This window comes from Lagenorhynchus albirostris, chromosome 15, assembly GCF_949774975.1.
Source record: "Lagenorhynchus albirostris chromosome 15, mLagAlb1.1, whole genome shotgun sequence".
Lineage (NCBI taxonomy): Eukaryota > Metazoa > Chordata > Mammalia > Artiodactyla > Delphinidae > Lagenorhynchus > Lagenorhynchus albirostris.
Window position 1 is genome coordinate 30354546 of NC_083109.1, and position 288358 is coordinate 30642903.

General features: G+C 41.4%; 5 protein-coding genes, 1 long non-coding RNA gene and 1 other non-coding gene across 11 annotated transcripts; 5 read left to right on the forward strand and 2 right to left on the reverse strand.

Moving 5' to 3' along the window:
- Positions 1-11360: 11360 nt before the first annotated feature.
- On the forward strand, positions 11361-23640 carry MAVS (mitochondrial antiviral signaling protein). 4 transcript variants are annotated; one of them, XM_060125085.1, is made up of 7 exons: positions 11361-11548; positions 15189-15359; positions 16300-16489; positions 17793-17965; positions 18690-18846; positions 20746-21218; positions 22105-23640. In XM_060125085.1, the coding sequence occupies exons 2-7, from the start codon at positions 15243-15245 to the stop codon at positions 22552-22554; spliced, it is 1560 nt and encodes a 519-aa protein (XP_059981068.1). In that variant the 5' UTR covers positions 11361-11548; positions 15189-15242; the 3' UTR covers positions 22555-23640. The 4 variants fall into 4 exon arrangements, with proteins under 4 accessions (XP_059981068.1, XP_059981067.1, XP_059981065.1 ...); XM_060125084.1 differs by having other exon boundaries at positions 11362-11548; positions 15169-15359; XM_060125082.1 differs by lacking the exon at positions 11361-11548 and having other exon boundaries at positions 11782-15359.
- Positions 23641-32514: 8874 nt separating this feature from the next.
- Positions 32515-35136, reverse strand: LOC132506469 (uncharacterized). The gene is made up of 2 exons (XR_009535839.1): positions 34671-35136; positions 32515-33391 (listed from the first exon to the last, which is right to left on the reverse strand). It is a non-coding gene; the product is annotated as an uncharacterized LOC132506469 (long non-coding RNA).
- Positions 34961-62855, forward strand: PANK2 (pantothenate kinase 2). The gene is made up of 7 exons (XM_060125167.1): positions 34961-35296; positions 47888-48240; positions 51614-51867; positions 52937-53113; positions 56354-56477; positions 58814-58939; positions 62604-62855. Exons 1-7 carry the CDS (start codon positions 35041-35043, stop codon positions 62652-62654), a joined length of 1341 nt encoding a protein of 446 aa, XP_059981150.1. The 5' UTR covers positions 34961-35040; the 3' UTR covers positions 62655-62855.
- A 3154-nt stretch (positions 62856-66009) lies between these two features.
- On the reverse strand, positions 66010-215637 carry RNF24 (ring finger protein 24). 2 transcript variants are annotated; one of them, XM_060125168.1, is made up of 6 exons: positions 215527-215637; positions 114517-114666; positions 88058-88100; positions 85904-85945; positions 73342-73421; positions 66010-72370 (listed from the first exon to the last, which is right to left on the reverse strand). In XM_060125168.1, exons 2-6 carry the CDS (start codon positions 114657-114659, stop codon positions 72232-72234), a joined length of 447 nt encoding a protein of 148 aa, XP_059981151.1. In that variant the 5' UTR covers positions 114660-114666; positions 215527-215637; the 3' UTR covers positions 66010-72231. The 2 variants fall into 2 exon arrangements, with proteins under 2 accessions (XP_059981151.1, XP_059981152.1); XM_060125169.1 differs by lacking the exon at positions 215527-215637 and adding an exon at positions 209250-209293.
- LOC132506614 (small nucleolar RNA SNORA70) lies at positions 79037-79171 on the forward strand. Its single transcript, XR_009535926.1, has one exon. It is a non-coding gene; the product is annotated as a small nucleolar RNA SNORA70 (small nucleolar RNA).
- Positions 79287-79547, forward strand: LOC132506194 (large ribosomal subunit protein uL16-like). Its single transcript, XM_060124735.1, has one exon. It carries the CDS (start codon positions 79291-79293, stop codon positions 79528-79530), a length of 240 nt encoding a protein of 79 aa, XP_059980718.1. The 5' UTR covers positions 79287-79290; the 3' UTR covers positions 79531-79547.
- On the forward strand, positions 130013-130826 carry LOC132505976 (histone RNA hairpin-binding protein-like). The gene is given in 2 exon segments (XM_060124326.1): positions 130013-130144; positions 130146-130826. Coding segments are annotated over 2 exon segments (813 nt in total).
- Positions 215638-288358: the final 72721 nt, after the last annotated feature.

Below are 288358 nucleotides of genomic sequence, written 5' to 3' on the forward strand. Positions count from 1 at the left end.
GAACTCAGTTACTCCAGTGGCAGCCTTCTAACTCCTGCTTCTCCATTCCCCCTCACCATTTTGCACCAACTAATTCCCTGTATGAAATTCCTTCCTGTGAAAAAACTGACTCTGTCAAGTGTTGGTGAAGAAGAGGACTGTGCTGGAGAACCTGGATCCATCGATATACTTGCTGGTGGTAGTATAAAGTGGTGCAACCACTTTGGAGAATTGGTTGGAAGCTTCTAATAAAGCTAAACGTACCCTACCCTCTTGTTCACCAATTTTTAAATGCGTGCATAACTCCACAAAAAGACTTATATGTGAATGTTCATAGCAGCTTTATTCCTAATAGCCTAAACCCCAAAAAGGCTGAATATTCCACTAAAAGTAGAATAAATAAACAAATTGTGATATATTCATATAATGGGATACTGCTCAGCAATGAAAGAGAAATTCCTGACACACGGAACAACATAGATGGATGTCAACAATGTTGTGTAAAAGATGCCAGAGACAAAACAGTATGTATTATATGATTCCATTTATATTAAATTCAAGATCAGGCAAAACTAAACGATGATGGAATCAGAATAGTGACTGAGGATGGAGACTGAAAAAGGAGTACAAGGGAACTTTCTGGGGAGATGGAAATATCCTAGATCTTGATCTAGGAGCTGGTTACACAGGTATTTACTTGGATAAAAGGTAATCAATTTTCACAGTTAAAATGGATGTATTTCACGAAATGTAAATCATGCTTCAAGAAACAAAAACCTTTTGTGCACATAATACCTACAGTGATTTCTGTTTTCTGCACTGAGCTCCAGATCCTGGGGGAGGGGCCCTAGGAAAAGAGACAGCAAGAGGGCCTGAAAGCAAGTCAGGCACCAATAAGTGTGGCAGGAAGCTGGGCTCTTGGAGGGATGTGGCCAGGGAATGGCCTTCTGCGTTGGGGGAGGTGTGTGAATTTTAGGAACTCCAATATCTAACTTTGAAGGCATGTCCTACCCATGCACTCATTTCCCTGTTTTTCCCGAAACTGCAAGTAAATGTCTGTTGCCAAGCAACTTATGTCAGTAGTTCTCAGAAAGGAAGGGCAGGATGGCAGCCCCTGAGTGGCAGGTGATGAGTAACACAATGTCCTGAGGTTGGTGAGGCCACACAGACCATAGGGGGTTGGATAGCCCCAGAGGCGCTGGCTGCAGCAGGGATCGGACCCATGAGCTGACACAGACCAAGTCCCTTCCTCCTCCTGAGACCCCTGAGAGGTAAGGTGGACTCATACCAGACCAGACCCTTTTATGTCCTTCCCATGTGGCTGGGCGAGGCAAGGGTGATTCCAGGAAGCCAGAGGACTCAGAGATCCGGCACTGTAGAAGAGAAAGTACTAGAAGAAAAGACACCAGAGTGTTACCAGTAGTTTTTTCTGGGTGGTGGATTATAAGTATGAATTTTGGTTTTCTTCCTCAAACATTTCTGTTTTTCCCCGTACTAACTTTATAAGCATGTATTAATTTTTCATAATAAAGTTGACAGTGTAAAAAAATAAAATAGTTTAAAGAATAACAATTTAAAAACTTACTACTTGAAATGAGGTTGTAAAGGCAGGGATTATATTTTGTTTTTCAGTTTGGAGAGTCCCCTGAAGGAACTTAGACGTTTGAACATGTACATTTTTGGGGCCCTCTGGCACTATCTTTGGGACTGACTTTGGTCTCTGGGGGGAAACATGAGCTGGTGGTTGCTGAGTCATAGCATGTGAGCCACAGCCTTCCTTGGAGCACTGGTCTGGAGACATGGGCCACCTGCCTGGGGATGAACTTTACTGGTGAGGGGGCCTCCTAGGACCTCAATGGAGCGGGGTGCGACCTGTAGTATAGATCACTCTCTGGACTTGCCTTTCCCCTAATAAATGCACAATGATCAATAAATTTTATTCATGAAATAGGGTGGGATGCAGTCAACAGTGAAAGAGAATATAAATAGCTGGATAGAGTCAAAAGATGATTTTTAAATTTCACTTAAAATTTTCATTTTCAAATAATTTCAGACTTACGAAACAGTTGCAAAAATAATACAAATGTTTACATCTTACGTAACCACAGTACAATGACCAAAACCAGAAAATTAACCGTAATAGAATATTAACTAATCCAAAGGCCTTAGTAAGAGTTCATCATTTGTCCCACTGATGTCCTTTTTCAGTTTCAGGGTCCAACCCAGAATCCCACATTGCTTTTAGTTGTTATGTTTCTTTATTCTCCTTTAATCTGGAGCAGTTCCTCAGTCTTTCCTTGTCTTTCATGTCCTTCACATTTTTGGAGAGTTATTCTATAGATCAGTGCTGTCCAATACAACTTAAAAAAAACTGGCCAATAGAACTTTCTGTGATGATAGAAATACTCTATATCTATGCTGTCCAATATGATAGTCATTAGCCACATGAAAATAGCATTTGAAATGTGGCTAGTGGGGATGAGGAACTGAATTTTACTTTTTTTTTTTTACATCTTTATTGGAGTATAATTGCTTTACAATGGTGTGTTAGTTTCTGCTTTATAACAAATGAATTTTACATTTTATTTAATTTTAATTAAAATAGCTATATGTGGCAAGTGGCTACGGTATTGTGTAGGACAGCTGTTGAATGTTCCTTATTTGGGGTTTCCTCAGATTATGAGTTTTAGCAAGAATACCATAGATGTGATGTTGTGCCCTCCTTTGGTTCCTTGAAAAAGGTGGCAGGAAACTACCTAGACCTGGATTTTTATTATGGCAAAATATACATAATGTAAAATTTACCATTTTAACCAGTTTTAATTGTAAAGTTCTGTGGCATTAAGTACATTTACATTGTGCATTCATCACCATCATCCATTCCAGAACTTTTTCCTCTTCCCCAGCTGAAACTCTCTACCCATTAGACACTAACTCTCCATTCTCCATTGCCTCAAGCCCCTGGCAATCACCATTCTACTTTCTACTCTGTGAATTTGACTACTCTAGATCCCTTATGTAAGTGGAGTCATACAGTTGTCCTTTTGTGACTGGCTTATTTCACTTAGTATAATGCTGTCAAAGTTCATCCATGTAATAGCATATGTTAGAATTTTTGTCCTTTTTAAGGCTAAATAATATTCCATTGTATGTATATACTATATTTTGTTCTATCCATTCATCCATCAATAGACATTTGGGTTGCTTCTCCCTTGTGGCTATTGTGAATAATGCTGCTATCCTGGTGGCCAGTAAATGAAAGAGAGCTATGACTGCACCCTCAAACTCGGTACCTCTGCCAGTGTTAATGGTAGTAGGACTAACGGCCTTCCAGACAATGGTTTCACAGATGTTGGTGGCAATAAAGAGGGAAATCCCAGACCCCAAGCTGTAACCCTTCTGTAGCAGCTCATCTAACAGCAGCACAATCAAACCAGCAACAAACAACTGAATGATGATAAGGAGACAGATTCCAGAACCCATTTCAGCGGGATCCCCGTACATGCCCGTCATGACATACACAATGGCTTGCCTGATGGTAATGATCATACCAAATAGTTTCTGGGCTCCATTGAATAGGGCTCTATCTTTGGGTGTATCTCCAACTTCAATGATTTTGGCTCCAGCTAACAACTGCATAATCAAACCAGATGTTACAATTGGGGAGATACCCAATCCCATTAGCATTCCTCTGTGGGATGCAAAAATAACTCTCATCCAGTAGAAAGGATCTGCAGAATCTGATGCCATGATTCCAAATAGTGGTATCTGACAACATACTAAGAAGATGAAGAGAGTTATAGCAGTCCGTAGTACCTCCTCTCCAAACTTGATTTTCCTTTCATGTTTCTGAATTTCTGGTAGAACTGCACAGAAAGGTTTGATAACTTCTAAAAATTTGATGCCCGTGGTGGCGGCTAGGGCAGCCGGGCTGGGCCCTGATACCTCGGCGCGGCCTTCGCTCGGGTCCCGCGGCTCGGGCCTCGGGGCCCACTCCCGACACGCTCCGGCCTGCCCCGCCTATTTATACTTTTTTGAGGAACTGCCGTACTGTTTTGCATAGCAGCTGCACCATTTCACATTCCCACCCGAAATGTATAAAGGTTCCAATTTCTCCATATCCTTGCTGACACCTCATTTTGTTTGTTTCTTCTATAATAGCTGGTTGATATTTGCTGTAGACTGACTGTTTTTGTCTGCTCCACTCCCCCATTCATATATTGAAAACTAATCCCCAATGTGACGGTATTTGGAGGTGGGGTCTTTGGGAGGTGATTAGATCATAAGGGTGAAGCCCTCATGAATAGAATTAGTGCTTTTTTTTTGAATTTTATTTATTTTTTTATACAGCAGGTTCTTATTAGTCATCCATTTTATACACATCAGTGCATAGATGTCAATCCCAATCTCCCAGTTCATCACACCACCCCTTCCCCACCCCCACGCTGCTTTCCCCCCATGGTGTCCATACGTTTGTTCTCTACATCTGTGTCTCAATTTCTGCCCTGCAAACCAGTTCATCTGTACCATTTTTCTTGGTTCCACATATATGCGTTAATATATGATATTTGTTTTTCTCTTTCTGACTTACTTCACTCTGTATGACAGTCTCTAGATCCATACACGTCTCTACAAATGACCCAATTTCGTTCCTTTTTATGGCTGAGTAATAATTCCACTGTATATATGTACCACATCTTCTTTATCCAGTCATCTGTCAATGGGCATTTAGGTTGCTTCCATGACCTGGCTATTGTAAATAGTGCTGCAGTGAACATTGGGGTGCATGTGTCTTTTTGCATTATGGTTTTCTCTGGGTATATGCCCAGTAGTGGGATTGCTGGATCATATGGTAATTCTATTTTTAGTTTTTTAAGGAACCTCCATACTGTTCTCCATAGTGGCTGTATCAATTTACATTCCCACCAACAGTGCAAAAGGGTTCCCTTTTCTCCACACCCTCTCCAGCATTTGTTGTTTGTAGATTTTCGGATGATGCCCATTCTAACCGGTGTGAGGTGATACCTCATTGCAGTTTTAATTTGCATTTCTCTAATAATTAGTGATGTTGATCAGCTTTTCATGTGCTTCTTGGCCATCTGTATGTCTTCTTTGGAGAAATGTCTATTTAGGTCTTCTGCCCAATTTTGGATTGGGTTGTTTATTTATAAAATATTGAGCTGCATGAGCTGTTTATATATTTTGGAGATTAATCCTTTGTTGATTCGTTTGCAAATATTTTCTCGCATTCTGAGGGTTGTCTTTTCATCTTGTTTATGGTTTCCTTTGCTGTGCAAAAGCTTTTAAGTTTCATTAGGTCCCATTTGTTTATTTTTGTATTTCTTTCCATTACTCTAGGATGTGGATCAAAGAAGATCTTGCTGTGATTTATGTCAAAGAGTGTTCTGCGTATGTTTTCCTCTAAGAGTTTTATAGTGTCTGGTCTTACATTTAGGTCTCTAATCCATTTTGGTTTTATTTTTGTGTATGGTGTTAGGGAGTGTTCTAATTTCATTCTTTTACATGTAGCTGCCCAGTTTTCCCAGCACCACTTACTGAAGAGACTGTCTTTTCTCCATTGTATATCCTTGCCTCCTTTGTCATGGATTAGTTGACCATAGGTGTGTGGCTTTATCTCTGGGCTTTCGATCTTGTTCCATTGATCTATATTTCTGTTTTTGTGCCAGTACCATACTGTCTTGATTACTGTAGCTTTGTAGCGTAGTCTGAAGTCAGGGAGTCTGATTCCTCCAGCTCTGCTTTTTTCCCTCAAGGCTGCTTTGGCTATTCGGGGTCTTTCGTGTCTCCATACAAATTTTAAGATTTTTTGTTCTAGTTCTGTAAAAAATGCCATTGGTAATTTGATAGGGATTGCATTGAATCTTTAGATTGCTTTGAGTAATGTAGTCATTTTCACAATATTGATTCTTCCAATCCAGGAACATAGTATATCTCTCCATCTGTTGGTATCATCTTTAATTTCTTTCATCAGTGTCTTATAGTTTTCTGCATACAGGTCTTTTGTCTCCCTAGGTAGGTTTGTTCTGGGTATTTTATTCGTTTTATTGCAATGGTAAATGGGAGTGTTTCCTTAATTTCTCTTTCAGAATTTTCATCATTAGTATATAGGACTGCAAGAGATTTCTGTGCATTAATTTTGTGTCCTGCAACTTTACCAAATTCATTGATTAGCTCTAGTAGTTTTCTGGTGGCATCTTTAGGATTCTCTATGTATAGTATCATGTCATCTGCAAACAGTGACAGTTTTACTTCTTCTTTTCCAATTTGTATTCCTTTTATTTCTTTTTCTTCTCTGATTGCCATGGCTAGGACTTCCAAAACTATGTTGAATAATAGTGGTGAGAGTGGACATCCTTGCCTTGTTCTTGATGTTAGAGGAAATGCTTTCAGTTTTTCACCATTGAGAATGATGTTTGCTGTGGATTTGTCATATACAGCCTTCATTATGTTGAGGTAGGTTCCCTCTATGCCCACTTTCTGGAGAGTTTTTATCATAAATGGGTGTTGAATTTTGTCAAAAGTTTTTTCTGCATCTATTGAGATGATCATATGGTTTTTCTCCTTATTTTTGACTGCACTGGGTCTTCATTGCTGTGCGTGGACATTCTCTAATTGCGGTGAGTGGGGGCTACTCTTCGTTGCAGTGCGTGAGCTTCTCACTGTTGTGGCTTCTCTTGTTGCGGAGCACGGGCTCTAGGCGCGTGGGCTTCAGTTGTTGTGGCACGTGGGCTCAGTAGTTGTGGCTCGCAGGCTTAGTTCCTCCACGGCATGTAGGATCTTCCCAGACCAGGGCTCGAACCCATGTCCCCTGCATTGGCAGGTGGATTCTTTTTTTCTAAACATCTTTATTGGAGTATAGTTGCTTTACAATGGTGTGTTAGTTTCTGCTGTATAACAAAGTGAATCAGCTATACATATAAATATATCCCCATATCTCCTCCCTCTTGCATCTCCCTCCCACCCTCTCTATCCCACCCCTCTAGGTGGACACAGGGCACCAAGCTGATCTTCCTGTGCTATGCGGCTGCTTCCCACTAGCTATTTTACATTTGGTAGTGTATATATGTCCATGCCACTCTCTCACTTCGTCCCAGCTTACCCTTCCCCCTCCCTGTGTCCTCAAGTCCATTCTCTATGTCTGCATCTTTATTCCTGTCCTGCCCCTAGGTTCTTCAGAACCTTTTTTTTTTTTTTTAGATTCCATATATATGTGCTAACATATGGTATTTTTTTTCTCTTTCTGACTTACTGCTCTCTGTATGACAGGTTCTAGGTCCATTCACCTCACTATAAATAACTCAATTTCGTTTCTTTTTATGGCTGAGTAATATTCCATTGTATATATGTGCCACATCTTCTTTATCCATTCATCTGTTGATGGACACTTAGGTTGCTTCCATGTCCAGGCGATTGTAAATAGAGCTGCAATGAACATTGTGGTACATGACTCTTTTTGAATTATGGTTTTCTCAGGGTGTATGCCCAGTACTGGGATTGTTGGGTTGTATGGTAGTTCTATTTTTAGTTTTTTGAGGAACCTCCATACTGTTCTCCATAGTGGCTGTATCAATTTACATTCCCACCAACAGTGCAAGAGGGTTCCCTTTTCTCCACACCCTCTCCAGCATTTATTGTTTGTAGATTTTTTTTTTTTTTGCGGTACGCGAGCCTCTCACTGTTGTGGCCTCTCCCGTTGCGGAGTACAGGCTCCGGACGCACAGGCTCAGCGGCCATGGTTCATGGGCCCAGCCGCTCCACGGCATGTGGGATCTTCCCGGACCGGGGCACAAACCTGTGTCCCCTGCATCGGCAGGCGGCCTCTCAACCACTGCGCCACCAGTGAAGCCCTGTTTGTAGATTTTTTGATCATGGCCATTCTAATTGGTGTGAGGTGATACCTCATTGTAATTTTGATTTGCATTTCTCTAACGATTAGTGATGTTGAGCATCGTTTCATGTGTTTGTTGTCAATCTGTGTACCTTCTTTGGAGAAATGTCTATTTAGGTCTTCTGCCCGTGTTTGCACTGGGTTCTTTAAAAAAAAAGATATTTATTTATTTATTGGCTGTGTTGGGTCTTCGTTTCTGTGCATGGGCTTTCTCTAGTTGCGGCGAGCGGGGGCTACTCTTCCTTGCAGTGCGTGGACTTTTGATTGTCGTGGCTTCTCTTGTTGCAGAGCATGGGCTCTAGGCGTGCGGGCTTCAGTAGTTGTGGCATGCGGGCTCAGTCGTTGTGGCTCGCGGGCTCTAGAGCTCAGGCTCAGTAGTTGTGGTGCATGGGCTTAGTTGCTCTGCGGCATGTGGGATCTTCCCGGGCCAGGACTCAAACCAGTGTCCCCTACATTGGCAGGCGGATTCTTAACCACTGCGCCACCAGGGAAGCCCTGTTTGTTTTTTTGATATTGAGCTGCATGAGCTGCTTGTATATTTTGGAGATTAATCCTTTGTCAGTTGCTTCGTTTGCAAATATTTTCTCCCATTCTGAGGGTTGTCTTTTCATCTTGTTTATGGTTTCCTTTGCTGTGCAAGAGCTTTTAAGTTTCATTAGGTCTCATTTATTTATTTTTGTTTTTATTTCCATTTTCTAGGAGGTGGGTCTAAAAGGATCTTTCTGTGATTTATGTCATGGAGTGTTCTGCGTATGTTTTCCTCTAAGAGTTTTATAGTGTCTGGCCTTACATTTAGGTCTTTAATCCATTTTGAGTTTATTTTTGTGTATGGTGTTAGGGAGTGTTCTAATTTCATTCTTTTATATGTAGCTGTCCAGTTTTCCCAGCACCACTTATTGAAGAAGCTGCCTTTTCTCCATTGTATATTCTTGCCTCCTTTATCAAAGATAAGGTGACCATATGTGCGTGGGTTTATCTCTGGCAGGCGGATTCTTAACGACTGCGCCACCAGGGAAGTCCGTAGAATTAGTGCTTTTTTAAGAGAGCTCCCTTGCTCCTTCTGCCTTCTGAGGACACAGTGAGAAGACTGAGTCTGTGAACAAGGAAGACAACTCTTACCAGACACCTAATCTGTTGGCACCTTGATCTTGGACTTCCCAGCCTCCAGAACCAAGAAATAAATGTTTGTTGTATAAGCCACCCAGCCTATGGTATATTTGTTAGGTCAGCCCAAATGCAGTAAGTCAGTATCTCATTGTGTTTTTCAGGAAGCTATATTTTTTAAAGCCTTGCAAGGTCCAGCAAAGACAGAGGATGACAACTGCATTTGAAAGCCAGTCACCATACTCCCAATGGTCTTCCTGCAAGAATTAGATATGAGGTCACTGAATTTGGGGTGGGTAGCAAGCAGGAGTAAATTCTCAAACTAATCAACATTCACCCTGTCTTGGCTGAGCTGGCTTTATCACAGTTGAGTTCAGGTGTGATGTTAACAACATTTTGTAAATGCTGAATGTTGTGAAATATCCACAGGGTTACTACATAAAGTAATAAAATCTCATCTGAATGGTGTTCAGGCATCTTTCTACGATTCAGTTTGGTACCACTGATTTTGGAGACAGGTGTGTGCTCAGGCATTTGCAAGTGATCTCAGCCAAACCTCTTAGCCCTTAGTTGTCTGTCATTATTTTTTAAGTTTAAAAAAATTTTTTTTATTATTTTGAAAAAATTTATTATTTATTTATTTATTTATTTATGGCTGTGTTGGGTCTTCGTTGCCGCGCACTGGCTTTCTCTAGTTACGGCGAGCGGGGGCTACTCTTTGTTGAGGTGCCCAGGTTTCTCATTGCGGTGGCTTCTCTTGTTCCGGAGCATGGGATCTAGGTGTGTGGGCTTCAATAGTTGTGGTACAGGGGTTCAGTAGTTGTGGCTCGTGGGTTCTATAATTCGGGCTCAGTAGTTGTGATACAGGGGCTTAGTTGCTCCGTGGCATGTGGGATCTTTCAGGACCAAGGCTCAAACCCATCCCCTGCATTGGCAGGTGGATTCTTAACCACTGCACCACCAGGGAAGCCCTGTCTTTCTTTTCAAAGTTGCAGTATAAAGTGTAACAACACTTTTTCTAAAAGAATTTTTTTTGATGTGACTTTTTTTTTTTAAGTCTTTATTGAACTTGTCACAACATTGCTTCTGTTCTATGTTTTGGCCTTTTTTTGGCCACGAGGCATGTGGGATCTTAGCTCCCCGACCAGGGATCGAACCTGCACCCCCTGCATTGAAAGGCAAAGTCTTCACCACTGGACCGCCAGGGAAGTCCTAAAAAGTGTAACAATCTTAAGTGTACAGATGACGTATTTTTACATATGTGCAAGCCCAGGTACCCACCACTCACATCAAGATATTGAACATTTCCATCACTCCAGAACGCTCTTTTGTACCCACTCCTCAACATTCCCCAGAGGTAACCAGTGATATGATTTCTGTTTATGTAGACGAGTTTTGCCTGTTTTTGAACCTTATCGTACCTTGTGGCTGGGAACAGACAGCATGTACTTTTTGTGCTGGGCTTGTTTAGCCATGTTGCCCATTCATCCTGGTAAGATTCATGCATGTTGTATCGATAGTTTTTCGCCTTTGTTGTTTTTCACTTCTGTGTACACCACAGTTTGTCTCTCCATTCTATTAATGGACATTTGGGTTGTTTCCAGAGTTTGCCTATTGTCAATACAGCCACTATGAACATTATCTATTGTACATGTTTCCAGGTGGACTCATAGGTCAACCAGGAGTGATTGCTGGGTGATAGGGTTGGCATATGTTTAACTTAAGAACTGCCAAACGTTTATCCAAATCTTTTTTTTTTTCCAAATCTTTTAATCTTTCTTTAAAATAGGAAAAAATAAACCTCTACCTGGTTATTTTGCGGATATTTAATGGGCCCTAAGGTATAAGACTTTAAGTCTGTACCTGGAACTCAGTGGGCACTCAATAATTGCTGGCCTCTGGCCCAGCAGAGGAAGGGCGAGGTGGTAGGCGAGCACTGCCGTGAGGTACCGCCCTAAATCATTGATCGGAGGAGGCCTTTCCCACGCAGCACTCAAGGCCCACACCCTGCGAGCCGGGCGAGCCAACCTTGGCGCCCCTGCCCTGCATACAGCTACATGCCCCGATCCTGCCTCCTCAGGTCCAGAATGAGTGTCGCCTGGCTGGGCACTCATACCCTTGTGAACTCTGCGTGACACCGGACGTTTATTGAGCACTGACTGTGTGCTTAGGCCCGGGCGTCCAGGAGCGAACTACATAAAGACCCTCACCCCTCAAATTACTCGGCGGAAGGAGGGGGTAGCTTCGCGTGGGAAGCGTCGGGATCGAGCCCACCACGGTTTCTACTTGGTTTCTAGTCAGACCCTGGGCTTCCCCTGGAAGTTGCTCGAGACGAAGACGGAAAGATCATCTGCACTTTCGTGGACTTAGTAGGAACCCAGGTCTGTCCCGAGCGCGCGTCCAGAGCCTCGAGGCCCCGCAAAAAGAGGCCAAGTGCCCGCCCCCGCTGTCTGCCCAATGGCCGCGCGGCCCTACCCCCCGCCCTTCCCTCCCTGAAGGGGAGGGTTCCCGGCTGTCCGCGACTGGAGGCAGGTCGCCGGGTCGTGGCTACCCAAGGTAAGATCGTCACCTTGGGAGCTCGGTCCTCTGGACTCAGGGCGCACAGATGCCTTTCGGGGAGGTGGTACGCAGCGCAGGAGCCGAGTGGGACTAGGAGTCCGCCGGGGTGCACGGGGCTTGGGGCGCGCGGGGAGCTGGGAAGAGCAGGTACTAACGCATAGGGTGTTCGGGGCAGCGAGAGCTCCGTGCACCGCATCCAGCACCGGGGGCTCGGGAGGTGGGTGGCGCGGGCGCCTGCTCGGGCTGGAGGGGAGGTTGGGCCGGAAGGAGAAGGGCGCTGGCTACTGAGCTCCTCCAGTTGCCCACAGGCCCAGGGTGACTCCCAGGCGAGGCCTAGCCCGGGTGCGCCAATCTCTGGCGGCCGCGCTTTTGGGGGTCGCGGACTGCCGCCCTCCCTTGGTTCTTGGCTGTTTTCGGTGGTTCAGAACAGCCTCCCCGTCCTCCGCGGACCTGGGTCTCGCCCGGGAATTCAGGAATAGGAGCCGAGACTGTGAGGCCTCGCCCCTTCCGGGAGGGCGGAGCGCTCTAAACTCAGCTTCTGGCGCAGTCGGGTCGGAACTCTCCTAGACGCGACGGTCAGGAACTATCCACCCCACATCTTATCTGAGGCCGGAAGGAGGTGCCTGGAAAACACTGGAAAAAACAAAACCGACATTCTTCGTTTGGAGGCTCAAGAACATCTGGAAGGACATCTGGAAGAACCTGAGAACCCGGCTGTTGTGGAGGGCAGGGTTAGAACGTCCTCAGACGTGTCCGAAAGATTTCCATACCTCGCAAGAGAAGGGACTAAATAGTGCATCTTCCGAGGCACACAGTCACTTAGCGACCCCCCTCACCCAGGCAGTGTCCTTGGCCCCTTCCAGGGCTTGAAGGCAGGGGGCTGTGTGAGTCTCACTTGCCGCAGGGGTCTCTAAGCCCTGCAAGGTGTATGGTGAGCTGCAATGAGGCAGCAAGTCCTGGGTTCAAATCCTGTTAGGCCACTGGTCAGCTGTGCAACTTGGCATCGCTTGTCCTCTTGGGATTGTGGCAAGAATTAAATGAAAGAAACTTAGGATGTGCCTGCCTATAGTGGACCCTCAATAAATGTGAACAAATATGGGCTTCCTTTCTTTTTGGTTGGACAATTACATACACCCATACTCCCCAAACTCTTTGCCTCAAAGGCTGAGGCTGGGATGCAGAAGAATGTATCACCTGACTCTCTCCTGGTACTTCTCTGGGTCCCATGGGAGGGAAGGAGGGATCTGTTCGCCACCACAGAGTTGTTCCCCCGCCCCACCTCTCTGATCCTCTTGATTTCTGTCACTGGTACTCGCCCCACCAGGAATGTAGCACCTGGTGGTTGGCAAAGCAGGTCATGCAGCATGTGGCTATGAGGCTGGTGGGCTGCAGGTAGGGAGGACTACTGCTCCATTTCCCATGTGGCAGGAGACTGGTGGCCTCAGCAGCTTCTGGGCACTCTCTACTCTGCAGCACTGTCTCTTAGAGGTCCCACCCAAGCTTGACATCCAAGTTTCTACTCCAGCCTGCCCCTCTCCTCTGCCCACTTCCCTCCCTGAAAACCCCTTTGGACATCCAATAGCATCTCAAGCTTCACTTGTTCAAAATAGAACTCTGGAGTCCTCTCTGCACCACTGCTTCTCCCCCAGACTCTCTGGCTTGCTAAGTGGCACCCTCCATCCACCTAGTGCCTTGATTCTTCTCTCTCCTTCACCTCCCATATCCACAAAATACCAGGAATCCAGCCATCTCTTGCCACCTTCATGGTTACCATCCTGGCCATACCCATCATGTATTCCCTGCTGTGGCCTCCTGACTTGTCTCCCTGCTTCCGTCCTGCCCTCTCCCCAGTCCAGGATCCTCACAACCACCACAGAGGTCTTTAACATAAATCAAATAAGTCAAATCAAATAAAATCCTCTCCCTTTCCTGCTCAGAGCCCTCCAATGGCTCCCTGTTTCACTCCAAATAAAACCCAAAGTCCCTTCCTATAATGCCCTACATTAGTGGCCCTTCCCAACCTCCTTGACTTGAACTCTGCCCCTCCCCCTAGCTTTCTAAACCTGGACAACTCCAATCTACTTTCTATTCTTCAAACATGCCAAGCTTGTTTCACCTTAGGACTTCTCACTTGCTGTGCCCTCTGCCCAAAACACTGATCTTCTTACATTCGAGTTCAGCTCAAATGTCAGTTCAGAAAAGCTTCCCTCCCCATCCCAGTTCAAGCAGCATGCCCTTCTTCAGGGGCTGTGTCTCACCATCTGCTTTATTTTCTCTGTAACCTTTATTACTGTCTGGAATTCTTATTTATGTGTATGTTTTCTGATTTGTTATCTGTCTCATTCCAGTAGAATGTAAATTGGATGGTGGCAGAGATCTTGTCTGTCTTATTCCCTGCAGCTCTCTCCCATGAGAAAGGCAAATAAGAAACAAGCAAACAAACAGATCTATAATTGAAAATTGTGTTAAGTGCTACATAAGCAACCTGCGGCAATTGATTCTATTGGGGGTACTTCTAAATTTCAGGCTTATAAGGCTGAACTACTGTATTGTCAAAACAACCTCTCTGAGCCATTTTAGGGATGAGGACAAGCCTGGAAAAGGCTGATAACTTGCCTGGGGTCACACCCAGAAGTGGAACTCAGCCTCCTACTGAAAAAATATGTATGTAGGGCTTCTCTGGTGGTGCAGTGGTTAAGAATCTGCCTGCCAATGTAGGGGACACAGGTTCGAGCCCTAGTCTGGAAAGATCCCACATGCTGCGCAGAAACTAAGCCCATGCGCCACAGCTACTGAGCCTGAGCTCTAGAGCCTGCGAGCCACAACTACTGAACCCATGTGCTACAACTACTGAAGCCCGTGCGCCTAGAGCCCGTGCTCTGCAACAAGAGAAGCCACCAAAATGAGAAGCCTGTGCACCTCAACGAAGAGTAGCCCCCGCTCGTTGCAACTAGAGAGAGCCCATGTGCAGCAATGAAGACCCAACACAGCCAAAAATTTAAAAAAAAATTTTTTTTTTAATTTAAAAAATGTGTGTAGCAAGCTTTAGTGTAATGGTGGGCCTGCAGTCATGTTCTGGGAAGAACCTGATCCCAGATCCTGAAGACCTCAGTTCTTTGCTCTTCTACTCACTAGCAAGTCCCCTTAATTCCTTGGTGCTTCATTTTCTTCACGGTAAGAATAGGATAGATCCTATTATTATGTTGGGTGCCTTCTCCTCTTCCCCATCCTCTCCCTCCTACCCCTTCTCCTCCCTCTCCTCCCCTTCCCCCTCAGTATACTCCAAAGGAGCAGCACTTCTAGGCGGTGCCCTTTTGCTATCAGAAGCTAGGGGCACATTCAGACCTGGGGATAATGGGGCAGGAGCCAGAGCTCTCCCCAACAATGACCGACCTGCAGGGCAGAAATGGGCCCTAGGTCTTCTAGATCTGATTTTTTTTTTTTTCACCAATTTGTTTTTAGGCAAATTCATTGAGGGCCTCTGAGACTTAAGCAGTAAAATAGGATGATTAAAGAAAAGAGCAAAAATTCCAAAGAGTTGAAAAAGAAAGAGAGAATTGCCTTTTGTCCAACTCCACTCCCAACTCTGTTGCCATGTGTGGTCTGTTTTCTTCCAGTCTTTTTTCCTCTCTCTCAGTCCATCCACCCTTCATGGGCCAGAGCCCTCTGCCACTTCAGAACCCAGACAGCGATGACGTTTGCTGAGGACAAGACTTATCAGTATATCCGCGACCATCATGGCAATTTTTGCAATATTCATGTTCTGGAGATTCTGCCTTACCTATCCTGCCTCACAATAAGTGACCAGGTGAGCCGGGGCGTGACAACCAGGCATGGACTGGGGGCAGGGCTGTGGAATTCAGAGCTTCTCCCAAGCCAGGACCAACTCCTTCCTTCTCTGTTGTATCTTGCTTCCCATCCTTGACAGTTTTCTAACTTTCAGAATGAAGTGTGGCTCAGGGTGTCCTTTCCAACCTCACTGAGCTCCCTCTTGTGTCGTTTTGGTATAGTGCTCCAAAATATGGCACTGAGATTTCTGGGCTTGGGACCCCTCACCCACTTTCATCGGAACCTTCTTTTTCTTTATCTCTTTTGTCCTTGTTCCTGTTTAGTTTCAATTGCATTCTCCTAGTCATGGGACCCATCCTGGCAGGGCGCCTGGGGCTCAACTTTGAGAGTCTTTGGGAGCCAGACTGTGCTAGCTCCCTCAGCACTTGCTGTGGGCCCCTAGTGAAGTGAGCCTGGCCCCTCCCAGTTTTAGCTGTCCCCACATTGAACCCTGAGGCCTCCCTCTGCTTCCTCCATGCAGATACCGGTGGTATGTGAGTTTGTGGCTGGTAGGGTTTGGCTCCTCCCTCTTGTATTTTGGTGTTTGTGGGAATACCTTGCCATTTAGTTCTGCAGTAAATGTTTTCTGTGAGTTTTTTTTTTTTCCTGTGGGTTTTTGTTTCTGCTATCTGGTTGCTTGTTTGTATGTGCTAAGCCTCAGTTTCCTCATCAGTAGAGTAGGGGTAATAATAGCATTAAATAAGATAATTCATGCAAAGCCCTGAGCAGAGAGCCTGGGACACAGTAAGGCCTATTTCCTGGACCTTTAAACTTGGGCTTAAACTCTGGCCTTGTCCTGGGCTCTGACTCAGTTTCAGATGGTTGCTTCCATCTTGTAGCTTTCTAGGTACCTCCATCTGCAGCTGTCCCCTCCAGAGTGGGGAGGGGGTTAGGGCTACCAGGCTTGAGCTTGGTGGCAGGGCTGTGTCTTTCAGGACCGACTGCGGGCCTCCTATGAGCGCTGGGGGAACCAGGGCACTCTCTGGGACCTCTTCAACAGCCTTCGGCGGAGGAACGGCTGGGTGCCTTCCTTCATTGGGGCACTGAGGGCCTGTGAACTGTCCAGTCTCGCTGATGAAGTGGACCGAGTCTACCAGAGCAACCTGCTACGTGAGCCTCCCACCTTGGCCCTTCTTCTGGAACTCCTGTCTGATTCCCTGGCCTCCACTCTCCCTCTCCTCTCACCCCATACCTGCTGTCTTCATCTCTCATCCTCCCTCCCATCACTCCTGGGCAGTGGACAAACCTGAGTGTAGATCCATGCTTTGCCACTTATTAATCTTTATTAACCCTTTGGCCAAACCCCTTTATTCCCTAAGTCTCAGTCTTCTTCTCTGTAAAATGGGGCTAATGGCAACATTTACCTTGTAGGGCTGCAGTGGATACCATGGGATGATGGCATGTTGAGTGCTTAGCTGGGGCTGGGTACCTTCCATGTGCTCAGCAAATGGAGCCTCCTCTAATTTTTGTGGCTGTGACGTTTGCCTCCCACGCTTTTCTCATTTCCTCCCGTCTACTCTCCCTCAGTTTGCCTTCCCTCTCTTTGCTCATCTCTTCTCTCCCCCTCCCTTCACTGTCTCTTCTTTCTTCCTCATGGGCTCCTTACTTCCTTTCCCCTCATCTCTTCCCCTCCCACTGGTTTCCCCTAGAGCCTCCTTAGCTGCCTCCCACCCCCGCAGCTGCCCAGTTATCCCTCAAAGCCCTCTCAATGCTCCCTGCCAGGCCAAGTACTCAGAGGGGGTCTGCTGAGGCCAGGGTCTCAGGGGCTGAGGCAGGAAGAAAATTCACACCAGCCCTATATATATTTCAGACTAGAGACAATTCCTGAGACACTGCTCAGATTTACAGCCTTAAAATACCCCCATGTTTGCCTTTCTTTTTTTTCCTCCCCCTCCCTTCCTTCCTCCGCTCCTTCCTTTCTAACATCTCTTCATTTGTGGAGATTACCAGTGATTCCCCCAGATAAAAACAGCTGTGGTAGGGCCAGGCGTGGATGGTGGGGGCAAAGGGGAGGGGCTGAGGAGGAAGCTTTAGGTCAGGGGTCAGATAGTGGTGAAAGCCACCCACGAGGAGGAGAAGAAAGCCACGGTGTCCCAGAATGCCTGGGGAAAGAGAAGTGGTGACTGCTGACACAGTCTGGGTGGTGAGAGGCCTGCGAGGTGCCCCCAACACTCTCACTTCCCCCACTACTCCTCCTACCTCTCCTTGTCCTCTCCACCACCACTCCCTCCGATACCTGCCTCCTGCTTCGGGAAGCTGGTCTCCTCTGAGGAGTACTGCCCACGTCAGGATAGAGTTTGATGCTGTGGGGGACTGATAGCCATGGACCTGGAGTTCTAGGAGCACCCAGGCCTCTCTTGTCACTGAGAGCACCCCAATTCCTCCTTGACATCACAATATCTTTGTCCTTCAGGGAATCCGAACAACTCCCCATCCCCACTGGAGCGGCCATCAGTTCCTGCTGGGGTTCCAGGGCCATCCACACCTGCTGTGGCCCCCAGCATCCCCTGCAATGGCTACAGAGAGGACGAGCCAAGTTACCCTATGCCTGTCCAGGACACCCAGTCACCAGAGTCCCTGGGAGAGGTGTGTCCTCACGATCTACCTTGAACCTCCTGCTTTTGTGTTCCCGTCTGCCCACTTCTGCTCACCCAGCCTTCCGGAAGTCCCTGACAAATCATGCCTAATCTCTGCTCAGAACCCCAGGGCTCCCCCAATATGGATCTGCCCCAGCTCCCGGACTGCCAACCAGGTCTTCACTATGTGGCAGCCCCCACCCCTCTGTCATCAGCCAGCAGTGAGGTCACAATTCTGAGGTCTTTGCAGTGGTCCATGTGAGATGTTGAGCTGGGTCAAGGGATCAGGGGATGACCAGATGAGGGAGAGTGAGGGAGCAGGAGGTGATGGGGGAAGGGGGGGATGTTTGGAGCTGTAATCATTGCCAGTAAAGTTTGGGGGTTAAGATGACTGATTCTATTGGGATAGGATGAGTGGGCAGTGAGGTGTCCAGGAGACACCACTTGGACTTGAAGCATAAGAAAGGGGTCTGTGCAGTGGCCCCAAAGATGGGGACCTTTCTTTAGGGCCAGACAGATGAATAGGGACCCCCCATAGGATGATTTTCTATGAGGTGGCTTCAAAGTCACCTGCAGATAGAAGTTCTGGCAATGACCAAAGCCGAGGCAAGGGCTTCCTTGGTCCTGTGCTTCATGGCATGGGCTGTGGCCTGTAGGAGCCATCCCAAGCATAAGCTGCCCTTTGCCAGCTCCTGGGAGAAGCAACTGCCTTATTCATATATTCCTTCGTGCAGAGTTCGAAGAAAGCCCCACAGCCACCCAGCTCTGGGGCTGTCCTCAAGAGGCTGGGTGGCCCCCTGCAGCCCTCATCTGACACGGTGGCCCTCAGCCCTCTGACCTGCAGTGGACATCAGGAGCAAGACACAGAACCGGGCACTACCCACACAGCAGGTATGCATGGACCCTGGAGTTATAGGGCCTTTCTGACCTCCCAGTGAGGGTAAGGGTTAGAGTTGCCCCTCTGGTTTTCTTGGACAGGAGGCAAAGGTGGTATTCCCCAGGGAAATGAGTTCACCCCAGGGAACAACCCAGTTCCTCAGAGGGCATATTGGTTAGTATTTGCTTTGTAACTTACAATCCCAAAATTTAGTAGCTTAAAATACGACTATTTACTTAGCTCATGATTGTGTGGGTCAGCAATTTGGGCTGGCTCAGATGGGCTGAATTCCCTCTTATATATGCATCAGGGTACATATAAGCTGTTTACGGCTGTTGGCTGGGGCACCTCAGTTCTCTTCTATGAGTCTCTTACCTTCCAGCAGTCAAGCCCATTTCATATACCTGAGCAGAGTTCTGAGAGAGGGAGAGTGGGCTTCTGGGGCATAGGCTCAAAACTGGCGCAGTTTTCCTCCTGCCTCTTTCTGTGGGACAAAGCAAGTTACAAGGCCAGCCCAGCATCAAGGAGTAGAAAGATAGACTCCATCCCTACATGAGAGGACTGACAAGGTCACATTGCAGAGGGCGTGGATACAGGTAGAAGTGAATTAGGGCCATGCCTGCGCTATATCAAAGGGACTATGTAGGGATCCGCCAGGACCTGGAGGACAGTGCAAGAAGAGTACAGGGCTGGGCCAGCTGTTGTCAGGGAGCACTGCCCTACCCTAAAGGGGTCTCTAGCTCCCAGTGAATCACTAAAACCTTTCAGCCCCCAGGAGAAGTATGTTCTTCATCAGCCAAGGGCCTGGACCCTTATATCAGACATCTCAGGAATATAGTGCTATCTACTCTGATGTCTCAGGCTGGCATCTCTGCACCACTATTTCCCAAACTGTGTTCCACATGACAGTGATGCCCAGCCAGCCCACAGTGCCCACGGAACAGCCACAAGACACAGGAGCTCAGAGAAGCCACCTTAGCGTCCCATGCTCCTGTCACACCAAACTCTAACCCACGTATCCTTTTGCACTTTGCATTGTCAGCTTGCTGTGGAACATCTTTTCAAGAAATGCTGCTGTGGACCAGGGAGGCAGAGGGCACTTTGATTTCAGTATGAGTATGGACACAGGTCCCATGAGATTCTGTGGTGTTAGCTTTGGGATGGGGGGTGGTGGACATCAGAATCACTCCCGACCTTTGTCAGCTGTAGGGCCAGGCATGTGTGTTCTCAAGAGTTCCATGGTGAATCCTTATGTAGCTGCCTTTATGGACCATCACCACCTGCTCCCTCCTGATTCCCCCAGTTCAGACTCTCCTCCCAGGGGTGGCTTTGTCCCTGTACCCCCAAGCCCTTGGGCCTCCTAGAAGATTTGCACACACTGGGGGCTGACTGGGCCTCTGGTGCCACATGACTGGTGTGAGCTCTTCTAAGAAGAGCCATCCTGCTCCTCTTGCCCTGGCCTAGGATTGTTCCTGCTGAGAGGAAAGATGGCAGTGGGAGAAACATCCAGGATTCCACTTGTCTAAGGAGAGGATGGAAGAGGCAGACACAAGAGGAAAGGGGGGTGTCTTAGGCAGGAGAAGAAAAAGCAGAGAGGAAAATTAATAATGATTTTCAAGCTCCTAGACCCTGTTAAAGGGAGGGATCATTTTGCTCTTGTGAGAGAACACGTCAAGGACTGAGGAGGGACAGGACCAAGGATTTATCTGCAACCATTGGGCCTTCAGCCCTGGGAACCAAAGAGACTGTGGAGAGTCCTCCATGGGTAGGAGGTTGGGAGGCTTGGATGCAATAGGGATGGTGTGAGCTGGGACAGAGAGACCCTTCTCCAGCCCTCTGATCCCAAGGCCACTGTGATTTTAGGATAACACTCCTGTGGGTTTGTGTTTCTCATTTTGTTTTGCCACCTGCAGGCGTGGTCTCCAGTTTCACATCATCCTATGGGCCTGTGTCTCCGACTGTCTCCTTCCAGCCCTTGGTCCTTTCTACCCCCAGGGCAAGCTGCTTGCCTGGACCCCCAGTGTCAGCTCCATCTATTGGCACCTCCTCCTCCTCCACTGGCTTGGCCTCTGCAGGAGGTGCTGGTGACCAGGCTGAAGGTACCATCTGCTCCAGCGGGGCAGGGGTGCCCACCAACTCAGCATTTGGCAGCACAGTGCCTTCCAAGTTGTCCACCAGCTTGAAGCCCCCTGGTGCAATGCCCATTAATGTGCTCACCAGTCTAGCACCATCCAAATTGCCCATCAACTCAGTGCATTCTGGCGTGGTGCCACCCAAAGTGCCTACTGGCTTGGTGCCTGGCCACAGGAAACATATGTGCACGGTGCCCAGAAAGCTGCCTGCCAACACAGGGCCCACCATCAGGAACAGCAACAGACTTGTGGAGGTGAGTCCTCGCCCCTCCTAGCAGTGATCCAGGCCTCTTCCTTGTACCCTTTCCAGTCTCCATTCTGTCTCCAGCCTAGGCTGGTCCAGGGCTTCTTCTGAGGGCATAGGGACAGCTGAGACCTAGCCTCATCCAGACCTAACACCATGTCCTTTAGAGTAATAATAATCATTAGAACTCTTAAGTGTGAATGCTTCAGGAGGGTCAGGCTTGCTGGGCCACCTCCACTGGTCACATGCATTAACCCATTTAGAGCTCACAGCTCCCTTTTAAGCTCATCAATACTATTTTGCAGGTGAGGAAACATTGAGGGGTAGAGCAGGGTAGCCTGTTTGCCTCGATGCCTTGCTCTTCACCACTGGGATATCTGGCCTGTCCCACCATGACCAGGGTTTTACAAACTGCAGTCCCAGCCCATCCATCTCTGACCCTAGCAGCCTCCACAGTTGCCTGCTCGGAGCCTGCACGTCTAACCCTACTGCTGCTGTCTGTCTGGAAGAACCAAGTCCATGGGGCCCCTTGGGTGCATGGTCCAGCCTCTGACCCTGTGGCTGCTTCATGGCCATCAAGCCCAGGCATAATGTCAAAGTAGATGGGGCCACACATGACCAAGTGCTCCCTGGGGTGGGAGTGAGCTCACAGGCAGGCCAGTGAGTAGAGCTTTCAGCCCTGGAGGAGTTCACCACTGATGCTCCTGCAGGGCCTTAGTCCCCTCCTCCCCCCCTGTCCTCCTGCACCATCAGTGGGTTGAGTCCCCAAGAGAGGGTTGCCTCACAGCACTATGGGCTGGGAACTGAGGGGTTGGCCTGTTTTGGGAATGGGGCCACCCAACCTGGGCTTGCCCCCCACCATCCTCAGTCCCTCCAGTCCCTCCTTTCTTTCCCAGGAGACTCCAGCATCTCCAGCACCCACAGGTACTGCCACTGGAGGCACCTCGCCATGGCCAGATAGCAGCTCTGACTGCTGGGGCTCAGAGCTGGAGCTGAGCAAGCCTGGCAGGCTGGTATCCAGAATGGACAGCCAACCGTTCTCGGGCTGCTCCGCAGACCTCGCCATCAGCCACAGTAACTCCCTGGGCGTGGGGCCTGACAATGCTCCGGAGGAAAACGAGTACGAGTCGGAGGACACCATTAGGATCCACGGGGGCCCCAGTACCCCCATCCTGGGGGACAGCCCTGGGACACACACGGCCCCAGAATTCCGGGAGGAGGAAGAGTTGGAGGAGTTGCTGGTGGTCAGGAACTTGCCCTGGGCTCCGTGGCTTGGGGTGGCCGTGGCTGGGGTGCTCCTAGCTGCGCTCCTGGCCACACTGTACCGGCGGCGCCCACTCCAGTGAAACTCCTGGGCCCTCCCTATCACGCATCTGCTCCCTTTCCCATGGTACATCTGCCTGAGCCATTGAGTTGAGCTGTCCCACCATCCTTGACGCTATCTCTGGGCTGGCAGAGGCTGGGTCAGAGGCGAGGCAGCATTTCCATCCCAGCTCCTGCCCTTGGCAGCTCCCCCACCATCCTTGGCTTTCTGGGCCCTGGGCTGCCCTGAGTGCTCCAGACCTCGCCCACCTGGCCATCTGGTTGTTGCCCTTATCCTCTGGAGGAGGTGCCCCCGTCTAGGCCTTATCCCTCTTTACCCAAGTGCAAGGATCAGGAGGTGCTACTGGAGACCGCAGGGGGTCGGAAACATCCCCCATCCTGCCCTGGTCCCTGGCAGCCAATGGGGGGGGTAGGAGACCCCACAGAACATCACTCCAGCCCCCAGTGGCCCAGCCTCAGGCTATTGCCCCAGGAGCAGCGGAGTGGCCCATCTTCAAGGACTTAGTCCCCTGCCTCTCTGGTTCCCCTCCCTTGCCACACAAGGTTGGGGAGGAGGTCTGGAGATTCCCATGGACCCCTGGGGAGCCCGATCAGGTGCTAGGCCTGAGGACCACCTAAGTGCCCCTCTCCAGCCTTCTCATCCTGGTCTCTGTTCTCTTCAGCTCCATATGGGGGTTGGAGAGGGAGCACATGCAGGGTAGAGCTCAGGCCAAGGTTTGGATTTCAGCTCCACCTCCTCTTGGGCTGTGTGGCCTTGGCAAATAATCAGCCTTCTCTGGTCTTGCTTACTCATGTGGACCCTGAGGATCATGGCTCATCCTTCACTGGGTTCTCCTGAGATTGAAGCATACACGTCTTTGTCAAGTGCCTGGTCCAGAGCAGGTGGCCACTAAATGCTTTTCTCACCTCTCCCTGCCCAGCCTGGTCGAGATGAGGGCATGAGAGGCAGAGTGCCCAGTGGGTAAGCGTGCACTGCTGCAGTGTAGGATGGCCTAAGCCTGCATCCCATCTTACTAACTCTGTGCTCTTGGGCAAGCTGTTAACCTCTCTGTGCCTGTTTTCTCATCTGTAAAATGGGGATGAATAGTAAAATTTTATGTATAGATATACATGTCCTAGTGTTGTGAGGATTAAATGAGTTTATCTATATAAATCTTAGAATGGTTCCTGACATTTCATTTACTAGGGGTGGATACATTATCTCTATTCAAATGTGGAGGGACTGGAGCACTTGGCCGTGCCTTTAGAAGCAGACCCAAACCCTACTGCCTATGCCCCTTTTATATTTGTCCCTTACTTTATTCCATGCACTGGGGAATTGTTGGGGAGTGAGGAGGGAGGCATGTCCACTGGGGCAACTGTGCAGGGTGGGGGCTAGGGTGCCGCCCAGCAGACAGACGGATTGAGGGATATCCTTGTGGGTTCATTCCTAGCAGCCATTGCTGGACAAGGGCCAGGCATAGGAGCCTCGGGAGCTACCTTCATTTCTGAGCTCTGCAAGGGATAGGAACTAGAACCCTGTGGAGACATAAGGGGTAGGGCTCACTGTGGCCCACCCCCAAACTGTCAGTCTGCAGGGTACTGCACCCTGCTCTGGCTGCTACAGCCTTTCTTTACGCTGCCCTCGGGGACTTCAGCAACCTAATGACCTCTACTTCCACCTCTGAGCTTCTCTTCAACCCTCTCTCCAAATGCAACCACCTGTACCCTGAAGCCAGGAGTGGTCCCTACCCAAGCTGTCTGCAACCACGCCCCATCACTCTTGCTCTTAACCCTCTGTGCTGCTTCCTCCCTCCCAGGTACCCAGGTCAGTGAACAGTTCATGAATAGGTACTGGTTTTAATGTGTTACCCTCCCAAGGTAGCTTTAGAAAAAAGTTATCTCAAGAAAGCAGCTTGTAGACCCAAAATATGCTACTTAAATGGTAGAATTTTAAGCACAGTGACCAGCCATGTGGGAGATACCTTTGGGTAAGGTGTGTAGGAAACATTTAGGGACCATCCTGGCACATTTCAAATTATGCTGCTCAGAAGCCCTGACTTGGCCTGCATTGAACAGCATTCCTATTTTGGCTGTTGTCAATAAAATGTTAACTTCAAGGAGGATTGGGAATTGGCCTGTGGCCAGGAGAGGGCTTGGGGTAGTTGATAAGAGAGATGGGGAAGCACCCTTTACCTCGGTGTAAAGGCCGGAGTGGGGCCAGAGGGCCCAGTGCCATCCTAAGCGCTTAAGGGCAGACTCAGCAGTAGCCAAGGTACCTACATATAAATCCCTCTCCATCTTTTCTCTCTCTCCTGTTGAAACATTTCCTTCAAAGCCCAAGAGCTACCACTGCTTCTCTTTCCCTGGGAAACACCTGCCGATTCTGCTTGATGACCCACCGAAGCCAGACTAATACCACACTCTCACCTTGTTTCCCTGGTTGGATGTGCTCAGATTTAATTGATTTGGGAGAATTTCTAGTCAAAGATCAGCAAGAGGACTTCCCTGGTGGCGCAGTGGTTGGGAGTCCGCCTGCCGATGCAGGGGACACGGGTTCGTGCCCCGAACCGGGAAGATCCCACATGCCGCGGAGCGGCTGGGCCCGTGAGCCATGGCCACGGGGCCTGCGCGTCCGGAGCCTGTGCTCCGCAACAGGAGAGGCCACAACAGTGAGAGGCCCGCGTACAGCAAAAAAAAAAAAAAAAGATCAGCAAGATGCCCTTTACTCTTTCAGGCCATGGATTATTCATAGCTTCTTTTTTATGGAAAGCTTTTAAGCACACACTGAAGTACAGAAACTAGAATAATTACCTCTCCCCTCCACGTGCCCATTACACACCTTCAATAATTATGGACTCATGGATAGTCTTGTTCATCCCTGCCTGATTCCCCCTTTTCTGTACAGGTTCTTTTTGTAAGTCAGAAAGTGAAGAGTTCAGAAAGTCAAGGGAAAGACTTGGGACAGGAGGATTCTGTGGTAAAGGCCCTCTTTTTTCTTCCAAGGCATTCCCCTCTTGGTTTCTTGGCCTCAGTGGGTGACATCCCTCTTGAACCAGTTCAAAGCATGAGTAGCACTGGTTCCGTCTTAGGAGGAGAGAACCAGAGGAGGTTCCTTCACTGACAAGCTCCTTGGAAGTATCTGGCTACTGCTTCTGTCCCAGAGAGGTGACGATTGACGGGTGTGTCCAGTGGCAGTTTGCCCCATTGCACGAGGAGTCTCCTTTAGGCTCTGACAAAGCCCTTCCAGCAGGCAGAAATTCCCATTCTTGGCCAGATTCAAACTTCACAGCATGTGTCCTGCTCTTATAGGAGTCTCCTTAGAAATGGAGTCATTCAAGCCTTGAGGTCCCTTGCTTTCTACCAATGCACTATCGTGAAGCTGATGGCCAAGGAACACCTCCACCCCCACCTTCAGGGAGAGTAGTGTTCAGGGTCCCTGGGCTAGTCTGTGCTGGAAGTGATAGCTCTTTATGGATAAAAATCACATGTTCCCCTTTCTGCTCTTTTCCATGTAGCCCAGGGCCATGAAGTTCACACTTGGTGCAGGGCATGGTCACTCAGCACTCCTCATCCCTGCTGCTGCTGCTGTTAATAACAGCAATAATAAAAAGTGCTACCACTTACCCCATACCTTTTTGCATACCAGGTGCTGGGCTAGGTGCCTTACATGTATTAACTTGTTTAATCCTCACAATGACCCTATGAAACGGATACAAGTATGACCCAATTTACAGCTGATCTGCAAGACTGGGAGGGACAAAGGACCAGAGGGGACAATGCAAGGGAAGACTCTGGCCTGTGGGCCCCAGAGTTGGATGTTCTCCATGCCCATGACCCACAGCTGATCAGGTGTCTGGAGCCTGGGACCTCATTTAAAGTAAGATTTCACACCATCACATCTCTGCCCGGTGTGCCAAGATCTGGCACCTGCTATAATAGTGTAATGATGTGCAATATATAATTAATATAGTCTCAGGGATGCTGTGACAATGTGAATATAATCATCTTGTATGTGCCCAGGCTCAATGGCCTGAGGCTGAATGAGGTGAGGCAGCTGGAGGTCAGTTTGGTTTAGCAGATATTGTTTGTTAAAGGATTCCCCTGTGCCAGGTCTAAGGCCTAAAATGAGTAAGACACCTGCATACACTCCAGTGGTCGGGAATGACTCACAAAGTATGGTGGAGACATATAGGCTTTCATGTCATTTATTTCACGTATTTATACAACAGATATTTATTTTGCTCCTACTGAGTGCAGAGTATGGGGACAGGCCTTGGAGAGACACAATAATAATGCAAAAAGCCCACCTTAAGTGCCCCCTTCTATCACCCACTGTCTCCAATATAATTGTGAGTGGTCTAAAGGAGTGTCTAAAAGCAAGGGCAGGGGTGGGGGGGAGGAGAGAAAAGTGTTGTTTTGATCAGTCATGTACTATTAACAATTATAACAATGAAATCCAGGAAAACAGTAAAACTTAGAACCTCTAGGGAACAAGAAAAATATTAAGTATAAATTTACAAAGATACCTATCAGGACGGCTAAAATGAAAGTGTCTGACAAGATCAAATGTTGATGGAAATATAGAGCAACTGAAACTCTCAAACTTTAGGGGTAATGTAAGTTAGTAAAACCCTGTTGGAAAATAGGCAATATCTACTAAAGCTGAACACATGCATAACCTATGACCCAGCAATTCCACTCCTGGGTATGTACATGACAGAAACAAGAGCTCATGTCTACCAAGATATGTGCAAGAATATTTCTAACTGCACTGTTCAAAATAGCCCCAAACTGGAAGCAACCCAAAGGTCTATCCACAGTAGAATGGATATATATATATATATATATATATATATATATATATATATATAAGTTGGGGTAAAGTCATACAGTAGAATACTAGTGCACAACAATGAATACGAATGAAAATATTGCTACACTCAATGTGGATATATTGCACAGACATGATGTTGAGAAAAAGAAGTCAGTAGAGGGCTTCACTGGTGGCGCAGTGGTTTAGAGTCCGCCTGCTGATGCAGGGGACATGGGTTCGTGCCCCGGTCTGGGAAGATCCCACATGCCGCGGAGCGGCTGGGCCCGTGAGCCATGGCCGCTGAGCCTGCGCGTCCGGAGCCTGTGCTCCGCAATGGGAGAGGCCACAACAGTGAGAGGCCCGCGTACCGCAAAAAAAAAAAAAAAAAAAAAAAGTACACACACAAAAGTGTTTACTGGGTGATTCTATTCATACAAAAAGTACAGAAATAAGCAAAATTGATCTATGGCATTGAAAGTCGGCATGGTTACCTTTGATTTGGGTGTTGGTTTCATGAGTATGTTCAGTTTGTGTACAGAATCGCTTTAGAGATATGGAGATAAACCAAGGTCACCCAAATGAGAACAAACATAGGCTGTTCATTCTGAGCTTGTAAGAGCAGCCACTGTCACTTGCATTTGGCCAGGAGGGTATCAAAGGCAGGCAGGGACTGGGAAAACACTGTGGTGAATAAAAGAAAGGGAAGGCTTCAGATGTGCTGTGATTGGAGGTTGTTTGCCTGGGACACTGGAGGCTGGCTAACTAGAAGAGGGGCACCTTATGTGATTGGTTGGGGAACATATTTGACTTTCTCTGGTTGGTCCCGAGATGGAAGAGAGGGAAGAGGTGGTTGGGGATTGGGAAGAAGCTGGCACACATTAACCAAGACCTGATCATTCTGGATGACTGCTGCAGAGGCTGTGGTTTGGCTTTCCAGGCTGGTTACTGCAGAGAGTTCTATTGTCATATATGGTCTGGCCACTGTCCTTTTGTATATTCAGTCTCTCAGAGGGAAGGATATGGGCTCTGCGAGGGGTCTCCGCTGCCGGAATGGGATGGGAGTGGGCACATACATGCTTCATCCAGCTCCCTATCCCTCCCTGGGGTCAGTGGTGCTGCCTGTAAGGATAAGGCCAACGGCTAGAGGGCTCTGCTGCAAGTCATGGCTTAGCTACTGCACCCACTAAAGTTTTTTTAAGGCCTGGCTTAAAGCCCAGCTCCTTTTGGAAGCTTTTTTGAATAGATCCCTCTCACTTATTAGCCTTTCTAAATTCTCATGGCTTACCTCAAATTCTTCAGAGTAAATTCTCACCTTCCTGCCTGCATTTAAAAAACTTACACTGGGGGCTTCCCTGGTGGCGCAGTGGTTAAGAATCCACCTGCCAATGCAGGGGACATGGGTTCAAGCCCTAGTCCGGGAAGATCCCACATGCTGGGGAGCAACTAAGCCCATGTGCCACAACTACTGAGCCTGCGCTCTAGAGCCCACAAGCCACAACTATGGAAGCCCACACGCCACAGCTACTGAAGCCCATGCGCCGAGCCTGTGCTCCGCAACAAGAGAAGCAACTGCAATGAGAAGCCCACGCACTGCAACAAAGAGTAGTCCCCATTCGCCACAACTAGAGAAAGGCTGAGTGCAGCAATGAAGACTCAACACAGCCAAAAATAATAAAAAAAAAACCACACAAACAACTTACACTGAATATCTTCCTTCTACTTACTCAATGCTGTTTCTATAAAAACAGCAATAAAAGAAAAATACCCCCTCAACCCCACAGCTTTTTATTGAAGTAAAATATACATGCTGAAAAGGGTACTTCAAAGACAGAAGGGACCTGGGGGGACAGGGTGGGCAGCAGCCAGAAAGGTGGAGGTGGGGAGAGAAAATGGGAACAGTTAGAAAGATGAAGAAGGGAAGTAGCCCTGGGTTCTAGTCCTGGGTCCACAGCCAGCTCCTGGCGTCCCTTTCCTTCCTGGACCCATAAACCATGAGGCTGGACCAGGTGATGTCAAATCCTTCCTCCTCCAGAGCTCAGTCCCATCAGCCCTTGAGTGTCCTTGGCATGGACTGGCTGTACCAGCTTCCTCCCCTCCTCTGTCCTTCCCCATCCCCAAGTGCCACTGCCATACTGTCTGAATCGCTGATTTCCTAGCAGTCAGATGCTGTCTCCTATTTCATCAGTTTGCTTGTACTTAACATAAGAAGAAAGAAAAATCCTTTCATTATCACATGCAGTTGGAAATCAGCTTCTTGCAGGAGATCTGTCCAAAGGAATTGGGAAAGAGAGAAACTGTGGTAACTGCTGAAAGAATTGCTTTTTTCACTACTTGCTATCAGGACGATGTCGTTAGAATTGTGAGCCCATGGACTCACGTTTCCAGTAATTCTGCTATTATTACTTCTAGAATTTAAGATCCTTTAACATTTCTTTTATTCAGCCCACAGTTCTGAGGATCTACCCTGGCCAGATATCTGCTTGAAGTGAGGCTCCTGCAGTGAATGTAAATAGAACTTTCAATCTGGGGAGCTTGTTCAGGACCCCTCCCCCTTTTTCCTCCCACCTTCACTTTCAGGAGTCTCTACTCAGAGACAAGCTCCTCAGTTCTCCACATGTGGCTGGCTGTCACCTTCTGGCCTGGCTCAGTGGACTCCTTCCTTCCAGGAGTCCCAGTCCAGGGGGTCAGTCTCCCTTCAGAATTTTCACCTTCCTTATAATCTAGTCTCTTTAAATCATCTTTTAATTACACAGGTAATACACGAATATCTGCTTGCTGTAAAAAGTTAAAATTCCACCAGGAGTTCCCTGGTGGTCAAGTGGTTAGGATCCCAGGCTTTCACTGCCACGGCCTGGGTTCAGTCCCTGGTTAGGGAACTGAGATCCCAAAAGCTGCACAGCAAGGCCAAAATAAATAAATAAATAAATTTTAAAAAAGAATAAATAAAATACCACAACTAGAGATTATCATACTAAGTGAAGTAAATCAGAAGAAGAACAAATACCATATGATATCACTTATATGTTGAATCTAAAATAGGGCACAAACGAACCTATATATGAAACAGACTCAAGAGAATAGACTTGTCCTCCAAGGGGGAGGGCAGGTGGCAGAGGGGTGGACTGGGAGTTTGGGGTTAGTAGATGCAAACTATTACATATAGAATGGATAAACAACAAGGTCCTACTGTATAGCACAGGGAACTATATTCAATATCCTGGGATAAACCATAATGGAAAAGAATATAAAAAAGAATGTACGTATAACTGAGTCACTTTGCTGTACAGCAGAAATTAACACAACATTGTAAATCAAGTATATTTCAATAAAAAAGTGAAATTAAAAAAAATTTCAAACTATACAGAGTTATATAGTCCAGAGTGTCTCCAACTTCAGTAGAGATACAAATCCTCTTGGGGATCTTGTTAAAAGCAGGTGCTGACTCATTGAGTCACTGCATTAAAAATTTTTTTTTTTTGCGGTACGCGGGCCTCTCACTGTTGTGGCCTCTCCCGTTGCGGAGCACAGGCTCCGGACGCACAGGCTCAGTGGCCATGGCTCACGGGCCTAGCCGCTCCGCGGCATGTGGGATCTTCCCGGACAGGGGCATGAACCCGTGTCCCCTGCATCGGCAGGCGGACTCTCAACCACTGCGCCACCAGGGAAGCCCTAGTCACTGCATTTTTAAGGAGACTTTTTTGACTAAAGAGAAAGAGCAACAATTGATAATGTCCTTTAATCCCTTGCAATCCTGTTTCCTTTTTAGGGGGGTTGATAGACATCATTCCTTGCCTCTCTCTATGTACTTCTGTGCCATTTGATAGCCCTGACTTAATCCCACCCTTGGCCTGGGGCTGGGGATGCTCTCTCGGGTCCATTTCATAGCAGTGGGGTGCAGGGCCTTCTCTACAGCCCCCTGTATTGCTCCACAAACTATTGTTGCCAAGCTTAATGGGTCTTTGTTGAATTGAATTTAGTTCATGCAACAATCCAAACAACTTGGTCATTGTTTCAGTTGGTTGAGGATCCTCTGGCTCTGGATTTTTCCCCAACATGTGCAGGATGAGCCACCAAATCACTAATGAAATGGAGAACAGGGCAAAGCCAGAGCCCCACACAATTCTACTCAAGACCATTGGTCAACTGATCTCATCAGTTGACCTCATCATTAACTGATTAATCAGCATTCTACTTTCCCTGCAGTCATCCAACAGTTAAGAGTATATATAACACAGCCCCTATGGAGGTGATCCATTAACTAATGCTGCATGAGAAATTATTCCAAAACTTAATAGCTTAAAACAACACATTTAGTATCTCAGTTTCTGTGGGTTAAGATTTCAGGTGCAGGTTTGCTGCGTCCTCTGGCTCAGGGTCTCTCACAAGGCTGCAATCAAGGTGTTGGCCAGGGCTGCAGTTTGGGGAGGATTCACTTCCAAGCTCACTCACATGGTTCTTGCAGGATTTAGTTCCTCACTTTTTTTTTTTTAATTTATTTGGCTTTGCCAGGTCTTAGTTGCGGCACATGGGATGTTCATTGCCGCGTGCGGGATCTTTAGTGCAGCATACGGGTTCTTTGTTGTGGCATGAGGGATCTAGTTCCCTGACCAGGGATTGAACCTGGGCCCCCTGCATTGGGAGTGCAGAGTCTTAACCACTGCACAACCAGGGAAGTCTCAGTTCCTCATTGAAATGTTGCTCTGCGGGCTGCACTTCCTTGTTGGCTGTTGGCCAGAGGCTGCCTTCAGTCCCTTGCCACATGGGTTGCTTCATAGGGCAGCACACAACATGGTAGCTTCTTTCATTAGAAAAAGCAAGAAAAAATTTAAATCTCTAAAAATTGAATCAAAATGGAAAAAAAAGGACTCAATTCTGTATTGAGTTGTTGGCTGAACTACACAGAAAGAAATTATTTCAAATGACTTTAAAGCACAATTTGATTTTTCATCCCTAGTGCAACGTATCCTAAGGACAAAAAGAACGGCAGAAAAATCTTAAACAGTGTTTAATAATCACATCATTGGTAATACTGATATTTTTATTCTGAAACTATTATCTATATATTTAATGATAAAGCAAATAAGTAGTGAATGTTGTGAAGTCCTTAGATTTTTCAGGTTAAGATAAAAGAAGCTAAGTAAAAACTCTGTAACCTTAAAAATGAATGGAAATTAGTGTAAATCCATGATACATTTTTCTCTTAAAAAATTTATTTTCTGGGCTTCCCTGGTGGTGCAATTGTTAAGAATCCACCTGCCAATGCAGGGGACACGGGTTCGAGCCCCGCTCTGGGAAGATCCCATATGCCGTGGAGCAACTAAGCCCGTGTGCCACAACTACTGAGCCTGCGCTCTAGAGCCCGCGAGCCACAACTCCTGAAGCCCGCGCACCTAGAGCCCGTGCTCTGCAACAAGAGAAGCCACCGCACTGAGAAGCCCGTGCACTGCGACGAAGAGTAGACCCCGCTTGCCGCAACTAGAGAAAGCCCGCGTGCAGCAACGAAGACCCAACGGAGCCAAAAATAAATAAATAAATAAATAAATTTTAAAAAGATAAAAGACACTATACACAGTAAAGAAAGAAAAGGTACACAAGCTTCAAGTGCTTTTTTGTTTTTTGTTTTTTTTTTTGCGGTACGTGGGCCTCTCACTGTTGTGGCCTCTCCCGTTGCGGGGCACAGGCTCCGGACGCGCAGGCTCAGTGGCCATGGCTCACGGGCCTAGCCACTCCGCGGCCTGTAGGATCTTCCCGGACCGGGGCACGAACCTGTATCCCCTGCATCAGGCAGGCGGACCCTCAACCACTGCGTCACCAGGGAAGCCCTCAAGTGTTGTTTTGATGTTGGGATTCGTCTTGGCAGTCTCAGGTGATGATGATTCTTGATTCTTCAGGATGATCTATTGCAGCTCACAGACCTGGATGGAAGTTTCCTCAGGTCAAGGAGAACCGTTTTTTTTTTTGTTGTTGCTGGGGGAGGCAGAAACGTAGGCAATGCTGGGCACTGAGATTTAGAAGAGTAGCTATACGTTTTCTTGGTTTTTGTAGGATCCCTCTGGGGTGGCTTCCTGCAGGAGACGGAATTTCCAGAGTTAGGAAATAGGGTTTCCAGAGTTAATCCTACCGTTCCTGCGCACGGGCTTTCTCTAGTTGCGCTGAGAGGGGGCTACTCTTCGTTGCAGTGTGCGGGCTTCTCAGTGCGGTGGCTTCTCTTGTTGCGGAGCACGGGCTCTAGGTGTGTGGGCTTCACTAGTTGTGGCTCGCGGGCTCTAGAGCGCAGGCTCAGTAGTTGTGGCGCACAGGCTGAGTTGCTTCACGACATGTGGTATCTTCCCAGACCAGGCATCGAACCTGTGTGCCCTGCATTGGCAGGTGGATTCCTAACCACTGTGCCACCAGGGAAGTCCCAGGGAGCTAGTTTTGAGTGAGCATGGTAATTCTATTCAATAAGCAAGAGAGAAGCTCATATTTCTTGTTGAGCCTGCTACTAGCAGTCATTACAGGAAAGATGAAGAACATAAGGGGCATTACAGTCTCTCAGGGGAGGCACTTATGAAATAATTTGCTAGCAAGATAAACCCACAATCCCGTTCAACTTGACAGAATGAGGGAGTGCCTTGGGGGTACAGAGCCACGGGTCATTCCAGGCATGGGCAACCTATGGGAGAAGAGACGCTTGGATGGACCTTTGGTCAGTATCTCAGGGCTGGAGGTGACCATGTTCTCACCCGCAAAAAGAAGGTGATAAAATGATTTAAAAAACAAAAAACCAATGATTTAAAAAAAAACCAATCAGACCAAATCCCCAACAACCCAGGCCCTGAGGCGGCCACCAAATCCTTCTATGTCCTCCACTGCACCACAAGGAAAGGGGGTCCAGACTCTCCTTCCAAGAGCCAACCCTACTTCCTGGCTCCCACACCCCCCTCCTTCACTACAGGAGGGTGGCAAAGGATTTATAACCCATCTCTTTCTTCCAGTTGCCATGGAGACCAACCCCAGTCCTTTCATTAGTTCTCGTACTGGGAACATCTGTCTAACGCAGGAGGAATGAAGGGGGCTTAGCCTAAACACGCCAGTGGCAGTGCTGGGGAAGGGGGTGGCGGTCAAACAGAGCGCGGAGGACTGGTGGCCTTGACGGCAGTAGTGGAATCAGGTCGAGGGACAAAGGCTAAATTCAGCCGCGGTTCAAGCCCTTCTGTTTGCCAACGGCTGGCGACCAGACCCTGCGGCACACCGCTGGGCTGGAGAAGGGCGCAAGCCGGGAGACGACGAGACGCAGCAGCACGGCGGGGCTCGGGGGCGCGAGGCGGCTCCCGGGAGAGTTCTGGGGCCCGGAGCGCCTACCTGTGCACCCCGGTGTAAGGGGTCGCAGACCCCTCCACCAACGCGTCTATTGGGCGGCGCCGCCATCACTCTGTGCTCAGCAACACCGCCTTCTCCTCTGCCCAGCCCGGATCCCCTCCCTTGCCGTCCTCCGCCCCGCCCCGAGCCTTTCATTGGGCGGAGGCGCGGTCGATCCGCCTCGAATCAGGCAGCCGATTGGACAAGAGGCCTTCGGGCCGCCCCCAGCTTGTTTGGATTGGCTTGCTGCGTGTTGGCGCAACGGAAGAGGCGGCCTGCCGAGGGTGTTCTGCTCTGGCTGGATTGCCGCGGAGGAGGCGACGAGGGCACTGGTGTTGGGGGCTGGCTCGGTCGGCAGCGGTTCCTCCTGCGGATGGGAGCGGGCCGGCTTGGCGCGCCCATGGAGCGCCACTGGGGGGTCTCCGCCTCGTCGGTCCGGGAGCCGGCGCCCGGCGGCCCCGATGGGCGGCGGCGGGAGCCACTGCGGCGCCGGGCGAACAGCGCGTCGGCACCCGCCGTCGGGGCCTCGGCTTCGGCGGAGGGCGTAAGGCGGGACCGGCCCGGCTCTTACAGCGGCGCTACGTCGGCCTCCCGTCAGCGCGTCGAAAGCCTCAGGAAGAAGCGGCCGCGTAAGTGCCCGGCGGGGCGCCCTCGCGTTTCGCCCTGCCCCCTTCCGGCCCGGTCGCCGTTTTTCCCGCGCGGAGGCAGTGCCCCCACTCGGTGGTCCCAGGTTGGTGCTGGGCTGACATCTGGTTGGAGGCCTCGGGTCCCCCAACGCCGGAGGCTGCGTGTTCGGCCCCATCCGGCCTCGCGCGTCTGCTTCTCGGTTGTCCGAGTGTAGCGTCCGTACCCAGGACCTTTTCTCCCTCCCGGTTCTTAGTTCCTTGTGCATTCTTCGGCCGAGAATCGCATTATTTTTTTCCTCGGGAAGACTTCTTTTGACCCATTTTCACCACCTCCCCTCCCCCCTCAAGTCGTTTGAATCCCCAGTGTCTGTTTTCCGTGGATTTCCAGAGAGCTGCAAGACGTTACATCCTTTTTACCTGGAGATTTTGGGCTCAAGGAAAATAGTTGAGTTGCTGCAAGCCTAAAACTGGATTCCGTGTTGTGTATACTAAGCTTTGTCTGCTTTTCTTCCCATGAGAATTCGGGTCTTGTCTCACCCAGATTATCGCCTCTATTTTCTTTCCATCTCTTTGCTGATACTCACGATTCAGTACTGTAGCACTCTGGGCATTAAGCCTTTCTCTTTTGAGGGAAAACGACTTCTCGCCTTGGCGGTTGCACATGCTCTTCCCAGAGAATCGGTTTTATTATCAGGTTTTATTTTCTGCATTGTGATCTAGTCCGGATATTTTCTTCTCTTTACAGGTCTTCAGTTTGAGTCCTCCTTCAAACAGCCATTGCAACTCTTGAAAGTATCCACTGTCTTGATACTCTAATATGAGTTTTACGATATAATAACATTTTACATGTGGCTATATATATTTTTTCTTGTCGTTGCCAGATTCCTATTTCAGGAATCAGCTTGTTTTAAATGTAGATTATGGGAGTGAGAAAGTGGCAGGATGAGTGTGAGGTCGTGTTTTTAAAAATTATTATTTTTTTTTACTTTATTTTTTTATACAGCAGGTCCTTATTGGTCATCAGTTTTATACACATCAGTGTATACATGTCAATCCCAATCGCCCAATTCATCACAACCCCCCCCCACCCCCCCGGGTGTGAGGTCTTTATTGGATAGTCTTGGACGTCAGCCCAACAACCCAGTTGCTTTAGTTTTATATGATTTGGATGATTAAATATTAAAAACACCCCTATTTTGCTGTGAAAAGTTTGAGAGTTTTAATTCTTTTGTCTTTTCCTATGTTCTTGAAAGAGAATTGGAAAAGAGATGATCTGCTCTCAACGTATACCGTTTTTAGAGCCTAGTTCCTGTTTTGAGAAGCACTTGATTTTTAAGCAATGCAAAACATTAGTTCCTTCGTGGTTTTGTACTGCCTCATTAGAGATGGATGTAAATTCCAGAGATTCAGCAAAAAGAATCACAGCCATGTAGCCAGCTCTTTGTGACCACTGGCCATGAGGATTCTGAGTATTGTAATTTCGGTGTTTGCCACCAGTCAGGCACTCTTAAAATTTTTTTTTCATGTACTCTTCTAAGAGCTTTAATAAACTCATTAGTCCTTATAAAAGTCATGAAAAGCTATCTCTTAGATAATGAGAACTAAAGAAATAAATAAGGTATTGTTTTCTTTCCATTTGTTCTTTCTGTACTGTCCAGGGGTATACCTGTTGGAGAGGCAGTGTATTGATTGTGTATTGACCAAAGAATATACTTTGGTCTTAACTTTGAGGGAATTCAATAAAGATTTAATCTTTGTATTTTTTATTAGGAGAGTTGAGTTGGTGCCACCTTTCTTTTGTTAGAAAACCTCATTCTGATATCATTACACTACTTATCTTAAGGTAGGAGACTAGTTGTCATCGGAAACTAGAAGGAGCTGTTCAGTTTATCTTAGGAATTGTGGGCCCTGATTATAGTCATGTTCTGCCACACATGTTCCCTAGAGCAGTGTGATTCCCAAACCTGTCCCCACCTCAGACTTAACACATCATAGTCATTAGGGATGAGGCTAGGCATGTGTGTCTAAGAAGTTCTTCAAAAGTTTTAGATTAGCTGGAGTATGTCTCATAGGTCTGAGAGAAATACCAAATAAAGATTGGTTTAAAATGATGGTAACGATGATGCTTACGTGTTCATGTTAGACACTGTGCCAAATACTTCATAAACATTTAAGTCTTGCAGTTATCCTCTGAGGTGGGTGTTTGTTATACCCAGCTTCCAGATTAGGCAACAGGCTCAGTGAAATTTTCTCTTTCTCCAAGGGCATATAGTGAGTTAGTAATGGAACTGTGTTTTGATTCTAGGTGTCTGACTTCAGACCCGGTGTTTCTTGACTTTCCACATCTTGGAAGGTACATGTGATGTAGTTCAGAGTAGTGGTTCTCACATGGAATCACTCAGAAGCTTAAAAAAAGAAAACCCTCAGATCTGCAGAGGGGTCTAAAAATGTGTTTTAATTTTTAAAATTTTATTGAGGCATTATTACATACAGTAAAATGTACAGTTTTTACAAACGTAACAAGAGAACATTACATGCATGTAACATGTAACAAGAGAACATACATTTTAATCTAGGGCCCCAGATGTGCAGGAGGTGTGGGAACTCTGGGATCACAGTGCTTCATGGCAGTGCCAGGGGATGAGCTGGATCTTTGAAGGTGACTCCCAAGCATATTTTAGCACTCCAGGGAAAGCTTGGGGACATGCTGATTTTGGACTCATGCCAATCATGGAATTTCCTTAACCTCCATTAGTCTAGAAAATAAAGCTTTTGTTTGTAGCTTGATAATACTAATCTAGAAAATAGTTAGCTTTTCCTTGGTATTTGGGGCAGCATCAGTGTTGCCAGAATGGAACTGGTGCTGGGAGGTTGCCTTTTATCAGGTGTAGTGTTTCATCTTCATTTAGGGAATTAGGAAGGGCCGCCCACTGGGAGCTCAAGAAAAAAGTTAGATTTCTATTGCTTTGTAGCCCATTTTTGAGGGACAGAATAGGAGAGGGTGCTTTTTAACCTATTGTTTTATCAACTTTAAACCTAAATGAAATAAAAGTAAACACGGCTCCTCTTCTTTGATGAATAATGAATATAAAGCATTAAGCATAACCTAAAAATAATATTATGCATCTTGTAAAATTAAGTATGTTATTTTAGGGGCTCATGTATGAATTGTGCATTTAGATAGTATGACTGTTGAGTGTTGGCATCACTGCCCTCTGTATATCTGAGGAGACCATTAGCAAGGGGGATGTATGGTATTAAAAATATTTTGCTTAAACACATGTTAAAAGGAGAGATAAGGACCAAGATAATAGCCTGTAGGTTGTTTGAGAATACCTTATCAGGCAGTCATATAGCAGAATAGCTATTTTGTCTGGTTATTTAAAAGAGCAGTGAGGTTCCTTGGGCTTAAATTTATAACCTTGGGAGCGCTTTTCAGGTTCATAATTTGTGGTATCTTTATCTTCAGGCACTGTTCTTTCTCAGTTAATATTCTTTTTCAATTTTTGTCAGCAAGGTGGACTAGGATATGAAAACCCTTTATAATGGCTTAAAGTTTGCTTTCTGAAAGTGAAAGCTATCTTGCAGTTTTTAGTAGCGTATTAAGTTTTGTATGTTTATATTTCTTTTCTTAAAAAATAAATTTTATTTATTTATTTATGGCTGTGTTCAGTCTTTGTTGCTGTGCGCAGGCTTTCTCTAGTTGCGGCGAGTGGGGGCTACTCTTTCGTTGCGGTGCGTGGGATTCTCACTGTGGTGGCTTCTCTTGTTGCGGAACATGGGCATTAGGCGTGCAGGCTTCAGTAGTTGCAGCACGTGGGCTCAGTAGTTGTAGCGCATGGGCTTAGTTGCTCCGCGGCATGTGGGATCTTCCAGGACCAGGGCTCACACCTGTGTCCCCTGCATTGGCAGGCGGATCCTTAACCACTGTGCCACCAGGGAAGCCCTCTTTATATTTCTTGGATGTAAAATTTATTATTGAGTCTGCTGGTTTTATAGTAGGTGGTATTTTATAAGTATCTGGTCCCTGAGTTAAACTATTTTGGGAATATTTATTGAGGTCCGTCTTTTAAAAAGTATTTATTTATTTATTTGGCTGCACTGGGTCTTTCTTAGTTGCAGCACGCGGGATCTTTGGTGTCACGTGCGAGCAGAATCTTTTTAGTTGCGGCATGCGGACTTTTTAGTTGTGGCACGTGGGATCTAGTTCCCTGAGCAGGGATTGAGCCCGGACCCTCTGCACTGGGAGCTCAGAGTCTTAACCACTGGACCACCAGGGAAGTCCCGAGGTCTGTCTTTTAATATGAGGCCAAAGATCGCTGCCTAGACCAGTCTAGGGATTTGAGTTTGCAGTATTTTAACCACATGTGGTCTGGTGTAAAGATATTCATAATGTTGGAAAATTGAGTACACTTTTATAAACCATGTATTTCTCATTGGAAAGCATTTCAGTTGTTGAGACCTATTATGAGACAGTGTGCTATTGATGATTTTACATAAATCTGTGAGGGAAAGTTTAAATTCTTTCTAGAAATGTGTCCTAAGTCAAGTGTACATTGTCTAGGTGGAGTACCTTAGAGGAAATATATCAGGAAATATGCTGAAGGCTGAAAACAGACTAAAATATCTGTGAAAATTAATGGAAAGACTCACTAATCAGAAGTGATAAAATAGGCCTTCTATTAGTGAGATAGGAATGTGAGGGCATAGCAAAAGTTCCTTGACTTTCCATGACTTTTCCTGCCAGAAACACATAGTGGTTTTTTTTTTTTTTTTTAATTTATTTATTTTTGGCTGCATTGGGTCTTTGTTGCTGTGCGCAGGCTTTCTCTAGTTGCGGCGAGCGGGGGCTACTCTTCGTTGTGGTGCACGGGCTTCTCATTGCGGTGGTTTCTTTTGTTGCTGAGCACGGGCTTCAGTAGTTGTGGCACGCGGGGTAAGAGCGCAGGCTCAGTAGTTGTGGTGCACAGGCTTAGTTGCTCCGCGGCATGTGGGCTTCCCGGACCAGGGTTCGAACCTGTGTCCCCTGTATTGGTGGGCGGATTCTTAACACTGCGCCACCAGGGAAGTGCCACACATAGTATTTTGAATAAGAATTGGAAGGCTTATTCTAGTAGTCATCATGTCATAGTATATGGGGCAGTCTGTCAGTTATTGATAGGAATCTAAACCCCCTTTGATAGGCTGAATGTTTAGAAATAACAGAATTGTATGGCCTGAGATATTATCAGAGAGCATGCATCTAATGGACCTCCCGTGTCTTTCATTATCTCTCAGATCTTGGATATGTAAATGTTTGATTAACGAAAAAATCCAGAAGCTACTAAAGGATATAATAAGGCTATTTACTCTTTCAGCCTTAGGCTCCTTATTTTTCCTTATATATTGTTGGTCTTTATTTAAGGTATGTAAATTTTATTAAACTACTTTTACTTAAAAGAAAATTTAACCCAAGAATATGTGTTTTGTGCTGTTAAGTTTGTATAGATACAGGATAAGATACTTTTATTTTTATTTATTTTATTTTTTTTGCGGTACGCGGGCCTCTCACTGTTGTGGCCTCTCCCGTTGCAGAGCACAGGCTCCGGACGCGCAGGCTTAGCAGCCATGGCTCACGGGCCCAGCCGCTCCGCGGCATGTGGGATCTTCCTGGACCGGGGCACGAACCCGTGTCCCCTGCATCAGCAGGCGGACTCTCAACCACTGAGCCACCAGGGAAGCCCAAAAGATACTTTTAAAAGGACTTAGGAAATCTGAGTTTGAGTCCCACTTCTGCCTTTTCTTGACTGTGACCTTGGGCTCTTTTGCACTTAAGTTTCGTTTTCTTTAATTCTTTTTTTTTTTTCTTTTTGCGGTATGCGGGCCTCTCACTGTTGTGGCCTCTCCCGTTGCGGAGCACAGGCTCCAGACGTGCAGGCTTAGCGGCCATGGCTCACGGGTCCAGCCGCTCCGCGGCATGTGGGATCTTCCCAGACCGGGGCACGAACCCGTGTCCCCTGCATCGGCAGGCGGACTCTCAACCACTGCGCCACCAGGGAAGCCCTCTTTCATTCTTTTTTTTTTTAAAAATATTTATTTGGCTGTGCCAGGTCTTAGTTGTGGCATGCGGGATCTTTTTTTTTTTAGTTGTGGCTTGTGGGATCTTTAGTTGCGGCATGCAAACTCTTAGTTGTGGCATGTGGGATCTAATTCCCTGACCAGGGATTGAACCTGGGCCCCCGGCATTGGGAATGCGGAGCCTTAGTCCCTGGACCACCAGGGAAGTCCCTGCACTTCAGGTTCTTAATCTGTAAAGTGGGGTGATTACCGTGCATGGTTATTGTAAACATTAAATAAACTCGTGCAGTAAAGTGCTTGGCTGTTAATAGATGCACATTTAAAACATAATAGCCATAAACTAATGTTTCAACTTTTTAATCTATGGAAAGGGGAGTAAGGCTTAATTTGTTTCAAGCATTACAGTCTTCCATTGGTCTTAGATATGTCCAAAACTTCAGATTCCAATCCTGTTGATTAGATATATTTGTTGGTAGAGTGCTGTGTCTCTTCTTTGCTCTCCACAAGGTTGGCATCATCTTAAAGTTGATGGTTAAAAGAATGGCGCTGTTAGTAGGAAAATAGGAATTGAATCTCCTTACTTCAGTTATATCCAGCACTGTTGATTTCATTAGTGAAGAAACTTTTTATTCTTCCAGTCGGGGCCAGACTTCGTGACTCACGCCAGGTTGAGTTAGTCCCTCATCACTGGAAATGGAGTTTCTGTTGGTGTTTAAAAAAAAAAAAAAAAAATCAGGGCTCTCTTTCTGACTGAGGTGGAATAGCTGTTGGGGAGTCAGCCACAGTGTTCTTTTTAGAATTGCATTGATATTGTTAGATTAATTTGGGGGAGAATTGACACTTTAATAGTATTTAGTTTTCCTTCCTGGAACATGATATATCTTCCTACTATTATGTCTTTCAGTACACCATTTTAATAGCAATCATGGATATTTAGTATTAGATTTATTTATATTTTATGGTTTTTGTTATGCATGACATTTTTTTCACGTCATTTTCTTGCTGGATTTTGCTTATAACATAGGAAAAGCTATTGGTATTTGTATTCTTTTTTGGTGTGTCCAGTTATTAAAAAAGATTTTTTAATTTTGTTGGCTTAATTCTGTTAATTTTTATTTTTTGGAGTGTATTGAGATAATCATGGTTTTTCTCCTTCAGTGAACTAATGTAAGCAAACCTCCTTAATTGGAATTTTAATGTGAAAACCATCCTTGCAGTCCAAAGAATCCCTGTTGGCCATGGTGTATTATTTTTATTGCACAACTGGATTCTGTTGTTTAATAATTTAATATTTTTGCATTTGTTTTGTGAGACACTTCTTTTCTACTTTTGATATGAAATTAGCATGACTTGGGAATCTTTCTAGATTTTTTTGTGCCCTAGAAGCTCTTAATGGTTTGCCTGGAAACCATTAGGGCCTGGTGCTTTTTTGTTGTTGTTTGGGTTGTAGGTCTTTGACCTCTTTTTAAAAATTTTCAGTGCTTTTGATTTGTGTTTTTTACCTCATTTTGAGCCACTTTTTTATTTTCTAGCTAATCCTCTGTTTAGTGTACATTTTAAATTCACTGTTACAAAGTTGTAATTTGGCTTATTTGTAGTTTCTGGTCGTGTACGTTCATCTTCTTTGATCTTTTTTTTTTGAGAAAAGTTACATCTTTCTTTTTCTTAGATACACTTACCAGAAATTTGTCTGTTTTAATGGCTTTTTCAAAGCTTGATTTTACTGATCAGCTTTTGGCTTTGTTCATGATGATGTTTTTCTAATTTCATTTACATCTTGCTTTCATCTTTAATAACTTCCTTCTGCTTATTTTGGGTCTGCTTTATTTTTCTAGCATTTCAAATTGTATGTGACGTTCCCTTTTATTCAGGCTTCCTTCTTTTTGAATACATTTGATAAACATTTAAGGCTAGAAGTTTCCCTTTGAGTCCCACCTTGGGTAGACATTCTATTCCTTTTGCTATATAGTGTTCTCATTGTCATTCATTAAAAAATAAATTGTTTTGATCTCATCTTCAGTTTCGGAGTTAAGAAATGAGTTTGAAGATTTCCAGGTGGATAGACTTATTTCCTTGTGTCTGTTGGATTAATTTCTTATTTTGAGGTATTGTGGAAAGTGAATGTGGTTTGGTTTTGTTCTTTGGAATTTGAGGTTCTGCTGATTTGTAGATTTGTCAGTTTCTCCTTGTTTTTAATATTTTTTGAAGCATATATCAGGATCATATCAATTATAGTTTTATATGCACATGACATAATTTTTTTGTCCTCTTATAGTGCTTTTTGTTTGTTTGAATTCTTTTCAGTCTGCTAGTATTGTATTTGCTTTCTGTTAACATTTGCTTAATAAAGTGGAGTAACATTGTCCAGGCATTTGTTTTGCTTACCCAAATTCAACTATATAAATGTGGCAAAGCATGGTGACAGTGACTACTCACCGATTTAGTCAGTGAATATATATTGGTTTGGCCAAAAAGTTTGTTTGGGTTTTTGTAAGATGTTACAGAAACCTGAATGAACTTTTTGGCCAACCCAGTAATTGTGATAGAGCTTAGGGATGGTAGATCACTGTTTGGAGGGGCACCTCTTATAATGTGAGCCCTTGATAAATGCAGTATTGGTCTTGAAACATAAGGCTTGACTTTTACTATATCATGTTTCCTAAATGTAAGTCAACCGTTTTGTCAGTCTCCAGTGAGGTGCTTAAGATTTTGATTTATTCATTTTTGACTGAATGCCGTTTTCATCTTAAAGAATCCAACTCCTCTTTATGATGGGACTCTATTGTGGGTGTTTTACCGTTTATTTACCTTCAGTCTACTTGTATTATCTTGTTTTAGATGTATCTTTTTATATAAGCATATAGCTGAATTTTCTTTTCAGTCTGGAAGAAAAATTTGACGTGTCTGTGATTACTGATATGTTTGCATTCATTCCTGTCATTTTTTATTTTGTATTTACTATACTTTTTTTCCTCTTTGTTTTTGTTTTTCTGTTTTCCAGTACGCGGGCCTGTCACTCCTGTGGCCTCTCCCGTTGCGGAGCACAGGCTCCGGATGCGCAGGCTTAGCAGCCATGGCTCACTGGCCCAGCCGCTCCGCGGCATGTGGGATCTTCCCAGACCGGGGCACGAACCCGTGTCCCCTGCATCGGCAGGCGGACTCTCAACCACTGCGCCACCAGGGAAGCCCTCCTCTTTGTTTTTGAACTGATTTTTTCCCCCTAGTTGTTTGAAGGTCATATGTTCATTTTCTCTTTTTTTGGAGTTGCCTGTAAATTTTTTTTTTTTAATTTATTTATTTAAATTTATTTTTGGCTGTGCTGGGTCTTTGTAGCTGCATGGGCTTTCTCTAGTGGCAGCGAGTGGGGGCTACTCTTCATTGTGGTGTGCGGCCTTCTCATTGTGGTGACTTCTTTTGTTGCACAGCATGTGCTCTAGGCACGTGGGCTTCAGTAGTTGTGGCACACGGGCTCAGTAGTTGTGGCTCGCAGGCTCTAGACCACAGGCTCAGTAGTTGTGGCAAACGGGCTTAGTTGCTCCGCAGCATGTGGGATCTTCCTGGACCAGGGCTCGAACCCGTGTCCCCTGCATTGGCAGGTGGATTCTTAACTACCGTGCCACCAGGGAACCCCAACCTGTAAATTTTTAATGCATTTAAACCATCACTTCTTTATTCTTGTTTAGAAATAATCAGAATCTTTATCTTCCTTTCCCCAACGAGACAGAGCTGCTGCTTGCTTTAACTTCCCTCTCCTTTCTCTTCCCTCTTCGACTTCCTATGTTGAAATCATGTAAGTATTTTAGTTGCAGATTGCTTATTTTCCTAAAAGTCAGCGTGTATTGCTTCCTGTGCTTATCATTGTTTATATAGCTCATATCTTCTTGGGTGCTTTAAAAAATTATATTGGAGTGCATCTACTAATTATTTCAGAGAAGGTCTTTGAATAGTAAATGTTGAGCTCTTTCATGTGTAGAAATGTCTTTCTCTTGCACTCCCATTTGAAAGCTGATTTGGCTGGATACGAGTTTCAAATTGTTTTCCTCATAACTTTGCCAGTGCGCTATTGTCTTCTAGCATCTGTGTTACTGATGAAAAGTCTAATTTTACCTTTATGTGATTTATGTATCTTTGTAGGAATTCACTTTTTTCCTTTGGGAGTTTTCAGGGATTTCCTGAAATTTCAATAGGATGTGACTATACATCTCCCCTTTCTACACTTATTAATTTTATTTCAAGCAGCCAATTATTCCTGTCTTCCCCTATCTCCCCCAGAAAATTTCTAGAACTCATATAACACAGATGTTGGACTTTCTGGTTCTGTGTTCTATATATCTACCTTTCTTTCATACTCAAGAGGCATTTTGGGAGAGTTTCTTAGTTTTGTTTTCCATTTGTTTTTTCTGTGCCCATTTTGTTATTAAATGTATCTGTGGAGCTTTATTTTGGAAATAAATATTTCTCCTTTTTTTCTATTATAAAAGTGTCTTTATTGGATACAATTTACATACAATAAAATATATCCATTTAAAGTGTATAGTTCCATACATTTTGACAGATATATACACCCATGAAGCTCCCCTCTTGCCCCCAACAATTAAGATTTGGGTTATTACAGAAAGTTTTCTCCTGCCCCTGTATAGTCCTTCCCTCTCTCACTCCCCCAGCCAGTGATCTGCTATCAGATACAGAAATGATTAGCTTGCATTTTCTAGAGTTTCATATAATGGACTCATATAGTATGTAGCCTTTTGTGCCAAGCTTTTTTCACTCAGCCTGTTTTTGAGAGTCACCTATGTTAAGTATATTGGTGTGTTCCCCCCCCCTGCGCCCCACCCCCTGCCCCGGTCTTTTTGGTTTTGAAAGCTTGTCCCACACCCCCAACTAGGAAATTAACATTGATACAGTTCACAGACCTTGTTTAGATTTAACCAGTTTTACATAAACTCTTGTATGTGTGTATTTAGTTCTATATAATTTTGTCACATGTGTAGATTCTTAACAGCCACAACCACAGCTGGCAATCATTTCTTAATTTCTAATTTTTCTTTATGGTAGCTTATTCATTTTTAAAATTAATTTTTTTATTGAAGTATAGTTGATTTACAATAGCTTATTCATTTTACATGGATGAAATCTCATTTTACCTTGGAGGATATTTATGATTCTTTTAAAGCCTCCTCTTTGTTCCTGCAACTCTTTCCTTAGATGTTAACTTCTTGGTTTTGTGGTGTTGATTTTTCCCTTTTGGTGATTCTGGTTTATAAAGTGATCATCTCTGGTTTAAGGATTGCTATTCTCCTGTCAGTGGGTGCAGTGTCTGTTTACCAGTCTGTCAGGATGGATTGTAGGGGAGAGATGGGAAATACGGCCAGATGTGGGGGCTCCCCACTTCTGGGTAACAGCAGCTACGTGGATGTGTACTGATGCTTGGGCTCAAGTGCCTGTGCCCAGTGAAGACTTTGCCTCTTTGGAGGAGGGGGAGGGGAGTGTCTGGCCTGTCCAGTTGTGCCAAGTGTATTTCCCCACCATATCACTATGACTGCACCAGAGCTTGCTTCTGTTTCCCCATGGCAGCTACCCCATCGACAGCTTGGATGGAGCACCCATCTGCTCCCCACACCTTCATAGCTGCTCCCAATTTTTATAGCATTTCTCTTTTCAGGGTTCTGGACAGTTATTGCCTCTATCAACTTCATTCTGCTGATGGTATCACTTCTTGTTTCTCAGAATTATTTTAGAAAATCAGTAAGTTTATATCTTTAGTCATTTCTAGGATTTAAGGTGGGAGGAGAAGGCATGTATGGCTAATGCAGTTTATCTTGATCCAGTCTCCTTAAGCCATTTTTTGGGATGGATTTTTTTTTTTTTTTTAGCTCCTCCGCATAGTATGCGGGATCCTAGTTCCCTTACCAGGGATCAAATCTGCGTCCCCTGCATTGGAAGTGCAGGAGTCTTAACCACTGGACTGCCAGGGAAGTCCTGGGATGGATTTTTTGGGATGGATTTTTGGGGAATGGGTATTAACTTTGAAACACCTGTTCCACTGATGGCCATTGAAACCTGATGGATTGGTTGATACCAGGGTTTGAGAGAAATTGACCACTGGAGCTTATATGTTACATAGGGTTGGGAATTTCCTCTAGCCCTAGTTTGAGTACTAAACCAAAGCTCTGAAAAGGCTCAACATTTCTGTAAGGCAAGGGCAAGGATGAAGATTTTCATTCTCAATCTTTTTTTTCAGAGTTGAGGTTAATGAGTAGTCATTTTGCTGTTTTTTAATATTTCTCAGTGCAGTTTGGGCTTGTCTAAGAGGATTGTGTTGGCTTAACGTTGTAATATTTTTCTTCTTGATCTTTGTAATTCTTTTTTTAAGATTTGTTTCCAGATTAGACAGAATCATATTTCTTCTCCCAAAACCCTTTTTGTGTATATAGTTCTTGGAAACCTCAAGGTATGAAATAAATTGTTAATCTAATAAGTGTAAATTTAGTTTTCAGAAAAAAAGCTGTTCTGACTTTTTTTTCCTTCCCCATTTAGTTTTTCCTTGGTTTGGCTTGGATATTGGTGGGACCCTGGTCAAGCTGGTTTATTTTGAACCCAAAGACATCACTGCTGAAGAAGAAGAGGAAGAAGTGGAAAGTCTTAAAAGCATTCGAAAGTACCTGACCTCCAATGTGGCTTATGGGTCCACGGGTATTCGGGACGTGCACCTGGAGCTGAAGGATCTGACTCTGTGTGGACGCAAAGGCAATCTGCACTTTATACGCTTTCCCACTCATGACATGCCTGCTTTTATTCAAATGGGCAGAGATAAAAACTTCTCGAGTCTCCACACTGTCTTTTGTGCCACTGGAGGTGGAGCGTACAAATTTGAGCAGGATTTTCTCACAGTATGCATTTTTTAGCTTATATACAATTTATGGTAATCTGATTGTTAAAAATAATACCAATAGCAAGTGGTGGAATCATTTCCATCTCTAATGGAACTTGAATTTTCTTGAGTCAAGTTAAGATTAAATATCAATTAGTGATAGGAGTTGCCATCTAGAGATTGTTGTATAGTTTACTTTTTGCCCAATTCAGATGAGTTGATGAGAATCAGAAGCACTAACAGCATAGCATTTTGTTGTTCTTTTAGTATGAAAAAATAGTAAAGCTGTAATAAGCACAGGAAGGAACTACCAGTGAGGAACAATATCATTGTCTTGAACAATGTGATTGAAAAATAATTTAAAAAATTAATGTCATTTCATGTTATAAAATTGTTTCCAACGTTATCTACCACATAATTTTTCTTATCCCCCTCATTTGTTTCTTGGCAATTTTACTATTTAGAAATATGAGGAACTCTGGTCCAAAGCAGTGTTTTTCAGGCCTCAGGGTTAGTCAGAGATGGTTGACAGCAGAGTCTGCTCTCCCCAAATGCTTTTTTTTTTTTTTTTTTTTTTGTACGCGGGCCTCTCACTATTGCGGCCTCTCCCGTCGCGGAGCACAGGCTCCGGACGCGCAGGCCCAGCGGCCATGGCCCACGGGTCCAGCCGCTCCACGGCACGTGGGATCCTCCCGGACCGGGACACGAGCCCGCGCCCGCCGCACCGGCAGGCGGACTCTCAACCACTGCACCACCAGGGAAGCCCCCCAAATGCCTTTGATGTGTCCTGAGCTGCACACTTGTTAACAGAAGTCTGGATAGTAGGTGGAGTGCCAGTGGGCCCTTGATTTTGTTTTCATTCAGTGAACACTGTGTGTAAGGCCTTGAGGCTAGGTCATTTGAGGGTGGATGTGGGGGTAGATGGGAGAATTGATAGGCGAATTGGTCAAGGCTCTGACCTTCAGAGTGCAGTGTAGATTTAAAATATCTTCAGTGACCATGTTTTTAATGCCACCAATGAGAATGTTATTACAGAGATTCTGCCTTTGCCTATGTTGTTTTTCATTTTCTCCCTGCCCCCAGCCTTGCGTGTCATTGTATGATTTGTGACTTTGTCTTTCTTTGTCCTCTATCTTCTTTCTCCCATAACTGACCATAACCATAATATAGAATTGACATGAATTTTAAAACTGGTTTTGCATTCTTTGCTTGAATTTTCCTTGGTTGTTGGTTTACAGTGGTTTCTTTCCTACCTGTGAGTAAACGGGAAGGTAGGAGGAGAGGAGGTCCCCCTCCTTTGCGGTCACAGTGGACTCTGGATTATAACTGATAGGTAGAGGAGAAAACCTCTCGATTTCTGGGACCCTGTAGAGATGCCTTTGGAACATGTTTGAATACCATTTGGGCTGTTACTGGAGGTTGTGTGCTGTGTGCTAATCCAAGGAGAGGTGCAGAGTAGATTTTAGACTTAAGGGATTGGCTCTTAGGCTGTTGGGATTTCTCATCTGTATGCACCAGCGCTGTCCTTGAAAACTGTGGGAAAATGAAATGCCTAACAAATCCTGTTTGTGCATCTGGAGTAACTATTATCTAGTAAACCACAGTGAAGTATTTTTAAAAATATGGAGTTTACCCTGTTTCTTTTTTAATGTGAATCAGATTTCCTCACATTGTATTGAGTTTGCTTGTGGGTGCAACACATACATTATGAGTAACTTGAGTTAGTGAAATAACTTACGTATTTGGTCATCTGACTGTCAATTAGGCTGGGATTCATTAGGATTAATAGCACAGCAGGGTACTTCAGGTAACATGAATTATGGGAAAGATAAAAGGAGGTATTGGTTTGACATACAATGGCAGAAAACTACTTTTATTCCAGTAGGCTACCAGTGTAAAATGATTTTGCTTTGACATGAAAATGCTGGCACTTGAGATTCAAGTGTCAGGAAATCAGAATTGAGTTCATTGTGGCAGGGAGGACATGGGCAGATAAAATAAGGACAGTGATGAACGTTTTCAAGGTCTTGGGTTTCCTCAGAGGAGTAATTTAATATTCGTAATTAGGGATTACTTAAGGATTAAGATGAAGTTACCTATTAACTTCCATCTCCTTTGGATCAAAGTAAATTGAGTATAATGTAATCAAATGAGAGTTGAATTAAAGGGGGAGGACTTGCAGGGCTAAACTTGGTTTTAAACAGAAATAGGTGCTTTAGGGGTTTGAGGCATCTTTGTATTTGTCACATATATTGAGTAGGTAGATAATGCTGGTAGCATTCAAATGGGTTAGAAGTTCATAGAGTAAAAAGTGAAAGTTGTTTTATGTCATCTCTGCAAAGTTACCACAGTTAAAAGTTCATGTATCTTTTTAGTTTTTCTGTGCATGACTGTGTATGACGCATACACGTGCATATAAATATGGTTTTAAAGTAAGGCAAATTGGATCATGTTGTATAAAATATTTCTCAGCTTGTTTTGTTTTTTTTTTTGACTAAAAACATGTCTTGGAGTTCTTCCCACTTCAATTCTTAATTGAATAAAGATCCTCTTCATTCTCGGGACTTCCCTGGTGGTCCAGTGGTGAAGACTGCACTCCCACTGTAGGGGGCACGGGTTCGATCCCTGGTCGGGGAAGTAACATCCTGCATGCTTTGTGGCGTGGCCAAAAAAAAAAAAAGTATATATATTGATATATATGTATGTTTGTATAAAGATCCTCTTCATTCTTAATTGCTATACAATGTTCCGTAATATGAATAATAATTTAATTATCCCTTTATTAATTATTTAAATGAAATTAAGTTGATAACAATGTTTTAAATTTTGATTCTGCTAAACTCCCCACATCCCTTGAGGCTGTAATCAGTTTAAATAGTGAAGTATTTTACTTTCTAATTGGATACTTTCAGTCCTTTGGCTGCAGATTATTAATAATAAAGTGTGGCCTACTTTGATACTGCTCTATAGCCTTGAAGATGGTCTTTGGAAGGTAGATGTTGGATTCCTTGTGGCTCCTGCCATGTGTTTCCAGCTCCTTGCATCATTTAGACTTCTTAGAGTCTGCTTTCTGATGGGGCTGTGCCTTCAGCTGTGCTCCTGCCTCATGGTCCCCGTAAGCAGACATCTTGTTTTCTGCTTGGGTTTTGGCACATTTCTCCAGCTGCTGCGGTGGTTTGAATGTATTGGGTCTGTGGGAGCAGAATTCTGTCTTGTCAGTCCATCCCTATGTTTGTTGTCTCCAGATCTGTTTTGTAAAGCAAGCACAAATAGTACACATCCATGAGCACTTTTATGGTTTGTCTTATGTAGAGGGGAATGCCTTATTAAACAGAGTTTTTATTTCTGCTTGGCTTGTTAAAAAATCTGAATACATTTTTATTTCATTACAGATAGGTGATCTTCAGCTTTGCAAACTTGATGAACTAGATTGCTTAATAAAAGGAATTTTATACATTGACTCAGTTGGATTCAATGGACGGTCACAGTGCTATTACTTTGAAAACCCTGCTGATTCCGAAAAATGTCAGAAGTTACCATTTGATTTGAGAAATCCATACCCTCTGCTCCTGGTGAACATTGGCTCTGGAGTTAGCATCTTAGCAGTATATTCCAAAGATAATTATAAGCGGGTCACAGGTACCAGGTATGCCTTTTATATAAAGGTCATTGTTTATTCTTGATATCATAATGGGTTAAAACTGAGTTTTCAGGTACTGCATATAAGAACATCTTCAAGAACCTGTTAAAATTATGTGAAAGATATGTTTCTCTGGGATTGTGCAAGCAAATATTGTTTCTCTGTGGAAATTCTGATTTCATGATCTACTTTTCTTTAATCTCTATTGCTGAAGATTTCACTACCATAGTTTCATAAAACATCTCATCAGCAGACTCACTGAGCCCAAGGTCCCTGCCCTCAGATAGTGTTATGATATGCATATACCATAAAGTAACCAAAGCTACTAGGTAGCATTTATAAGGAGAAGGCAAGGCAAGATCCCAGCTTTGAACTAGTTTAGATTTTACATGTATCCACACATACACATGGCCAGGGGATGTCGTGAGATCTAGAAGTTGAGGTACTGAGCAGTAGAAAAATGTTTGGGGGAGGGTAGTCTGAAAAGGGAGGATTAGGTGGCAGATGAGAATGAATACCTTTTGGTTTAAGGATCAGCGATCACTTGAGGAAAAACAGGAGCTGGGGATTGGGATAAACAAGTTTTTGAACAGGTGTCAGTTAAAGAATGAGAGGAGTAATTTTGGGAGAGAAAACACATTCATGGAGGAGTTCTAGTCGGGTAAGGGGGGCTGATGACCCAGGGTGACAAGATGCTTGGATGAGGATGACTCGGGGCTTGCACTTGGAGAGAGAAAGGGAAGAGGTGCCACCATGGCCCTGGTGGGCTGATCTGCACCTGAGGCTCCTAGTATTCAGCAGGTGCCCAGACTGCATTGGGGACATGGGTAAAGAAGCGGGCCCTGTGTTTTGGGGCTTTGTTTGCTTGGCTTATGTGAATATGGTATCTTCAAGGTGTCCATTAGACACTTTATTTTTATCTTTTCACAGACTTGTTTCCTACTTAGTGGCATCTGTATGATTGGGATGGGGCAAGAGTGGGTTGATACATGAATATGGTTTTGGATTCATAAATATTACCTGCCTATTCTTATTTTGAAAAATGTTATAATACTATGTTTGTTTTTAATCACAGTCTTGGAGGAGGAACTTTTTTTGGTCTTTGCTGTCTTCTTACTGGCTGTACCACATTTGAAGAAGCTCTTGAAATGGCATCACGTGGAGATAGCACCAAAGTGGATAAACTAGTACGAGACATTTATGGAGGGGACTATGAGAGGTTTGGACTGCCAGGCTGGGCTGTGGCTTCAAGGTAAGGGAAAGGGACGTGTGTGCTCTAAGAAATACAAGGTAATACAGTGGAATATTATCAGCCATAAAGAAGAACAAAATAATGCCATTTGCAGCAACATGGGTGGATGGACCTAGAGATTCTTATACTGAGTGAAGTAAGTCAGACAGAGGAGGACAAATACAATGTGATATCACTTTATATATGGAATCTTAAAAAAGGCTACAAATGAACTTATCTACAAAACCAAAATAGAGTTACAGATGTAGAAAATAAACTTATGGTTACGGAGGGGTAAGGGATGGGGGAGGAAGAATTGGAAGATTGGGATTGACACATACACACTACTATATATAAAACAGATGACTAATAAGGACCTACTGTGTAGCACAGGGAACTCTATTCAATACTCTGTAATGGCCTATATGGGAAAAGAATCTAAAAAAGAGTGGCTATATTGATTTGTATAACAGATTCACTTTGCTGTACACCTGAAACTAACATAGCATTTTAAATCATTTATACCCCAATTAAAAAAAAATACAGGAATAAAATATTAAGTATTGGGTATATCTTTTACCCTTTAAATAGCTTTACATACTATGAAGTCACCTGTTTAAAGTGTGCAATTTAGTAGTTTCTAGTATATTTATAGAATTCTGCAGCCATCTTCATAATACAATTTTGAAACATTTTAATCATTCCAGAAAGAAACTTTGTATCTGTTAGCTGTCACTCTCCATTCCCCCACCCACAGTCCCTAGTAAACACTAGTCTATTTTCTGTCTCTCTATGGCATCATACAATATGTGATTTTTGTGACTGGGTTCTTTCACTCAGCATAGTATTTTCAAGGTTCATCCATGTAGTGGCATGAATCAGTACTTTGTTCCTTTTTACTACATAATAATATTCTTTGTATGGATATACAATGTTGTCTTTATCCATTTATCAGTTGATTATCTTTTGGGTTGCTTCAACTCTTTGGTTTATTATGAATAATGGGGCTATAAACATTCATGTACAAGTCTTTGTGTGGACATATGTTTTTAATTCTCTTGGGTATATACCTAGGAGTGGAATTGCTGGGTCATATGGTAACTCAGTGTTTAATCTTTCGAGGAACTGTCAAACTGTTGTCCAAAGTGGCTGTACCATTTTACAGTTTCACCAGCAGTATATAAGAGTTTAAATTTCTCTACATCCTTGCCAATACTTGTTATTGTCTGTCTTTCGGGTTTTAATTGCCTTAATAGGTGTAAGGGGATCTCTCATTTTGATTTGCACTTCCCTGATGACTGATGGTGTTGAACATCTTTTAATATACTTATTGGCTCTTTATTTTCTTTGGAGAAATGTCTGTTCAAGTCTTTGCTCATTTTTTAGTTGGATTCTTTGTCTTTTTATTATTGAATTGTAAGAATTCTTATATATTTTGGATACAGGTCCTTTATCAAGTATATAATTTGCAAATATTTTCTCCCAGTCTGTTGGTTGTCTTTTCACTTCTTGATGGTGGCCTTTGCAGCATAGAAGTTTTAAATTTTGATGAACTCATTCTTATCTATCTTCTCTCTCATCACTTTGCTTTTGATGTCATGTATAAGAAATCATTGCCTAACCTAAGATCATGAAGACTGACTTCTGTATTTTTTTCTAAGCATTTTATAGTTTTAGCTCTTACATTTAGGTCTATGATCCATTTTGAGTTCATTCTTGTGTGTGGTGTGAGGTAGAGGTTCAGATTCATTCTTTTGCATGTGGCTATATAGGATATATAGTTGTCCCAGCACCATTTGTTGGATAGACTATTATTTCCCCATTGAATTCTCTCAGCCCCTTTGTTGAAAATCACTTGACCATAAATGTATGGGTTTATTTTTGGACTCTCATTTCTATTGCATTGATCTGTATTTCTATCCTTATGCCAGTACCACACTGCTTTGATTACTGTAGCTTTGTAGTACCAAGTTTTGAGACTGAGAAGAGTGAGTCCTTCAACTTAATCTTCTTTTTCAAGATTATTTTGGCTAACCTGGGTCCCTTGACATTCCATGTGAATTTTAGGATCAGCTTGTTGATAATCTGCACTAAAAGGCAACTGGGATTTTGACAGGGATTGTGTTGAGTCTGTTAGGTCACTTTGGAAAGTATTGCCATCCTAACACTATCAGATCTTCTGACCCAAGAAGATAGAATGTCTTTCCATTTAGATCATTGCTGTCATTTACCAATGTTTTGTAGTTTTCAGTGTACAAGTGTTATTCTCTTGTTAAATATATTCCTAAGCATTTTAGTCTCTTTGATGCTATTATAAATGGAATTGTTTTCTTAATTTCATTTTTGGATTGTTTAGAAATACAGTTGCTTCTTTGTGTATTGGGGCACATGGTTTTTAATAATAGAAAAGGCACTCATATACATGTTTGTTGACTAATTTTAGGTACTTTGTAAATGCTGTAGATTTAATTTTCTATGTTTGTAGCATCTGCTCAATGATAATCATTTCCTTTTCTGATTGGTTGGGTTTGTGATCAGGTCATAGTTATTTAGATATCAATTCTGCTGGTCAGGTACTTTGAAATACCTGATCTTCTAGGGAAATCTGAAACTCTTAAATAGTTTACTCAAGGACTCAGCTGTCAGATAAAGCAGTTTACCAGATGTGAATGTGACCATTTAGCTGAGTGGAACAGCTGTGCAGTTGGGGGCGAATTGCTAATTGAGGCATCTTCCTGAAATTTAGCCTGGTTGCAGAAGGAGCATGGTGCCTTCTATGGATCTGAATATGCAGATATGTGGCGTCAAAGCTAGATTTCAGTGGAAACCACAGGGAAAGCCATTTGCTCATTCAGAATGCTTGGGGTGTGGGAATTCCCTGGCAGTCCAGTGGTTAGGAGTCCGAGCTTCCATTGCAGGGGCCATGGGTTTGATCCCTGGCCAGGGAACTAAGATCCCACAAGCCATGCAGCGTGACCAAAAATAAAATAAAATAAAAGTTCATTAAAAAAATATTTGAGGAAAAAACTAAAAACTAAACTAAACTAAAATTCTTTGTCATATTATTTTAAAAAAAAGAATGCTTGAGTTCTTGAAGTTGCATTTCTATTTGAGCAGATGCTCTGTTATTTTGTAATAAAATGTTTGAATATTTGAACAGTGGTGCCCTGAAAGTTACTTTTGTCTTAGTAAAGTAACATTAAGTTCTGTTGAGCTGTGTTGCCTTTGGTTTAGCAATGAGATATTTTTTTTCCATCATAGCTTTGGAAACATGATGAGCAAGGAGAAGCGAGAAGCTGTGAGTAAAGAGGACCTTGCCAGAGCGACTTTGATCACCATCACCAACAACATTGGCTCAATAGCAAGAATGTGTGCCCTTAATGAAGTAAGGGGACATGGATTTTTTTAGTTGCTCTGAGGAAAATACAGAACTTACTATGTGGGCCCCGCCTTGTATACGTCTGTTTTCTCTGAACAGTACCTAAATGTAGTCGTAAGTGGTGGAGTTTGTTTCATTGGCAAAGTTAAAACGTTTCACCTGTAGATTAGTCTTAACACATTTTTTTGTCCTTACTCAAGATAAACACTGCTACTATCTAGAAGTAGAGGAAAAGTAGAGGAAGGTAGGGAAGGTAGCCAGTATTGCAGATGATGGGGACTGTTGGGTGGTGGTGATGGATGGCCATGCTGAATCTAGACGCCACGCCCACTGTTGAGCTCTAGAGTCCCTGGGAATGAATCCAGAGGAAGGCACTGAAGCTGGGAGAAGACTGAGTGGGCCGAGGAATGCCCACCCTGCTCCCCCTCCACTGCAGCAGAGCTGTCTTTGTGCTTTCAGCTTCTTTACAGTGCTGCCTTGTAGCATTCAGGTCAAGCAGCATTGTACAGGGCTATGAAAGAACTAAGAATGACCTTCCCTTGGGGATCCAGTTGGTGCAGCTTTATAGCTTATCCCTATTTATACACTTTTGTTTAAAATTATTCTTTTAAATAGATAATATAAGCATGTGATTTAAAAAGGAAACCTCAAGAGGTACAAAAGGATTGTCTCATTTTTAGTTAAAAATACTGTATCAGTATGAAGAAATTAAGAATTCTTTATTTGAATATTTTAACACTTCTGTTTTCTTTGTTGCATGTTCCTTTAAGTCCTGTGCTTATGTATTTTAAGATATTTTAGTTGGTGTACATACCATTCTATGTTTTTTACTTAAATATTATAAATTGCATGGTTGTATAGTTGATTACTTTTTATGTCATAAGTCATTCACATAGAACTGGGCATTTGGTTGCTTGCCAATGATAGCTCTGCAGTAAAGCTTTTTTTTTTTTTTTTTTTTTTTTTGCGGTACGCGGGCCCCTCACTGTTGTGGCCTCTCCCGTTGCGGAGCACAGGCTCCAGACGCGCAAGGCTCAGCGGCCATGGCTCACGGGCCCAGCCGCTCCGTGGCATATGGGATCTTCCCGCACCGGGGCACGAACCCGTGTCCCCAACCCGTGTCCCCTGCATTGGCAGGCGAACTCTCAACCACTGCGCCACCAGGGAAGCCCGCAGTAAAGCATTTTTAAGCATGAAGCTGTTCCTTGGATGGATTTATTCTTGATAAGAGACTTATTCAGGAGTGAGATTTCTCATCTAAAGAATATCATACTTATGAATTGTGATAGGTATTGCCAAGATGCTTTGCACAAGGGCTGCACCAATTTAGATCGTTTTTAGCAATGAATGAATGGATTGGTTTTACCACAACTTGACTAATATTGGGGGTAGAATTTCAGTTAGTTGTTTGTTTTGCTAACTTTTTTTTATGGTGCCAATTTAAAATACAGTTTTATTTAAGACATTGCATTTTCCACTTAAAATACAGTGCTTATAAAGTGCAATGTTATTTCCTTTCCCTGTATACATATTCACTGTTCAAGTATCAAGAATGCCCAGTTGTTTACTATAGCAGCTCAGCTTTAAAACTGCCTTGGAATTTGCTACACATTTGGGTCCTCCAGTGTTTTTTGTGAAACAATGCTAAATCTATACTGGGTTGGCTTAATCAACCTCTTCAGTGGTGGGTGCGGAGGAGGCACCACCAGATGGAGGAGCTCGGCCCCCAGGCATTCCTCCTGGTGTGTGCCTCCTGCACTCTCTGGTACAGCTTGGTAATGATGGAGTTGCAGATTTTTTTCCAGCTCCTTCTGCTGATGTTCGAATTCTTCCTTCTCCGCAGGATGTAAGATCTTGGGTCACTCAGACATCCAAGGAAGGAAGCTGCCAACATCTGGAGTTCTTTGCTAACTTTTAATGGATCTAAAATTTTACTTTTTTTGCTCACTTAGTGAGGTTGAATTTTTTTGTCTGTGATATTTCTTGTATAATTTGCCTATTTGTGTTACTTTTCTTCTTTGAATTGGGTCTTAATATTTTTTACTTATCTGTATAAAACTTTTTATTTAATTGTAGTTATTGTTTGTCATATTTAATTCAAATGCTTTTCCTAATCTGTATTCTCCTGTGACATTTTCTGGCATACTTTGAAGTAGGTTTAGAGTTGTCTGGGGGTCAAATTTAAGTAGCCCTGGATCAACTGGATTAAATGTAAATACTTTTTTTTGATCAGCAGTCAACTTGCTGCTAAAAACTATGTACATGGTACTCTTTGGGGTAGCTTTTATGAGAGAACAGAAATTAAGATGAAAACTAATTGCCTTTTTTTTTGATGTGCTCAGAACATTAACCAGGTGGTATTTGTTGGAAATTTCTTGAGAATTAATACGATCGCCATGCGGCTTTTGGCATATGCTTTGGATTATTGGTCCAAGGGACAGTTGAAAGCACTTTTTTCGGAACATGAGGTAAGCAGACTTACTTCCTGTGACATGTTACCTTCTTAAAGGGCATGCAGTTCATGCTGCGCTGGAATTTGAAGTAGTACTTATTTGTTTCTGTACTTGTATAATATGGGTTAACTTTGGTCATGTTCAAAAGCTGTTTCTTACCTGATTTAATGTAAGGTAGATATTTGGTTAATTTAATTTTGAGCTTCAGTTTTAAAGAAGAAAGTCTTGATAAACAGCCAGCTATATTACAGATGCCATATTCTTTTCTGAACCGTCCTTTATATTTTCCCCATTGCAATTTGCACTTACTTTGTAAATGCACTTACTCTGAGTTCTTTTTTCATTTTTTGATGTCAGTGTTTATGTATTGATGTAGTTCATGTGCCAGTTTACCAGTTATTTAAGATGTATGTTCTAAAAACAACTAGGTCAGTAAAAAGCATTCCAGGATTAGAGCCACACTATCATAAGAACATAACACATAGACAGGCTATGTGGAAAAGAATAACTGAATTGCTCAACCTGATAATCCTATTTTGGAAAGTGCCTTTCTGTTTTTCAGTTTGAGGAACAGAACCAGAGCTATGGAAGGGACTTTCTCTTTCCTCCCCTTGATTGTGGGGCAGTTGGACTCTTTAAAGTGTTAAAGTGGATTGTAGATAGTGTTATTACGAACATTTTTCAGAATTGTATTTGCCTATTTACTTTAACAGTGTTTCTATGAATTGACAGAAATCAAAGTAGGATTTGAAGTAATATGAAGAGGCTGTTTTTTCTTTTAAGGTTGCTTTAAGTTTTTCCTTTTAAGTTGCTTAAGTTCATAGTTAAAACCCAAAGTGCATAATTCCCCATATCAAAAAGCTTAAAGTTTAAGTTATCTAACTTTCTTTTTACCTCTAATCTTATTATATTAGTAAATCAGTACTGAATTATCAGTTTCTTATAACTTTTATATGCATCTTGCTTTTTGTGATCTTTGACCTATTTTGCTTAATATTAGAATAAAAATAAATCCTGTTTAATGCTGTATCTTAGTATAACTTGCCTCCTGCTGAGTTTCTACCTCTTTTGAACCTTTTTCAAGGCAGAATGTGGAGGTTTCTTAGGTTAACTTTTTTTTTTAAGTTACGTCTTCATATCGTAATAATTATGACATGAACCCTTTATGTTTTGTTTTTCCCATTTTGACTTCCTCTCTGGTTAGCCTGTTGGCTCTGTTTGTCTCTGTGTTTTCCATTTACATTCATGCCTCTGGCTCTAATGTCGATCTCTGTACTTCTGGAACTCTGATTATTTTAGGTTCTCTGAGTCATGAAATATTCTCCTGTCTGCACACTGAAGTCAGTGTGTCTACTGTTGTGAAAGCTTTGTATAGATTCTTCTCAAGCCTTTCTCTTTCATTGTTTACTGTTCTCATCTTACACTTCTTGGCTTGTAACAACCTCTGTCTTTTACTAGATAGTAGCTTTTGGGTCTTCAGTGGAACTCACTATAATGGTTAACTTTATCCCTTCTTCTTTTGTTGTAAAATAAAACACAGATACAGAAAACCACTTTATATGTAAAGCTAACTGTTACAAAGTGAACACCCTTGGGACTTCCTTGGCGGTCCAGCAGTTAAAGCTGTGTGCTTCCACTGCAGGGGGCATAGGTTCCATCCCTGGTCAGGGAACTAAGTTCCTGCGTGCTGCGGCCAAAAAAATTAAAAAAATAAAATAAAATAAATAAAGTGAACACCCTTGAATTCTGTCCTCTGGCTGTAATTGTGGGTTTCTGAGTGTGGCTGAGTCTTGCTCAGTTGTGTCCCTTCTACAGTTTCTGACTTTCTCTCATAATACATTCATGTGGCTGCTTACTTATTTATTTTTTATTATTTTTAATATTTATTTACTTGGCTGCGTCAGGTCTTAGTTGCGGCAAACGGGATCTTCGTTGTGGCATGCGGTATCTTTCTTTTTGGCATGCGGGCTGTTTGTTGCAGTGCGCAGGCTTTTCTAGTTGAGGTGTGCGGGCGAGTGCATGGGCTCTGTAGTTGTGGCGCACGGGCTTAGTTGCCCTGCGGCATGTGGGATCTTAGTTCCCTGACCAGGGATTGAACCTGTGTTCCCTGTATCGGAAGGCAGATGCTTAACCACTGGACCACTGGGGAAGTCCCCGTGGCTGCTTATTTTTAAAGCCAAAAAAGAGTGAAAGGGCAGGCCTCTCTGTTGTGTGGCCACATGTTCTTTGGAGAAGCTTTTCTTGGAAAATAGACTAAACCTTAGTTATTTATATTTCAGAGACTTCTCATATGTTCTTTTTTTTAAAAAAAATTATTTATTTATGGCTGAGTTGGGTCTTCGTTACAGTGCGTGGGCTTCTTATTTTGGTGGCTTCTCTTGTTGCGGAGCACGGGCTCTAGAGTGCAGGCTCAGTAGTTGTAGCGCACTGGCTTAGTTGCTCCGCGGCATGTGGGATCTTCCGGACCAGGACTCGAACCCGTGTCCCCTGCATTGGCAGGCAGATTCTTAACCACTGTGCCACCAGGGAAGTCCCTCATATGTTCTTCTAATCCATAGCAGGTCTTCCAGGATCTTCCCATATTCCTTTTTCAGTCACTTCTTTCTTTCTTACAGTACTTTACTGTCTGATTGCATCCTTTGGAGACCTTGATGGATTCTGTATCGTTGTACGATTATTCTCTGATTCCTGCTGATTTCTGCCAGTATGGGTTTTGCCTCATTTTCTTTTATATTTAATCCTTGTTTAGGTTTCTTGTTTGGGTTGTCATGTCTTGGTTGTATTTGGCCTTGATTACTTACTTCAGGAGATGGTCCTGTAACGTCTTCAGCTGCTGCTTCTCTGTCTCATGCCTCTGCCTTCCCCTCAGTTGCTTCTGTTCTTCAGATGTTGCTCCTCTGTCCTCACCCTTCTCTACACGTTGCCTGAAGGTTCTGTTGTCCAATTCTCTGCTGCTCACCTCTGCCAGTACTGCCCTGACTGCTGCCCTGCTCCAAATCCAGACATCCAGTGACTTTCTGGGTGTAGCTGCTTGGCTGCCTGGGGCACCTCAGCTTTGCACATCCTGTATGGAACCCTCTTCCTTGCTCTCCACATCTCTTGCTCCTGTGTCCTTGTTCTCTCAGGGGTGGTGTGACCGGATGTATGGGAGGGACATCAACATGTCTGCCACCCTCATCCGCTTCTTCAGGCGAGTCTTGAACCCATCCCACCCCCATCTTTCCACCCTCAGCCCAGCTAGCCCTCGCCCTCTGTGACCTGTCCCTGCTTCTCCTTCATTGCACTTCATGTCTCATCTTCCCTTCATTCCAGAGTTGTCTGGAAATGCTCCAGGCCCCCCTGTTGCTTCTCACCGCCTCATTCTGCAGGAGACGGCCCAGGTACCGTCCTTTACCAGGGGTAACTGGGCTGCTCTGGGCCTCATAACTTGTGGAGCCCCAATTGTGGGCTCTGGTCTGATGTGCCAGAGTGTCCTTCCCCCGCTGCCTGGGAGCTCTGCAGAGCTTCTCTGCTCCCAGGCTGGCCTTGGGCTCAGCAAAATGGGAGTCAGGAAATGGGTGTCAGGAATTAAGGGCTGTGTTGGCTTTAATGCTAGTAATCATATTTATGGTAATTTAAATAAGTCAAAGGAGAATTGCTCTTATTTTTTTCTTTCTTTTTCTTTTTTTTTTTTTTTCAGGGTTATTTTGGAGCTGTTGGAGCACTCCTTGAGCTATTGAAGATCCCCTGATTGTTAACCTGGGGAGGGGTTCCTGGAACCTTCCACAATGGGATTTGTGGACTTGTTTTTTTAAGAGACTTACTCAGTTTTATGATTGTGTACTACCTGAATCAAAGCGAGAAAGGACAAATGTATTTTTCTAAGTCATCAAGATAAATCTTAATAACCAGTAAGGAAAGATACATATTAAAAAAAAAAAAGTGGACCATGTCCATGTCGGTGAGAATTCTCTGTATTTAAGTTGCTCTTCAGTATAGCTTTGTTCAACTTGCTGTGTATTTTTGAAATTCAGCATCACTTTGTGGAGCCACTTCAGGGGAGGAGAGCTGTTCTGTGTTCAACGGGCTGTGGGTTTTTTTTTTTTTTTTTTTTTTTTTTTTTTTGTGTGTGTGTGGTACGCAGGCCTCTCCCAGTTGTGGCCTCTCCCGTTGCGGAGCACAGGCTCCGGACGCACAGGCTCAGCGGCCATGGCTCACGGGCCCAGCCGCTCCACGGCATGTGGGATCTTCCCGGACCGGGGCACGAACCCGTGTCCCCTGCATCGGCAGGCGGACGCTCAACCACTGCGCCACCAGGGAAGCCCCGGGCTGTGGTTTTGTGTCCTGTTGAACTAGCTAAATGTAAGGCAAGCTATTGATACTATGTATTATAATCTAATCACAATTTTATCAGTGAGGCCTTGGAGATCATCTTAATGTGCATTAACTCTGGTGTGCATTTAGCTTGTGTGAATGTATTGAAAAACATGTTTCAAGGTTCTACAGACTTATTGGGCAGGTTAATTCTGTGCCTTTAACAGTTAAGCAACTTTTGGAAGGGCAGTTCTAGCTTGTTTACACTGTAGATCCTGGGAAGGTCTGTTTGGAGGGAAAGGACTTCTCCCCTGGGCAGAATATCCTTGGGTAGTGGAGGGATAATTGATGTGATGGAAGTGAGTAAGCTAGTAGAAAAAGCACATCTGGAAGACTAAAAGCAGACAAAGAGGGCTGCCAGTATCGACAGCTTTTCAAGGAGTGGGGGGAATCTGGTTATTTCAGGCTGGTAGAGAGGGAGGAATTGAGGTGTCCATTGATTAGCTCATGGAGAGCAGGGCGGGGCTCTCCCGCCTTCTGCTCCCTGCCTTGTGCTTGCTGGAAACTGCCTGGGAGGCTGGCTCAGTTGGATCTAGTGGAGGGGCTGCGTGTGGGAGGCTCAAAAGGCTGCTTGAGGAGAGACAGGTTTCTAGATGGAGTCTTGGTAGAGGTTGGCTTCTTCCTCTGGACCGAGGAATGGAGCCAGCGTGAGCCTGTTCACTGCCCATGGAGATCCAGGTTGATCTCTGAGGCCTTGTGGGGTCCCGCCTGGTCTCCCCGCAGTTACTGTGCTCACAAGGCTGTCCCATTGCTTTTTTTTTTTTTTAACATCTTTATTGGGGTATAATTGCTTTACAATGGTGTGTTAGTTTCTGCTTTATAACAAAGTGAATCAGTTATACATATACATATGTTCCCATATGTCTTCCCTCTTGCGTCTCCCTCCTTCCCACCCTCCCTATCCCACCCCTCCAGGCTGTCACAAAGCACCGAGCCAATATGTGCCATTGCTTTTTGTGGGTCGTGTCATGCAGCCCTTGTCATCTCCATAACTTAACAGAGGAGGAAACTGCCCAAAGTCACACAGCTAGAATCCGGCAGAGCCCCCTTTCCTCTTGTGCCTTGAAGTCACCTTCCACCTCCATGGATTCACCACTTCCTGCTCTTGAGAAACTGCCTCTGTGACTTCTTTTTGTGCCTTGTGCTCAGCCCATCCTTCTTACTCCAGTGAATCTCGTTGCTAAATATAATGGACATTTCATGTTCTCATCCTCCTCAGTTCTAACACTGCAGACCCCTCTTGCTTTTCCTTCTATCTCCTAGGCCACTTTGTCTCTGCCAATTTATTCTCCACTGAAGATAATTAGATATTGCTAGCCCTCAGGCTCAATCCTTGATCTCCTTAAGCAGTCATCAGCACTCACCTTGACTCTGATTTCTAAGGTAGCATATCTGGCCCAGCCCTTGCCTCTGAGCTCCAGTCCCAAGGCATTGACTGCCTTCTCTTCCCTCTTCCCCTTTCCCGCTTCTCTTCTGTATCTCCAAGGCCATCTTTACACAGAAATGTCTCCATCCTCTCCCCTGAAGCTCCGCCAGCATCCTCTCCCAGTTTCCTGCCACTTCACTACCTCCAGTTTGTGAGATGCATGTAAACTCAGTCTTGTCACCACAGCTACCACTCTGGTCTAAGCCACTGCCCTGTTTCATCTTAGCAGTTATCCCTTCCAGTCAGCCCTCCAAATACTAGCCTGAGGGTCCCATCCCACACTCACCTATTAGAGGCAGTGGGGGTGGTAGTGGCTGTGGTCATGGTCCAGGTGTGAAAGGAAGGTGGCCAAACCAAGATGGGAGCAGTGGATGGTCAGGTAGAGAGGGATGCTTTAGAGGGTTGAGTTTAGAGATGTGGAGATTGGAAGTGGGGGAAGGAGGTTCTGTGAGGGCACCTAGGCTTGCTGGGGAGACTTGGTTTTGGGCTGCCTGATTTTTGATGCCAAATCTGGATATTTAGGTCAGAGACCTGAGAATGATGTGCATGTAGGTGGGTAGAACGTAGGTGGGAATTTAGTGAATCCCAAGGTAGAGTGAGAATAACAAGAGATGTGCAGACAAGGAAGAGGCTGCGAAGAACACCGAAGAGTGGTCAGAGGGGACTAGTGCAGGGGGCCTGTTGCTCTGGAGACTTGAGGGGAGAGGAGCTCTCCAGGCACCTGCATTAAGAGGAGGTTTCAGAGGTGGCACAGATTTGGTTGCAGGGCCATGGGTGGCCTTGAGGGGGAGCAGTTTCCCTGAAGCTATGGGGCCAAAGCTGAGCTGCAGAGTCCTAGTGAGGGTTGGTGAGTAGAAACAGTAGCTGCCACAGGATGGCTTTGGACCAGGAGATGTTTTTTTCTCCTCCCAACAGAATAGTTGGTATTTCCAGACCTGGGTTATAGCTAGAGGGGTGAGGCGTGGGCTGGTTCCACCACTGCAACCTCCTGAGCACTGGTGTCCACATTTGGGAGACTGCTTGACTGTGTCCAGCCACACCTGTGGTGCTGAGGCCAGGGTGGCAGGGGGGCCTTGGCCTCTCTGCCTTCTCCTTTGCTGTGGCCTGGTGCTCCACTCATCACCCCTGACTGGCACCCCACACCATGGGAAGAGATAAGCCAGGCTCCTCTGTCACAATCACCTGTTGCTGTTGACCAATTCTGTTTGTTCAGAACCACTCTTCAGCTCTTGCTACATGGGCTTAAGTGGGATGTGGGTGACCAAGGGTGTGTACATGCTCAGCACAAAGTATTTTTAAAATCTGCTTTTTATTTACATTTAAGTCAGTTACATGCATGTCTTATTTTTTAAACAAGAGTAATTAGCAAAATGCATTAAAATTTTAAAATAGCAATTAAATATACAAAAATATATAGCTTACAAAAAACTGCGAATGTTTAAAAATATTCTGCTGCATAATTCTTGGTGTACAAACATGTCTATGAAACCTGAGGTTCAGCATTTCATAAACCTTTTTTTGAGGGAGTTATACGATATCTAGTGAATAAACCCCAATAGGCTTAAAACTATAGGACTAATATCCACTCTTTCTGGCAAAGATCTGTCAAGAGACCCAGAGATGACAGTTCAGGAACACTCTCTTGGAAGACTGAGCTGTTACCAGGAAGGACTTCCTAACACTAGCCTCATCTGCCTCTCCTGCTCTAGCGGGGGTGCCTGGGAGGGAAGGGGTGGATGGAGGGATGGTGTGCACCTGGCCCGAGACACAGGTCCGCCAGGCTTGTACTGGCCTAGGGAGCTGAGAGGGGCTTCATGGAAGAATAGACAAGTCCTTTGACACTGGTGGGGCCCACAATGTGGGTACATGTCCCTGGAGCAGGGAGGCCCTGACACTACAGCCACAGAAGGGAGCCCTGGGTCGGTAAGCCAAGTGTGCTGATGCTTGGTCTAAAAGTGGAATAAAACTGCATCTTGCAACAACAATTTAGGCTCTGAAGCTGAACTGGAATAATATTTACTGAACAAGCCCCTCTGTTTTCCTCATGTTCCCAATCAAATGGAAGCACATTCCATGGCACGTGGAAGCCTTCGTTAATCTACTAAAGGAACATGACCCAGCATTTTCCAGTTAACAACTGCAAATTTCACCAGAATTTAGACACTTTCATCTCCTTTACTCAAATTCCTAAATGCTAACGATGAAAAAGACAAGAGGTTCATCAAATGACAGAAGAGTGGAGTTTCACATACAATTCCTTTGCAAGTTTCAGGTCAGGGGCCCAAGTTGCACTTTTAATCTAGGGAATCCCTGGGCTGCTGTTCTGTGTGGCAGGATACCAGGGAGGTGGGTGAGGAATGAGAGGCACAAGTCCATGCCCCTCCCTTCAAGGCTGCCTGGAGGAAGCAGCTTTAACCTGGATCTCCTGCAGGGGCAAGAATGAACTTAATTGTTTTTTAAAGAAAATGTTGGTGGGATAATTGCTGTTGTTGAAAAAATGTTGGGTGAGGAGAAATTCTATGGGAACGTTTTCTTTTTAGTGTGTTCATAAAGAGTGGGAAGGGAAAGGGAGTAGGTTCATGAACTTGAACGTTCGGCCATATCTGCTGTTAATGCTGAGGCAGCTGACCACCTATTTGCTTAGCAACATCTGAGACATCTGCCCCACAAAACAGAAGGATGTCTCAGCCTTCAGTTACTGCTGCTTCTCAAACTCCTGCCTCAAAAACATGGGCTTGCCTAAGAAACCATGACAGTTGTAACCAGACGTCACTGCTGGGCTCTTGGTCCTCACTTGAAACTGGATTGGGGGGCTGAGGTGCGGCTGCAGCCTGTCCAGGCTCCTGCAAAAGCTGCTGGACTGTGCTGTTGCTTTTGGCTGTGGAGCCTGCTCTTGAGTGCCCTGCAACAGACTCAGAAAGATAGGCTGGAAACTGGTTGTGCTGTCTTGTTATTTGGGCATCAGTGGTTAGGGTCAGGGAGGGATTGTAGTTTGATTGGGGTAGCAAACTAGAATTTCATCATGCTGCAATCAGTGGAAAATATGCCTTATTCAAAAGGAATGTGATTATAGAAATATCCCCCAATTCTGGGCTCACCTTTTACAGATATTCTGACTTCTGGGATGGTTCTTCCCACATGACTAGGAATGTTCCTTGAATATACTTGTCTGGTATTACACAAGTAAAAAAGAAAAATTATACACATACACACAGTTGATTCTTGAACAATATAGGTTTGAACTGAGCAGGTCTACTTACACGTGGATTTTTTTCAATGAATACATTCTACATGATCCAAAGTTGGTTGAATCCTTGGATGCTGAACCGCGGATATAGAGGGCTGACTGTAAAGTGATGTGCAGGCTGTACAGGGGGTCAGCGCCCCTAACCTATGTTGTTCAAGGGTCAACTGTGTGTGTGTGTCTGTGTGTATATATATATACACAAACCCACACCCCATGCACATGTACATACATGTGTATGTACTTGTATATGCATAAATAATCTCTGGAAGAATCCACAAGGAACTAATAGTGGGTGCTCAAGGGGTGAGGAACTTGGCTTGCTTGGAGGTCAGGGATGCAAGGAAGACTTAACTGTTTATGATTTGTGAACCACTTGAAGGGATTACCTATTCAAAAAATTAAGGAATATTCAGCACTGAGCAACCATGTTGGGGAGCACTGTGGGCAAAGGTAAACGGAAGTGACTAAGGAAGATCAAGATGGGAAAGGGAAGGGAGCCAGGTGAACTGGGACCCAGGGGAGAGCCCCTACATCTCAGGAGGCTCTCTGCTGAGGTTGTTTCTACCGGGACAACAGAGGAGCCCCATGTGGCCAGCATGACGGTGTCACCTAGTAGCACCAGCCCCCATGACTCTAGGCCTGCCTACTGGACTCCAGACATGGTGGCCAATTCCCCACAAGAGCTGGTGGGGACACCCTTCCTACAATCCCTGGGTGGGTGGATAAGGAAACAGGTTTTGGGAGGCTAACTTGCAGGAAGGCATGTGGCTAGTGAGTGGCAAGGGGGTGATTCAAATCAAGCTGAGCACCTTTTCTCTACAGAGCTCTGGGGATGCCTCCCTGTGTGCATTTCATAATTCCCAGAAAACCTCTCAGAAAAACAGTTACTACAGTCGTTCAGGGCAGCTTAGCAGAATGGGACCAGGCCATGAAGATGATAGGCTTTGGAGTGGGTAATGTGGAAAGGAACAGGGCATGAGGTCATTCGTTTGATGGATTTGAGGGGCTAGGCACTGGGGAAAGGATCTTTGTCAAGACTTGTCGAGAACAGTGTGTTTGGCAATGGTGTGAGGTCCCCTGTATCCCTCAGCCCAGACTTCCCCATGGTCCACCTGCTCCCATCTGGCCATTACTGTCTTGTCCTGTTCCTTGGCTAGGGCCTTAACTACTAGGGATAGGCCTAACCAAATCACTGTGGCAAAGAAAAGCAGCAGATGACAACTAGCATGTTAGGCCTACTCAACCAGGAATCAAGTCAGGCTGGTTTTGTTCCCTGTTCCTAAAGCCAGCTGAATTCAGCTGTACCCCTAGTAACAACTAGATAATGATTCACCCACCCATGGAGTCCAGTTGAGTCTGAGTTTTGCTCCAGTAACCCACAGCACGCAACACCCAATCTCTGAGTTGCTTAAGACACATTAAGATGAAGTTAAAAAAATCACGTTACCTGCCAGTGACCCAAAAGCAGACCAGAGTCCTCACATGTATACAGATTAACAAAAGGTCAACAACTCATGGAGATAGATTTGGACAGGGCAGCCTCACTGTGAGGTGTGAGCTTGATCAAAGAGTATTAAGGGATCCTTGTTCTTTAAAAATAAGTTTTTTTGAATGGAGATTTGACCTTGTCCTTCACATAAAACGGTGATTTTAATTAGAATTAAAGGAAGACATAAATTAAACCCTGGCCGTTCTCAGTTACAGCAGTGCAGCACTGGGACGTTCTGGAGGAGGACCCAGATGTGGGGAGCAAACACATTCACGTTGTGTTGCTAAGAGTAATAACTACTGCAGGTGACACTGGCCATGCTGCAATAGAAGGACACCAAGCCAAGAAAGGGAAGATGACTATAAGCAGAGCGAACACTCTTAACCACTCCAGTGTCAAGCCCCACCTTAGAAGAGCTGGGTTTTTAAAAGCCCTGCACATTCACAAGTGTTGAGGTCATGGTGTAAAGCAGACCCATGATGGTGCCTAGTGGGGAGCGCACAGCACTCTCAAGCTTTCCTCTAATGGATGGGCTTTGAATATCTGGTCCAACTGGCCTTTAGCTGTGACACCGTGAGATGAATTAATTTGCCTCCCTACAAATAGAGGGACTTCGTGAGGCTGTCTCCTTGGTACTGATGCACTGAAAGGCTATAATCCTACAAAAGCTGTGCGATGAAATAATTTGCAGTATAGAACACAAGAATTCCTCCTTTGAAGGGAAAAGTTCTATTTCCTATTGGAACCCCATAACTAAGAGGTGACATTTGTCCCAAAGCCATTATGTGAAAATGGTGAGCGTTGGCTATTAATGAGGCTAGTCCAAAGTAAGCCTACTTCTGACATTGGTCACTGAAAACATTTCACTATAAACTGGGTGCTTTGCAGCATTCAACTCTATTGTGCTACAAAATAGAGAATGCAGAAACAGGGTGAAAGTAGGAGTGTACAAATAGTTCTTTTCATGGGTGCCAGACAGACTAAGGCTTTCATATAAAAATATTCCACACTTCCCTTGCCCTGTTTAAAGAAGCAGTCCAGTTAGCATACCATGAATAGGTCACACATAGGGTACAGCCAATTCCGACCGACTGGATTTGTAATTTCCCAAACTGGATTCTGCCCAGCATTTTTATAGGCTAATGGGAATTTTCCTCCTCATCTGATCCCAGCCACCTGAGCCAAGGACAGGTTCCCTCGCCCATTCTAAGACGGTAGAGGCTGGATTCCAAGAAAATTCCTGGAGATACGCCATGAACAGAGTAGCAAAGTTTCCTCCACTCTCCGTATCATGCAGGCTGTATTTCCAATGAGAAACTGCCCCCACTCATACTTGGGGGATGGGGCAGAGAGGCAAAGCTGTTGATGAGGAGTCCCACCCCTGTGATGGAAGGAGGTGGAGAGCAGGGCTGTGGAAGAGAGCTTTCTATCTGACCCAATGCTGTTTCACATAGCTAACTTATAAAATAGTCATGAATCCTGCTAGACTCAGTCATTTCTAGAAAAGTTGGAGAGAAAGAGTGAAAGAGCAGCATGTGTTTCTCCCCTATAAAGACACTTTCAGTTAGTTATCCAAGTCCAAATACTGAAGCACACACCAATGGTGAATAGCCTTGGAGGAGCTTCCTGAAACTATTCACAATTTCTATCATTTCCCTGGCTTCAGAATTACATAGGGATCTTATTTGTGATACTTCAAATTGTTAAGTCAACGATGGGCATTTTCTTTTGAGTAGAAAGAGAGGGCAAGAGAGGGAAGAGAACAGAGAGAAGGATGGGGAGAAGCAAGGGGGTTAGCATCCTCCTCTCAGCTGAGCAGGGCCAAGGGGACTGGCCGTTATCAGTAAGATGCTCCTCTTTGGAGCCATGTGAGGGGCTTACAGCAGCTTCCTACTGAGGCAGTGGGCCAAGACCAGCAGGTACGCTGGAACCACACTGCATATGTGGGAATGTGGGCAGCACCCTGAGGCCCCCAGGTCATACAGGGACAGCATGGGCTCAGAGGCCCACCCCCTGCTGGGGCTCCTGATGGCAGCTTGGCTGTGCCTCACTGGTGAGTAGGAGGGGAAATAAGAGGAAATGGCTTTTGACCAGACCTTTCCAAGCACATCTAATGTTTCTAGCTTAGATGATTTGATAAGCAAGTGTTGTGAACTTGAGGCAGGACCTGTGGTGATGGGTACTGCTGCTTTTTTGTAACCAAAGCCTTGGGTTCTAAGATGGCCTTATCAAAGGGACATAACGTGAAAAGCCTTGTTGGCACTGCCTCTGGCACTGCAGCCGGTTGTGCTTGGGCTGAGGTAACCACTGTTTTTACTTGGCTGGGGCTGCTAGGAGGGTTTGCTGTTGCAAAGGCGTGCACGGTCTGCATAGAAGCTCATGTGTCCACAGGGTCGGGGTGGGGGTGGCTTTAAAGACCTGCCCTCAGTTCCCTTCTCTAACACTTGTGTTTATCGTCCCTTCTGCTTGATAAAGATTCACCTTGACATGGAGATAAGTGTCTGGGAGACAGAGTGCAATGGAGTTAGCAAGAGACCCTCATGAGGTTTCTTGAACCAAACCCGCAGGCTCATCTACTCCTCTTCTCTTGGCATGGGGTAGTGTCAGAGTACTTTGGTTGTCACAAGATCCAGAAGTCTCGGTTCCCAGCCTAGTTGGCCCAAGAGTTCTTCATTAGACAAAGGAAGCAGCAGCTGGTGCCCCAGGTAGAGCAGCCAACACAGAGACTGCTTGTGTTCCTCCTGGCTCCACGCAGACATTGGCTTCTGCAACAGTTTGATCCTTGTGATGAGCTATACAATGTTCTCTGCCCCAGGGAGGGGACCCTGTGGGGGTCCACGGTCCTGCTTACTATGCAACTGGGCCAGCTGCAGAACCGGCATGTTGCACAGTGGACATACTTTGCGAACCTCCAGCCACTTAATAAGGCACCTGCAGAACGAGACAGCACAAGAAGAGGTCAGTCCCATGCTCGTGGCACCCCCTGCCCATATGCCTCACATGTTGAACATATCTGTTGCTCAGAGGTGGGGACTGGAGTGAACAGCCAGGTCCCAAAGAGTTCTACCACTGGGTGGAGAATGCATTTCACCCTCTGGAGGAACCAGAGACTCCAGCTTTCCAAGAAGCTACAGTCAGTATGCTATACTCTCAGTCATCCATGACTTCTTAAAGAATGAAGTACATTGAGGAGGGTGGTGAGAAGGAGGAGAAATGAAGTTTTCTAATAGAAATACAAAACACATAAAATTGCAAGAAAAGGGGGAGTATTAAATATGTCTGTAGGAGGGGGGAGGAGATGGTCCCACACTACTATTTACATTCAGACTTATTTATTTTGATTTAAAATAACTATGTTTTTTTTTTTTTTTTTTTGCGGTACGCGGGCCTCTCACTGTTGTGGCCTCTCCTGTTGCGGAGCACAGGCTCCGGACGCGCAGGCTCAGCGGCCATGGCTCATGGGCCCAGCCGCTCCGCGGCATGTGGAATCTTCCCGGACCGGGGCACGAACCCGTGTGCCCCGCACCGGCAGGCGGACTCTCAACCGCTGCGCCAATAGGGAAGCCCATAACTATGGTTTTGATTAAAATAAGTTTTTAGGAAAGGAAACTCTCATTGGAAAGTTCCAGTAAAACAGCTCTTTATAGCCTGGGCTCCAAGGAGGTGTGGGCTTGTCTGGCGCTCTGCCTGAAGTCCTGCCTTGGTATTCACGTTCCACCACCCTGATCCCTCCTAATGTCACACACACACACAAAACAGCCTGTAGGGCACTTTCAGCTTTCTGCATTATAAACCAGTCATGAAGCCATCAAGCTTGTCTGGCACTGCTCCAAGCCTACAAGTGAGTTGGTCAATGTGCCTCAAACTCAGGTCCTCTTAAATAATTCCACACCAATACTTACTTTCTGTGGAAGGCATGCTTACATGGACAAATCCCCAACTCATCTCGAGGCTTGAAGTCTTCTAGGCATACTGCACAGAGCTGAAAGACAGATTCACAGATGAGGCAAAGTATCTGCTAAGGACTCTCCCAGGCCCCCAAGGGGGGGGGCCTGTAAAGTGCAGGCCCCCAAGGCCCAGCCATTTGAAGGGACTTCCAATGTCCCACAACTCTTTAAGTGAAAGAAACAGGCTCGAATCGGCAAGGTCTTCTGAAGAAGAATCTCCTGCTCTTCCTGTCACGTGTCTTCAAGATGGAGGGCAGATGGGAGAAGACAGAAAGCAAGAGGCAGGTTTCTTTACTTCAGTCCATCAAAAGATTCTGACTTAGGTTTATTCTCACCAGATAGACTGAGCATAATGTAATTTTCTGTGCTGTGCCAAGAGGCTGACTTTCTGCAGGGAATGCTCTGCCTGCTAAGCAGCAGGGCCCCTGAAGGGACTGCTCGCACCCTGGGGCAGGCCCTGGGGCTCTCCTTTCTCCAGTTTTCATAACTTGGAAACTATAAACCATGGCACAGCCTGCAGTAGTATGCTTCTTGTAGTTCCTGGGGCCCCTTACTTTGGCACTGTCCTTCTGTCAGTGTCTGTCTTTGTCTTATAAAAAGTTATTCAAGAGTCACTGAATTTAACCTTATGAAAATGTGCAGATGGGGCAGGATTGCTCTGACAGGTGGCTAGGCTCCACTGCTTGGAAGGAAGCCTTCTTCAAAGCCAGATGCTGGGTTCCAACCACTACTTCTTGGGCACTTACCAGTGCCCAGGGACACCAGGTATCATCCCATTTACTCACTTTACAAATGGGGAAACAGAAACTCAGAGCAGTAACCATGTTGTCTGAGGTGAGTGGCCAGGTCTGGCTGGGGACCCAGGTCTGTTACACTTTCGTCTGCCCAAAGCTTGAACTCCTCCCTGCTTGCTTCCCTGTTCATCTCCAGGGATCCTGGTTCAACCATCACCATTTCTTGTCCAGACTGCTGACCTGTCTCCCTGTCACCTGTTTCTTAACCTATAACAAGTAACCCAGTATTCTTAGGTTATGTGACAGGACACATGGCTCTTGGTGTCCTGTGGCCAGTGCTGTGGCTGTTGGTCTTCCAACACCCTTCTCCAGGGAGCTCTCAGGGCATTATGTATATAGCAGACAAGATCTTCACAGGAGGAGGAGCATGGATAACTTATCAGATTTGGCATTACTGCTGAGACAGCAGGAGAGCAGGGAGGAAGGCAGGACAGATGGCTGGCCTTGGCTCGGACACCCAAGCTGTGTGACTTCTGCCATCATGATGCCTCTCAAGCTCTGTTGCTTCATCTGTAGAGTGAAGATATTACATACCCCCAACCCCCTGCCTGGGACTGTCATCAGCTCAGGTTGGGGGCAGGCCTGAGGAGGCAGTAAGGCAGTCTACCAATACCAGTTGTTTTTATTCACGTTTAAATTTAGTGATGGGAGTACTATTTTCAAGCCCAGTTTTGTTTTCTGGAGGAAGGTTAAGAACAAGCTGTGGGTAAAGATGAGAAACTAGCGGTTCCAACTTTGGGATGATCTTTTTTGGGCTTCTGCTTCCCATCTGTAAAGGGGAAATGATGTTCCCACCTCCTACATTGTGTGAAAAGGTCCTCTGGCCTTAACCCAGCTTCCCTCCCAGCATAGCCTTCTGAAAGAGGGTGAGGACTGCTGGCTCTGCCCTGTAGATATTCAGTGCTGACCCTACCAAAGGGCAAGATGTTGCTTTGGTTATTTTTCCAGAATCCAAAATTAGATTTGTAGCCTTTTCAAATGGAGTTACTATTAATGGCTATTACGTTCTTCTTAAAAAATTCTAAAACCATAGTCACCTGAAAAAAAAAACAAAATAAATTCTGATGTGTTAAGCACTAAAGTTGACCAAAAGCCAAGGTCAATCATGAAGAGAAAAGCCTTAGATCTGACTTCTTAGAAGTTCCCTCAAGGGTCAAACTAATTTTACAAATTTACAGATCATATTTTGCAAATAAGCTTTACTTTCCAGTGTTTCAACAAGATTGTTTCTCTCATTCCTTTTTAAAAATGGAGATATATAATTCACACATCATAATATTCACCCCTGTAAAGTGTACAATTCAGCAGTTTTTCATATATTCACAGAGTTGTGCAACCATCGTACTATCTAATTCCAGAACATTTTTATCATCTGCTTCCAAAAGCCCATGTCCATAAGCAGTCACCCCCCATTCCACCTTCTCCCCTGGCAACCACTAGTCAACTTCCTTTCTTGATGGATTTGTTTATTCTGGTCATTTCAAAATGGAATGGAATCATGTAATGGTATCATACAACATGTGGTCTTCTGTGCCTGTCTCCTTTCACTTAGAAAGATACCTTCAAAGTTCATTCATGCTGTAGCATGAATCAATACTTCATTTTTGTGGCAAAATAGTATTCCGTTATATGAATATACCACATTTATCCATTCATCTGTTGATGGCTACTTGGGTTGTTTATACCTTTTGGCTGTTGTGAATAATCTTGCTCTAAACATTGGTGCACAAGTATCTGTTAAGAGTTTTCATTTCTCTTGGGTATATATCTAGGAGTAGAATTGCTGGGTCATATGGTAGCTCTATGTTTAACTTTTTGAGGAACTACTAAACTGTTTTCCAAAGTGGCCAAACCATTTCACATTCTCACCAGCAATGTATGAGGGCTCCAATTTCTCCATATCTTCAGGTTATTATTATTGTCTGTCTCTTTGATTATATCCATCCTAGATGGTATGAAGTGACATCTCATTGGGGGTTTGATTTGCATTTCCCTAATGACTAACAATGTGCTTACTGGCCATTTGTGTACCTTCTTTGGAGAAACGTCTTTTCAAATTCTTTGCCCGTTTTTTAGTTGGGTAATTTTTCTCTTTGTTACTGAGTTGTGAGACTTCTTTACATATACTAGACACAAATCCCTTATCAGATAGCCAACTGATTTTGACAAAGGTGCAAAAGCATTTCAATGGCAGAAGGACAGCCTTTGCAACAAATGGTGTTGGAGCAATGGGACATCCATAGACACCAAGCAACCAAAAAAAATTGATAAACTGGAGTTCATCAAATTTAAAAACTTTTGCTCTGCAAAAGATCCTGTTAGGATAAAAAGACTGGGACAAAGTATTTGCAGATCTTTTTATTTTGTAGGCTTTTTATTATTGAGTTGTAAGAGTTCTTTATGTATTCTGGATACCAAACTCTTACCAGATATAAGATTTGCAAATATTTTCTCCCTGTGGTTTGTCTCTTTACTTTCTTTTTTTTCAATGTCTTTTTTTTTTTTCTTTCTTTTTGCTGTATGCGGGCCTCTCACTGTTGTGGCCTCTCCCATTGCGGGGCACAGGCTCCGGACGCGCAAGCTCAGTGGCCATGGCTCACGGGCCCAGCTGCACCGCGGCATGTGGGATCTTCCCGGACCGGGGCACGAACCCACGTCCCCTGCATCGGCAGGTGTACTCTGAACCACTGCGCCACCAGGGAAGCCCTTTGATTCATTTTTGAGTTCCTTTGTGTATGGTGTGAAGCAGGGCTCCAATTTCATTCTTTAAGTGGTTATCTAGTTATCCCAGAACCATTTGTTGAATAGATTACTCTTTTCCTATTGGATGTCTTGGCACCCTTGTTGAAAATCAATTGACCATAAGTGTATGGGTTTATTTCTGAACTCTCATTTCTATTCCATTGATCTGTATGTCTGTCCATCTGCCAGTATCACACTGTCTTAAATACTGTAGCTTGGCAGTAAGTTCTGATATTGGGAGGTGTGAATCCTCCAGTCCTCTCCTGTTTTTAAGACTGTGTTTGGCCATTCAGGGCCTCCTGCATTTCCATGTGAATTTTAAATTCTGCTTGTTAATTTCTACAAAAAAAAGAAAGGGCAGCTGTGATTTTGACAGGAGTTGTGTTGATTTTGTAAATATTTTGGGGGAATACTGCTATATTAACAATAGTAAGTCTTCCAAACCATGAACAAAGGATGTCTTTCCATTCATTTAGGTCTTCTGTAATATCTTTCAATGATGTTTTATAATTTTTCAGTGTACAAGTCTGAGCTTCTTTTGTTAAATTTATGCCTAGGAATATTGTTCTTTTTGATGCTATTGTAATTGGAATTGCTTTCTTAATTTCATTTTCAGATTGTTCATTGCCACTGCATAGAAATACAGCTGATTTTATTTATTTATTTAATTTACTTTATTTTATTTTTGGCTGCATTGGGTCTCAGTTGCGGCACATGGGATGTTCGTTGAGGTATGTGGGATCTTTCTTTGCAGCGCATGGGCTTCTCTCTAGCTGTGGCCTGTGGGTTTTCTCTTCTCTAGTTGTGACATGCAGGCTCCAGGGCTCGTGGGCTCTGTAGTTTGCCGCGTGCAGGCTCTCTAGTTGAGGCGTGTGAGCTCAGTTGTTGTGGTGCATGGGCTTAGTTACCCCGTGGCATGTGGGATCTTAGTTCCCTGACCAGGGATTGAACCTGCGTCCCCTGCATTGGAAGGCAGATTCTTTACCACTGGACCAGCAGGCAAGTCCCTACAGCTGATTTTTGTATATTGATCTTTATCCTGGAAATTTATTGAACTCATTTATCTTGTGATTTTTGGTGGATTCTTTAGGGGTTTCTGTGTTTACAAAATCATATCTGCAAATATAGCTTTACTTCTTTCTTTCAAATCTGGATGCCTTTGATTACTTTTTCTTGCCTAACTGCTCTGCCTAGACTCCTCCAGTACAATGTTGAATAAAAGTGATAAGAGTAGGCATCCTTGTCTTGTTTCCCCTTAAGAGGAAAAGCTTTCAGTCTTTCATTAAGTATGATGTTAGTTGTGGGGTCTTTTTGTTTGTTTTTTAAAATTTTTATTTATTTATTGGTTGCTTTGGGTCTTCGTTGCTGCGCGTGGGCTTTCTCTAGTTGCAGTGAGCGGGGGCTACTCTTCATTGCGGTGTGCGGGCTTCTCACTGTTGTGGCTTTTCTTGTTGCGGAGCACAGGCTCTAGGCATGCAGACCTCAGTAGTTGTGGCATGTGGGCTCAGTAGTCGTGGCTTGGGGGCTTTAGAGTGCAGGCTCAGTAGTTGTGGCGCACGGGCTTAGTTGCTCCATGGCATGTGGGATCTTCCCGGACCAGGGCTTGAACCCGTGTCCCCTGCATTGGCAGGCGGATTCTTAACCACTACACCACCAGGGAAGCCCAGTTGTGGGTTTTTCATAGAAATCTTTATCAAGTTGCAGAAGTTCCCTTCTGCTTCTAGTTTATTGAGTATTATCATAAAAGAATGTTGAATTTTGTCAAATGCTTTTTCTACATCTATTGAGGTGGTCATGTGTTCTCCCTACCCCTTTATTCTGTCAATAGGGGGTATTACATTGACTCATTTTCCTTTGTTGAACCAACCTTGTATTCCTGGGATAAATTCCATTTAGTTATGATATATAATCCTTTTTATATGCTGCTGAATTTGGTTTGCTAGTATTTTGTTGAGGATTTTTACAACTATATTCATAAGGAATATTGGTTTGGAGTTTTCTTTTTTTATGATGTCATTGACTGGTCTTGATATTAGGGCAATACTGGCCTCACAGAATGAGGATAGGAAACATTCCCATCACTCTTCATTTTTTGAAGTCAAAGAATAGATCCTTTGCAGCCAGTTAAGCCGACTGTGCTCTTTTCCCCATGGGGGCCTGGTGCGCAATGGCTGCAAACAGCAGCCTCCTCAGTAGTGTATGCGGCCTGTTGCCTGTATGGGTTGCCCTAAGGGACCTTGGAGACAGCCCTTTCCAGTGGACATTAATGACTGGCATGCTGTCCCCAATCTAGGCTCCAGACAGGTATGCATGGTGCCTTTGGAAAGCCCCAGGGCACAGTGGCCAGGGTCCACATTGCCAGGTCATAATGTCCATCCGCACCAAGCTGCAGAACAAGGAGCATTTGATTGAGGCCCTCCGCAGGGGCAAGTTCAAGTTCCCTGGCCACCAGAAGATCCACATCTCCAAGAAGTGGGGATTTACTAAGTTTAATGCAGATGAATTTGAAAACATGGTGGCAGAAAAGCGGCTCATCCCAGATGGCTGTGGGGTCAAGTACATCCCTAATCGTGGCCCCCTGGACAAATGGCGGGCCCTGCACTCATGAGAGCCTTGGCGCTGCCCCCTCCCTACCCATGCCCACCAATAAACCCTACTTTCTTGTCAAAAAAAAAAAAAAAAAGAATAGATCCTATCAGCCCTGTCAGAAACAGGGCTAGGACATACATTTACTGATTGGTCAGTCTGTAGATACTTGAGTTTATTTGTTTTACATGCTATTGATGGCATCTGCAGAGAACAAAAGGAAGCCGGGTCACGGCATTTCAAAGTAATTTTTTGCAGCTTGAGGAACAGCAGAAGCTTCAAGTTGTGGGTGCAGTAGGGGCATCATAATGTGAAGGCTCCAGACTCAGAAAGATAGGGTCACCTTCTTTCTCCACACTCAGAAGCTAGAGGACATGCCCATTTTCCTCAACTTTCTTAAACCTCAATTTTTACAAAAGCAAAATAAGGAATAATACTTACATCACCTAAATTTTTTAAAGTGTCAGTTCCCTTGCTCTTAAGATAAATTATATGAAGAAACAGACATCTTGGTAATTTTGCCACCTTGTATACATGATTCCATTTTCTTTACACTGAGATTATACCCATAAATAAAACAAATTTCAAGGGAAAAATGGCTTTTAGTGACCATAGCATATATACTGGAAAGAAGCCTAATTTTCTAGTATTCACAGAGTGCATGATCCCTAAAATGACCAAGAAGGAAGGATTTGACAATTTTCAAGAGGTTGACACAGTCTATAAATTTACCTCAAAATGCAAGCTAGGGAGTGGAGAGTCATGTGGGGAAGGCAACGTCACACAATGAAAATGACCCACAGCCCAGGGAATTTAGCCAAAATGATTTTCTTTTAAATATACAATCATTCTTTGATGGTGGTAGTGAACACTAATATACCTTTCCTTGAATAGTTACGAGGATAATCATATCTTTTGCAAAGGCAGCATTCCCAGTTCAGACGTGTCATTTAAGGTTGGAATCTTTAAAAGCTATGAAAGCACTCTAAACATGGCTGTGCTGCTCAGGAAAGATCTGACTTTCTTGTTCCAAACTGAAGTGCAGTGGGACGTCCGTTCCATGGCCCTCATGTGTTAGTGTGCTCAGCCCTTTACTGTCCTTGCCTCACTGGCTTATGACTTTCTTCCCTGTGGGATCAGTGCTCCTTGAGGGCAGGGAGGGACTATACTTTGCCCACTCAATCTCTAGGGTCCTGTATACTGTCAGCTCCCTATACATGCTTTGGGGTTTTTTTTAAACTATTTTTGTAAAACAATTTTTACAATTTAAACTGAGGGACGAAACTCAGTTGGGCTCTAAGTATTCATATTGTAATTTTAAAATTAATTTGAGTAATGTGATTTATAAGAAGATTGATCAGTAATCCTAGAAAGACTGAGAGGGTTTATACCTCCTCCTACATAAGAAAGGGATGTGGCAAAACTTGTACCACCAGACCCCCTCCTCACTGGACCAAAGGGAAGGGAATGAGCTTGTGGGGAGGTGAGGAGAAGGAAAAGATGTTCCTAACTTCATTTTACACAGGGGGGCAACTCCAATGGGCTTACCTTCCTACAGTCTCTTCTTGTGGAAAGTAGGGTAGAGCAGGGCCATAGCATGTCTGCCACATGACTCCTCACCCACTCTCTGCCTGATCCAGGAAAACTGACCTAAAGATGACTGTTCCTTGTCCTTGTGCAGCTAGGATCCCACCTTCTGCTGAGATGCAGGAGGGAGCAGGTTCTCCTTCCCTTTCTGTATGTATAGGCAATATCACCCTGACAGAAGTGGGGATGGAGCATGTTCAAATTTAGAAGCTATATGGATGGCTGTATCACTGTACTGTACTGTAGATGTGGGCTCAGGGTTCTGATTGGCCCACATGGCCACAGCAGGTGGATGAGGCCTTCTCTGGGAGAGTGGCAGGATAGAAAGAATACAGTACAGAAAAAATATTTGAAGAAATAATGGCTGAAAACTTCCAAAGCTTGGTGAAAGACAAACCTACATATTTATGAAGCCAAAGAAATCCATGCTGAGACATATCATAATCAAATTGCTGAAAACTAAAGACATAGAAAAAAATCTTGAAAGCAGCCAGAGAAAAATGACACATTATGGATAGGAGATTGATGATTCAAATGACTATGAATTTCTCATCAGAAACCATGGAGGTCAGAAGGAAGTGGCACAACATTTTAAAAACGCTGAAGGAAAAGAAATAACCTAGGAATAAAGGTGAAATAGGGGCTTCCCTGGTGGTGCAGTGGTTGAGAGTCCGCCTGCCGATGCAGGGGACACAGGTTCGTGCCCCGGTCTGGGAGGATCCCACATGCCGCGGAGCGGCTGGGCCAGTGAGCCATGGCCGCCGAGCCTGCGCGTCCGGAGCCTGTGCTCCGCAACGGGAGAGGCCACAACAGTGAGAGGCCCGCGTATCGTAAAAAAAAAAAAAAAAAAAAAAAGGTGAAATAAAGACATTCTCAGATGAAGGCAAACTAATAGAATTCATAGCCAGCAGATCTGCTCTCAAAGAATTGCTAAAGGAGGTTCATCACATAGAAGGAAAGTGACATAAGAAAGAAACTTGGAAAACTGGGAATTAAGAGCAACAGAAATGGTAAATATTTGGATAAATATAACAAACTATTCGTCCCCTCCTGAATTCTTTAAAATATATCTGATGGTTAAAAGTAAAAAATGTAACACTGTCTGATGCCATTTTCAATGTATATAGGTGTAATATGACACTTACTGTATAAAGGAGTAAAAGTAAAGGGATCTATACGGTGATAAGGTTTCTACATTGCAAATGAAGTGCTAAAAAATTGATTCTAGGTATTTATTTTGTAATCCCTAAGTAACCACTAGAAAATTATACAAAAAGATAAAATCACAATAGATAAAATACTAAAAATGTTCAAATAACCCAAAAGCAGGTAGGAGGAGACAAAGGAATAAGAAAGAGGGGCAAAAGCGGAAGATAAATAGTAAAAGAGTAGACCTAATTTCAAACACGTCAATAATTGCATTGAACATAAATGGTCTAAACACATCAATTAAAAGACAGGTTGGCAGGGTGGATTAAAAAACATGACCTAACTATATGCTGTCTATAAAAACACTTCAAATATAAAGACATAATGTGTTTACAGATTAGAAAACTCAACATGGTAGGGATACCAAATTTCCCCTGATTTATATATTTAATGCAATACTAATCAAGATCCCAGCAGGATTTTTGTTGTTGTTGTTTGTGTGTGTACAGATAGACAAGCTGCTGTTACAATTTACATGGAAGAGCAAGACTAGCTAAAACAGTTTTGGAAAAGAAGAATAAAGTTGGAGGAATCATATTACCTGATTTTAAGACTTGCTATAAAAATACAGTAATCAAGACTGTGGTATTGTTGAAGGGACATAGGCACAGAAATCAATGGAACAGAATAGAGAATCCAGAAATAGACTCACAAAAATATGGCCATTTGATTTTTGATAAAGGTGCAAAAGAAATTAAGTGGAGAAAGCAACCATTCACCATAACCAGAGCTGGGGACACTGTGGTGAACAAATCAAAGACTAAATGCAAATGACAAGCAGATCACAGACTAATGTCAAGGCTCTCAGGCTTTTCTTAAAAAAACCCCATATCTGGCAATAGTTGGCAATAGCCTACATTCCCCTATGGTAACAATTAGCTAGAGCTGAATGCTGACAACTTCTTTAACACAGGACCTTGCATGCCCCAGTGTGTCACAGCTTCCATGGCACTTTTCTGTTTCTCTTGATACCAAGACTCCATTAGATGCAATTTATTTATTTATGTTTGTTCTGTTTTTTTATAACTTTTGGCCACACCGCACAGCATGTGGGATCATCCACAGATTCAAACAACCACAGACCGTGTAATACTGTAGTATTCACTATTGAAAAAAATCTGCGTATAAGTGGACCCGTGCAGTTCAAACCCATGTTGTTCAAGGGTCAACTGTACTTTTTTTGTTTTTCTGTACGTGGGCCTCTCACTGTTGTGGCCTCTCCCGTTGCGGAGCACAGGCTCCGGATGTGCAGGCTCAGCGGCCATGGCTCACGGGCCCAGCCGCTCCGTGGCATGTGGGATCTTCCCGGACCTGGGCATGAACCCGGGTCCCCTGCATCGGCAGGCGGACTCTCAACCACTGCGCCACCAGGGAAGCCCTCAACCGTACTTTTTAGATTTTTTTGCCACGTGGCTTGTGGGATCTTATTTCCCTGATCAGGGATTGAACCTGGGCCCTTGGCAGTGACAGCACGGAGTCCTAACCACTGGACCTCCAGGGAATTCCTCAACTGTATTTTAAAAATAATATATTAACTTACTTTCCTTCTTTAAAATTAAGAACATTATATATGAGATTAATATCCCTTTTGACCAACTTCCCCTAATCTTTTCCCTCTTCTCTCCTCCTCTGTGTGATCATTATGCATCCTTTTCAAACACTAAGCAGTATGCATATAAATCCATGAAAAATGTGTTTATCTTAGTTTACATACATGATATAAACATTTATATCATTTTGCAACTTGCTTTTTCAAGATTCCGTTAGAGATCTATCTAGGTTGACGTGTTTATAGATGGAGCTTGTTCCTTAATTTTGCCTGCCGTATAGTACCTCACTGTATGAATCACTGTATCAGGTTTCCTTCTTTTCCTCTCTCCCTCCCTCTCTTGATGGATAATCTTCCAGTGTATCATGTTTTATTTATTTGTCACACTACTGATGGACATTTAGCTTGTCTCTGATTTTCCACTATTATAATTATTCACTAATAACGTTATTCATATTGAAATTATGTGTGCTTACACAGGAACAAGCTATGTATCATTGTATAATTAGGCCACAGGAATGCACACACACAAGTTTGACAAAATAGTTTCAACACAAAGAAGTGCATCAAAAAAGGACCAAACTGCGAAAAGTACATGACTGGCCTCTGGAAACAAGTTGTAGAGCAAGGTTAGGTTTTCTTGGGCACAGTGAAACTGGAATTAGTGGGTGCGGTTGGGATACTAACTCTGATGAGTAATGATGTAACACAATTCACTTATTCAGGATAAAGATTCTAAACTAATGGGTCAAACCAATAAGGAAGACTTCTATTCCTGACAAACATGGTTATTCAGTATTGTTAATGTATGTCAGAATTAGATCTTTTCATTTATGGTCATCAAAAAGACTCCAAACAGAAGAGGATCACTTTCTGTTACTGTTTTAGGAAAAATTTAAAAATCAAACAGTATTTGATGCTTGAGTTTAATCCAAGGTTAGTTCTGAAATGCTGTACCATATCAACTCTTTGATAAAAAACATGCAGAAAGAGCAAAGGAGGGACTTCTCTTGGTGGCACAGTGGTTAAGACTCTGAGCTCCCAATGCAGGGGGCCTGGGTTTGATCCCTGGTCAGGGAACTAGATCTCACATGCATGCCACAACTAAGGAGCCCACCTGCCGCAACTAAGACCCAGTGCAACCAAATAAATAAATATTTTAAAAAAAGAGCAAAGGAGCAGTAGATAATTTCAAAGTGTTCATCAATAATATAAATCATTATTTTTTTTACTATTATTCAAATAATTTCACAACTTAACTCTCTTTGAAGAGACTGGTAATGTAGCTTCACCACAGTTATGATATATAAAACATAGATATGACAGTGTGTAGCTTTTCAAGTCCTTGCTTTAAACACCAATTAAAAAACTCAGAAAGGGTGGAAGAGAAAGGGCCCTAAAATTAAAAATAAAAACTCTGAGCATTTGAAATCAGTGGCAAGACAAGGAATAAAATAAACAAGAATTACTATAGATTACGTGTCTTAAGGTGCATAGCAGGATGCACACACACATCTGTATATAGCTTAGAAAGCAGAACAATATAGTGAACACCCCAACCACGCAACCTCATTACTAGACAAGTCCAAGAGTTCATATCTCTCCCTATAGCTCTTCCCTATTCCATCCCTCTGTCTCACCTCCCCAAGCCCCCACCTTCATGAAGTAATCACTGCCTTGTTTGTGCCATTGGTAAGAAAGGACTTCTGGGAACATTTTCAAGAGTGAAATTAGTGCAAATTCATCTTGAGTAGAAAAACTTGTTTATATCTATCTCCTACTCGTATAGCATGGACAGCAAGCAGCATCCCTGCTGCTATGAAATCTTACACTGACACCATTCCTATTAAAAATGAGTTATTTTACACTCTTATAAGTCTTCACAAAATTGATTTTTATGTGACCTCACCCTCAAATATTCTATTAAGCTGATCAAAATAAGCCCAATTTTTTTCAGTGTGTGAAAATATAGATGTTTAAGCATACCACAGCATACCACTTCTGTTAGCATATACTCAAGAGCAGATTAAAATACTTATAGGCAACTTACCTCATGTAAATTCAGTTCTTTTACTTTTTCTTTTAATATAACCTGTAAGACAAAAAAAAAGTATGCTTTTATGCCCATTTAAATCTGTAATTTAAAAGATTTCTCATTGTTCTTACAAATATTTTTCTTTTCTGTATATAGCTCATTTCACCTCATATTCAGTATTAGAGAGAATCTCTTACAGTTTGAGATAGAACATTTTAGCAACATTCTTTTAACTTGAGCAAGGTGTAGTATTCTCCTGAAAAGCAATTTTAAAATCTCTTTGAGAATAGATTAAATTTTGGGAGAAGAAATTAACACATGCCTATCTGGAGTATGTGCTAATATGGGGGGAAAGTAAATGAGATTGCTTGCCTCATGATTTGGTAAAACACAGTATTGACTCATGGGACAGACTGGTAATTTATAAAAGACTGAAAAGTAAGGTCAATCTTAATTTTGGAAGCTTTGCTTATTATTATACATCAGTATCCTCAGAAAACTTTAGCTCTATCCAGAATTATGTAAATAGGTTTAAAACTCATCCAGGTGCTGTCCCTAACCTGACTTTGTGGTGACTGGATATCAGTTAAAAATAATGCAAAATGACAAGAGGGCAGATGACTATTTAAAAAGAACATCTCTAAACAAATAGGACCTAATCAAGCTTGAAAGCTTCTGCACAGCAAAGGAAACCATAAACAAAATGAAAAGACAACTTAAGGACTGGGAGAAAATATTTGCAAATGATGCCACTGACAAGGGCTTAATTTCCAAAATATACAAACAGCTCATACAACTCATTAACAAAAAACAAACAACCCAATTGAAAAATGGGCAGCAGACCTAAATAGACAGTTCTCCAAAGAAGACATACAGATGGACAACAGGCACATGAAAAGATGCTCAACATCACTAATTATCAGAGAAATGAAAATCAAAACTACAATGAGGTATCACCTCCCAGCAGTCAGAATGGTCATCATTAAAAAGCCTACAGATAACAAATGCTGGCGAGGGTGTGGAGAAAAGGGAACCCTCCTACGCTGTTGGTGGGAATGTAAGTTGGTGCAGCCACTATGGAAAACAGTGTGGAGGTTCCTCAAAAAACCATTTGAGACAAAAATTGAGACAAAAAGATTCATTCCTTTAGAAAACTAAGACATTCATCTCTGTATATTAAATCCCACACGAGACCCATGTGTGGTTACCTGTGGACATCAGTGTGGACATCTAAGGAACTCACCAATGAGCTCAGATTTCAAAGAGACATGGATAAAAAGATATGTAATCCTAAAATGACGACATGGTCTGTAACATCAGTGTCAGCAAGATTAAAGACCCAAATAAACTGAAGCTTGGCCCCCACCCCCACCTCTCCCCCCCTCCTAAATTGCTATGGACGACAAAAATAATTTCATGCTCAGGGTCAAAAGAAAATTAAGGAACACCTAGGCCCACTGTTTGGTATCAGTGGTAAAATATTAATGGATGACACATGGAAGAAAAAACAAATTTTACTGGCCTTCAAGAAAAGCTAAATTTATTACCTTAAAGAACATATCAGCAAAGGGATAGTACAAAGGGCTAGGAGTTAATAGCAATGACTGAAGTATCTGGACTTCCAGTAGTGTGACGTGAACTAACATTTAAAACACAAAGGGGAGGAGATGAGATCAGTATAATACAGCTGGTTACCTCTGAGGAACTAGTATGTCTTCCAATGAAGAAGGTAAAAATTTCATTTAATGGAATCTCTGAACTCCATTAGGATGATAGTAAGTTCAAGGATTTTAAGCTACAGCATTTCTCTTTACCAAAATATTGGCCAAAGTTCCCTGTTACGTTATATTATTTTATCATTTGAACTTTCTGTAACTTCAAGTAATACTTAAGAGAAGGCACCACAATAAGCCCAGGCACTGCAACGAAGAGTAGCCCCCACTCGCCGCAACTAGAGAAAGCCCGTGTACAGTAACGAAGACTCAACACAGCCAAAAAAAAAAAAAAAAAAGGAACACTTGAAGTATTTTGTATGGCAAATTGGCAAGCAAAATGCTAAAATGAACACAAGTAAATCTAGTCCCAGTTTAAAATATGAGTGGAAACCTGAGGTCTCATTTTTTTGGTGAAGAACATGATCAAAGCTAATCTTAAGTAAATCTCTCTCACCTGTTTGTAGGCATAAAATTCTTTGTGTGCTTGATGTCTTAGCCTAAAAGACAGAAATGAGAAATGCAATACTGAGATTTCCATATAAGAATTTGACAAAAATTTTAAAACTGCTTATTTTTGGTATTAATTTATATCATTTATGGTTTAAAATCCAGAATCTTTATTCTAGAATACACTCAAATGACATATCTGTTACCATGTTATGAGAAAGTGACCAGTGAACCATAGAATGTTATCCAAATATATAAGGTCAAGTGAAATCTCATTAAAACAAAATCTCAAATATTTTAAAGAAGGCTCAATTTTTTATATTGACAATAGTCCACTTATTTCAATAATATTTAATATATCACATTTTTCCTAATTAAAAAATTGAGGTATCAATATAATATACATCTAATAATGTGCAAAAGCCTCAAGAATACAGATAAGTATTAAAAAAAATTATACACACCACTGTAACTATCACCCAGATCAATACATAGAACATTTCCAGCATCCCTGAAATGACTCTTCCCAATCAATATTCACCCCTAACACTATCCTAATTTTTATCATTGTAGATTAACTATGCTTGTTTTTGAACTTCACATAAATGGATCATTTGGTATATACTCTCCTGTGTTGGCTTCTTTCAGTCAACAATTACTTGTGAAATTCATCCATGTTGTTGCAGTAATTATAGTTTTGACTGACATATAGTGTTCCATTTTACGAATGAATATAAAACTATCCATTCCACTGTTGACAAATATTTAGGTTACTTCCAATTTGGGGCAATTATGAATCAAGCTGCTATACAAATTCTTCTACATGTCTTTTAGTGGACATATAGACTCATTTCTGTTGAGTGAGTATCTAGGAGTAGAATTACTGGTCCAAAGTGCTTGTACCAGTTTTACTCCTATGGGTAGTGCATGAAAGTTCTAGTTGTTCACATCTTTGCCACAGCTTGGTAGGGTCAGTCTAAAACTTTTTAGCCAGTCTGGTGGGTGTTCAGTGGTATCTCATTTTGGTTTTAATTTTGCATTTCCCAAATGATGTTTAAGACCCTTTCATATGCTTATTGCCTGTTTGGATATTTTCTTTTACGAAATGCCTGTTCAAGTCTTTTGTCCATTTAAGAAAATGAGTTGACTATATTTTTCTTATTGATTTGTAGGAGCTGTTTAAATATTTTAGATGCAAGTCCTCTGTTGGGTACTGCAATACTCTATGGCTTGCCTTTTAATTCTCTTAATGTTATCTTTTGATGAACAAAAGCTTTTAATTTAAAGCTTTTTAATTTAATTTGTGTCCAGTTAAAGAAATCTTTGCCAACCCCCAGATAATGAAGATAATTTCTTGTGTGTATCGTGAAAATAATTTGTTATTTTACCTATCACATTGAGGTCTATGATCCATCTGAAATTAGTCTTTATGTATGATGTGAGGTAGAGGTCAAAGTTCTTTTTATCCACATGCAGATTTTCATTTGACTCCTTTATTGAAGAGACACTTCTTTCCCCACTGTGTTGCAATGGCACATCTGCTGTAAGTGAGACCAATGTGTGGTTCTGTTTCTAGAGTTTCTGTTTTATCCCACTGGTTTATCTGCCCATCCTTGTGTACTGGGTTGAATCGTGTCCCCTCAAAATTAATGTCAAACTGCTACCTCAGAATGTAACCTTGTTTGGAAATAGCATCTTTGCAGACTATTTAGTAGTTAAAATGAGGTCACATTAGGATTAGGGTAGACCATAAATCCAATATGACTGTTGTCCTTAGAAGAAGAGGAGAGGATATACAGAGACACAGGGAAGAAGGCCAGGTGAAGACAGAGGCAGAGACTGAAGTGATGCAGCTACAAGCCAAAAAATATCAAGGATTGCTGACAACCACCAGGAACTAAGAAGAGGCAAGGAAGGATCCTCCCCTAGATAGCCTTCAGAGGCAGCATGGCCCTGCCAACACCTTAATTTCGAACTTCTAGCTTCCAGAACTGTGAGAGTTTGATAAATTTCTGTTGTTTTAAGCCATCCAGCTTGTGGTACTTTGTTACAGCAACCCTGGGAAACCAATGCATCTTGTGTCAATACCATGCCAGTTTAAAAAAAAAAAAACACCTTTTATTTTGAAATGGTCTTATAGGAAAGTTGCAAAAAATATCAGAGTTCATATATACTTCTCTCCCCAGTTTTCCAACATTCACATCTTACATAACCATAGAACAATGATCAAAAGCAGGAAATTAACACTAATGTTTTGATATTAATACTCGTATAGTATTCACCAAACAGACTTTGTTTGAATTTCACCAGTTTTTTCACTAATGTTCTTTTCCTATCTTGTGATCCAATCCAGGACCCCAGCCTGCATCTAGTTGTGTCTCCTTAGTTTCTTCAAATCTGTGACAGTTCCTTAGTTTTTCCTTGTTTTTCAGGATTTTGACATATCGACCATGATCACTTGGTTATGGCAATGTCTGCTGGGTCTCTCCACTGTAAAGTTACTATTTTCCCCTTTGCAACTGATCAATATCTTGGGGGAGACACATTGAAACTATGAAAATATCCTATATTTTTCTCAAGCTTTTGCCCACTGATTTTAGCATCCATCTTGCTTGCAACAATTCTGCAGTGTTTGCCTGGTGGTGGTTTTGTAGTTCCCTAATTCCTTGTACATTAACTGGGATTCTTCTGTAAGGAAGAGATGCCCCTTCTCCTTCATTTATTTATATCAGCATGGACTCATTTGTGTTAGTCTATGGGTTATAATTTAATATGATCATTATTTATTTTGTTGCTCAAATTGATTTAGGCTTTTAGGCCCTCCTTCAGGTTGATTCTTATATCCTTTCAACATGCCCTCATCCTTTCCCATGCATTTCCTAGCTCACTGGCACCAAAAGATGTTACAAGCTCATCTTGTATTTTCCATGCTCCAGTTGTGGAATTAACCACTTCTTTCAAAGAGCCTTGGTTCCTTTTATTGGAGAATAATATTTAGAAACCAAGATCTGGGTGCTAGGTGAATAGCACTCTGTTTTAAGTACTGGAGTTTGGAAAAAGTCTTGGGTCCTCAAGCTTTGTTCTTAACTACTTTGGCTATTCGTGGTCCTTTGCATTTCCATATAGATTTCATGAGCTTATCAATTTCCACAAAAAAAATCTGTTGGGATTTTGACGGACACTGTGTTTAATTTATAGATCAATTGGGGGAAGAACTGACATCTTTGCAAGATTGCGTTTCCAACCTGTGAATATAGCATACTCTATTTATTAGATCTTCTTTCTCTGTACACATTTCTACGTAGAACACTTATATATCCTTCATTAAATTTATTCCTAGGTATTTGGTAATTTTTGATCTACTATAAATGGTATTTAAAATTTTTTTATGTTCTAATTCTTTGTTGCTACTACATAGAAAAAAATTCAATTTTTGAATATTGATCCTGTATCTAGTGACTTGCTAAGTTCACTTATTAATTCTAAACATCTTATCTGCAGAATCTTTTGGATTTTTAAAATACACAATTATTTTGTCTGCAAATAATAACAGTTAAAACTCTACCTATTTAATCTTCACATATTTCACTCTTTATTCTTTTTTTTTTAATTTTTATTTTTTTGCGGTATGCGGGCCTCTCACTGCTGTGGCCTCCCGTTGCGGAGCACAGGCTCCGGACGCGCAGGCTCAGCGGCCATGGCTCACGGGCCCAGCTGCTTCGCGGCATGTGGGATCTCCCCGGCCCGGGGCACGAACCCGTGTCCCCTGCATCGGCAGGCGGACTCTCAACCAGTGCGCCACCAGGGAAGCCCTTCACTCTTTATTCTTTATTTCACTTCTTTTTTTTCCTGCACTGGCCAGGACCTCCAGTACCAATATTAAATGCAAGTGATGGCAGTGAATGTCCTTATTAATATGTTACTACTAAATACGATGTTTTCTCTAGATTTTTTGTAGATAACCCTTGATTCAAATAAAGTTCCCTTGTATCCTAGTTTTAGACTTAAAAAAATCATGAATAGGTATTAATTTTTGTCAAGTGCTTTTTTTCCCTTTTTACTGTTAATGTGGAATACTGTATTGATTGATTTTCAAATGTTAAAACAATCTTCATTTCTGGAACAAAACTCCACTTGGTTGTGGTGTACCACCTTTTTGTACATCCTTGAATTTTATTTACTAATATTTTGTTCATGAGAAAGATTAGTCTATAATTTCCATTCTTGTAATGTCCTCGTCAGGCTTTGGAATCAAAATTATCTGGCCTCTTCGAAGTATCTCTTCTATTCTCTGGAAAAGTCATATAAGAGTGGTATTTTTTTGGGCTTCCCTGGTGGCGCAGTGGTTGAGAGTCCGTCTGCCGATGCAGGGGACGCGGGTTCGTGCCCCGGTCTGGGAAGATCCCACATGCCGTGGAGCGGCTGGGCCCGTGAGCCATGGCCGCTGAGCCTGAGTGTCCGGAGCCTGTGCTCTGCAACGGGAGAGGCCACAACAGTGAGAGGCCCGCGTACCGCAAAAAAAAAAAAAAAAGAGTGGTATTTTTTCCTTAAATGTTTGGAGAAATTCACTGGTGAAGTTACCTGACTTGCAGTTTCTTTTTGGAAATGCTTTTATTATTACATATATAATTATTAATATTTTATATTTCTTCTTGACTCAGTTAAAAATGTTATTATTCTTTTACTTGTATTCACATAACATACAATTAACCATCTTAAACTGTATAATCCAGTGGTACTTAGTGCAGTCACAATGTTGTGCAACCACTAGTTCACTCTAGTTTCAAAACTTTTTCATCAAAAAAAATCTGGTACTCATTAAGTAGTTGGTCCCCACTCCCCCGTTCCCTGGTAATCTCTAATCTGCTTTCTGTCTCTATGGATTTGCCTATTATGGATACATTACATAAAATAAATCATACAATATGTGACCATTTTGTGTCTGGCTTTTCATTTAGCGTAATGTTTTCGAGGCTCTGCCTATTTGTAGCATGTATCAGTACTTCACTCCTTTTTATGGCTGAATAATATTTCACTATATGTATATGCCACAATTTGATTATCCATTTGTCTATTAATGAGCATTTGGGTTGTTTATACCTTCTGGCTATTACGAATAATGATATAAACATTCTGTACAAATTTCCTTGTGGACATATCTCTTCATTTGTCTTGGGTATATACCTAGGAGTGAAATTTCTGGGTCATATGGTAATTCTATGTTTAACTTTCAAGGAACTGATGAACTGTTTTCCACAGTTCCTGCACCATTTTACATTCCCACCAGCAATGTATGAGGGTTTCTATTTCTCCACATCCTTGTCAACACATAATTTTCCATATTTTTGACTACAGCATCCTACTAGTTGTGACATTTATTGTGGTTTTAATGTGCATTTCCTTAATGACCAATGCTGTTGAACATCTTTTCACATGCTTGTTGGCCATCTGTATATCTTCCTTGGAGAAATGGCTACTTAAGCCCTTTACCTATTTTTAAATTCAGTTGTCTTTTCTTTTATTTTAATATTTATTTATTTATTTAATTATTTATGGCTGCATTGGGTCTTCGTTGCTGTGCGTGGGCTTTCTCTAGTTGCAGCGAGTGGGGGCTACTCTTCATTGTGGTGCACGGGCTTCTCATTGCGGTGGCTTCTTTTGTTGCGGAGCATAGGCTCTAGGCATGCGGGCTTCAGTAGTTGTGGTATGAGGGCTCAGTAGTTGTGACTCGTGGGCTCTACAGTGCAGGCTCAGTAGTTGTGGCGCACAGGCTTAGTTGCTCCGCGGCATGTGGGATCTTCCTGGACCAGGGCTCAAACCCGTGTCCCCTGCATTGGCAGGCAGATTCTTAACCACTGCACCACCAGGGAAGTCCCAATATTTGTTTATTTAATTTATTTTTGGCTGCGTTGGGTCTTAGTTGCAGCATGCAGGATCCTCTGCTGCGGCGTGCAGGCTTCTCTCTAGTTGTGGTGCGTGGGCTCAGCTGTTGTGGAGCTTGGGTTCCAGAGTGTGTGGGCTCTGTAGTTGTGGTGTGCAGGGTCCAGAGCATGTGGGCTCTGTAGTTGTGGCACGTGGGCTCTCTAGTTGTAGCCCACATGCTCAGTAGTAGCAGTGCGTGGGCTTAGTTGCCCTATGGCATGTGGGATCTTAGTTCCCTGACCAGGGATCGAACCCACGTCCCCTGCATTGGAAGGTGGAATCTTAACCACTGGACCACTAGGGAAGTCCCAAATTCAGTTGTCTTTTTGCTGTTGAGTTGTAAGAGTTTTTAAAAATATATATCCTGGATATTAAACCCTTATCAAATATATGATTTGTAAATATTTCTCTCCCATTCTGTAGGCTGTTTTTTTCACTTTCTTGATAATGCTCTTTGATGCACAAATGTTATTAATTTTTATAAGTCCAATTTATCTATTTTTTCTTTTGTTGTTTGTGCTTTTGCTGTCAAATCTAAGACTCTATTGTCAATCTGAGGTCATGAAGATTTACTTGTTTTCTCCCAAGAGTTTTATAGTTTTAGCTCATGTTTAGGTCGCTGATCTATTTTTAAAAAATTTTTTTTAAAAATTTATTTTTGGCTGCGTTGGGTCTTCATTGCTGTATGCGGGCTTTTCTCTAGTTGTGGCGAGTGGGGGCTACTCTTCATTGCAGTGCACGGGTTTCTCATTGTGGTGGCTTCTCTTGTTGTGGGGCACAGACTCTAGGCATGCGGGCTTCAGTAGCTGTGGCACCCAGGCTCAGTAGTTGTGGCGCGTGGGCTCTAGAGTGCAGGGTCAGTAGTTGTGGCACGTGGACTTAGTTGCTCTGCGGCATGTGGGGTCTTCCTGGACCAGGGCTCAAACCCGTGTCCCCTGCATTGGCAGGCAGATTCTTAACCACTGTGCCACCAGGGAAGTCCTGCTGATCTATTTTTTGAGTTAATTTTTATATAGGAAATGAGGCAGGGGTTCAATTTTATTCTTTCACGTGTATTATTCAGTTGGTCCACCATTTGTTGAAGAGACTATTCTTTTGCCACTGAGTGGGCCTGGCACCCTTGTGAAAAACAACTGGCCATTACCATACTACCCAAAGTAATCTACAGATTTAATGTGATCCCTATCAAATTACCCATGACATTTTTTTTACAGAAATGGAACAGATAATCCTAAAATTTATATGGAACCATAAAAGCCAGAATTGCAAAGCAACCCTGAGTAACAAGAATAAAACTGGAGGCATAACCCTCCCAGACTTCAGATAATACTACAAAGCTACAGTGATCAAAACAGCCTGTTACTCTCATGACAACAGACATACAAATCAATGGAACAGAATAGAAAGCCCAGAAATAAACCCATACACCTATGGACAATTAGTGTTCCTCAAAGGAGGCAAGACTATACAATGGGGAAAAGTATCTTCAGCAAGTGGTGTTGGGAAAGTTGGATAGCCGCATGTAAATCAATGAGGTTTAGAACACACCCTCACACCATACTCAAAAATAAACTCAAAATGGCTTAAAGACTAAATATAAGACAAGATACCATAAAACTCCTGGAAGAGGACACAGGCAAAACATTGTCTGACATAAATCATATCAATGTTTTCTTAGGTGAGTCTCCCAAGGCAATAGAAATAAAAGCAAAAATAAACAAATGGGACCTAATCAAGCTTATAAGCTTTTGCACAGCAAAGGAAACCATGAACAAAATGAAAAGACAACCTACGGACTGGGAGAAAATATTTGCAAATGATGCGACCGAAAAGGGCTTAATTTCCAAAATTTACAAACAGCTCATACAACTCAATAACAAAAAACCAAACAACCCAACTGAAAAATGGGCAGAAGACCTAAACAGACATTTCTCCAAAGAAGACATACAGATGGCCAATAGGCACATGAAAAGATGCTCATCATCGCAAATTATTAGAGAAATGCAAATCAAAACTATGATGAGGTACCACCTTACACTGGTCAGAATGGCCATCTTCATAAAGTCTGCAAACAATAAATGATGGAGAGGGTGTGGAGAAAAGGGAACCCTCCTACACTGTTGGTGGCAATGTAAATTGGTGCAGCCACTATGCAGAACAGTATGGAGATTCCTCAAAAAACTAAAAATAGAGCTACCATATGATCCAGCAATCCCACTTTTGGGCATACACCCAGACTAAACGATAATTCGAAAAGATACATGCATCCCTATGTTCATAGCAGAACTATTTACAATAGCCAAGACATGGAAACAACCTGAATGTCCCTCGAAAGATGAATGGGTGAAGAAGATGTGGTATATATACACAGTGGAATAAATAAACAACAAGGTCCTACTGTATAGCACAGAGAACTATATTCAATATCCTGTGATAAACCATAATGGAAAAAAATATATACATGTATAACTGAGTCACTTTGCTGTACAGCAGAAATTAACACAACACTGTAAATCAACTATACTTCAATAAAATTTAAAAAAAAACTATATGGAGAGCCACAAAAGCCAAAAAAAAAATCAATTCACCATAGATGTTTGGGTTTATTTCTGGACTCTCAATTCTATTTTATTGATTTATATGTCCATTCTTATCAGTACCACATATTTTGATAACTGTAGCTTAAAGGAAGTTTTGAAATTGGGAAGTACAAGTCTTCCTGCCTTTTTTTCTTTTTCAGTGTTGTTTTGGCTATTTGAGGCTCCCTGCAGTTCTAAATGAATTGAGGATCAGTTTTTCCATTTCTGTATCAAAGGTTATTAGAATTTTGATAGGCTTTGCATTGAATCTGTAGACTGCTTTGAGGAATACTGCCATCTTAACATATTAAGGCTTCCAATCCATGAAATCTTTCCATTTATTTAGGTCTTCTTTATTTCAGCAATATTTTGTAGTTTTCAGTGAACAAGTCTTTCACCTCCTTGGTTAAATTTACTCCTAGGAATTTCATTCTTTTGGATGCTATTGTAAATGTTTCATTTATTTCCTTTTCAGATTGTTCCTTGTTGGTGTACAGAAATACATCTGATTTTTTTGTGCTGATTCTGTATTCTCAAAGTTTGCTTAACTTGTTTAGTAGTTCTAGATTTTTGTGTGTGTGTGTATTCTATGGGATTGTCTGTATATAGAATCATGTCATCTTCAAAAAGAGATAGTTTTACTTCTTTCTTTCCAATTGGATGCCCTCTATTTCTTTTTCTTGTGTAAATGCTCTGGCTAAAACTTCTAGTACAATGTTGCATGGTAATGGTGAAAGTGGGCATCTTTTTAAAATCAATATCAATGCTTTTATTTTTTTCACTGTTTCTGTTGAGAAATCAGATTTTTTTTTTTAGTATACAATGACGTGTATCCACCATTATAGTAACATACAGAATAGTTTCATCGCCCTACACATTCTTTGTCTTCTACCTGTTCATCCCTCCCTCTCCCGTAGATCCTGGCAACCGCTGACTTTTTAACTTTCTCCATAGTTTTGCCTTTTCCAGAATGTCACATTGTGAGAGTCACATAGTATGTAGCCTTTTCAAAGTGGCTTCTTTCACTTAGAAATATGCATTTAAGATTCCTCCATGTCCTTTCATGGCTTGATAGCGCATTTACTTTCAGTGCTGAATAATATTCTGTTATCTGGATGGACCACAATTCATTTATTCATTTACTCACTGAAGGATATCTCGGTTGATACCAAGTTTTGGCATTTATGAGTAAAGCTTCTTTCTAAAACATGTGTGTTGGTTTTTGTGTGGACATAAGTTTTCAAATACTTTAGATATTTAAAGAAATTCACTTCTGTGTGTGTATGTGTGTGTGTGTGTGTGTGTGTGTGTGTGTAATATTTTATCTTAGTCATGGTTGTCAGCCATTTTACAAAAAACGACCCCCCTGCCCAAACAAACCCCATTTTTTGTGATTTGCTGTACTTCTTGAATCCTTAACTTGTGAGGGAAATTTTCATCGACTGCTTCTTCCCTATTTTCTCTCAACATTTCTTTTTTGGACTCATTTAAATGTGGTTTAGGCCTTTTTACTATGTCCCAAATTTTTGTTACATTTTCTACCCCTTCCTCTTTCCAACTGTTATCCTGCTTATTTTCTACTGACTATTTGCCACATTACTAACATTTTTGTTATTAAAGAGTATTGAGCAGAGTTCCCTGTGCTATACAGTAGGTCCTTGTTGGCTACTATTTTAAACATACCAGTGTATACGTGTCAATCCCATACTCCCATTCTATCCCTCCCCGCCATCCTTCCTCCCTGCTAACCATAAATTTGTTCTCTAAGTCAGGAGTCCCCAACCCCCCGCCTGTTAGGAACCGGGCTGCACAGCAGGTGAGTGGCAGGCGAGTGAGTAAAGCTTCATCTGCCACTCCCCATTACTCGCCCGGGGAAAAATTGTCTTCCTCAGAACTAGTCCCTGGTGCCAAACGATTGGGGACTGCTGCTCTAAGTCTGTGAATATGTTTCTCTTTTGTTCATTTGCATCTTTTTATTAGATTCTTCATACAAGTGATATCATATGATATTTGTCTTTCTCTGTCTGACTTACTTCACTTAGTATGATAATCTCCAGGTTCATCTATGTTGCTGCAAATGGCATTATTTTATTCTTTTTAATGGCTGAGTAATATTCCATTGTATATATGTACCACATCTTATTCATTCATCTCTTGATGGACATTTAGGTTGCTTCCATGTCTTGACTATTGTAAACAGTGCTGCAATGAACATTGGGGTGCACGTATCCTTTTGAACCATGTTTTTCTTTGGATATATGCCCAGGAGTGGGGTTGCTGGATCTTATGGTGGCTCTATTTTTAGTTTCTTAAGGAACCTCCATACTATTCTGCACAATGGCCGTACGAATTTACATTCCCACCAACAGTATAGGAGGGTTGCCTTTTCTCCACACCCTCTCCAGCATTTATTGTTTATAGACTTTCTTTTTTTTGCGGTATGCAGGCCTCTCACTGTTGTGGCCTCTCCCGTTGCGGAGCACAGGCTCCGGACGCGCAGGCTCAGCGGCATGGCTCACGGGCCCAGCCGCTCCACGGCATGTGGGATCCTCCCGGACCGGGGCACGAACCCGTGTCCCCTGCATCGGCAGGCGGACTCTCAACCACTTCGCCACCAGGGAAGCCCTGTTTATAGACTTTTTGATGGCCATTCTGACTGGTGTGAGGTGATATCTCATTGTAGCCTTGATTTGCATTTCTCTAATAATTAGTGATGTTGAGCATCTTTTCATGTGCCTCTTGGCCGTCTGTATGTTTTCTTTGGAGAAATGTCTATTTAGGTCTTCTGCCCAGAAAATGGGCATCTTTGTCTTGTTCCTGATCTTAGGGGGAAAGCTTTCAGTTTTTCACCATTGAGTATGATGTTAGTTGTGGGTTATTCATAAATGCTATTTCTTATGTCATTTTTTTAAAAATTTTATTATTTTATTTATTTATATTTTGGCTGCATTGGGTCTTCATTGCTGTGCATGGGCTTTCTCTAGTTGTTGTGAGCAGGGGTTACTCTTCGTTGTGGTGCATGGGCTTCTCATTGTGGTGGCTTCTCTTGTTGTGGAGCATGGGCTCTAGGTGTGCAGGCTTCAGTAGTTGTAGCACGCAGGCTCAGTAGTTGGGGCTCACAGGCTCTACAGCACAGGCTCAGTAGTTGTGGCGCATGGGCTTAGTTGATCCGTGGCATGTGGGATCTTCCCGGACCAGGGCTTGAACCCGTGTCTCCCGCATTGGCAGGAGGATTCTTAACTACTGCGCCACCAGGGAAGTCCCCTTATGTCAGTTTTAGTGCACTGTGTTTTTTCTAGGAAAGTGTCTAATTCGACTAAAATTTCAAATTTACTGGCATAAAGTTGTTTATAATATCCTTTGCTATCTTTTTAATGCTTTTAGGATTTGTAGTAATGTCCCCTTTTTAATTCCTGATATTAGTAAATTTATGTTTTCTCTTCTTCTGGATCTCTTTCTAGAGATTCATCAATTTTGTTAATCTTTTCAAAGAATCAGCTTTTTTGATTTTAATAATTTTATTACACATTTGTTTTCTAGTTCATTGATTTCTGTGCTTAGTTTTTTTAGGAAGATTTTCTTCTACTTTCTTTTCAGTTTAATTGGTTTTTTTTTTTTAGTTCCATGAAAGGAAAATTTATATCACTGGTTTTCAGTCTTTCTTGTCTAATATATGATTTTTAAAACTATAAATTTCTCTTAATTAGGTCAAATTTATTAAACATGTAATTCAAATCATCCTTACTGTTTTTTTTCTTTTTTTGGTCTTCCTGTTTTGCTGAGAGAAGTGTACCTACATTTTCATGTAAAGGAATAAAATGAACTCCATTACAGTTCATTAAAATGAGGCTGGATTTGTAAATTTACTTTGCTTATTTGACTTTTACTTGGATCTGCATATTTTCCCAAAGCATCATTACTTCCAGCCACAGCAGGGGTCAATTTGTGTTTACCTTTTTTTCAATCCATGGCTCAAAAATTCATCCCTTCTAGAAAGTCCTACTTAAATTAATTTCATCCCTCTGATTACTCCGTTACTCTAAGTTCAACTAATTACCTAATATTTTAGATTGCACTATTTTATTTTGCATTTGCCATGCATTTAAGAGAAATATCTTTTTGCTATTCCTTCCAGGAAACATACTAGTAATATAGATTATGACTTATTTGATGAAAGGAGGTAAGAATGGGGAATATTTCCTTTTTCTTAAGTAGCTTGTTATCCATTATTGAAAGAAAAGTAAAGTAGGTACTGTCTTTGTTTAAAATTTTCAGGCTCAAAAAAAGTTTTAATATTGTAAATCAACTATACTTCAATAGAAAAGTTTTAGAATATCCTCAATACGCAAATCTGTCCTTTGAGTGTGATTATGAAATTCTGAAATGGTTATTTTGAAATGAAGCCTGATAAATATAATTTATTATTATTTTTTAAGTGGTTAAGAGCAAGTGCTTGGGTCAGACAACTAGGTTTGAGTCTCAGTTCTAACCAACTTTTATCTGTGTGACTATAGGAAAATTATTTATCTTCTGTAAAATAAAGATAATAAAGTTACCTAGTTTAACTGCAGTACACAGCACAGGGTCTGGCACATAGTAAGTACTTAATAACATGCTCAGTTAGACCTCCCACATTGCTCTTTGATTCTACTTATTCATGCTGAGTATCCTAAGCTTCCATTGCAGTAGTCATTTCAAACCCTTGCCACCCTCTTCAAGCTTTATCCTACCACCTCCTTCCCCATCATTTTCAACTACTTTTCAGAGAAAGAGGTTTTCAGATATGCAGCTCTCTTGCTCCCAGCCCCACATACCTACATATGTACTGTTCTTCCCAGTTACCTTCATCTCTGTCTTAAGAAGGTATTCTCCTGTTTAAAACCAATATTGCTGTAACTTTTAGGTATGTCTCTCCTCACTTCCACGATTCATTCTTTCTCACAAATCCTCTACAACTAGCTCATTCTCCTTAATATTATATTTATAAATATCCCTAAATCTCTATCTTAAAAAAAACCCAAACAACAAAATACTTCCGTAGGGACTTCCTGGGTGGTGCAGCGGTTAAGAATCCGCCTGCCAATGCAGGGGGACACGGGTCGATCCCTGGTCTGGGAAGATCCCACATCCTACGGAGCAACTGAGCCCGTGCGCCACAACTACTGAGCCTGCGCTCTAGAGCACGCGTGCCGCAACTACTGAGCCCATGTGCCACAACTACTGAAGCCCGCATGCACTAGGGCCTGCATGCCACAACTACTGAGCCCGTGTGCTGTAACTACTGAAGCCCATGTGCCTAGAGGCCATGCTGTGCAACAAGAGAAGCCACTGCAATGAGCAGCCTGCACACCACAGTGAAGAGTAGCCCCCACTTGCTGCAACTAGAGAAAGCCCACGTGCAGCAATGAAGACCCAGTGCAGCCACAAACAAAACAAAACAAAACTTCTTTAATTTACAGGAAACTGCACTCCCCACCCCTAATCTTTTCTTAGCCAATATTCTTCAAAGAGGAGGTTATATTCCTTGTATCCATTTTCACCTGGTCCTCAGGCTTTGTCCCATTATAACCCACCTTTCATCACCTGTGCACCTATTCTACTGAACCTTTTCTAACTAAGATTATGAATGCAAAGCTAATTGTCAAGTATAATGGGAACTCTTCAATTCTTCTTACGGGAGGGACCTCCCTGAGAACTGCTGACACAACTGACTCAATCCATTGAAGCCCTACTTGTGGGGCACCTCTCTCATGATTTTCCTCCTGTCTCCTGCTATCCCTTTCTAATCTCTCTTAGGGGCTCCTCTTAAATGTCAATGTTTATCTAGGATTCTTTTCTGGACCCATTTTATTTCACTATATACATTATCTTTATGGGACACTCCTGGCTTCAACTTCCACCTATCATTATATCATCTCCTGTTTCCAGACCAGACTTCTCATAAGCTTTAGACCTATATATCAAATTGTGTACTAAACAGCTTGACTGTTACACAGGGAACTCAGTCCTCCCATGTCTGAAACAGAATTTATCATCTTTCCACCCCAAACTTGCCCATCCATTTTCTTTCTCTGTTAAGGGATTGCTATCCACCCAGCTGCCTAAATCAGAAGTCCAGGAAAGATTCTAAGTTCATCCTTTCCTTGTCTTTTATGTCCAGTCACCAAATTCTATTCATTTTCACCTCTCAAATATTTCTCACAACCATCCATAGCACCCTCTCTATCTTTTCTGTCATTATCTTGACCTTATAATTTCTAGTAGGTAACTAAAAAATTTCCCTCTATTTTTAATTTTTAATTACATATGTTTCAAAGTTATATATAGTTTTACAGGTTAGTAACAACAACAACAATAAAAATCAGCAATCCTGCCTTCTTCCCCAGAGATAACCATTTTTTCCCATTTAGCTCACTATTTTGATATTTACTTCCAAGTTTTTAAATATGTTTCTTGTGTTGCTACTTCTTGATTTTCCAGTTTTATGCATATCTATTAACTTCCTATTAGGGACACCATTCTTTCATTTACCTAACCACATTTATTGAGTGCCAATATTGTGCCAGGCACTGTTCTGGGTGTTTGGGATACAGCAAACAGAACAGACAAATACCTGGGGACAGAGATGAATAACAAACATAAATTAGAATATTATATGGTTCGTTATAAAATAGCAAAGACATCCTTCTTTTGTGCTCCAGTAGTGATCTATCCATAGCCCTATCACAGGCAGAAAATTCTATACTACAATGTTGTGTAAGATTGTGGTTGGTGCTGGCTGTCTCATTTAGACTTAAGTTGTGTTCCTCCTATGGTTCTGATGCGTTTGGTTGTGACTGGAGGGATCTTTCTACTTGAGAACATAATAGCTCCCTGGGAAGGTGTTGGAGAACTTAAGTTATATCTAAAAATGGGCTTGGGTAATATTAGAGGAGTTGAATCCATGAATCTCCAGATTAACTGTAAATGACTTGTGAAATCCAAACTTAACATCTGAGGGTTAAAAGCAACAAACTGAGATCATCAGAAAGGGAAAACGTCTTACATTGTGATTAAAATTTCAAAATGGTACCAATTACTTGTAAATGAAATTTAGAAATGTTTGAATGTGACTCGTTTCTCTGATTAAGCAAGGTAATTTTATTTTAGTATAGAAGATTCCCACTTATTTGCTTTGTTAGCTTAATAAAAAAGATACAAAAATGATAAAATGTACTACAATGATAATGCGTGAAAACAACTGCTATAGTTTTTTTCTTTATTTCTTATTTGCTTGATTATTAAAAGGAAAACAATGAGATAAAATAGTGTTTCACAATTTACTTCTCAAATAATTTACCCAGAATCACAATTGGTATACTAGTGTTTTTCTTAAAACAAAGTTAAAGGCTTAATTAATTCTTTGACAAAGTAATAAAGAATATACTATAAGCTACACATTTTAGATTATTTTATATGCTAACCCTTCCTTTTTTAAAATATTTTTTATATTTTTGTCTTCTTTTTAAAAATAATTTGGTTTCAGATATTAAATTCACAAATTTCTGAGTTAAACCACTATTTGGAGAGGAATTACCAAAAAATTTAGTAGGTCTGAAAAAAAGAAATAGATTTTAATACTCTGAGGTCCTGTTTGTGCCATGGCAATTCCTTAATTTAAAAAAAATGCTGAATATTTACATAACATTTATCAAACTATTATTATTTAAAATCAAACTATTATTAAAAAATTTTAGAAAAAGGAAATTTCTGGAAATAAACAGATTTTTAAAAAGTTTTTCCTGAATGCTATAATTATATTAGCTAGGTATTTATCTCTCTGAACAAGACCTAAAAATCATAAGCAGACAGCATATAAGAGGCAATTACAGTTTTGAGAACTTCAGAAAAGATTCATCTATAAAAAAAATTCACTTTCTATGAAGAATGTAAATTAACTTGTCAGAAAATCAGAAATTACACACTAAATTCATTTGAATTTGACCATCAGTGAGTGCCCCCAAAACACTAGTGGCAACAATAAATTATTGCTGAAAGATATTTGATGATGGTATTTATCTTAACATAATCATATACTGTGCAAACACTAAAAACTGTTAGATATATAGCTGTTTAATAAAATTCAATTCTCTTCTCTTTCATTCCATAAAGCTCTTTGAATACGGTGTAAAAATTTTTACAGTCTCAGCTTTGGCTTTGAAAATTAGGCCCTATTTGGAAATAAAAACAAAAAAACCCAAATGGGACCTAATCAAACTCAAAAGCTTTTGCATGCCAAAGGAAGCCATAAACAAAATGAAAAGACAACCCATGGAATGGGAGAAAATATTTGCAAATGATGCAACTGACAAAGGATTAATCTCCAAAATTTACAAACAGCTTATGCAGCTCAATATCAAAAAAACAAACAACCCAATCAAAAAATGGGCAGAAGACCTAAACAGATGTTTCTCCAAAGAAGACATACAGATGGCCAAGAGGCACATGAAAAAATGCTCAACATCACAAATTATTAGAGAAATTCAAATCAAAACTACAATGAGATATCACCTCACACCAGTCAGAATGGCCATCATCAAAAAGGTTACAAACAATAAATGCTGGAGAGGGTGTAGAGAAAACGCAACCCTCCTACTCTGTTGGTGGGAATGTAAATTGATGCAGCCATTATGGAGAACAGTATGGAGGTTCCTTAAGAAACTAAAAATAGAGCTACCATATGATCCAGCAATCCCACTCGTGGGCATATATCCAGAGAAAAATATGGTTTGAGAGGATGCATGCACCCCAATGTTCATTGCAGCACTGTTTACAATAGTCAAGACATGGAAGCAACCTAAATGTCCATCAACAGATGAATGAGTAAATAAGATGTGGTATGTCCATCAACAGATGAATGAATAAGATGTAGTACATATATACAATGGAATATTACTCAGCCATAAAAAAGAATAAAATAATGCCATTTGCAGCAACATGGATGGACCTGGAGATTATCATCTAAATAAGTCAGACAAAGAAAGACAAATATGGTATCGCTTATATGCAGAATCTAAAAAAAAATGATACAAACTTATTTACAAAACAGAAACAGACTCACAGACTTAGAGAACAAACTTATGGTTACTGGGGGGAAGGATGGGGGAGAGGGACAGACTGGGAGTTTGGGATTGACATGTACACACTGCTATATTTAACACAGATAACCAAGAAGGACCTACTGTATAGCAGCAGTCCCCAACCTATTTGGCACCAGGGACTGGTTTTGTGGAAGACAGTTTTTCCACGGACTGGGCTGGGGTGGGGGATGGTTTTGGGATGATTCAAGCACATTGATTTATTATGGTTTCTGTGTAGTCAAACCTCTCTGCTAATGATAATCTGTACTTGCAGCTGCTCCCCAGCACTCGCATCACCGCCTCAGCTGCACCTCAGATCATCAGGCATTAGATTCTCATAAGGAGCACACAACCTAGATCCCTCTCATGCGCAGTTCACAATAGGGTTTGCGCTCCTATGAGAAACTGCTCTTCTGACAGGAGGTGGAGCTCAGGCAGTAATGCCAGTGATGGAGAGTGGCTGTAAATACAGATGAAGCTTCACTGGCTCACCCGCTGCTCACCTCCTGCGGTGCGGCCCAGTTCCTAACAGGCCACGGACCAATACTGGGGCTTGGGGACCCCTGCTGTATATAGCACAGGGAACTCTGCTCAATAAACCTAAATGGGAAAAGAATTTGAAAAAGGATACATGTATATGTATAATTGAATCACTTTGCCGTACACCTGAAACTAACATAACATTGTTAATCAACTCTACTCCAATATAAAATAAAATTTTTTTTAAAGTATTGAAATGAAAAAAAAGAAAAAAAAGACGAAAATTAGGCCCTATTTAAAAACTTAGAGAGTGGAGGGGAAGATGGCGGAAGAGTAAGACGCAGAGATCACCTTCCTCCCCACAGATACACCACAAATACATCTACACGTGGAACAACTCCTACAGAACACCTACTGAACGCTGGCAGCAGACCTCAGACCTCCCAAAAGGCAAGAAAGTCCCCACAGACCAGGGTAGGGCAAAAGAAAAAAGAATAAACAGAGACAAAAGGATAGGGACGGGACCTGCACCAGTGGCAGGGAGCTGTGAAGGAGGAAAGGTTTCCACACACTAGGAAGACCATTAGTGGGCGGAGACTGCGGGTGGCAGAGGGGGAAAGGTTCGGAGCCGCGGAGGAGAGCACAGCAACAGGGGTGCGGAGGGCAAAGCGGAGAGATTCCCGCACAGAGGATCGGTGCTGACAGGCACTCACCAGCCCGAGAGGCTTGTCTGCTCCCCCGCTGGCGTGGGCGGGGCTGGGAGCTGAGGCTTGGGCTTCCCTCGGAGCGCAGGGAGAGGACTGGGGTTGGCGGCGTGAACACAGCCTGCAGGGGGTTAGTGCACCACGGCTAGCCGGGAGGGAGTCCGTGGAAAAGTCTGGACTTGCCGAAGAGGCAAGAGACTTTTTCTTCCCTCTTTGTTTCTTGGTGTGCGAGGAGAGGGGATTCAGAGTGCTGCTTAAAGGAGCTCCAAAGACGGGCGCGAGCCGCGGCTAAAAGCGTGGACCCCAGAGACGGGTATGAAACGCTAAGGCTGCTGCTGCCGCCACCAAGAAGCCTGTGTGTGAGCATAGGTCACTATCCACACCCCTCTTCCACGGAGCCTGTTTAGCCCGCCAATGCCAGGGTCCCGGGATCCAGGGACAACTTCCCCGGGAGAACGCATGGCGCGCCTCAGGCTGGTGCAACGTCATGCCAGCCTCTGCCACTGCAGGCTCGCCCTGCACTCTGTGCCCCTCACTCCCCCGGCCTGAGTGAGCCAGAGTCCCCGAAGCAGCTGCTCCTTTAACCCCGTCCTGTCTGAGCAAAGAACAGACGCACTCCTGCGAACTGCACGCAGAGGCGGGGCCAAATCCAAAGCTGAGCCCCTGGGAGTGTGAGAACAAAGAGAAAGGGAAATCTCTCCCAGCAGCCTCAGAAGCAGCGGATTAAAGCTCCACAATCAACTTGATGTACCCTGCATCTGTGGAATACATGAATAGACAACAAATCATCCCAAATTGAGGAGGTGGACTTTGAGAGAAAGATTTATGATTTTTTCCCCTTTTCCTCTTTTTGTGAGTGTGTATGTGTATGCTTCTGTGTGAGATTTTGACTGTATAGCTTTGCTTCCACCATTTGTCCTAGGGTTCTATCCTTCCTTTTTTTTAAAAAAAATTTTTTTTCTTAATAATTATTTTTTATTTTAATAACTTTATTTTATTTTACTTTACCATCTTTCTTTTTTCCTTCCTTCCTTTCTTTCTTCCTTCCTTCCTTCCTTTCTTTCTTCCTTCCTTCCTTTCTTTCTTTCCTTCCTTCCCTCCTTTAGATGACAAATCATGCCAAATTGAGGAGGTAGACTTTGAGAGCAAGATTTATGATTTTTTCCCCTTTTCCTCTTTTTGTGAGTGTGTATGTGTATGCTTCTGTGTGAGATTATGTCTGTATAGCTTTGCTTCCACCATTTGTCCTAGAGTTCTATCTGTCCGTTTTTAAAAAAATTTTTTTCTTAATAATTATTTTTTATTTTAATAACTTTATTGTATGTTATCTTCATTTCATTTTACCTTATTTCCTTCTTTTTTTCCCTTCCTTCCCTCCTTCCTTCCTTCTTCCCTCCTTCTCTCCCTTCTTCCTTTCTTTCTTTCTTGTACTAATTCTTTCTTTCTACTTTTACTCCCTTTTATTCTGAGCCATGTGGATGAAAGGCTCTTGGTGCTGCAGCCAGGAAGTCAGTGCTGTGCCTCTGAGGTGGGAGAGCCAACTTCAGGACACTGGTCCACAAGAGACCTCCCAGCTCCACATAATATCAAATGGCTAAAATCTCCCAGAGATCTCCATCTCAACACCAGCACCGAGCTTCACTCAACGACCAGCAAGCTACAGTGCTGGACACCTTATGCCAAACAACTAGCAAGACAGGAACACAACCCCACCCATTAGCAGAGAGGCTGCCTAAAGTCATAATAAGTCCACAGACACCCCAAAACACACCACCAGACGTGGACCTGCCCACAAGAAAGACAAGATCCAGCCTCATCCACCAGAACATAGGCACTAGTTCCCTCCACCAGGAAGCCTACACAACCCACTGAACCAACCTTAGCCACTGGGGACAGACACAAAAAACAACAGGAACTACGAACCTGCAACCTGCAAAAAGGAGACCGCAAACACAGTAAGTTAGGCAAAATAAGAAGACAGATAAACACAGCAGATGAAGGAGCAAGATAAAAACCCATCAGACCTAACAAATGAAGAGGAAATAGGCAGTCTACCTGAAAAAGAATTCAGAATAATGATAGTAAAGATGATCCAAAATCTTGGAAATAGAATAGACAAAATGCAACAAACATTTAACAAGGACCTAGAAGAACTAAAGATGAAACAAACAACGATGTACAACACAATAAATGAAATTAAAAATACTCTAGATGGGATCAATAGCAGAATAACTGAGGCAGAAGAACGGATAAGTGACCTGGAAGATAAAATAGTGGAAATAACTACTGCATAGCAGAATAAAGAGAAAAGAATGAAAAGAACTAAGGACAGTCTTAGAGACATCTGGGACAACATTAAGCGCACCAACATTCGAATTATAGGGGTTCCAGAAGAAGAAGAGAAAAAGAAAGGGACTGAGAAAATATTTGAAGAGATTATAGTTGAAAACTTCCCTAATATGGGAAAGGAAATAGTTAATCAAGTCCAGGAAGCACAGAGTCCCATACAGGATAAATCCAAGGAGAAATATGCCAAGACACATATTAAACAAAATGTCAAAAATTAAATACAAAGAAAACATATTAAAAGCAGCAAGGGAAAAACAACAAATAACACACAAGGGAATCCCCATAAGGTTAACAGCTGATCTTTCAGCAGAAACTCTGCAAGCCAGAAGGGACTGGCAGGACATATTTAAAGTGATGAAGGAGAAAAACCTGCACCCAAGATTACTCTACCCATCAAGGATCTCATTCAGATTTGATGGAGAAATTAAAACCTTTACAGACAAGCAAAAGCTGAGAGAGTTCAGCACCACAAAACCAGCTTTACAACAAATGCTAAAGGAACTTCTCTAGGCAAGAAACACAAGAGAAGGAAAAGACCTACAATAATGAACCCAAGACAATTAAGAAAATGGGAATAGGAACATACATATCGATAATTACCTTAAATGTAAATGGACTAAATGCTCCCACCAAAAGACACAGATTGGCTGAATGGATACAAAAAAAAGACCCATATATATGCTGTCTACAAGAGACCCACTTCAGACCTAGAGACACATACACACTGAAAGTAAGGGGATGGAAAAAGATATTCCATGCAAATGGAAACCAAAAAAAGCTGGAGTAGCAATTCTCATATCAGACAAAATAGACTTTAAAATAAAGACTATTACAAGAGACAAAGAAGGACACTACATAATGATCAAGGGATCGATCCAACAAGAAGATATAACAATTGTAAATATTGATGCACCCAACATAGGAGCACCTCAATACACAAGGCAAATACTAACAGTCATAAAAGGGGAAATCGACAGTAACACATTCATAGCAGGGGACTTTAACACCCCACTTTCACCAATGGGCAGATCATCCAAAATGAAAATAAATAAGGAAACACAAGCTTTAAACGATACATTAAACAAGAGGCACTTAATTGATATTTATAGAACATTCCATCCAAAAACAACAGAATACACATTTTTCTCAAGTGCTCATGGAACCTTCTCCAGGATAGATCATATCTTGGGTCACAAATCAAGCCTTGGTAAAATTAAGAAAATTGAAATTGTATCAAGTATCTTTTCCGACCACAACGCTATGAGACTAGATACCAATTACAGGAAAAGATCTGTAAAAAATACAAACACATGGAGTCTAAACAATACACTACCTAATAACGAAGTGATCACTGAAGAAATCAAAGAGGAAATAAAAAAATACCTAGAAACAAATGACAATGGAGACACGACGACCCAAAACCTATGGGATGCAGCAAAAGCAGTTCTAAGAGGGAAGTTTATAGCAATACAATCCTACCTTAAGAAACAGGAAACATCTTGAATAAACAACTTAACCTTGCACCTAAAGCAATTAGAGAAAGAAGAACAAAAAACCCCCAGAGTTAGCAGAAGGAAAGAATCATAAAAATCAGATCAGAAATAAATGAAAAAGAAATGAAGGAAACAACAGCAAAGATCAATAAAACTAAAAGCTGGTTCTTTGAGAAGATAAACAAAAGTGATAAACCATTAGCCAGACTCAGCAAGAAAAAAAGGGAGAAGACTCAAATCAATAGAATTAGAAATGAAAAAGGAGAAGTAACAACTGACATTGCAGAAATACAAAAGATCATGAGAGATTACTACAAGCAACTCTATGCCAATAAAATGGGCAACCTGGAAGAAATGGACAAATTCTTAGAAATGTACAACCTGCCAAGACTGAATCAGGAAGAAATAGAAAATATGAACAGACCAATCACAAGCACTGAAATTGAAACTGTGCTTAAAAATCTTCCAACAAACAAAAGCCCAGGACCAGATGGCTTCACAGGCGAATTCTGTCAAACATTTAGAGAATAGTGAACACCTATCCTTCTCAAACTCTTCCAAAATATAGCAGAGGGAGGAACATTCCCAAACTCATTCTATGAGTCCACCATCACCCTGATACCAAAACCAGACAAGGATGTCACAAAGAAAGAAAACAACAGGCCAATATCACTGATGAACATAGACGCAAAAATCCTCAGCAAAATACTAGCAAACAGAATCCAACAGCACGTTAAAAGGATCATACACCATGATCAAGTGGGGTTTATTCCAGGAATGCAAGGATTCTTCAATATATGCAAATCAATCAATGTGATACACCATATTAACAAATTGAAGGAGAAAAACCATATGATCATCTCAATAGATGCAGAAAAAGCTTTCGACGAAATCAAACCCATTTATGATAAAAGCCCTGCAGAAAGTAGGCATAGAGGGAACTTTCCTCAACATAATAAAGGCCATATATGACAAACCCACAGCAAACATTGTCCTCAATGGTGAAAAACGGAAACCATTTTCTCTAAGATCAGGAAAAAGACAAGGTTGCCCATTCTCACAACTATTATTCCACATAGTTTTGGAAGTTTTAGCCACAGCAATCAGAGAAGAAAAGGAAATAAAAGGAATCCAAATCGGAAAAGAAGTAAAGCTGTCACTGTTTGCAGATGACATGATACTATACATAGAGAATCCTAAAGATGCCACCAGAAAACTACTAGAGCTAATCAATGAATTTGGTAAAGTAGCAGGATACAAAATTAATGCACAGAAATCTCTGGCATTCCTATACACTAATGATGAAAAATCTGAAAGTGCAATCAAGAAAACACTCCCATTTACCATTGCAACCAAAAGAATAAAATATCTAGGAATAAACCTACCTAAGGAGACAAAAGACCTGTATGCAGAAAATTATAAGACACTGATGAAAGAAATTAAAGATGATACAAATAGATGGAAAGATATACCATGTTCTTGGATTGGAAGAATTAACACTGTGAAAATGACTCTACTACCCAAAGCAATCTATAGATTCAATGCAATCCCTATCAAACTACCACTGGCATTTTTCACAGAACCAGAACAAAAAATTTCACAATTTGTATGGAAACACAAAAGACCCCGAATAGCCAAAGCAATCTTGAGAACGAAAAACGGAGCTGGAGGAATCAGGCTCCCTGACTTCAGACTATACTACAAAGCTACAGTAATCAAGACAGTATGGTACTGGCACAAAAACAGAAATATAGATCAATGGAACAGGATAGAAAGCCCAGAGATAAACCCACACATATATGGTCGCCTTATCTTTGATAAAGGAGGCAGGAGTGTACAGTGGAGAAAGGACAACCTCTTCAATAAGTGGTGCTGGGAAAACTGGACAGGTACATGTAAAAGTATGAGATTAGATCACTCCCTAAAACCATACACAAAAATAAGCTCAAAATGGATGAAAAACCTAAATGTAAGGCTAGAAACTATCAAACTCTTAGAGGAAACAGGCAGAACACTCTATGACATAAATCACAGCAAGATCCTTTTTGACCCACCTCCTAGAGAAATGGAAATAAAAACAAAAATAAACAAATGGGACCTAATGAGACTTCAGAGCTTTTGCACAGCAAAGGAAACCATAAACAAGACCAGAAGACAACCCTCAGAATGGGAGAAAATATTTTCAAATGAAGCAACTGACAAAGGATTAATTTCCAAAATTTACCAGCAGCTCATGCAGCTCAATAACAAAAAACCAAACAACCCAATCCAAAACTGGGCAGAAGACCTAAATAGACATTTCTCCAAAGAAGATATACAGACTGCCAACAAACACATGAAAGAATGCTCAACATCATTAATCATTAGAGAAATGCAAATCAAAACTACAATGAGATATCATCTCACACAAGTCAGAATGGCCATCATCAAAAAATCTAGAAATAATAAATGCTGGAGAGGGTGTGGAGAAAAGGGAACACTTCTGCACTGCTGGTGGGAATGTGAATTGGTACAGCCACTATGGAGAAAAGTATGGAGGTTCCTTAAAAAACTACAAATAGAAGTACCATATGACCCAGCAATCCCACTACTGGGCATATAACCTCAGAAAACCATAATTCAAAAAGAGTCCTGTACCAAAATGTTCAAGGCAGCTCTATTTACAATAGCCTGTAGATGGAAGCAACCTAAGTGTCCATCATCAGATGAATGGATAAAGAAGATGTGGCACATATATACAATGGAATATTACTCTGCCATAAAAAGAAACGAAATTGAGCTATTTGTAATGAGGTGGATAGACCTAGAGTCTGTCATACAGAATGAAGTCAGAAAGAGAATGACAAATACCGTATGCTAACACATATATATGGAATTTAAGAAAAAAAAAGTCATAAAGAACCTAGGAGTAAGACAGGAATAAAGACACAGACCTACTAAAGAATGGACTTGAGGATATGGGGAGGGGGAAGGGTAACCTGTGACAGAGCGAGAGAGAGGCATGGGCATATATACACTACCAAACCTAAGGTAGATAGCTAGTGGGAAGCAGCCACATAGCACAGGGAGATCAGCTCGGTGCTTTGTGACCACCTGGAGGGGTAGGATATGGAGGGTGGGAGGGAGGGAGATGCAAGAGGGAAGAGATATGGGGATATATGTATATATATAACTAAGAAAAAAAAAACCTTAGAAAGAGAAAAATGCTTGCTTAAACAATTATGAGTCAGTCAACCATGAAAGTTTACTGGCCAAATCCATTACTCGTTCTAGTGGGTATTTTATCCTTTATCACTTGTCTGTACATGTGCTACAGAGCTTGTCGAATAGTGTTTTATGCAGATAATCAATCACCTGTACACCTGACCAATTCACCAACAAATGGAAGCTTCAGATATTCTTGAGAAACCACAAAAATCTGTTTAAAGTCTTGTATCTTGTTTGGACATTGTTTTCTGATCCCTAATGACTGGAGCTAACACCCTCCTGAAAAGCAATCTTGAAATTTCTGTTAAAGTAGATTAAATCTTGGGGACAATAACGTAAGTGTTATTAGGTTAGGTTCTAATACGTTAGGAAAACAAATGTGGACAATTTTCTCCTCTAGTGCAAAACACCTCCTCAGCAGATAAAATTGAAGACTGAATAAAGGTGTTTTACTGATTAGTAACTCACAGAAGGTTAAAATGTTAAGCCACCTTAATTTTAGAAAATTTGCTAATTATCATATGTATAAAACATTTTATCCTAAGGGCAGAAAGTTGATTTATTATTGATTGCTTAACATATACTGAAGCAACACAGAATGAAAATTGATTACCTAATCAAGTAGCAACAGAAGAGTAAACTAAGGATGAAGACAAATATAGCAGTGCCAAAAACCACAATATATATGTTGAGTGGCAGATTCTGGAATCCAATATTAGGCATCCTGAAGTTGTAATGTGGGAAATCCGAGCTCATGGATGAACTGTGGGGAAAGAAAAGAATGGGAAAAAATTAGGTTATAAAGACTAAAAACCAAGATAGCATTATCTTTGTGCATGTACAAAGGCAAATTTTTCCTTAAGGCTTGAAACAAATATGATAGACAGGGTTAATATCCGTGCCATTAATTCATTAATCATGCCACAAATATTTATTCAGTACTTATTATGTACCTGGCACTACTCCAGAAGCTTGAGATCCTACCTAAAAAGCTTTACAAAAAGGTATTCACAGAGAGGTACTGGCATTATTTCACTGAAATAATGAAAACATCAATAAATGAAAATGTTCAACGTCAAAGAAGTAAAAAGGAAAAAAAATGTTAAGATTTTAAAAACTCCTTAACCTTTAAAGTAATAATATTTATAATGGTAAAATATTGGCAATAACTTAGATGTCTCACAAGGAGATAATGATTAAATAATTATATAGAGTCATATGTTACAATATTATTTGGTCAAGAAAACCTGTTTTCAATAAATTTTAAATTTTAATAAAGATATATGGGAAAATTAAGCAGGATATAAATTGTATATAAAATATGATCCCGATTTTGCAAAGGGTTAAAAAAAAGGTGGATTATATATGGAAATATATGTGTACATGTAGGGGTGTGTGTGTGTGTGTGTTTGTGTGTATGTGTGTGTGTAGCAGAAAAAAGCCTGAAAGCCAACATATCAAAATGTTAATAATGACTTGTGGTTTACTAGCCATTTTGATTTTCTTCTTTTTTTTTTTTTTAAAAACACTTTATTAAATCAGACTCAGGCGAATTCCCTGGCGGTCCAGTGGTTAAGACTCTGTGCTTCCATTGCCGGGGGCAGGGGTTCAATACCTAGTCAGGGAACTGAGATCTTGCAAGCTGCGTGGCACGGCCAAAAAAAAAAAAAATCAGGCCTTGTTCTAAGCATTTTACTGGCTTTATTTTATTTAATTCTTACATAAAATTTCTATAGGTACCATAACATCTCCCCCATTTTATAGATAAGGAAACCAGAACTTAGAGTTTTGGTCACATAGCCATGACTGACCAAGTATGTGTGGGAGTCAAGGCCTCTCCAACTCCAAAGCCAGTGCCTTTGGCTCATATGCTCTAGTCTTTATAATAAAAAAAACAGCAAATATTGTTTAAACACTAAAAAGGGGACTATTTTTGTCAATTAGATTGCTACTACCTACTGATCACTACACAGTTAAAATTCCACGCATGGAGGTTGCCCCGTTCTTTAGGTGATGAGCTATAGTAATAAAGTGGCTCATCATACCTTCATGCTTGAACTTTCCTTGTCATTTTGATTCATTACAAAATAAAGAGCAACTACCAGTCTTGATTATCAAGACCACATAATGGTAACTGGATTACAACTATGACTACTGCCAAAATCAAAACAAAACTAAACTCCTCCAAACAAAATGCTTCTACTTTTATTTATACAAGGTACATTACAAATGTGTTTGCAGATCTTTCGTGTCCTTGTTGGTTCCTGGAAGAGTATATTTATATTATAGACAACATTGAGATACTGACTGGTTGTATCTGAAGCCTCAGTGTTATTATTACTTTAATTTCCAACTTCTAATAACTTATACCAGGAACTGTAAAGACCTACTTCATCCCATGGAAACGCCTAAGGAATTCCAAGCATAAATAATGGATAATATTTAGTTTTGAACATTCAACCATTTTCTGCAAGTGCTTTTATTCAAATATATAATTTCCTTTTTCTTACACTCAGATATTCTTGGAAGAGAAGGAAGGAGTTAAGCAGTACTTTACTAAATATATCTAGCACATATATTGTACAGCTATAAGAAAATTACAGATGCCAAAATATAACTCTTCCATACTGCTGACAGGGCTTCACTTAATGACTCTTCCTACAGTCAAGACTTAGATGACTATCCTTCAGTCCTTTAGAAATACCCCTCACCAGACAAATTCGGCTTGGTAAAGTAACTCTCACCTTAGGAAATAAGAGATTAAATGTACATCCTGGGAGGGCTAATAGAGAAGAAATAGGCAAACAGATGGAAACTTTTATGGTGGAAAAAGGGACTGGTTTGCAGTCAGCAACTTTCTGTGTTGTTCCCAGGATGTCACTAGCTAGATGTCAGTACTTGGTCCATCTGTCCCATTATCAATGGGACAATTCTTATCCTATCTTCAAGGGATTCCTGGAAGGATAAAATGAGATGATAGATACTGAAGTGTCTGAAAACTCTAAGAGGGCAAAATACTAAGGCTATAATGTGTGTGTGTGTGTGTGTGTGTGTGTGTGTGTGTGTGCATTTGGCGAGGGGTCGGGGAGAGGGATGACATTAAAAAAATTAGTAGATAACATAAAAGATGCCCTAGCAAAGATCAAGTCTCTGTAGAGGATTCTACCAAACCAAATGCTCCTTCCTCAGGAGCTCCTCTGCACACACTGCTAAGCTTTGTGTCAAGTGACCTGCCAACCTGGCCACCAGAGGCAGGAAACCTATCTTGGCCAAAGGCAACTATCAATATAGGCCAGCTGGGAGTGAGCCAGTGGTGTGAGAATGCTACACTGTAGGGGTCCTTGTACTGGGTGGCACCACCAACAAACTCTGGGGGTATTCTGAACAGAGACACAGACATGGAGTATTAGAGGTAGTACTGTCATCAGAAGGAAGAGACATCTGCCTCAGTGCTCCTGGGGTCTGACTGCTGACAACTTTCCTGTGAGTCCACTCTTCTTGTTAGGGCCTTACAACCCATTACCAGAAGAATGGGAGTTGGCAGGGGATATGCTGATACAGAACACATTTTAGGAATTTCCCCCCTTTCTTTTGGTAAATGGAATTGCTTAGCTACAACTGATATGTTGTCCCAACAGTCTAAGTAGATGCTGTATTATTGCAAGATATTAATCCTGGTCTAGTGATATATTAATTTTATAATATTTTCATTATAATATCTTTTCAGCATGAGTATGAATAATCTTTTAAAGTAAGACAACCTTTAAAAAGAAAGCTACTATTCAACACCATCATAATGAGCATTCTTTGCTATTTAGGTATTACAAATGTAAAAGTTGGGGCTTCCCTGGTGGCGCAGTGGTTGAGAGTCCACCTGCCGATGCAGGGGACACGGGTTCGTGCCCCGGTCCAGGAAGATCCCACATGTCACGGAGCGGCTGGGCCCGTGAGCCATGGCCGCTGAGCCTGCGCGTCCGAAGCCTGTGCTCTGCAACGGGAGAGGCCACAACAGTGAGAGGCCCGCGTACCGCAAAAAGAAAAAAAAAAAAAAGAAATAGACAAATATCTGAGTTTTTTTTTTTTTTTTTTTTTTTTTATCAGCAATGGGATTTTTCACCAAGATACAAAAGGGACAGAGATTTGGCCCCACAGAGGACCAGAGCTTCACACAGTACACCACAGTTAGATGGGCTGCAGCAGTGTTTCTTTTTTTTGTTTTAAATAAATGTATTTATTTTAATTTATTTGTTTATTTTTTTGGCTGCATTGGGCCTACGTTGCTGCGTGCAGGCTTTCTCTAGTTCCGGCAAGCAAGGGCTGCTCTTTGTTGTGGTGTGTGGGCTTCTCCTTGCAGTGGCTTCTCTTGTTGCAGAGCACAGGCTTTAGGCACGCGGGCTTCAGTAGTTGTGGCACGGAGCCTCAGTAGCTGTGGCTCGCAGGCTCTAGAATACAGGCTCAGTAGTTGTGGCACACAGGCTTAGTTGTTCTGTGGCATGTGGGATCTTCCCGGACCAGGGATCGAACCTGTGTCCCCTGCATTGGCAGGCGGATCCTTAACCATGCAGCAGTGTTTCTTGAAGTGTGTTTGGTGGCCTCATTCTTCTTAGACCAGTTCCTGCTCCCTGGACAATACATCAGCATCTTCCCTGTAGTTAGTATTCTACTTTTGCTTCAAAAATGCTCAGAAAACGAGACACCAGTAATTAGACTGCTGTGTTTTATAATTTGTGGTTCACAAACCATTAAAAACCATATATTTCTTATTAATACAAGACATCCAAGAAAAACTTTCTAAGAAAAAATTATCTTAGACTTTGTTAATCTTTTTTAAAAAACTGAGACATAAATTTACATTAAAAATGCACCCATGTGTATAGGTCAAAGAGTTTGGACAAATGAATATACACTTGTTACCACCATCCTAATCAAGATACAGAACATTTCTTTATCCCCAGAGAATTCCCTGTACCCCTTTGCAGTTAATCACCACTCCTAACCACTGATCTGATTTCCATCATTACAGATAAATCTTCCTTATTCTAGAATTTCATATTCAAATGGAATCACACAGTATGTACTCTTTTGTGTTTAGCTTTTAGTCTCTCAGTAGGTGAGAGACTCTTAAACAGCTATATAGATTTACGTTATATTCCTAGCTTGTCCTAGTTATTCTATTATCTACAGCTGGTGTCTCCTAAAGATCATTAACTTCATCTTTGAATATATCAATTTTATGGTTAATTTTTGGATACTTCTTTCTACACAAAATTCCTGGTTATCCTATTCAGGTGTTGTTATTGTTTTCATGGAAGAACATTTCACCATGTCCTGGGTGTTCCTTTCCATTTTTAAGTCTTTCTTCAGTGGAACACTTTCTACCTATTATTTTTTTAAAGCCTTCAGCAGAGGAAACGTGTAGCTTGATTCACTCACCATATTTTGCCCCAGTCAAAATCTAAGGGAAAGCAGGAACTCCAAGGTGCTCAAGACTGGAGTGGTGGGACTTCCCTGGTGGCTCAGTGGTTAAGAATCCGCCTGCCAATGCAGGGCACACAGGTTCAAGCCCTGGTCCGGGAAGATCCCACATGCCGCAGAGCAACTAAGCTCATGCACCACAACTACTGAGCCCGCGCTCTAGAGCCTGCGAGCCACAACTACTGAGCCCATGCGCCACAACTACTGAAGCCTGTGCACCTACAGCCCGTGCTCTGCCACAAGAGAAGCCACCACAATGAGAAGCCTGTGCACCGCAACGAAGAGCAGCCCCCGCTTGCCGCAAAACTAGAGAAAGCCTGCGCGCAGCAGCGAAGACTCAACACAGCCAAAAATAAATAAACAAATTTATATATATATAAAACACAGACTGGGGTTTCCCAGGTGGCGCAGTGGTTGAGAGTCCGCCTGCCGATGCAGGGGACACGGGTTCGTGCCCTGGTCTGGGAAGATCCCACATGCCGCAGAGCGGCTGGGCCCGTGAGCTATGGCCGCTGAGCCTGCACATCCAGAGCCTGTGCTCCGCAACGGAAGAGGCCACAACAGTGAGAGGCCCGCGTATCGAAAAAAAACAAAAACAAAAACACAGACTGGAGTGGTGAAGCCCCTTTTATGGTGAGACATCTGCTGATATGTGCCAGTCCTCTTGGGCCAAGGAAACACAAGTCCAAGCTCGCAGCCTAGCCCAGGTGGGTTCCTACATTAAGCCAGGAGGGAAGATAAAGCAAGTGGATACACACGGCCTCTTTCATTCACACCATTGTTCTTTTTTTATTTTCACCTTTTACTTTCATATAATCATGGAAAAAACCCTCTGTGTCTACTGTCCTATACATCTGTTCATTGGGAACATGTATAACTAACATACACATAACATGATCAATACCTGGAACCTGTTTAAACATTCTCATTCATTTATCTGGCTTCTTTTATTTCATTCCCTATTAAAAATTTTTTCTTCTCTTCAAGTATATTCTGTGAATTCTCAACTTATCCTCCATTTTTGTATCTTTAACATTATTTCCCTTTTTCTTAGAGCTTTATGCTTTATTTTGTTACTTCATCCAACTTCTCTGGAATACTTTTCAGATCTCTTAAAACGTGACTTCTGCTCTTACATTATCTATGTGATGCTGCCCGCAAATGCTCACAGCATGTATATTACTGTCTGTTTTTTCATCTGCAATCTTCTATGTTCCTCTTTTAAGTTGATGTATTTACTCTAGGAGGGAGGCAGTCCATACAGAACACACCAAGAAGAGGCCTGACAGGGCAAATTCATCTCCCTTCCTGGTTAGCATCATCTACTGGAAGAGGTTGTTGGCCACATTACATCAAGCACACCACTGTGCACTTCAGTCTAATTCAACAAGGCACTGGGTGCCAGGTCTGTAGTAAAGAAAGAAACAAGAAAAATGTGTTCAGAGAAGGGGAGAAATCTCACATGACATGCTCACTTCAGAATTCTGCCTAGGTTTGGAATTTTCCCAGAAAAATGGAGAAAATTCTTTTTTTTCCTTTTCCACTTCTATCTTCTGTATAAGTACATATATATATATATATATATATATATATATAAATGTATACACATATATACTTTTTCATATTCTTTTCCATTATGGTTTATTATAGGATATTAAATATAGTTCCCTGTATTATACAGTAGGACCTTGTTGTTTATCTATTTTATATATAGTAGTTTTTATCTGCTAGTTCCAAAGTCCTAATTTATCCCTCCCTCACCCCCTTTCTCCTTGGGTAACCATAAGTTTGTTTTCTACATCTGTGAGTCTGTTGTTTTGTAAGTAAATTCATTTGTATCATATTTTAGATTCCACATATAAGTAACATCATATGGTATTTGTCTTCCTCTTTCTGGCTTACTTCACTTAGTATGATAATCTCTAGGTCCATGCACATTGCTGAAAATGGCATTATTTCACTCCTTTTTTATGGCTGAGTACTATTCCACTGTATATATGTACCACATCTTCTTTATCCATTCCTCTGTTGATGGACATTTAGGTTGGTTCCATGTCTTGGCTATTGTAAATAGTGCTGCAGTGAACATTGGGGTGCATGTATCTTTTTGAATTAGCGTTTTCTCCAGATATATGCTCAGGAGTGGGATTGCTGGATCATACAGTAGTTCTATTTTTAGTTTTTTGAGAACCCTCTCATAGTTCCTGCACCAATTTACATTCTGGCCATCAGTGTAGGAGGGTTCTCTTTTCTCCACAACCTCTCCAGCTTTTGTTATTTGTAGACTTTTGATTTTTTAAAAAACTATTTATTTATTTTTGGCTGCATCAGGTCTTAGTTGCAGCACATGGGCTCTTTTGTTGTGGCACATGGGCTCTTCATTGCGGCACGCGAGCTTCTCTCTAGTTGGGCTGCGCGGGCTCTAGAGCGCGTGGGCTCTGTAGTTATGGCATGTGGGCTCAGTTGCCCTGTGGCATGTGGGATCTTAGCTCCCCAACCAGGGATCACACCCAAGTCCCTTGCATTGGAAGGTGGATTCTTAACCACTGGACCACCAGGGAAGTCCCCGTAGACTTTTTAATGATGGCTATTCTGACTGCTGAGAGGAGATACCTCACTGTACTTTTGATTTGTATTTCTCTAATAATTAGTGATGCTGAACATCTTTTCACGTACTTGTGGCCATCTGTACGTCTTCTTTGGAGAAATGTCTGTTTAGGTCTTCTGCCCATTTTTTGATTTGGTTGTTTGTGTTTCTGATATTGAGTTGCATGAACTGTGTATATTTTGGAACTTAAGCCCTTGTCGGTTGTATAGTTTGTAAGTGTTTTCTCCCATTCCGTTAGGTTGTCTTTTCATTTTGTTTATGGTTTCCTTTGCTGTGCAAAAGCTTATAAGTTTGATTAGGTGCCATTTGTTTATATTTGCTTTTATTTCTATTGCCTTGGGAGTTTGACCTAAGAAAACATGTAAGGCCTTTCTTCAAGGTTCACCTATAATAAAAATAGGCTGTTGTGGCTTGCCCTATGTCAGATCCAGGAACTTAACAACCATTTCAAAATTATATGTATATAGAGGGATGCACTCTGGGTTTCTAAAAGCAAACTTGGGAAACATACAGTTAGAACTGGGCACATTAATGGGAATTCCCTGGTGGTTTAGTGGTTAGGACTCAGCTCTTTCACTGCCGTGGGCCCAGGTTCAATCCCTAGTCGGGGAACTAAGATCCCACAAGCCACACAGTGAGGCCAAAAAAAAAAAGAACTGCGCACATTAACAAATTTGGGAACTTTCTAATGTCCAGCTTATTTTAAAAAGTTTTACCCTTAGTTCTATTAAAAAAGAAAAAAAGATTTGTCAAATCAAAACCTCTGCTTATGAGAGACCTTCAAGATGGTGGAGGAGTAAGACGTGGAGATCACCTTCCTTTCCACAAATACATCAGAAATACATCTACATGTGGAACAACTCCTACAGAACACCTACTGAATGCTGGCAGAAGACCTGACTTCCCCAAAGGCAAGAAACTCCCCACATACCTGGGTAGGGCAAAGGAAAAAAGAAAAAACAGAGAAAAGAATAGGGACAGGACCTGCACCCCTGGGAGGGAGCTGTGAAGGAGGAAAAGTTTCCACACACTAGGAAGCTCCTTCACTGGCGGAGACAGGGGATGGCAGGGGAAGGCTTCGGAGCCACGGAGGAGAGCACAGCAATAGCGGTGCAGAGGGCAAAGTGGAGAGATTTCCACACAGAGGATTGGTGCTGACCAGCACTCACCAGCCTGAGAGACTTGTATGCTCACCTGCCGGGATGGGTGGGGCGTGGGAGCTGAGGCTTGGGCTTCAGAGGTCGGATCCCAGGGAGAGGACTGGAGTTGGCTGCGTGAACACAGCCTGAAGGGGGCTAGTGCGCCACAGCTAGCCGGGAGGGAGTCCAGGAAAAAGTCTGGAACTGCCTAAGAGGCAAGAGACCATTCTTTCGGGGTACAGAAGGAGAGGGGATTCAGAGCACCACCCAAACGAGCTCCAGAGACGGGCGCAAGCTGCGGCTATCAGAGCGGACACCAGAGACGGGCATGAAACGCTAAGGCTGCTGCTGCCGCCACCAAGAAGCCTGTGTGCGAGCACAGGTCACTATCCACACCTCCCCTCCTGGGAGCCTGTGCAGCCCGCCACTGCCAGGGTTCCATGATCCAGGGACAACTTCCCCAGGAGAACACACAGCACGGCTCAGGCTGTTGCAACGTCATGCCAGCCTCTGCCACCGCAGGCTCACCCCGCATTCCATACCCCTCCCACCCTCTGGCCTGAGTAAGCCAGAGCCCCCTAATCAGCTGCTACTTTAACCCCGTCCTGTAACAGGTGACCTACACGCAGAGGCAGGGCCAGATCCAAAGCTGAACCCCAGGAGCTGTGTGAACAAAGAAGAGAAAGGGAAATCTCTCCCAACAGCCTCAGGAGTAGTGGATTAAATCTCCACAATCAACTTGATGTACCCTGCACCTCTGGAATACTTGAATAGACAACGAATCTTCCCAAAATTGAGGCAGTGGATTTTGGGAGCAATTGTAGACTTGGGGTTTGCCTTCTGTATCTAATCTGTTCCTGGATTTATGTTTATCTTAGTTTAGTATTTAGACTTTATTATCATTGGTAGATTTATTGATTTGGTTGCTCTCTTCCATTTTTAAAATATATACAGATATATATATATATATATATATATAATGTTTTCCTTTTTCTCTTTTTGTGAGTGTGTATGTGTATGCTTCTTTGTGTGATTCTGTCTGTATAGCTTTGCTTTTACCATTTGTCCTAGGGTTCTGTCTGTCTGGTATTTTTTTTGTAGAGTTTTTAGCAATTGTTATCATTGGTAGATTTGTTTTTCGGTTGGGTTGCTCTCTTTTTTCTTTTTTTTTCTTTTTTATTACTTTTTAATATTATTTTTAAATTTTAATAATGTTATTTTATTTTATTATTACTTTCCTTCCTTCCTTCCTTCCTTCCTTCCTTCCTTCCTTCCTTCCTTCCTTTTCTTTCCTTCATTCTCTCTCTCCCTCCCTCCCTCCTTCCTCCCCCCCCCTTTCTTTCTTTCTTTTTCTCCATTATTTCTGAGCTGTGTAGCTGACAGGGTCTTGGTGCTCCAGCCAGGTGTCATGCTTGTGCCTCTGAGTTGGGAGAACCAGGTTCAGGACATTGGTCTAACAGAGACCTCCCAGCTCCATGTAATATCAAATGGCAAAAGCTCCCCCAGAGATCTCCATCTCAACGCTAAGACCCAGCTCCACTCAACGACCAGCAAGCTACAGTGATGGACACCCTATGCCAAACAACTAGCAAGACAGGAACACAACCCCACCTATTAGCAGAGAGGCTGCCTAAAATCATAATAAAGTCACAGACACCCCAAAACACACCACCAGACGCAGTCCTGCCCACCAGAAAGACAAGATCCAGCCTTATCCACCAGAACACAGGCACCAGTCTCCTCCATCAGAAAGCCTACACAACCCACTGAAACAACCTTAGCCACTGGGGGCAGACACCAAAAACAACGGGAACTAAGAACATGCACGTTGCGAAAAGGAGACCCCAAACACAGTAAGGTAAGCAAAATGAGAAGACAGAGAAACACACAGCAGTGGAAGGAGCAAGGTAAAAACCCACCAGACCAAACAAATGAAAAGGAAGTAGGCAGTCTACCTGAAAAAAAATTCAGAGTAATGATAGTAAAGATGATACAAAATCTTGGAAACAGAATGGAGAAAATACAAGAAATGATTAATAAGGACCTAGAGGAACTAAAGAGCAAACAAACAATGATGAACAACCTAATAAATGAAATTAAAAATTTTGTAGAAGGAATCAATAGCAGAATACCTGAGGCAGTAGAATGGATAAGTGACCTGGAAGATAAAATAGTGGAAATAACTACTGCAGAGCAGAATAAAGAGAAAAGAATGAAAAGAACTAAGGACAGTCTTAGAGACATCTGGGACAACATTAAACACACCAACATTCTAATTATAGGGGTCCCAGAAGAAGAAGAGAAAAAGAAAGGGACTGAGAAAATATTTGAAGAGATTATAGTTGAAAACTTCCCTAATATGGGAAAGGAAATAGTCAATCAAGTCCAGGAAGTGCAGAGAGTCCCATACAGGATAAATCCAAGGAGAAACATGCCACGACACATATTAATCGAACTATCAAAAATTAAATACAAAGAAAAAATACTAAAAGCAGCAAAAGAAAAGCAACAAATAACATACAAGGGAATCCCCAAAAGGTTAACAGCTGATCTTTCAGCACAAACTCTGCAAGCCAGAAGGGAGTGGCAGGACATATTTAAAGTGATGAAAGGGAAAAACCTACAACCAAGATTACTCTACCCAGCAAGGATCTCATTCAGATTCGACAGAGAAATTAAAACCTCTATAGACAAGCAAAAGCTAAGAGAATTCAGCACCACCAAGCCAGCTTTAAAACAAATGCTAAAGGAACTTTTTTAGGCAGGAAACTCAAGAAAAGGAAAAGACCTACAATAACAAACACAAAACAATTAAAATGGTAATAGGAACATACATATCGATAACACCTTAAATGTAAATGGATTAAATGCTCCAACCAAAAGACATAGACTGGCTGAATGGATACAAAAACAAGACTTGTATATATGCTGTCTACAAGAGACCCACTTCAGACCTAGGGACACATACACACTGAAAGTGAGGGGATGGAAAAAGTTATTCCATTCAAATGGAAATCAAAAGAAAGGTGGAGTAGCAATTCTCATATCAGACAAAATAGACTTTAAAATAAAGACTATTACAAGAGACAAAGAAGGACACCACATAATCATCAAGGGATCAGTCCAAGAAGAAGATATAACAATTGTAAATATTTATGCACCCAACACAGGAGCACCTCAATACATAAGGCAAATGCTAACAGCCATAAAAGGGGAAATCGACAGTAACACATTCTCCAGGATAGATCATATCTTGGGTCACAAATCAAGCCTTGGTAAATTTAATAAAATTGAAATCGTATCAAGTATCTTGTCTGACCACAATGCTATGAGACTAGATATCAATTACAGGAAAAAATCTGTAAAAAATACAAACACATGGAGGCTAAACAACACTACTAAATAACCAAGAGCTCACTGAAGAAATCAAAGAGGAAATAAAAAAATACCTAGAAACAAATGACAATGGAGACACGACGACTCAAAACCTATGGGATGCAGCAAAAGCAGTTCTAAGAGCGAAGTTTATAGCAATACAATCCTACCTCAAGAAACAAGAAAAATCTCAAATAAACAACCTAATCTTAAACCCAAAGCAATTAGAGAATGAAGAAGAAAAAACCCCTAAAGTTAGCAGAAGGAAATAAATCATAAAGATCAGATCAAAAATAAATTAAAAAGAAATGAAAGAAACAACAGCAAAGATCAATAAAACTAAAAGCTGGTCCTTTGAGAAGATAAACGAAATTGGTAAACCATTAGCCACACTCACCAAGAAAAAAAAGGAGAAGACTCAAACTAATAGAATTAGAAATGAAAAAGGAGAAGTAACAACTGACACTGCAGAAATACAAATGATAAGGAGAGATTACTGCAAGCAACTGTATGCCAATAAAATGGGCAACCTGGAAGAAATGGACAAATTCTTAGAAAAGCATAACCTTCCAAGACTGAACCAGGAAGAAATAGAAAATATAAACAGACCAATCACAAGCACTGAAATTGAGACTGTGATTAAAAATCTTCCAACAAACAAAAGCCCAGGACCAGATGGCTTCACAGATGAATTCTAACAAACAGTTAGAAAAGAGCTAACACCTATCCTTCTCAAACTCTTCCAAAATATAGCAGAGGGAGGAACACTTCCAAACTCATTCTACAAGGCCACCATCACCCTGATACCAAAACTAGACAAAGATGTTACACAGAAAGAAAACTACAGGCCAATATAACTGATGAACATAGATGCAAAAATCCTCAACAAAATACTAGGAAACAGAATCCAACAGCACATTAAAAGGATCATACACCATGATCAAGTGGGATTTATCCCAGGATGCAAGGATTCTTTAATATACGCAAATCAATCAATGTGATAAACCATATTAACAAATTGAATAAAAACCATATGATCATCTCAATACATGCAGAAAAAGCTTTCGACAAAATTCAACACCCATTTATGATAAAAACCCTCCAGAAAGTAGGCATAGAGGGAACTTACCTGAACATAATAAAGGCCATATGACAAACCCACAGCCAACATCATTCTCAATGGTGAAAAACGGAAACCATTTCCTCTAAGATCAGGAAAAAGACAAGGTTGTCCATTCTCACCACTATTATTCAACATAGTTTGGAAGTTTTAGCCATGGCAATCAGAGAAGAAAAAGAAATAAAAGGAATCCAAATCGGAAAAGACGTAAAGCTGTCACTGTTTGGAGATGACATGATAGTAGACATAGAGAATCCTAAAGATGCTACCAGAAAACTACAAGAGCTAATCAATGAATATGGTAAAGTAGCAGGATGCAAAATTATGCACAGAAATCTCTTGCATTCCTATACACTAATGATGAAAAATCTGAAAGAGAAATTAAGGAAACAATCCCATTTACCACTGCAACAAAAAGAATAAAATACCTAGGAATAAACCTACCTAAGGAGAAAAAAGACCTGTATGCAGAAAACTATAAGACACTGATGAAAGAAATTAAAGATGATACAGATTGAGAGATATACCATGTTCTTGGACTAGAAGAATCAACATTGTGAAAATGACTATACTACCCAAAGCAATCTACAGATTCAAGGCAATCCCTATCCAACTAACCACCAATGGCATTTTTCACAGAACTAGAACAAAAAATTTCAATTTGTATGAAAACACAAAAGACCCAGAATAGCCAAAGCAATCTTGAGAAAGAAAAATGGAGCTGGAGGAATCAGGCTCCCAGACTTCAGACTATACTACAAAGCTACAGTAATCAAGACAGTATGGTGCTGGCACAAAAACAGAAATATAGATCAATGGAACAGGATAGAAAGCCCAGAGATAAACCCATGCACATATGGTCAGCTTATTTTTGATAAAGGAGGCAAGAATATACAATGGAGAAAAGACAGCTTCTTCAATAATTGGTGCTGTGAAAATTGGACAGCTATATGTAAAAGAATGAAATTAGAAAACTCCCTAACACCATACACAAAAATAAACTCAGAATGGATTAAAGACCTAAATGTAAGGCCAGACACTATCAAACTCTTTGAGGAGAACACAGGCAGAACACTCTATGACATAAATCACAGCAAGATCCTTTCTGACCCACCTCCTAGAGAAATGGAAATAAAAACAAAAATAAACAAATGGGACCTAATTAAACTTAAAAGCTTTTCCACAGCAAAGGAAAACGTAAACAAGATGAAAAGACAACCCTCAGAATGGGAGAAAATATTTGCAAATGAAGCAACTGTCAAAGGATTTATCTCCAAAATTTCCAAGCAGCTCATGCAGCTCAATAACAAAAAAACAAACAACCCAATCCAAAAATGGGCGGAAGACCTACATAGACATTTCTGCAAAGAAGATATACAGGTTGCCAACAAATACATGAAAGGATGCTCAGCATCACTAATCATTAGAGAAATGCAAATCAAAACTACAATGAGGTATCACTGCACACCAGTGAGAATGGCCATCATCAAAAAATCTACAAGCAATAAATGCTGGAGAGGGTGTGGAGAAAAGGGAACCCTCTTGCACTGTTGGCGGGAATGTAAATTGTTACAGCCACTATGGAGAACAGTATGGAGGTTCCTTAGAAAACTAAAAATAGAACTACCATATGACCCAGCAATCCCACTACTGGCATATACTCTGAAAACCATAATTGAAAAGGAGTCAGGTACCACGATGTTCATTGCAACTCTATTTACAATAGGCAGTACATGGAAGCAACCTAAGTGCCCACTGACAGATGAATGGATAAAGAAAATGTGGCACATATATACAATGGAATATTACTCAGCCATAAAAAAACCGAAATTGAGTTATTTATAGTGAGGTGGATGGACCTAGAGTCTGTCATACAGAGTGAAGTAAGTCAGAAAGAGAGAAACAAATACCGTATGCTAATACATATATATGCAATCTAAAAAAAAAAAAGGTTCTGAGGAACCTAGGGGCAGGATAGGAATAAAGACGCAGATGTAGAGAGTGGATTTGAGGACACGGGGAGGGGGATGGGTAAGCAGGGGGAAGTGAGAGAGTGGCATGGACATATATACACTACCAAATGTAAAACAGATAGGTAGTGGGAAGCAATTGCATAGCACAGGGAGATCAACTCGGTGTTTGTGACCACCTAGAGGGGTGGGATAGGGAGGGTGATGCAAGGAGATATGGGCATGTATGTATACGTATAGCTGATTTACTTTGTTATAAAGCAGAAACTAACACAGCATTGTGAAGCAATTATACTCCAACAAAGATGAAACAACCAAACAGAGTCCATCAGCGTCGCGCGGAGAGGAGGTCACCGCTGCTGCCACCGCCACCGCCGGACCCCAGGCCCCCACGACCCCGCCCGCCGCGTCGCCATGGCCTGATGGCTGCGAAGTCCCCCGGGTGCGGAAGCCGCTGCGACGGCGACGACAGCCAGCCACCCGCCACGAGATGGAGCCTGGGACACAAGCATACGACCAAGGGGAGGCACTGGAAGTCCGAGGACGCCTAGGGCCCCCCCGAGGCCGCCGGGCGACCGCAGACCTGATAGCTTTACCACTCCCAAAGGCCCTAAGCCCCATTCTAGATGTTCAGACTGGGCAAGTGCAGTCGAAGAAGATGAAATGAGGACTAGAGTTAACAACGAAATTTCAAGATATAAAAGGAAACTCCTCATAAATGACTTTGGAAGGGAGAGAAAATCATCATTAGGAAGTTCGGATTCAAAGGAGTCTATGTCAGCATTGCCAGCTGACTTGGAGACCAATGAAAGTGTCCTGATGAGAAGACAGAAGCAGATCGACTATGGGAAGAACACCATCGCCTACGATCGCTATATTAAAGTCCCAAGGCACCTTCAACAGCCTGGCATTCATCCCAAAACCCCCAACAAATTCAAGAAGTATAGTCCACGATCGTGGGACCAGCAGATCAAACTCTGGAAGGTGGCTCTGCATTTTTGGAATCCTCCAGCGGAAGGATGTGATTTGCAAGAAATACGTCCTGTTGACCTCGGGGAGATGGAGATGGAATCCGCGGAGAGCAGCTCTGAGTCCCAGACGAGCTCTCAGGATAACTTCGACATGTACTGTGGCACACCCACGAAAGTTAGAAACGTGGACTGCCAGGCAGAGGACAAGTTTGACTTTAAAGCCTGTTTAACTGAACCCTTGAAAGACTTCTCAGCCATGAGCTAACTGTCGCCACCTGGAGGCCACTGGGAGCAGCGCTGCCTCCCCAGGTGGGAAGTGGCCCGCCAAGCATGCATCCTGCGTTTGTAACTGGAGGTTTCTAATAGTGTACAGTCTCATGGTGAATTGTTGTTCTTGCCTTATTTTCTTAAGAAACGTTAATTTTATGTAGAGGGAGTGTATTCTGCATATTTTAAACTGTAAAATGGAACTAAAATTCCAATTCCGAGGAAAATTGAACTCGAAGCAATCTTGCAACAATCTTAATCGCTTAATCTCCCGCATCCTTGAAGTCAACCTGACAAGTGTCAGTGTCAGTGTCCTCATAATCAGATACCTTTAATATCTTTATGGAAAGGGTTAGGGTTTGGGCTGTGTGTTAATATGTCAAGATTGGCTTTTTTCTTCATACAGAGAACTGAATAGTGAGATATTAAATTGAGCTGGTAAATTAATGGGGTTTATGTAAGTTATACAGTCTTAATTTGTTATTTGTAAATAGCACTAAGTAGGCCTTCTATCTATACTGTTTCCAAGAGTTTAGAAAGCAGAAAGATTTAGAAAGAACATTTTTTTTTACAGTCAGTTAATTTACCATGTAAAATTGTTGTGAATGATAATGTGTACAGATTTTCTGTTCAAATATTCAATTGTAAACTTCTTGTTAAGACTGTTGTGTTTCTATTGCTTTTGTATAGAATGACATTGCAAAAATAAAAAGGACCTTCTTTAACTACGTTGCCAAAAAAAAAATTAAAAAAAAGAAAAAAAAAAGAAAAATCCTTTAATGCAGGTTAGCCAATCCAAAAAAAAAACCACCCCTCATTATCAAAGGTTGTAATTAAAATTTTAATTATGATTTTATTGTGTTTTTCATCTCAACTATATAACAGAAACTCCGAGATGACAGAATCTGTGATGTTTTGATCATTATGGCATTCCCAGCATCTAGGATGTGCTGAGAATACATTTATTAAATGAAAGATTAAGTAACAATATAAACTTACCAAGTATATACGCGATCAAATGAAAACTTCTCTCAAAAAACACATTTCAAACAAATATCATATATTAACGCATAAATGTGGAATCTAGAAAAATGGTACAGATGAACCGGTTTGCAGGGCAGAAATAGAGACACAGATGTAGAGAAGAAACGTATGGACACCAAGGGGGGAAAGCGGGGGTGGTGGTGGTGGTGTGATGAATTGGGAGATTGGGATTGACATATATACACTAATATGTATAAAATAGATAACTAATAAGAACCTGCTGTATAAAAAATAAATAAAGTTCAACCCCCCCCCAAAAAAAACCACATTTCAGTGCGTTATATTGTCCCAAATGCCATGTTCTTGAGGCTCTGCAGAAGCCTTCTTGCAATAATCTAGAAGTTTCAGTTTCCGGTATCTTCCCATTCCCTTTTTTGTTCCTATTAGCTTTTTTGAGATATAATTTATGTACCTAAAATTCATTTTCAGTGTACCTTAAGTGTAATTCAATGATTTTTAGTAAATTTTGAGTTGTGCAATCATCACCATAATCCACTTCCAGATCATTTTTATCATCCCCAAAAGGAAACTGTACTCATTAGCTGTCATTCCCTATTCCAACCCCTAGCCCGAGGCAACTACTAATCCACTTCGTCTCTAAAGATTTGCCTTTTCTGGACATTTTATGTACGTGGAATCACAATATATGGTATTTTGTGTCTGGCTTCTTTCATTTAGCATAATGTCTTCAGTGTTCATCCACATTATAGCCTATATTAGTACTTTGTTTCCTTTTATTGACAAATAGTATTCCATTTTAAGGATAAACTGTATTTTCTTTATTCACTTACCAGTTGCCTGGACACTTGGATTGTTTCCATTTTTTGGCTATTATAAATAATACAGTTATAATAATGCTCAGCTGCTATGAACATTCATGTGAAACTTTTTGTGTGGACATATTTTTTCACTTCTCTTGGGTATATAACTAGGAGTGAAGTTGCTGGGTCATATGGCAACTTAATGTTTAACCTTTTGAGGAACTGCCAGACTGTTTTCTAAAGTGGCTGCACAATTTTACAATCTCAGAGGCAGTGTATGAGGGTTTGAATTTCTCCACATCTCTCCAAACTTATCTTTTTGATTTCAGCCATCCTAGTCAATGTGAAGTGGTACCTCACTGTGGTTTTTAATTTGCATTTCATTAATGATTAGTGATACTGAGCATCTTTTCATGTGCATACTGGCCATTTGCATATTATCTTTGTTGAAATATCCGAATCCTTTGCCCAATTTTATTTCATTTTAAAAAATATTTTATTTATTTATTTAGTCATTGTTGGCTGCGTTGAGTCTTAGTTGTGGCATGCAGGATCTTTTATTGCAGCATGCGGGCCCTTCATTGTGGTGTGCAGGCTCAAGAGCACGTGGGCTCTGTAGTTTGCAGCACAGCAGGCTTTCTAGTTGAAGTGTGCAGGCTTAGTTGCCCCGTGGCATGTGGGATCTTAGTTCCCCGACCAGGGAATCGAACCCGTATCCCCTGCATTGGAAGGTGGATTCTTTACCACTGGACCACCAGCGAACTCCCTGCCCAATTTTATTTTTAAAATTTTTTTGAATTTTATTTATATTTTTATACAGCAGTTTCTTATTAGTTATCTATTTTATACATATTAGTGTATGTATGTCAATCCCAATCTCCCAATTTATCCCACCACCACCATCCCCCCCAGCCACTTTCCCCCCTTAGTGTCCCTACGTTTGTTCTCTACATCTGTGTCTCTATCTCTGCCCTGCAAACCGGTTCCTCTGTACCATTTTTCTAGGTTCCACATATACCTGTTAATACACGATATTTGTTTTTCTCTTTCTGACTTACTTCACTCTGTATGACAGTCTTTAGATCCATCCATGTCTCTACAAATGACCCAATTTCGTTCCTTTTTATGGCTGAGTAATATTCCATTGTATATATGTAACACAACTTCTTTATCCATTTGTCTGTTGATGGGCATTTAGGTTGCTTCCATGACCTGGCTATTGTAAATAGTGCTGCAATAAACATTGGGTGCATGTGTCTTTTTGAATTATGGTTTTCTCCAGGTATATGCCCAGTAGTGGCTTGCTGGATCATATGGTAATTCTATTTTTAGTTCTTTAAGGAACCTCCATACTGTTCTCCATAGTGGCTGTAACAATTTACATTCCCACTAACAGTGCAAGAGGGTTCCCTTTCATCCATACCCTCTCCAGCATTTGTTGTTTGTAGATTTTGATGATGCCCATTCTAACTGGTGTGAGGTGATACCTCATTGTAGTTTTGATTTGCATTTCTCTAATAATTAGTGATGTTGAGCAGCTTTTCATGTGCTTCTTGGCCATCTGTATGTCTTCTTTGGAGACATGTCTATTTAGGTCTTCTGCCCATTTTTGGATTGGATTGTTTGTTTTTTTTTAATATTGAGCTGCATGAGCTGTTCACGTATTTTGGAGATTAATCCTTTGTCCGTTGATTTGTTTGCAAATATTTTCTCCCATTCTGAGGGTTGTCTTTTTGTCTTGTTTGTAGTTTCCTTTGCTTGGCAAAGTTTAAGTTTCATTAGGTCCCATTTGTTTTTTGTTTTTATTTCCATTACTGTTAGGAGGTGGATCAAAAAAGATCTTGCTGTGATTTATGTCAAAGAGCGTTCTGCCTATGTTTTCCTCTAAGAGTTTTATAGTGTCTGGCCTTACATTTAGGTCTTTAAATGCAAAAAATGTAAAAAATAAACTCCATTTTGAGTTTATTTTTGTGTATGGTGTTAGGGAGTGTTCTAATTTCATTCTTTTACATGTAGCTGTCCACTTTTCCTAGCACCACTTATTGAAGAGACTGTTTTTTCTCCATTTTATGTCCTTGCCACCTTTGTCATAGATTAGTTGACCATAGGTGCTTTCTATTCTGTTCCATTGAACTATATTTCTGTTTCTGTGCCAGTACCATATTGTCTTGATTACTGTAGCTTTGTAGTATAGTCTGAAGTCAGGGAGTCTGATTCCTCCAGCTCTGTTTTTTTCCCTCAAGACTGCATTGCCTATTTGGGGTCTTTTGTGCCTCCATACAAATTTTAAGATTTTTTGTCCTAGTTCTGTAAAAAATGCCACTGGTAATTTGATAGGGATGGCATTGATCTGTAGATTGCTTTGGGTAGTACAGTCATTTTCACAATATTGATTCTTCCAATCAAGAACATGATATATCTCTCCATCTGTTTAGCTCATCTTTGCTCTCTTTCATCAGTGTCTTATAGTTTTCCGAGTACAGGTCTTTTACCTCCTAGGTATTCTATTCCTTTTTGGGGCAATGGTGAATGGGATTGTTTCCTTAATTTCTCTTTCTGATCTTTCGTTGTTAGTGTATAGGAATGCAAGAGATTTCTGTGCATTAATTCTGTATCCTGCAACTTTACCAATTTCATTGATTAGCTCTAGTAGTTTTCTGGTGGCATTTTTAGGATTCTCTATGTATAGTATCATGTCATCTGCAGTGACAGTTTTACTTCTTCTTTTCCAATTTGGATTCCTTTCATTTCTTTTTCTTCTCTGATTGCCGTGGCTAGGACTTCCAAAACGATGTCAAATAATAGTGGCAAGAGTGGACACCCTTGTCTTGTTCCTGATCTTACAGAAATGCTTTCAGTTGTTCACCATTGAGAATGATGTTTGCTGTGGGTTTGTCATATATGGTCTTTATTATGTTGAGGTAAGTTCCCTGTATGCCCACTTTCTGGAGAGTTTTTATCATAAATGGGTGTTGAATTTGTCAAAAGCTTTTTCTGCATCTATTGAGATGATCATATGGTTTTTCTCCTTCAATTTGTTAATATGGTTTATCACATCAATTGATTTGCATATATAGAAGAATCCTTGCATTCCTGGGATAAATCCCACTTGATCATAGTGAATGATCCTTTTACTGTGTTGTTGGATTCTGTTTGCTAGTATTTTGTTGAGGATTTTTGCATCTAGATTCATCAGTGATACTGGTCTGTAATTTTCTTTTTTTGGAGCATCTTTGTCTGGTTTTGGTATCAGGGTGATGTTGGCCTCATAGAATGAGTTTGGGTGTCCCTTCCTCTGCAATTTTTTGGAAGACTTTGAGAAGAATGGTGTTAGCTCCTCTCTAAATGTTTGATAGAATTCACCTGTGAAGCCATCTGGTCCTGGACTTTTGTTCATTGGAAAATTTTAATCACAGTTTCAATTTCATTATTTGTGATTGGTCTGTTCATATTTTCTATTTCTTCCTGGTTTAGTCTTGGAAGGTTGTACCTTTCTAAGAATTTGTCCATTTCTTCCAGGTTGTCCATTTTATTGGCATAGAGTTGCTTGTAGCTTGTAGTAGTCTCTTAGGATGCTTTGTATTTCTGTGGTGTCCACTGTAACTTCTCCTTTTTCATTTCTAATTGTATTGATATGAGTTCTCTCTTTTTCTTGATGAGTCTGCCTAAAGGTTTATCAATTTTAACTTCTCAAAGAACCAGCTTTTAATTTTATTGATCTTTGCTATTGTTTTCTTTGTTTCATTTATTTCTGCTCTGATCTTTATGATTTCTTTCCTTCTACTAAGTTTGGATTTTGTTTGTTCTTTTTCTAGTTCCTTTGGGTGTAAGATTAGATTGTTTATTTGAGATTTTTCTTGTTTCTTGAGGTAGGATTGTATTGCTGTAAACTTCCCTCTTAGAACTGCTTTTGCTGCATCCTATAGGTTTTGGATAGTCGTGTTTTTGTTGTCATTTGTCTCTAGGTATTTTTTGATTTCCTCTTTGATTTCTTCAGTGATCTTTTGGTTATTTAGTAACTTACTTTTTAGCCTCCATGCGTTTGTGTTATTATTTTTTCCCTGTTGATTTCTAATCTCATAGCATTGTGGTTGGAAAAGATGCTTGATATGATTTCAATTTTCTTAAAATTTACCGAGGCTTGATTTGTGACACAAAACATGATCAATCCTGGAGAATGTTCCATGTGCACTTGAGAAGAAAGTGTAATCTGTTGTTTTTGGATGGAATGTCCTATAAATGTCAATTAAATGTATCTGGTGTATTATGTCATTTAAAGCTTGTGTTTCCTTATTAATTTTCTGTCTGGATGATCTGTCCATTGGTGTAAGTGAGGTGTTAAAGTCCCCCACTATTATTGTGTTACTGTCAACTCCCTCTTTATAGGTGTTAGCATTTGCCTTATGTATTGAGGTGTTCCTATGTTGGGTGCATAAATAATTACAATTGTTATATCTTCTTCTTGGATTGATCCCTTGATGATTATGTGGTATCCTTCTTTGTCTCTTGTAATACTCTTTATTTAAAGTCTATTTTGTCTGATATGAGAATTTCTACTCCGGCTTTCTTTTTTTTTTTTTTGCAGTACATGAGCCTCTCACTGTTGTGGTCTCTCCCGTTGCGGAGCACAGGCTCCAGACGCGCAGGCTCAGCGGCCATGGGTCACAGGCCTAGCTGCTCCGTGGCATGTGGGATCTTCCTGGACTGGGACACGAACCTGTGTCCCCTGCATCGGCAGGCGGACTCTCAACCACTGCGCTACCAGGGAAGTCCTCAAGTGGGTCTCTTGTAGACAGCATATATACCGGTCTTGTTTTTGTATCCATTCAGCCAGTTTATGTCTTTTGGTTGGAGTATTTAATCAATTTACATTTAAGGTAGTTATCAATGTGTATGTTCCTATTACCATTTTCTTAATTTTTATGGGTTTGTTTTTGTAGGTCCTTTTCTCCTCTTGTTTTTCCCACTTAGAGAAGTTCCTTTAGCATTTGTTGTAGAGCCGGATTGGTGGTGCTGAATTCTCTTAGCTTTTGCTTGTCTGTAAAGCTTTTGACTTCTCCATCGAATCTGAATGAGATCCTTGCTGGGTAGAGTAATCTTGGTTGTAGGTTCTTCCCTTTCATCACTTTAAATATATTGTGCCACTCCCTTCTGGCTTGTAGAGTTTCCACTGAGAAATCAGCTGTTAACCTTGTGAGAGTTCCCTTGTATGTTATTTGTCGTTTTTCCCTTGTTGCTTTCAATAATTTCTGTCTTTAATTTTTGTCAATTTGATTACTATGTGTCTCGGTGTGTTTCTCCTTGGGTTTATCCTTCCTGGTACTCTCTGCGCTTCCTGGACTTGGGTGGCTATTTCCCCCCATGTTAGGGAAGTTTTTGACTATAATCTATTCAAATATCTTCTTAGGTCCTTTCTCTCTCTCTTCTCCTTCTGGGACCCCTATAATGAGAATGTTGTTGCGTTTAATGTTGTCCCAGAGTTCTCTTAGGCTGTCTTCATTTCTTTTCATTCTTTTTTCTTTATTCTGTTCCATGGCAGTGAATTCTACCATTTTGTCTTCTAGGTCACTTATCCATTCTTCTGCCTCAGTTATTCTGTTACTGATTCCTTCTAGTGTATTTTTCATTGCAGTTATTGTGTTGTTCATCTCTGTTTGTTCTTTAATTCTTCTAGGTCTTTGTTAAACATTTCTTGCATCTTCTCAATCTTTGCCTCCATTCTTTTTCCGAGGTCCTGGATCATCTTCACTATCATTATTCCGAATTCTTTTTCTGGAAGGTTGCCTATCTCCACTTCATTTAGTTATTTTTCTGCGGTTTTATCTTGTTCCTTCATCTGGTACAAAGTCCTCTGCCTTTTCATTTTGTCTGTTTTTCTGTGAATGTGGTTGTCCTTCCCCAGGCTGTAGAATTGTAGTTCTTGCTTCTGCTATCTGCCCTCTGGTGGATGAGGCTATCTAAGAGGCTTGTGCAAGCTTCCTGGTTGGAGGGACTGGTGGTGGGTAGAGCTGGGTGTTGCTCTGATGGGCAGAGCTCAGTAAAACTTTAATGCGCTTGTTTGCTGATGGATGGGGCTGGGTTCCCTCCCTGTTGGTTGTTTGGCCTGAGGCGACCTAGCACTGGAGGCTACCCATGTCTTTGGTGGGGTTAATGGCAGACTCTGGGAGGGCTCATGCCAAGGAGTACCTCCCAGAACTTCTGCTGCCAGGGTCGTTGTCCCCAGAGTGAGCCACAGCCACCGCCCGCCTCTGCAGGAGACCCTCCAACACCAGCAGGTATGTGTGCTTTGGTCTCCTATGTGGTCACTGCTCTTTCCCCTGGGTCCTGATTCGCACACTACTTTATGTGTGCCCTCCAAGAGTGGAGTCTCTGTTTCCTCCAGTCCTGTCAAAGTCCTGCAGTCAAATCCCACTAGCGTTCAAAGTCTGATTCTCTAGGGATTCCTCCTCCCATTGCTGGACCCCCAGGTTGGGAAGCCTGACGTGGGGCTCAAAACCTTCACTCCAGTGGGTGGACCTCTGTGGTATAAGCGTTCTCCAGTTTGTGAGTCATGTACCCAGCAGTAACGGGATTTGATTTTATGTGATTGCACCCCCCTACTATCTCATTGTGGCTTCTCCTTTGTCTTTGGATGTGGGGTATCTTTCTTGGTGAGTTCCAGTGTCTTCCTGTCAATGATTGTTCAGCAGTTAGTTGTGATTCCGGTTCTCTTGCAAGAGTGAGCACATGTCCTTCTACTCCGCCATCTTGACCCTCCCTGCCCAATTTTAAACTGGGTTATTTGTTTTGTTTTCTTTTTCCTTTTTTTAAAAAAATATTTATTTATTTTTGGCTGTGTTGAATCTTTGTTGCTGTGCACGGGCCTTCTCTAGTTGCGGTGAGTGGGGGTTACTCTTCTTTGCGGTGCACAGGGTTCTCATTGTGGTGCGCAGGCTTCTCATTGCAGTGGTTCCTCTTGTTGCAGAGGACGGGCTCTAGGCACGTGGGCTTCAGTGGTTGTGGCACGCGGGGTCAGCAGCTGTGGCTCATGGGCTTAGGTGCTCCGTGGCATGTGGGATCTTCCCAGACCAGGGATTGAACCCATGTCCCTTATATTGGCAGGTGGATTCTTAACCACTGCACTCCAGGGAAGTCCCTATTTGTTTTGTTTTCTTTTTTTTAAGGATTAAAAAAAAATTATTTATTTTATTTATTTTTGGCTGTGCTGGGTCTTCATAGCTGTACAGTCTTTCTTTAGTTGCGGCGAGCAGGGGCTACTCTTTGTTGTGGTGCGCAGTTTTCTCATTGCAGTGGCTTCTCGTTGTAGAGCATGTGCTCTAGGCAGGCGGGGTTCAGTAATTGTGGCATGCTGTCTCAGTAGTTGTGGCTCAAGGGTCCTAGAGCGCAGGCTCAGTAGTTCTGGCGCATGGGCTTAGTTGCTCTGTGGCATGTGGGATCTTCCCGGACCAGGGCTCAAACCCATGTCCCTTGCATTGGCAGGTGGATTCTTAACTGTTGTGCCACCAGGCAAGCCCTCCCTATTTGTTTTCTTATTATTAAGTAATAAACGTTCTTTATATATTCTGCATACATGTGCTTTATTAGATATATAATTTGCAAATCTCTTCTCCCAGTTTTAGGCTTGTCTTTTCACTTTAATGGTATCTTTTGAATCATAAAAGTTTTAAATTTTGATGAAGTTCATCTTATCAATTTTGTCTTTATTTTTTATTTTTCATTTTTTATTTTTTTGCGGTATGCGGGACTCTCACTGCTGTGGCCTCTCTCGTTGTGGAGCACAGGCTCTGGATGCGCAGGCTCAGCGGCCATGGCTCACGGGCCCAGCCACTCCGCGGCATGTGGGATCTTCCCGGACCAGGGCACGAACCCATGTCCCCTGCATCGGCAGGTGGACTCTCAACCACTGCGCCACCAGGGAGGCCCCAATTTTGTCTTTATTGCTTGTACTTTTGGTGCTGTATCTAAGAAATGTTTGTCTAACTCAAGGTCATAAAGATTTACTTGTATGTTTTCTTTTAAGAGTTTTACAGTTTTAGCTATGTAATCTATAGCTCTATGATCTATTTTGAGTTAATTTATGTAGATTGAGCAAGACAAAGGTTCATCTCTCCATCCTGATTAGTATTATCTACTGGAAGAGGTTGTCGGTCACTTTACATTAAGCACACCATTGTGAACTTTAGTCTAATTCAACAAGGCAGGATTGCCCTGGTGGTGCAGTGGTTAAGAATCCTCCTGCCATAACAGGGGACACGGGTTCAAGCCCTGGTCCAGGAAGATCTCACATGCTGCGGAGCAACTAAGTCCGTGTGCCACAACTACTGAGCCTGTGCTCTAGAGCCCGTGAGCCACAACTACTGAAGCCCGTGCACCTAGAGGCCGTGCTCCGCAACAAGAGAAGCCACCGCAATGAGAAGCCTGCAGACCGCAATGAAGAGTAGTCCCCGCTCACCGCAACTAGTGAAAGCCCGTGTGCAGCAATGAAGACCCAACGCAGCCAAAAATAAAAAATAAATAAATTCAAAAACAGAAATATAAATGCTTCTAAATATGAAAAATAAATGAGAATTTAGTTGACAACTTCTAAAAACAAAAAACAAAAAACTAATTCAAGAAGGCACTGTGTGCCAGGTCTGTAGTAAAGAAAGGAATAAGAAAAATGTGTTCAGAGAAGGGGAGAAGTTCATCATTTTGCATAGCTTAATAGAAAGTCAAATGACCATAAATGTAAGAATTTATTTCTGGACTCTGGATTCTATTACGCTGAGCTATATGTCTAACTTTTTAAAATTTGGCTGCACAGGGTCTTAGTTATGGCAGGCAGGCTCCTTAGTTGTGGCAGGAGGGCTCCTTAGCTCTGGCATGCAAACTCTTAGTTGCAGCATGCATGTGGGATCTAGTTCCCTGACCAGGGATTGAAGCTGGGCCCCCTGCATTGGGAGCTCAGAGTCCCAGCCACTGCACCACCAGGGAAGTCCCTCATTGAGCTATATGTCTATCTTTATGCCAGTATCACACTGTCTTGATTATGATAACTTTATAGTAAGTTTTAAAATCAAGAATTGTTAAGTCCTCCAACTTTGTTCTTTTTCACATTGTTTTGGCTTTTTGGGGTCTTTGTCATTTCATATAAATTTTAGGATCAGCTTGCTAATTTCTGCAAAAGATTCAACTGGGATTTTTGAAGGAAATTGCTTTGAATCTATAGATAAATTTGGGAAGAATTGCCATGTTAATAATGTTGTCTTCAAATCCATGAATATGGAATTTCCATTTATTTAGATACTCTTTAAGGTTTACAGCAATGTTTTGTAGTTTTCAGTGTACAAGTCTTGAACTTTTTTGTTAAATGTATTCCAAAGTTTTTTACTCTTTTTAATGCTATTGTGAATGAAATTATTTTGGATTGTCCATTCCTAATATATAGAAATAAAATTGATTTTTTGGTATAATGATCCTGTATCCTGTGACCTTACTGAATTCATTTATTAGTTCTAGTTTGTGTGTGTGTGTGTGTGTGTGTGTGTGAATTCCTTGGCATTCTCTACATGCAGAATCATTTCATCTGTAAAGAAAGACAGCTTTACGTCTTCCTTTCTAATCTGAATGTGTTTTATTTTTCTTTCCTGACTATATTGGTTAGAACCTCCAGTGCAATGTTGAAAAGAGGTGGTGAATGCAGATATCTTTGTCTTGTTCCCAATCTTAGAGAGAAAGTGTCTAGGCTTTCACCATTAATTATGATGTTAGCTGTAAGTTGTTTTTTTTTTTTTTTTTTTTTTTTGCGGTATGCGGGCCTCTCACTGTTGTGGCCTCTCCCGTTGTGGAGCACAGGCTCCGGACACGCAGGCTCAGTGGCCATGGCTCATGAGCCTAGCCGCTCCATGGCATGTGGGATCTTCCCGGATTGGGGCACGAACCCATGTCCCCTGCATCAGCAGGCGGACTCTGAACCACTGTGCCACCAGGGAAGCCCAGCTATAAGTTTTTATACAGTAGTTTCATGTAGAAGATTCTTCTATTCTTAGTTTGTTGAGAGTTTTTAATCATAACAGTGAGTCTATTACGTTAATTGGTTTTCTCATGTTAAACTAACCTTGTATAGGTATAAACCTCACTTGGTCAGAATCATTTTTATATGTTCCTAGGATCAGTTTATTAATATTTTGTAGATGATTAAAAAAATAAATCTATTTATTTATTTATTTTTGGCTGCGTTGCATCTTTGTTGCGGTGCATGGGCTTCTCATTGTGGTGGCTTCTCTGATTGCAGAGCATGGGCTCTAGGCATGCACTCTTCAGTAGTTGTGCTCAGTAGTTGTGGCTTGCGGGCTCTAGAGCATAGGTTCAGTAGTTGTGGTGCACAGGCTTAATTGCTCCATGGCATGTAGGATCTTCCTGGAATAGGGCTCAAACCTGTGTCCCCTGCACTGACAGGCGGACTCTTAACCACTGCACCACCAGCATAGTCCCTGTAGATGACTTTTGAAGCTATAGTCATAAGGGATATTGGTCTGTTGGCATGAAGTTGTTCATAGCTCAGGGGTTAGTAAAGTATGACCCATAGCCCATTTTCACATGGCCCCCAAATTAGGAATGGTTTTTAATTTTAAAAGGTGTGTTAAAAAGCAAACAAACAAGACTATATGACAGAAAATATATGTGGCCCTCAAAGCCTAAAATATTTACTATCTGGCCCTTTATAGAAAAAAAAATTGCCCACTCCTGGTCTAGCTAAAGGCTTCTCAATTTTGTTGTTCTTTTCAAAGAACCACCTTCTGATTTCATTTGATTTTCTTTCCTCTATGGTTTTTCTGTTTTGTATTTCACTGATTTCTACTCTAATTTTTATTATATCCAGCCTCTACTTGCTTTGGGTTTAGTTTGCTCTTCTTTTCCTAGTTTCTTATAGTGGAAGCTTAGGTTATTGATATGAATTATTTACTCTTGTCTAATATAGGTATTTACAGCTATAAATGTCCCTCTAGTTTCTGCTTTAACTATGTACCATTAATTTTTTATAATCACCAATGATCTAATTTTTTGAGCAATGATTTAATGAAAGTAATTTATTAAAGAACAAATTTATAAAAACTCTAGTAGCAAATGATTATTACAAAAGTGATACCTTTGATTATAAATTTCAAAATTTTGGTTTACCACAACTTCTCAAGAGCATATACCCTACATATGCTTAAAAATTTTGAGGTGAAATTTACCTCTATGATCTATTTACCTCTATGATCTATTTTGAGTTAATTTATGTAGATTGAGCAAGACAAAGGTTCATCTCTCCATCCTGATTAGTATTATCTACTGGAAGAGGTTGTCGGTCACTTTACATTAAGCACACCATTGTGAACTTTAGTCTAATTCAACAAGGCAGGATTGCCCTGGTGGTGCAGTGGTTAAGAATCCTCCTGCCATAACAGGGGACACGGGTTCAAGCCCTGGTCCAGGAAGATCTCACATGCTGCGGAGCAACTAAGTCCGTGTGCCACAACTACTGAGCCTGTGCTCTAGAGCCCGTGAGCCACAACTACTGAAGCCCGTGCACCTAGAGGCCGTGCTCCGCAACAAGAGAAGCCACCGCAATGAGAAGCCTGCAGACCGCAATGAAGAGTAGTCCCCGCTCACTGCAATCATTTTTATATGTTCCTAGGATCAGTTTATTAATATTTTGTAGATGATTAAACATAACATAACATAACATAACATAACATAAAATTAACCATTTTAAAGTGAGCAAATTCAGTGACATTTACTGCCTTCACAATGCTGTGCAACCACCAACTTTACCTAAGTCCAAAACATTTCATTACTCTAAGTTCAATAAAATCCTGTACCCATGAAGCAGTTACTCCCTAAATCTTCCCTCTCCACAGCCCTGGTAACTGCCAAACTACTTTCTATTACTATGGATTTATCTATTCTGTATATCTCATATATGGAATCATACAATATAGGACACTTTGTATTTGGCTTTTTTCACTTAGCATAATGTTTTTGAGGATCACATCCATGTTGTAGTGCATATCAGTACTTTTTTATGGCTGAATATATTCCATTATCTGTATATATCACAATTAAAAATTAATTTTAATTACTATTTTATATTGGAATATAGTTGATTTACAATGTTGTGTTATCTGCAGGTGTACAGCAAAGTGATTCAGTTATATATATACACATATCTATTCTTTTTCAGATTCTCTTCCTATATATGTTATTACAGAATATTGAGTAGAGTTCCCTGTGCTATACAGTAGATCCTGTTGATTATCTATTTTATATACAGTAGTGTGTATATGTTAATCCCAAACTCCTAATTTATCCTTCCCCCTCATTTTTCCCCTTTGCTAACCATAAGTTTGTTTTTGAAATCTGTGAGTCTATTTCTGTTTTGTAAATGAGTTCATTTGTATGATTTTTTTTAGATTCCACATACGAGTGATATCATAGGATATTTGTCTGTCTCTGTCTGACTTACTTCCCTTAGTATGATAATCTCTAAATCCATCCATGTTGCCGCAAATGGCATTTTCATTCTTTTTTATGGCTGAGTAATATTCCATTGTATATATGTACCACATCTTCTTTATCCATTCCTCTGCTGATGGACATGTAGGTTGCTTCCATGTCTTGGCTATTGTAAAAGGTGCTGCAATGAACATTGGGGTGCATGTATCTATTTGAATTATGTTTTTTTCCAGGTATATGCCCAGGAGTGGGATTGTTGGATGATATGTCAGCTCTAGTTTTAGTTTTTTAAGGAACCTCCATACTGTTCTCCATAGTGGTTGTACCAATTTACATTGCCACCAACAGTATAGGAGGGTTCTCTTTTCTCCACACCCTCTCCAGCATTTATTGTTTGTAGATTTTTTGATGATGGCCATTCTGACTGGTGTGAGGTGATACCTCACTGTAGTTTTGATTTGCATTTCTCTAATAATTAGTGATGTTGAGCATTTTTTCATGTGCTTTTTGGCCATCTGTATGTCTTCTTTGGAGAAATGTCTATTTAGATCTGTCCATTTTTTGATTGGGTTGTTTTTTTGATATTGAGCTGCATGAGCTGTTTGTATATTTTGGAGATTAATCCCTTGTTGGTCACTTTGCAAATATTTTCTCCCATTCTGTGGGTTGTCTTTTTGTTTTGTTTATGGTTTCCTTTGCTGTGCAAAAGCTTTGACGTTTCATTAGGTCCCACTTGTTTTTGTTTTTATTTTCATTACTCTAAGAGGTGGATCCAAAAATATATTGCTGCTATTTATGTCAAAGAGTGTTCTGCCTATGTTTTCCTCTAAGAGTTTTATAGTGTCTGGCCTTACATTTAGGTCTTTAATCCAGTTTGAGTTTATTTTTGTGCATGATGTTAGGGAGTGTTCTAATTTCACTCTTTTACATATTAGAAGAGTGTTCTAATTTCACTCTTTTACATATAAAACTGTCCAGTTTTCCCAGCACCACTTATTGAAGAGACTGTCTTTTCTCCATTGTATGTTCTTGCCTTCTTTGTTGTAGATTAATTGACCATAGATGCGTGGGTTTATTTCTGGACTTTTATCCTGTTCCATTGATCTATATTTCTGAATTTTGTGCTAGTACCATACTGTTTTGATGACTGTAGCTTTGTAGTATAGCCTGAAGTCAGGGAGCCTGATTACTCCAGCTCCATTTTTCTTTCTCAGGATTGCTTTGGCTATTCAGGGTCTTTTGTGTTTATGTATAAATTAAAAAAAAATTGTTCTAATTCTGTGAAAAATGCTGTTGGTAAAGAAAATATTTTCAAGAGGCCATATTCAATAAGGAACAAATAAGTGACTTACTTCTTTTTTAAAAAATTTTATTTTTGGCTGCAGTGGGTCTTCATTCAAGCCCAGTGTGTGGGCGAGCAGGGGCTGCTCTTCATTGCGGTATGCAGGCTTCTCATTGCGGTGGCTTCTCTTCTTGCAGAGCATGGGCTCTAGGTATGTGGGCTTCAATAGTTGTGGCACACAGGCTTAGTAGTTGTGGCTTGCGGGCTCTAGAGTGCAGGCTCAGTAGTTGTGGCGCATGGGCTTAGGTGTTCTGTGGCATGTGGGATCCTCCCGGACCAGGGATCAAACCCATGTCCCCTGCAATGGCAGGTGGATTCTTAACCACTGCGCCACCAGGGCAGGGTAAGTCCCTAAGTAACTTACTTATAATTTGCCAAAAACTTTATTTATTTATTTATTTATTTGCAGTACATGGGCCTCTCTCACTGTTGTGGCCTCTCCCATTGCGGAGCAACAGGCTCCAGACGTGCAGGCTCAGCATCCATGGCTCATGGGCCTAGCCGCTCCGCGGCATGTGGGATCTTCCTGGACTAGGTCACGAACCTGTATCCCCTGTATTGGCAGGCGGACTCTCAACTACTGTGCCACCAGGGAAGCCCAAAAACTTTCTTTTTTTAATGAACAAGTTAGAGAAAAAAAAAATATAAGCAACATGATTAAGCTGTGAGGAGCTGCTTGGACCTTAAGACTTTTAGTTCTGACTTGTATGACACTGGAAGGCTTGCTGAAACAGAGCTTTCGGTGTAAAGAAAAGTGAGGTGATCAAGAAAAGTGAGCTATCATACCATAGTCAACATCCCCTGTTGTTGTTCCTTTTAATTATTTCAAAAAGTAAAAGACAACTGCATAAAACAAGAATTATTAAAACGTATCACTCTGCTTATAGCATATAATGATGTAACCTAAATGACAATAATATCACAAAAATAAGGGGAGAGAATGGAGCTATATCAGATCAAGGAAATAATACCAGATGGTAACTTGAATCCACAGGGAGAATAGAGTACTGGTAACAATAAATATGTGGGTGAATATAAAAGATTCTATAAATACATTTTCTCCTTTCTTAATTATCTTTTAAAGATATAAAATTGTATAAAGCAATAATTGTGATGCTGTTATCATTGGGCTTATATGATATATAACACATAATATATATGAAAATAATATCACAAAAGAGTGGGGAAGGAATGGAACTATGTTGGAGCAAAACTCTTTCTGTATTTTACTGGAGGTAAATTAATATTACTCTGAAGTGTATTGTGATAAGATACATATTGTAATCCCTAGAATAATCACTAAGAAAAAAAATAAAAGATATGTAGTTTAAAAATCAACAAAGCTCTCCTGGGCATTTATCCCAAGGAACGAAAACTTAACATTCACACAAAAACCTGTATCCAAATATGCATAGTAGCTTTTTTGGTAACAGCCCAGAACTGGAAACAACCCAGATGTACTTCAGCAGATGAACAGATAAATAAACTGGTACACACATAACCTGGAATACTACTCAGCAATAAAAAGGAACAAACTATTGATATATGCAGCATCCTGGATGAATCTCCAGAGAATTATGCTGAGTAAAACAAGCTAACTCCAAAAAGTTATATACTTCATGATTCCATTTACATATCATTTTTGAAATGACAACAGTTTAGACATGGAGGACAGACTGGTCATCACCAGAGGTTAAGTAATGTGCAGCTATAAGAGGGTAACACTAGGGGTCTTCATGGTGTTGGAACTGTTCAGTATCTTGTCTGTTGTGGTAGATAAACACACATGCACACATACACAAATGAGTGAAACTGGGGAAATCTGAGGAAGATTGGTCATATCAACATCCACCCCTTGTCTGTGATATGTTATAGTAACATAAATATAGCTAACATATAGTTTTGATTTTATATGGTAAAACGTTAGTTACTATCGTGGAAAAGTTGGCAAAGTATACAAGTGATTTCTGTACTATTTCTTGCAAATGCCTATGAATCTACAATTATCTCAATAAAATATCAGTTAAGAAAAAATGTTTCAAAATTCAAAAAAGGAATTAAAATGGAAAATGTCCATTTAATACAAAAAAGTCAGAAAAAGGACATGAAACACACAGGAAACAAATGGCAAATAGCACATAAATCAAGCATAGTAATAATAACATTGAATGTGAATAGATTGCTCCAATTAAAGGCAGACATTGGCTGAATGGATTTAAAAAACCCAAAAAACAAAAAACAAGCTTTGTGGTGTTTTTTTGTAATCAAGAAACACACTATATTCAAAGACATAGGATGATGTGAAAAGATACATCTTGCAAAGAATATGCATAAGAGACCTACAGTGGGACTTCCCTGGTGGCGCAGTGGCTATGAATCCGCCTGCCAATGCAGGGGACACGGGTTTGGGCCCTGGTCTGGGAAGATCACACATGCCGTGGAGCAACTAAGCCCATGTGCCACAACTACTGAGCCTGCGCTCTAGAGCCCACGAGCCACAACTACTGAGGCCGCGTGCCACAACTACTGAAGCCCGCATGCCTAGAGCCTGTGCTCTGCAACAAGAGAAGCCACCGCAGTGAGAAGTCTGCGCACTCCAACGAAGAGTAGCCCCCGCTCGCTGCAGCTAGAGAAAGCCCACACTCAGCAACAAAGACCCAACACAGCCAAAAATAAATAAATAAATTTATATTAAGAAAAAAAAGAGAGAGCTAGAGTGGCTATGCCAGTATCAGACAAAATATACTTTAAGCCAAAAAAAATTTTACTAGCGACAAAGTAAGATGTTTTACAATAAAATGGTCAATTCATCAGGAAGATACGTCAACCTAACAGCTGACCCAAAATACATAAGGCAAAACTGACAAAATTAGGGAGACTTCCGGGAAGATGGCGGAAGAGTAAGACGCGGAGATCACCTTCCTCTCCACAGATACACCAGAAATACATCTACGCGTGGAACAACTCCTCCGGAGCACCTACTGAACGCTGGCAGAAGACCTCAGACCTCCCAAAAGGCAAGGAACCCCCCACGTACCTGGTTAGGGCAAAAGAAAAAACTAAACAGAGACAAAAGGATAGGGACGGGTCCTGCACCAGCGGGAGAGAGCTGTGAAGGAGGAAAAGTGTCCACATTCTAGGAAGCCCCTTCGCGGGTGGAGACTTCGGGAGGCGGAGTGGGGGAGCTTGGGAGCTGCGGAGGAGAGCACAGCAACAGGGGTGCGGAGGGCAAAGCGGACAGATTCCAGCGCAGAGGATCGGGGCCGACCGGCACTCACCAGCCGAGAGGCTTGTCTGCTCGCCCGCCGGGGCGGGTGGGGCTGGGAGCTGAGGCTCCGGCTTTTGTCAGAGCGCCGGGACAGGACTGAGGTTGGCGGCATGAACACAGCCTGCAGGGCGTTGGTGCGCCGCGGCTGGCCGGGAGAGAGTCCGGGGAGGGGTCTGGACCTGCCGAAGAGGCAAGAGACTTTTACGTCCCTCTTTGTTTCCTGGTGCACGAGGAGAGGGGATTAAGAACGCTGCTTGAGAGAGCTCCAGGGACGGGCGCGAGCCGCGGCTAAGAGTGCGGAGCCCAGAGACGGACATGGGACGCTGAGGCCGCTGCTGCCGCAGCCAGGAGGCCTGTGTGCGAACACAGGTCACTAGCCACATGCCCTTCCGGGGAGCCTGTGCAGCCCGCCACTGCCAGGGTCCCGGGATCCGGGGACGGCTCCCCTGGGAGAGCGCTCGGCTCGCCTTAGGCTGCAGCCTCACGCCGCTGCAGGCCCGCCCCGCACTCTGTGACCCTCCCTACCCCCCGGCCTGGGTGAGCCAGAGCCTCCGAATCAGCGGCTCCTTTAACCCCGTCCTGTCTGAGCAAAGAACAGACGCCCTCCGGTGACCTACACGCACAGGCGGGGCCAAATCCAAAGCTGAGCCCCTGGGAACTGTGAGAACAAAGAAGAGAAAGGGAAATCTCTCCCAGCAGCCTCAGAAGCAGCGGATTAAAGCTCCACAATCAACTTGATATACCCTGCATCTGTGGAATACCTGAATAGACAACGAATCATCCCAAATTAAGGAGCCCTGTGGATGAAAGGCTCTTGGTGCTGCAGCCAGGAGTCAGTGCTGTGCCTCTGAGGTGGGAGAGCCAACTTCAGGACACTGGTCCACAAGAGGCCTCCCAGCTGCACATAATATCAAACAGCAAAAATCTCCGAGAGATCTCCATCTCAACGCCAGCACCCAGCTTCACTCAACGACCAGCAAGCTACAGTGCTGGACATCCTATGCCAAACAACTAGCAAGACAGGAACACAACCCCACCCATTAGCAGAGAGGCTGCCCAAAATCATAGTAAGTCTACAGACACCCCAAAACACACCACCAGACGTGGACCTGCCCACCATTAAGACAAGATCCAGCCTCATCCACCAGAACACAGGCACTAGTACCCTCCACCAGGAAGCCTACACAACCCACTGAACCAACCTTAGCCACTGGGGACAGACACAAAAAACAACAGGAACTACGAACCTTCAGCCTGCAAAAAAGGAGACCCCAAACACAGTAAGATAAGCAAAATGAAAAGACAGAAAAACACACAGCAGATGAAGGAGCAAGATAAAAACCCACCAGACCTAACAAATGAAGAGGAAATAGGCAGTCTACCTGAAAAGAATTCAGAATAATGATAGTAAGCTTGATCCGAAATCTTGGAGATAGAATGGACAATAGAATGGACAAATTGCAAGAATCAGTTAACAAGGACCTAGAAGAACTAAAGATGAAACAAGCAACGATGAACAACACAATAAATGAAATTAAAAGTATTTTAGATGGGATCAATAGCAGAATAACTGAGGCAGAAGAACGGATAAGTGACCTGGAAGATAAAATAGTAATTAACTACTGCAGAGCAGAATAAAGAAAAAAGAATGAAAAGAACTGAGGACAGTCTCAGAGACCTCTGGGACAACATTAAACGCACCAACATTCGAATTATAGGGGTTCCAGAAGAAGAAGAGAAAAAGAAAGGGACTGAGAAAATATTTGAAGAGATTATAGTTGAAAACTTCCCTAATATGGGAAAGGAAATAGTTAATCAAGTCGAGGAAGCACAGAGAGTCCCATACAGGAAAAATCCAAGGAGAAATACGCCAAGACACATATTAATCAAACTGTCAAAAATTAAATACAAAGAAAACATATTAAAAGCAGCAAGGGAAAAACAACAAATAACACACAAGGGAATCCCCATAAGGTTAACAGCTGATCTTTCAGCAGAAACTCTGCAAGCCAGAAGGGAGTGGCAGGACATATTGAAAGTGTTGAAAGAGAAAAACCTGCAACCAAGATTACTCTACCCAGCAAGGATCTCATTCAGATTTGATGGAGAAATTAAAACCTTTACAGACAAGCAAAAGCTGAGAGAGTTCAGCACCACCAAACCAGCTCTACAACAACTGCTAAAGGAACTTCTCTAGGCAAGAAACACAAAAGAAGGAAAGGACCTACAATAATGAACCCAAAACAATTAAGAAAATGGGAATAGGAACACACATATCGATAATTACCTTAAATGTAAATGGACTAAATGCTCCCACCAAAAGACACAGATTGGCTGAATGGATACAAAAACAAGACCCATATATTTGCTGTCTACAAGAGACCCACTTCAGACCTAGAGACACATACAGACTGAAAGTAAAGGGATGGAAAAAGGTATTTCATGCAAATGGAAACCAAAAGAAAGCTGGAGTAGCAATTCTCATATCAGACAAAATAGACTTTAAAACAAAGACTATTAGAAGAGACAAAGGAGGACACTACATAATGATCAAGGGATCGATCCAAGAGGAAGATATAACAATTGTAATTATTTATGCACCCAACATAGGTGCACCTCAATACATAAGGCAAATACTGACAACCATAAAAGGGGAAATCGACAGTAACACATTCATAGTAGGGGACTTTAACACCCCACTTTCACCAATGGACAGATCATCCAAAATGAAAATAAATAAGGAAACACAAGTTTTAAATGATACATTAAACGAGATGGAGTTAATTGATATTTATAGGACATTCCATCCAAAAACAACAGAATACACATTTTTCTCAAGTGCTCATGGAACATTCTCCAGGATAGATCATATCTTGGGCCACAAATCAAGCCTTGGTAAATTTAAGAAAATTGAAATTGTATCAAGTATCTTTTCTGACCACAACGCCATGAGACTAGATATCAATTACAGGAAAAGATCTGTAAAAAATACAAACACATGGAGGCTAAACAATACACTACTTAATAATGAAGTGATCACTGAAGAAATCAAAGAGGAAATCAAAAAATACCTAGAAACAAATGACAATGGAGACACAACGACCCAAAACCTGTGGGATGCAGCAAAAGCAGTTCTAAGGGGGAAGTTTATAGCAATACAAGTCCACCTTAAGAAGCAGGAAACATCTTGAATAAACAACCTAACCTTGCACCTCAAGCAATTGGAGAAAGAAGAACAAAAAAACCCCAAAGCTAGCAGAAGGAAAGAAATCATAAAAATCAGATCAGAAATAAATGAAAAAGAAATGAAGGAAACAATAGCAAAGATCAATAAAACTAAAAGCTGGTTCTTTGAGAAGATAAACAAAATAGATAAACCACTAGCCAGACTCATCAAGAAAAAAAGGGAGAAGACTCAAATCAATAGAATTAGAAATGAAAAAGGAGAGGTAACGACTGACACTGCAGAAATAAAAGAGATCATGAGAGATTACTACAAGCAACTCTATGCCAATAAAATGGACAATCTGGAAGAAATGGACAAATTCTTAGAAATGCACAATCTGCCAAGACTGAATCAGGAAGAAATAGAAAATATGAACAGACCAATCACAAGCACTGAAATTGAAACTGTGATTAAAAATCTTCCAACAAAGAAAAGCCCAGGACCAGATGGCTTCACAGGCGAATTCTATCAAACATTTAGAGAAGAGCTAACACCTATCCTTCTGAAACTCTTCCAAAATATAGCAGAGGGAGGAAAACTCCCAAACTCCTTCTACGAGGCCACCATCACCTTGATACCAAAACCAGACAAGGATATCACAAAGAAAGAAAACTACAGGCCAATATCACTGATGAACATAGATGCAAAAATCCTCAACAAAATACTAGCAAACAGAATCCAACAGCACATTAAAAGGATCATACACCATGATCAAGTGGGGTTTATTCCAGGAATGCAAGGATTCTTCAATATACGCAAATCTATCAATGTGATAAACCATATTAACAAATTGAAGGAGAAAAACCATATGATCATCTCAATACATGCAGAAAAAGCTTTTGACAAAATACAGCACCGATTTATGATAAAAACCCTGCAGAAAGTAGGCATAGAGGGAACTTTCCTCAACATAATAAAGGCCATATATGACAAGCCCACAGCAAACATCATCCTCAATGGTGAAAAACTGAAAGCATTTCCACTAAGATCAGGAACAAGACAAGGTTGCCCACTCTCACCACTCTTATTCAACATAGTTTTGGAAGTTTTAGCCACAGCAATCAGAGAAGAAAAGGAAATAAAAGGAATCCAAATCAGAAAAGAAGAAGTAAAGCTGTCATTGTTTGCAGATGACATGATCCTATACGTAGAGAACCCTAAAGATGCTACCAGAAAACTACTAGAGCTAATCAATGAATTTGGTAAAGTGGCAGGATACAAAATTAATGCACAGAAATCTCTGGCATTCCTATATACTAATGATGAAAAATCTGAAAGTGAAATCAAGAAAACACTCCCATTTACCATTGCAACAAAAAGAATAAAATATCTAGGAATAAACCTACCTAAGGAGACAAAAGATCTGTATGCAGAAAATTATAAGACACTGATGAAAGAAATTAAAGATGATACAAATAGATGGAAAGATATACCATGTTCTTGGATTGGAAGAATCAACATTGTGAAAATGACTCTACTACCCAAAGCAATCTATAGATTCAATGCAATACCTATCAAACTACCACTGGCATTTTCACAGAACTAGAACAAAAAATTTCACAATTTGTATGGAAACACAAAAGACCCCGAATAGCCAAAGCAATCTTGAGAACGAAAGAAGGAACTGGAGGAATCAGGCTCCCAGACTTCAGACTATACTACAAAGCTACAGTTATCAAGACGGTATGGTACTGGCACAAAAACAGAAAGATAGATCAATGGAACAGGATAGAAAGCCCAGAGATAAACCCACGCACATATGGTCACCTTATCTTTGACAAAGGAGGCAGAAATGTACAGTGGAGAAAGGACAGCCTATTCAATAAGTGGTGCTGGGAAAACTGGACAGCTACATGTAAAAGTATGAGATTAGATCACTCCCTAACACCATACACAAAAATAAGCTCAAAATGGATTAAAGACCTAAATGTAAGGCCAGAAACTATCAAACTCTTAGTGGAAAACATAGGCAGAACACTCTATGACATAAATCACAGCAAGGTCCTTTTTGACCCACCTCCTAGAGAAATGGAAATAAAAACAAAAGTAAACAAATGGGACCTAATGAAACTTAAAAGCTTTTGCACAGCAAAGGAAACCATAAAGAAGACCAAAAGACAACCCTCAGAATGGGAGAAAATATTTGCAAATGAAGCAACGGACAAAGGATTAATCTCCAAAATTTATAAGCAGCTCATGCAGCTTAATAACAAAAAAACAAACAACCCAATCCAAAAATGGGCAGAAGACCTAAATAGACATTTCTCCAAAGAAGATATACAGAGTGCCAACAAACACATGAAAGAATGCTCAACATCACTAATCATTAGAGAAATGCAAATCAAAACTACAATGAGATATCATCTCACACCAGTCAGAATGGCCATCATCAAAAAATCTAGAAACAATAAATGCTGGAGAGGGTGTGGAGAAAAGGGAACCCTCTTACACTGTTGGTGGGAATGTAAATTGATACAGCCACTGTGGAGAACAGTATGGAGGTTCCTTAAAAAGCTACAAATAGAACTACCATATGACCCAGCAATCCCACTACTGGGCATATACCCTGAGAAAACCATAATTCAAAGAGTTATGTACCAAAATGTTCATTGCAGCTCTATTTACAATAGCCCAGAGATGGAAACAACCTAAGTGTCCATCATCGGATGAATGGATAAAGAAGATGTAGCACATATATACAATGGAATATTACTCAGCCATAAAAAGAGACGAAATTGAGCTATTTGTAATGAGGTGGATAGACCTAGAGTCTGTCATACAGAGTGAAGTAAGTCAGAAAGAGAGAGACAAATACCATATGCTAACACATATATATGGAATTAAAAAAAAAATGTCATGAAAAACCTAGGGGTGAAACAGGAATAAAGACACAGACTTACTAGAGAATGGACTTGAGGCTATGGGGAGGGGGAAGGGTAAACGGTGACAAAGCGATAAAGAGGCATGGACATATATACACTACCAAAAGTAAGGTAGTTAGCTAGTGGGAAGCAGCCGCATAGCACAGGGAGATCAGCTCGGTGCTTTGTGACCACCTGGAGGGGTGGGATAGGGAGGGTGGGAGGGAGGGAGACGCAAGCGGGAAGAGATATGGGAATATATGTATATATATAACTGATTCATTTTGTTGTGAAGCTGAAACTAACATACCATTGTAAAGCAATTATACTCCAATAAAGATGTTAAAAAAAAAAAGAATGTAAAAAAAAAAAAAGATGATGTACGTTAAAATTCTTTATATAGTCCATCTCATTTGTTGAAAAGTGAATTGTTATGATAAAGGCAAATATATTTAGATCTATTTTAAAACCTTATGAAATGTGTTATATGTCACTGATAATGCTTAGAAAAGTAGTCTGCAAATAAAATATTAGAATTATTGCTTTCTTAAATTATTTTTGTTGTTCAAATTTTGATTACTTGTGATTATATTTATTAATTACAGCTATATTATCATCATGTAGGCAAAAAAAAAAATTTAGGTGATATTTTACCTAATATTTGCAAAAATCTGAACTGCACTGCATATACTGCTTGAATAACTCCCTTACATTTATGCTGAGAATGTAACATTTTAGGAATTAAAATGTTAAATTAAGACACAACGCTAATCTACTTCGTACACTGTAGGGAAATAATCTATCGTAAAACAAAGCATGGAAGACTGAGGGCTTATTCTAGCAGTTGTGATGTTAATGATGAAAATATAATACTTTTAAACAAACAAACAAAAAAAACTGACAAAATTAAAGAGGAAAATAGATAATTCAACAATAATAGTTGAAAACTTCAATATCTCACTCATAATAATGGGTAGAACAATTACACCAAAAATCACCAAAGATAACATAAGAGTTAAATAACACGAATGACCAACGTGACCTGACACTTAAAGAACCTTCTACCTAATAAGCAGAATACACATTCTTCTTAAGCACAATTGGAACAGTCATAGACTTTATGGTAGGCCAGAGGTTGGTAAAAAAGTTTCTTAAAGGCCCACATAGTAAATATTTTAGGCTTGTTGCCTATACAGTCTCTGTCACAGCTACTCAACTGCTATTTTAACTCAAAAGCAGCCACAGACAACACTTTAATGAATGGGTATGACTGTGTCCCACTAAACTCTATTTACAAAAACAAGCAGGCCATGCATAGTTTGCCAACCCCTGCGCTAGGTCATAAAACAAGTTTCAATAAATTTAAAAGGATTGAAACTCAACGAAGTATGTCCTCTGACCATGATGGAATTAAATTAGAAGTCATCAAAAGGAGGAAATTTGGGATACCCACAAATATTTGGAAAGTAAACATTACATTTGTTAGCAGCCTATATGTTAAAGGAGAAAACAAAAGGAAAATTAGAAAACATTTTGAGCTGGATGAAAATAAAAATACAACAAACCAAAATAATGGGATGACTGACTGCCCAAAGCAATCTGCAGGTTCAGCACAATCACTACCAAAATTCCAAGCATAATTTTGCAGAAATGGAAAAGCAGACCTCAAATTCTTAGGGAATTGCAAGCGGCCCTGAATAGCCAAAACAATTTTGAGACTTACACTCTTCCCAATTTCAAAACTTACTACAAAGCTACAGTAGTTAAAACTCTGTGGTATTCACATAAAGACAGACATATAGACCAATGGAATAGACTTGAGAATCCAGAAATAAGCTCCAAACATCTAGGACCAGTTGATTTTTGACAAGAACATGAAGACCATTCAATGGGGAAAAAATAGTCTAACAAATGGTACTGGAACAACTGGATATTCACATGCAAACGAATAAATTTGGACCCCCTTCCTCATATCCTGTACAAAAGTTAACTCAAAATCAACTAATTACCTAAACAGAAAAGCTAAAACTAGAAAACTCTTAAAAGAAAACTTAGAAGTAAATATCCATGACCTTGGATTTGGCAATGGATTCTTAGATTTGACATCAAAAGCATGAGCCACAAAAGAAAAAAAGCAAATAAAGATAAATTAGACTTCATCAGAATTTAACATTTTTGTGCACGAAAGGACATTAACAAGAAAGTGAAAATACAAACTACAAAATGGGAGAAAATGTTTGTAAATCATATATCTCTTAAGCATTTAGTATCCAGATTACATAAAGAACTTTTGCAACTTAACAACAAGAAGACAGCCCAGTTTAAAAATGGGCAAATGTCTTAAATAGCCATGTCTCCAAACAAGATATACAAATGAAATAAGCACATAAAAGGATGCTCCACATCATTAGTCATTAGAGAAATGCAAACCAAAACCATAATGAAATACCACTTCACACCCACAAGGATGGGTATTTTGAAAACAGCACAGAAAATAACAAGCATTAGTGAAGATATGAAGAAATTTGAACCCTCGTGCACTGCTGGTAGGAATGTAAAATTGTATAGCCACTGTGGAAAACATTTTGGTGGTTCCTCAAGAAGTTAAACATAGAATTATCATATGGCCCAGCAGTTCCACTCCTAGGAATATACCCAAAAGAACTGAAAACAGGTACTCAAACAAATCTTTGTACATGAATGTTCTTTTTTTTTTAAATTTTTAATTTATTTTTGGCTGTGTTGGGTCTTCATTGCTGTGCCTGGGCTTTCTCTAGTTGTGGAGAGCGGGGGCTACTCTTGTTGCAGAGCACGGGCCCTAGGTGCACAGGCCTCAGTAGTTGTGGCATGGGGGCTTCGGTAGTTGTGGCTTGCGGGCTCTAGAGCGCAGGCTCAGTAGTTGTGGCACACGGGCTTAGTTGCTCTGTGGCATGTGGGATCTTCCTGGACCAGGGCTTGAACCTGCGTCCCCTGCATTGGCAGGCAGTTTCTCAACCACTGTGCCTCCAGGGAAGTCCCCATGAATGTTCTTAACGGCACTATTCACAATAACCAAAATATGGAAAGAACCCAATGTCCATCAATGGATGAATGGATAAAGAAATTGTGGTACACCATGAGGGTTTTCACAGAATTAGAATAAATAATCCAAAAATTTATATGGAACCATAAAAGACCCAGAATTGCCTGAGAAAAAAGAATAAAGCAGGAAGCATAACCCTCCCAGACTTTGGACAACAGTACAAAACTACAGTAATCAAAACAGCATGGTATTGGCACAAAAACAGACATATGGATCAAAGGAAGAGAATAGAGAGCCCAGAAATAAACCCACACACCTATGGTCAATTAATCTTTGACAAAGGAGACAAGAATATACAATGGGAAAAAGACAATCTCTTTAGCTAGTGGTGTTGGGAAAGTTGGACAGCTGCATGTAAATCAATGAAGTTAGAACACACCCTCATGCCATACACAAAAGTAAACTCAAAATGGCCTAAGACTTAAATATAAGACATGACACCATAAAACTCCTAGAAGAGAACATAGGCAAAACATTCTCTGACATAAACTGTATCAATGTTTTCTTAGGTCAGTCTCCCAAGGCAATAGAAATAAAAGCAAAAATAAACAAATGGGGGGACTTCCCTGGTGGTGCAGTGGTTAAGACTCCATGCTCCCAATGCAGGCGGCCTGGGTTCGATCCCTGGTCAGGGAGCTAGATCCCACATGCATGCTTCAACTAAGAGTTTGCATGCCGCAACTAAGGAGCCCACCTGCCACAACTAAGACCTGGCACAACCAAATAAATAAATAAATATTAGGGGCTTCCCTGGTGGCGCAGTGGTTGAGAGTCTGCCTGCCGATGCAGGGGACACGGGTTCGTGCCCCGGTCTGGGAAGATCCTACATGCCGTGGAGCGGACAGGCCCGTGAGCCATGGCCGCTAGGCCTGCGCGTCCGGAGCCTGTGCTCCGCAACGGGAGAGGCCACATCAGTGAGAGGCCCGCATACCACAAAAAAAAAAAAAAATTAAACAAACAAAAACAAATGGGACCTAATCAAACTTACAAGCTTTTGCACAGCAAAGGAAACCATGAACAAAATGTAAAGACAACCTATGGACTGGGAGAAAATATTTGCAAATAATGAGACTGACAAGGGCTTAATTTCCAAAATATACAAAGAGCTCATGCAACTCAACAACAACAAAAATCCAAACAACCCAACTGAAAAATGGGCAGAAGGCCTAAACAGACATTTTTCCAAAGAAGACACACAGATGGCCAACAGGCACATGAAAAGATGTTCATCACTGCTAATTATTAAAGAAATGAAAATCAAAACTACAATGAGATACCACCTCACATCAGTCAGAATGGCCATCATTAAAAAGGCTACAAATAACAAATACTAGAGGGGATGTGGAGAAATGGAAACCCTCCTACACTGTTGGTGGGAATGTAAGGTGGTGCAGCCACTATGAAAAACAGTACAGAGATTCCTCAAAAAACTAAAAATAGAGTTGCCATATGATCCAGCAATCTCACTCCTGGGCATATATCCTGACAAAACTCTAATTTGAAAACACACATGCACCTCTATGTTTATAGCAGTACTATTTACAGGAGCCAGGACATGGAAACAACCTGAATGTCCATCGATAGATGAATGGATAAAGATGTGGTATATGTATATGTATATATATATATATACACACACACACATATATATGTGTATATACACACACACATATATATACACAATAGAATACTGCTCAGCCATAAAAAAGAATGAAATAATGCCATTTGCAGCAACATGGATGGACCTAGAGACTACCATACTAAGTGAAGTAAGTCAGAAAAAGACAAATACTATATGATATGACTTATATGTGGAATCTAAAATATGGCACAAATGATCTTATCTATGAAACAGAAACAGACTCATAGAGAACAGACTTGTGGTTGCCAAGGGGGATGGGGGTTGGGGGAGGGATGGAGTGAGAGTTTGGGGTTAGCAGATGCAAACTAGTATATATAGAATGGATAAACAACAAGGTCCTACTGTATAGCACAGGGAACTATATTCAATATCCTGTGATAAACCATAATGGAAAAGATTATGAAAAAGAATATATATATGTATAACTGAATCACTTTACTGTACAGCAGAAATGAACACAACATTGTAAATCAACTATACTTCAATTAAAAAAATTGTGGTACATCAAGGAAAATAAAGAAAGATCACAGCAAAGGAAACCATCAACAAAACAAAAAGACACCTACTGAATGGGAAAAATATTTGCAAATGATATAACCGTAAAAGATTAATATCCAAAATATATAAACAGCTCATACAACTCAACATCAAAAAAACAAACAATCCAATTAAAAAATAAGCAAAAGATCTGAATAGACATTTTTTCAAAGAAGACATATAGATGGCCAACAGGCACATGAAAAGATGCTCAACACTGTTAATCATCAGAAAAATGCAAATTAAAACCACAATGAGGTATCATCACACACCTGTCAGAATGGCTATCATCAAAAAGAACACAAATAACAAATGTTGGCAAGGATGTGGAAAAAAGGGAACCCTTGTACACTGTTGGTGGGAATGTAAACTGGTGCAGCCACTATGGAAAACAGTATGGAGGTGTCTCCAAAAGCTAAAAATAGAACTACCATGTGACCCAGAAATTTCACTCCTGGGTCTTTATCAACAAAAACATGAATTTGAAAAGATTCATGAACCCCAGTGTTCATATCAGCATTATATACAATTGCCAAGATACGGAAGTAACCTAAGTGTCCATCAACAGATGAATGGATAAAGATGTGTTTCCATCAACAGATGAATAGATAAAGATGTGTGGTGTGTGTGTGTGTGTGTGTATACACACATACATACATACAATGGAATACTACTCAGCCATAAAAAAGAAGGAAATTTTGCCATTTGCAGTAACACGGATGGACTTTGTGGCTATTATGCTGAGTGAAATAAGTCAGACAGAAAAGATGAATACTGTATGATACCACTTATATGTGGAATCTAAAAAATAAAATTAGTGAATACAACAAAACAGAAACAGACTTGAGATGTAGAGAACAAATGAGAGGTTACCAGTGGGGAGAGGGAAGGAGGGAGGGGTAAGATAGCAGTAGGGGAATAAGAGGTACAAACTACTATGTATAAGATAAATAAGCTACAAGGATATAGAGTTAATAACTGTAAATGGAATATAATGTTTAAAATTTGTGAATCATTATGTTGTACACCTGAAATGTATATATTTTACACCAACTATACCTAAATAAAAAAATTGTGGTATATACACGCCTCTGAGGCTGGCGATCTGTGAAGCTCCCACCTTCCCTTAGAGTTCTCTGCAGCTGCCCTGCCCTGCGCCGTCCAGAGACTGGGATGGGACCATGATGTGGACACACTGGCTCACACTCATGCTGGTGGCGGTTGCCTGGATCCACACTGAGTTTAGGACTGAGGACAAGACGGTGGAGTTAAAGGACTTGAGCTCACCTCCTCTCACAAAAACACCAAAATCACAACCAACTATTGAACAGCCATCAACAAAAAACACTGGAACCTACCGAAAAAGATATTTTGCACCCAAAGACAAAGAAGAAGCCACAACAAGACGGTAGGAGGGGAGCTTTCACGATATAATCAAATCTCATACCTGCCATATGGGTGACCCACAAACTGGAAAATAATTATAGCATAGAGGTTCTCCCACAAGAATGAGAGTTCAGAGCCCCACGTCAGGCTCCCCAGCCTGGGGGTCTATCATTAGGAGGAGGAACCCTCAGAGCATTTGGCTTTGAAGGCCAGTGAGGCTTGAGTGGAGGAGCTCTACAGGACTCGGGGAAACAGAGACTACACTCTTGGAGGGCACACACAAGGTTTCATGTGCACTGAGACCCAGGGCAAAGCAGTGACTCCATAGGAGTCTCGGCCTGACCTACCTGCAGGTCTTGGAGGGTCTCCTGGGGAGGCAGGCATTAGCTGTGGCTCTCTGTGGGACAAGGATACTTGTGGAGGTCCCAGGGAATATTCATCTGTGTGAGCTCTTCTGGAGGTCACCATTTTGGCACTGAGACCTGGCCCCACCCAACAGCCTGAAGGCTCTAGGGCTGGGACGCCTCAGGCAAAACAACCAACAGAGTGGGAACACAGTTCCACCCAGCAACAAACAGGCTGCCTAACGTCATCTTGAGTCCATGGCTGCCTCTAAACGCACCCCTTGCCACGGCCCTGCCCACCAGAGGGACAAGACCCAGCTTCACCCACCAGTGGGCAGGCATCAGTTCCATCCACCAGGAAGCCTACACAAGCCCCTGGACAAACCTCACCCACCAGGGGGCAGACACCAGAAGCAAGAAGAACTACAAACCTGCAGCCTGAGAAACGGAGAGCACAAACACGGAAAGTTAGACAAAATGAGATGGCAGAGAAATACGTTCCAGATGAAAGAACAAGCTAAAACCCCAGAATAACGACTAAGTGAAGTGGAGATAGGCAATCTACCTGAAAAAGAATTCAGAGTAATGATAGTAAAGATGATCCAAAATGTCAGAAATTGAACGGAAGCATGGATGGAGAAAAAACAAGAAATGTTAACAAGAACCTATAAGAACTAAAGAACAAACAAACAGTGAGGAACAACACAATAACTGAAATGAAAAATACACTAGAAGGAATCAATAGAATAAATGAGGCAGAAAAACAAATAAGTAAGCTGGAAGACAGGCTGCTGGAAATCACTGCCACAGAACAGTAAAATGAAAAAAGAATGAAAAGAAATGAGGACAGCCTAAGGGACCTCTGGGACACCATTAAACACACCAACATTCGCATTATAGGGGTCCCAGGAGGAAAGGAGAGAGCGAAAGGGCCTGAGAAAATATTTGAAGAGATAATGGCTGAAAACTTCCCTAACATGGTAAAGGAGACACTCACTCAAGTCCAGGAAGCGCAGAGTCCCATACAGAATAAACCCAAAGAGGAGCATGCCAAGACACATATTAATCCAATTGACAAAAATAAAAGACAAAGTGAAAATATTAAAAACAACAAGGAAAAAGCAACAAATAACATAAAAAGGAATCCCCATAAAGATATCAGCTGATTTTCCAGCAGAAACTCTTGCAGGCCAGAAGGCAATGGCACCATATATTTAAAGTGATGAAAGGGGAAAACTTACAACCAAGAATACTCTACCCAGCAAGGCTCTCATTCAGATTTGACAGAGAAATTAAAAGCTTTACAGACAAGCAAAAGCTCACAACCAAACCAGCTTTACAACAAATGCTAAAGGAACTTCTCTAGGTGGAAAAGAAAAGGCCACAACTAGAAGTAAGAAAACTATGAATGGGAAAGCTCATTGGTAAAGGCAAACATACAGTAAAGGTAGGAAATCATCCACACACAAGTATAATATCAAAACCTGCAACTGTGGGAAGAGGAGAGTACAAATGCATGATACTGGAAATGCATTTTAGATTAACAGACCAGCTACTTAAAATAATCTTGTGTATATCCAGACTGCTATATCAAAACCTCATGGTAACCGCAAACCAAAAGTCTTCAATAGATACACACACAAAAAAGAAAAAGCAAGCCAAACACAACACTAAAGCTATTCATCAAATCACAAGAGAAGAGAACAAAAGAGGAAAGGAAGAAAAAGACCTACAAAAACAAATCCAAAACAATCAACAAAATGGCAATAAAAACACAAGTATTGATAATTACCTTAAAGGTAAACGGCTTAAATGCTCCAACCAGAAGACATAGACTGGCTGAATGGATACAAAAACAAGACCCATATATATGCTGTCTACAAGAGACCCACTTCAGATCTAGGGACACATACAGACTGAAAGTGAGGGAATGGAAAAATGTATTCCATGCAAATGGAAATTAAAAGAAAGTGCATGTAACAACACTCATCAGACAAAATAGACTTTAAAATAAGGACTGTTAAAAGACACAAAGAAGGACACTACATAATGATCAAGGGATCAATCCAAGAAGAAGATATAACAATTGTAAATATATATGCACCCAACATAGAATCACCTCAATATATAAGGCAAATGCTAACTGCCATAAAAGGAGAAATCAACAGTAACACAATAGTAGTGGAGGACTTTAACACCCCACTTACATCAATGGACAGATCATCCAGACAGAAAAGCAATATGGAAACACAGGCCTTAAATTATACATTCTAGCAGATGAACCTAATTGACATTTATAGAACATTCTGTCTGAAAGAAGCAGAATACACATTCCTCTCAAGTGCACATGGAACATTCTCCAGGATAGGTCACATGTTGAGCCACAAAGCAAGCCCCAGTAAATTTAAGAAAACTGAAATAATATCAAGCATCTTTTCCGACTACAACGCTATGAGATTAGAAATCAACTACAAGAAAAAACCTGTAAAAGACACAAACACGTGGAGGCTAAACACTATGTTATGAAACAGCCAATGGATCACTGAAGAAATCAAAGAGTAAATCAAAAAACACCTAGAGACAAATGAAAATGAAAACACGATGATCCAAAACCTATGGTACACAGCAAAAGCAGTTCTAAGAGGGAAGTTTACAGCAATACAGTCTTACCTCAGGAAACAAGAAAAATCTCAAATAAACACCCTAACTTTACACCTAAAGCAACTAGAGAAAGAAGAACAAACAAAACTCAAAGTTAGTAGGAGGGAAAAAATCATAAAGATCAGAGCAGAAATAAATGAAAGAGAGACAAAGAAAACAGTAGCAAAGATCAATGAAACTCAAAGCTGTTTCTTTGAAAAGAGACACAAAATTGATAAACCAGACTCCCCAAGAAAAAAAGGGACAGGGCTCAAATCAATAAAATTAGAAATGAAAAAGGAGAATTTACAATTGACATCACAGAAATACGAAAGATCTTAAGAGACTACTACAAGCAACTATATGCCAATAAAAGCGACAACCTAGAAGAAATGGACAAATTCTTAGAAAGGCCTAACCTTCCAAGACTGAAGTTGGAAGAAATAGAAAATACGAATAGACCAGTCACAAGTACTGAAATTGAAACGGTGATTTAAAAAGTTCCAACAAACAAAAGTCCAGGACCAGATGGCTTCACACGTGAATTCTATAAAAAATTTAGAGAAAAGTTAACACCTATTCTTCTGAAACTACAAAAAATTGCAGCAGAAGGAACACTCCCAAACTCATTCTATGAGGTCACCATCACCCTTATATCAAAACCAGACAAAGATACCACAAAAAATTACAGGCCAATATCACTGATGAACATAGATGCAAAAGTCCTCAACAAAATACTAGCAAACCAAATCCAACAACACATTAAAAGGATAATACATTATGATCAAGTGGGATTTATCCCAGGGATGCAAGGATTTTTCAATATCTGCAAATCAATCAGTGTGATACACCACATTAAATTGCAGAATAAAAACCATATCATCATCTCAATAGATGTAGAAAAAGCTTTTGACAAAATTCAACACTGATTTATGATAAAACCTCTCCAGAAAGTGGGCATAGCGGGAACCTACCTCAACATAATAAAGGCCATATATGACAAACCCAAAACTAACAACATACTCAATGGTGAAAAGCTGAAAGCATTTCCTTTATGCTAAGGAAAAGACAAGGATGTCCACTCTCACCACTTTTGTTCAAGATTGTTTTAGAAGTCCTAGCCACAACCTTCAGAGAAGAAAAAGATATAAAAGGAATCAAAATTGGAAAGGAAGAAGTAAAACTGTCACTATTTGTAGATGACATGATTCAATACATAGAAAATCCTAAAGATGCTGCCAAAAAACTACTAAAGCTCATCAATGCATTCGGTAAAGTTGCAGGATACAAAATTAATACACAGAAATCTCTCACGTTTCTATACACTGACAATGAAAGATCAGAGATAGAATTTAAGGAAACAATCCCATTTACCATTGCATCAAAAAGAATAAAATATTTAGGAATAAACCTATCTAAGGAGGCAAAAGACTTGTACTCCAAAAACTGTAAGATGCTGATGAAAGAAACTGAAGATGACACAAACAGATGGAAAGATATACCATGTTCTTGGATGGGAAGACTCAATATTGTCAAAATGACTATACTACCCAAGGCAATCTACAGATCCAATGCATTCCCTATCAAATTACCAACGGCATTTTTTTGAGATCTAGAATGAAAAATCTTAAACATCTTCTAACTGTAGGTAGGATTTAAATTTGAAGAAATCCATTTGGAAGACTATTTGGATTGCAATCAAAATGCTAAATGGGTATGCCCATTTAGAATTTAGTTGAGTCAGCAACTTAATTTATGACTCTGTATTAAAGAAATGTGGACAAAGATGTACAGATATAGATATTTATTTGCAACACAATGAAATTAAGAATGAACCAATGTTCAATATGCAAGAGGTTAAATTATGGTACATCCTAACTGTGAAATGCATCTGTTAAAAAGAGGTGGGTCTATATATTCTGATATAGAAGTGGGTCTATATATTCTGATATAGACAGAGCTCCAAGAGCTATTAAGTGAAAAAAAAGAAAGCTGAGGAACAAAAGATAAGACATAATTCCAGATATGTTATATATTAAAAATGTTATACACTTATGTATGTTTGCACTTGCATATATGTAATAATAGCTATCATTGAGTTGCATTGCTCTAAACATGCTAATAAACTACCTCAGTTAATTCTAATTAAAAAAATAGAAGACATCAGAGGTCACTGCCTATACCTCCATCAAAAGACATGCGGGTTGCAGAAAGATAAGAGTAGACATACATTTCCTATTTCTCCATCTAAATACAATTAAAAACTTTGGACATTATATATAAAACAATGAGAAGTTGATGAGAATACTCTGAAAGATGTTGAGAAAAAGGCACACTAGCTCAGAACCTCAAAACCTAAGGAACAACATGGTAGTGAGATTTCTTTTTGTCTCATATATCCCAGACTTGGAGCTTTAGAAGTTGGCAAACCAGAAATGAGAACAGGTGAAGACAAAAATAGCCCCAATAAACCTGTTCTATCTGGGCACTGGACCACAAAAAGGGTATCCTAGGAAGGCAGAAAACTTTCAGATAGTAACTCCAAACATCCCAGAACTATGGCCCACCCCTACACATGCCAGCAAAGGCTAAATGGACAGCCTAGATCTCCACCCTTGCCCTAAGCCTGGGGTAGTGTCAGAAAAGGCCAAGTAGGAAGCTGGAAATTCTATCCTGCCAGGTGGTTATGAAGACCCACCTCTGCAATATCAGTGGAGACCACATATGGAAGTTCCACCTCTATCCAGCAGTAAAAAGGTGACTGAACCCTTCCCCTCTGAGGTTGTGACAGAGGAGGTATAGTGCAGAATCAGGAGTTTACCACTACCCTGCAGCAATAAGCATTCCTACCCCTCCCAGTCAAGGAGTTATCAGTGAAAGCCCAGTGGAGAGCTGGAACTCCCAACCCTGCCCGCCAATAACAAGGAGCTCCCCCACTCCCCTGTGTCAACAAAGGCTGAAGGGAGAACCTGGACTTCTAGCCTCGCCTGGCAGTAATGAAGTGGTCCTCTATCTTTTTCACTGCCAGAGCAGTGTCAGAGGAAGCCAGGTAACACAGAAAGTTTAAGTAAAATCCAGAAACTTATACATAATATACAAAATGGCCAGGTTTCAACTGAAAATCAGTCATCATACCAAGAACTAAAAAGATCACAGACTGAATGAAAAAACAATCAACAACTGCCATAACTGAGATGACAGAAATGTTAGAATTTCTAACAAAGATTTTAAGGCAGCTATCATAAAGATATTTCAACAAGCAATTACAAACATGTTTGAAACAAATGAAAACATGGAAAAATCTCAGCAAAGAAAATGAAAACACTAATTTGAAAAGATATATGCACCCCAATGTTCACAGCATTATTTACAGTAGCCAAGATATGAATGCAACCTAAGTGTCCATCAACACATGAATGGATAAAGAAAATGTGGCATACACACACACACACACACACACACACACACACACACACACTGGAATATTTCTCAGCCATTAAAAAAGAATGACATTCTGCCATTTGCAGTATCATGGATGGACCTAGAAGGAATTATGCTTAGTGAAATAAGTCAGAAAAAGACAAATACTGTATGTTATCACTTATATGTGGAATCTAAAAAATAAAACAAATGAATGTATAAAACAAAACAGAAACAGGCTCACAGATATAGAGAACAAACTAGTGGTTACCAGTGGGGAGGGGAAAGGAGGGAGGAGCAAGATAGGGGTATGGAATTAAGAGACACAAACTACTATGTATAAAATAAATAAGCAACATACAGCACTGGGAAATACAGTCAGTATTTTGTAATACCTTTAAATGGAGTATAATCTATAAAGATATTGAATCACTATGTTGTACACCTGAAACTAATATTGTAAATCAACTACACTTCAATGACGAGAAAAGAAAACCCTGAAATAAAAAAAGTCTCGGCAAAGAAGACCAGAGAAGAACAAAACAAAAATTTTAGAACTGAAAAATACCATAACTGAAATAGAAAACTCAGTGGATGGGCTCAGCAAGAGAATGAAAGAGAAAGAGGGAAGTGTCAGTGACCTAAAAGAATAATAGAAACTACTCAATCTGAACAACAGAGAGAAAATAGATTGAAGGAAAAATGAACAGAGCCTCAGGGACATGTGGGACTATAATACAAATTTAACATTCATGTCACTGAATTCCCAGGAGAGGAGAAAGAGGGCAGGGCTGAAAAAGTACTCAAAGAAATGGTTAAAAACTTCCAGAATTTTGCAAAAGACATAAATGTATAAATTCAAGAAGATGAGCAAACAGAATAACCCCCCTGCCAAATCTACACCAAGACACATCCAGTCAAACTTACTAAAACTAAAGGAAAAAAAGGACACCTTGAAAGCAACCAGAGACAAATATGTACTATCTTTAGTGGAAAAACAGTTTGAAAGAGAGTAGATTTCTCATTAGAAATGATAGAGGCCAGAAGGAAGTGACACAACATTTTTCAAGTGCTGAAAGAAAAGAAATGTCAACCCAGAATCCTATATCTGATGAAAATATCCTTCAGGAATAAAAATCAAGACATGCTTACATGAAGGAAAACAAAGAGAATATGTTGCCAGCAGACCTACTCTGAAAGAATGACTATGGGCAATCACCATGTGTTCTACAATTATTAAATAAATTTAATTTGGCATTAAAAAATTCACCAAAAAGAAAGCTCCAGGCCCAGATAATTTTACCAGAGAATTCTACCAAATGTTTAAAGAAGAATAAACACCAATTCTTGACAATCGCTTCCTGAAAATAGAATGGAACGTTTCTCAACTCATTTAAAAAAAAATAAATTTATTTATTTATTTTTGGCTGTGTTGGGTCTTTGTTGCTGCACACGGGCTTTCTCTAGTTGCAGAGACTGGGGCTACTCTTCGTTGTGGTGCGTGTGCTTCTCATCACGTTGGCTTCTCTTGTTGCAGAGCACAGGCTCTAGGCATGTGGGCTTCAGCAGTTGTAGCACGAGGGCTCAGTAGTTGTGGAGCACAGGCTTAGTTGCTCCGCAGCATGTGGGATCTTCCCAGACTAGGGCTCAAACCCGTGTCCCATGCATTGGCAGGTGGATTCTTAACCACTGTGTCACCAGGGAAGCCCTCAACTCGTTTTTTGAAGCTAGTGTTAACCCTGACAGCCAAACTAGATAAGGTCAGTGTCTCATGAATACAGACACAAAAATTCTTAACAAAATATTAACTAGTAGGGCTTCCCTGGTGGCGCAGTGGTTGGGAGTCCGCCTGCCGATGCAGGGGACACGGGTTCGTGCCCCGGTCCAGGAAGATCCCACATGCGGCGGAGCGGCTGGGCCCGTGAGCCATGGCCGCTGAGCCTGCGCGTCCGGAGCCTGTGCTCCGCAACGGGAGAGGCCACAACAGTGAGAGGCCCGCGGACCGCAAAAAAAAAAAAAAAAAAAAAATTAACTAACAGAATTCAGCAATATATAAGAAGTTTTACACCATGACCAAGTAGGGTGTATTCTAGGGATGCAAAGCTAGTTTAATGTTAAAAAATATATATATATAATCCACCATATTAAATGGCTAAAGAAGGAAAAAAAATCACACGATCATATCAACTGATGAAAAAAACAAGCGTCTGACAAGATTCAATACTCATTCATTATAAGAACTCCCAGAAATATAGGAATAGAAGGGAACTTCCTCACTTTATAAAAAGCATCTACAAATAACAAACAAAAAAATCAAACAACAACAACAAATACATGTGCTAAAATGTAGCAAGCCACATGGACTTCCCTGGTAGTGCAGTGGTTAAGCATCTGCCTGCCAATGCAGGGGATATGGGTTCAATCCCTGGTCTGGGAAGATCCCACATGCTGTGGAGCAACTAAGCCCGTGCACCACAACTACTGAGCCAGCGCTCTAGAGCCCGTGAGCCACAACTACTGAGACCGTGTGCCACAACTACTGAAGCCTGCACACCTAGAGCCTGTGCTCCGCAACAAGAAGCCACTGCAATGAGAAGTCCATGCACTGCAACGAAGAATAGTCCCTGCTTGCCATAACTAGAGAAAGCCCACGCACAGCAATGAAGACCCAATGCAGCCAAAAATAAATAAAATTAAAATCAAAATGTAGTGAGCCACAAATGGGATGAAGGAGAAAAATGAAGCAAGAAAAACTCGATCACTTCAACAAAATCTAGAAAGGAAATACGGGGTAGCAGTCATAAGAGAGCAAATGAAAGAAATATAAAATAAAATGGCAGTAACAAGATCTAAAGTTAATTATCAGAAAAAATGTCTCCCTATTAAAAGAGACTCTAAGATTACATAAATACAATTATCAGCTATAAGCTGTTTATAAGAAAACACGTAAAATGATTCTAAGAAATTTTTAAATGAAGGTGGCAACACAAAAACGAAGAAAAATATAGCTGGCAAATATTATCAGAAAAAGTAGGAATGCCAATTTTAAAAAGAGTAGAAATGAAGGCAAAAAAAGTTATATGGGACAATGATTTTTTTTTAATGTTATCTATTTATTTTTGGTTGTGTTGGATCTTCACTGCTGTGCATGGGCTTTCTCTAGATGCGGCAAGCGGGGGCTACTCTTCGTTGGGGTGCATGGGCTTCTCATTGCAGTGGCTTCTCTTGTTGTGGAGCACGGGCTCTAGGCACACAGGCTTCATTAGTTGTGGCACGTGGCTCAGTAGTTGTGGCTTGCGGGCTCTAGAGCACAGGCTCAGTAGTTGTGGTGCACGGGCTTAGTTGCTCCACGGCATGTGGGATCTCCCTGGGCCAGGGCTCGAACCCGTGTCCCCTGCATTGGCAGGTGGATTCTTAACCACTGCACCACCAGGGAAGTCCCGACAATGATGTTTTATAGTGATTAAAAAATTATATACATATATAAAACTAAATAAAGTGTAACAGACACAAAGCTTAATATAGCATCAAAATACAGAAACAAAGGTTATTAGAAACACAGAATTTGGTAAAAACATAATCATTGTGGGAGCCTAATATACCTCTCTTAGACTTTAACTGGTCACAAAAAGAAACAAAAAAAGAGAGACAGACAGGATACAAACAATACCATTACCAGATAATAAGCATATATTTAGAACTTTGTATCTTTTAAAGTGAATCTGGAACATCTACATTTAGATAAACTGATTTTTTATAATGTCATAAAGAACATTCAGAAGAGTAGCAATAGGCCACATTATGTGACTATGATGCAATAAAATTAACTCAACAGTAAGAAAGATAAAGAAAACTAACTACTAGGAAATTCAAAAGATAATCTGAAATGACTTGAGTCCAAGAGGCAGGGAAAACAAATTATAGACTATTTAGAAATTGATCAAGTTGGGGGAAAAATTCTTGTGCTGAGAAAAAAATACATAATCTTCAATACATGTATTATCTATCTAAAATGGATTACGAAAATAACTGAAAAAAAGAATTCACTGTAGAAGCCAGGAAAAGGACAAATCAAACAAAATAAACCAGAAGAAGGGATTAATAAAGGTCAAACAAAAATATATGAATGAAAACAAACCAAAAAACCCAGAGGGGAATTGAAATCAACCAACAAAATATTAAGAATGAGGGGCTTCCCTGGTGGTATAGTGGTTGAGAGTCCACCTGCCAATGCAGGGGACGTGGGTTTGAGTCCTGGTCCAGGAAGATCTCACATGCCGCGGAGCAGCTGGGCCCGTGTACCACAGCTGCTGAGCCTGTGCTCTGGAGCCTGTGAGCCACAACTACTGAGCCCACATGCTACAACTACTGAAGGTTGCATGCCTAGAGCCCGTGCTCCACCACCACAATAAGCCCACACACCGCAATGAAGAGTAGCTCCCACTCGCCGCAACTAGAGAAAGCCTGTGCACAGCAACGAAGACCCAGTGCAGCCAAAAATAAATAAATAAATTTATAAACAAATACTAAGAATGAGAAAGAGCTAAAAACTATTGATATGCTGAGATTAAGAAAAAAATCTATAAGAGAATTCACTTAAATCTAGATTAAATGTACGATTTTATAGGAATATAAATAACCAAAACGGGTTCAAGAAGAAATTGGGAAAATATAGAACGCTATCTTCACAAAAAGGCCGCAGATCCTGATGGCAATCGAAGTGGAACTCCATCTAAATTTGTACAGATTAATTCCTCTGCTATATAAATTGATCCAGAGTATAGAAAAGAACAAACAGAAAGATGGAAAGCATTCCAACCCATTTAAAGATGTAAGCATAATCTTGAAACCAAAACCAAAACTACACAGTGGATTTCAAAAACTTGAGGCCTATGGGCTGAATCTGACCTGTGAACATGTTTTGTTTGGCCTATACAAAGTTCTAAATGTTGAGATAGTTTAAACTGAAGAGATTTAGCATAAAATTTGCAATTTTCCAGCTTTACATGGAAAAAGATCAGAAGATCTGGTAACTCTGGGCTTTATTCTTTCATGGCAACAATTGGTTAGTGCTGAGTGGCCTTGGGGGCCTCCAAGCTGCCATGTTGTTGCACAATTGGGAGGAGACCTTACAGTTGAGTGTTGAGTGCAGCCCTGGGCCTAGGTCAGCATGCTTTCGTTTGTCACTATGTTCACCATTGCTTATCACTTCGTAAGTCTGAACCAAATGTTGGTGGTCACTTATTGTGCTTACGCTGTTATTTTCTCAGCGAATATAAATATTTCTACCTCTATCAAAAAACCAAAATAAAAGAAATCGAGGACTGCACAATTTTGTTTTCTACCCAGTGTACTCAAATGATTCAATTTCCTGCCTGATGCTGTTGACTTGTTGGCACTGAGTTTGTGCCCCTGCTTTATGGTTTCTAATGTTTGATTTCCCTGCATCAGATTGCAGAAATACTCATATTCCTTTTTAATATGTAGATGGTTTTGCATCTCAAATTTAAATGTTTAAGCCATCTTGAATCTATGGCATGGAAAAAAGATCTAAAACTGTTTTTCCAAATGGTTAGTCATTTGTTCCAATAGCATTTATAAAATTCTTTCTCCACTGTTTTAAAATTATACTTTTTTCACAGTCACTTTTTGTACACGCCTGGGTCTGTTTCTGGATTTTGTAGTCTGTTCTTTTTTTTCTATCCATGATGTCCTGAATCAGTACTCAATGTTTTGTTTTAATATAACTTTAGCAAACCAACAGTTCATACACGATAAGAAAATTTACTTCCATCATTACTCTTTCTTTTTAATATTTACAAGCCTATTCTTAGACAATCTTTTTCAGATAAACAATTTAAAAAATATCATGTTAGGAAGTTGATTGAAAGTATATTAAATTTATAGCTTACTTTAGGGAGAATGGGTCTTTATATACAGGCACACGATATATTTTTCATTTATTCTAGTCTTACTTTATGGCTCTCAGTAGATTCACATAGCTTTAGTCATAAAGGTTTTATACTTTTCTTTAGTTTATTCCCAGTTTTATTGTATATATTTTTGTTACTGTTATGATTGGGATTTTTTTTCCATTATATTTTCTGAACTGGTTATTCCTGGCATGGAGAAAAGCTACTGCTTTTTGTATATTTATTTTGGAGCCTAACCTGGAAAAATTTTTAGGGCAGGTGCAACTAACTGCCTGCATAAAAATAAATCTTAATAAAGCACCCACAGAACACTCAGCTCTGAGCAGTGAGTACTCCATGAAAAACTAGCTGCAAAAAATACACCAAGTCAACTGAACACAGTGACTTTCTATAGTGACTTTTTACTTATATATCACCTAAAATAATTATAAAAGATACATATCACCAAATATAACTTGTATTTTGAACTAGCTGATCTAGAGATCATCTTTCTGGCAACAAAACAGCAAACTGGCAATTTGTCTGTCAAGACCCTGCCCAAACAGGACAGTGCCAAAACACTGTGCTTTGAAGATGTAATCGTTTTATTTTCTAATATAACCAAAGGTGGTCTTGTGAACAAACTGTAAGTTTGAGAAAACCAGGACACGTCCCTGTTTTATTCAGTTAGAGTATAGAAACTAATTGCAGAAGAGATCTTTCTCTCAGACCTATGACTGAGTTTCAGTTAATGAGTTACAGTGTGGCCTCACTGGACTGGCCAGTACCTGGCCCTACTGCAATAACCTGAGCCTGAGAGAATTAGATGGCAGGTTCTATGTCTGTATTAACAGTCAGGGGTTGATATGGAGCCTCTGCAGCTCAGCCTATAGCTGACTGGTCTGCACCATATCAGTGGCCACTAAAACTGTAAACACATCTATTATTAGTTGGATTTGGTATATTTCACTGCTAAAGAATATAAGCATTTGCTTGAATATGCATAAATTTTCCCTGGAAGGATATTGAAATTGATAACATGAGCTGTTTTTGGTGAAGGGACAAGGAACCTAGAGAGGACAGAGTCTTTTGAGATATATATATATATAAATATATATATATATACATATATATATACACACACACACACATATATGTGTATATATATCCTTTTATATCTTTTAAATTTAAAGTAAAAATAAAATCTGTGATATATTTGACCAATATTTATCTACAGCTGCATATGAAAGCTAACAGAGACAATGGTAGTAAAGGATTTAAGAGAGAAAGTGTTAGTACAAGTCCATCTATATAGAAGCATAGATTATATATGTATAGAATTAAGCATACATTTCCTGCCGTTTCCAGTGTGTGCCAGTTAATGTCAAACACTTAGGTCCCCCGGAAAGCACCCCTACACTAGGAAGAATACTTCAAGTGTAGCGGAGAAACACTTTTAAAAACCACTTATATTTATTCTAACTCTAAATTCACCAAAGTTATACACTTTTAAATTCTGTTTTCCTCACATGACTCCCCTGGTCAACATTCAAGTTTACCTGAAAATTCTATTTCTCATGGCAAATCTATAAATTGGCAGTCTTGTGAGCTTTTGTTAGCAAGATCTTCCTAGGCCTCGGTTATCCCTGAGTAAAGGTAAGGTTGCATTTCTGTATGTGTGGAGGCCCAGATCCTGGAATGCGCCAACTCAGGTGGAGTTTCTGTACTGAGATGTTTTGTTCCTGAATACCTAAGCTACCACTCCTGCATCACTACCTCACTTCCTTTAAAGTGCTCCAGTCTCTACCACTTATATTTCAGAAGTTTCCTCTGCATTCCCAGTCTTTTATAACTTTCTCTGGTACTTGTCTGTTTAAAATTCTTCTCAGGTATCAGGGTTCAAAAATGTTTTATCTTCAAAAGGCAGACAGCTAGGCAAGATAATTGCCTGGTGTTTTGTAAATATTTCTCTAAAATATCTTCTACTATTTGAGTTGCAAAGTCTGAGGTCATTCTTATCTTTTATTCTCCAGAGAATATTTCTTCCTTTCCGGTTTAAAGGGAGGAAATATGGGGATATATGTATATGTATAGCTGATTCACTTTGTTATAAAGCAGAAACTAATACACCATTGTAAAGCAATTATACTCCAATAAAGATGTTAATAAATAAATAAATAAACTGGTAGGTAGGTATATGGGTATACTGTCTTTAAGTGCCAAATCTGGAAAATAAGTATGCCATAAAATCTCAATCTGTAGGCAAAGGTCTATTTTTCTCTTCAATAACTTCTTCAGTTATTCTTTTACTGAGCCTTCCTCCTATTTGCAATCCACCCTCATCCTCCCAATTATTTAGAGGAGATTTGCAGGAGAAAAAACTAAGTTTACAGATTTGTTATAACCTATTTGTCTATTCCATTTGTATTTTAATCTGGATCTTTCCATCTCAGTTAGCTTCAATTTTACTGACTGCTCTATTATTTTGATGCCATTTTTTTTCTTAAGGGATGTTGTAAATTTCTTTATACTTTTTATCACAGTGCTTTAGGTTTTTGTTTTGTTTTTAAATTCTAACCAATTCCTTTTAATAGTCTTTGTGTCTTTTATTCTTTTCAGCCTTATTATTGATAATTCCATTCCTTTGGCAATTTTTTTTTCTTCTGTTTCTTCTATTACCATTGTTTTCTCTGGGTCTGTACACAGCTTTTCTCTTTTTTTGGTATTGCCAAAGTTCTAAAATCAAGCCTGAGGTGCTATCTTTGTTTATCATAACTGAAGTTTGTCTTCTTAAACATTTTTAATTTCAGATGTCTGTTATTTTGGTGGGTCTATTTTTACTCTGCCATAGTCAGCTCCATAAAGACTTTCCCTCCATTTCTGTGTAATTATAAAGTTTCTATTTTCAATTTGAATTATTCCATAAGATCTTTATGAGACTTCACTTTGATGATGGGTAAAGGGTTCAGATTTGATGTCTTGTACTCCCTGTGGACTTCTATCCCAGACACAACTATACATGCACTGTAATCTCACAAATAATCTGTTTATTAGCCTTTAACTATTGACTTCTATTTAATTCACAGTCTTGTGATTAAGAATTCTTTTTAAACATTTATTTTTGGCTGTGTTGGGTCTTCATTGCTGCGCACAGGCTTTCTCTAAGTTGCAGCGAATGGGGCCTACTCTTCATTGCGGTGCATGGGCTTCTCATTGTGGTGGCTTCTCTTGTTGTGGTGCACAGGCTCTTAGGTGTGTGGGCTTCAGAAGTTGTGGATCGTGGGCTTTGGAGTGCAGGCTCAATAGTTGTGGCACATGGGCTTAGCTGCTCTGCAGCATGTGGGATCTTCCTGGACCAGGGATCGAACTGTGTTCCCTGAATTGGCAGGCGGATTCTTAACCCCTTTGCCACCAGGGAGGTCCCTAAGAATTGAACTCTTAAAAGTATGGGTTGTAGGAAAAACAGCACAGGGTAATGCTGAGATAGGTGGAGGATGAAATGAAAGACAAGTTGTAAGGGAGAAAAATACTCTTAGGTTGAACTTCACACCATAATTACACCAAGGTAGTGAAAAGAAATAAGAAGCAATGAGCAGTTCTCATCCTCAATATGAAATAAACCTTAGGTGTAATACCTGCTTAACTTTAGTAAAAAGCTGATTCTTCCCCCCAACAAAACAACAAATCAAAATGCAATAGGAGGGAATTCCCTGGCAGTCCAGTGGTTAGGACTCTGTACTTCCACTGCAGGGGGCATGGATTTGATCCCTGGTTGGGGAACCAAGATCCCGCATGTCACATGGTGCAGCCAAACAAAACGAAACAAAACAAAACAAAAAGCAATAGGAAAGCAATGCCTACATTACTCAAACCATACTCTAATTACGTGTGAATGTTTAATTTTCAACATCTCTCAAGTTTGACGAATGGGTCAGTGAGTAGAATCGGATCTTATTCTCCATTAATGGCTTATCATCTCCTGGTTCTTGTACAGGTGGGCATAATAGACACTTGCAGAGCACAAAACAAATATAATTCTTAAAAATTTGATTAAGTGCTTCTAGGTGCTGGAGTAAACAGTATTTACTGTTGATGTAATGTTAATCTATTTATTTATTGGGATTAATATAAAGATGGATCATGAAAAGAAAAATCCTTAATATGAAATATTTTGAAAAAATTTTTGATTGGGTAATAGATATGTTATTTGAGAAATGTTTATATCCTTTCTGTTCCTTCAAGAAAACCAACCTGATTGTAAAGAAGGAATTAAAATTATTATTTACAGATGATAGTAAAATAAAGACCATTAAAAGAACAAAAAAAGAATACTAATAAATATACACAATATATATTAAGAATATATGAAAGATACAAAAGAAGATGTGAATAACTGAAAACATATATCTGCTTCTTGGTTGTAGAAACGCAATATTACAAAGATGTCAATTTTCCTTAAATCTATAAATTTAATGCAGACACAGTAAAAAAATACCGACAATTTGGCTCTTTCTAGAGAGAGGAGGGTGGTTATAGAAGCTAATTCTAGTTCAATAGGAAAAATGAAAATGAGAGACTAGCCAGAAATATTCCAAAAAAGAAAAACCTGTGTTATTACCACATGAATTGACAGGTTAACAGGACAGAATACAGATACAGTAGTTAGTCATAGCTGCTGTCTGCCAATATCTTCAGCTTTCCATCTAGGCACATGTATGACTACACTTCCTGGCCCTCTTATAGTGGGTGAGGCCATGTAATGAATACTCGTCAATGAGTTGTAAAGGGAATCAATGTTTGTTACTTTCAGGCTAAACAATATTTATTGATGGTGTGAGACTCTCCAGAGCCCTCTTTTCCTTAGCCATGACAACAGGCAATGTTCAAGATGGTGGCAGCTTAATGTTAGCCTAAGTTTTTGAGTAAGGAGATGTGGCGTAGAGCCCCTAGCTGACCAAAAGGAAAGACATTTCTTGTTACAAGCCACTAAGATTTTGAAGTTGTTTGTGACTAAGGCATAACTTAGCCTATCCTGGCGGATACAAGAAAGTTGAAGAGCAGCCCACATTCAAGCAGAAATCTAATATGTCATAAAGTTGATATTACCCATTAGTGAGAGTAAGCACTCTCACATTATCAGTGAAACTGTCAATCAGTAAAATTGTCAGCCTCCATGAGAACAACTTAGCAAAATTATACAGGGACTTACCCACTGACCCAGCAATTCCACATTTAGGAATTTATCTTTCAGATGTGCTTCCATGTGTACTCAAAGTGTTCTTGAAGAAACAGCAGTGAACAGTCTTGAAGCAGGATCTTAGCACCCTGCCCAGAAACTGAACCTGAGTAGCCTGGATGAAAAACCAGAAATCCTAGCCACTAGTACACCAGGCGCTAGAGGTTAGAAGCAAAGTTACCCTGGCTCTTGCCTTGTTTGGAAGCAAGAATGTTTCAAGGAGGCAAAAACTGTAAAAACAGGTACAAAGTTTATTATTAGAAGCACAGCACAACATGTGGGAGAGCACACAGAGAAGCAGTTCACTTATTTAAGGCAGGAGCAAAACAGGAATACACACCCAGAGAGAAAGGGTTTGGGCATCCTTCTTAATGAGGAGGAATGCAGTAAAGAGGTGGTTAAATCGTTTATGTAGGGGCAGTTCTTCTGGATCTTAGTTTTCCTCTGGCCAATTATCTCACTTCTTTTCCACATCTGAACTGCCCTAGGACCCTTCCCTATATGCATGCGCATCTTTTTGTCAAGATGAATTCCAGCACAAAGGCTAAATGGAGTATGGCCACACATATTATGGGATGATGCCCCCTCCCTTTTTGACCCCTGAGGAGCCTTCTTGTGCGTGTGTAGTCGGGGACGTTTCCTTGATCTCAGGAGTGATAGATGTGGTCCTCTTATCTCTTTATTCCAGCAGACCTTAGCTCCTGCCATTAATTTTGTCCTTGGAGTGTCTAGGGAAAAGAAAGTTCCAATTTACTCTGCTTGACAAACTTCAGCTGCTCAGCCCAGGGGCCCATCTACTGCCTACCTTAAATGACACACATGTACCAAGGTCTTCTTTCCAGCCTTGCTTGTAATAGCAACAGGTTGAAAGCAACCTAAATATGCAACTGGTTAAGTTATAGTATATAACCATAATCTAATTTTGCAATTGTTAAAAAAAAAGCTCTGGATCTATGGATGTGCTGATTTGGCACAGTTTCCATTATAATATTGCTAAGTAAATAAAACAAAAACAAGGTACAGAACAGTATATGTGGCATATTACTATTAATGTAAAAAGAGGGCTTCCCTGGTAGCGCAGTGGTTTAGAGTCCGCCTGCTGATGTGGGGTACACGGGTTTGTGCCCCAGTCTGGGAAGATCCCACATGCCGCGGAGCGGCTAGGCTCGTGAGCCATGGCCGCTGAGCCTGCGCGTACGGATCCTGTGCTCTGCAACGGGAGAGGCCGCAACAGTGAGAGGCCCGTGTACCGCAAAAAAAAAAAAAAAAAAATTGTTTATGTAAAAAGAATGAAGAGAGAAGCTAGTTTTGTATATGCCTAAGAAGTCTCTGGAAGGGAACATAAAAAACTGGTACCAGTGATTGTCTCTGACAGGGCTGGGAAGAGACTGACTTTTCACTGAATATTTGTTTATGATACCTTTTGTATTTTATAGCACATACACATATTACATATTACTTATTAAGGAGAATAAAATAAAAATCTAACTGTAAATGGGAATAGAAAAAAGGTTCCCTGTGTTGTTTGTGAAGATTTGTAAGGCTTTTTCAAACTTCATTCTTATTCAAAAGACTTGGTTGAAAACCCTGGCCTTTTCTGGATAGATTTGGTGAGGAAAATTTTCTGCAAAGATTATTAGATATTTCATAAATAGCTATCCTGTAGCTATCTGTCTTAAATCAACATTTGCTTAGACAAGGTAATTACTGAATGATAATTTAAATTCCTCCTTTACAATTATGTATATATAAATTGTTTCTTCTCTGAGTTGTCTAATGTCTCTAGAACAATGTTAAAAATAACATTAAGAATGGACATTCCTGTCTTATTCGTAATCTAATGAGACTGCTGTTTTATCAGTAAATAGGATGTGTATAGCTTGAGACAACATACATATACACAAACACACTTACCATGTTAAGAAGTTTCCATCTATTTCTAATAAACTACGTTTTACTGAATTGGAAAATGCATTCTTTGAGGATAACAGAGATTTCACTCATTCATTTTATCAACTCAGTAACAATTAGTCTTTTTAATATTTCTCTCTACTCAAAAAAGCACTTGAGGAGACATCCCTGGTGGCACAGTGGATAAGACTCTGCACTCCCAATGCAAGGGGCAAGGGTTCGATCCCTGGTTGGGGAACTAGATCCCACATGCATGCTGCAAGTAAGAGTTCATGTGCCACAACTAAGGAGCCCACATGCCGCAACTAAGGAGCTGGCGAGCCACAACTAAGGAGCCCACAAGACGCAATTAAGGAGCCCACCTGCCACAACTAAGACCCAGCGCAACCAAATTAAAAAAAAAAAAACCACTTGAGGACTACTGATGAGCATCTCTGACTTCACTAGAAGATCTTCTAGGGACTTCCCTGGTGGTGCAGTGGTTAAGAATCCGCCTGCCAGTGCAGGAGACACAGGTTCGATCCCTGGTCTGGGAAGGTCCCACATGCCGCGGAGCAACTAAGCCCATGCACCACAACTACTGAGCCTGTGCTCTAGAGCCCGCGCACCACAACTACTGAGCCCATGTGCCACAACTACTGAAGCCCGCGTGCCTAGAGCCCATGCTCTGCAACAAGACAAGCCACTGCAATGAGAAGCCTGTGCACCACATCAAAGAGTAGCCCCCACTCGCCGCAACTAGAGAAAGCCTGTGCACAGCAACAAGGACCCAACGCAGCCAAAAATAAATAAATAAATAAATAAATAATTTAAAAAAAGGATCTTCTATTTCTTTGACTTCTTTTGGTCTTGGCTTTAGATTGGGATTTGTGAAAAAGAACTTCATTGATCTCTGTGAGGCTGCTTTATAGAAGCGAGTAAATCAACAGACAGTAGGCACAGCAGGGAGAATACTTAGGATCTGGTTGAAGCCACACAGCAGCTCTTCAGCAAACACTGAATCAGAGCATTTAACCATCTGAAATATATACTTAGAATCAACTTTACATCTCTCAGGTGTAAAATAAAAAAACAAAATTTCATCACAGACAGTTGGCAGCACTACTTAAATACTTTCACTGAGCTCCTTGTTTTCAATTCATTATAGAATAGTTTACTTTTGGAAACAAACTACAAGGTTAGAGGTCTCATATAGTTGATGGATTGGAGATTGTATCTTTCTAGGGTCTCTCTTGAAAATAACTCCATAGATTCCATTGATGGTTTTCGCTTTAAATTTCAGGAAACTAACAACCTGGGGGCTTTCATATTTGAAATGCTCTTCCTAGGGTCATGACTTCCAAAGCAAAAGGGTTAGACACTGGCTTAAATAAGTAAGAAAAAATGTGCATGTAAAATCTCTATATTAAATAGACTATAATGTTCAGCTTACTACTTTGTGTTTCTTAGTCATATTGATTCAAGTTCAAACTTATTGTTAATAATCAAATATTCAAAATAGCATAAGCACAATTATAAATATATCACCTATGGATTTGGATTGCACTCAGTGCAGCAATACAATTAATCTAGGAAAAATCACCTCAGGAGACCCAGTTGAACATATAATCCCCCAAACTGGGGAATCTTTTTTCCTTCAAACAATTCTTTAAAGGGTTTTCCTCAGTGGTCCAGTGGTTAAGACTCTGCCTTCCAATGAGGGAGGCGTGGGTTTGACCCCTGGACGGGGAACTAAGATCCTTCATGCTGCGTGGTATGGCCAAAAATTTAAAAAAATTAAAAAAACAATCTTTTAGGATATTAATCAAAATAAACATTTTACATAATGTTTTAGAGAGTCTATGACTAGCATTCACATACATAAATATCATTTAATCCTTATAATCACTGTGGGGTAGGTATTATACTCAGAAGAAACTGAGACACAGAAAGGTCAAGTTGGTTGCCCAAACTGAAACTACTAGTGAGTGGTAGAAGAGGGACTGAAACCACGTCTGAATCGAAATCCTTTACTCTTCCCATGAGAGCCTGCTGCTGCCTTCCATGGACCTTACTAAATTTGCACTGGACAGTGTTTGAATGAATGCACAAGTGAAACAATTTCTGTGACTGCTTCCTATGGGCAATGAGCATGCTGATACATCCAGCATTATCTTCACTGCTTAGAGAGAGAGGCCCAAGAAAGGCCAATACTGTACTGTAATTCCCAAAGAATTTTGAACAGTGAAAAAAATATACGTATATATGTTTTAAAAAACTTTTAATTTTGAAATAATTTTAGATTTACAGAAAAGTTCACAAGTTCCCACATACACTTTGCCTAACTTCCCCTAACGTTAAAATCCTTTTTTTAAAAAAAAAAAATTTATTTATTTTGGCTGCACCAGGTCTTAGTTGCTGCATGCGGACTCCTTAGTTGCGGCATGCATGCTGAATCTTTTAGTTCTCTGACCAGGGATTGAACCCTGGGCCCCCTGCTGGGAGCGCGGAGCCTTACCCACTGGACCATCAGGGAAGCGCCCCCCCCCCTTTTCTTGACCCTAGGAAGAGAATTTCAAATACGAAAGCCCCAAGGTTGTTGCGGCATGCAAGATCTTAGTTCCCCAACCAGGGACAGAAACTGCGCCCCCTGCAGTGGAAGCAGGGAGTCTTAACCACTGGACTGCCAGGTAAGTGCCCCCAGTGTTAAAATCTTACACAACCATAGTACAATAACGGGAAATCAACACTGGCACAATACTATTAACTAAACTTCACACTTTACTAGGCTCCAATTCAAGATCCCACATCACATTTAGTTATGTCTCTTTAGTCTTCTACAATATGTGACAAAAAACCATGACTTTTAAATTAAAATTAATCAAGGTTTATTTGATTCTGAAAATGTCATGGCATTTCTGGAAACAGTACTGAATATTGAAAACATGCCTTGGGAACTGCTGGGTCTATGTGAAAACAAAGAAAACATCCTGAAATAAAGAGCTACAGTGGCCATACAGACGGAGAAAAGAGTCACTCTTTAAATAAAAGGAAGAGTTGGCTGTAATAGTCTGACTAGGTCAGTTATATTTAATATACCTGTCCACAGAAAAGAAGTCAACAATCAGTTATAACTCTCTGGAAATGCACAGGCTACCAGATAGAAATCAATACAACTCTGTTTAATGGAGCAGTCATGAAAGATTAATTTGTTTTTAAATTAAAGGACATGAATTTGTTCTGTCTATAGATAAGGTAACTTAATAACTAAATTCAAGTATACTAAGGTTATTAGAAGGCACTAAATTTCCCCTACATATGGACCCCTTTTTCTAAACTGTAGCATAAAAGTTGCTGAGTTGTGGTGACTCTAATTCAAACCCTTAACCCTTTGGAAGACGCACAGTCTCTATATGCTTTTAAAGTTACTCTGGGAGAAGTGGCAAGAAGGTCCTCTATAAACCTGGATAGGTTACCTCCTATTCTTGAGGGTTCTGGGTTGAGCACATTAATTCCAAGACTTTACTGGTGAATTCTCAATTACCAGAAAAGGTAATAGTTTTTTGGAATTCCTACAGGAGCTCAGAATCCCTGAAGAGGAAAGATTAGAAGATATAAACTGTATGTACTAAAACTGAAACAAGGAAGTTTAGTAAATCACAAGCACTTCTAGAGTGGTAAAACAAGAACAAGCTAACAAATAAAAAATTGAAGATTCTGTTAGTGTTCAGCCTTAAAAACAAGAGAATATAATGTCTTTGTGGTTTAAAAATTCATCAGCCAGGAAATAAGGATAATTCAGAGGGTTCCACAGCAGTAAGTGGGCTCCACTGAAGATGCCACAGCAGAGGCATTAACTGCAGACTTGAGCTTAGACTAAGACCACCACTAAGACTGTAGGCAAGTTTAAATTTCCTCATGTGTAAAATGAGGATAGTTAAAACAACTGTCTCGGGGATGTGCGTAGCATATAGTGAGTGCTCATCATCACTAAGGTCTATTGGTTCTTTGGTGCAAGGGTAGCATTGGGGTTAGTGTCTAAATTTTCCTGAGTCAGGGATAATTTGGGCCTGGGACACATTTCCCTGGGCCACTCTGGTTCAGATCCAAATCTTTGAGACTTGGTCACAAGTGTATATTGATTGATTGATTGATTGGCTGTTTTGGGCTCTTTGTTGCAGCGCGTGGGCTTCTCCCTAGTTGTGGTGCATAGGCTTAGTTGTCCTGCGGCATGTGGGATCTTAGTTCCCCGAATAGGGATCAAAGCAAGTGGACTTTCTTTCTTTCTATTTTTTTTAGTAGATCTTTATTGGAGTATAACTGCTTCACAATACTGTGTTAGTTTCTGCTGTACAACAAAGTGAATCAGCCATATGCATACATATATCCCCATATACCCTCCCTCTTGAGCCTCCCTCCCTATCCCACCCTTCTAGGTCATCACAAGCATAGAGTCGATCTCCCGGTGCTATGGTGCTGCTTCCCACTAGCTAACTATTTTACATTCAGTAGTATATATACGTCTACGCCACTCTCACTTCGCCCCAAATTGCGCCTCCCCTCCCATGTCCTCAAGTCCATTCTCTATGTCTACGTCTTTATTCCTGCCCTGCCACAAGGTTCATCAGTTCCATATTTTTATTTTTTTTTAGATTCCATACATATGTGTTAGCATATGGTATTTGTTTTTCTCTTTCTCACTTACTTCATTGTGTATAACAGACTCTAGGTCCATCCACCTCACTACAAATAACTCAGTTTTCTTTTTTTTTAATAGATATTTATTGAACTATAATTGCTTCACAATACTGTGTTAGTTTCTGTTGCACAGCAAAGCGAATCAGCCATATGCATACACATGTCCCCATATCCCCTCTCTCTTGAGCTTCCCTCCCATCCTCCCTATCTCACCCCTCTAGGTCATTGCAAAGCACTGAGCCAATCTCTCTGTGCTATGCTGCTGCTTCCCACCAGCCAACTATTTTACATTCGGTAGTGTATATATGTCGATGCTACTCTCACTTTGCCCCAGCTTCCCCCTCCCACCCCATGTCCTCAAGTCCATTTTCTATGTCTACCTCTTTATTCCTGCCCTGCAACTAGGTTCATCAGTACCGTTTTTTGTTTTTTTTTAGGTTCCATATATATGTGTTAGCATACAGTATTTGTTTTTCTTTTTCTGACTTATTTCACTGTGTATGACAGACTCTAGGTCCATCCACCTCATTACAAATAACTCAATTTCATTTCTTTTTATGGATGAGTAATATTCTATTGTATATATGTGCCATATCTTCTCTATCCATTCATCTGTCGTTGGACATTTAGGTTGGTTCCATGTCCTGTCTATTGTAAATAGTGCTTCAATGAACACTGCGGTACATGTCTCTTTCTGAATTACGGTTTCCTCAGGGTCAATGCCCAGTAGTGGGATTGCTGGGTCATATGGTAGTTCTATTTTTAGTTTTCTAAGGAACCTCCACACTGCTCTCCATAGTGGTTATATCAATTTACACTACCACAAACAGTGCAGGAGGGTTCCCTTTTCAACACACCTTTTCCGGCATTTATTGTTTCTAGATTTTTTTTTTTTTTTTTTTTTGCGGTATGCGGGCCTCTCACTGTTGTGGCCTCTCCCGTTGCGGAGCACAGGCTCCAGACGGGCAGGTTCAGCGGCCACGGCTCACGGGCCTAGCCGCTCCATGGCATATGGGATCTTCCCAGACCGGGGCACGAACCCATATCCCCTGCATCAGCAGGCGGACTCTCAACCACTGCGCCACCAGGGAAGCCCCTGTATGTCTTCTTTGGTGAAATGTCTGTTTAAGTCTTCCACCCATTTTTTAATTAAATTGTTTTTTTGATATTGAGCTGCATGAGCTGTTTGTATATTTTGGAGATTCTTTGTCTGTTGTTTCATTTCAAATATTTTCTCCCATTCTGAGGGTTATCTTTTCGTCTTGTTTATGGTTTCCTTTGCTGTGAAAAAGTTTTTAAGTTTCATTAGGTCCCATTTATTTTTGTTTTTATTTACATTACTCTAGAATGTGGGTCAAAAAAGATCTTGCTGTGATTTATGTCAGAGAGTGTTCTGCCTATGTTTTCCTCTAAGAGTTTTATAGTGTTTGGTCTTATATAAAGGTCTTTAATCCATTTGGAGTTTTTGTGTATGGTGTTAGGTAGTGTTCTAATTTCATTCTTTTACATGTAGCTGTCCAGTTTTCCCAGCACCACTTATTGACGAAGCTGTCTTTTCTCCATTGTATGTTCTTGCCTCCTTTGTCATAAATTAATTAAGTAACCATATGTGTATGGGTTTCTCTTTCTATCCTGTACCATTGATCTATATTTCTGTTTTTGTGCCAGTACCATACTGTCTTGATTACTGTAGCTTTGTAGTATAGTTTGAAGTCGGGAGCCTGATTCCTCCAACTCCATTTTTCTTTGTCAAGATTGCTTTGGCTCTTCAGGGTCTTTTGTGTTTCCATACAAATTGTAAAATTTTTTGTTCTAATTCTGTGAAGAATGTGATTGGTAGTTTGATAGGGATTGCATTGAATCTGTAGATTGTTTTGGGAAGTACAGTCATTTTCACAATATTGATTCTTGCAATCCAAGAACATGGTATCTTTATCCATCAACCTTTCATTTCTTTCATCAGTGTTTGTTGTTTTTTTTTAAATTAATTTATTTTATTTTATTTTTGGCTGCATTGGGTCTTCGTTGCTGTGTGCGGGCTTTTGTCTGATTGCGGCGAGCAGGGGCTACTCTTCATTGTGGTGTGCAGGCTTCTCATTGTGGTGGCTTCTCCTGTTGGGAGCACAGGCTCTAGGCATGCAGGCTTCAATAGTTGTGGCACATGGGCTCAGTAGTTGTGGCTCATGGGCTCTAGAGCACAGGCTCAGTAGTTGTGGTGCGTGGCCTTAGCTGCTCCGTGGCATGTGGGATCTTCCTGGACCAGAGCTCAAACCCGTGTCTCCTTCATTGGCAGGTGGATTCTTAACCACTGTGCCACCAGGGAAGCCCTCATCAGTGTTTTATAGTTTTCTGAGTACAAGTCTTTCGCCTCTTTAGGCAGGGTTATTCCTAGGTATTTTATTCTTTTTGTTGTGACGGTAAATGGGATCGTTTCCTTAATTTCTCTTTCAGATTTTTCATTGTTAGTGTATAGGAATGCCAGAGATTTCTGTGCATTAATTTTGTATCCTGCAACCTTACCAAATTCACTGATTAGTTCTAGTAGTTTTCTGGTGGCATCTTTAGGATTTTCTATGTATAGTATCATGTCATCTGCAAACAGTGACAGTTTTACTTCTTTTCCAATTTGTATTCCTTTTATTTCTTTTCTTCTCTAATTGCCATGGCTAGGACTTCCAAAACTATGTTGAATAAGAGTGGTGAGAGTGGACATCCTTGTCTTGTTCCTGATCTTAGTGGAAATGCCTTCAGTTTTTCACCATTGAGTATGATGCTTGCTGTGGGTTTGTCATATATGGCCTTCATTATGTTGAGGTAGGTTCCCTCTATGCCCATTTTCTGGAGAGTTTTTATCATAAATGGGTGTTGAATTTTGTCAAAAGCTTTTTCTGCATCTATTGAGATGATCATATGGTTCTTATTCCTAAATTTGTTAATATGGTGTATCACATTGATTGATTTGGTTTACTGAAGAATCCTTACATCCCTGGGATAAATCTCACTCGATCATGGTGTATGATCCTTTTAATATGTTGTTGGATTCTGTTTGCAAGTATTTTGTCAAGATATTTGCATCTATGCTCATCAGTGTTATTGGTCTATAATTTTCTTTTTTTGTGATATCCTTTTCTGGTTTTGGTATCAGGGTGGCTTCGTAGAATGAATTTGGGAGTGTTCCTCCCTCTGCAAGTTTTTGCAAGTTTGAGAAGGATTGGTGTGAGGCCATGTGGTCCTGGTTTTTTCTTTGTTGGAAGATTTTAAATTAAAGTTTCAATTTCATTACTTGTGATAGGTCTATTTATATTTTCTAATTCTTCCTGGTTCAGTCTTGGAAAACTGTACCTTTCCAAGAATTTGTCCATTTCTTCATGTTTGTCCATTTTATTGGCATATAGTTGTTTGTGGTAGTCTCTTATAATTCTTTGTATTTCTGCGGTGTCAGTTGTAATTTCTCCTTTTTCATTTCTAATTTTATTGATTTGCATCCTCTCCCTTTTTTTCTTGATTAGTCTGGCTAAGGGTTTATCAATTTTGTTTATCTTCTCAAAGAACCAACTTTTAGTTTCATTGATCTTTGCTATTGTTTTCTTTGTTTCTATTTCATTTATTTCTGCTCTGATCTTTATGATTTCTTTCCTTCTACTGACTTTGGGTTTTCTTTGTTCTTCTTTCTTTAGTTGCTTTAGGTGTAGGGTTAGATTGTTTATTTGAGATTTTTCTTGTTTCTTGAGAGACAGAATTGCTATAAACTTCTAGTCAAGAACTGCTTTTGCTGTGTCCCATAGGTTTTGGGTCATTGTATTTTCGTTGTCATTTCTACGTATTTTTTTATTTCTTCTTTGATTTCTTCAGTGATCTCTTGGTTATTTAGTAATGCAGTGTTTAGGCTCCATGTATTTGTGGTTTTTACAGTTTTTTCCCTGTAATTGATCTCCAATCTCATAGCGCTGTGGTCAGAAAAGATGTTTGATATGATTTCAATATTCTTAAATTTTCCAAGGCTTGATTTGTGACCCACAATGTGACCTATCCTGGAGATGTTCCCTGTGCCCTTGAGAAGAAAGTGTATTCTGCCACTTTCAGGTGGAATGTTCTATAAATATCAATTAAATCTATCTGGTCTATTGTGTCATTTAAAGCTTGTGTTTCCTTATTTATTTTCTACTTGGATGATGTGTCCATTGGTGTAAGTGGAGTGTTAAAGTCCCCTACTATTATTGTGTTACTGTCAATTTCTCCTTTCATGGTTGTTAGCATTTACCTTATATATTGAGGTGCTCCTATGTTGGGTCCATAAATATTTACAATTGTTATATCTTCTTCTTGGATTGATCCCTTGATCATTATGTAGTGTCCTTCCTTATCGCTTGTAACAGTCTTTATTTTAAAGTCTATTTCACCTGACTGAGTATTGCTATTCCAGCTTTCTTTTGATTTCCATTTGCATGGAATATCTTTTTCATCCATTCACTTTCAGTCTGTACATGTCCCTAGGTCTGAAGTGGGTCTGTTGTAGACAGCATATATATGGGTCTTGTTTTTGTATCCATTCAGCCAGTCTGTGTCTTTTGGTTGGGGCATTTAATCCATTTACATTCAAGGTTATTATCTATATGTATGTTCCTCTTATCATTTTCTTAATTGTTTTGGGTTTGTTTTTGTAGGTCTTTTTCTTCTCTTGTGTTTCCCACTTAGAGAAGTTTCTTTAGCATTTGTTGTAAAGCTGGTTTGGTGGTGCTGAATTCTCTTAGCTTTTGCTTTTGCTTGTCTGCAAGTGGACTCCTTTCTGAAGTGACCCAGACAGAGAATTTGGGGAAACAAGAGTTAGTTTAGGTATATTTCTTCAATAACAATTTCCAGATTTCTAATCTGTATAATTCAAAAGCTTATCCAGTTTTGGATCTTAATTTTGTAGGAGGAATACATAGCCTTAATACAGCATCTAAGATGCTTATGACTAACTCAGCAAACCCCAAATAGTTATGAATACAGCAAAGTGTGCAGGCTGCCAGGTAGTTAGACACTTGTGACAATTACTTTAAGTTTCTAAATATTATAGTCCTAAGCACGGACTGAAAGTCTCTCCCCTTTGCCTACTGGGATCATTTTGTTCTTTTTTTTTTTTTTTTTTTGGTACGTGGGCCTCTCACTGCTGTGACTCTCCCGTTGAGGAGCACAGGCTCAGTGGCCATGGCTCACAGGCCCAGCTGCTCCACGGCCTGTGGGATCTACCTGGACCGGGGCATGAACCCGTGTCCCCTGCATCGGCAGGCGGACTCTCAACCACTGTGCCACCAGGGAAGCCCCATTTTGTTCTTTTAAGAAAGATATAGGAAGATGTCATCCTTAAGACGATTTCAGGCAGACAATGGAACAGATGAGACAATGGCACAGGCAAAATATGTTAGTTTAATATTCTAGGAGATGAGTCTGGTTCTCCTGATTTTCTATTTTCCAAAATTCTAAAAAAAATCTAAATCATTCCAGAACAGTGAATAATTCTCCTCTAAATAGGTTTTTAAATGTCAGGACTTGCTATACCATTAGCCCTGAAAGCTCCTATATAAAAACATTTTACCTGACCACTACTAATCTTCATCATGCAAAGCACTATTATCTTAATTTTATAGATGGATGTATTAAAGACAGTACAAGTTTGTGATTTTTTTTTCCCACTTCTGGATCAGGAATGAGATGGGTGGCTCACGTCATATGAAGCCTTACAAGGTTTATGTTCCCAGTAAGGTCAGTGTACATCTAGGGTGGCATCTATTCTCTGGCTGATCAATTTCCCCAGGGGTTACTGGGCTCAGTGGGAAAAATTTACACTAACTAAACCTAGAACAGGCCAGCTCATAAACCATTAACATCAACTGATGAATTCAAACCAGGAAATATGTCTAGCAGTTCTCTCTTGGAAGATCTTATACATTAAACCAATTACAGAAAAGAGAATGACATGTTCTTTTTAAATTTATTTTTACTTACTTAATTAATTAGTTTTTGGCTGCACTGGGTCTTTGTTGCTGCACGCGGTGGGTACTCTTCGTTGCTGTGTGCAGGCTTCTCATTGCGGTGGCTTCTCTTCCTGTGGAACAGGGGCTCTTGGTGCATAGACTTCAGTAGTTGTGGCACATGGGCTCAGTAGTTGTGGCTTGTGGGCTCTAGAACTAGGCTCAGTAGTTGCGGCGCACAGTCTTAGTTGCTCTGTGGCATGTGGGATCTTCCCAGATCAGGGATTGAACCCATCTCCCCTGCACTGGAAGGCAGATTCTTAACCACTGAGCCACCGGGGAGGTCCTGAGAATGACATATTCTTGAGATGTTTCTATTACACTGTCAGCTCTTCTCTTCTAAAAGGACAGTTCCATTTGGAGAACCAGTATTGGCATCTAAAAACACAGAAGCTTCCTTCTTTAGTGGAAGAGATATAATGGCAAACAAACACTCCTTGGTTTTCCTTTTTGCCTATCCAGATAGCAGAGACACCTTCCCCCCAATATCTCTTTTCCCTGTCTTCCACTCTAATCAGGAGTTTTAGCTGGGCACATGGCTCCAGTTTCCAACTTTCCTTGCAGCTGTGCATGGCCACATGTTTCATGGATTCACACATGATGATTCACAAAGAAGGGTCTGGGAATCATGATTAACAGAGCACTGAAGGTGCCTCCCACCTTCTGCTTCATCCCTTTCTCCACCCTGTAATGTGGATGCCATGATCTTGCTCAATAAGAATATGGTTTACACTCAAGAGGAGAATAGAGTACTAAGAAGGAAAGGGGATAATTGGTAAAACGTCATGAAGTTCCCTTCATGATGCCATGAAGTTCCCTATCAGATCAGTGCCAACTCTTACATGAGTGAGAAATAAATTTTAATCTTGTTTTAAACCAGTTGTTGTTTTGTGTTTTTTGTTACTCACAGTTGAACCCATCTATCTAATATAGAAATGTTCTGGATGAGTACTATTTTAAATTATTTTATATTAATAGACATTTGCAATATCAGATCATGGATCTTAATTCCAGTTCAGAAAAATATGATTTTTGTTAAGACATGTCATTAGCCTTCTGTCATGGCACCACATTGGATAACTAAGTAGAACACAGGAAATTCCACAGTACAATGCAATCTTCTTGATAGGAAGTAGTCTGGAACCATCAATAATACATTTACATATACATCTTCACAGAACCATAAAGACCATCATCCTTAATTAAGTGTTGTAGTCCAAATGACTCACTTTGCAGAGGAAGAACCTGAGGCACAAAGAGGATGGGTTTTTCAAAGTCAAAAGCCTGGCTTTTTTAACTGCAGCCACAAACTTGGGGGAAATATGCTCTGTCGATTGTACTTCTATGTATCTTGTTTCTAATAACTCACTTATACTAACATATAATCATTGGTTATCCCCAAATAAAACACCTAGCACTTAGCTCATCAAGCTCACATAAAAATTAAAAATGTAGCATGTAACAACAGACAATTGCATGTAACATGTAACCATAGGCATTACAGAATAATTACTGAGTTATGCAGAACTCTCAGCAGAAAAATTAGTTACAAGAGGAAAACAGCAATTAAAAATAACAGTGGTGCAATGGTTTTAGTTACAATAGTCCCATTGTAATGTGTAACTCTAGTTTCCCCGAGTTACACATTATTATTACTTGTACTGAGGGATGTACCAATAATCATGACATTATTAACGTACATAAATGCAACAAAAAAAATAATACTGGCACATGAATCTTTTCCACATTTTATATTGAAACACCATTCTTTGGTTTGCAGCCACAGTAACTGTTTATAGGGCTTTTCTAATCATTTGTAACTGACAACCAGTCATGGGACACCAATCAACTTTATTTTTAAAAAGTCACTTTATTGGGGCTTCCCTGGTGGCGCAGTGGTTGAGAGTCTGCCTGCTGATGCAGGGGACACGAGTTCGTGCCCCGTTATGGGAAGATCCCACATGCCGCAGAGCAGCTGGGCCTGTGAGCCATGGCCGCTGAGCCTGCATGTCTGGAGCTTGGGCTCCGCAGCAGGAGAGGTCGCAACAGTGAGAGGCCCGCGTGCCACAAAAAAAAAAAAGTCACTTTATCTCTTCTTCCTACAGGATAAGTTGGTGTGCTTCTAAGAATCTTAATGTAACAAAAAGGGAACGTGGATAGATCTTGAAAAGACCATGCTAGGTAAAAGAAGCCAGTCAAAAAGGACCACATATTGTATGATTCCATTTATATGAAAGCCCAGAATAGGCAAATCTATAGAAAGAGAAAGAGTATGTTAGTGATTTCTTAAGGGTAGGAATGGTGTATGTGAGGGGATGGTGGCAGCATTAGGGAATGATGGTTATGGGAGCAGGATTTCTTTTGGGGATAATGATAACGAAAATGGTCTAAAATTGATTATGATAATGGATGCACAACTTTGTGAATACACCAAAAGCCACTGCATTGTAAAATTTAAATGAGTGAACTATATGGGATATAAATTATGTCTCAATAAAGCTGTTTAAAAAGGGGGGTGGGCAGTCCTAACCACAGCAATCAGAGAAGAAAAAGAAAAAGAATCCAAATTGGAAAGGAAGAAGTAAAACTGTCCCTGTTTGCAGATGACATGATACTATTCATAGAAAACCCTAAAGACACCACCAGAAGACTACTAGAGCTCATCAACGAATTTGGTAAAGCTGCAGGATACAAAATTAGTACACAGAAATCTATTGCATTTCTATACACTAACAAAGAACTATCAGAAAGAGAAATTAAAAATGACACCATATACCATTGCATCAAAAAGAATAAAATACCTAGGAATAAATGTAACTAAGGAGGTAAAAGACCTGTAGTTAAAAAACTGTAAGACACTGATGAAAGAAATTGAAGACGACACAAACAAGTGGAAAGATATACCATGTTCATGGATTGAAAGAATTAATATGGTTAAAATGACCATACTGTCAAAGGCAATCTACAGATTCAATGCAATCCCTATGAGAATATCAATGGCATTTTTCACAGAATTAGAACAAATAATTATAAAATTTGTGTGGAAACATGAAAGACCCCGAATAGCCAAAGCAATCTTGAGAAAGAAGAGCAGAGCTGGAGGTATCGTGCTCCCTGACTTCAGACTACAGCACAAAGCTACAGTAATCAAAACAGCATAGTACCGGCACAAAAACAGACACAGTGATCAATGGAACAGAATAGAGAGCTCAAAAATAAACCCATGCACTTACAGTCAATTAATCTATGACAAAGAAGGCAAGAACATATAACAGAGAAAATACAGTCTATTCAAAAAGTGGTGCTGGAAAAACTGAACAGCTTACATGTAAAAGAATGAAATGTGAACATTTTCTCACACCATATACAAAAATAAAATCAAAACCAATTAAAGACCTAAATATAACACTGGAAACCATAAAAATCCTAGAAGAAAACATAGGTAGAACACTCTTCGACATAAATTGTAGCAATATTTTTTTGGATCTGTCGCCTAAGGCAAAGGAAACAAAAGCAAAAATAAACAAGTGGGACCTAATTAAACTTAAAAACTTTAGCACAGCAAAGAAAACCAATGACAAAACAAAAAGACAACTTACTGAATGGGGGGAAATATTTGCAAATGATATGACCAATAAGGGGTTAATATCCAAAATATAAAAATAGCTCGTGCAACTCAACATCAAAAAAACAATCTGATTAAAAAATGGGCAGAAGAAAAGTGAACCCTCTTGCACTGTTGGTAGGAATGTAAAATGATACGGCCACTATGGAGAACAGTATGGAGTTTCCTTAAAAAACTAAAAAATAGAATTACCATATGACCCAGCAATCCCACTACTGGGCATATACCTGGAGAAAACCGTAATTCAAAAAGACACATGCACCCCAATGTTCATTGCAGCACTATTTACCAGCACTATTTAGCCAGGTCATGGAAGCAACCTAAATGCCCACCAACAGACAAATGGATAAAGAAGATGTGGTACATATATACAATGGAGTATTACTCAGCCACAAAAAGGAATGAAATTGGGTCATTTTGTAGAGACGTGGATGGACCTAGAGACTGTCATACAGAATGAAATAAGTCAAAAAGAGAAAAACAAATATCATATATTAACGTATATATGTGGAATCTAGAAAAATGGTACAGATGAACCGGTTTGCAAGGCAGAAATAGAGACACAGATGTAGAGAACAAATGTATGGATACCAAAGGGGGAACATGGGGGTGATGGTGGTGGTGGTGGTGGTGGTGGTATGAATTGGGAGATTGGGATTGACATATATACACTAATATGTATAAAATAGATAACTAATAAGAACCTGCTGTATAAAAACATAAATAAAATAAAATTCAAATAAAAAAATTAAAAGTGGGCAAAAGACCTGAATAGACATTTTTCCAAAGAAGACACACAGATGGCCAATGGGCACATGAAGAGATGTTCAACACTGCTAATCATCAGAGACATGTAAATCAAAACCACAATGAGGTATCACCTCACACCTGTCAGAATGGCTATCATCGAAAAGATCGCAAATAACAATTCTGGCGAGGATATGGAGAAAAGGGAATCTCTGTACACTCATGGTGAGAATGCAAATTGGTGCAGCCACTATGCGAAACAGTATGGAGGTTTCTCCAAAAACTAAAAAAGAACTACCATAGGATCCAGCAATTCCACTCTGGGGTATTTATCAAAAAAAACCCCCAAAACACCAATTCGAAAAGATACATGCACTCCAACATTCACAGCAGCATTATTTACAATTGCTAATATATGGAAGCAACCTAAAGTGTCCATCAACAGATGAATGAATAAAGAAGATGTGGTATATATATGCAATGGAATATTACTCAGCCATAAAAAAGAGTAAAATCTTGCTATTTCTAACAACAGGGATGGACTTTGAGGGCACTATGCTAAGTGAAATAAATCAGACAAAGACAAATACTGTATGTTATCAGTTATATGTGGAATCTAAAAAAATACAACTAGTGAACAAAACAAAACAGAAACAGATGCACAGATACAGAGAACTAGTGGTTATCAGTGGGGAGAGGGAAGCAGGGAGGAGCAAGATAGAGGCAGGGGATTAAGAAGTACAAACTACTATGTATAAAATAAATAAGGTACAAGGGTATAATGTACAGCACAGGGAGTATAGCCAATATTTTATAATAACTTTATCATTTAAAAATATTTATTTATTTATTTATTTATTTATGGCTGCATTGGGTCTTCATTGCTGTGTGCGGGCTTTCTCTAGTTGCGGTGAGCAGGGGCTACTCTTCATTGCAATGCGTGGGCTTCTCAATGTGGTGGCTTATCTTGTTGCAGAGCACAGGCTCTAGGCATGCAGGCTTCAGTAGTTGTGGCTTGTGGGCTCTAGAGCACAGGCTCAGTAGTTGTGGTGCACGGGCTTAGTTGCTCCGCAGCATGTGGGATATTCCTGGTCCAGGGATCGAACCCATTTCCCCTGCATTGGCAGGTGGATTCTTAACCACTGTGCCACCAGGGAAGTCCTTATAATAACTTTAAATGGTATATAATCTATAAAATTTTTGAATCTCTATGTTGTACATCTGAAAGTAATATAATACTGTAAATCAACTATACCTCAATGTTTTTTAAAAAGTTACTTCCTGAAAAAAAAAAGGCGGGGGGAAGAAAACTGACTTAAGATAACCATCAGAAATGACATATCCAGAATCTCCTAAAAATTTAAGAAAGTATGTAGTACAGTTCAGTCGTAACAATTTTTTATATCATCTGGCCACTACCAGAATGGAACCTCTAACCAGCCACAGCTCGGCAGCCAGGTTAAAATGGCGGCATAACTGGTCTCGTATTTATAAAAAGGAGAGAACTGAAATGTAGCAAAGATTGTTCTTGTGTTCACTCTTTCCATTGTCCCACCCCTTGCCTAACAACAATCATTAGGAGAGCACTTTATTAAAGGAGATAAACTACACTCACAATAACTCTGAAGTTATTAAATTATAAATTCAATAACTCTGAAGCATTCCATTATAATTACCCCTTTGCAGGCTAAGAGAGGTAGTGGTTCACCAAAGCCACACAGTTAACAAACAGTAGGGCCAGAACTTACTCAAATCCCACATGCTTTCCACTACATCACCTTACTTCTTGTTTGCTTGTATGAAAATAAACTTGTAACTTACTGTGCAAAAATATATGCTTAGGTTTTCAAGAGTTAGAAGTTAGTCTGAATAAAATCTAAATGCAGCCTCTGCTCCAATGATTTCACTGCATTTGTGGTTAGTTTTCTTAGCCTGAAGAAAGTCCTGAAGTTCCTCATGACGAGCCAATTTTCTTCAGCTTTACAGAAACTTTTAAGTCAGATAATACATAAAATGTCAGAAAAAGAATATTAAAATTATAACCTCAGATCTAATAAATCCAGATGTGAAGTACCCCTTAACTTCATTAAATGTAGTGGAGTTATTCAACAAGAGTGTCTTCCCACCAGATGTGTGATTTCTATAAATTCAGATTAATCAATACCTGGCACTTAGAAGATACTCAGTAAATATTTATTGACATGAATAAAGGTAAGATGGTAAATCCAAGCAGCATACTGGATGAAATAACTGCAATATTCCTAAATAGACAAAAACCACCCTTGTTTCTGGCATAAGATAAGAAAGGAGAATATACAAGCTTTGTGGCCTCTGAACAGCAGAGCTTCTAATCAACAAGGACCTATTGTATAGCACAGGGAACTGTACTCAACATTCTGTAATAATCTATATAGAAAATAATCTGAAAAAGAATGGATATATGTATATATATAACTGAATCACTTTCTGTATACCTGAAACTAACACAACATTGTAAATCAACTATACTCCAATATAAAATAAAAATTAAATAAAAAAATAAAGAGCAGAGCTTCAACCCCACTAATCCTTGGGCTCTTTCTAGCCCATACAACACTTAAAAACAGGGGAACCGGACAAAGGCTTCATGGTACGGCACAAGCCCAGGGGCTTCTGGCTGCATTAAATGAGGGCAAGAAGTCAACACAGTTGAAACACATACTCCCAGAGGGTTCTTTGAAAAAAAGATGTTCTTTTTTTTTTTTATAGTTAAAAAAAATTTATTGGAGTGTAGTTGATTTACAATGTTGTGTTAGTTTCAGGTGTACAGCAAAGTGATTCAGTTATACGTATATTCATTCTTTTTTAGGTTTTTTTTTCTCATAAAGGTTATCACAGAATATTGAGTAGAGTTTCCTGTGCTATACAGTAGGTCCTTGTTAGTTAGCTATCATATATAGTAGTGCATGTATATTAATCCCAAACTCCTGATTTATCCCTCCTACCCCCCACCCACCTTTTTCCCTTTGCTAACCATAAATTTGTTTTTGATATCGGTAAGTCTGTTTATGTTTTGTAAATAAGTTCATTTGTGTCATTTAAAAAATTAGATTCCACATATAAGTGATATATTTGTCTTTCTATGTTTGACTTACTTCACTTAGTATGATAATCTCTAGGTCCATCCATATTGCTGCAAATGGCATTATTTCATTCTTTTTTAATGGTTGAGTAATATTCCATCGTATATATGTACTACACCTTCTTTATCCATTCCTCTGTCGATGGACATTTAGGTTGCTTCCATGTCTTGGCTATTGTATTTAGTGCTGCAATGAATACTGGGGTGCACGTATCCTTTCAAATTATGGTTTTCTCCAGATATATGCCCAGGAATGGGATTGCTGGATCATACAGTAGTTCTGTTTTTAGCTTTTTAAGGAACCTCCATACTGTTACCCATAGTGGTTGTACCAATTTATATCGCTACCAACAGTGGAGGAGGGTTGTCTTTTCACCACACCCTCTCCAGCATTTGTTTGTAGACTTTTTGATGATGGCCATTCTGACTGGTGTGAGGTGATATCTCACTGTAGTTTTGATTTGCATTTCTCTGATAATTAGTGGTGTTGAGCATCTTTACATGTGCTTTTTGGCTTTTGTATGTCTTCTTTGGAGAAATGTCTGTTTAGATCTTCTGCCCATTATTTGATTGGGTTGTTTGTTTATTTGATATAGAGCTGCATGAGCTGTTTGTATATTCTGGAGATTAATCCCTTGTTGATCACTTTGCAAATATTTTCTCCCATTCTGTGAACTATCTTTTCATTTTGTTTATGGTTTCCTTTGCTGTGCAAAAGCTTTTAAGTTTAATTAGGTCCCATTTGTTTATTTTTGTTTTTACTTTCATTACTCTAGGAGGTGGGTCAAAGAAGACAATGCTGCCATTTATGTCAAAGAGAGTTCTGCCTATGTTTTCCTCTAAGAGTTTTATAGTATCCAGCCTTACACATAGGTCTTTAATCCATTTTGAGTTTATTTTTGTGTATGGTGTTAGGGAATGTTCCAATTTCATTCTTTTACATGTAGCTGTACAGTTTTCCCAGCATCACTTATTGAAGAAACTGTCTTTTCTCCATTGTATATTCTTGTCTTCTTTGTTGTAGATTAAGTGACCATAGGTGCATGGGTTTATTTCTGGGCTCTCTATCCTGTTCCATTGATCTGTATTTCTGTCCTTGCATCAGTACCATAGTGTTTTGATGACTGTAGCTTTGTAGTATAGTCTGAAGTTAGGGAGTGTGATTCCTCCAGCTACATTGTTCTTTCTCAGGATTGCTTTGGCTGTTCGAGGTCTTTTGTGTTTCCATACAAATTAAACGATTTTTTGTTCTAGTTCTGTGAAAAATGCCATTGGTAATTTGACAGGTATTGCAGTGAATCTGTAGATTGCCTTGGGTAGTACAGTCATTTTGACAATATTGATTCTTCCAATCAAAGAACATGGTATATCTTTCCATCTGTTTGTGTCATCTTCGGCTTCGTTCATCATCATCTTATAGTTTTCAGAGTACAGGTCTTGTGTCTCCTTAGGTAGGTTTATTCCTAGGTGCTTTATCCTTTTTGATGTGATGGGAAGTGGGATTGTTTCCTTAATTTCTCTTTCTGATATTTTGTTGTTAGTGTATAGGAATACAAGAGATTTATGTGTATTAATTTTGTATCCTGCAACTTCACCGAATTCATTGATGAGCTCTAGTAGTTTTCTGGTAGCATCTTATAGGATTTTCTATGTATAGTATCATGTCATCTGCAAACAGTGGCAGTTTTACTCCTTCCTTTCCAATTTGGATTCTTTTTATTTCTTTTTATTCTCTGATGACTGTGGCTAGGACTTCCAAAACTATGTTGAATAAAAGTGGTGACAGTGGGGACTTCCCTGGTGGTCCAGTGGTTAATAATCTGCCTTCCAATGCAGGGGACACGGGTTTGATCCCCGGCCAGGGAACTACTACTCCCTGCCCACATGCCATGGGGCAACTAAATCCACGTGCTGCAACTGAGCCCCTGTGCCACAACTAGAGAGCCCACGTGCCACAATTACAGAGTCCATACACAACTAGAGAAGCCCGCATGCCACAACTACTGAGCTGGTGCACTCTGGAGTCCACACACCACAACTAGAGAAAAGCCCGCACGCCGCAACGAAAAGTCCTGTGTGCAGCAATTAAGACCCGACACAGTCAAAAATAAATAAATAAATAAATAAATAAATAAAGCGGTGACAGTGGGCATCCTTGTCTTGTTCCTGATCCTAGAGGGAATGCCTTCAGCTTTTCACTGTTGAGAATGATGTTAGCCGTGGGTTTGTCATATATGGCCTTTATTATGCTGAGGTAGGTTCCCTCTACGCCCACTTTCTGGAGAATTTTTATCATAAATAGGTGTGGAAGAAGTACGTACTTCCTATCTTCTTTATCTGAATAGTGAAATGAACCCTACTACTCAGCACCTAGCATAAAGACTTGCATAGAGTAGGTGTTCCACAAGCATCTGTTTTAATTCAATAGGCAGGAAAACATAGTTTTCAGCACTAAAACCATTTTAGAGTCCTGATAAGGAATAATCAGCTCAACTGACTAAAAATAAGTATATTGATCTTATCTATGGTCTTTTGAGGCATCCCTTTATAAAGGCATTCTTTATCTTTCAGAAAAGACCCACAGTATTATTATTTTAAAATTAACAGCATAATCATAGCAAGATTTTGCCTATGGAGAAACCATAATAGCACATACATTTAACGGTCTTCTCAAATACAATTAGAGGCTCTCTAGAGATGGTCACTAAGCTAAGAACACTGACCTGTTTAACTTTCGTTTGATATCAAGGTTACTTTCCCCAGAATACACAGATTCAGGAGATAAATAAAAACAACAGGCTTAAGGTAAAATGGAGCAAGAAAAATAAGTAGGGCTTTATATTCGCATTACTTTATTCAGTAATTTTACTGAATAAGAATGTGAAGACATGAGGTTAAACAAGAGGTATTATGAGAAATGGTGATCAAAGGATTTTTTCCCATAAAGTACAATTTAAAGTAAAAGAATGATATTCAGTGAAGAATTCTCCCTGCCTTTAAAAATATTTAATAATTAATTCTATAATACATCACCTTGATTTCTTTAGTCTACATACAATTTCACAAAAATACTGACAATATGTTAGGGATATACATATGTGAAAAGCCCAGTCTAAGAAGAGTGAATGGATTAGACATTCAGGGGCTGGGTCATACTGACTCTGGAAATCTCCCAATTTTTAAAAATTAATTAATTAAAAAATTGAAGTACAGTTGGTGTACAATATTGTATAAGTTACAGGTATACAATATAGTGATTCATAATTTTCATTTTTTTAATTTTAAAAAATGTTTATTTATTTATTTGGCTGCATTGAGTCTTAGTTGCAGCATGCGAGATCTTCGTTGCAGTATGTGGGATCTTTCATTGTAGTGCGTGGGCTTCTCTCTAGTTATGGCACATGGGCTCCAGAGCACGTGGGCTCAGTAGTTGCGGTGTGCAGGCTCTCTAGTTTTGGCTCATAGGCTCCAGAGCGTGCAGGCTCAGTAACTGTGGTGTGTGGGCTCTCTAGTTGTGGCGAATGGGCTCCAGAGTGCGCGGGCTCAGTAGTTGCAGCATACAGGCTCTCTAGCTGTGGCACGTGGGCTCCAGGGCGTGTGGGCTTAGTTGCCCCGTGGCATGGGGGATCTTAGTTCCCTGACCAGGGATCGAACTCACATCCCCTGAATTGGAAGGTGGATTCTTAATCACTGGACCACCAGGGAAGTCCCAATTCATAATTTTTAAAGGTTATATTCCATTTATAGTTATTACAAAAATTTGGCTATATTCCCTTCCAATTTTTAAATTCTAGTTAGTACTCTTTCCTCTCCACTGCTGATTCTAATTTATAAAAGACTTTCATTTACCTCTACCTTTAACTTTCAGAGCAATTAGAGTGTACATTCTCAATTGTAAAAGGAAAACAATCATTCATATTTTACTACAGTACTCAATTTCATTGTAACACTCACTAAAACAAAAGATTAACACAATTCCTTTTATTCTGATTCAAACTCATTATCTTTTATCAAGAGCATAACAGTGTAAGATTACTTGGCAGTCTCTCATACAAAATGTATTTCAGAGTAACCCCAAACAGTCTTAGTTGATAAGATAAAGGTCTTCTTTACAGAACTGCTAATAAATGTGGAAGAGAGGACAGGATTAGAAAATCACCATTTTGCCACAAAGAACGCTGACATGATCATCAATGGGGTCTTTTAGCATCACTAGAAGTAGGGTAGCCAGACACAGCAGGCCTCTGGATGTGATGCAACATTAAGCATCTCCTAAGCATTTCTTGCCAAAAAACTTCAATCTGTTTTAATCAAGCCTCTAGAGCTAACTTCCATTTGTAGGAAATACAGGGAACAGAGCAACAAACTGACACTGCGATTTAAGTGAACAAATCCCAAATGCGAGAAGTTCCACAGGACAACTGACCTGGTTCCTGTAAATAGTCCACGACACACAAAAAAAGTGGAGAGAGAGGGAGGTAGGAGGAACTACCCTAGATCAAAATACGCATGAGAGACAAAATGACCAAATGTGATCTGTGGACTTTGAATCCTGGTGTGAACAAGCCATCTCTGAAAAAGATATCCTTGAGACAACTGGGCAAATGTGAATAGCGTCTAGTTATTAGATGATACCAAGGAGTAAGTGTTAATTTTATTAGGTATGAGAATAGCATTTTGGTTCTGTAAGACAACATTCTTATTTTTAAAAGATGCATATAGAAGTATGTCAGGAAACACGTACAAAAATGTCTCGGATTTGCTTTAAAATACCTCAGCAAAGAAGGTAAAAGAAAAAAGGATAAATGAAACAAATGTGGCAAAATCTTGATAACAGTAGAATCTGAGTGATGGGCATATGGGCGTATGTTGTACTATTTTTCTACTTTTGAGTGTATTTACAATTTCTTATAATAAAAAAAAATTAAAAAGAAGAATCTCACTAGCAGAGAACCCTGAAAAACAGTACAGGTAAATCTATTAAGTAATATTAATCTTGGGTAGAAAATAAATGGATCAATGAAAAAAATTTATGTGGCAGTTGCTTATTTAGAAATCGAATTAGTTATATGGAAAACATAAATTTTCCCTTTTTATATGGTTAGTGCTATCGACTGTGCTATATGACATGTCCTCCCCAAATTCACATACTGAAACCAAATCCCCAATGTGATGGTATCTAGAAGTGATTAAGTGATGAGGGTGTCGCCCTCATGAATGGGATTAGTACCCTTATACAAGTGGCCCCAATAAAAAGGACCCCAGGGCTTCCCTGGTGGCGCAGTGGTTGAGAGTCCACCTTCCGATGCAGGGGACACGGGTTTGTGCCCCGGTCTGGGAGGATCCCACGTGCCGCGGAGCGGCTGGGCCCGTGGGCCTTGGCCGCTGAGCCTGTGCGTCCGGAGCCTGTGCTCCGCAACGGGAGAGGCCACAGCAGTGAGAGGCCTGCGTACCGCAAAAAAAAAAAAAAAAAATGGACCCCAGATGGCTTCTTCACCCCTTCCACCATGGGGGGACATAGCAAAAGACAGTGAGAAGTACCGGCTATGCACCAGCAAGTCGGCCCTCCCCAGACACTGAACCTGCTGCCCCCCTGATCTTGGATTTCCCAGCCTCCAGAACTATGAGAAATTTCTGTTTGTAAGATACCCAGGCTATGGTATTTTGTTATAGCAGCCAGAACAGATTAAGACAGTCAGACAGCTATGAAATATAAAGTTTTATTCCTGAGGTAGCTTATACTACTGAAAACCCATAGCAAAGAACAAGCAGTTTTACAGGATACATTAAAAAAAACTTTTAGGAATGCAACTGTTTCCTCTCCTCAGAACTGTGTCATGCTTTTATATAATTCTGAAGTTCTAAATAGATGGTGGTAGTGAACTGAAATAGAGAAAACTAAAACACAGAAAACAGAATTCACAGCTGCATTTTGAACTGAGTGCTGTGAGCTTTGGATTATCCAGGTGGACCCTAAACCCAATGACAGTGTCTTTATAAGAGAGAGAAAGAAGAGAAGACCATGTGAACATGGAAGCAGAGATTGTAGTTATACAGCCAAAAGCCAAGGAATGTGTGGAGCCACCAAAAGCTGGAAGGAGCAAGGAAGGATTGTCTCCTAGTTTTTGGAGGGAGTGCAGCAGCTCTGCTGACACTCTGATTTCAGACTTCTGGCCTCCAGAACTGTGAGAGAATAAATTTCTACTGCTTCAGGCCATCAATTATGTGGTAATTTGTTACAGCAATGCTAGAAAACTACGCAGCCCCTTTGCCCCATTCTAACAAGTCATTTTTATTTACCTCACTTTTATTTACTGCAGTAGTTCAGCAATGGTTAATTACTTCAAGAATATCAGAAGAAATAAAAAATATATATGCTCCCCAAATCTCTCCTTATTCTCTAGCCATTTTCTGCAAAGGTCTCAATTTCCTTTATCAATAGTGTTCCAGGGAACTCCCTGGCAGTCCAGTGGACTCGGCGCTTTCACTGCTGTGGCCCAGGTTCAATCCTGGTCGGGGAACTAAGATCCCATAAGCTGCTTGGTGCGGCCTAAAAAAAAAAGTCATCCAAAAGTGCCATTGCAGGATAGCATATGAATAGTAAGGCATGGACATATACACATTACCAAACGTAAAATAGATAGCTAGTGGGAAGCAGCTGCATAGCATGGGGAGATCAGCTCGGTGCTTTGTGACCACCTAGAGGGGTGGGATAGGGAGGGTGGGAGGGAGGGAGACACAAGAGGGAAGAGATATGGGAACATATGTATATGTATAACTGATTCACTTTGTTATAAAGCAGAAACTAGCACACCATTGTAAAGCAATTATACTCCAATAAAGATGTAAAAAAAAAAAAAAAAAGCTTGTGAAAGTTGACAATATCAACTGAGACACTTGGTGGGTTGGAGAATGAGGGCCTGGGTTCTAAACCTGGCTCCTGACCTTGTGAACCTGAACAGGTTACTTCTTTGACCATTTGTTTTATCATCCATAAATAACCCTTTGAGGGTTGCTGTAAGGAGTAAATAAGCAGTACATTTAAAGATACTAACATAAAAGGTTTTTACTATAGGTTAGCTAATGTGAAAGATGATTTTCTGGGTACAATATTTCCCCTGGCTATTGATACACTGTTCTATGATACAAAAAAAATCTTTCTCACTACCACAAAATTTCCTCTGGACTGTTTACAGGGACAATCAATAAGTTTAAGTAAAAATTTTTATTTAATTATAGCAAGGCATGAGATTTCCAACATATCTCTGAGGAAGTTTTGCAATTTCTTTTGCACTAAAGGAAAAGAATGAAAGCCAACACCTTTGATTTACCTTCCCACCAATTTTCCATAAACTATATTAGCTCATACTTCAGTGTTTCATTATTTGCCAAACTCTTTCTTTTAGTCCAAGATGAAGAGCCTATTTGGATATTTCAAGTTTATACCACTGAGCAAAATTTTTCATGCTCAGAATTGGGAGAGAACAATAAAGAGACACAGGTAATTTATAATTTTTTGGTTTGCCTAGATGAAGTTAACATACAAGTATTGCAGCACCATTCCATCTCCAAATAAAAAAATATTTTAAGATAACATAAAGCATACTGATAGACTGTTGGTGAAGTTATTAACACTGTCATCAAATGAACTGAATGCTCATTATACTTGCAGTGCCATATTTGTACTTCTTTTGTTCTCAGTTAAACATTATGACATTAAGTTTCCTAAAGAAGAACTGTATCTGATACAAACACCCGTCTAATTAGGAAAACATAAATAACAGACAAAATGAGACACAGATTTTTTTTTTTTTTTTTTTTTTTTTTGCGGTACGCAGGCCTCTCACTGCTGTGGTCTCTCCTGTTGCGGAGCACAGGCTCCGGACGCGCAGGCTCAGCAGCCATGGCTCACGGGCCCAGCCGCTCCGCGGCACGTGGGATCTTCCCTGACCGGGGCACGAACCCGTGTGTCCTACATCGGCAGGCGGACTCAACCACTGCGCCACCAGGGAAGCCCGAGACACAGATTTTAAGACAACACACATAATTAATGTTCTACAGAAGCCTATGGTTTATAGGACCAAGCTTTACGACAAGATGAAAATTTGTACTAATCCAAATGACTAAAACTTTAGAAGAAGAAGAAAATGAAAAGAAGAGGGAAACCTCACTTCAAGAAAAGTCAATAAATGAAAACAAGAACAACTGAAAGCAGGTAAACTGGAAGTTATTTATAATATAAAAACATTCACTATAGTTACTATAGTAGTAAGCAACACTAATACACCTAACAGCATTGAATCCATAAAAATTCAAGTTTCATTACACTTTTTCAGAGCAAAATCACAACTTAACATGAGGTTCACTTGTAATGCTATCTAAAAAGTAGCTTCCTTTCCTTGCCAGTCAGGCTTGTTCCAACTCAAGCACCATGGAGGTGCAGAGCAACTGTCTGGTGTCATACTGTCCTTACGTCGGGTGCAGGGCCCAGGATGGCTTTCCCAGGCATGGCCAACCAAAAGTAAGGCCACTGATCAGTTGTTCCTAGGCCAGCTGGCGTTGAAGAAAGCGTCTGATTCCCACCTCCACAGCAGACAAGGCTCAGCCAGCTGGCTTTCAACGGACTGCACTAGTTGGAGTGCTCACAATTCTTTTCAAACCATCTGGCATTCTTTTTGAATCCTAAATTTACCCAACACTACACTCTGATGTTTGAAATGCTCAGATAATTGGAGGAGTCTCCACTGCCTACCCAGATAAGAAAAGAAAGGGGCAGAGTAACTGCTAAGTCAATTACTTTAAGAAACAATTTCTAAAATTAAAAATCAAGACAGATAATAAGGGGTATAGATAATTTAACATGCAGAAAACTTTTAAGAATCCCTTAAGGCTGGCTGGACATAACTCTCCCTACTTTGAACTTCTACAGAGCCTGTCTTTATCCCTCAATGTGGCCCTTAGAGTGGATTTTGTATTGCTACATATATTTATCTTCCCAGCTAGCTAGTAAGTGAAAAGAACAGTATCTTATGGCTACTTTAAAAAAATCTGTTGATGACATACTGGGTGTTTTAAAAGTTCCATTTCCAGAAATAAGAAAACTTAATGAGGAATAACATGAATTAACACGTGGAAGGAGCCTTACCTCTGGGCAGGCCAAATAAACAAAGAACAGAACTTGGCTTGAAATAAAAATATTTTATCAAGTGACCAAAATGATTTCTCAAATGACCAAATTGCTGGGAAGTGCTATAGGGTGCTCATCTGTCAACTGCAGATCATCTGTCATGTGGGGTAATCTGGGGAATAGAGAGGCAAGGAATCAGAAAAAGCCCACAAAACTAAAAACAGGAGGGTCACATTCATAGCCAATATACTCTAGGAGATATAAGTACTTCAAACAAAAATATTACAGTGACCAAGTCAGATCAAATATTAGAAACCAGAGAAGCATATACAAACAATAACTATAATTATTTTTCGTTGCATTAACCGCCATGCCAAGTACTGAGTTTAGCATTTTACACGTTATCTAATTTGACACACAAAACCAACATATGAGGTGGGTGCTATTCTTATTTCTACCTTGCAGATGAGGAAACAGGTTAGGAAACCTGCCCAAGGTCACATGGCAAAAAGTGAAAGAGCTAGAATTCAACTCCAATCAGTCTGACTGCAGAATCTAGGTGCAAGACTGCCAATGTTAATTATACTTGTGAAAGAATGAAATGTAATGTAACATAGGTAAAATTCAATCATTAATACAGTCTTTATAATTTTTCAGTTTTCAAGTGTAGCAAAAAGTAGAGAATAATTTAAAAAATAAATGAAAATTGATTTTCTTGTTAGAAATTTTTAAAAAGAGCTATTCTACCAGGTTAAAAATGTCAGTTATGCCTTTTTTGCCCATATATTGAGTAGGTACTTGTGTCAACTGCTGTCCTAGGAACATAGTGGTAAACAGGATAGATGAGTTCCCTGCTTTCCTGGAGCCGACTTTCCAGTGTGGGGCGTAGGCAAGAGGCAAAAATATTCAGTCAACAACAGAATTTCAGACAGTGATACATAGTACAGAAGAGATAGGGAGGAAATGTAGACTATTCTTTTGAAACATTTAACCATGAAGGTAAACAGAAGGGGATGGATATAAGGTCAGGGGAAAGTTGTTTCGTTGTAATTTTTTGTTCTGTTTTTGAAGATGGGAAATATCAGAGCATGTATGTATGCTGACATGGGTGGTGCCCTGGAAAGTTGTTGAGGATGTGATAGAGGGCACAAATGCAGAAGTCAAGTTCTTGACTAGCTATGAGGTGGAATATGGTGGGGAGACAAGTTGGCTTCTGACAGCAAGGAAACAGGGATCCTAAGGAAGGTGGATTTATAGATTTGGTGAAGGGAGGATGAGGGGTATCTGTCTGATAACTTCTAAACCCTCAGTGAAGTATGCGGCCTGCTTACCGGGATGGGGAGGGGTCGGCTGCTCATTAGTGTAAAGACTGGGGAGACATTAAATAATTATAGGCAAAAAAATCTTATTAAGAATCTGGTAGTTTTTTGGGGCAGTGATGAGCGTCTACTACAGATTTTTGCTCATGAATCTGAAGTTCTCTAGAAATATTCAACCACTTATGTGCACCTATGGGAAAGCTAGATGAGGAATAAAGCAGCTGTAAATAGAAAAAAATTCATGGGTAAAAAAATATTAAAAAATGTGTATCCATGAGATAAACACTAAGTCACTGACAATGTCCAAACAAGCCATGGTCTATGTAACTCCATTTGCCTCCATCTTCTTATCACAGAAATTCTTGCCAATAATGTATGTCTTTAGTCATGACATATTTAACCATGAAGCTTACAGATTGTTTCTTTTTGGTCATAAATGGTTCTGTCACTTCCTAAAGTAGATTTTTAAAAAATGTAACTGATGGCTGTGTAGATTCCAGAGGTGATTATATTTCAGTGCTGGAAGAAACTTTCTCTGGTGTTAACTGATATTTCCAGTTAAAAGTAAACTGATGATTCCATTTAAAAGTAAAAAACAAAAATTAAAGGTGGTTGCTTTTGATCATCCAACTGTACTCCTAAACCATGATGTTGGCTCAAGACCCAAAACATCCTGGGGAGCATTTATGCCTGCACAGGTTCAAGGAGAGGAAACAAAGACCACATCTCTTGATGGAGGCATGTCAACACGATAATGAATAGCATATTGGGTGAGATGGTGTGTATGTCTGTGTGTACATATATATAGGTATTTGGAGAAAATATTATCTGCCCTTACGAGCAAAAGGAAAGAAAAAGATGTTTCGAGGAACACCATGAAATGTCAGAACACCAGGGATAAACAGAAGATCCTAAAGTTTTCCAGAGTGGGAGGAAAAAGGGAAATGGGGATTAGAATGGCATTGCACTTCTTAATAGTAATACTAGAAGCCTTCAAAAGAGGGACAATAATTTTCGATCTAGAGTTCAATATCCAGCGAAACGACCATTCAAGTGTGACGGTAAAATGAGGACATTTTCACATATGCAACTTCTGAATTCAGGAATGAATTTCAGAGTTTGTAGATGCCCTTTCTCAGGAAGCTACTAAAGAATTAGGAAGACACAGGATCCAGGAAATCAAGGATCCAACATAGGAGGAAAGCAAAGAGAATTCACAAGATGATAAAAAGGGAAGTCCTATATAACAGCTAGGAAAAAGAAATGAAACAGATTACCTGAAAATATTGAAAGACGATAGGTTCTGTCATAGAATTTGAGGATAACTTTGTGACCGGTAAAAGGAAAACTAGGCAAATGAAAAACAAACAAAAGTGGCAGTTGTTTAACTCAGTAGAAACAAAAGTTGTACAAGAGGGCTTCCCTGGTGGCGCAGTAGTTGAGAGTCTGCCTGCCGATGCAGGGGACACGGGTTGGTGCCCCGGTCCGGGAAGATCCCACGTGCCGCAGAGTGGCTGGGCCCGTGAGCCATGGCCGCTGAGCCTGCGCGTCCGGAGCCTGTGCTCCGCAGCGGGAGAGGCCACAGCAGTGAAAGGCCCGCTTACCGCAAAAAAAAAAAAAAAGTTTTACAAGAAAGAAAACGTAATACGTATCCTACATGGCTCATCTGTGAATTACAGGTACATAGTCACAGTCATATAAATACTGAATACTGACTTGACTGGAAACTGTAAAGTATAGATATGAGTAGGGGATGGAAGGATGGTTGTGTGGGACAACTAAGTCCTCAACTTCCAAAATAAAACTCCATAGATAATATCCAAAGATGGAAAATCAAGGAATAGCAGTTTAAACATTAAAAATGAAATAAATATAAAGGTAAATACCAGAAAGAACTGCTAAGAGTTCAAAGTGATTGAACCATATGAAACCACTGATTTTTGACTACTCCCCAATCTAAAAAATGGCAATTTCATATAGTTTAAACTGCTAATACATTATAATGACGTTACTTTATTACTGATTTTAGAATAAACTGCCATTTGAAACAGAAAACATTATTATTATTATTTTTTGGCCATGCTGCATGCAGGATCTTAGTTCTCCAACCAGGGATTGAAACTGTGCCTCCTGCAGTGCAAGTGCGGAGTCCTAACCATTGGACCATCAAGGGAATTCCCGGAAAACAATTACTGATAGAAAATGCTGGGAGGATAATGTATCCCAGTTTAGTAACAAAGTGTCATCATATATACTATTACAATCACTAACATAACAATATTAATATTTCTAATGAATATAACGATTATATTTATTACTAAAACAGCATTTAAAATAATGTAACCTATTTTGACAATATAGATATTACTTTGGAATTTTTCTTCAATCATCATACTACAAAAATGCTAAACTATGGGTTGGTAAAGATTTTGATTAACAGAATGCTGAACAACAAGGCCAGGATGTTTTTAGTTTCCTTTGTTGATACAAACAATAGCTAAGTCGCTCTTGAAAAATTAAAGTTCCACAATACTGTGGCACTATGCAAGCCTATTTCAGTGATAATTCCGGTTACACTACTCTGTTTATCTACGACTTGCCCTTATGATTTGTTTTAAGGGGATTTCTAAAAAAAGAAAAGAAAAGAAAACCAAAAACTTATGCAGGCAGTTCATAAGTTATTGGGGTTGCTTCAATATTAGTGACACTACTTAATGTAGTTAATGAAGCCCTCATTTTTAAGTTAGCTTATTTTGAGTTAAATTCATTTACATTAAATTTTTACTTAAATCTTACATCATAAAACCAAAACTTCTCCAAATTGAAAAATCAACTTTTATTAATTTTTACTTTTACAAAAAAAGAATTTGATCATGTTAACATAAGGTAAGATTTTTACCAAGAATAATGGATCCCGTTCCAACCAAATGGAAAATTTCCCCTTCAAATTAAAAGTAAATGTTTTTAACAGATGGAATATACATAAACAGATGCTATGGAAGACTGCTTAGTTTAGCTTTCATTTTGCACTGAAAACTACCAGGAATTAAAATATACGTGATTAAAAAATAATCTTAAAGAGAATCTTAAAACTGAGTCAATTCAACTATTCATATTCTCTAATAAGCTCCCCTTAATTTTTTTTACCGTTGCTATTTTGAATCAAAAGATCATAAGAAAAATATATTTTGGAAGTATGTTTCTTTTTTTTTTTTTTTTTTGCGGTACGCGGGCCTCTCACTGTTGTGGCCTCTCCCGTTGCGGAGCACAGGCTCCGGATGCGCAGGCTCAGCGGCCATGGCTCACGGGCCCAGCCGCTACACGGCATGTGGGATCTTCCCGGACCGGGGCAGGAACCCGTGTCCCCTGCATTGGCAGGTGGACTCTCAACCACTGCGCCATCAGGGAAGCCCTGGAAGTATGTTTCTTATAGTAACAGAGTTTAGCTAATTTCCTGTCACTCTGCAAAATTGTAAGTGTAAAAAAGAAACTGAAAATGCAACTGTCTTCTAAAACTTATAAAATCTGGTTTAAAAGAGAAAAAGGTCCAAGAGAAACAGCAAGGAATAGCTGGTGCTATTACAGTTGCTTCTTTTTGATTGGTCCACATCAACTGTGACTCCTCACAACTTCACCAAGACAACAAAGTCAGGCAGTCAGTCCCACAGAGCCAAAGTCTGTGGGAACCTGCAGAGCTTCCTCCTCTCTCTGGGGATGACGACGATAAAAGGTGATCTGTTTTCCAGCAGTCCTGTAAGAGGAGCCATTGAGCTGGGCTGCACAACCAGAGAACAGAACACAGGGAAAATTCAGATCAAAGCAAGGGCGCATGCCAGGGTAATATGCTATAAAGCCCTTTGCCAAAGCATTAAGGGGAAAAAAAGCAAGGAGGTGGAAAGAACCTGCTGGACCACCTTCTTATTACACAGGGAGGCAGGAGGAAACAAAATCTGCCTGTACTGAGGAGCTGAGAAAACAGTGTCCTAGAGATACCGGAGTATTTCTGTATATGTGTATATCAATATACAGACATATTACCAATTAACTAAAAAGCAGTGTTCTATATGTACTAGAGTATTCTCATGTACATACATAAGAGTATATGACCATTAACTAAACCCCAAAAACCAAGTGTTCTGGATATACAGATATATTGAGGATATAGACATATATTTTCAATTAACAAAACCCACTGGTTTTACAGAAAGAAACAAAGAAATGCTGTTTGAAAGAATGTCAGAGGCAGAACTGGGTGAAGATCTGATGAAGTAATATGTCTCTTTTCCTCATACCCCTTTAAATGACCTCCGATTCTCTCATTTCAGAGGGGGCACACACACCATTAGGTCTCCGGAAACAAAAGAGGCTCCTTAATTCTCCGGCCTGTGGAAGCACACACGCCCCCACTCACAGATATGAGGCCAGCTCCTGACTTTCATTAACGAGTAAGCCGAGGCGATAGGTCTCACCCCCGACCATAGCTTACACACAGTGACAAACGGGCACAGGACAGACGCCACAAAGAAAGGGGAGGAGCAGACGGGGACCAGGAAAACACTGCCACGCCGCGCCCCCCAAGGCGCATTCCCATCGCCAACAGGGAGGCAGACGTCCTCGCCATCCTCGTCCTTGCCTCTCTGCTCATCCCAGCCGCCTCCCACGCCCGGGGACCCGACACCCGGCACGGGTTAGCGGAGCGCTCTGGGCTCCGCGAACATTCCCTCTGTGACCTCCCGGTGACAGCCCCGCGCCTCCCTTTGTGCGGGACTCACCCTCCGGCTCGGGGTGGACCCTCCTGCGCACCCCTCCCGGCCTGGGGCCGCTGTCCCATCCCTCCCAGCTCCCGGCAGAGGCGCCGGGAGTGTGAGTGGGGGAGGCTGGCGCGGGCCCCACGGTGTCCTCAGCACCCCGAACCCGGACCTGCCCAGTCCGTTAAGCCCCAAACCCGGGGCGACGGCCCTCGCTTGCTCACTTACTCTGTCGTGCCGGCAGCGGCGGCGGCGAGCGTGGTGGGACCGTCAGCTCCCGGCGGTGAGCGGCGGGCGTCAGTCGGCACCGAGCGCGGCTGAGGTGGCAGCGGCAGACTGCCCGCGGCGCCCCGGCGAGGGGCGGGCCCGGAGGGGGAGGGGCGGGCGCCAGGCCTCTCATTCAAGCAGCGGGGCGGGGTGAGGGACCCGGATGCCCGGGCAGCCCCGCCCACCTCCCTGAGGTCGCCCTGGCTTCGGAGTCTGTAGTGCGCAGGCGCGGCTCTCCGTGGTCCGACACCGCCTCAGCAGTTGCGGTTGTCCCAGGCCAGAGCAGTTGCCTTCTCCCTCTTGTGTTTAGTATTTTTGCATGTCCTATAAACATTTAAAAAAAATATTTATTTATTTGGCAGCACCGGGTCTTAGTTGCGGCATGGGGATCTTTCAGTTGCGGCATGTGGGGGTCTTTAGCTGGGGCATGCGAACTCAGTCGTGGCATGTGGAATCTAGTTCCCTGACTAGGGATCGAAACCAGGATTCCCTGCCCCGCACTGGGAACACAGGAGTCTTCGCCACTGGACCACCAGGGAAATCCCTATAAGCAATTTTTTAAGTGAAAGCTTGGAAAGCCACCTCCTTCCTAGCATCCAGCCCGCCAGCATCCTGGGGACAGAGGAGTGGCCATTATTAGTCTGATGGGTAAGATACACACCGCCCCCCTCCTCCATCTGTGTCATGTGCAGCATGTCTCTCAGACCTCTGAGACCCAGAATCTGCCCAGATAGTGGAGAGGAGTGTGTGCAAGAAAGAGTGCATTACTTTGTTTATTTGCATTGACCTAGTCTTTTCAGCCCCCAGCTCCCATTCCACAGGCAGGCAAGAAATCGACCTTTGTTTTGGGAGGCTTAGCCCTTCCTGTAATACCAAGGCCTAGGGTCCAGCTAATGCAGCTCCAAGATCAGGGGAGACCCCTTGTCTTTGGCAGGCTGTGTATTTTGCAGAAACATCCTCCTGTTTCCAAACCCTTGGCCCTGCCACTCCTGGGCGATAGAAATCTTGGTGCTACTGGGAGTCTGCAGCAGACCTCACAGTCATCTCCTCTGAGGCTCCTCAGCTGAGTGTGTGGGCACTGCAGCTCAGGGAAATTACAGAAACGATTGCCCACTCTCCCTCAGTCCTATGTCCCCCTTTGGGGTTCTCCTTCCTTCTCCTATCCTCCAGCCCCCCCCTCAACATAAACCATAAACAGCTCAGGTGCTTAACTTTGGGAAGCAAAGGTTATTGTGGAAAGTGCCTGCAGGCAAGTTCCTTCTGCTTTGGCAAACCATAAATGTCCAAGGTAAGGGGGGAGGTAAAGACAAACATCCGAGAACATCTCGAGAAGTAACCCAATGGTCACTGTCCCCCAAGGTGAGAGATGGGTGGAGGCATGTGCTGGGTAGAGTGTGGCAAAAGAAAGAGTGCCTGTCAACATCTATCCCCCCACTGCTGCCTCCAAGAACTTTGGGTTTCTTTTCCCTTCTCTTCCTTCCTTCCTAGCTCAGTTGGAGAAGGTACCAGGAGGGCCTTCTGAGCTCGTTTGCTGATACCTCTCGCTCTGTCTAAATCAGGCCTCCTCATCTCTCTCCAGGTCTACTGCTGAAGTCTCAATCCATTCTCATGAAAGTCAATTCTCATGATATGCAGATCTGCCCACATTACTGTCTTTTTCTCTTTCCCTGCCCTAGTGGCTCTTCAGCCCTTATTTTCCAGCCATTTCCAGAGCAGCACCAGGGTGTTTCACCTTCAGTGCCTATGTTCCTGCTGTTGCCTTGATTAGGGAAGCAACATTTACCTAGCAACACTCAAAAGTCACTTTTTAATGAAGTCTTCCTTCCTGCCCCCACCTGTTGACAGAGTTTCTTTTGGAATCCCCACCTGTGCTCTGAACCTATTTCTCTCTCAGCACCAGCCACACTTAGGGTTCCTACTCATTTGCATATTTTCTTCACCAACCAGAATGTGAGCCCTTCCACAACAGGAACAGTGTCTTCTGGAGACCTAGCAGGTGACTGGCACACAGTGGGTATGCAATGGTTATTGGAGGTGGTGATGTTCCCTGGTGGATCAGGGAGGCTCTACATGGGACAAAAAAGCTGAACTTCCTTTTATTTCTCCTGCCTTCCCTCCTTCCTTCCCCTGCCCATGTTAGCTAGGAATTTGCTAGTCCAAACAGGCTGTAAAGGGTGGAGTGGCTCCAGCTTCTTGTCCTTTGTCCTTATGAAAATTAGGAGGGAGAGATACAGAAAGAGAAAGTTTAAGGATGTAAAGAGTAGGGGCCATGTTCAGTTGCTATTTTCAGGGAGACCCATCATATTAAAATTTTGTTGAGGCATCAGCTAGCCTAACTGCCGTTTGGGGTCAGGGAGAAAGTCTCCCCTTGGGACTGGACACGTGGAACCTGTACTCACAGTTTCCACAATTCATAAGGCAGAATCCTGCCCTTCTGTCTCTAGCAGTGAATTGTTCCTTGTTCCCTTTGGGGAAGAAGTCAGAGTTTTTGGTCTCCTAGTGTCTTCAGCTGGAGATTCACTGACTGATATGCGATCCTATCTGCCTAGTGGTGCAGAAGTTTCTATTGATGTTTCCCCCTTACACCTCCCAACCACCCCCCTACTTCTCTAGACAAAATGCATATGGTGGGGTATGGGTGCACTAAGCGGGGGTCTGGGCAGTTTAGGTGGGTACCCCCAAACAGCAGGCATCCAGAACTTGAAGTAGTGGCTTTCTCAGCTAACATGTTCCCTTGCTCCACATGAGAGGGCAGTGGGCATGGGGTGGAGCTTCAGAGGATATCCCTCCCTAGTCCTCTCACGTCTTCTTCCTACATTATATTTCCTTTAAAACATTTTTCTTGTCCCCAGTCCATTTCTCAGAAAACTCTGCCCCTACCCACATGGTCAGAAGTCCTTCAAGACTCCTCTACTTTCTGGAAAAGAAATGACATCTAATTTTAAATTAAATGTTTATGCCTAATTTTGGAATAACAGCTTTATGGATGGTAGCTATAGTGGGATCAGGGGCTGATTTTAGTCATCTTGGATCTGGTGTTAAATATAAGTTTGTTGAATGACTTCCTGACAAAGGCAAAATCAGTCTTTCACACAGAAGCTAGAAATCCAAAGCTGCCCACAGCCTGACCCCTCTGCCTGTCCTTCCCACCTGGTGGGGCCTATCCATCTGTTGAGTGGTGGGCATTATCCCAGAAAAACATCCTTCATATTGACAAATTACTTGGCTGCTTAATTATCTAGAGCTCTGAATGGGAGTCCCACCATTTCTGTGAGAGCCTGAGGTGTGCTCTTGTGTTCCCTCAACCCCTCTGTCTAAGAATTTCAAAGAGTCTCCTGCTGGGACTCCTCCTGCTAGGCCCCTCCCAATGATCCTCATCTCCTCACAGGCCACGTGAACCTCCAGGTGGGGTGTGATCCTGCCCATAGAGGGATGGAATTGCTTGTCAGTGCAGGATATGTGTGCATGATTGTGACACAATGTGAATGGGGAGGAAGTGTAGGTTCCTATGTGCATGGTAGTTTGGGTCAGGCTGTGTGTCCACTCTTGGAGGTGGGAGCCAGGGATTATTTCCTCAGCCACCAACAATCTGTGTTACCTTTCTGGCACATGCAGGCCCAAATACCCAAACAGAACTCAGAGCTTCTAAAAATATAAATGTGCAAAAATTGGGAGTGGCCAAGGTGGCACAGTAAGAAGACCCTGAGCTTACCCCCTTCTACAGGTGCACCAAAATTACAACTATTTACAGAGCAACCACTGATGAGAAAAACTGGAAGGCTAGCGAAAAGATCTTCTACAACTAAAGTCATGAAGAAGAAACCACAACAAGACAGGTAGGAGGGATGGAGATGTGGCATAGTCAAGACCCATACCCCTGGGTGGGTGACCCACAAATGGGAGAATAATTATGATTGCAGAGGTTCTCCCCAAGGAGCAAGGGGTCTGAGCCCCACATCAGGAGTCCCAGCCCAGGGGTCCTGCACCATGAAGACTAGGCCCCAGAATGTTTGGCTTGGAAGGCCAGAGGGCTTTGGGAAACAGATTATCTACTCTTAAAGAGCACACACAAAATCTCATATGGTCAGGGACCCAGGGCAGAGGCAGTAATTTGAAAAGATACTAGGTCAACCCACCTGCTGATCTTGGAGAGCCTTCTGGAGAGGCAGGAGACAACTGGAACTCCCCCTGGGGACACAGACTCTAGAGGCAGCCATTTTGGGGAGGTTGTTCTACCATGAGGATGCTGGCAAGTGCCATGTTGGAGTCCTCTGTCTAGCTTATTAGCACATGGACCCAGCCTTACCCACCAGCCTGTTTGCACATGTACTGGGAAACCTCAGGCTAAGCAGCTAGTCAGGCAGGGTCACAGCCCCACCCACCAGCAGGCCTGCTGCCTTAAGACTGTCTGAGCCCACAGCTGCCCCAGGGGCCCCAGGATCTGGCCCTGCCCACCAGTTCACCAGCACTAGACACAGACTTCTGGGGCTCCACTGCTCGCCATTGGGACCCAGCCTTGCCCACCAGTAGGTCAACTCTAGGACACCCACAGCGCTGTAGCCAGAGACCTGGGCACTTGACTCTGCCCATCTGCAGGCTGACATCACAACCAGGACCCCCCAGGGCCCCAGGCACACCAACGAACAGGCTGATACCAGCTCCAAGACACCTTGGAACCCTCAGCCACACTGACCAGTGGGTCAACACCAACTGTAGGACACCCCAGACCCCACAACCAGCTGTGTCAGGATTGGGCACTGCCGACCAGCCGGCCAACATTAGATCCAGGGCCCTCAGGCCCATAGCCTCCCTCCCTGGGACCCAGTTTCATTCACTGGTGGATCAGCACTAGCCCTGGTAACCCTTGGGGCTGCATAGACAGTCGCCTTGTGACTCAGCCCCACCCACCAGCAGGCAGCAACCTCTGCACAAAGTAGGGCCTGGCAACCAACCAGACCATGCACCAGCGACACCTACCAGACTACCCATAGTAGTTAGCCTACCACAACAGAAGGGCTCACACAGCCTGCAAAGAGGCACCACTAGAGCATATAGCTCTGCCGACTAGAGGAGTGTGCTGCTGGGATGCATAGGACGTCTCCTGCAAAAGGCCACTTCTCTAAGGTTGGGAAATGTTTCCAAACACATGGAGACAAGAATAGCAAATTAGGCAAAATTATGAGACAGAAATAAATTCCAAATGAAGGAACAAGATAAAACGCCAGAAGAACTAAGTGATGTGGAGATAAGCAATCTACTGGATAAAGAGCTCAAGGTAATCATTGTAAAGATGTTCAAAGAACTCGGGAGAAGAGTGGATGAACAGAGTGAGAGAATTTTTTTAAATTTATTTTTTATTGAAGTATATTTGAATTACAGTGTTGTGTTAATTACTACTGTACAGCAAAGAGACTCAGTTATATATATATATTCTTTTTCATATTCTCTTCCATGATGGTTTATCACAGGATATTGAATATAGTTCCCTGTGCTACACAGTAGGACCTTGTTCTTTATCCATTCTATATATACCAGTTTGCATCTGCTAATACCAAACTCCCACTCCTACTCTCTCCAAACCCCCTCCTCCTTCGCAACCACCAGTCTATTCTCTATGTCCCTGATTTTGTTTCTGTTTCATAGATAGGTACATTTGTGTCATATTTTATTATTATTATTTAAAAAATAAATTTATTTATTTTTGGCTGCATTGGGTCTTTGTTGTTGCGTGTGGGCTTTCTCCAGTTGCAGTGAGTGAGGGCTACTCTTTGTTGCAGTGTGCGGGCTTCTCATTGCAGTGGCTTCTCTTGTTGCGGAGCATGGGCTCTAGGCATGCGGGCTTCAGTAGTTGTGGCTTGCAGGCACTAGAGCGCAGGCTCAGTAGTTGTGGCCCACGGGCTTAGTTGCTCCATGGCATGTGGGATCTTTCTGGACAAGGGCTCAAACCCACGTTCCCTGCGCTGGCAGGTGGTTTCATAACCACTGCGCCACCAGGGAAGTCCCTGTGTCATATTTCAGATTCCACATATAAGTGATATCATATGGTATTTGTCTTTGTCTTTCTGACTTCCTTCACTTTGTATGATAATATCTTGTTGCATCCGTGTTGCTGCAAATGGCATTATTTCATTCTTTTTTTTATGGCTGAGTAGTATTCCGTTGTATATATGTACCACATCTTTTTTTTTTTAACATCTTTATTGGAGTATAATTGCTTTAAAATGTGTGTTAGTTTCTGCTTTATAACAAAGTGAATCAGTTATACATATACATATGTTCCCATATGTCTTCCCTCTTGCATCTCCCTCCCTCCCACCCTCCCTATCCCACCCCTCTAGGTGGTCACAAAGCACCGAGCTGATCTCCTTATGCTATGCGACTGCTTCCCACTAGCTATCTATTTTACATTTGGTAGTGTACATATGTGCATGCTCTCTCTTTTTCACAGCTTACCCTTCCCCCTCCCCATATCCTCAAGTCCATTCTCTAGTAGGTCTGTGTCTTTATTCCCGTCTTGCCCCAGGTTCTTCATGACCTTTTTTTTTTTCCCTTAGATTCCATATATATGTGTTAACATATTGTATTTGTTTTTCTCTTTCTGACTTACTTCACTCTGTATGGCAGAGTCTAGGTCCATCCACCTCACTACAAATAGCTCAATTTCATTTCTTTTTATGGCTGAGTAATATTCCATTGTATATATGTGCCACATCTTCTTTATCCATTCATCTGTTGATGGACACTTCGGTTGCTTCCATGTCCTGGCTATTGTAAATAGAGCTGCAGTGAACATTTTGGTACATGACTCTTTTTTTGGGGAGGGGGGGTACCCGGGCCTCTCACTGTTGTGGCCTCTCCCGTTGCAGAGCACAGGCTCTGGACGTGCAGGCTCAATGGCCATGGCTCATGGGCCCAGCTGCTCTGCGGCATGTGGGATCTCCCGGACCGGGGCACGAACCCATGTCCCCTGAATCGGCAGGCGGACTCTCAACCACTGCGCCACCAGGGAAGCCCTGTTGGAAGATTTTTAATCAAAGTTTCAATTTCAGTGCTTGTGATTGGTCTGTTCATATTTTGTATTTCTTCCTGGTTCAGTCTCGGCAGGTTGTGCATTTCTAAGAATTTGTCCATTTCTTCCAGGTTGTCCATTTTATTGGCATAAAGTTACTTGTAGTAATCTTTCATGATCCTTTGTATTTCTGCAGTGTCAGTTGTTACTTCTCCTTTTTCATTTCTAATTCTATTGATTTGAGTCTTCTTCCTTTTTTTCTTGATGAGTCTGGCTAATGGTTTATCAATTTTGTTTATCTTCTCAAAGAACAAGCTTTTAGTTTCATTGATCTTTCCTATCATTTCCTTCATTTCTTTTTCATTAATTTCTGATCTGATCTTTATGATTTCTTTCCTTCTGCTAACTTTGGGGTCTTTTTGTTCTTCTTTCTCTAATTGCTTTAGGTGCAAGGTTAGTTTGTTTATTTGAGATGTTTCCTGTTTCTTAAGGTAGGATTGTATTGCTATAAAATTCCCTTCTTAGAACTGCCTTTGCTGCATCCCACAGGTTTTGGGTCATCATGTCTCCATTGTCATTTGTTTCTAGGTATATTTTGATTTCCTCTTTGACTTCTTCAGTGATCACTTCGTTATTAAGTAGTGTATTGTTTAGCCTCCATGTGTTTGTATTTTTTACAGATCTTTTCCTGTAATTGATATCTAGTCTCATAGCGTTGTGGTCGGAAAAGATACTTGATATGATTTCAATTTTCTTAAATTGATTAGTGACCCAAGATATGATCTGTCCTGGAGAATGTTCCATGAGCACTTGAGAAGAATGTGTATTCTGTTGTTTTGGGATGGAATGTCCAATATATATCAATTAACTCCATCTTGTTTAATGTATCATTTAAAGCTTGTGTTTCCTTATTTATTTTCATTTTGGATGATCTGTACATTGGTGAGAGTGGGGTGTTAAATTCCCCTACTATGATTGTGTTACTGTTGATTTCCCCTTTTATGGCTGTTAGTATTTGCCTTATGTATTGAGGTGCTCCTATGTTGGGTGCATAAATATTTACAATTATTATATCTTCTTCTTTCATTGATCCCTTGATGATTATGTAGTGTCCTTCATTGGCTCTTGTAATAGTCTTTATTTTAAAGTCTATTTTGTCTGATATGAGAATTGCTACTCCACCTTTCTTTTGATTTCCATTTGCATGGAATATCTTTTTCCATCCCCTCACTTTCAGTCTGTATGTGTCCCTAGGTCTGAAGTGGGTCTCTTGTAGACAGCATATATACGTGTCTTGTTTCTGTATCCATTCAGCCAGTCTGTGTCTTTTGGTGGGATCATTTAATCCATTTACATTTAAGGTAATTATCGATATGTATGTGCTTATTCCCATTTTCTTAAGTGTTTTGGGTTTGTTATTGTAGATATTTTCCTTCTCTTGTGTTTCCTGCCTAGTGAAGTTCCTTTAGCATTTGTTTTAAAGCTGGTTTGGTGGTGCTGAACTCTTTCAGCTTTTGCTTGTCTGTAAAGGTTTTAATTTCTCCATCAAATCTGAATGAGATCCTTGCTGGGTAGAGTAATCTTGGTTGTAGGTTTTTTCCTTCATCACTTTAAATATGTCCTGTCACTCCCTTCTGGGTTGCAGAATTTCTGCTGAAAGATCAGCTGTTAACCTTATGGGAATTCCCTTGTGTGTTATTTGTTGTTTTTCCCTTGCTGCTTTTAATATGTTTTCTTTGTATTTAATTTTTGATAGTTTGATTAATATGTGTCTTGGCATGTTTTTCCTTGGATTTACCCTGTATGGGACTCTCTGTGCTTCCTGGACTTGATTAGCTATTTCCTTTCCCATATTAGGGAAGTTTTCAACTATAATCTCTTCAAATATTTTCTCAGTCCCTTTCTTTTTCTCTTCTTCTTCTGGGATCCGTATAATTTGAATGTTGGTGTTTTTAATGTTGTCCCGGAGGTCTCTGAGACTGTCCACAGTTCTTTTCATTCTTTTTTCTTTATTCTGCTATGCAGTAGTTATTTCCATTATTTTATCTTCCAGGTCACTTATCTGTTCTTCTGCCTCAGTTATTCTGCTATTGATCCATCTAGAGAATTTTTAATTTCATTTATTGTGTTGTTCATCATTGTTTGTTTGCTCTTTAGTCCTTCTAGGTCCTTGTTAAATGTTTCTTGAATTTTCTCTATTCTATTTCCAAGATTTTGGATCACTTTTACTATCATTATTCTGAATTCTTTTTCAGGTAGACTGCCTATTTCCTCTTCATTTTTTAGGTCTGTTGGGTTTTCACCTTGCTCCTTCATCTGCTGTGTGTTTTTCTGTCTTCTCATTTTGCTTAACTTACTGTATTTGGGGTCTCCTTTTTGCAGGCTGCAGGTTTGTAGTTCCTGTTGTTTTTGGTGTCTTTCCCCAGTGGCTAAATTTGGTTCAGTGGGTTGTGTAGGCTTCCTGGTGGAGGTGACTAGTGCCTGTGTTCTGGTGGATGAGGCTGGATCTTGTCTTTCTTGTGGGCAGGTCCACGTCTGGTGGTTTGCTTTGGGGTTTCTGTGGCCTTATTATGATTTTAGGCAGCCTCTCTGCTAATGAATGGGGCTGTGTTCTTGTCTTGCTAGTTGTTTGGCATAGGTGTACAGCATTGTAGCTTGCTGGTCATTGAGTGAAGCTGGGTCTTGGTGTTGAGATGGAGATCTCTGGGAGATTTTTGCCATTGTTTGATATTACGTGGAGCTGGGAGGTCTCTTGTGGACCAGTGTCCTGAAGTTGGCTCTCCCACCTCAGAGGCACAGCACTGATTCCTGGCTGGAGCACCAAGAGCCTTGCATCCACACAGCTCAGAATAAAAGAGAGAAAAAAGAGAAAGAAAGAAAGAAAGAAAGAAAGAAAGAAGATAAAATAAAATAAAATAAAAAATAATTAAGAAAAAAACTTTAAAAAGTAAATAGAAAAAAGAAAAAAACGGACAGACAGAACCATAGGACAAATGGTGAAAGAGAAACTATACAGAGAAAATCTCACACAGAAGCATACACATACACACTCACAAAAAGAGAAAAAGTGGAAAAAAATAATATATCTTTGCTCCCAAAGTCCACTTCCTCAATTTGGGATGATTCGTTGTCTGTCTATTCAGGTATTCCACAGATGAAGGGTACATCAAGTTGATTGTGAAGCTTTAATCCGCTGCTTCTGAGGCTGCTGGGAGAAATTTCCCTTTCTCTTCTTTGTTCACACAGCTCCCGGGGTGGGGGTGGGGGGGTCAGCTTTGTATTTGGCCCCGACTCTGCGTGTAGGTCGCCTGAGGGCGTCTGTTCTTCGCTCAGACAGGACGGGGTTAAAGAAGCCGCTGATTCGGGGGCTCTGGCTCACTCAGGCCGGGGGAAGGGAGGTGTACGGATGCAGGGCGAGCCTGCAGCGGCAGAGGCCAGCATGACGTTTCAGTAGCCTAAGGTGCACTGTGCGTTCTCCCGGGAAAGTTGTCCCTGGATCCCGGGACCCTGGCAGTGGCGGGCTGCACAGGCTTCCGGGAGGGGCGGTGTGGATAGGGACCTGTGCTTGCTCACAGGCTTCTTGGTGGCCGCAGCAGCAGCCTTAGCGTCTCATGCCCGTCTCTGGGGTCTGCGCTGTTAGCCACGGCTCGCGCCCGTCTCTGGAGCTCCTTTAAGCAGCGCTTTTAATCCCCTCACCTCACGCACCAGGAAACAAAGAGGGAAGAAAAAGTCTCTTGCCTCTTCGGCAAGTCCAGACTTTTCCCCGGACTCCCTCCCGGCTAGCCGTGGCGCACTAGCCCCATTCAGGCTGTGTTCACGCCGCCAGTCCTCTCCCTGCGATCCAACCGAAGCCCGAGGCTTAGCTCCCAGCCCCCGCCCACGCCGGCAGGTGAGCAGACAAGCCTCTTGGGCTGGTGAGTTCTGGTCGGCACCATTCCTCTGTGAGGGAATCTCTCCGCTTTGCCCTCTGCACCCCTGTTGCTGTGCTCTCCTCCGAGACTCCGAAGCTTCCCCCCTCCACCACCCGCAGTCTCTGCCCGCGAAGGGGCTTCCGAGTGTGTGGAATCCTTTCCTCCTTCACAGCTCCCTCCCACTGGTGCAGGTCCCGTCCCTATTGTTTTGTCTCTTGCCCTACCCAGGTACGGGGGGAGTTTATTTCCTTTTGGGAGGTCTGAGGTCTTCTGACAGCGTTCAGTAGATGTTCTATAGGAGCAGTTCCACATGTAAATGTATTTCTGATGTATCTGTGGGGAGGAAGTTGATCTCCGCTTCTTACTCTTCCGCCATCTTGAAGCTCCTCCCACATCTTCTTTATCTATTCATCTGTTAATGGACATTTAGGTTGTTTCCATGCCTTGGCTATTGTGAATAGTGCTGCAGTGAACATAGGGGTTCATGTATCTTTTTGAGTTATAGTTTTGTCTGGATATATGCCCAGGAGTGGAATTGCTGGATCATATGGTAATTCTATTTTTAGTTTTCTAAGGAACCTCCATACTGTTTTCAACAGTGGCTGCACCAACTTACATTCCCACCGACAGTGTAGGAGGGTTCCCTTTGAGAGATAGAATTTTTAAACAAATAGTTTGAAAATATAAAGAAGAACCAAATAGAGCTAAAGAATACAATAACTGAAATTAAAAATACTCTAGAAGGAAGCAACAGTAAATTAGATGATACATAGGAACAGATCAGTGAACTGAAAGACACAGTAGTGGAAATCACTCAAGCTGAGCAGAAAAAAGAAGAAACAATAAGAAATGAGGACAGTTTAAGAAACCTCTGGGACAACATCAAACATACTAATATTCACATTATAGGGGTCCCAGAAGGAGAAGAGACATAAAAAGGGGCAGAGAACATATTTGAAGACATAATAGTTGTAAACTTCCCTAACCCAGTAAAGAAAATAAACATCCAGGACCAGGAAGTACAGAGACTCCCAAACAGGATTAACCCAAAGAGGACCATACTAAGACATATTTTAATTAAAATGGAAAAAATTAAAGATGAAGAAAATATTAAAAGCAGCAAAGGAAAAGCAATTAGTTACATATAAGGGAACCCCCATAAGCCTATCAGCTGACTTTTCAGCAGAAACTCTGCAGGCCAGAAGGGAGTGGCACTATATATTTAAAGTAATGAAAGGAAAAAACCTACAACCAAGAATACTCTACCAGGCAAGGCTTTCATTCAGATTTTATGGAGAGATCAAAATTTTTACAGGCAAGCAAAATCTAAAAGAGTTCAGCATCATTAAACTGGCTTTACAAGAAATGTTAAAGGAACTTCTCTAAGTGAACAAGAAAAGGCTACAACTAGAAATATAAAAATTATGAGGGAAAAATTGGTAAAAATTTGGTAAAGGGAAATATACCGTAAAGGTGGTAGACCAACCATTTATAAAGCTAGTAGAAAGGTTAAAAGACAAAAGGAGTAAAATCATCTATAGCTACAATAAGTAGTTAAGGGACACACAGAACAAAAAGATGTAAAATATGATGCCAAAAACAGTAAATGGAGGGGGGGAGCATAAAAATACAAGGTTGTTAAAGTGCATTTGACTTAAGAGATCAGCAACTTAAAATAATCATGTATATGTATAGATTGCTGTATATAAATCTCATGGTAACCACAAACCAAATATCTATAATAGATACACACACATAAAAGAGAAAGGAATCCAAACATAATACTAAAAATAGTCGTCAAATCACAAGGGAAGAGAGCAAGAAAAGAAGAAAGGAACAAAAAAAGAACTACAAAAACAACCTGAAAATAATTAACAAAATGACAGTAAGTATATACCAAATATAATTAATTTAAATGTAAATGGACTTAATGTCCAATCAAAAGACATAGAGTGGCTGAATGGATACAAAAACAAGACCCATATATATGCTGCCTACAAGAGACTCACTTCAGGTCTAAAGATAGAGATTGAAAGTCAGGGGATGAAAAAAGGTGTTCCATGCAAACAGAAACAAAAAGAAAGTTAGGGTAGCAATACTTATATCAGACAAAATAGGCTTTCAAAAAAGACTGTAAAAAGAGACCAAGAAGGGCATTACATAATGATAAAGGGATCAATCCCAGGAGAAGATATAACAACTGTAAATATATTGACATATGCACCCACCATGTGACCATTTAAATATGTAAAGCAAATATTAACAGACATAAAGGGAGAAACTGTCAGTAAGAATAATAGTAGGGAACGTATACACCCCTAGTTAAAGGACAGATCATTGAGACAGAAAATCAATGAGGTAACACTGACCTTAAATGTTACATTAGAGCTGATCAACTTAATAGATGTTACAGAATATTCCATCAAAAATCAGCGGAATACACATTCTTTTCAAGTGCACAAGGAACATTCTACAGGGTAGATCACATGCTAGGCCACAAAACAAGTCAGTAAATTTAAGAACATTGAAATCATATCAAACATCCTTTCTGACCACAGTACTATGAGACTAGGAATCAACTACTAGGAAAAAACTGCAAAATCCACAAACACTTGGAGGCTAAACAACATGCTACTAAACAACAAATGGGTCACTAAGGAAATCAAAGAAGAAACAAAAAAAATACCTGGAGACAAATGAAAAATGAATACACAATGATCCATAACCTATGGATGCAGCAAAAGCAGTTCTAAGAGGGATATTTACAGCAATACAACCTCCACCTTAGGAAACAAGAAAAATCTCAAATAAACAACCTAACCATACATCTAAAGGAACTAGAAAAAGAAAAACAAACATAAGCTAAAGTAAGTAAAAGGAAAGAAATCATAAAGATCAGAACAGAAATAAGTGATATAGAAACTAAAAAACAATAGAGAAGATCAATGAAAATAGGAGCTGGTTCTTTCAAAAGATAAAATTGATAAGCCTTTAGCCAGACTCATTAAGAAAAAAAGAGAGAGAGCCCAAATCAATAAAATCAGAAATAAAAAAGGAGAAGTCACAACCAACACCACAGAATTAGGAAGGATCATAAGAGATTATATGAACAACTATACCACAATAAAATGGACAATCTAGAAGAAATGGACATGTTTCCAGACATGTACAATCTCCAAAGACTGAACCAGGAAGAAATAGAAAATATGAACAGACCAATTACTAGTACTGAAATTGAATCAGAAAAAAAACCTCCCAGAAAACAATAGTTCAGGACTTGATGGCTTCATAGGTGAATTCTATCAATTTAGAGAAGAGTCAACAGCTATCTTATTCAAACTATTCCAAAAAATTGCAGAAGGAATGCTCTTGAACTCATTCTATGAAGCCAGCATCACCCTGATACCAAAACCAGGCAAAGATATCAAACAAACAAAAAGAAAATTACAGACCAACATCACTGGTGTACATAGATGCCAAAATCTTCAACAAAATATTAGCAAACCAAACCCAACAATACATGAAAAAGATCATACACCATGAACAAGTGGGATTTATCCCAGGGATGCAAGGATGGTTCAATATCTGCAAATCAATCAATGTAATACAACACATTAAAAAAAATGAAGAATAAAAATCATATGATCATCTCAGACACAAAGATGCACAAAAAGCTTTTGACAAAATTCAACATGCATTTATGATAAAAATTTTCAACAAATTGGGTATAGAGGGAACATACCTTAATATAATAAAAGCTGTATATGACAAGCCCACAGCTAACATCATACTCAATGGTAAAAATCTGAAAGCATTTCCTCTAAGATCAGAAGCAAGACATGGATGTCCACTCTCACCATTTTGTTCAACATAGTATTGGAAGCCGTGGTCACAGCAATCAGAAAGAAAAAGAAATAAAGTAATTCAAATTGGAAAGGAAGAAGTTAAACTGTCACTGTTGACAGATGACATGATAGTATACATAGAAAATCCTAAAGACACCACCAAAAAGACTATTTGAAGTCATCAGTGTATTTGGCAAAGTCGCAGGATACAAAATTAATACATAGAAATCTGTTGCATTTCCATACAGTCACAGCAAACTCTCAGAAAGAGAAATTAAGAAAACAATCCCATCTGCAATTGCATTGAAGGAATAAAATACATAGGAATAACTCCAACTAAGGAGGTAAAGACCTGTACTTGGGAAACTATAAGACACTGATAACAGAAATTGAAGACAGCACAAACAAATGGAAAGATACACCATGCTCATGGATTGGAAGAATTAATATTGTCAAAATGATGATAGTACCCAAGGCAATGTACATATTCAATACAATCCCAATCAAAATACCAATGATATTTTTCACAGAATTAGAACAAATAATTCTAAAATTTGTATGGAAACACAAAAGATCCTCAAATAGCAAAACAGTCTGGAGAAAGAACAAAGCTGGAGGTATCACACTCATGATTTCAAACTATACGAAAAAGCTAGAGTAATTAAAACAGTATGGTACTTACCACAGAAATACAAAGGATCATAAGAGATTACTATGAACCAATAAAATGAACATCCTAAGATATGGACAAATTCTCAGACAGGTACAATCTCCCAAGACTGAACCAGGAAGAAATAGAAAATATGAACAGACCAATTGCAAGTACTGAAATTGAATCAGTAATTTAAAAACTCCCAACAAGCAATAGTCCAGGACCAGATGACTTCAGAAGTGAATTCTACCAACAATTTAGAGTTAACACATATCCTTCTGAAACCTATTCTAAAAAATTGCAGAGGAAGGAACACTTCCAAATTCATTCTATGAGGCCAGCATCACACTCATAACAAAATAAGACAAAGATATCACACAAAAAAGAAAATTACAGGCCAATATCACTGCTGTACACAGATGCAAAAATCCGCACCAAAGTATTAGCATACCGAATCCAACAATGTATCAAAAGAATCACACACCATAATCAAGTGGGATTTATCCCAGTGTTGCAAGAATTTTTCAATATCCACAAATCAATCAGTGTGATAAACCACATTAAAAATTGAAGAAAAAAATCATATGATCATCTCAGTAGATGCAGAAAAACCTTTTGATAAAATTCAACATCCATTTATGATAAAAACTCTCAACAAAGTGGGTATAGAGGGAACCTACCTCAACATAATAAAGGCCATATATAACAAGCTCACAGCTAACATTATACTCAATAGTGAAAAGCTGAAAGCATTTCCTCTAAGATCAGGAACAAGACAAGGATGCCCACTGTAGCAACTTTTATTCTGCATTGTTTTGGAAGTCCTAGTGACAGCGATCAGAGAAAAAGAAAGAAAAGGAATCCAAATTGGAAAAGAAGAAGTAAAACTGTCACTATTTGCAGATGACATGATACTATACATAGAAAATCCTAAGGACACCACCAGAAAACTACTAGAGCTCATCAATGAATTTGGTAAATTTGCAGGAAAAAAAAATTAATATAAAGAAATCTGTTGCATTTCTATACACAACAATGAAATATCAGAAAGAGCAATTAAGGAAACAATCCCATTTACCACTGCATAAAAAAGAATAAACTATCTAGGAATAAACCTACCTAAGGAGGCAAAAGACTTGTACTCAGAAAACTATAAGACATTGATGAAAGAAATTGAAGATGACACAAACAGATGGAAATATAGAATGTTTTCTTGGATTGGAAGAATCAATATTGTTAAAATGACCATACTACCCAAAGCAATCTACAGATTCAATGCAATCCCTATCAAATTACCAGTGGCATTTTTTTACAGACCTGGAACAAAAAATTTTTTAATTTGTTGGGAAACACATAAGACCCCAAATAGCCAAAGCAATCTTGAGAAAGAGGAACACAGCTTGAGGAATCAGGCTCCCTGACTTCAGACTGTAGTATAAAGCTACAGTAATCAAAACAGTATGGTACTGGCACAAAAACAGACACATAGATCAATGGAACAGGATAGAAAGCCCACAAATAACCCCAAACCCTTATGGTCAATTATGCTATGACAAAGAAGGCAGGAATATACAGTGGAGAAAAGACAGTCTCTTCAATAAGTGGTGCTGGGAAAACTGGACAGCTATATGTAAAAGAATGAAATTTAGAACATTCTCTAACATCATATACAAAAATAAATTCAAAGTGGATTAAAGACCTAAATATAAGACCAAATACTCTAAAACTCCTAGAGAAAAACATAGGCAGAACACTCTTTGACATAAATCACAGCAATATTTTTTTAGATCTGTCCCAGAGTAATGGAAACAAAAATAAAAATAAACAAATGAGACCTAATTAAACTTAAAAGGTTTTTCAAGGCAAAGGAAACCATAAACAAAATGAAAAGACAACCTACTGAATGGGAGAAAATATTTGCAAATGATGCGACTGACAAGGGATTAATTTCCAAAATATACAAACAGCTCATACAGCTCAATATAAAACAACAACAACAACCCAATCAAAAAATGGGCAGCAAACCCAATAGACATTTCTCCAAAGAAGCCATACAGATGGTCAAGAGGCACATGAAGAGATGCTCAACATCGCTAATTGTTAGAGAAATGCAAATCAAAACTACAATGAGGTATTACCTCACACCAGTCAGAATGGCCATCATTAAAAGCGACAAATAATGGTGGAGAGAGTGTGGAGAAAAGGGAACTCTCCTACACTGCTGGTGGGAATGTACATTGGTGCAGCCACTAGGGAGAACAGTATGGAAATTTCTTAAAAAACTAAAAATAAAGTAGTACCCATATGATCCATCAATCCCACTCCTGGGCATATATCCAGAAAAGACAAAAACCTAATTCAAAAAGATACATGCAGAGAGTTTGCCTGCCGGTGCAGGGGACACAGGTTCATGCCCCGGTCTGGAAAAATCCTGCATGCCGCGGAGCGGCTGGGCCCGTGAGCCATGGCCGCTGAGCCTGCGCGTCCGGAGCCTGTGCTCCGCAACGGGAGAGGCCACAGCAGTGAGAGGCCCACGTACCGCAAAAAAAAAAAAAAGATACATGCACACCAACGTTCATAGCAGCACTATTTACAATCTCTAAGACATGGAAGCAACCTAAAAGTCCACTGACAAATGAATAGATAAAGAAGATGTGATATATATATATATATATATATATATATATATAATGGAATATTACCATAAAAAGAATGAAATAATGTCATTTGAAGCAACATCAATGGAGCCAGAGATTATCACATTAAGTGAAATGGAATCTAAAAAAAAATGACACAAATGAACTTTTTTACAAACAGAAATAGACTCACAGACATAGAAATCAAACTTATGGTTACCAAAGGGGAAAGGCTGGGGAGGGATAAATTTGGAATTTGGAATCAACAGATACAGACTACTACATATAAAATAAACAACAAGGACCTACTGTATAGCACAGATAACTATATTCAGTATCTTGTAATAACCTGTTATGGAAAAGAATCTGAAAATAATGTAACTGAATCATTTTGCTGTACACCTGAAACATTGTAAATCAACTGTACTTCAACAAAAACAAAGTAGCAGTATGGTTACTTTGGCACAAAAAACAGACATGCAGGTCAATGGAACAGAATAGAGAGCCCAGAAGTGAACCCACAGTTATATGGGCGATTATTCTACAACAAAGGAGGCAAGAATACACATTGGGGAAAAGAAAGCCTCTTCAATCAATGATGTAAAAATTGTGAAAATCGGACAGCAACATGAAAATCAAACTGGAATACTCTATCACACAATGCACAAAAATAAATTCAAAATTGATTAAAGAGTTAAATGTCAGACCTGAAACCATAAAACTTCTAGACGAAAACATAGGCAGTAAGCTATTTGACATTGGTTTAGTAATATTTTTAAGGATATGTCTCCTCAGGCAAGGGAAACAAAAGCAAAAATCAGCAAATGAGAGTACATCAAACTAAAAAGCTACTGCACAGCAAAGGAAACTATCAACAAAATGAAAAGGCTGCCTACTGAATTGGAGTAGGTATTTGCAAATCATATATCTGATAAGGGGTTAATGTCCAAAATATGTGAAGAACTCATACAACTCACCATCAAAAAAATGAGCAGCCAGTTAAAAAATAGGGAGAAGACCTGAAATATTTTCCCAAAGAATACATACAAATAGCCAACAAGCACATGAAAAGATGATAAACATCAGTAACCACTGGGTAAATGCAAATCAAAACCACAATGAGATATCACCTCATACCTGTCAGAATGGCTATTACCAAAAAGACAACAAATAATAAGTCTTGGCAAGGATGTGGAGAAAAGGGAACACTTGTACACTGGTGGTAGGAATGTAAATTGGTGTAGCCGCTATGGAAAACAGTACGGAGTTTCCTCAAAATATTAAAAATAGATCTGCCATATGATCTAGCAATTTCACTCCTGGGTATTTATCTGAAGAAAATAAAAACACTAATTAGAAAAAAATATATGCACCCCTATGATCATTGAAGCATTATTTACAATAGTCAAGATATGGAAGCAACCTAAGTGTCCATAGATAGATGAATGTATAAAAAGATGTGGTTGTATATGTAATATGAATATTACTCAGCCATAAAAAAGAATGAAATCTAGCCATTGTGACAATGTGGTTGGACCTAGAGAGTATTATGCTATGTGAAATAAGTTAGACAGAGAAAGAATTACTGTATCATTTGTTAAAAAACAAAACAAATGAACAAACATAAAACAACAGAAACAGAGTTATAGATACAGAGAACAAGCAGCTGTTTTCCAGAGGGGAGGTGGGTGAGGGAAGGAAAGAAGGTAAGGGAGATTAAGAGGTACAAACTTCCAGTTGCAAAATAAATGAGTCACAGTATGAAATGTACAGTGTGGGGAATATAGTCAATAACTATGTAATATTTTTGTATAGTGACTTATCGTGACTAGACTTATTGTGGTGATCATTTTGAAATGTATATAAATATCGAATGACTATTTTCTATAATAGGAACTAACATTATAGATCAATTATACTTCAAAAACAAGCAAGCAAACAAACAAACTTATAGAAAAAGAGATCAGATTTGTGGTTACTAGAGGTGGGGTTGGAGGGAGGGTGAATTGGATGAAGGGAGCCAAAAAGCACAAACTTCCCATTATAAGATAGAGAAGTACTAAGAATGTAATGTATAACATGATAAATATAATTAACTTTGTTGTGTGTTATTAGTGAAAGTTGTTAAGTACATCCTAAGAGTTACATCACAATGAAGAAAATTTTTTAATTTCTTTAATTTTGTATCTGTATTAGATGGATGTTCACTAAACTTACTGTGGTAATCATTTCATGATGTATATAAGTCAATCATGCTGTACACCTTAAACTTATATAGTGTGGTATGTCCATTATATCTCGATGAAACAAAATAAAAATATAAATGTGCTCAGGATCTCCTTTGGGAGCTTCCTAGCTGAGGTCAGCCACAGACAGAGAAAATGGAGGCACTATTTCCCCGGGGTGATGTGCCCTGCTCAGACTTGCTGTTGTGTTGAAGGATGCCTGTCAGTATGGATTCTCCCAAGAGCAGACCCTGCGATAGGGCTGGGATGCAGGTAATTGACTTGGGAGGTGATCCTAGGAAATAGAAGTGAAGAAATGGGGAAAGCAAGCTATGGAAGGGGGAGAAGTCAATAATAATTACTGCCATGAACAACTGGGGCTCCATCCTGCTGGGAACCCACTGAGAAACTTTGTGGAACAGCCTCAACACTGTCCTCCTAAATGATGAGGAAGCTGGAGTAAATTACCCACTGACTTCCATCCCCCCCCCACCCCTGCTTATAGATCACCATAAGGAAATCAAGTTATGTCTGCACAGCAAGGTGAGCTGCTTAGCTCATCTCCTGCCTCTATCATGACCACCACCATTAGAACAGCACCATCACCACAATTTCTGCCCCTCCTGAGTTCTCCCACTCAACTGTGTCACTACCTTTTCTCTTTGCTGTGTTCTTAGGTCTGAGCTTGAAAGAGGAAGTGAAGCGGGAAGATACCTGCCTACAACACATTCTAGGAAAAAGGAACTATAGTGGTGTGCTTCCTCCATTTTCAATGTATCCAGTCCACCCAAATAACTCTCAACCACCCTCACATCATCCCAAAGCAAGGGACTGGAAAGAGGGAGAAGGCAAAAAAGCAGGCAGGCTTTCTAGAATGACTTCTGTCATCACAGAGTCATAGAAGCAGAGCTAGAAGGGATGAGCTCTGGCATTAGAAAGATGACAGTATATTTTGCTTCTCCCACTACTGCAACACCTCCTCTAGGCAAGCTTCCCTGGTTTATCTTGACTTTCTTCCCTTCCGACCTACATGATCATAATTGGGGCTCAGCCCTTCATGCCCTCAGAGGCAGACTAAGGCTATGACTGGGAGAAGAAGCTTGAACTCTGTAGAGGGGAGTATCCTCCATGTGGAGATACAGCTTCTTTTGCAGGCCCCTGGCTCCCTTACCTGGAGCTGTCACTCACCTGTCTGTCACCCACAGGAGCTCACAAGGAGAGGAATGTTAGGAGGTAATAACTTCCTAATGTCACCAGGATTGTTTTTTCTTTTTTCCAGGTTAAGATGCTGAATTGAACCCACACATCTAATTTTGCTCCCTCCTGAAACCCACTACAACTAATGTAAAAGGATTGCTTTTTAAAAAGATAGAAACTCATGAGGACAGAGAGAACAGAAGATACAGGAGCATAAAAGAATTTTGGAAGATGGACAACAGATGAATGAGTGCTAATTGACTTAGCAGTCCCAAGAAAACTGACACCCATCGAAAGCTAAGAACAGGCCTGCTTTCATGGCAAAATCCTTAAAAAAAAAAAAAAAAAAAGGAATTGGCAGTTTTAGATACCTCTGGAACTGCATAAGCCAAAAATCAGGAGAACTAGGTGAAAGGTGACTAAGAAGCATTTAAAATCCTGGTTCTTCTCTCACCCTCCATGCTCAGGGTTCCTCTCCCACCAGGCGGAGGGCTGGAGATTTAGTCTCTTGAGAGGGTAAAACAGAGGGTCTCTGGACTGGAGGCATCAAGCACAGCTGAGGACAAAGGTTTCATGTGTAGAACAGCGGCGTAAAGTGAACATTTACTCACTGCAGGCTGAGGTCCTCAGCTTTCTTTCCTACTTACTTCCAAATCACTAGCAGCTATTCTCCACCCCTCTTTGGAACTCTGACTAGTCAAAAAAGAAAGAACTAAGGATACTGGCTTTCGTGTTTCCAATAAATGACCACCTATGTCTCCCAGCAGTGAATTCTGAGTTGACAAGCCTGACTCCTGCACTGAGGGCTCCCAATAAGCTTTTCAGGCCTTTACTCTTAAGAGCAGATGACCAAATTTCGTATCTTAGGTTCCTTAGAAACAGAGGCTGAGATGAGAATTCAGGTGCACATGATTTATTGAGGATGGGCTCTCTGGAGAAGCCTCCTCCTCCTCTCATTTCCCACTTCTTCTCCCTCAGAAGCAGCAGGGGAAGGAGCTGAGCAAGGATGTGGTCTCAGCTGGAGTCTAGCCTCAGTCGGATCCCACAGAGAGCCCTGAAATGTGAATTGCACCACAGAGTTGATCTCACCTTGAAGCAAGAGGGCTGTTTCGTACCCACATATGAATCGGTCACTGGCTGCAGGCTGCCAGAAAAGAGACCATAACCTCCCAGGAAAGGCAGCTTCTGGCTGAGGACAATTCTCTAGAGAAGGGGACTGCTCTGATCCATTAACAACCAACATTCACAGCCGCTGTAGGTATGGGCAGGACACTAATAACATCCACTGCAGAATACCATATATCTGAGGAAATAGCTAACATGGAAAATAGGGAACAAATAATAAAACAAATCAAAATAAACAAACAATCAAAATAAACAGGAAAAAGCAACTTGGAAGAAACCAAGACTTACTTTCAAGAGTAACAAAGGATATTACAGCCATGAAACAAGAATAAGGTATTTTAAAAGACAGGAAACAAAAATATGCTTTTAAAACAAACAGAAAAATGATAGCAGAAATGAAAAACTCAATAGATTGTTTGGGAAGTAAAGTCTGGGTTGTCTCCCAGAAAAATAAAACCAAAATGCAAAACAATGAAAAATAGGAAAGAAAAGAGGAATGTAGGAGGAAGAGTCTAGAAGGTTTAACATCTGAATAACAGGCATTCCAGAAGGAGAGGGGAGGAAATTATTAATGAAGTAATTCAAGAAAAATTTCTCAAACTGAAAAGAACACAAATTTCCAGTTTGAAAGGGCCTACCATATACCTAGTTCAGTAGGAAAAAATACTCCTACCAAGGCAGATACTTGTGAAATTTCAGAATCCTGGGGACAAAGAGCAGATTCCACAATCCTGAATAGAGAAAAAAAGAGTCATATACAAAGTCTCAAGAATAGAATGGCTTCAGACCACTCTTCACTGGAACTGTTCCAACACCACTGGAAGGTAGAATACTAGAGTAATAGCTTCAAGATTCTAAAAGAAAATGGTTTCCAATGTAGAATTTTATACCCAGGCAAACTATATCAATCAAGAAGCAAGTAGAATAACACAATTTCAGATATGCACAATCTCATGCTTCCTTTTCTAGTAAATAACTGAAGGATGTGTTCTACCAAACCAAGGTAGTAAACCAAAGAGGATACAGGAAGCAAGGGATCCAACACAGTGGGGAGGTTTGGGAATCCCCATGAGGTTGATATTGGGTGAACCAAGAGGATTGGAGGAGAGAGACTCAAGACACAGATATGTTAAGGACTGTCATCACCAAGATGACACTGCCATTATGCAATCTTTATAATGAGTTTTCCTTAGAGGCACAGACCTTTGAGGTAAATTGGCTAAATGACAGAGACCCCACTTATTGTTGGAAAGAGAACTATATTAATACTGTTGAGGCTTGGCATTCAGTCCTGGCTATGTCTTGAAGTTGCTGTGGGAGGGTCTCCTTCCCTCCCTGGACCTCAGGATCCTCCTCTGTAAGTGTCAAGGATAGACTATGTGAATTCCATGTGTCTTTAAGGCTATCTGTGCCTCTGGGAAATTTATTCTTCATAGTATACAGTTCTATGGGTTTTGAAAAATGCATAGTCATGGAACCACCTCCACAATTATGCTGCAGAATAGTTCCATCACACTAATAAATGTTCTCATGCTACCCTTCTGTAGTCAACCCCCTCCTTTGAATCCCTTGAAACCACTGATCTATTATCTATCCTTACAGTTCTACCTTTTCTAGAATGTCGTATAAATGGAATCATAAAGTATGAAGCCTTTTGAGTCTGGCTTCCTTTATTTAACACAACGCATTTGGTTTGACATACTGACCAGCACTTACCACTGATATTGTTTTTAGTTCTTCCCCAAAGCAGACTCTGAGACAAGAATTCAAATGCAAGAAGTGTGGGAAGTGATCCCAGAAAGTACCAGTTAGGTGAATGAAGAAGTGATATAGGGAAGGGGAGGAAGCCAATACAGGGTGTGTTTTTTCAAGTGAGATATCACTGTGGGCAACAAATTCTAACCTCTTGGGACTTTGGAATCCAGTGCAGAACACACACTGCAGAGATGTCTGGCCCAAGGAGTGAAGAAGTTGGGATATTTATCCACCAACTCCCTGTTCATAATTGATTGAGGGTTGCTAGAAGCCTTAATTCTCCAGCACTTGTGGCTTGCCTGGTACATGGACCAAACATGTTCCTGCAGAGAGAAAAAAAAAAAAGCCCTAAGGCAGAATATAGGCAGTTATAGGTGCTCATAGTAAGCAGCATTTGGTGTGTAGAGGTGAGTGCCAAGGGGATGTGTGGGGTGCCGACAGCATCAACTACACCCTGCCACCTCCAATGAAAGAGCGGAGCTCTCATGTACCACAAAACAATTTCAGAGAAGGAGCCTTGGGGGATTCTGAAGTGGGAACCTGAGAAGACAGAACAATGAACCTAGGGTCCCATTGGAAGAATTCTAAGGATGGGAACCTTTTGCCTTGAGAGTAGAAGAGGGCCTCTGAGAGGTAAGACTATACTGATGGACACCTCCCCAAAATAGGGCTATGTTCCCACTGCTAAATCTCACCCAAGCCACCTACCCTCTCCTCCATTAGAGTCAATGCCCTGATGTGAACATTAGGGACTTTTCTCTGGACAGTTGGTAAAACTGGCTTTTATTATTTACTTAGAACCCTTAGCTGTTTTCTTCTAGCAAATTATTGGTGTAATGGATGTGCATCTCGGCAGAAAAATGCAGATATGCAAGAATATCTTTCAATTTCCACAACCTAAATCGAACTCAATTTCTACTGCAACCTTCATTTTGTGTTGGTGTCACCTTAATCTCAGTCAGTTGTTGCCCAAGTTTCCAGGATGCTTTCAGAAATCCAAAGTGTTGGCAGGTGGCTTTTGGTCTGTATCATCACTGTCCACGTCAGCCTCATACAAGATATGCTCTTTCAACCTTGTCTTTGCTGGTCAGTTCACACGAGCCCTTGCTGGCCTAACCCTCATCGTTGACTGAATGGTTCCCTGGGGCCTAGGTGTCTCTCAGCCAACTCCTGTGCCCCTATTGATCCACAGGATATTCTAATGTTCTGTGATGGGCCAAGGGGACTTGGTGGGTTCTCCAGACTTTCTGGGCTATTAAAAAATGTACACAACACATTCTATTACTTCCATACTTTGCTGGCTCTTGGGAGCCCTCACAGGGCTGGCTCAACCTGCCATGTGCACACAGCCAACTCTATTGGGAGGTCTTACTGCCACCCTGAGCTCTACCCAGGGTTCTCTCTGCACTTGGATTTCCCACACTGATCTGGGTTTCACTGAGTAAAGAAAACAAGATATAGAGTCCCTTTTTTCAGACACTCACCATCATGTAATTCTCCTCACTACCAGTTTGGGGATTTATTCTGGTGTAGGTATGTATGAGTGAGTGCTTGCTCTCAAGTCAAATGCATTCTCTCTAACATGTTATATTGTCTACACATGTATTCCTCTAGGTTTCTTTCTAGTGAACTTTTAATTTTGAGATAATTGTAGGTTCACATGAATCTGTAAGTAATAATACAGAAAAATCCTTGTATCCTTCACCCGTTTTCTCCCAATGGTTACATATTGCATAACTATCGACATTAATATGATATACCAATATTACTCAGTTTTCTGTTTATAAGCATTTGTGTGTATGTATGTATTTAGTTTTATGCAATTTATCACAGATGTAGATTCTTATAATCACTGCCATACTTGAGATTACAAAACTATGTGATCACAAAGCTCCCTTATGCTGTCCTTTTATAGCCACACCTACATTCCTTCCACCTCACTCCCCCCAAGCTATCCCTAACTCTCAGCAACTACTAGCAGATTCTCCATATGTGTACTTTTGTCATTTCCAGTATGTTATGTAATGAAATCATACAATATGTAAACTTTGAGGTTTATTTACACAGCATATTCCCTGGAGATTCATCCAAGTTGTGTGTATCAATAATTTGTTCCCTTTTATTACTGAGTACTATTCCATGGCATGGATGTTCCACAGTTTATTTAACCATTTGCACATTGAAGGACATTCAAATTGTTTCCAGTTTTGACTATTATGAGTAGTCAAAACAATACAATAGTGATGAACATTTGTTTACAGGTTTTTTTTGTGTGAATATAATTTCTCTGGGATAAATGTCCAAGCGTACAATTGCTGAGTCATATGGAAGTTGCCAAATTGTTTTCCAGAGTAGCTGTACCATTTTACATTCCCACCAGTAATGTATGAGTGATTCAGATTCTCTGTATTCTTGTCAGCATTTGGTGTTGTCACAACTTTTAATTTTAGCCATTCTGGTAGGTGTGTAGTGATATCTCATTGTAGTTTTACTTTGCATTTTCCTAATGGCTAATGATATTGAATATTTTTTTCATTTACTTATTTGCCATCTGTATATCTTCTTTGGTGAAATGTTTGGTCAGATTTTTTGTTCATTTTCTAATTGGATTTTGTGGGGTTTTCTTTGTTTTTGTTTTGTTTTTACTGTTGAGTTTTGAGAGTTCTTTATATATTCTAGATAGTAGTCTTTTATTGGATATGTGATTTGAAAGTATTTTCTCCCAGTCTGTGGCTTTTCTTTTCATCCTCTTAAAGTGTCTTTCAAAACGTTTTTAATTTTGATGAAGTCCAGTTTATCAAAATTTTTCTTTTATGGATTGTGCTTTTGATGTCAAATTTAAGAACTCTTAGATCCTGAGATTTTCTCCTAAGTTTTTCCCTAAAAATTTTATTTTACATTTAAGTCCATGACTCATGACTCATTTTGAGTTAATTTTTGTATAAGATGTGATATTTAGATTGAAGGTTTTGTTTTGTTTTGTTTTTTGCCTTTAGATGTCCAATTGTTCCAGAACCATTTGTAGAGAAGGCTATCCTCCTTCTGTTGGATTGCTTTTGCACCTTTGTAAGAAATCAGTTAGGCATATTTGTGTGTGATGTATTTCTGGGTTTTCTATTCTGTTCCATTGATCTATGTGTCTATCCTTCTGTCATATTTTGTATGTATGATTTCAATCATTTTAAATTAGTTGAGGTTTGTTTTATGGCCCAGGATATGGTTTATTTTGGTGAATATTCTATGAGTTCTTGAAAAGAATGTATGTGCTGTTATTACTGGTTGCAGTATTTTTTATATGCCAATTATATCCTTTTGGTTGATGGTGTTGTTGAGTTTTTCTGCATCCTTATTCATTCTCTAATGGCTTAATCATCTGCTGAGAATGGGGTGGAAGTCTCCACTTATAATTGTGGGTTTGCCTTTTTCTCCTTTCAACTCTATCAGCTTTTGCCTCATATATTTTGAGACTCTTTTTTGCATGTACACATTTAGGATTCTTGTGCTTTCCTTGTGGATGGGTCTTTTTTTCTTCTCTTTTCTTTTTTCTTTTTTTTTTTTGATCCTTTTATTCTTATGTAATGTTGCTCTTTGTCTCTAGCAGGAAAATTATTAACCCCACTTACAGATGAGGAAACTGAAGTGTGAAAGAATTTAAAACTAGGTCTAAAAATGAAGGAAATAGAAAATCACCACTAGGCCAACCCTACAGTGATAACAGTTGCAGGCAAGATCCATTGGTGGTTGCTAAAGTTAGTGGAAGAAAATTTGATGAGAAACAAAATCTGAAAGTATCTTCTCAGCATATTTATTAATTATAAAGGAAAAATATATAAATGGAGAATTCTGGCTGACACCACTTTAACCAAGGGATCAAGGTTATTAAGATCACTAGTAATAACAATATTGACATTACATACCCCCTGACGTGAAGGGTACACTATTGCTTCTCACCTCAATCTAATTATGATAAAACACCAGGTAACCCCACTTTGAGAGACAGTATACAGAGTCCCACAGAGATGCCTGGATTAGAACCCAGAGCCCATGCTCTTTACACTCTAGTGCAGGAGAGGTATGGAAGCCAGGGATATGGGGGTGTCTCCTTTCTGAGTGGCATGTACTCACTCCACTGCTGACTGGACATACACTCACCTCACTGCTCGGGACTCACTACTTCAGTCTGCTCTGTGGCTAGAATCCACATCTCTTTGCCTGAGGGCTTTCTCCAAAGCATGAAGGTAGTTCTGTTTGTGCCGGCCGGAGACCAGAACACCCTCCCACCATTCCTACGTGGCCCTCAATCAATGACTGAGAGGAGTAGGTGCATAGACATCCCAGTTCCCTTTCTCATCTGGCAGGGGTTGGGGGGGGAGGAGTAACACTGCGGCATGTTCTACATTGGCTCCCAGAGTTCCTTTGTGGGATTGAGCCCTAATTGCCCACTGGTAGCTTATTGATAATGCACCTTTATTGGCTGCCTTCCCTACCCTATCTCATTTCCCCACTCCCCTGTTAATGTTTCCTGGCATTACCTCTCAATTAAACTACTTGAAGCTAATTCCTTGTTTGAGAGTCTGCTTCTGGAAGAACCTCATCTAAGGCAATGGCTGAAGAGCACCAATATCCTTCAGTCACAGAGAGATTGCAACTAGCAAAGACATTATGCATGGGCTGCCAGGAACAGCTACTCAGGTGGTGTACTATACAATTACTGGAGTTGTACAAATTGATGCTTATATTAGTTTCACATTGCTGCTGTAACAAAGTAGCTTAAAACAATACAAATTTGTTATCTTGCAGTTCTGGAGGTCAGAAGTTCAAAATGTGTTTCACTGCACTAAAATCAAGGTATTGGCAGCTCTGTGATCATTTCAGAACCACTGACTAGGAGAGGATCTATTTCCTTGCCTTTTTCAACCTCTTGAGGCTTCCTGTATTCCTTGATTTGTGGCCCCTTTCTCCATCTTCAAAGTCAGCAGTGTAATACCTTAATATTTCTTTCTCTTTCTCTCCTCTGTTTCCACCATTACATCTCCTTCTCTGACTCTCCTGCCTCCCTCCTTCCTTTGTAAGGACGCTTGTGATTACATTGGACTCACCTGGATAATCCAGAATAATCTCCTTATCTCAAGTTCCTTAATTTAATTACATCACAAAGACCTTTATGCCATATAAGGTAACATATTCCCAGGTTCAGATTAGGACGTAGATTTCTTGGGGGGCCATTATTCTGCCTATCACAGCATATATGGTTAAGAGTCCAGAATAAAGAGTGTGTGAGAGAATGCACAGTGCAGAGAAAGCACAGTGCAGAGAAAGCACTGTGAGGGAGGGGAAGTTGGCAAAAAGGGTTATGATATAAAATGGAGAGATACATAGAGGAAGACATATTTCTGTTGTTTTATATGTATATACATATAATATATATTTATACAATTTATATGTAATGTATATTATCAACAAATTATCAGTATATAAATAAATAAATAAATAATATGTATATATATTATATATACACAGAGAGAGAGAGGATAGAGAGAGATAGAGAGAGAGAGAGAGTGTGTGTGTGTGTGTGTGTGTGTGTGTGTGTGTGTGTGTGTGTGTGCCTTAGGGGAGTGAGATGGAGGAAGTGAGCCGAGTGAAATAGTGATAGGGTCTGGAAGGAACAAGAGGAACTGTAAGAAGGAAATAGGTAGGGTGGGTCTACTTCTGAGGAACTGGCCCTGTCTGAGGTAAGGCTGCAGAGAGGTGAAATCAGTGGATTTTACAGAGAGAAGTTTTTTGTTGTCGTTGTTGTTTTTTAATTCGGGTATAGTTGCCTTATTATGTTGTGTTAGTTTTTGCTGTACAGTGAAGTGAATCAGCTATATGTTATACATATATCCCTTCTTTTTCGGATTTCCTTCCCATTTAGTTCACCAAAGAGCACTGAAGTGTTCCCTGTACTGTACAGTCTATTCTCATTTGCTATCTGTTTTATACATAGTAGTATATATATGTCAATCCCAATCTCCCAATTCATCCCACCCCACCTTTCCTGCCTTGGTCTCCATACGTTTGTTCTCTACATACATCTGTGTCTCTATTTCTGCTTTGCATATAGGTTCATCTGTACCATTTTTCTGGATTCCACATCTAAGCATTAATGTATGATATTTGTTTTTCTCTTTCTGACTTACTTCACTCTGTAAGATAGTTTCTAGGTCCATCCACGTCTCTGCAAATGGCACAATTTATTTCCTTTTATGGCTGAGTAATATTCCATTGTATATATGTACCACATCTTCTTCATCCATTCCTCTGTTGATGGACATTTGGGTTGCTTCCATGTCCTGGCTATTGTAAATAGTGCTGAAATGAAAAATGGGGTGCATGTATCTTATGGAATTATGATTTTCTCCAGATATATGCCCAGGAATGGGATTGCTGGGTCATATGGTAATTCTATTTTTAGTTTTTAAAGGAACCTCCATACTGTTCTCCATAGTGGCTGTATCAATTTAAATTCCCACCAACATTGTAAGAGGGTTCCCTTTTCTCTACATCCTCTCTAGCATTTATTGTTTGTAGAGTTTTTGATTATGGCCATTCTGACCAGTGTGAGGTAATACCTCATTGTAGTTTTGATTTGCATTTCTCTAATAACTAATGATGTTGAGCATCTTTTCATGTGCTTTTTGGCCATCTGTATGTCTTCTTTGGAGAAATGTCTATTTAAGTCTTCTGCCCATTTTAAATTGGGTTGTTTGTTATTTTTCATATTGAGCTGCATGAGCTGTTTGTATATTTTGGAGATTACTCCCTTGTCAGTTGCTCATTTGCAAATATTTTCTCCCATTCTGAGGGTTGTCTTTTTGTCTTGTTATGGTTTCCTTTGCTGTGTAAAAGCTTTTAAGTTTAATTAGGTCCCATTTGTTTATTTTTGTTTTTATTTTCATTACTCTAGGAGGTGAACCAAAAAAGATCTTAAAAAAAAAAAAAGAACTTGCTGGGCTTCCCTGGTGGTGCAGTTGTTAAGAATCCACCTGCCATTGCAGGGGATACGGGTTCAAGCCCTGGTCCGGGAAGATCCCACATGCCGTGGAGCAGCTAAGCCCGTGCACCACTACTACTGAGCCTGCACTCTAGACCCCCCAAGCCACGACTAGTGAGCCCACATGCCACAACTACTGAAGCCTGCATGCCTAGAGCCTGTGCTCCGCAACAAGAGAAGCCACCACAGTGAGAAGCCCGTGCACCACAATGAAGAGTAGCCCCTGCTCACCTCAACTTGAGAAAGCCTGTGCGCAGCAACAAAGACCCAACACAGCCAAAAATAAATTTAAAAAAAAAGAAATAAAAGATTTGCTGTGATTTATGTCAAAGAGTCTTCCGCCTATATTTTGCTCTAAGAGTTTTATAGTGTCCCGTCTTACATTTAGGTCTTTAATCCATTTTGAGTTTATTTTTGTGTATGGTGTTAGGGAACGTTCTATTTTCATTCTTTCACATGTAGCTGTCCAGTTTTCCCAGCACCACTTATTGAAGAGACTGTCTCTTCTTCATTGTATATTCTTGCCTCCTTTGTTGTAGATTAGGTGACCATAGGCATGTGAATTTTCTATGTCTGGGCTTTCTATCCTGTTCCATTGATCTATATTTCTGTTTTTGTGCCAGTACCATACTGTCTTGATTACTGAAGCTTTGTACTATAGTCTGAAGTACTATAGCCTGTACTATAGCCTGATTTCTCACGCTCCATTTTTCTTCGTCAGGATTGCTTTGGCTATTCGAGATCTTTTGTGTTTCCAAACAAACATTTTGTTCCAGTTCTGTAAAAAATGCCACTGGTAATTTGATAGGGATTGCATTGAGTCTGTAGATTGCTTTGGGTAGTATGGTCATTTTAACAATACTGATTCTTCCAATCCAAGAAGACATTATATATTTCTATCTGTGTCATCTTCAATTTCTTTCATCAGTTTACTATTGTTTTCTGAGTACAAGTCTTTTGCCTTCTTTGGTAAGTTTATTCCTAGATAGTTTATTCTTTTGTTGCAATGGTAAATGGGATAGTTTCCTTAATTTCTCTTTCTGATCTTTCGTTGTTTCTTTGCATTAATTTTGTTTGCTGCAAATTTACCAAATTCATTGATTAACATGAGTAGTTTTCTGATGGCATCTTTAGGATTTTCTATGTATAGTATCATGTCATCTGCAAACAGTGACAGTTTTACTTCTTCTTTTCCAATTTGGATTCCCTTTTATTTATTTTTCTTCTCTTATTGCTGTGGCTAGGACATCCAAAACTATGTTGAGGGCTTCCTTGGTGGCGCAGTGGTTGAGAGTCCGCCTGCCAATGCAGGGGACATGGGTTCATGCCCCGGTCCGGGAAGATCCCACATGCCGCGGAGCGGCTGGGCCCGTGAGCCATGGCCGCTGAGCCTGCGCGTCCGGAGCCTGTGCTTCGCAGCGGGAGAGGCCACAACAGTGAGAGGCCCACGTACCGCAAAAAAAAAAAAACAAAAACAAAACTATGTTTTATAATAGTGGTGAGAATGGACATCCTTATCTTGTTCCTGATCTTAGAGAAAATGCTTTCAGTTTTTCACCATTGAGAATGATGTTTGCTGTGGGTTTGTCATATATAGCCTTTATTATGTTGAGGTAGGTTCCCTCTATGCCCACTTTCTGGAGATTTCTTATTATAAATGGGTGCTGAATTTTGTTAAAAGCTTTTTCTGCATCTATTGAGATGACCATATAGTTTTTATTCTTCAATTTGTTAATACGGTTTATCACATTGATTGATTTGCATATATTGAAGAATCCTTGCATCCCTGGGATAAATCCCACTTGATCATGGTGTATGATCCTTTTAATGTGTTGTTGGGGTCTGTTTGCTAGTATTTTGTTGAGAATTTTTGCATCTATTTTCATCAGTGATATTGGTCTGTAATTTTCTTTTTTGTGTGATATCTTTGTCTGGTTTTGGTATCAGGGTGATGGTGGCCTCATAGAATGAGATTGGGAGTGTTCCTTCCTCTGTAATTTTTTGGAAGAGTTTGAGAAAGATGGGCGTTAGCTCTTCTCTACATGTTTGATAGAATTCTCCTGTGAAGCCATCTGATCCTGGACTTTTGTTTGTTGGAAGATTTTTAATCACAGTTTCAATTTCATTACTTGTGATTGGTATGTTTATATTTTCTATTTCTTCCTGGTTCAGTCTTGGAAGTTTGTACTTTTCTAACAGTTTGTCCATTTCATTGGCATATAGTTGCTTGCAGTAGTCTCTTATGATCTTTTGTATTTCTGTGGTGTCAGTTATTTCTCCTTTTTCATTTCTAATTTTATTGAATTGAGTCCTCTCCCTTTTTTTCTTGATGAGTCTGACTAAAGGTTTATCAATTTTGTTTATCTTCTCAAAGAACCAGCTTTTAGTTTCATTGATCTTTGCTATTGTTTTCTTCATCTCTATTTCATTTATTTCTGCTCTGATTTTTATAATTTCTTTCCTTCTACTAACTTTGGGTTTTGTTTGTTCTTCTTTCTCTAGTTACTTTAGGTATAAAGTTAGGTTGTTTATTTGTGATTTTTGTTGTTTCTTGAGGTAGGATTATATTGCTGTAAACTTCCCTCTTAGAACTGCTTTTGCTGCATCCCATAGGTTTTGGGTTGTTGTGTTTTTGTTGTCATTTGTTTCTATGTATTTTTTGATTTCCTCAGTGATCTCTTCATTATTTAGTAGCATATTGTTTAGCCTCCATGTGTTTGTGTGATTTTTTTTGGGGGGGGGGTTACAGTTTTTTCCTGTAATTGATTTCTGATATAATAGCATTGTGGTTGGAAAAGATGCTTGATACAATTTCAGTTTTGTTAAATTTATCAAGGATTTATTTGTGACCCACGATTTGATCTATCCTGGAGAATGTTCCATGTGCACTTGAGAAGAAAGTGTATTCTGCTGCTTTCGGATGGAATGTCTTATAAATATCTATTAAGATTATCTGGTCTATTGTATCATTTAAAGCTTGTGATTTCCTTATTAATTTTCTGTGTGGATGATCTGTCCATTGGTGTAAGTGGAGTGTTAAAGGCCCCCACTATTATTGTGTTACTGTCGATTTCCCCTTTTATGGCTGTTAGCATTTGCTTTATGTTTTGAGGTGCTCCTATTTTGGGTGTATAAATATTTATTCTTGCTATATCTTCTTCTTGGATTGATCCCTTGATCATTATGCAGTGTCCTTCCTTGTCTCTTGTAACAGTCTTTATTTTAAAGTCTATTTTGTCTGATATGAGTATTGCTACTCCAGCTTTCTTTGGATTTCCATTTGTATAGAATATCTTTTTTCATCCCCTCACTTTCAGACTGTATGTGTCCCTAGGTCTGAAGTGGGTCTCTTGTAGACAGCATGTATATGGGTCTTGCTTTTGTATCCATTGAGCCGGTCTGTGTCTCTTGGTTGGAACATTCAGTCCATCAACATTTAAGGTAATTATCGATATGTATGTTCCTATTACCATTTTTTTTCCTATTACCATTTTATTAATTGTTTTTGGTTTGTTTTTGTGGGTCTTTTTCTTCTTCTGTGTTTCCCACCTAGAGAAGTTCCTTTAGCATTTGTTGTAAAGCTGGAATGGTGGTGCTGAATTCTCTTAGCTTTTGCTTGTCTGTAAAGCTTTTTATTACCTTGTTGAATCTGAATGAGATCCTTGCTGGGTAGAGTAATCTTGGTTGTAGGTTTTCCCCTTTCATCACTGCCACTCCCTTCTGGCCTGCAGAGTTTCTGCTGAAAAATCAGCTGATAACCTTATGGGGATTCCCTTGTATGTTATTTGTTGCTTTTCCCTTGTTGCTTTTAATATTTTTTCTTTGAATTTAATTTTTGTTACTTCGATTAATATGTGTCTTGTCATGTTTCTCCTTGGGTTTATCCTGTATGGCACTCTCTGTTCTTCCTGGATTTGGGTGGTTATTTCCTTTTCCATGTTAGGGAAGCTTTTGACTATAATCTCTTCAAATACTTTCTCAGACCCTTTCTCTTTCTCTTCTTCTTCTGGGACCCCTATAATTCAAATGTTGGTGTATTTAATATTGTCCCAGACGTGTCTGAGACTGTCCTCATTTCTTTTCATTCTTTTTTCTTTATTCTGCTCCTTGACAGTTATTTCCACAATTCTGTCTTCCAGCTCACTTATTCGTTCTTCTGCCTCAGTTATTCTACTATTGATTCCTTCCAGTGTATTTTTCCTTTCAGTTACTGTGTTGTTCATCACTGTTTGTTTATTCTTTAGTTCTAGAGTTCTTTTTAAACATTTCTTGTATTTTCTCCATCCATGCCTCCATTCTATTTCCGAGATTTTGGATCATCTTTACTATAATTATTCTGAATTCTTTTTCAGATATATTGCCTATTTCCTCTTCATTTATTTGGTTTGGTAGGTTTTTACCTTGCTTCTTCTTCTGTAACATAATTTTTTGTCCTCCCATTTTTTGTTAATGTGTGGGGCTTTGGTCCTGTCTTGCTGGTTGTTTGGTATGAGGCATCCAGCACTGGAGTTTGCTGGCAGTTGGGTGGAGCCAGGTCTTTGTGCCTAGATGAGGACCTCCAGGAGAGTTCACACTGATTATTATTCCCTGGGGCCTGAAGTTCTCTGTTAGTCCAGAAGCTTGGACTCGGCTCTCTAACCACAGGGGCTCAGGCCTGACCCCTGGCCTGGAGACCAAGGCCCCACAAGCTGTGCAGCATGGCAAAAAAAAAAAAAAAAAAAAAAGACAAAGCCCAAGACAAATAATAAAAACAAATCCAGGCAAACAAAAAACAAACCAACAAGCAAACGACAACAATGACAACAACAAAAACCATAAGGAAAGCAAAAAAACCAGGAGACACCCAAACAAACAAGATAGCACAGAAACCAAAACCAAAAAAAAAAACCAAAACTAACCTAAACAGAAAACAAAAATAAAACAAAATCAAAAAACAAAGTAAAAGAAACCTAAGAGAACAAAAGGCAAACACACAAAATGACAAAAACAAATACAAAAGAAATAAAAAAGAAGATAAAACCAAGATGAAACAAAATAAAGAACACAAGAAAACAAAACAACATGAAAATAGCAAAAGAACGAACCAACAGAAAACAAAACAAACAAAAACAAAACCAAAAAACAGACAACAAACAAAAAAGAGCAGATAATAACAAAGAATAAAAAATAAAAATTAGAAAAATAAAAAGTATATTAGAAAAATAAAAATGAAACAATAAAACAAAACACAACAGCACAAAAATTTTTTTTAATAAAAATTAAATACTAAAAAAAAATTCCCTGGTGCCTCTGCTATCTGTGTCCTTGCCCCCATGGTGAGCTACATGCATCCCTGCCTCCCCAGGAGCCCCTCTAAGACCACTAGGTAGTTCTCTGGACCTGCTGTGCCAGCCCCCACTCTGTGTGTGTTACTTTCACCAGTGTCTGCTCCTGAAGCTGGCCCAGAGCACAGGCCTCCATGGGTATGCCCCGCAGGGGCTAGTGAAGCTGGAGGAGGCATTGGGGGGGTGGTTCCCCGCCCACCTGGACCCACGTGGTCAGAGGAGGCCCTGTCAGGGGTGGCCTGTGGAGGCTTTGGTGGGGGGCATACTCAGGTCCACCAGGACCTGTATAGCCAGAGGAGGCTTTGGCAGAGGCGGGGCCTCAGGCCTTGTACAGAAAGTTTTTTTTTTTTTTTTTTGCGGCACGCAGGCCTCTCACCGCTGCGGCCTATCGCGCTGCGGAGCACAGGCCCCGGACGCGCAGGCTCAGCGGCCATGGCCCACGGGCCCAGCCGCTCCGCGCGGCATGTGGGATCCTCCCAGACCGGGGCACGAACCCATGTCCCCTGCATCGGCAGGCAGACCCCCAACCACTGTGCCACCAGGGAAGCCCCAGAAAGAAGTTTTAAAGGCCACCAAGAAGTGCACAAGAGGTAAAAATAGAGGAAGGGCATGTGGTCTGTGGCTCCAGGCAGATCAGATGGTGGGTGGAGCCTACCCCATGTGTCCATAGTTGCAGAGAGAGAGGAAGAGGCAGGGCTCTGAGACCAGGGAGGGGAAAAAGAAAGAGAAACTAGGTTTGTTATAGGAAATAGGGCTGTGGTTTCATATTTGGAAGTGTCTGTGTGTGATGAGTAAGTGTAGGGTTTAGTAACAGGTTGAGGAAGAATTATACATTTGCAACTGCTATAAAAAATTTGTTCTCTATTAAAAATCTTCTGTGCATATCACATGAGATTCATTCATGAATTCATGTAACAAATATTGAGCGGCTGCTAGGCACTAAGCAATGTTCTCTGCACTGGAGACAGAAACTGTGAGCAAATGGACTGTGAGTGAAACTGTGAGTGAATGGACTCAGGAAATTAGCTACAAAAGAAAGAGAAAGTATATGTATGAGGGAGTGGAGGAGTGGATGACAGAGGCAGAAAAGGCTTTTCTTGGAAGGAGATGATATGGAGTTTTCAGTATCCTTGGTACCTGCAAGTGGAGCATTGCCCAGCTTCCACCCTCCAGCCCATCTGGCCTGGGGAGCAGCTTTAAGCAGACATTCCTCACTCTCCTCCCCTTTGGAGTCCTTTCCTATTTTCTTCCTCCTTTTCCTCTTCCCATGTCTTCCTTTATCCTGGAGCTTGAGAGGACCAAGGCTGGAGGAGACAGTGACAGTGACTTCCTTCTCTTGCTTCCATCTTTTCTTTCTGTCTTTGACCCAATTCAAAAAACAAAGATGAATAGAGGCCTACTGGGCCTGGAATCATGCAGGGCTTACAAGATGTGAGACTCCCATCACCAAGGGCAATTCTCCAGCAAAGGGACATCTGGGAGCCATTAGCAGCCAACACACACAGAAGCTGGGCTAGGGTGTATCCATCAGTAAAGGGGATCTGTGTGAGGCACCAACAGCATCCACAAAAAAAAGGATGTAAAGTAGCAGATAATCTTACTCTCGGCTTGAGGGAATGCACATTGGTATAAGACTTTGGACAGCAATTTGATAATATCTTACAGAGTGGAAGACACATGTGCCCTATGACCCAGTACTCCCACATCCAGTCATATACCCTAGAGAAACGTTTGCATGTGGGAGAATCTTGCAGAGAGAGGAAAAGTAGAGTGCTGCAGACTGGGCCTCAAGGAGCACCAGCATTTAGGCAATAGGAAGAAGATGGAAGACTCAATTATAGACTGGAGGAAGCAGGGACTATGTGGTCTTGCTCATTGCAATGTCCCTAGCGACATGCCTGGAACATGAGGAACACTCCTGGGATGCACAGGAAGGGAAGGAAGAAGCAGTGAAGGAGACAGAGGTCAGACAGAATAAAAAAAATGAGGAGCCATCACCCTGAAAGCCAGAGGAAGAGATTGTTAAAGGGGGGGGGGTGGGCAGTGAGAAATAAAATATTGCCACCATATCAGAAAACAAAGAATGTCGCAGTCATCAGTGATTGCAGCCACCCTCAACGGTGAGCCCTGAGGGAGTTCAGGATGTAAACAAGGAATGCCAACCATCTAGCAGCCATCAGACTGTAGCCACCACCGAAGGTGCAGCCTGAGGAAACTCAGGATGAGAAAACACAGGATACTGGCCCCAGATAGCTGAAGTCATATCAAAGGAATGACTTCAGTGAGCCCAGACTCTTGCATCTTCCCACACATAGAAAAGTGCTAAATTCCTTAACTTGAGATATGTAGTTTTCTTTTATTAATAGTAGCCAGAGCTGGGTCACTAACCATCCTTTGGGCCCTCTGATGGAAAAGTAGAATCAAGTCTCAAATAACATCTTTTAAATTATATCCTCTAGTATTATACATGGAAAACATTACTGTATCATACCTCTGTGAATGTATTAATAAAATATCTTATACCTGCTTTATGATACATAGTATTGACTGTGCTTTACCACAGCTGTTTTTAATGACATTATTTTAGAATGTTTTCTTTCCAGATGATGATTAAGAAGCTAATAAAAAAAATGATGCCAGGTACCACAACAGTAACAGAACTTTGCTGTTTTCTGTTTTTTACTTTTTTAAAATTTTTTTAATGGAGTGTGCTGGATGTCTCTATAATTTTGTTTAGATGACTGCAGAACCTGGAAAGGCTGTTGCTGCTACTGCTGTGTAACATACTGTTATTGGTCTTTTTATGTGAATAAATAAATCTATATATCTAGATATAATTTGAATTTTTGGAAATTTTAGCTGTGCTGTCAACTTTGGAAAAATATCCCAATTGTACCATGTTGGGTTGGCATTGTACAGAAATTAATAGCCATATTGGTCTAGAAATGTTAAACATAATTTTTTCCTTTTGTACAAGGGTAATGTACAATATTAAGTACGTAAGGTCTTATCCACATGGGTTTGATTACAGAAAGTAAATTATTCTCAAAAAACAAACAAACCAAAAATGAAAGAGTAACCTTTTGTTCTGACTACATGGTGTTGTTGCAAAAACTCCAATATACCTTGGTTTCCCGCCACCCCCCCACGGCCAACTGCCCCAGCCCTTCCTCTTTGGAACAGTTTTCTCAGAATTTTTCTGAGAGGATGTCTCCCAGCCTTGAAGTCCTAAGAATGTCCCCTGAATAAAGCATAGCTCTCAACTTTTATGTTGTGCATTTTTTTTTAGTCGATAGTTATGGAGACCACGAAGGGCTGAGAGCAGACTTCTCTGCTTTGCCTGAACTCAACGAGGATCCAGAGCCTTGGTACCAGCAGGGGTCTCTTATGCCCACCTGCCTCCTCAGAGAGTCCAGACGAATTGGTGAGTCTCTCCTGGTTCTCAGATCTCCCAAGTTTTGGTTGATGATCCTGTTAGACCTGCGCAGTCTCCTAGGAGTTTCGACTCGCCCAGGAAACAACAAGAGTCGGAAGTCGATGCAAAACGCAAGAGGTTTATTGAAGGCCGGTGCACCGGGGTTCCTTGGTCCTCACGCAGGAGGTCGAAGAAGGAACCCCTTTTGGGCGCGAATATGTCAGTTTTATAGGTTCCCACTTCCCCGTATGTAAATTATAGATTTGGTTGTGTTTTCCTGCTGATTGGTCCCGGCTTAGGCTCGGACCAGAGAGGGAACTTGTCCCCAGCTTCCTGATTGGTCTTTGACAGATACCTTTTTTACATTTTGTTTATCTCCCTCCTTCTCGGAAGGGGGCCGGACATCCTGGAAATTCACCCATTGTCTAAGAAGCCCCTATTGTCTGGAGAGTTCTTAATCATTAGCTGGAACAATGTCCCTCGAGTCCCACATTTCCCCCTTTTTCTTGTGACTATTGATTCCAATCATGGAATCTCAACCTTCTGTTCGTAAACTTTGGTACTGTTGTCTTAGCATTAGAACTTGTACAGTACTGATACGTTCTCTAATAAATGCTATCAAGCGATTTAAAATACATGGTCCAAAAGTTAAAATCAACAATAAAACAATAAGAGGTCCCAACAGAGTAGAGATTAAGGTGGTAAACCAGGGGGATTTATCAAACCATGATTGAAACCATCCTTTTTCGTTTTCTCTCTCCCTTTGCCTTTTATCTAAGTGTTCCCTGAGTTTATCCATGGTTTTGGTAATGGTTCCTGAATGATCAATATAAAAGCAACATTCTTCTTTTAGAGCGGCGCATAATCCCCCTTCCTTAAGAAACAGCAAATCTAGGCCTCTTCTATTCTGCAACACCACTTCTGAAAGTGAGGTGAGTGATTCCTTTAGTTGAGTTATGGAACTTTCTAATGCTCGAAGGTCGATGTCTACAGCCTGTCTTAAACTTGCATAATACTGGGGTTGTTGTATGAGGGCTGTGGTTCCTGTTCCTATCCCAGCAGTTATTCCTAGTCCTAGGAGCATGGCCAACGTGAGGGTTATAGGTTCTCTTTTCCATCTTTTTCTTCCCTCGTATTCATCCAGAAAGGACGAATCTGAATGATAGATAAGTCTAGGAACTAATTGCACTAGTACACAAAAATCAGCTGAAGTGTTGAGAACTTCTAGAGAAACACAAGGGGTTAGCCCCGTGTTACATGCCCACCATCCATCTTGGGGAGGTACAAGATATCCTGAGCCTGAAGGGAGGCTAAAATCATGACAAAGGTGTCGATGGGACTTGGGGAGGTGTTCCTACACAAGTACCATTTCCAAAAACCGAAGACAGAGTTAATTTACTGTTCCCTTCCTGTTTCCATCGACAATGGTCCGGGGAGCTGACATTAGTATAATTAGAACTATATCCTATAGCATTATAATAAGGGGGAGGGGCAGCATAACAGAGCCAACATGATTTTGTAGCCTCCGGGTTTGTAGCATTAAGGACCGTAAAAGCTGCCTGTACCAAAGAAAGCATTCTATCCTGGGGGGTTCCAGGCTTAATCGTTGTCTCTTTCAGCCCAGAGGTCCCGTTATTTTTAGGGGCTGGGGGTAACGGGGGGGGCCAAGTACAGGGTTTGGGGGTAACGGGGGGGGCCAAGTACAGGGTTTGGGCCTATCGACACAGGAGCGGGAGTCTCAATTTTTAGCTTAAGGGTCATCAATATTCCCAAATCATATCCATTCTTGTAAAATCTAATGCCCCATGAATGGCCATTTATCCATTCTTTATCCCTTTTTCCAGGATTACTAAAGGAAATTTTGAGGGGGTGGCACCATCCTGAACATTCGGGGGCAACGGGTTGGGGACCCCTATAAGAAGTATGAGTATAGTTGGCTGTTACTGTAATAAAATCCCAAGTTGAGGTGGGTCTCCAATAAGTATCTCCTGTGGTTTCACATCCCCAGTTTTGGCAATAAAAATTTTCAGTTCCCCCACATTTATAATTCAGGGATCGGGGGCGATGGAACCCGGGGCATACATAGAAGGAGAGGGTTCTGAGCCAACTTCTTCGGACCTGATTTTTACAACCCTCTCCAGAGTAATCAGCTCTAGTTAGAAGTTCGGATGGAGCATTATGCTGATCATAATAACCCTCTAGATCCCAATAGGGAGCTCCTATGGCCAGTTTACAGACATCAGGAAAAAGGTCTGGCCACCAGGTCCAGGGAGGTGCAGTATGGCTAATGGACCAAGTTACATCTCCAGTTTGAGAAATTACCTGCCAAGTTAGACGTTGGGGCAGGTGAGGGCTAAAATCACTTACAGTCAATAAAGGCAGTAAAATCAAAATTATAAGTCTTAGGTTCGTAGAAGCTTGAGTTTGAGCGGGTTGTCGGTTGTTTGGGCCCGCCATCCTGATGATGCCGTCGCTGGTGCAGCTTTCACGTGTGAAGCATGAATCCAGGCCGCGATGCCGTCCACTTTTATGGCCGTTGGGGTGGTGAGGAGGACGGTGTATGGTCCTTTCCATCGAGGTTCCAACGTCTGGGTTCGATGCCGACGGACGTATACGGAGTCTCCGACTTGGAAAAGATGAGTTTCTCCCGGTGTTCCCGGTTGGTAGGCCTCGGCGAGTTGGGACCATATCTCCTTTTGGACAGTTGGAGTCCCAATAGCCTAGCATACAAGTCAGTGTTATTTTGACAGTCTGGTTTTATTTCTTCTCCTAAGGTGAGAAGGGGAGGTGGGGCCCCATATAGCACCTCAAAAGGAGTAAGATGGTACCGGGAAGGTGTATTCCTAACCCGGAACAGGGCTAAAGGAAGGAGCACCGTCCAATCTGTACCGCCAGTCTCCAAGGACAATTTAGTTAGGGTCTCTTTTAGAGTTCTATTCATTCTTTCTACCTGACCTGAACTCTGGGGTCTATATGCACAATGTAATTTCCAATCAGTCCCCAAATATCTGGCCACATCCTGACTTACCTGGGCGACGAAGGCTGGACCATTGTCGGACCCTATTACCTTTGGCACCCCAAATCGAGGAAAAATTTCTTCTAGGATCTTTTTGGCTACCACAGCAGCTGTTTCTTTCTTCGTTGGGAAGGCTTCTATCCATCCTGAAAAAGTATCTATAAAAACCAGGAGGTATTTATTACCGTACCTTCCAGGACGCACTTCGGTAAAGTCCACTTCCCAGTAAGTTCCTGGGCCGTCCCCCCTGAGTCTCTTTCCAGTTTCAAGTTTCCCTTTGTGAGCATTTACCTGTTGACATGGGACGCATTCCTGCACAATTTGTTCAGCTAATTTTGTCATTCCAGGGGTTTCGTACCCGGCTTTTTGTAACAAGGCTACCATTTTTTAGTCCCCAAATGTGTCCATCTGTGCATCTGTTGTAACATGGATTCTGCTTGCTGAGGGGACAAAGTTCCTTTTGTTGTGGCCGGGATGATTTTTTCATCGCGGCCTGGTTTTTCAGGAACTTTATCTGACAGTCCTAAAATGACTTCTCCCGATGCTATTTCTCGGGCCACTTGGTCAGCCATATTATTTCCCCTAATTATTGGGGTATTTCCTTTTTGATGTCCAGGGCAGTGGATGATACTGACTTTAGTGGGAAGCATAAGTGCAACCAATAAAGCCACAATTTCGTCTTTGTTTTTAATTTCTCTGCCACTTGAGGTTAGCAACCCTCTCTGTTGGTAGATGGTACCGTGGATATGAGCGGTAGCAAATGCATATCTACTGTCCGTGTAGATGTTTACCTTTTTATTCTCTGCCATCTCCAGTGCCCTTGTCATGGCAATTAATTCAGCTCGTTGGGCTGAGGTCCCTTGTGGTAGTGCAGCTGCCCAGATGACTTGTTTTCCGTCTACCATGGCTGCCCCAGCCCGACGCTTACCTCCTTCCAGGAAACTGCTCCCATCAGTAAACCAAGTAAAATCAGCATCAGGAAGGGGTAGGTCCGTCAGATCTGGTCTACTACCGTGTGCTGCAGCCAACACTTCCTGACAATCATGGATGATGGTGGAGCCTTCTAAATCGGGATCAGGTAGCAAGGTAGCTGGATTGAGTCCTGTGGCTGGAGCAAACTTGATGCGATCTGAGTTTAGCAACAGGGTTTGGTAATGGGTCATCCTGGCATTAGTTAGCCACCTATCCGGTGGTTGACGGATTACATTCTCCAGGGCATGAGGAGCTGTTATCGTTAGATTTTGTCCTAAAGTTAGTTTGTCAGCATCTTTGACCAGAACGGCTACTGCAGCGATTATCTTTAAACAGGTGGGCCATCCTGATGCCACAGGGTCCAATTTTTTTGACAAATAAGCAACTGGGCGATTCCAGGGACCCAATTTCTGAGTCAATACTCCTTTTGCAATGCCCTTATTTTCGGCCACATATAAATGAAAAGGTTTGGTTACATCTGGCAGTCCTAGGGCTGGAGCTGAAAGTAAAGCTCGTTTGATTTGGTCAAAAGCCCGTTGTTCCTTATCGCCCCAAACGAAAGGAGTGCTGTTTTTGGTTAGGGGGTACAATGGGGCTGTCAGCTCGGCAAACCCAGGAATCCATAGTCTACAGAATCCGGCCGTCCCCAGAAATTCTCTAACCTGCCTGGCGTTTTTGGGAGCCGGAATTTGGGCCACCGTATCCTTTCTGCTCTCCGTGAGCCATCTTTGCCCGCCTTTTAATAGATACCCCAGGTAACTGACCTGTTGTTGGCATATTTGTGCTTTCTTGGCTGAGGCTCTATATCCCAGGGTTCCGAGCTCTGTTAACAGTTTTTCAGTTCCCTTGATACAATCTTCCTGGGTTTCAGCAGCTAATAAGATGTCATCAACATATTGAAGTAGCGTTACCTGTGGATTTGATTCTCTATATAACGCTAAGTCCTGATGAAGAGCTTCATCGAAGATGGTAGGGGAGTTCTTAAATCCCTGAGGTAAACGAGTCCATGTCAGTTGGCCAGATATTCCTGATGCTGGGTCCTTCCATTCGAAGGCAAAGTAGGGCTGGCTGAGGGGAGAAAGTCTTAGACAGAAAAAAGCATCTTTAAGGTCCAAAACAGTATACCATGTATGTTGGGGCGGAAGAGTGCTTAAGAGATTATAAGGATTTGGTACTGTGGGGTGGAGGTCCGCCACTCGTTTATTTACCTCACGCAGGTCTTGCACTGGTCGGTAATCATTAGTTCCCGGTTTCTTAACTGGCAAAAGAGGGGTATTCCACGCGGATTGACATCTTACCAGAATGCCCAATTCCAGCAACCTCTGTATGTGAGGACGGATGCCGTCTTTGGCTTCCTTACTCATGGGGTATTGACGAACCGTTATTGGGGTGGCAGTTGCCTTGAGTTCCACTAGTACTGGGGGCCGATTTTTAGCCATCCCCATACCAGCGGTTTCTGTCCAGGCTTGAGGGAACCGAGTTACCCAATCAGTAACATTAACTCGTGAGGATGAAGGCTGCTCGTATAATTTATATTCATCTTCTAATTTCATAGTCAATATTTGAAGTAACCTTCCCTTATTATCAGTTATGGTGGGACCTTCTGGCTGAAAGTGGAATTGAGCCCCTACTTTGGAGAGTAAATCTCTTCCCAGCAAAGGATAGGGGCATTCCGGAATAATCAAAAATGAATGGGTTACTCGTCCAATCCCAAGATCTACTGTCCTTCGTGTGGTCCATGAATATTGTTTATTCCCAGTGGCTCCTTGTACCCATGACCTTTTAGCTGAGATAGGACCTTTTGAGTGGAGAAGGACGGAGTGCTGGGCTCCGGTATCTACTAAAAATTGAACAGGTTCCCCCTCCACTTTAAGAGTTACCCGGGGCTCGGGGAGAGGGTTCGAGCCCTGACTTTCCTAGTCTTCTTCCAATGTTAAGATTTTGTTTCTGGTTGGCCTTTCTCCATTTTTTTCTTAGGGCATTCTCTCGCCCAATGTCCTTTTTCTTTACAGTAGGCACATTGGTCCTTGTCTAATGGCCGCCTTCTGTCTGCCGTTTGCCCTTCCTGCCTATTTCTATCTCCTATATTTCTTCCTCCAACCACAGTGGCCAGTATCTTACTTAAATTCCTCTCCTGTCTCTTATCCCGTCTTATTTCACGGGCTTCCTGCTCTTTCTGCTTTCTTTCTTCCTTCTCTTCCTCTGTTTCTCTTTTGTTATATACTTTATCTGCCTCTTTTACTAACTCCTGAAGCGAAAATCCCTGCAAGCCATCTAGCCTCTGTATTTCTTCTTAATATCAGGGGCCGCTTGATCTATGAAAGCCATTGCTATAGTAGCCCTATGTCCCTCCGAAGTTGGATCATAAGGGGTAAAGCGTCTAAAGGCTTCCATTAAACGTTCCAGGAACACAGTTGGCGATTCCTGGGGCCCCTGAGTTACTTCCCTTACCTTAGCCAAATTAGTGGGCCGTCTGGCCGCTCCATGGAGACCCGCCACCAGAGCCTGGCGATACATTTTCAGGCGCTCCCTACCTTCCGGGGCATTGAAATCCCAGTTTGGCCTGACGAGTGGGAAACCAGCATCAATCTCGTTAGGCAGCTGGGTAGGTTGCCCATTGGCGCCTAATACATTTTTTCTGGCTTCTAAAAGAACCCGTTGCCTCTCCTCAGTCGTTAGGAGAGTCTGGAGCAGCTGCTGACAATCATCCCATGTGGGCTGGTGGGAGAAAACAAGAGATTCTATTAAAGCGGTAAGGGCCTGTGGATTTTCGGAAAAAGTTGGGTTATGCATTTTCCAATTATAAAGATCTGCAGAGGAAAAGGGCCAATATTGGAGAGGTCTATTCCCTTGGCCGTCGGGGGGGCCATATTCTCTAAGAGGTAGGGCAGTGGAGTCCGGGGAGATAGCCCTCCGGCTCCTAGTGCCCGCTGAGGGACCCCTTTCTTCTTCCATCATGGATGGTTCCCTTGGTGCCGAGGGCAGTGGAGCTGGGGGTCCTCTAGGTGGTAGGGGATTTGGGGCCGGAGGATAAGGGGGTGGGGAATCCAAAAGAAGCAAATCAGACTGCGGGTCAGGATAAATCGCTTTCGGTGGATCCGGGGCGTTGGGTAGCTTCTCCGTGTTGGGGTTTTTCTTTAAGGCTAATATCTCCGACGCTGCTGATGTGTGCGCGGACGTACCTGTTGAGGAAACAAAGGGCCGGACCCACGGAGGTGGGGAGAGAATTAAATCTTCCCAGACCAAGACGTATGGTACTTGGTCTGGATGTCCGTGGGGTCCTATATTAAATATCTTAGACTTCAGCAGCCTAATCTTGTCTAATGAAAAGGATCCTTCGGGGGGCCATCCTATCTGAAATGTTGGCCATTCAGAGGCACACAAAGTCTGCCACTTTCCTTTCTTTACCTCTACCGAAAAATTATGGGCTCTGGCCCGAACTTCGGTCCAATGGCTTAGGGTAAGGGAAAGAGGAGTCGTCACAGTTTGTCCCATTGTCGTCCGTCAGAGAAGAAGAATAGACCACAATACAGAAACAGTTAAAACTCCACGAAACACATATACGCATGGGCCACCACGAGCTCGCTTCAAAACCGAAACTTCTTCAGATGGCAGTTATCACCAAGGGAACTGCCGAAACCGAGTGAAGGGGAGACAGAGTTTGCCTCTCCTTCCAGATGAGCCACCAGGGCGTCCCCTAGGGCTCATGGACGCCGGCTATTAGCACGTCTGCCTAGCCAGAGGTCCGATACAGATTCCATAATAAGCCGATTCTTACGGCTTTCCTCCGATAATGGCCCACAAAGAACAAGGGATAAACAGACAATCAAGCTCGAGCTTACCTGGTACCTCCAACTCCCGATGTTCTTGTGGTCCGGGGCGAGTGGAATCCCGGACGAGCCCCCAAATGTTAGACCTGCGCGGTCTCCTAGGAGTTTCGACTCGCCCAGGAAACAACAAGAGTCGGAAGTCGATGCAAAACGCAAGAGGTTTATTGAAGGCCGGTGCACCGGGGTTCCTTGGTCCTCACGCAGGAGGTCGAAGAAGGAACCCCTTTTGGGCGCGAATATGTCAGTTTTATAGGTTCCCACTTCCCCGTATGTAAATTATAGATTTGGTTGTGTTTTCCTGCTGATTGGTCCCGGCTTAGGCTCGGACCAGAGAGGGAACTTGTCCCCAGCTTCCTGATTGGTCTTTGACAGATACCTTTTTTACATTTTGTTTATCTCCCTCCTTCTCGGAAGGGGGCCGGACATCCTGGAAATTCACCCATTGTCTAAGAAGCCCCTATTGTCTGGAGAGTTCTTAATCATTAGCTGGAACAATGTCCCTCGAGTCCCACAATCCTGAGTTTTATATGGCAGTGTCTAACAGGTACCTGGCTCCCCAGTTGAAAGCTATTGGGGAGTGATCCCCCCTAATTGAAAGATATTTGGGGAGTCCGGTTGAAAAACACTGGGGCTCAGTTTAGACACTGAGTTGTTTATCTTCAGCTGAAGGACTGGGAAGACTTTGCTCACTTAGAAGACTGAGTAGTATTGGACTGGGTAATTAAGGGGAAGCTGGCCTGTCGTTTTTCCTTGAATTGTCTACACTAGCGATATTATTTTGACAAACTGACCTTTGAATGGGGGAATAAAAGCTTTCAAAACAGAAGAAAAAGGAACGACATATTGCCAGCCCCCAACTAATACCCCAGCAAGGTTTATGAATGTAAAAAATTTACAAGTACTTAATTTGGAATTAAAGGAAATCTCGTCCTAAAAATGAGGGGGCTCTTTTACTGTATACACAGTTAAGTTTAAAAAGCCAGCTTGATAAGAGTATCTTTTCAGAATTCTGACTTTAAACAAAGGCCTTCTAGGGAAAACTTGCATTTCTCTTCCTGTGTCTTTGAGAAGTAAATGTTCTACCTGATCTTCTTAGGGCATTTTTTGTGTGTGTGTGTGTGTGTGTGTGTGTGTGTGTGTGTGTATGTGCTTTGAAAACTTGATCTCTGCCATACTATTTTTGGGAGTAAACCTTCTGGATCTTTTATTTAGGTGACATCCTCCCCTATTCTCTTATGGGAAATCCGCTTGTGTCTTAATGGTTTAATATATATCTCATTGGGCTTCCCTGGTGGCGCAGTGGTTGAGGGTCCGCCTGCCGATGCAGGGGATGCGGGTTCGTGCCTCGGTCTGGGAAGATCCCACATGCCGCGGAGCGGCTGGGCCCGTGAGCCATGGCCGCTGGGCCTGCGCGTCCAATATATATATATCATTAAAAGCCAAATAATGGCTCCTTTAAATTGGAGAAACTTCTAAATAGTAAATTTTTAGAGAACTCTCATTATAAACAGCTGTTTTATTGGTACCTATATTAAAAAATCAAAGGCAGAAAAAAGAAATATATATAATGGTTAACCTAACAACTTCTTTTCTTTAAAACAAATAAGAAAAACCGGTTTGGGAAGATTTATTTGTGGTCTTTGCTTCCCCTCAATGGGTTTTACAGATGCTAATAAAAACATTAGAATAATGTTAACAGGAAAAAAAACCTGTAAGGAATGTCTAGATACTTGTTGGAACAAGGTAGAAATTTTAAAAAGGAGTTATCTCAAATGAATAAAGAAATCTTCAGATGGATATTTAAAATGGGATAAATAAAATGGACACGTATGCGATTAAAACACAAGGTTTTGATATTACACTACCTAAGATTAAATGGGCCAAAAAGGACCCCCTACTAGTCTCCATCATTAAAGCCAAACAAGTCCGCTGTTTACACCAGTTTTAAAAAGATATATTTAAGGGGCTGGAAAAAAATTTTTTACACTGAGATAGCTGACGAGCAATTACTTGGGGCAACAGTTAGGCCACGGGTCTGAGTTCCTTGGCTCAAGCTCCCTCTGGGGCTCCCAGAGCATTTTATAGAAAAATAGATAAAATGGACAGGGAATAAAAGAAAGAAAAACTTCTAGAACTCCTCCTGTAAGATCAGAACTTGTTGATTGGATCCTAATGAAAGCTAAAGGTATAAAAGTTGATAGGATTGGGATAAAGTATATAAAGATGTATATATATATATATATATATATATATATATATATATATATATATATAAGATGGCTATCTCTCTTTTGTTTAATTATGTTGTGGGATAGACACATTTCACTGCGGAATGCTTCCCCTGCATGGTATTATGACAAGGCACATAGATCTGCCCCTCAGAAAGTATTAACTAAACATACTAAAGGAAACCAGTAGGGTTACCTGAGCCATACAAATAAGTAAAAACTGGGAACTAACATTCAGTGGTTAATAAAAGTAAAATTAGTGATTTTGCTTGTAAACGCAGAAAGAAGTTCTTTGCTGAATGTCCTATACAAGATTTTGAAGGCGTGATAAATTAAACTCTAAAGTTCTAGAACATAGAACTTGTAAATTTCAGTTTAGTTAGAAATCTTCTCACTGATATATAGTTGGGCAAATCAATCTTTTAACATCATCTAGGTGACAGACCTTTGGGGAACTTAAAGCAACTGTCTTTCTCTTGCAAATCTCTACAAACCAGAAATGTAAATACAGGCCACAGGGACCTGAGGCTGAACCTAATTAGCTTAATCAGGAAGAACCTGAAATCAAGGGAAAAGAAAACGACAAAGTGGCAGTTTTAAAATTCAAACTGCTGAGAATGCTCCCTCAGCCAAGCTTTACAAACAGTAAACACTTAGTCTTCAGAGCAAGCAACTTTAATGTATTCCAACTGATTTTTGTAAAAAAGTAAGTTTATATTGTAATACCTGATTCATAACTAAGTTTTTTTTCTGAAGGGAAACCATGAGATCTCTAGTTTTGCCTGTTTATATGTCTGTGTACACATTATACATATGAAATATCTCTACCTCTGGAAAGTATTACCAAAATTGAATTTATAAAAAGCTCAATTTAATTTGAAAGTAAGTGGTTACAAATTAAATATAAAAGAAACCAGCCAAAATGACTTTCAGGTTCATGTGAATTAGGAAATATTCAATATTATGTTGATACGTGGTATTAAAGTTTTGTTGATCTAATTAATATATACATGTTTTTAGAGTCATCAACATTAAGTATAATACTTTATTGTATCTAGGTTTAATAGAAGTCAAATAAGACCTTATTATATCTGTTGCAAAGAAAATAACTTGATATGCTGAAACTTTAAGGTAAATGTAAATGAGATAAGAGCTTTTGGGTAAACTCTTTAAGAATAATTATATTTTAGAAATGTTTACTTAAAATGATCTCTCCAGATATTTGGTAACAAAGTTCTAGAGTTGTGCTAATTTAAGTGATGGAAACTTATTGAATATCTCGGTCACTCCCAAATAAAATAAGATACTGAGACAGCAATTACTGAACAGAGAAACTAAAGTATTTAGGACTATTAATAAATGTTTGGTGTCACCCTGAGATGTTTTTAGAAATTGTCACTAGTAATTTATGTTCACTAATCTTCAGAATGCTAATGTAAAAGACAGTTCATAATTGCTTATTTCTTAGTTTTCACTAGAAATTAAGGTTATTAAGAGTTGAGGATTCTAATTTAAACATGTAATTAAAGCTAACAGAAATAATAATGAAGCATTTCAGTATACAGTAGGAAATTTAGAATGTGTGTTTTCAGTAAAGAAGGTATAGGGAATGGAATTAAATTTTATTGAGGGAAAAGAAAAAAATGTCTTAGAGCTGGTTGTTTCCAATGGAAAAATAAGGGACAAACTGATACGGATATAGAAAGTGATGAAAAGTTGTGGAAAGGAACTCTGAGGAAAAGAAGTTTCATGCATGGTCAGGATTAACTAAATTTAGATTGAAGTTAATTAAGTGAATGGATTTTGTTGTTAAGTAATCTAGTACAAGACTGGAATTTGATTTCTCTCTCTGTTAGGAGAATGATGTTTCTTAGAGTGCTCCTTTTTGATAACAGATTGTGTGAGTTTCTTTGCCCTTAAGTGATCTATATTTGTTTTTCTGAAATCTTTTCGTGACTTTGGTTAAATGAATAAGTATTCTTTCACAGTGACCTATAATCCTGTTGTGTTTTAAAACTTTTTTGATAGTTTTGAGCCCTCATGAAGGGCTGGCAGGCAAAGGCCCCAGGAAAAGGTAGACTAATTTCCTTATAAATCATGTGGTTATGAGGGTGGGCGTTTCACATGTGGCTTTTTTGCAAAATCAGCTTAGCAGTTAGTTAGTACATTAGAGGGCTCATAAACGCTCCAGCTGCACTGACTCACAACATGAGACATCTGTGAGGTGAGCTAGAAGGGTGGAGCTCTGAGGAGGAACTTGCCTGGTGGCCTATGTGGCCTCAGGTGGGAATGAACTTTGGGGCCTAATTGTCACAAAAACCTGGACTTTAGAATCAGTCTGAGTTGCAATCTTGGTCCCAACACTTGCCAGCTGTGTAACCTTAGACAAGTAAGTAATCCTCCCTGAGCCTTTGTTTCCAGGTGAGGGCAACGGTGGTTGTTTCAAGGTGGAGGATTGGCCTGGAGAAATGCAGCTGGTTGCTCTGACAGATCCTTGAGGAGGGAAGTACCTGGGTGTGGCCACCAGTTTCTGGACTCTAATCTTCAAATTTTCTCAGAAATTTAGAGATTGGCATTTTGGCAAACTGTTGGGCAGTATCTACTAAATTCACGTTATTAGTTTCCTAGGACTGCCATAACAAAGTACCACAAATTAGGGGACTTTAACAGAAATTTATTCTCTCATAGTTCTGGAAGCTACAAGTCCAAAATCAAGGTGCCAACAGGGCCACACTCTCTCCAAGGCTCTAGGGTGAGTCCTCCTGTGGGGGTCACCATTGCCCCCTTGCCTAAGTTGTGAACTTTTCTGTGGAGGCCGAGGGCAGGGCACAATAATTCATTCGTCAGTCCTGATAACATATGGAAGGGTTGGGAGCCCTCATTGCAGGAAGAAAGGAGAGAGCATTATGGAGCCTAAGCTAATTGGGGAGGATATTTGGGGATCCTCACATCTCCTCTTGTCCCCTTGAGATGGCCCTGGGGCCTCAGACTCCTGGTGAGATCACCACGTGTGGGGGGAAGCAGTGAACTCTGGCAAGTGCCGCCTCTTCTTGATCTGCCTCTCCCTGTTCCAGGGACTCACCCCTCCACCCATGTCCCTCTCACATTAGGCTAGAGGTATGGGGTATGGAGAAGCTGGAGGCAGGACTGGTGGGGACTGGTAGGAAAGACCTGAGGAGCAAGGTATCTGCCTGAAGGGGCTGCTTGGGGAGCTGACTCAGTGGATGCCAGGCAGGCTGGGAGTGCAGGGTTCTGTCTTGACTCCAAAAAATTCAGCCTCAGAATATGTGGGAATTTGGAGTGTCTGAGCTTCCTACAAGCGTGGTTGGGTGGTACATAGGGTCATGCCCTTGGAACAATGTCATTGAGCTCTGGGCTGCCCATCTCCTGCTCTCCTTTCCATCTGCATTTGTCCGGTTTCTAGAAAGAGACAATATGATCTATATCTATATCCATATATATTTATATATTTATAGCTATATCTAGTTAGCCCTCCATATCCACAGGTTTTGCATCCAAGGATTCAACCAATTGATACTGGGTTGGTTGAATCTGCAGATATGCAACCTACAGATATGGAGGGCTGACTGTATTCATTGTATTATACAATTTTATATAAGGGACTTAAGCATCCATGGGTTTTTGTATTCATGGGGGATCCTGGAACCGATCCCCTGTGGATACTGAAGGACGACTCTCTCTCTCTCTCTCTTGTGTGTGTATGTGTGTGTGTGTATATCTTAATATATAAAATACAAGTATAAATATATATGTATATTATATATATTGGCTCCCATGGTTATGGAGGCTGGTAAGTCCAAAATCTGCAGAATGGGCCACCAGGCTGGAGACCCAAAGAAGAGTTGATGTTGCAGTTCAGGTCCAAAGGCCATGTGCTGGCATAATTTCCTCTTGTTCAGGGAAGGTAAGGTTTCTTCTCTATTCAACTAATTGAATGAGGCCCATTCACATTATGGAAGGCAATCCACTTTACTCAAATCCACTGCTTCACTCAGAGCTCACTGATTTGAATGTTAATCTCATCCAAAAGTACCCTCACAAAAATGTTCAGAATAATGCTTGTCCAAATATCTGGGCACCCCACAGGCCAGCCAAACTGACACATAAAATTAACCTCCTTACTAAAATGACTTCACCAAGCAATAGGAATTGTAGCTCCCTGACACTGAGGACTTATTTTGTGTTGGCAACCTTGTGCTTACTTCCTTACTCACCCATGTGATAAGTGTTATGCTTGTTTCACAGAGGAGTCAACTGAATCTTACTCAGTGTGATAGCCAATGTTGGAACCCCAGTTGGATCTCTTTTCCCATCCAGTGACCCCTCCCCCACCTGTTGCCAGTACAGTGGCTAAAAGCTTGCATCTGAGACCTTCTCTGGGTGATTGCCTGTGGCTGATGTCCTTGTCCAGAACCTCCTGAGAACTTTTGTCCCCCTCTCCCATCCCCACCCGCTATCCTCCAGGGGTGGACAATGACTGATTGACACAGGAGTATAAGAGACGGTCCTGCTTACCTACCTCAAGGGGGGATAGCTCTGGCCCATTCACCATGCCCCCCAGAGCTCCACATGGGATCAGGCAGAGGTTAGACTCCAGCTGAGACCCCATCCTTTGCTGAGCATTTTCCCCTGTCCTGTCCTACTTCCCTTCCTCCCTTTCTCTTGAGATCATTTCCTAAGTTAAAACATGTGCTCAGGAATCTCTATCTCAGCCTCTGATTGTAGGGAATGGGGTTTAAATTCCTGTTAGTGAGGAATTCAAAGCCAAGTCTAGCTAGCTTCAGCATTGGCCCACTGAACCCCTGCATTGTCCATAGCTGGGGATGGTAAGCTGGCAGGCATGTATGCATCCTTGTGGGGCTGGGGTATTAGCTGAGGAGAAGAGAAGAGACCTAGCTTTTAGGAAGGTCTTGGTGGCTTTGTCACTCCCTCCCTTGCTTGCTCGCCCCTAGCTGGTGTCTCATTTCCATAAGACACAGCACCAGCAACAAGTTGCACAGTTATGTACCTTCACAGGGGCAAGTTGAAGGTTACACTTGACAGAGACTGTGGGTCTGGAGTCCTATCCTCAAATCTTCTAAGAGCTGAGTCTCAGCTTTCAGGCAGCAAAAGCAATGGACTCAAAATCCTGAGCTGCTCCTTGGGAGAGAGTATGAGCCAACCCAGGCAGGCCGGCCTCCTGGTCAGCAGGCTGCAGGCCTAGGCTGTGGTCTGAGGCCTCCATTTAGCCCCCCTGCCTGTGGGAATGCTGAGTCACCACCCTGGGAAGGCCTCTGCCATCAGTTTTTCCATAACTTGGAGGTTTGGAGCTGTTCCAGTCACCACTGCTCCAGTTAGAAGTTTGCTTCTGGCTTTACCAGGTGGCCTCCAGACTCTCCAAGAGACAGCTGCTTAAGGATAACAAATAGGTGAGATGAGAGAGTCTGGACCTGAGAGGGTGGAGCCAAAGCCTGGCAGAGGAATTGCTGGGGATGGCTGTGCAGTGGAGGATGGGCTCCATGCTGGCCCCCAAAGAGCCTTCTACTCCATCTGGCTGGAGAAGACAAGAAAGGATGGGGCACCTGTTGGCAGAAGACTTCTCTTAACAAAAAGAGGAGTGTTAGGCTGTTCTGTTTGGTTAAAGACCTTTACTACTGCCTTCTATGTGAAAGGATATAGTGTGGAAATTATGGTGTCGGGTAGACCTGATTAAAAACCTCTGTTCTATCATTATAGATTTTGTGATGCTGGGAAAGTCACTCAATATTTCAGAGCCTCAGTTTTCTCATCCAGAAAATGGGTGGCCATGCTTAGTGCACAGGGTTATTGTCTGGCATGGGGCAAGTCAGATGAAGGGAATAGCTCAGTAAGAGACAGAGATAGAATTGGTGGACTAGGAATGCTAAAGAAAAATTCAGCCAGCTTCACCAATTTGCTTCTAGAGCCAGGAAAGTGGGCATAAGGCCACTGCTTACCCATTCAAATGCTCGAGGCAGACATCATTAATTATAGCTGCACACCTTAATCCTCGATAGAGCCTCCAGGTAGCTTCTGTTGATTGATTGGAGGTGGCACTTGAGATGGAACCTATGTGTCATCCCTGGTCTCAGGACAAGATGGCCTTGACAGCCTTTGTGGAGGAGTCCTTGAATATATGAAGAGGAATTTAAAGGAAAGAAAAATTGCCTTCTTCTAACTTGAATGCCTGGGGGTGGAGTTGGTTTGTAATTGAGCAGCCTACAGGTTCTACCATTTTCAAGCAGCTTGAGCTACTGAGCAGAGGTCAGGCTTGGTATAGACCTTCCAGATAACCATTAGCTTGGCAAGGCTGGCCTCACCAAAGAGGTACTCTTAGACTGCCTCCCCACAGGAGCAGACCCTGAAACAAGGATTCAAGTTCAAGTAGCTTAACTGAGAAGTGATTCCAAGGCCTCTGGTAGGAGATTCAGGAAATGAGACAGGGATGAGAAGGAAGCCAATGCAAGGTGCATTTTAAAGTAGGTTATTACTGTGGGTGACTGGAGCTTAATCCTACTGAGGAAGCCTGGGAGATAGTGCAGAGCACACATCTGAGTTATGGCACCTGAGGAGCGAGGGAGCAGGGGTATGTATACAGCAACTGCCATCAGTCATTAGTTGAAGGCTACTGGGGTAGGATGTTAACTCCCTGGTTACAGGTGGACAAGATGGCATCAAGTGGCCAGAGAAAACTCTCAGGCAAAAAAATTACAGGTACTGGCAGCTGGAAGTGGTAAATGCCAAAAGCAGTATCTACTATTCATGTGGACTGAAAATCCCAAGGAGCTCAAGTGAGTCTATTCATTGAAAATCAGGGCTGCCTAATCTTTCTTAGTACAGTGTTCTCTTGAAAATTCCAGCTGCCTCACCCTGCCCCAACCTGCCCCACCCCTAGGTGCATAGGATACGTAGTCCCTGTTCTGGACTGAATGACCAGAACCCTGATGATTAAAATAGTTAACATTTATTTCATACTTACTATAGACTAGGTGCTCTGGTAATTGTTTTATAATCATGATCTAATTTAATTGTCATAATAACCCTGTGAAACAAGTACTATTATTATCTCTGAAGTTCAGAGAGGTTAAGTAGCTTGCCCAAATTCACACAGTGTTATGGACTGAATGCTTCTGTCCCTCCAAAATTTATACATTGAAATCCTAATCCCCTATGCAAAGGTATTAGAAGGTAGGGTCTTTGGAAGGTAATTAGGTCATGATGGTGAAGCCCACATGAATAGGATTGGTTCCCTTATAAGAAGAGACACAAGAGAAATTTCTTCCTCTGTCTGTTCTCCATTATGTGATAATACAAAAAGAAGATGGCCTTCTGCATACCAGCAAGTGGGCCCTTATAAGACACCAAATCTGCCAGCATCTTGATCTTGGACTTCCTAGCTTCCAGAACTGTGAGTAATAAGTAATTGTTGTTTAAGCCATTCTGTCTATGGAGGGTTGGTGGGAGATTGGTGCTCAGGAGAATCTGGCAAGGGAGGAAAGGAGGTAAGAGGTGCTAAAATTGTCCCCTGTTCCTTATCCTCTGCTGGAGGGTCCCTGTCACCAGAAAGGGCATGTCTAGCCTTGCACTCTTTTCCCCCATTTGGCCTTCCTGCCCCACCTTCCCTTCTGGTCCTCACTCAGAATCAGAGGTGAGGACAGACCTCCAGGGCTCCCAGCAAACTGTCTTCATGTTTCTTTCTGGTCTAGATCAAGTGAGGGAGGAGCTTTTATGGAGAAAAGGGCTAGAGGCTAAGGAGCCCGTGAATGTTTGAGGGATTTTCTTGAAGACCTGGGGTTTAGCAGATTCTGTGCTAGGATCACCATTGCCCTATGTAGCAGTGTGATTGTAAAAATGGCCCCAATTCTCCACCGCTCCCTAAATCGACACACTTTATGATGTGATCTCATAGCCTCCTCCTACTGAGAGGTGGAGACTGTTCCCACACCCCTTGATTCTGGTCTGGACTTGTGACTTGCTCTGGCCAGAAAAAGGTGGTGGAAGTGATGTTGAGCCCTTTCTGAGCCTAGGTCTGAAAGGGCATTGTCTGTTTTTGTTTGCTGTCTTGAATACACCATGACCACGATGACCATGTGAACAAGCTCAGACTAGTCTACTGGAGGACAAGAGACCACATGGAGCAGAGACAAGCTTCCTAGCTGAGGCCATCTTACACTAGCCACTAGCTTCACCCAAACATGTCTCAGAGTCCAGCCAAGATCAGCAAAGGCACCTATTCAACCCATAGCTGACTGTAGACCCAACAGTGATCCCAGACAATGCAAGAGCTGCCCAGCTGACCCAGGACTCATGAACAATAATAAATACTTATTATTGTAAACCACTGAGTTTTGGAGGGATTTGTTACACTGCAGTAGCTAACTGATACACCCAAATCTCAGGGGTCAATCCTCCTTCCTTTGCCCCAAATTAACACTCAGTCTGACCTAACACACAATAGCAGCCTCTAGCCTCACCAAGGCTTCCACAGAGGTTCCCTTATGGCCAGCTCTTGATTTGGCTTCGTCCATATCAGTGGGACTGCCTTGGCACTCTCCCATCTTTTTACTGTATTCTTCTTTGACGCTAATCTGTGTGTGTGCACTTGTGCACGTGTGTGGTGTGTGTGTGTGCGCCTGTGAGCTCTAAGGTACATTTCACATCTTAGGTTCAGTCTCCTCCTTTTGCTGAGGACTCCCTGAGGCCCAGGCTGTGCTTTGTCCCCAAGAGACTTTCCTTAGACAGGGACCTGGCCCCTCATTCCTGGAAAGTTGCTCCTGCCTAATGCTCAGCCTAGGTTGTGAGGATGCAGCTCTGTGGGTTCAGATCAACCTCATAAACTTCTCTGCCCTACCCCCCAGGGCAGCAAGTCCAGCAAGTCTGGTGCACTGCAGCCTCCCACCTACAGAGCTAAAACTAGAATTCCTGGCTGGGCTGGCTTGCTTGGCAGCTGCCCTCAGCAGCTTTCCCTGCCCTTCCAGGGGCTTTCTCTGTCCTACAGCTTTCCCTTGTGAACTGGGCTGGTCCTGGGACAAGCTCCCTCTGGCTAGCTGATCACCCTCTGGTGGGACTTGATGAACCAGCGTGACTTAGGACACCACCAGATCTAACACTCAGTCGTGGGCTCTTTCCACACAGCATTTACCTGTCAGGGGGCATCTGGTCTCAGACCACAGATATAGCTTTTAATGGCCTAAGCAGAAGAGGAATTTATTAGAAGATTACAGGTAACTTATGGGATTGATCAGAAGGACTGACCATGGGAGGAATGTGGCTGGGCGTTTCTGCTGCTGGCACCACTGTCTCTGACTATGGCTGTGTTCTCAACTGTCTCAGCTTTCTGTGGCCTTATCCCAGACTCAGAGTTCTGGGAAACATTACTGAGAGGCTGGGACTGGATCTGGGCTACTCCCTCGTCACCAGAAAAGGCAAGTCCACAATATTGAGTTTCTCCAAATGTAAGGAGGGGGGTTCAGATGTTGGGCAGCCAAAAGAAGGGTGATAAGCACCCATACCACTCCATCCTCTTAGGGTCTATTATAAGGAACTTGGTGCTCCAAATAGAGCCCAACTCCAACACTTTCTTTTCATTGTGCCATTAAAAAAAATGAAGTTTAATTTATACATAGGAAAATGCATATATCTTAAGGATTCAGCTCAATGAATTTAAAAAACCTGTTTATATACTTGTGTAACCACCACTCAGATCAAAACAGAGAACATTTCCATCACTCCAGAAGGGTCCTTTGTGCCTCCCTGGTCAATCTTATCTTCCCCTACGAGGAAGTAGCCATTCTGATTTTAGTTTATTTTGCCTATTCTTGAACTTCATATAAAAAGAACCATACAGTTTGTACTCTTTGTTTTGTTTTTGTTTTAGGCCTTGCCCTGCGGCACGTGGGGTCTTAGTTCCCCTACCAAGGATCAAACCTGCGCCCCCTGAATTGGGAGTGTGGAGTCTTAACTACTGGACCACCAGGGAAGTCCAAGTTTGTACTCTTTTGTGTAAGGTTTCTTTTGCTCAGCATAATACACTATAGATTTATCCAGGTTGCTGCATGTATTAGTAGTTGGTTCCTTTTTCTTGCTGAGTAGTATTCCATTGTATGAGTGGGCCATAATTTGCTTACCCATTCTGTTGTTGATAGACATTTGGATTGTCTCTAGTTTTTGGTTCTTATGAATTAAACTGTGCACATTCATGTACAAGTCTTTCTGTGGTCAAACATTATTTCCCTCCAGAGTTTTGATTTACTATCCTGCTTCACTGAGAAACTTCCCCACCAAATTAGTAGGGAAGTTTCCCTCAGCTAGAAAGACAGATGAGTTTTTTCTCCCATGCAGTCACTATTCATACCCAAGATAGAACTTTTCATCTATGCCCCTAAATCTGCTCCTTCTGGAATCTTCGCCACCTCATTGTGTTGCTCCAGCCAGAAACCTGACTGCTCTCTTTGCTCACATCATTCAACCCAGCCATCAGTAACCCCATCATGTGTGCCATCAAAACACCTGACCACTTATTTCCTCCATGGCCACCAGCTGTTCTGGACCACCATCACCTGTTACCTGGAACACTGCAGTATCCTCTCCTCTGCCTTCACTCTAGTTTCTCTCTCCCACCCTCACCTCCCACCCCTGGGTGATTCTTACCACAGAAGCCAGAGCAAGCCTTCAGAGGCTAAGTGAGAACATGTTCTGCCTTCACCCGAAACCTTCCCATGGCTCTCACCCCACTCTAAGCAAAAGCCACAGTTATTACAATGTAGACATTGCAATAACAAAGCCCTCATGATCTCCCCATGCTACTTCTTTCCCATCATCCCCTTCCTTTTCTCCTTTACAGTCACACTGTGCTTATTCCTTTAATATGTCAAGGATGTTCCTGCCTGTGGACTTTTCATTGACTGTTCTCCCTGAACAGAGAGCTCTTCCCCTAGATTTCCACATGGTTCCCTCCTTTACTTTCCTTCAGACCTATTAACTTTACCAGCTCTATTTTTCTCTACAGCTCTTACTACATCTGTTACAGTCTATTTACTGGTTTACGTGTTTGTTGTTTGTCTTCCCCATCAGCATGTCAGTTCCATAAGGGCAGGGACTTTGTCAATTTGTACTTGTGTCCCTGGTGCATGAGCATCATCAGCCATGTCCTAGGCAGCAGTTAAGAGACACAGAGTGGCCTAGAGCACACATGAAAAGAGAGAATCAAGTTAGGTGTCTTCCACCTTGAGCTCACAATTTGGGTGTTGGATACTTTAAGAAAGTGATAAGAACATCCTTTGGGCTTTCTCTGCCCCCTCAGAGATTTAGCTCACTTTGGTACAAGCCCCCACAGTCTCACAGCCTATGTGATGAGTCCAGTGCAGGCTCAGAGATTGGAAGAGGCTTTTGGAAATAGTGAGATGGAACCAGGCCTGTGAGGGTAGGTGGAGTTGGGTAGGCAAAGGACAGCAAGACATCATGGGCTGGTGTGGGGTAGTGCTGCTTAGGTGAGATATGAGGGGTTAGCACCTTGGACAGAGTCTCTGAAAGTCTGCCTCCCAGGAAGGCCATCGCCATCGCCACTCCTTGTGCTGACCCAGCAGGGTTTGGGGGGAGAGGTCCGAACACTTTCCACCCATGGTAGTTATACCAATATCCATCATCAATCCCAGACTAGACTTTGGTTATTTTTAGGTTGTTTTTTCTTTAACGTTGAAGTATATCCATGGAAGGGAACTTATTCTTCAATAAAGCAAACCTACAATATCTCTGGACAGACAAGAATGAAGCATCCCTACCTAAGCCAATCTCTGGGGAGACAAGAGTGAAGCTGACTTGCCTAAGCAAAGCAAGGTCTGATCTCTGCCAGGATGTTCCGGGAGTCAACGGAACCCCTGCATTGGAAAAGCAGAGTCAACCACTGGACTGACAGGGAAGTCCCCACCTCCAAAATCAGATTTTTAAAGGCTTTTACATACAGGACATATGGAAACAGTTTTGTGTGCTGTCCTTTATTAAATGCAAGTATGGTCATGCTGTACACACTCTGTTGAAACTTGATTTTTTCTCCTTAATGATGTGTTTTGGATGTTCTTCCATGTCACCCCTTTTCTCTTGTCTTCTTTTCTCCACCTTATTCTTTTCACTGATGCTTAGTATTTAATACTACACATATTCATGTTTTGGTTTATTTAGTCATTGTCCTCTCAATGGGATTTCAGGGTTTTTTTTCAATTTTTTAGTGTTTTAGCCAATCTTGCTGTGAATACCCTTGTTTATGGTTCCTGGGTACATAGCAAGATGCATAAGTGCTGGGTCAGAGGGGATGCACATTTTGAATTTTAATAGATGTAATTTAGTCCCCTAACCCCCCATGTCTGGGGTATGGGTGGGGCACCCAGGCCAGAACTTAGGCTTTAACTTCCCTATCCCTCACTTCAGTCACGCAATCCATCATCAAGCCATGTTAATTTTACCTCCTGAGTATTGCTAGCATTGTCTCTTTCCTCCAACCTTGTTGCCACTGCCTTTGTTCCGATAGTCATCATCTCTTGCTCTTGCCTGAATTAATGCAATAGCTTCCCACTCCTACTCCCCATCCCTAGTCTTGGTCATTCTATCTCCAACATAACCCACATTATTCTGTAGTCAGAACTATCTTTCTTGATCCCCAATCCAATCATGCCCTCCTCTGACTTAACTCTTCAATGGCTTCCCATTACTCTTAGGATAATCTCTAAGCCCTGTGTTTTGGTCTACTTTCATCATGCCAGCTATGCCAACCTCTCCAGCATCATTGAAACCACACTCCTTCTCAGATGGGAGTCGAACCCAGCCAAAACTCAGATTGGGACTTGAACCCACAGGCTGGGACTTGAACCCAGCCAGAGTTCAGATTAGGACTTGAACCCATGATCCCTGATTTAGGAGAGGACTTAAACCCATTATCTTTTAATTGAAACCACTCACCTGGTGTCAGGACTTACTGAAGCTCATGTTCTTTTGTCTCACTGCAGAAAGAATTCAACGTGAGGCAAAGTGACAGGCAAAGAGTGAATTTATTAGCTTAGGATGCTAGTGAGAGATACAAGTGGGCTAGCAGGGGAGTGCATCCCTGAGAACAAAGAGGGTTACATTTTTGTAATCAAAGAAAAAGTGGGGAGAGGAGGAGACCACATTCTTCCTCATTCTTGGGTGGACATTAAAGTTTACATCATTAGTTCCTCCTTTGACCCTATATGGTCTAACCAGGACTGTCATGGCACTATTTAAATCATATGTATATTAGCAGAAGTGTGGTGACATAGACTAAAATATGGTAATTCATTTCAAGTTTCCATATAATGTCCCCTTTCACCTAGTTTCTTTCCTCTTTCTCCTATGTTTCTCTCTTGGCTACATGCGGAAATGCTACTCTTCAGGACTATTAACTCCCTGACTTCATGCAACAAGATTCAGACCCCATATTTATTGTCTTGTGTTTTAACTATCAAGACTTGTGGCTTGAGTGTGCCTGGTGCTTGAATGTACCTGGTCTTCCTTCAAGGTACTGTAGGTTGTTGCTAGGTTACTGGATTCTTTTCTTGAGTGGTCATTAGGTTACAACAGTCTTCCAAACTCCCTTAAAATTCCCTTTCTGTCTTTATTCCCCCTAGTTGGATTCCTCAACTAACTATTTAAGTATCTTATTCTATCCCTACCATCATTCCTTCCTGCCATCTCACCTCACATCCAGGATTCCAGTGATGTTGATAGTTAAGACCCCTAATATGTCAGACTGTTTTACACCCCATGCCTTACTCAGTTTTCTCTGACTGCACTGCCTGTTCCACTTCCCTGTTCTCTTTTCTCCTCCTGTTCACCTGGTGAACACCCAGCTATCTTTTGGGGCTCATCTACCAGTCACCCATTCTGGGAAGCCTTTTCTTTCCCCTAAAGGAGGACAGACCACTTTCCTTTTAGTTCCTACTGATGTTGTTCAGGCTTTTGGTTTAGTCTTGTCACCATTTAGTATCCAATTTAATTACCTCCCCATCTCCCCTCTAGACTCGGAGCTTCTTGAAGAGACTGAATAAACAATGATGACAGGCTGTCTACCTAGGGTAACATACATGCAAAAAGTGCACATATCATAAGTGTGCAGCTTCCTGAAATTTTACAAATGGAAACCACTCATGTTACTAGCAGCCAGTACTGGAATTAGGAATTAGAGTGGGAGACAGCCAAAGGGACTTATCTGTAATGTTTTCAATTCTTCACATGGAGAATGTGTTCTAGTATAACCTGGATAATTAAAAATTAAATACAATTTTTTTACACATCCTCACACCCTTCCTGTTGGGATCTTCAGAGCTGTGTTAAGAGAGACATCAATCAATCAATCAAGCCAAATCGAATGTGTATTTACTACTTCATCAGACAGATCAGATTTGGCCAATCTGATAAGCTGTGTGATCTTGAACAAGTGACAACGTCTCTGATCCTTTGTTCTCTGTTGTCTTAACCTGGGTCCCCCTAAGTAGAACCTGAGACAAAGTCTTGGGAGCAGATAGTTTCCTTGGGGATGTGATCCTAGGTAGCAGGAAGGAGAGAGAGGAGGAGTGCAACAGGGAAGGTAGAAGAGCCAATACAAGATGTGTCACCAGGTTGGTCAATGCTATGAGTGTCTTGATGCCACCATGACATTTCGAGGAGCCTTCTGAAAGTGTCTCAGAACTCTCTGCTGAGGAACAAAAGGGAGAGTCATACATCCATTGGCTTTTACCTCCCATTGGTCAATGGAAACCCCACTGACTCATACATCCCCATATTTCTGTACTGATCATGCATGAGAGCCAGGCAGGCTCCCTTGAGGTCTCATTCAGCTGTACTGGAGAATACTCAGGTTAGGTTGAAGGCTTCCTGAAACAGGTCGGCTCAGCACTGACTGGAGGGAGAGGTTTGGCCAAAAGGTTTTTGAGGTGGTGCACAAAGAGTGCTCGACACACTCATCTTTACAATGATAAGGGAATGCTGCAAGGATTGGGTTGAATTCCACACCTAGATAATAAATGACCTGGGTTGGGGACCTGAGAAGTGCAAGGGCTATGGCAGACCTGCCCCCTCTTACTCCAGAGTGTGGGACTAAGGGAGGGCCAAGGCCCAGGGCAAGCCTGAAATGTTGCTGAGCAAAGAGGGGCTCTGCCAGTTTGGTTCATCGGGGCTAGGCAGAGAGCCCCAAGCAAGACAGTGGGGAAGGCAGTGGGTTCTAGGAGGCAAATAGGAATCCCCTGGTGGGATCCCCTGGGCCAGGAGTGAAGGGAAGTGTGTCCTAATAGGTGCCTGAGGCCTTGCTCCTATGAGGGGAAGGAAACTGATGAAGCCACAATATGGAGCAGAAAAGGTACACTGGAAATCCAGACTGCAGTCCTTAGCCTGGTGTCAGGCCCCTATATGTCCTACATGATAACAGTGGGTTGTCTTCTTTTACAACATTATACATGGTGATAATCCACCATATATCTAGCTTTGATCCCTCTCAGGGATATAAGTCAATTTGAAAGCAGCCCCTGCCTTTTATGTATATTACAGGCTAGACCAGGGGTTCTTAATTTAGGATCCTTGGATAAAATTTAGGGGATCCATGAAACATAGCTAGAAAAAAATTACATCTATATTTTGCTATAAATTAAATCAAAATTTTCCTTTATTTATTGGTGTAGACAACAAATTACACAGTTGAGTCTTTGTTCCCAAGAGAAGCTACAAATATTTTCACGTCACAGTACAGTTATAAATATTTTGAAAGATCATTTATACTTCAGAATTACAGTAGTTATTAGACACTGTCCCCCCCACTAGATCTTGTTGTATAGTATATCAAAGATGAAGCACGTATTATATATTTTAAAATATTTTGATAAAAGTATTTCAATATATTTGGCTTCCTTTGTAATCTGATGTATTTTATTTTATACATTTCATCAGACAAAAAGTTCAAGAGTCCCTGTACTAGACCATGAAAGGCCAATATTCACCTGTATGCTGGGAGCCCTCTTGGCTGCACCAATGGCAGACATAACTAATCAATCACAGCAATCTTTCCAGCAGATGCCTCTGCAGTCATCTTCTACTGACTGATCCGTGCAGACATATGAGGCCAAGTTTATCTGTTCTTCCTGGTCTGTAATGAACTATATGAGCCAATGAGGAGTAAAGCAAGGCAAGATAAGGATATGATTAAGTGCTTCTTTGGCAAGCACAGCAAATTAGAGCAAAGTTTGAGACTAAAAGTGCAAAAGGCATTAGAACAACAAGAAACACTAATATGGAAGAGTCCATAGTGAGGTATTGAAGGAAGGACATAATTTTGAGAGATGGAGAAAGGATGACGAAATGGTATTCAGGGTGTATGTGGAGGGGTAAGGGTGAGAGGTTCAAGGATGGAAAGAGCAGGAAATATCAGGGGACACTGTGGAGACCAGGCTTTGGAGAAATTGTGGTAAATGAAACTGAGGTATCAATTTCATCAGGAAGGCTTTGAATACCTGGATGAGGAGTTTGGTCTGGGAAGTTCCTGAGAGTCAGTGAGCAGGTGACAAATGGTATATCAGTTTGCTTTTGCTGTGTAAGCCAGAATTTAGTGGCTTAATACCACAATGATTATTTCTCACTAATCTATCCATCAGCTAGGTGGTTCTTCTGGTCTGGGCTGCTTAGCTGATTATGGTGGTTCCCTCATGCATATTAGGTCACCTAATGAGTTGGCTAGGGACTGCTTGATTCAGGACAGCCTCATCATATGGTTGGCATTTGGCTAGCTATTGGCTGGGCCAATGGGGGTCCTGGACCACTTGGTTTCTCAACCATCAGAAGGCTAGCCTGGGTTTGTTCATGTGGTGGCTGGACAGATTTCCAGGAGAAGTGGAAATGCACATGGCCTCTTGAAGCCTACTCAGAATTGGCACTTTGTCACTTCTACCATATTCTATTGACCAAAGCAATTCACAAGGCCAGCCTCAATTCAGGGAGTGGGGAAATAGATTCTGCCTCTTGATGGGAGGAGGTACAAAGTCACATTGCAAACGGTGTTGATACAGGAAGATAATAATTGTGGCCATGTTTGCAATTAATTTATCACAGAGAGTTTGAGGGTGGTTGGTAGAAACAGTAAGAGAAGAGCCCCAAGGGCAGGGAGGCTGGCTGGAAAGCAATCACAGTAGTGACTGGGAAGAGAAGGATAGGATGTTTGCCCAGACTCTAAGATGGGGTAGACCTGGATGGGGGACAATAGAGGAAATGAAGAATTCTCTGAATTTGGGGACTGACTGGGCCAGGCAAGGGAGAAAACCATTCACAGAGCTAGGATGTCAGCAGGTGACTGCTGGTGAAAGACCTGTCTGATTTGGAGCCCTACTCTGGAAGGGCCTTGAAGGTTTGGGGTGATGCCAGCTTAGGTGTGCATTGGGTCCTGCTGTCTATAGGCTGGGAGATCTTGTTAAGCCCTTTAACATTTCCTGGCCTTGGTGTTCCCCTCTATAGAGTAGGAAGAGGAATTCTAACCTTGTAGGGCTGTTAGATGATAAATTGAGAGGCACAGTATGTGGAAGCATTTTGTAAACTCTTTTGGATGAACACTTATTAGTGGTTTTATGGCTTGGTTTTATTTTTAATTTAAGAGATGTTAGCCATCTAGGGATGGTGGCTAGGAGGGACCTAGTGGAAACGCACCTCAGAGATGGAACTCACTTGAACCCAGTCGCACCTCAGATGGGACTCAAACCCTCAATCTTCCAACTGAAACTGCACAACTTGTCTCAGGGCTTAATGAAGCTCAGGTTCTTTATGTCTCGGCAAAGAAGGAATTCAGTGGGAGGCAAAGGTAAGAAGTAGATAGATTTATTAATACCCTTTGTAAAGAGGTTGCAGGAAAATGGGGAGTGAGAGGATGGTCATATCCCAGATCTCCAGCAAGTTCCTGGGATGGGCTGCCAAGTGAAGGTCCTTGGCTTCTCACAGGAAAGAATTCAAGAGTGAGCCATAATAAAGTGAAAGCAAAGAAACACATTCCATAGGTAGAGCATGGTCTGTCTGAAAAGATGAGAGCGGCCCTGGGAGATACACACTCCACAGAGTATGAGCCCTCTCAGAAGGTGAGAGTGGCCCGGAAATATAGGATGGATAGTTTTTATGGGCTGGGTAATATCATAGGCAAAGAGTGGGAGGATTATTCCAACTACTTTGGGGAAGGGACAGGAATTTCCAGGAACTGGGCCACTGCACACTTTTTACCCTTTTATGGCCTTGGAACTGTCATGGTGCTGGTAGGTGTGTCATTTAGCATGATAATATATTACAGTGAGCGGATTATGAGCCTCAAGGTCTCCTGGAGGTGGAATCTTCCACCATTTTGGTCCTACTTGGTTCTAACAAGTTTTTATCATATTCTCAATGGCTCTGTCATTCCTTTAAAGGTTGTTCCCTGCCCCCTTCCCTCCTGTCTCACTAGGAGGGAGCATGAAGGGCAAAGAGGAAGACTCAGGGTTGAGGGAAAGAGCTGCTATTAGTGGGTGGGAGAAAAAAAAGGACCCAGAGGGAGAGAGCATGGCCTGTCCAGAGTCCCTACAACTTGGGGTTGGGGAAGCCTCAGGAGAGCCACATTGTGGGGCATTCACTCATGGCTGTTCTGTGCTTGCTCAGATGTTGGGCTCAGAGTGTTGGGAGTCAGAGTGGGGGTAGTGTGGTGGGAGAAGTTAGTCTCCATGCTTAATCTTCCAAAGGCAAACTCCTGGGTGGTCTGGACCGAGGTCAGTATGACTCCCCCCTCTTCACTCCCTCCTTATGCCTGCTGCTCTGAAAAGTCCAGTGGCATCACTGCTTCTAGATGTGACCTCCAGATGTGGCCTGGAGCAGATCCAGGCAGATCAAGGATGCAGAGGCAGTAGCCAACCTCCTGGCTTTTCTTCCTCCCTCCTTCTCTAATGGAGCCTACACAGTGCTCTCCATCCCCTGCCTTCCTTCCACCTGGTCAGGGTACCAGGTACCTACAGGCACCAGTGGATGGATAAATAAATACCACTTATGAATAAACCTGAGCCAGACAGATGCATCTTTATTCGTGTTGGAAAGAGCTTATAACTGGGGGAGTGGAAAACTGTCAAATGTTTCCCTTCTGAGCACTCCCTGTGGCTCTTGGAGGAGGAAGTGAGTTGTTTCCTTGGCTGGGGAGCCGCCAGGGCACTGGGCTCAGGGCCAGCCACGGCCTGGAAGGAGCTGCTGAAATCTCCCCTCTTAATGGGGACAGCCTGGGCCCTGCTGTCTCACCAGGATGGAAACCCAGTTAGGGGGAAAATGCAGCTCTTTCATTAGTAGCAGACCATGCTACCAACCCAACTGGTGCTGCTAGAAGTGAGTTCTTTGGTTGCCTGGACAAGTGGGTATCAGAGTGTACCATGTGCTTGAATTCCCTAAAGCTCTTATTCAAATGCAGATTCTGATTCAGTCTATGTGGGGTGAGACCTGGGATTCTGCATTTCTGACTAGCTCTCAGGTGATTCTGAAGCTGCTGGCGTGTAGACCATATTTTGAGTAGCAAGGTTCTAGACTGGACATCTAAAACATGTCTAAACTTTTTGACACTTCTTTTTTTCTGTAGGTTTTCCTGATTTTTCTTTTTTTTTTTTTTTGGTTTTGTTTTTTTAAGTTCACAAAGTACTAAAGAGTAGACAGTGAAAAATCTCCTACTTCTGTCCCCAGCAACCAGGTTTATTCATAGCTGGTATTTATTTATCCATCCACTGGTGCCTGTAGGTACCTGGTACCCTGACCAGGTGGAAGGAAGGCAGGGGATGGAGAACATTGGGTAGGCTCCATTAGAGAAGGAGGAAGGAAGAAAAGCCAGGAGGTTGGCTACTGCCTCTGCATCCTTGATCTGCCTGGATCTGCTCCAGGCCACACCTGGAGGTCACATCTGGATCCCTTCCCATGGCCAACCAGTGTTGTTGGTTTCTGCGTATGTCCTTCCAAAGATATTTTATGAATATTCAAGCAAGTATATATATTTTCTTCTCTCTACTTGCCCTATTTTGGATATTACCTGATATATACTGTTTTGGTCTATGGCCATAGCACCCTGAACATGCCCGATCTTGTCTGATATATACTGTTCTGCATTTTGCTTTTTTTACTTAACAACATACCTTGGACATCACTCTAGTTTCTCCTTTCTTTTATTAAAGTCACACAATTTCATTATATACAATAGCTGACTGGGCAAATCCCTTTTGACCGACACTTAATTATGTCCAATCTTTTGCTCTTGCTGCTAGTGGTGCAATGAATACCTTAGTATCCTATTACTTCTCCCGGGTGTGAGTCTATCTGGAAGATAAAGGCCTGCAAGTGGAAATGTAGGGTCAAAGGATACATGCATTTGTAATTTTGATGAATATTGTCAAACTGACCTCCCCAGAGGAGCTGTGCTAACAATGTGAGAGAGGGCCTATTTCTCTTATTCTCTCAATGCCACATGTTAACAAACTTTCTGATATTTTTCAATTTGGTGTATAAAAAATAACCGCTCTTTTTGTTTGTTTGTTTGTTTTTGGCAGCGCCAGAGGCTTGCAGGAACTAACGGCAGTGAAAGCACCAAGTTCTAACCACTGGACCACAAGGGAAGTCCCGATAACTGCTCTTTTTGAAGCTCTCTCCTCCTTTAGTTTCCATGGTTCTCTTCAACTATATTTGTCATAAAATCATTGCATTCATCTTCTATGGGCCAGGTACCTTATCAGGTGCTGGGAATCCAAAGGAAAACAATGTATGAATAATCCCTATGCTTCCCTCTAGTAGGAAAGACAGTTAATTAGTCAATAATTCCTGATAAGCATGAGGCGTGTTATGATAAGGGGGTGACTTCTTTTTTTTTTTTTTTTTTTTGCGGTACGGGGGCCTCTCACTGCTATGGCCTCTCCCGTTGCGGAGCACAGGCTCCGGACGCACAGGCTCAGCGGCCGTGGCTCACGGGCCCAGTCGCTCCGCGGCATGTGGGATCTTCCCGGACCGGGACACGAACCCATGTCCCCTGCATCGGCAGGGGGACTCTCAACCATTGCGCCACCAGGGAAGCCCGGGGTGACTTCTTAAAACAGTGCTACTCAAACTTTAATGTGCTCATGCATCAACCCGAGGATCTTGTTGATATACAGATTCTGACTCAGCAGGTCTGGGGCAGGGTCTGAGATGGTGCAGTTCTAACAAGCTCCCAGGTGAAGCTGAGACTGCTGGTCCCAGGACCATATTTTGAGTAGCAAGGACCTGAAAAGCATTTTCTGTGAAAGAACGAGACAGTAAATATTTTCCGCTTTGTGGGACACATAGTCTGTCTTGCAGCTATTCAACTCTGCCTTTGAAAGCAGCTGTAGACAATATGTAAATGAATGGACATGGCTGTGTTTTGATAAAAATTTATTTCCAAAATAGGCAGTGGGCTGGATTTGGCCAGCAGGCTGTGGTTTGCTGACCCCCATTCTAGAACACTGTAGGCATCCAATAGTTGCTTGTTGAAGCAATGAGTGAAGGGTGTTATTTGAGTAGTATCAGGCGCCTGAGCCCCTGGGATCAGTGGTGCCTGGAGGAATGGTGTATTGGTTAGAGTCCTACCAGGAAAACTAATACCAGGCTTTAAACCGAGGTAATTAAATGCAAGGAATTGGCTACACAGTTAATGGAAGAGCTGAGAAGTCTACCAGGGGCAACTCAGAGATTAGCAACAGCAAGAAGCTGCTACCACCTTGGAGAAGAGGAGAAAGTGGGAGATGGTATTACTGAGGTTCAGGTCAGCTGGTGGGAGCTGGAGCTGTGGAGAAGACCCAGCCATGGTTGGAGACCCTGGGAAGAAATACCGTTGGAATCTTCCTTCTTCTTGCCTTCCTATCTTCTCTTCATTGGCCAAACCCAGCTGTGATCCAATATATACAGGAGGCTGTAGGAGCCAACCCCTATCATATGGAATAGAGCAGGAGAAGTCAAGCATGGTCCGAGGCCAATAGGTCAAGTTCCAGTGAAAGGGACACTTAGAATGAGACTTGAACTACCTAGTTGACCAGACAAACAGGAGAGGAAGTGTGGATGTTTCAGGCACAGAAAGCAGGCATAGGGCATGTAGGGATGAGTGTGTGGAATGAGACCACTCCTTTAAGTGGGATGAGATTTATGCTTTAAAACAGAGGTTGGAAATATCTTTGTCACATAGTTTTTTTCTTTTTGTTTAAAAAACATGTAAAAATGTAGAAACCATTTTTAGCTCACAGGCTGTGCAAAAACAGGCCACAGGCAGCCTTTGGCCCATAGTAGTTTGATGGCCTGTTTCAGAAAGATCCACTTTAGAAGGATGGATTGGGGTGGGCATGAAGCTGAGAGAGGAGACAGAGAGGCCAGAAAGGAGGCTGCTGAAGATGCTGGGCAGGAGATGGCGGGAGCCCAAATGGGGATCATGGTGGTGGAGAGAAAGGATGAGTTAGAGATGTAAAATGGACAGAATGTAGAATAGCTGGTCTGAACAGAGGGGCTGGGCCGGGTCTGGAGAAATTTTCAAACTGGCATATTGACTAGTCTCCTGATTGTCTTGGAACCCCTCCCTCT

Coding starts and splice junctions, on each gene's coding strand:
- LOC132506194 (XM_060124735.1), top strand. CDS start 79,291: ATGTCCATCCGCACCAAGCTGCAGAACAAGGAGCATTTGATTGAGGCC.
- PANK2 (XM_060125167.1), top strand. CDS start 35,041: ATGGGAGCGGGCCGGCTTGGCGCGCCCATGGAGCGCCACTGGGGGGTC. Junction 35,297..47,887: donor CCTCAGGAAGAAGCGGCCGC/GTAAGTGCCCGG, acceptor TTCCCCATTTAG/TTTTTCCTTGGTTTGGCTTG. Junction 48,241..51,613: donor TTGAGCAGGATTTTCTCACA/GTATGCATTTTT, acceptor ATTTCATTACAG/ATAGGTGATCTTCAGCTTTG.
- MAVS (XM_060125082.1), top strand. CDS start 15,057: ATGATTAAAGAAAAGAGCAAAAATTCCAAAGAGTTGAAAAAGAAAGAG. Junction 15,360..16,299: donor GCCTCACAATAAGTGACCAG/GTGAGCCGGGGC, acceptor GCTTGGTGGCAG/GGCTGTGTCTTTCAGGACCG. Junction 21,219..22,104: donor ACAGCAACAGACTTGTGGAG/GTGAGTCCTCGC, acceptor TTTCTTTCCCAG/GAGACTCCAGCATCTCCAGC.
- RNF24 (XM_060125168.1), bottom strand. CDS start 114,659: ATGAGCTCGGATTTCCCACATTACAACTTCAGGATGCCTAATATTGGA. Junction 73,422..85,903: donor AAGAACTGAATTTACATGAG/GTAAGTTGCCTA, acceptor TCTGTCTTTCAG/CTCTGTGCAGTATGCCTAGA. Junction 72,371..73,341: donor AAGCATGCCTTCCACAGAAA/GTAAGTATTGGT, acceptor CTCGTTCTGCAG/GTGCCTTATTAAGTGGCTGG.